The sequence below is a fragment of the Buteo buteo genome, chromosome 12, assembly GCF_964188355.1.
Source record: "Buteo buteo chromosome 12, bButBut1.hap1.1, whole genome shotgun sequence".
In the NCBI taxonomy this organism is placed as follows: domain Eukaryota; kingdom Metazoa; phylum Chordata; class Aves; order Accipitriformes; family Accipitridae; genus Buteo; species Buteo buteo.
The window spans coordinates 7,892,736-8,181,093 of record NC_134182.1 but is presented as its reverse complement, the minus strand read 5'-3'; the positions used below and the strand labels follow the sequence as shown (position 1 = coordinate 8,181,093).

Genomic DNA, 288,358 nt, shown 5'->3' with positions numbered 1-288,358 from the left:
TCGCAGAGAGCAAGTAGCAGGCTTCTGCTTGAGAGTTCCAAAGTTCAGTTTCAGACATTCACACACTCGCTCAATTATCTGCCAGCTGTGTGTGCTCACAGTTTAAGCTATTTTTTCACCTAAGACATAGATATGTTAGCCATGTTGAGACAAACTGAAATCTGCAGATCATTTCCACATAAGACCCATCTCTCCCAAGAGACCAACATGGTAAGTGGATTAGGTAATGTGTCATCCCCCAGTCTCTGTTAACTCCCCACACATGCTCTGGAATCAGTTCAGAAGAAAGTAAAGTGCCTTCAACCAAAATGCACCGAAGTCTGTGGATGGATTTCTCTATTGAGAACTGGATCAGGCCCCAGTCTTGGGCTGTCATACTGCTTGTGCTTTTGTCTAGCCTGCTCAATGTGCAGCCACAGCAAAGTACTGGCAACGCAGCACAAAACTGGGAGCCCTGATTCATTTTGATTTTTCATATCTCAGTAGGAAAGTAGCAATTAAAAATATCTTAAGAATATTCCCGAGTGGATTTTAAAAAGTTTTGCGGCTGGTTAGACTTTTTTTTCAACCTGACAATGGTGATTCCTAATAGCTTAGGGTAGGAAGATTTAATGGCTTATGTAAGACCAAATGACAGTCAGAAAAAACAGAAAAGCTTTAGGCCTTCTGCAGGATCTATTTTGTTCTAGCTAGATCAGTGGACCTAATAAAACTTTATCTGCCTCGCATCCTTAGGCTATCAAAGCTACAAGAACACTATTTTCTTAATAACTTAGCATCCAACGAAGTAACAACCAACATTGAGAATCTGACTTCATGAACATGTTTCCTTTTAGAAAGGAGACAAACAGAGGGAACCACGCTCTGGAAGACTTAACATGCCATTTATACTTCAGGAAAGGTATTTTCTTTCCATGGAAACTCAGAGCTATTCAACAGTATTAAGGTTATGAGTTAAATGTATTGTTAAAGTTTTCAAATATAACAACAGATAATATAGCTGGTTTAACTGCTTTTTCCCCAATAGATTAAGAGTCAATCTGTTGAGTTTATCAATGGCAGAAACTTTTGTTAACACAGAAGTAACTGCATATTATACATACGCTCAGAGAAGAGGCACTTTACCCCGCAGCTTCCATCTGTTGAGCTACAGTCCCAGTACTCCAATATGCAAGCAGCTCAGAAATCCCTCTGAATATAACTCATCTCCTTGAGACTGGAGATATACCATCATTCCTAGTTTGCAGGTAAGGCATTTAGGCAGGGAGAGCTGACTGATCAACCTAAAGACACCTGAGGTCTACCAAACTGCTGTAATTTGAACTTCATTCACTTGTGCCCCAAGCTGATGGTCCTCAGTACTGAACAGTCCCTCCTGGGGGATGGCCATTACCCTCCTTGGTTCACTTTGGCATGCCCTGTTCCTACATTGCTGACAGAAGTATTATCCAGCACATCATTAGTCCTCTGTTCATTAAGAACTAAAGAAGCAGTCTTCAGAGCTAAAAATCCCCCAAACATAGCTATATACATCATTGACAGTCACAGCTAATGGTCTCGACACTAGGACAAACAAGAGACAATTTTAACAACATTGGAAAAAAAATTATCCTCAGACTCTTTTTTTAAATAGCCCATCCCTGTCTCTTTAATTACAGAAGGCAGGATGCGAACAGATGCTTACTGCACCCAGCAGCCCAGTGATTCAGGCAAACTTTTAGTTGGCTGTTAGCAAATCCTTTACATAGCTGACTCAGGCAAACAAGATGTGCAGATTCCCCCCAACTGATTAACCACTGGTTTTGCAAAAGCTTGGCTCATTGACCACAGCTGTTGGAGATACAGATGTCCTCAGCTGACAGCCCTGTTCTCAGTTTTATCATCATTTGGGGTTGAAAACAATATCAGCATTCACTGACATCTTGTCTGGAGTTGGGACAAAATACCCCAGATCAGTAGGTGAGGAATTCCTGCATGAAATGAATCACAGGTTGAAGTTATTCAAATCATGAAAAAGAAAAGCAGAGAACAAGATATAGGCTATAGAGATACCCAGCCTGCAGTTCTCTAGATAAATCCTATGGATTTATGTACTGCTTACAGACATCTCAGTTAGGAGGCCTGGCTCTGTAACTACCTCCCAAGGAAACAAAATCCACACAGATTTTCAATGATATCCAAACAGCATGTGAATTCAATTTCTTTAATAATCAATCTTAAGACCCCAGCAGCTCTTGCTGTCCTGTCCATTTCTAGCCTCTACAGGCACCTTATCAGTCTTTACTTCCAGACCTGATGTCACACAACACATCCACTGGTTACTGCTGCGAAAACATCTCCAGCTTCACACCTTTTAGAAAAATCCTGTGCTACAACATGCAGGTGCCTCTTGACAGCCCCTCCAGCACTATGTAGGCACAGTTCTAGAAAAACAGAACTGATCTTGCAATCCTTCATCTCTCATCACATCTGTCTCTTGTTCCTACCACATCTTTTACCCTGCCTTCTCCCTCTGCAGCCTTTCTCTTATCCATAGAAACAACCCTCTCTTTGGTAAATACGAGGCTTTCATAATCCACTTGCTGATGAAGAAGACAGAAATGGAAGTAAGTACACGTGCCTTTTTCTTTATTTACTTTTCAGGATGCCACAGAATTTTTCTTCAGCTCTGACTGGATTGATCTGAACACTGGAAAGATACAGTGCCTGCTGTAACCAGACAAGCACTGATCTTTAGTGTGGAGACGCTGAAAGAATGATGTCGTACTAAGAGTGAAAGCTCAAATTCCCCAGAGTTTTACAGGTTTTTTTAAGTACCACAGCTAATTATAACAAAGACCCAGACTTTCACAAGACAACCATAAACATGTATAACGGATGTCACAGTTTAACTATATTGGTTCTTAAAGATTCACTCACTTTCAACTTCATGGGTTCAAATTGTAAGTGTAGATTCCCCACAAATACAATGCTACCAGCTGTTCATTAGGAGTCCTAGCCTGCAAGGTGCTGAGCATCTGCAAACTTCAATCATCTGGGAATAGTCAGTAAAAGAAATGGGGAACACAACTTGCAGGATCAGGCCCTGAGAATAGTCACACAATGTAGAGTGCCAGACTGAAAGATTATCCAAGACAGGAAGTCTGGTCCTATAGGCATAATAAATAGGCTTTAGACCAGATTGAGGAGCCAAGGAGGGCGGAAACCCCTTCCCTCAAAATATGTACGTGCCATCCAACATTTTGCTCATTTTGCTGTTTCCATCTAGCATGTTGCTCAAAATGTCATTCAACATTTTGTTTCTGTCGAGCAAAAAGTCACAGGGCCTTAAAGGCATTTGAGTCACTTAAGCTAAAGAGTCCATGTAGTCCAGTTGCTGGGAGGACAAACATTTGCTCTTGTTGGTGAAAAGGAAGGAAAGGGCAGGAGGGGAAGTGGGAAGAAACCGTCTTTCCTATGGGACAATCATTCTCAATTAGTGATGGAATTAAAAGAGAAAACCGCATTGCTAGTCATCCTCTCCCTGGAAAAAAGAAAAATCTATATTCTCATCTTGCATATGCAAACGCAGAGCCTGGCAGTGACTTTTCGGATTAGCAGATTGTAGCATCACTATACCCACTTACCAGTTTGCCTCCAAATGATTTCTCAGGTCCCAAGGAACCAGAGCACAGAGTTATCATCAGTACCCAGCACTAATACAGCATTTCAGCATTCTGAATATTTGACAGAAGAAATTACATAAGTAATTACAATAAGAACTCTACAGATTCTTAGCCTTGCTAAAATAAACAATACTATATTCTATCCTATTATAATACAAAGACTCTGAATTTCGTATTTTATTCTGGTGCCACTTTCCCTCCTTCTGAATGATCGTCAGGTCAGGTTGGAAGATGAGAAAAGAATCTCATAAAATGCTAAATCTACAGGAGCTGAGGGTGCTTAGCACTCCACAGAGTGCAGACAAATGACAATAAAACAGACAGACTCAAGGAAGAAACTGAAATTATTATTCAGTCCTTACCCAGACAGTCTTACTGGTATATATTGCATTTTCACCATAGAAAGGCTGAGCAAAGGCATAAAAGGATTTGCTCCTGAAGAGTCCCAGAATTTGCAGTGTAACAACCAAAACTATTCTCTAACACTGCTACTACCACTGTGCCTATGAACCTCAGCCACAGACAAACCCCACTATGCTAAGCCCTATACAAGTACCAAAGAAATAGTTCCCATCCCAAAAAATAATTAAACTGGACACACCAAATGAATATGAGCTAAAGAGAGGAAAGTAAGGAGATCATACTGTCTATATTGACAGGCTGTCACAAGACACCAGTGGCCTGGCTGGACCACTGCAGACACCAGTGAACAAAGAAAGCTTTAAGGAAGGTAACAAATGTTTACGGAGAGCTCCTCCTAAATATCAGAGTTGGCATGAGTCTGAACACCAAGATGGACATGGGGAGCTAAGTCCAGCCTAAGTGGAGAACAATCCTGACATTTCAATAATGAATGAGAGAGGAAGTGTGAGTGGTAGTAGGCTAGGATGGGCCTTCAAAATGAAGGTTGAGCAATTTAATGTTTAACTAAATGGGCAGCACAAGGAGAAACACAAAGAGAGAAGGGACATAGCCAAAGGGACAGACTAGGAAAGTTTGACAGCAAAACTCAAATGGAAAAAAAAAAAGAGCCAAAGAACATTGATAATCGAGAAATAAGGAGCTGTGTGGTTGAGTAAGACTGCACTGGAGATCATACACAGACAGAACCAAGGCTTAGACACAGACTTGTCCTGTTTGGTCACACCCAGGCTGAGCAGAAATCGTTCTGCTTACAAATCTAGCTGAAAGATAGAAGGGCAGCGCTCTGCACAGGGTTCAAACCCAAAGCAGGACGCGGGCTGAAGAGCTTGCAGGGGAAGATGAAAAGCTCCACATAAATAAGGTTCAGCTTGAGCTAGTGATGACTTGTATCCCTGACAGGGTGACGAAAACTGCAGTTTATATAGAAGATGATGTGTGCAGAGGTAGGTCTGCGAAAGCAGAAAAACTCACTATTTATGGAATATATTACTTTTTGCCACATACAGAAATAAAAGAGAAAGAGGGAGAAAGAGCAGACAACTACAGGACTTCCCCAGAGATGCAGATTGTGTGGCAGAAGAATAATAAACCACTCATACTGTCCTGTAACTGAAGAATAACAGAAACCTTTAGTGAAGATGGAGATGTGTTCAAGAAACAGCGATTCTGCACAACCAAAAAGCACTAACCCAGAGGCAAACAGGGTTTGAAACGTTTTTGTTTCCTCTATGATTCACCAGTTCACTCCAGACCATGTACTGACATTACGTGTAACAGTCTGAAGATTACTCTTAAAACTTACCCGCTTTGACCACAGCATCATTCCTGAGAAAAAGATCAGTAGATTAAGAATCTGAACGTAGCCACCTTTTCCCTGGCTATGTTCCCAGCCAGCAGCAGAGAGAAGATGGTTACACAGATGCTATCACAAAAGCTCTGTGCCACTCTCTGTAGAAGGCAATTCTCCTTAGCAGGAAATCCCTGCAGCAGTGGGATGCTTTGTCTGCTGTGCGTCACCAGCATCCTGAGAGTCCAGACTAACCTTTGCATGGCAGTTTCATTCTGAACACCTCCAAAGCCCCAGGGCATCCAAACCCAGACATTAGCACATCGGTAGTGAAAGTGAAAAGCACTAAATGAAACGAAGAAATGAAAAATGAAGTTTGAATCGATCCTATAACTGTTGTGAATGCTATTAGAGGGAGTTATGGGTTGGTCTTTGGTATTTATGTGGACTGTTATATTTGATCATCGTTTTATAAATGGTTTCTATCAGTATGTATGACTGACTGATTACAGGGTATGCTATTCCACTGTATCAGGCTATTCCCCATAACACATATAGCTATAAATATTTTCTTGTGAGATTTATGAGTTTTTCCCTGTTCCCCTTCTTTTACAAAAATAAAGTTTTAAAGTGTATCATCAACTTGTGACACTCCTAAAGACACACCTACAAGACATTCTTAAGCTAACCAAGAGTTACAAAAAAAATTAAAATTAGACAGTTATGAGAAAAAGCAGCATTCACAGTTATCCAAAAGGACATATACTAATCATCAGCTGGAGTCAACAAAGAGCTTTGTCGCACATGTATTTTCAACACATGGCAACACCAAGTACTTAGAAAACTTCCTCCAAGACTTTACAATTTCTCAGCTTCCACTGGAGTAAGCCATAGCTATAACCTTTCACTCAGACATGGTCCTTAGCCACATACACTCATAATATTTTAATAATTAAGTATCATTAAATATTTTCAATTAATTACCTACTCAATTTCTTACTCAGTATTCCTGAATTTGGAATTTTTTACTGAGTCTGGAATCCTGAAATCACCAAATGCTCCTGATAATTTCAAAGAATAAACATTTAATCCACATATGTATATTATGGATTATAAAACATACCAGAGGCAACCTTGTGCTCAGCAGAAAAGAACTGCTTGTCTAACGATACCAAGTAAGAAACCTACATTACCCAGGCAAACTGCATATGACAATAAATTTATTCTAAATGGGTAGATTGACTGCTTTCAGGGTTATATACAAGACCTAGCTCAAGGTGGACAAACAGTATGTTACCCAAAATAATTTCCTCAGCTAACTCTACTCACCATTCAAGCAGTAAATAGTAGCTTTTCTACAGATCTGTCTTTATCTTCTTATCTATTATCCTGCAGGGGAAATGAGCTTTTTATTTTCTTCAGTGTATGGCCATAGTGAAGACATTTCAAGATACATCTCATGAAAGGATCTCACGGAGGCATGAGAGCCTTGCAGCTATCTACATTTATGCATCAACATTTTATTTCAGTAGATGTCAAAACTTTTCTGTTTTTCTCCATGGCAGATGGCCCAAAACACCTGTATGCAGGTTCAGATATGGATTCACTGCTCGAATTTAGTCTTCTTATTTAGTTTCTTTTACTGTTCAAAAAAATTAGCTATTCCTGAAGGACGTCTTGACTATTTTTGGTGATAACAGTATGCAATTCTGTCATTTTCAGGTTCTTATACTGTACTCGCACATCTAATGTCCAAGTACCATAAAGTACTGCACTGAGTGCTGGCATGATGGTTATTATCATGTACTGTTTTTTCCTTCCTTCACTTCCCAGGGGAAAGGACCATGCAAAGTAGAGTGCACTGCTCAGGAAAGCAGTCGTCTTCAAAGTGGAGGAGGGAGACAGCGGTGTTTGCAAATTGGCTGATGCAGGCTAACATGCATTTATTTTATAGCAGGTCCCTACACTAGTAACAGAGTCACAAACAAATGCAACTGGGAACAACCTCAAGAGATCATATAATCCACATTCTGTCCCAAGGAAGAATCAGCTGTACATTTGCCCTTTCTGACAAATGTTTGTCTAATAAGTTTTTAATGTCTTCCAATGGCCCCCATTGCCCTTTCATGCAATATCTCTGTTTGCTCCATTTTTTTTTGTTATCTAGTACCTGTCCTAAATCTTTCTTATTGCAGATTAAGCCCACTGATTTAGAGAAGAGATTATTCCCTTCTTTTAAGAGTGCCATTATTTCCTCATTACATGGATGGCTCATACTCTCCCTTCATCCCTTTCTCAACAGATGTCTGGATAGCTCAGATTCCCCCAAATTCCCTTACCACCAACCCCGTGCTTCAGAGGATTCTCCTCATTGTTTAAAAAAAACCACAAATCTTCATCTCTCTGATCTTCCTAGTGTGCTAAATGGGAATAGGTCCTCATCACAAAGTTGTCTATGTTCCTCCCTCTTTCCATACCCATAACTCCTTTCATATTTTGGATTTCCAAGCAAGTATACATACTGTTGATAAAAACAGAAAACCCTCCTCTTTTGTCACATCTCACTTCTCTAAGAAAGTGATGTTCCCTTTAATCCCAATTCACATATAGTTGTCCCAAGAGGTCTCATAGGCAGGTAAGTCACACTGTTTATCACATATCAAAACTTCCAGTTCCTTTTATTTATTCCCTCACTTCAGTATAGTCTTCATCTAAGAGACCATTTGTTCTAGGAATTATTCCTAGCATGTGTCATACTGATAGAAATTTTCCCTTGGGATCTTCAAAATTCCATCTTTTAAAGAGCTTTAATTTTACGTGACTTGGTTCAGAGAAAGACAAAGGTTTAAATGTTCTGCCTTGGTAAGACATGCTCACCTCCAGTCCATCCTACATAAGCAGTAAGTTATAAAAAGCCTAATTTACACACAGTATTTTTGTCTGCCTGTTCAATGTCATTATAACGTTACCGCTGCTGTTGAAAGGCGGTGTTGCCAGCAATAGACTAAGTGGAAATATTAATGTGACAGTTTCTTAATCAATTCTATCTCACAAACCCTAACGTAACAAAAAGAAGCATAAATAAATGCCTGATCTGTTAAAGTAATATATGGCCTTCACACTGAGACATAGGCTTACTTTAAATTTCTTAGCAGTTTTAGTTCAGGCTGCTAACACTTTGGAGGATAATATACTAGCTAAATGCATTAATGGCTTAAGTTTGGTTTGTGTTTGCATTTAATTTTCAGTGAAGTTCAGTTCTGTTGAAAGGTACTGGATCAATAGTGCTGGTTTTGAGCATATTATATTTATCTTAAGCTTCTCCCTGCGGTCTTATCAGTTTTCAGATGTGAAACAGGATTCAGCTTAGCTAGTACTTAGTTAATTAGCACTTGCTGGTTTCTCAACTTGTGAGGATCAATCCTAATTAAAAAATAACGTGGAAGATACTGAGCATGAGGTAGTCTGTTGACTATAGAGAAAGCTCAAAAGTAATCTTTGAGCTTTAAGCTGACAATATTTACAGCTCTGTACCCCCTTGCCCCAGCTGTCCATCCTCACTCCTGTGCTGCCCCTTGCCTTATGCTGACAGAAGAGGCTGTGCCTGCATGTGTGGAACCAGAGAGGAGAACTGGTTAAACAAACCCATTCATCACACTTGCACTGCCACAAAGCAGGGGGCTGTATGGGAAGGAATGATGGGGAGGGGTCCAACTGTTTCCTTCAGTAGCTATGATGGCTTCCCCCCTGGTTAAAGCACTCCTGAAACCCTAATGTCCATTCACTGCCTAAAATCAGACAGGATGAATCCAGCTCGCTCTCTTTTTTTCCTCTCTTGTACATACACAGACTGAAAAGGAACCGTACGGTTCAGTTTGGACAACACTTTCACATGGGTGAAAGAGAACTGAGCGAGATAAAGCCTGTCACATTCCTTGTCATAATCACGTACAGATGTTCCACATTAAAAACTAATATTTACTGAAATACTTTCAAAGTTGCATCAGAGCTCCTCAGAGTGTGTTAAAAATAAGCACATGCAAAATATTACATTTAGCTGGGAGCCAGATTCCTTCACCAAAACTACAAACAACTATACAACTGTTTCTCTGCTAATACGATGAGCCAAATCAATCCCCTTCATCTGAACACCTCTGAACTCTGGGACTGGTTTTATCTGAAACTATATTTAGCCAAATGATTGTTACCCTCCAGTGAGTACATGACCACATAAAAAAAGTTCACTGCATGATCAGTTTATTACATGAAGAAATGTAATAAACTGTGATTTAAATGTAATAGCCTCAGACAAATTTGCCTGTTTGTTCAATGGAGTGAACTCTCAACCTCCGCTCATTTACAGAGATCCAAGATTCCTCCACTACACACAGCAATCCAAATTGCCTCAGCAATTTATTAAGAAATATGTTTCCTCTAATAATGATAACCACCACCAACAACAATAATAATAAAGCACATGTGGTTCTGATAAGAATGAGCTAAATAGGATGGCCTCAAATTCCTATCTGATTAAGAGACCATCATATGACAAATCCAGCAGAATCAAGTATCTGTCTGAAAAACAGCAAAAGTGCTTGATTTACAGCACTAAGTGGATGTCTGCCATGATTTTCGCACACTTTGCTATCTTGGCTGACCTCTCCCAGACTTATTTTCTGCACACCAACAGATTTCACATGTTTTAAAATATGGTGACAACCGGGAATTCATAAATTATATATCTCCACTGAATATAACTGCCATGTCTGAGCAGTTCCGGCTCCAGGCTTGATCTGCAGCAAAAGCCAGACAGCTTAAGTTTATAGCAGCTCTCCCCATTCTGCAGCTACACTATTAAAATGACTCCACTTGTACTCAGCTGCCCAGATGTAGATGGCTCAAGCTAATGGTACCTAAATACAAGTATGAAATATTGCCTCTTGTCAGGAAAAGTTACAGTCATGCATGACAAATTTTGATAGGTAAAACTTCAGAAAAAAGTGCGTCAGACAAAGTGTGTACACAAACACCTTCTTTCAAAAAACAAATATGAACTTGTTGAATTTGTGTTTGTTTTGTCAATAGATGTTTTCAGTGTCATTCATGCTCATCACATAGGAATGCCAAACAGCATTCATGGACTGGAATATCACTTCACTCCTGCAACCCAGGCCATGTCCCCTGCACCCCTTACACAGTACTTTAGGGAAAGCAAAGCACAGAGCTATCACTTTCAAAGGGGCTACTAATTTTCTGTTTGGGTGCTAAATATAAAAGTCTGGCTTGCTGGCAATTCCTCTATTCTTTCTTGTCTCTCAAATTGTCTGAACTTCTATCCTGAATCAGAGATCCTAGGAAAAAACAGGATTTGCTCTAGACACCAAATTTGTGATTCTAACCTTCAGTATGAAAAAGGAGAAGTAAGAAATAATGAACATACAGAGGAATTTGCACAGAGGCAAGTACATATTAATAGATATTTTGGTCTTCTCACTATCTCCCCTAATCTATTGTAATTTTCCTGCTAAAGTTTTTTTTTTTATGTTTCCTGAGCATCTACACTGAAGCCATCCTGATCTGAAATCAGCAGTCACAGACTGACTAACGCTAAAAACCTCTTCCTCTGCCCCTCCCCTCTGCCCCCAAAAATCACCAGAAGCCACCATGTTCTGCCTGATTACAACCATAAAGCACCATCTGAGACAGTAACTGAGACCAGACTCCCTTGTTACTCATCCCAGATTCAACAGATTTGCAAATCCAAAAAGTCCCATCTCTCTCCCCTGTAAAAACACACGACATAGCTCATGCAAGGAAAGCTGCTCAAAATGCTAAATCACCCCCCTTCAAACAGCCATGTGAGGTAAGACTTCTCAGTATGCATTAAAATATTATCATCTTTAGTATTTCGGGTGCTCAGAGCAACTTCTAATCTTACTTAAGTATTCCATGTAGTCACCCACATGGGTGATTTATAACTGTCCTAAAAGTTTTAAAAATACTTAGAAAAACGTTAAAAGCGGCCACCAAGGTACCTTCACACACAAGAGCCAGGTATTCTGTGGGTGTGAGAATGACAGAAGACAGCCAAGACCTTTTGGCACAGAGAAAGGGAGTCCTGTTACTCTCTTCACTCAAACATACAGTCCTTGAAATGAGAGATGAGAAAGTCCAAGTCCGTCTCTCAGTCTGACAAGAAGGATCATTCCCTTGAGTTCATCCACCCATCAGTTTCCAATTAGCCAAGCGATGGATTCTTCTACCTCATGTCCTGGGAAAGTATCTGTCGGTGTAATGAATCTCACAGCTATGCAAATCTCTTACTTGCTCAGCCGAAGTTTTCCTTTCCTTTGTCTCATTCCATTACTCCTAAACACCGCTCTCAAAATGTCTTCTCCTTCTATGAGGAGCTGTTGACTCCCCTTCTATGCCTTCTAAACATTACATTTGCATTTCTAATTAATCACATGGTTCTTTTCTACTGTTAATGTTGTACTTTGGCAATTTTAATCTTTTATTGCTATTACCAATTATGTGATCTCCAAATTCAGCTAGGGTAGAACTAGAGTGGAGAAAACTTTGTAAGAAAAAGTAGAAAGATAGTCCCCGGGTTACTGGTCCCAAGACAGTATGAATTATTCTGCCTTCTGAGAACTTCGTAATGAGAGCACATTCTTCTAAGTCCCAGAAAAATCCTAGATACCAGACACAATCAGTGACCACCTCTCAAATGCCTCCCCTCAAGGGTCTTCCCTCCCACCTGCTCCACGCTTATGCTCCAGATAAAGAAAAAGCTGCTCTCAGCACCAGCTCTCAGCCTCTTGAGTCCTTTCCAAAGCACCAGTGGACTGACCTAAGAGTTCCCAAGAAGACTGTACCTGAGCAATTCAAGATATCTTTTCCACAGGTTCACCGAGACATTTGGTCTACGGCATGCTGGCTCCACAACAGCCTTTACACTGGCTTAACTACACCAACACATCCACAGTAGAATTTGGGTACAGAAGGACAAGGGCACAGGACTGCTATTACACTACTGTCATTGCTGTAGCATCTTGATGCAAGTAGCATCTTACATGCTGTAGCATGTAAGCCCTTTCTCACAAGGGACAACTTCTCCCTCCTGTGGTTTGTCCTTCCATCCTGTTCCAGAAAGAACCACAATATAGGAGGCAGCTTTTTTTTGGTAGAGCTAATGGTCTCGTTTTTTTTAATATGCCCCTTGCCATGGATATGTATGACTCAAAGAAACACATGTTGGAGTAGGGAGCAAGCTGGTTTGTAAGAGTTATGCAGGTCAGGGACATCATCAGATGAACAGTTAGGGTAGACCTGTGAAATCCAGGGGAAGGCTAGACACAGGGAGTGAGTTACAAAACATGCACTCTTCTACACCCACAGGCTAGCAGAGTTCACTCTGAGCGCTGTCTTTCCTGTGGAGAACTGGGACAACTCATAATGATATATGAATGCCCAAGCACTAGTGCAGACACATCCACCTACTCCACTGAGCTAAGGACAGCTCAGATGGTACAGCCGTGTGACCGGCTGAGTGCAGTTAAGTGCTTGCTAATACCCCATGCACGCACTGGGAACTGTAATGGCTTTTTATGAGATGTTTTCCAGATACTGCCTGACTCTTCCACAGAGTAGGCAGCTCTTATTAACATTTTAATAAATTGGGTCAATAACTGCAGCAAAAGTCCCAATGCTCTGATATAGTGCTAAGCTGAAAAAGGACAGGGAACAGCACTTGTCTGGAGCACATGCCCATCTTACACAGGGCCACCTGTCTGCCCTCAGCTAGGTTAGTACTTGTAAATCTGGTCAAACTCGGTCTAAAGGTCATTTTCAGCCTTTTGAGAAATCCCATGACAGTGGGAGCTGCAGTTTGTTGGGGACAGGCACGCTTCATGGTTTGCTCCTAGCAAATTGTCAGTGACTGAACTGCTCTAGTGACTGCCTGCTGCAGGCAGAAGTCCCAGGAGCCCAGCAGGCATGTACACCCCATCAGCATGGCTACACAACAGGGAGCTCTCAAGAAGGTCCAATAAGCAAACATGCAGGTAGGCATGGGCAAGGTCATGCTCTTCTCTGATCCACTGGAAGCCTTTTTCATTGCCTGTGACAGGCCCCAAGTCAGAAAGACAGACCCTGAATCCCACATTTATCTTGAGACAAACCACTCAACGTAATTTAATACTATAAACTCTTTCCAACATTGTAAAACTTTTCTTCTGTAGCAGGTAGACAAAACATACATTTTGAAACAAAAAAATTCTTGCTGCTCTTTGAAATCAAACCTTTCCTCCTCCTTTACACAGTCTCTTTCAAAGGAGTCCCAGTGCAGGTAGAAAGGCCAGGTACTTCTACAACAAATAACAGTATCAAAATTAGCTGTGGAGCTGCTGGTAACTATTGGCCCTATGCTATGCTTCTTCCAACAGCTGTATTCTGCCTTGTTGGCCTAGGAAGTTACCATGTACAGTCTCCTCTATTCCTGTGTGGCTTCTTCCCTTAACTGCTGCTGAAAAGGGATCCTGAGAAATGGAGAAGCTTTGAACATCCGAATGATAGCCTATACTAGCTAACACCTCTTCAACAGAGACACTCTTCTTTGCTTGAGGGGATAACAGAAATATGTACAATCAAATCTGATGTCAGTATGACTAACTAATTGGGGAAATTATATAAGCTTTTATACACTACTGTATTCCACAGAATAAGAACATTTTTCTTCCTTTTTTAATATAGGTAGACATTTAAACTTTTTTTTTTTAATCTATTCTTCATATGCAGATCTCTGTCACTACTTTGTTTCTTCTGTTTTCTCTCTTGTTTTCAGGTTTAAATCATTCTGTAAGGAAAGTAACTGGTGGTGGTGGTTTTTTTAAGATAGAGTAGTTCAATTTTATGGGAGTCTATTCTAGAAGTGTACAAAGGAGGATCTAACCACTTAAAGGTGTTAAAAGCTGCGATTTATACTTGTACCTTCAAAGCCCCCTATCAAACTACAAAACAGTTTATACTGTTGCTCAGACTATCAGACATCTCCTCTCTGAATAGTTCAGGTTACAGAAATGGGCAGAGTCAGCCTCTGCTGTAAATTTGCAAGATTTCCATTGGTATCTCACTGTAAACGGAAGCAGAGTTCAAACTCTTTGAAGCAAACCACATTTGTGAGGTAAAAAAAACCTCACGAAGAACATCCTTCTGACAAAAAATGTCACTTTAAGTGTTCATAGTAAAAAATACTTCAGAAAGAGTAGCAGCAAACGTGACATCTAATAAGGTAACTCCTCCTGTCAGGTAAACAGTTTAAAAAAATTCATGCTGTTCAACATGTTGAATATCTTACTTGCCAGAGGAAAACTTCTCTGCCTTAAAGCATCTGACGATGCCTGCTCTCCTTTCCTTGCCTGACACCTGCTCTGATACTCCAGTACCTAGCACTTTGTAAGTGTGTGACAAAATTAGTTTTTGACAAAAGCAAAGGCATCCTTTCAAGAAATTCACCCCTTCCATCAGGAATAAAACCTAACTTCCACAGGTGTGGCTATAGTGGATTTTCACCATCACAGACTAAGAAAACTACTGGAATTCTGACTTGGAGGTTTGAGTTTAAAAGCAGGCTTGTCTCTGCAACAAAAAATGGACATCCACAAATACATGCAATTTACAGAATGAATATACAGCAATGCTTGTTGCATCTCACTTTCACATAAGCTACTTATTGTGCTAGGACAAAAAGGGGAATACAGGTTGAAGCCCCCTGAAAACATCAATGACAAGGATAAACAACAGCTCAGCTGATGGTGATGAAAAGGACATGTAAGAAATCAGAACAAACTAAACCAAATGTTTTCACTGGCTCGATGTCATCATTTTCTTTTTTCTTGACAGCTTACCAGAAATGTGTCCAAATAGCAACTCAAACTCTGTTTTTATTTGAGTGCTTTTTAATGATAAGGAGCAACTGATAAAACAATGTAATATAAAAGACATTCATATTCATTCACATTGGGACACGGCCAAACTTGGCTCCAGATCTGGACTCCAAACATGCCAAAGTTTAGACATAGTCAGTGGGGGTTTTTTCCTATTCATTCTAATTTTAATAAAATTATTTCTAACTTCTATTCTACTTCTGGCTTCTGCTGGGAACTGGAAGAAGAAATCCCAAAATAGACATATGCTGTACCATCCATTTATACACTTAAAGAGGAAGGGAAAATACTAAACTCTGCAATGTGCAACAGAACTGTGAGTCAGAACTGCAACTGGAACCTGAATTTTGTACTTCCGGACCTTTAGCTATTTTAAACATGCAGTCTTAACACTGAGTTGGCATGAGATTTTTGCATTTCTAACACAAAACAAGTACTCAGTACTCAAATACAACTCTATTTTCAGGAGCTGTGTAAGGAAGCAAAAGCTTTCCTGTAGCCTTGCTACTACTGCCTGCCCTATTTGTTTTGTGGGCAGCTAAGTAAGAGATGTCTGACCAGGGGACTATCCATGCACTGCAAAATGTAAAAAACAGGTGAGAGAGTAAGGAAATCAGGCTTCAGGCTTTTCTTCAAATTTAATAAATACTTCCATGAAAGTCTGTCTGTCTCTCCTTTCCTTTTCCCACTCCCCCACCTCCCACCCCCTTTTCTTTGCTTTTGGACAGAGAACCAAAAGGCTCTCTGTATTAGCCTCATCATGAAGCAAAAACCATCTTTCACATAGGAGCCCCTTTCAAGCTAGGGCTTTCACCCTTGGCCCTGCCAGAGCTATGCTGCAGCAGCACTACAGCCATGCTCATGCCTGGCCACGTACCCCACTGATCTGGATTCTGACACTACCCTGCAGACTTCATTTCCCAGGTTGACCTTAGACATGCCTTACCATTATAGACTTGCCTGGCAATCACTGCACTCTGTCTGACCCCAGTCACTGTCCTGACCTGATCCTGGCCCTGACCCGCAGACCTGCCTCATCACTGTACTCATCTATCAGACTGGGCTCTTGCCTGACCTCGGCTGCCATCCATCACTGCCTCTCAGCTTGCATCACCCCGGCATTGCAGGGCTGTGCCCTTGCTGGTAAGGATCCTTGCATCTACCAGCCTTGTGCCTCCCCTGCCCCTGCTGCTCCCTGGCACTGCTCATGGGCTCGCATGGCAGCCCCACTGCTTTCTACCAGAGCTCTGACCCCAGCTAATCCCATACAATGTGCAAGGTCTAACAGGACCTCACCATAACAGCAACGTGGCTCAGGAGCCGTCTTTTCACCCATTATTATTTTCCAAGGGATTCACTTTCTCTCCATATAAAGAGAAAGGAGGAAGAATGCAGCTGTTAGCAAACAAGGCTGTCAAATCCTGTATTCACCTAAGTTACCACTGCACTGAGATCTAGAACTGAAAATCTCTCCATTGCTGTCTAGAATAGTGCATCTTAACATCTCCTTTCTTCTGCTAACACTTAATAGGTTCCCTTAATGAGCAAGTACCTCAGAAAGCAAACTAACTATAAGCACAGATGATAAAAACACATTCAGCAAGAACATCTCATACCACTTCCCTCTCCCTGTTGGCCTTAAGACTACCATATGTGCAGTGTTTTAAGAACTACAAAAAAAAAAACCCCACCAAACAAACACCAAACCAAAAAAAACCCCTAAAAACCCCCAAGTACATTACTTTCATGTCTTATTTGCATAACAGATGAATAGTTTTTAAACAAGATCACATCAGTAGCTCATTACCATCCATTTTAAGACAACAGGAGGACATACTCTACAAAACAAAAGAGGAAAAACTCTCACTTTTCAAAGATATGTCTCTTGCTAGACCTCTACCTATACTAGACTAGGGTAAAAGAGGCATGAACAAATCGTCAAGAGACCAAAGCAACGAAGTATCTCATGACACGCAGCAGACACTCATCTCTGTTCGCTGAGATCCTTTACACCCACCAGCATGGTGTCTAGCTGACAAGGACTGGCAAGAGGCAAGAATGATCTGACAGCGAGGAGGACTGGTGCAGAACACAGGACTTTGTATCTAGGACCTGCCTTCCGAGACACCTGTTGGCATACTGAAACATGACTTATTTGTAAGGAGCTGGCAGTGTTCATGGTGCTACACAAGCTATAGGAAAATAAAAACAAACTGATAGGAGTCAGCATAAAAGCTCTGCTGACTCGTATTGGCTGAAAATTAGCCCCAAAATTTCGTTACCTAGACGACCAGAAGGAAGCTAATTCTTCTAGCACCATAAGAATTGGCAAGATTGAGCTGTTTTCAAAGTCTGTTCTTGATCAACACTATCAATTTTTGGTTTATTAATTATTTGGGTCCCTCCATAATGAGCTGAATTATGTCTATCTTAATCCTTACTTCTTTTCTGATAAATTCTCCAGGCTTGCTAAGCAAAGTAAGACATTTGGTGCTCTAAGGAGGTATGAACAACCCCATGGTCAGAGCGCTATCAGCCTCGGTCTGTATCAGGCTTCTCAGTATTTTTTTCAGACAGACATAGCTGACAAGATGCCCGTTTAAACCCAGTTTGCCATTGAAACATGTAGAGATGTGGCCCTAGAGCTCTGAAGTGCTCTGACAGCACAGTGACAACCCAGGCTGCCCCTGGGACAGGGGTTTCTGCTCGTTGGTTCTGCTGCAATGGAGAAAGAGGGAGCTGGTTTCCTCTAACTGGCTATACTTACAGATATTGATACCAATACTGCTCTTGAAGTAAATCTCTCAGGGATGCCTACCCCACAGAATAGGCTGTCAGGACTAAAAGATGTGTCTGCAACTATTCTTCTTCCCTTCTCTTACACTAACCAATACAGGAATTGATTCTGAGCGTACGACAGCACTAAAATTCAGCCAGGTAAACAGTATACTCTTCAATGTCTGCACTGCATCAGAGAGGAGCAAAAGGCAGTGGGAGACAAGACAGGCCAAATCTTGGCTTTACAAAATATGCATGGGATTCAAAGTCCATAGCACACCTTGTCTTGAAAGACTTACCACTCATTCTTCCACAAAGTAAATCATGTGACTGACTTTCAGGGAGTTATGCTTGAGAAACTAGACTGGCTTTCCCTGAACTTCCATGACTTGACAGAAAACATATCTGCAGACAGCAATAGAAAAGGCTGGGCTGGTTCATCCCTAATCATTACCCAACCCTGGCTTCAGCAGGACCTGAACAGAACAGCAAAGAATCCAGCAACAAGTCCAAACTCACATCATCTTTTGGATGGGCACAGGCCAGCCGAGAGTCCTGTGGGATCTGCATGAGAGTTTTGGAAGGAAATTCCCCATTTCGGCTAGAAGGGACATACTCCGGCTATCCTAGACAAAGAATGGGGAAAAAATATTTCTAAATGAATCCCTTCTCAGTCCCTTGCATGCTCATTTCTGTTGGGAGAAAGCCATTAGACTCTTGATATTTAGGTCAGCAAGCCATTTCCTCCCTCTTTCAGTTGAGACAACGCATTCTAAGTATTACAGCAATCTCCTCATGAGGTTAAGGAAAAAAATACAAAATTCAGTACTCAGAACAAAAATAGAGAAAATATTAGGAATAAAATTGGTTGTAGCTCTAAGGGGAAAATGAGAAGTTTTTATCCTTCCAGTCCAGCAATGTATGTATCTGCTTATTGTATTTATACAAACAAAATTATAAAAATAAAATGGACAGGCTATCAGAGTAGCACAGTAGTTGCTGGATAACTGTTTCAAGCAGTGCATAACCTTTGCTATAGCATTTACACCTTGGAAAAGCAGCTTCACTGTGAAGAAGGGCATGAACAATACGCTTGCAGGCCACAGAAGAGACCTCAGTCCTTAGTCTGCTGGGGAAGGTCTGTTCTAACTGTGTGGGGCAAAGGGAGGGACAGCTATCTTGACCTTCCCTGGGAAGGGGGAAATCACTGTTTGGGTATGTCCAATACATGCCTCACTGAAACAATGAGGCTATTAAAACAAAAGTTGTCTGGAGCATCAGCTCATCTTGCAGGCTGCTCTTGTAATCCACCAGGAAACCTAGAGCAACCTTGAGGTGCCTTTACATGATACCCCTCAGCTGTGGGATTGCAAGAGATTAGTTTTCACTCCCTTATGTCTGTGACACACAGCAGACAACTAGACCTACATAATGAGAAGGGTTCGATGTACCGCCTAACCAGGTTAGTGCTGATACTTCATGTTCAGACAGGATGTTTTAGTCAGAGACCCACACCATACTGCATGAATATTAAGTGCAAAACCCTGTTATGTGCCTCTGTAATGGAAAATTCCTTTTATTGCACAAAACTATATGGGCTTCAGTGAAGGAAAGCCCAGTTATAAATAATTCACCCAAATAATGAAGCAATCTTAAGACCTGGGTAGAATGCTTCATGTGCAGTTCTTTCATTAAAAATGGCCTTTTTTCATTTCTTTGCAACTCAAAGCCTTTTTTTTTTTTTAAAGTAATGCCTTATTTTCTGTCAAAATACCCCCAGAAAATTATTGACAGCCAAGTTCTTTTCTTAACTAACCAAAATGCTAAATTTTTGGAAGGGATTGGTCCATATATACACAATCGTTGGCTGACTTTCCCGAAAATCTTTGAAGAACCTGTTTGCTCTTCAGCTCATCCGCTTGAGGAATGGGAGGGCAGCTCAGTAATATATCCATTGCTTCCTCTCTCCAGCTTACCACCACTGATATTGCTGCACTGGGACATACGGTGAGGCCTTAGTTATATGCTGAGCTGGACAAACTCACAGGGAATTCACATGTAGCTGGAATGCCTCCACCCTGCTTTTTGCAATCACTGGACAGACAGCAAACCTTGCCGCCAATACACAAAATTTGCATTCTGTAACACCAAAGTTCATAGGCTCCAACGCATTTTGGCCTTCACACATTGTTCCAGCAATATAGCAGCAGCTACAGAGCAGCACATGGCCTGCATATATTTGTACAGTATGACCATCTCTGTCCTTGGCACAGGGGCAATGTCAGGAATGGGGGTGTGATTGAAGCATTCTGTGCTCCAGAAACAGAAGCAGCTGGGTAAAGCGTCTGCAAGAGCACCCACGGGGGCTGCTCTAATTTAAACTGGCCCCTGAGCAGCTGAGAAGCTGAGGAATAAAAGCAGAGATGGCCTCAAGCCACTGTTGTACTCTCCTCCTGAAAATGCACCTTCTGAAGCACAGCAGAAAATAACAGCAGATTGTAAAAGAGCCAGGAATGAAGCTGGGCAGAACAAAGTCTCTTCACCCAACAAAGTCTCTTTTACCCAGACACCAAAACCACCCCAAAATTGCAGCCCTGCTGGAACCTAGCATTGCTTGCTGCATCATCTAAATAAGGATGAGGAAGAGAGAAATGGCTCAGCTTCTGATCATGTTTATCCCAGCTCTAGTACTGAATAATGTAATTTCACTTCCACAGCATTGCTTTTGAATTACCCCTAGGAAACCAGGAGCAGTCAGCCCCTCTTAGCATACAGAACTGATCAAAATTTGAGTTTTGATCTTGGGATCATCCCAGACAGTCAGAGCAATCACTTCAAGACTTTTCCTAATCAGAAGAAGAGGTTTAAATGGGTAACAAGCAAAGAACTCCACTGTGTCTTACAAGTAATGAATTTTACTCAAGCATAGTGCAGTGATAGCAGGACTGCCCATGTCCGATAGACTAGATAGGTTGCATAAATGAAACTGCTCTTCCTTAATAATATATGGTCTTAATGGGAAGAGTTGGGAAAGGGGTAAAAGAGGGAGAGAGAGGGGAGCAAAGGGGAAAAAAAAACCCAACGCAATTCAACATTTGTCCCATGATACAGTGAACATATGGAAGCTGCAGCAGGAAGCTGCAAAGTCTCCCATGTCCCACACAATCTGTAAGACAGTATCCTGGATGCTCAGCCCAGCTAGTGAAAGACTTTGGCAAACCCAGAGGGGAGAAAAACATTCCCTTCTGCCACTGCTAATGGCTGTTTATCTGATGGCGAGGCACAAGTTCTAGCTTAACAGAATTTCTCATTTGGACTTACTTACTTAATATCTTAGAATTGGGAGGAATGGGATGGCCTCCAGATACAACGCAGGTTCGAGGACACGGACAGTTCAGGATTTTATTTCAAACCAAATCAAAGTTCGTCTTCTGCTGTAAATTTAAAAGTGATTCTCTGGAAATTCAGGCCTGTAGAGCCTTCCACGATCCACTGCATTTCTGGCAAATACCATGTATTCTTGGGTCTAATTATTGACAGATTCAAGCACACAAATAGATTTCTAGTCTCCAATTAATTTTAAATAGAAATGCTTGGTTTATTGGCCAAAATAATATCAAAAACTGAGTCCGCAGTGGCTGCAGTATGCAGTTGAAAGCATTTCTCTAACTGCCTCTCTTCCCTTTCAGTATCAGTCACCTTGCCTCCCCTTGCCAGCACTGAATACAGATCATTACAAAAGAGAATGAAAACCTAGTGCTAAGCTTTCTTATATGGAACACCAGCATTCTCAACCCCCTGCGCTGGCCAGGACAGGGCACACCGACCACATGATGAGAAAGCATTAATAAGGTCCCAATTGAAAGAGGAGCTTTCCTGAGCCTGCTACACACCATGTGCACACAAACGGCCTGGAAACAAGAGGGGCATCATGGCACACAATCTCCCTGCCCCGGGGAATCTCTTAGCAAGTTATTTACAGAGTTTCTCTGCCTTGAGGCAAGAGAGTGAGCACACAGGAACCAGCAGGCATGAAAACAGCACTAAAGTGGGTTTCATGTAGCTGGTGTAGTCCTCAGTGAAAGTCACCTTCTCCTACATGACCTTATTTCTCTGTGCCTTCTCCTGTTGCTACTATAGAGGGTAAGCATATTCCCTACCTCACATGGGTGTTGCAAGAAGTGCATCAAAGCTTCCAAGTGCTGTGGTAATCAAGTAAGCAAGTCTTAACTTAAAAGACAACAAGAATTTGTTTCAAAAGCAGAGTGGGCTTTGTAGATTTATAACAACAAATACAAAGCCACTAAAATAACAATGCCAATTTTTATGATTTGGACCGGGCCGGGGGGGGGGGGGGGGGGGGGTAAAGGGGTAACTAGTCTTTTTGCAAAGACAAGAAAGGCAAGAAAGCTGTACTTTTAGCCTGATTAATCAAAACTAATGAGCCCCTAAAACCTTATGTTTCTCTCAATCAGCAAACTATAAGCAATGACACTACACTAGCCTTTCTCCATCAAAGAGCAGCCCAGGGGCCATCTAACGACACTCCAGTGTGAGTGACTCAGAATTTCTCCGTAAAGTAAAGCTTGCCTAAATTTCCAGACCAGATGGTTGGACTGTGAGACAATCCATCAGATGGCTCTTAAGTGTTTAATACAATTAAGGATATGCAATCTGGAAATGCCCTGGGCTCAGACAGTTTGTCCGCAGACTTCTGTAAAGCTTTCAGAAACAGATCTGCACAGTCTCCTTCTGAACAAGCTTAATGATTTCTTAGCCAACAGCAAGGGAATCGGCCATTAAGGGAAGCAAACAGAACCTCTTGCTAATGCCTTCTTGCCCCTGTAATGGGCAAGATAGCAAAGGAACAGAACATCAACTGTTGACAAACATCACAAAATAGGATCAGTTCCTCAACAGCAAACACTTTGGGTGCATAGTGCTTTTCATCCAAGCAATGGAAACATTAATTCTCTCTACACTCCTTAAAGACTTGCAAGTATACCTACTGTGCAGATAGGAAAATGGAGGCACATTGCTACTTAGCTTGTTACCATCCAGGAGATGGTGGGAGAACAGCACATACTGGTCCTGCCTGCCTTTTCCTCTTTGCTCACCCTCTATCTCCCTTTCTTTGGTTTCCACCTGCACCACCAACAGCCTAAGGAAGCAGCCCCCAAAGCCCTAACAGTGTCCCAAGCTCAGGAAGACAGCTTGCCTTTGACACCAGGAGAGACAGAGGATTCCCACTGGAGGGGACAAGCTCACACCTCTCAGTTCAAAACAGCAGAGCTGGGTGGAGAGTGACTGTGAACAGAACCACACCAATACATGATCCTAACTACCCCTTTGTCAATCACCACACCACAAAGTGTATCTCGGTACCAGAAACAGGAGTACCTGGTAAGCAGCCACCCACATGTGATGCCTCTCACATATATATTTTGTCTACTGTGGATGGAAGGGAAAGACTTACTGCCTATAACATATGCCCACGCAGACAGGAGGAGGAAATGGATGGAGGAGAGTCAAACTGAGAGGCTGAGCTGCTGCAGTACAAAGCTAAAAACTAGTACCCACAGGTGGGCTCAAGATCTGCTTCCAGGTGTACTTTGTGATCTGTTAAAGGCCAGCAGGGAGACGACCACAACACCATAGTGAGGTATGTCAAATTCACTCCAGGCAGGGATTGATCCTCAAGCAGAAATACATGAAGAGCTTTAGAGTGCTTACCAATAACATGAGGTACACTGTACCTAAAGCATATTACATGTGTTTCCAAAACAAGCAGTGAAAATCCAGGATATTCAATTTAAGGAAATCTAACTGTGCTAGATCTGAAAAACAAAACAAACAAACAAACAACAAAAAAAACAGATAATTGCATGGCTACAATTAAAACCTGTGAGTGCCTGGAATCATGTGGTGTGGTTCCACAACTACTTTAAGCCAACATCACCACCACCTGCTGCCAAAAACCAACTCTCTCACTTCCCACTCCTGTCACTCCTTCCCATTCACACCAGCAACTGGGAGCTGCATTGAACTGTATTGGTTTATGAATGCTTCTGCCAGCACTGGTAGCAGGATCAGAGAAGCAGAGGTGGGAGTGAAAGGCTGGAAGTTACTGTGGCATTGTCATCCCAAATGAAATTCATCTGCCTTCAAAAAGATACATGTGACTTCTTTTCCTACCCTTCATACTGACCTTGCAGCCCACAGGTCTGACTCTTCCTGCCAAAATGGTGCATGCCACGCTTCTGCCAAGCCCCAAGGCCTCCTCTCTAGGCTGAGCTTCACAGCATATAACATTTCCTTTTGACCCTGCAGCTCATGAAAGAGGCTGTTGTGTGGCCACACAAGTACCATACTTACCACTGCTCAACAACCAGAGGGAAAAAAATATACCATGTGACTGCACAGTTGAGAATTGTATTGAGAACTGTATTTTTTGCACATGCTCAGATGGACAAATGAAGGCCTTGCAGATCAGCTTCAGCTCCTCACCACCAAACTCCTGGGTGTTTGTTTGCATACATTTCTTTTCTGCTTCAGTTTTTCCTTTGTGATATAACTATGCATACACAGAATATCCTCTTCCATTGTGCAAGATTACTGATGTAGCTATTCCTGGTTAAATGGCTGTGCACTACACTTGACAGTATGCCTAAAAGCAAGTGAAAACCTCTTACCAGATATTTCATTATGAATAATAAATGGAAATTGTGCCTGTAAGAACAGAGGGAGGAATCTGATGCTGGAGCACAACTGAAAAGCAAACAGGTTGTAGAAGGTATTTCAGGGTGGAAGACCCCATCTACCTAATGTCCCAGAAGGTCAGGACTCAGTTCAGTAAATGTATCTTTAACAAAACAGGATCACCAAGCCTGAAAATGCTAGTCAAGGGTACCTTACAGCCTTTAAAACCAGGGGTTTGTGGCAGATCAGAACTAAAAAGATGGCATGCATTACTGCCTTAGATACCACGTTTTATACCTTTCTCAGAATGCTGGAAGGATATGACACACCTTTCAGTGTTTGGGTTATTGGGCTCACTGCTGAATGCAAGGCAAGTGCACAGGGATGTAACAGGAGCACTTATGGGGAGACTGCATGCCTCTCTGCATTACGCTGCACATAAGCCCACGTGAATTGGTTGCTAGTTGGAAACCTCACCTGCTCACAAGCTGTCTCATTCAAAAACTGGATATAGAATGAGCTCCCTTCCAGTTCCTACACCACAAATTCACCATAACACTTTGCTCAAGCTGGCAGATGCAGCAACAGACACAAGAACTGTAGGAGCCATACTGATTGAAGTGTCACTGTTCCCACCAGAAGACACTCCCCTGCTTCTCCTTGAATCATTGTTGTACTAGGCTGGCAGGTTTAAAGAGGTGAGAAGTGACCTACTATGACCTTATACATGAGCAAGTGACTCCATCCTCTAGAGCTGTCAAGCAGTGTTGAATTTATAGAGTTTTCATGCAGATTATTTGCAAATGAGTTCAATAGATACTGGAACTTCCTTTAGCATTGCATAGGTAGTTGCACAAAGCTTGGCCAAGCTTGAGAGAAATTCTCCAATTTCTCCAATACATGCTTGTGATCCTCTCACATGACCTGCCTCACACACTGCTCACAAGCTCCCTGTGCTCCACATTCTCACCTCCCAAGATCTCACCCTGTATGTAACATCTGCCAAAAAAACCTACGCACAGCTCCAGGTCCACTCTCAACCTGCTATACTCCCTCTCTCCCCAAGCTCATGAAAAACACCTTCCCTAGGCAGCTGCGTCAAGGAAATTCTTGTCTACAGATGCTTTGATAAACAGCCTGTATTACCAGAAAGATGTATCTATTAGGTAGTATAACTGGTAATTCTGAGATAGGGTCCCTTGGTATACCTCCATAATGTTTTCTTACTGCTATTATTCAGCAGAACTACTGACGAAAGTCAGCGGGGTGATGAAGATAAATAGTAACAGGCAAATAAAGTCTTCATGCATTGTGCCATGGTCTTTCTTCAGAGACAGATAGCAACCTGCAAAATGCTGAGCTTCACGCTGTATCTGACCCAGTGGATTAGTGACACTACACATTATCAGCTGCTTAGCCCTGGCTGGACTGTCAGAGAAAGGCAGGTGGGATTATACAGGGAAAAGACTTATTTGGGCCCTGGGAGTAGTATGGAGGTCAGCAGATCACTTCATCCTGCTCTAAATTTGCAAGGTGTGACATTTTGGCTGACAAAGACATCTCCCTTATTTTCTTTTTGATAGCAACTTTGGCCAAATTATCATATGTGCAGTTTTATATATTCCAACTCCAACAGTTTCAGATTATGCCCTTTCCTGCACAACAAGGACATTTTCAACCTCAGCGTGTAATTCAAATCTCATAATTTCATTGGACAATTGCAGATCAGAGCTCTGAAAAGGTCTCACTTTCTTCCCCCTTTTTCTGAGGCGAAAATGAAAACCAGAGGGGAACACTTAATGAAGATTTTGCTGATGGGATCACCTACAGCTTTCTTTATTGGTACTGATCACAGCTTATATATTCAGACATAAAGATTATTTTTACTAAATAGCATCCCACAAGCCAAATGATTTTTCCATCCAGCAGAAGCTATCAGAGACAGAAAGGATGTTAAAAATAAGCAGTCTAGCTTGAAATGTAAGCACCTCAAAAGAATGTCCAGATCCTGAATTACACGGCTCAAACTGTCATTTAAAATCATCAGTTTAGATTGTCATAGGCTCAGATTGTCTTCTAGCATAGATTACAACAGCATAGTATAAGGCAGGATCTGGGATTCACAGTGTAAACATGGTACACAGCTTGCTCCGATATGCTCCTAGAAGAAAGAAATTCTATGTCCTTCACGTCTACTCTGACCTGCTATGCAGTTCATGTAAATTGCTTATCCCCCACAAAGTACATCAATTGGATGTACCATAGCTCTGTCACTAATACAGGGACTAGCTGAACTCATGATCAGCTGGAAGAGCTTTGTGAGGCTCAACCTGTCATGTTAGTAGCCTAAGAGGGCACCCAGAGTCTAGAGTACACCCACAGGGACCTGCAAGGCAGACACTATCAGATAAGGTGATCATCTGAACTCTGACAGCTACATCCAAGCATAAGGAGCATTTAAGGAAGAAGCTTCCTCAATGACAAAGCTTCGTGGCCTTGCACTGGTGAGGACTGATAACCACAAATCTGGGATTCCTTGCACCAGGCGGTGCCCACCAGCATGAGTAAAACCGATAAGACATTCAAAACAGATGGGAGGACATACACTCTTGCAAACACTGTTCCAGCCTCTGAGGCTGTATTTGGGTACTATGTACCAGAACAACATCTACACGTCAATCCAGCCTGGGCCACAACACACTGATCCACAGAAGGAATATCAGTCTCACTGATGCTCCTTGTCCAAGCAACGCTTAAAGAGAACATGAGCTTCAAGGTTCCTTCTGTTGCACAGCAAGAGAGATGCTAAAATGGGAACTGGGAGAATGAGCCTAAAGAAGGCATTTAAGGGAATAACCCTAGGTCAGAAGGATGAGATAAAGGTTTTCAGGCTCTGCCAATTCATCTAAACAATGCTGTGGTCAGGGCCCAAAGGAGTTTGGATTTTCATCTATGTAATCTTCAAATTTATTAGACTGGCAAGTTTTCAGGTTTTTTTTTTCTCTTGGCAAAGGTGTATTTGTAAAAGGTGAAATATTCCAACTGACATGGAAAAAGCAGTCCCTCCCTGCTTCCCCCAAACACACATTAGAGGACAAATGCACACTGCAGCACCCAATAGCTGGTATTATTGATATTTTCTAACCTGTCCCCCAGCAGGTCAGGTGGAAAGGGTCACTCTAAGGTTTCTTCAGCTGAAGTTTGATTGATCAGCTCTTGCTGAATGAAATTGTTTCCGGAAGTGCTTCTGTAAAAAACTAATTAACAAACCCCTACCAGATTGTATTTAGTTTACACATTTAGCTGCAGCATTTGTACTAGCTAAATCAGACTGGAGCAAGCACACCTACCTCTGGCATGGTATCTAGTGGAGAAAGCATATTAGACTTCTTTTTGTTCACAGGTTTTTCTCTTTTCCCGCAAACCCAGTGACCCTGTGTGACAAAGATTTATAGAACTAGCAGTCTAAAGGGGATCATTGCAGAGCAAGCAAGCATAAAATGAAAATGGAAGAGGTAACTAGAGATTAGCTTAAACCTAGATTCATGTCATACAATTATCACTATAAATTCAGGAGTTCATAGGAGACAACAGTGTGCTATTACTTCTCACTAAGCACGTCAGGGTGATTTAGAACAAGCAACCATTGGTTCAGCTAGAAACAACAACTTAGTCTTGAAATTACTTTGACTTGCTACTTGCTGCTTTAAACATGAGCTGTAATGATCCACCTTCTGGTCTGCAATTCTCAGTTCTCATGAGGAAAGACAGCAGATCTGAGATTTTCAGCAAGATATTTGTAAAAACATCCCTTTGCTGGAACTGCTGAGGAACGTTCGCTGGGGAAAGAAAAAGGAGAAAAGAACACCAAAAGAAGAGAAAGTCTCTTTGCATTGATTTATTCTCCAGTTCACATTCTTAGGCACTGAATTATCCATCTTCCATATAAAATGATGTATTTATTACTATCTATTTTCCAGACATCCCACAATATATACCAAGAATTCTCCTCACAGAGAACTCTCAGCCCAAGGATTTGTCTAAGGGGACGGGTACAAGCAAACCCATGCTTCTTTGCCTTTCTTTCTCAGCTTAGTACACTAAAAAAAACTTGGGTCTCTCTATTCTTGATTCATAGACATGTTCAAGGACTCTAAATGTTAAATACGTGTGGGAGGCATAAGGATGGTTTAGGACTGACCACGTGCGCTCCACACTAACGCAAAAGTATCTGGTGGACTGGAGATTAAACTAGTGCTTCTGCATCACTGCTGATTCTTTTTCTGTTCTCCAGAGGACTTTAAAAGTGTATATATTTGTTCTGGTAAGAATCCAAACAAGTTTCATTCACTTGTCCTATAAAAACACAATAGCTGAGTCAGTCTTTAAAAGCATTTCTCTTTTTAGTGTTGTTTCCTTCATATAGTACTTATTTATTTACCATAAATAGGAATGGATCAAGTTTTATTTACTTGATGATGTGACCATTTTTTTTTCCAGAACTGTTTGAAATTTCCCAACCATAATCTCTTGTACCTTATTAATGAGCACTAGTGCCTTCAACCTTGAAGCAATTCTGCTTCAACTGTAGAACTAAATGAAAAGGTAATTAATATTTTTTTACAGAAAAACAACAGTCCACCACTGGCCAGATTTATCCCGCTGCCAGAATTGCTTCCACCAGAAGAGCAGACAATTAAGCAAAAGGTAATTGTAATTTTCAGTAAGTTTTTGCCTAGGGTTACACTGGTGGAAAGGTCACCAGAGCTGGGTCCTCTGTAGGTAAGACACATCTCATCCTTTCTTTTCACAATTTTTCTGGAACAGATACAGAGCTTTTCCACCGTGCAGAGGAAATGCTAGCAGGAAAATAAGAATGCCTCATAAACACACCCATGACACAATCCCACAATCCAATAATGTCTTAACTGGAAGACTAAGAACATTTCATAAACAAACTGCTAAATTATTCCCCACTTTGTAAGGTAAGACACATTTGATAGCCCAGAAGGTATAAGGCCACTGTGAGACCTAACAAATACCAGGCAAAAGATATTCCATATAACCTATATTTGAATTGCCCTGCTGATAAGGAACGTGGTCTTAACACGCTGGATTTTATGCTCTGGGTCACAGCAGATGACCCAACTCTGTTTTACAGCATGTATTTCAGTGAACAGAATGACTCCATGTTCCTCTGCTCATTCTCAATGGGAACGACTGTGGAGATTTAAAAAAGAAAAACAACCAGTACAACAACAAACGAGGCTTCCTGAAGAGCAGCAAGACATTACACTTCTCAAATGAAGACATACTACAATGCACAGAAAAGGACTATGGACTGGTACAAGCCAGACATTTCAGCACACTTCTGCATACCGTTGAAAGTGACACCACTTAAATATTTTGCTGATCTGAGATCTAAACAGGCTCAGATTCATATCTACAAACTCATCACCTCCTTTCAATCCCACTGGACATGTAAGTCCTACATTTACCAATATAACTTGTAGACTGATTTGAATACCATTTATTCGGCAGAAGTGCCTCTGCATCCTGACCCTGATCACTTCCTACTTCTGACCACACAGAAATATTGACCCAGTCTTTCCACAGGAGTTGAATCAGTTCCATTCCACATTGCAGAAATCGTGGGCTTGATAAATCCACTGCCCTTCAACCAGTCCTGGCTGGATGTTACAAAGGAGTCACTTTACTCGCATAATACCAAAGTAAATTGGGACAAGCATTTCCCAACACACTAAAAGTATTAATACATCAGTTACCTAAGTGAATTAAGATGCTTAAGAAATCTACCCTGTGGCAGGTTGAGGCATCCTTCAAATAAGTTTTGGCCAGGAGAAGAATTAATAGGCATGTATAAGCTTTGAAAGAGATCTGTCATGTATGAAGAGCAGCTGCTGATATTTATGCCCTACAGAGAGGCTCACTTGGAGTTTGATTACAATAGCCTAATGTTCTGATTTGTGAATTACACTCAAGAACAATTTATCCCCTCATGCAGATGCAATCTAACCTCATCGGTCCTGTCTGACATTCTCAGTGGTGCTTTTAAAGCTTTTGGGCACATTTGATCATGGTGTCAGCTTGACAATTCCGCTTGAGGGGATTTGTCAAAGCCATTAGAGTGCAGATTGGATGTCAGTGTCTGAAGGACACGGTATCACCTGCGTTAGCCTTCATTAGCTAGCCAGGACCTCAGTGGTAGATGTATCTGTACTATTATAGAGTAGCTAATTTAAGACACAAGCCTTAAACCAAAAGCTTTACACAAAGCTTAATCCAAACACTCAAAATTCAAAACATTTTCATTCACTCTCTTCCCATTCATTTTCAGCTCTACATGATGTGTTACATTCAGGAAAGACAAAGAAAGCAGATAGTACTTGAGGAAGGCTGTATTCTCAGTATTTCCACCCCAATTGAAAGCAGGAAAAATGGCAAAAGAGACAAACCCAATCAGAAAGCTGAACTGTGGGTCCAAGCTCGCTCAAAAGAAGGGAGGTTCAAGGGTCTGCAGACAGTTTGGTCCTTCAGAAGCAAAGAAGGGACTTGGAAACAGCCACTTACCACTTTGAAAACCTGGCAATACTTTGTCAGCAAAAGCATACTCTGAAACAGTAGCACCTGTCTAAAAGCTGGAGGAGGTGAGATTTTCCATGCTCAGTGGACAGGCTTATGGACACAGTGTCAGAAGAAGAGCTGATCACTCAAAAGCTGGCCTTCAAACCTTTCCAAAATGTGGTTCAGGAAAGCTTTACAGCAGCAACTTTGGGAGGAGGGGTTTCTACCAGTTACTAGCATAAGGCTAGGAGCAGAATTGCAGCTTCCCAGCATTCAGGACAAGTCACTTCTCAGATTCTTTTCTGGCTCATTTCTAATGGAAACCAGATCTGAGGAAAGGATACTCAGTTGGTTTACTATCTTAAAACAAAGCTGTTATTAGATTTTATGCAATGAGGCTGCAGCATACCTACATACTAGTTGCTTTTTTTGTTCACCTCAAACTGTAAATATTTGTAACTTGGTCAGAGTGTACATAGGACCCTCAGCAGTTTGGCAGCTGAGGACAACAAAACCAGAGCACACAGAACTGCAGCCACCTGTACAATCCGTGTTCAAAATCTTGACCACCAATAGGAACCAAGGGACTGAATTGCAGAGAAGGGCTTCAGTATGACACAAATTCACAAGTGGGGAAGTATATAAAAACCTTCCATCCCACATTTTTTCACTTCAGTTTGTTCTGTGACATATGTTGGTCCAGTCTAGTAACTGGGAAGATGAATGTATCCTCCTGGGAGAGAAAAGCAGAGCTGCTGAGCCACACACCTTGTCCACAGAACAACTGGTAAGCCTGTATGTAAGCAGAACTGTGCAAGTATGTCCATCCAGCCCAGCCTAGAAACAGAGAAGGGAACTGGTAAACTCCTATTCTCATTTGGTGTCCAGGGGCCATAGATTCTACCTGGGGGCTGAAACACCTGGTCCCAGTCACTCCTCCAGAGCGCATTTCTGCTTCAGCAGACATGTCCTGGACTGCCCATCCCAGGGTGGTGAGGACAGGCCTCCAAACACCTGGAGCTCAGAGCACAACTCTCCCTAGGCACACGAGGAAATGGGGGCAGGATATGCTGAATGAACTGCACAGAAGAATAAACACATGGCCACTTTTGTGATTCTAACTGACAAACCGTTGTCTCTAGGAGCAAACATATGGCAAAATCAGAAACAGAGCTGGGAACAAAACCATATTTTCAGTTCATTTACTTTTCCCAGGAGGAAAAAGAAAAATTTTTTAAAAAATCACCTAGCTCCAGTTATCATGTCCAGCACTTAAGCAACAGTTGGCTTTTCACAGTTTATGTATTATTTATTACACATGAATCTTTCCTCCATCTACCTTAAGAGAGCTCCAGAACAAAGAACAATTTATTCCTTGATTAGCACAGAGACTGTCTGCCTTTGGGACTCAGATGTGTTTCACAGGAAAGGGAATGTGAGCACTTGGGGAAGGTGCCTGATAGTTGTGGCAGGTCTTTTCTTTTGCCTTTCCCAGTAATTGAAACCCAGAGAAGACCCACACATTTGTGTCTTGCTTGGGTAGCTGCATCCTCAGTTGAGCCAAGTATTCAAACCCTTGCATGCAGGCCATGGCTGAAACAACAGCCTCCCATCTACAGCAGTGCTGATCACGCTGGGACACATTCCCATTTCCCTACCTCCCACTGAGTTGCAAAAGGAACTTAGTACCTATAGCTTTACAGCTGCTTGGAAAAAAACATCACAAAAAGTTTATTTAAAACAAGGATTCTGATGCCTGTTAAGCAGCTTTGTTCCCTGCGTCTAAAAATGGCAACAGAAAAATGAACCTGTTCTTTTTTTTTTTTTTTCCAGAGGCAGGGAGTTTTCAGCCATCCTGTTGCTACATTTTTATTCCATTACAGCCCACTTGAAAACTTATGAGTCTATTTTTACACTGATAATAATAAGACTTTGCATTTATAGAGCATGCTACAAACACACATGTCTGCCTTCCCTTTGGGAGGCTGAGAGGGAAGCGCTGGACAGCTATGGAAAGAGGGCACAGGGTTCAGTAGCAGAGTCCATATCAGAGTAAGGATGGGGACTCTGGATCTCCCGGTTCCTCTGCCTCAATCTCATTCCTGAATTGTCTGTTTTCCGAATAATTTTAAAAGCTTGCTTGGAAAATATGATCAGTACATTTTTAGCTTGGTTTTCCTTGGAAAAGGGTTTATGTAACCACACTCATTGGCAATCCCACTCCCAAGTAACTTTCAAATCTGCTAACTGGTTTCAGCCAAATTTGAGAGGACTAACAGCCTCAAAGATGGTCCTACATTCTTGTGCTTTTTGGAAACCAACAACTGAGCAGAGGCCTTCAGATGAGTGTCTCCAGAGAGGGAGAATGCAGCTGCTCTACACTCTGCTTGGCAGCACAAACATGCGTCCATGTGGCTATACATACACAAAGATACATGTTTAGTGAATATAAATACACAAACATACATGTTTAGTGACAGACCAACCAGCACATGGACAGTTATGGGCCAGCTATTTCCTGCCTTGTGGACTTCTACAGGGGACATGTGAGGACAAGAAGCCGGGCGATGGCAGCACACAGTTTTCAACATGCTGTCTCTTTTGGGCACCTGGCGTAGCTGACATGCGGACCAGGGCTGAGGGGCACCGTGCAGCCATGCCTCGTCTGCAGGGAGCTCTGGGTAGATTCAACACGGTTCAGGAGGTGAAAAGCACACCCAGCCAGAGGACAGTGCATGCGGCTTCACTGGTCGGAGCACGGTGAGACACGTGTTACAGCACTTTCTTCACCCACCTGCTGGCAGACGCCAGTCCCTCTGGTGCCTGCAGGAGAGGAAGCCCTCATGCTCTCCCAGAGAGGTGAAGCACTGGGTGATAGCTCTCTGTCCCTCGCCAGCTGGATTCCAGGAGTGTCTCTGTCTTCAAGGCAAAGGCCAGGCATGGTCAAGCTCTTTACTGCACTTTGAAGAACACTATGTCCTTCGGCTAAGACACAGGCCTCCTAAATGTTTTTGACAAGGAGGAGATCTTTTTGAAAGTAACATAAATAGACATAACTTCTTTTTAATCCAGGGCAGGAAAAAAAGAAATATTCTAGCTGTTTCTCAAACTACGTAACTGTCATGAAAGCATATTTCACTTTTAGCCAGGTTAGCTAGCTTGGAGCAGGTAACATCTTGATTTTTCAAAGATGCGAAGGATCACCAGCTACCTTATTATCACAATCGGAAACACTTTATTATAATAAATAGCTTCAAATCTGGTCTGGATTGGAGAAGTAACTCTGAAGCAAACAAAATTAGATTACTGCTTTCTTGTTTCAGGGAGAAAATCATAAAGCATTTGAAGACATCTCTTCTGCTTGGATCCCCCACATTAATAGAAGTGCATAAGATGCATGTTAGTTTCAAGGAAAAAAAAAAAAAAGTAACTGTATCATGTTCCACAACAGGAGAGCACAATGAGGCAGAGACAGAACTGTTACTCTGGAGTATGACTTGACAATAGTGATGGCTTTTCCATAGAAAAGTACTGATGTTCAAATATGAGTGATGAGCACCACAATACCCATTACATAAGCTGGCCTACAAGCAAATAGAGATGCAAGGAATATGATTGTCTTTACATTTTCCTTGTGCACTATGTCACCTTTCTAAAAAAAAAAAAAGAGTGAACTGAATTTTCAGACACACTAGTCCCCAACTCCTCTTCAGAGCTGCACAAAACACTGTTAAAAAGGCATTAATTTTTTTTTGCATGTGATACTGGATGTTTGTCCAAAAGAAGTGTATTGAGACTACCAAAGTAATTTTGAAAGGTCACCATATCTGTTGCATGTTTGAACTTCTTTCCTATGGAAAGCAGAATGTCAGAGAAGGGGAGGGGGGACGGAGTAGGGATGCAAGCAGCGCACAAGCTCATATCTGGAAACAGCCTTCACAGCACCTTATCCAGCCTCTGTTACACAAGGTAACTGATAGTGGAAAAATCATAGGAGGTTAATTTTCATGATTTTTATCTAGTTCTAGCTCATGTTTTGTATCCAATGGTTCAAGGACAAGTGGATCATTCCTGTGCAATTTGAAGAACACTGGTTTCTAAAAGGATTGTTTGGGTCAAAACTGCAGAACAACAGGACACTTCCTGAGGCATATCTCAATGAATTAGGACTTAAAGCTTCACATGCAGAGGACAAGGCAGGCCTCAACCACATGTTGAGATCCTTCAATGCCTAAAATACCCCAAGGACCAGCTCCAAAAGCCAAACTCAGCAGGAACTGTTCCCCTGATTTTAATAACATTTCACTCAAAATAATCCTTGCATTTATACAAGACAAAGTAATCCATCAGCACTTGTGAATTAAAATGAATACATTAAACTCAAGACACATTTTGGTTACTACAGAGTTTCTTTAAGAAAGAAAACCAACAGTACTGAACCCCCAGAATGTCCCATTTCATAAAAAGACTGAAGCTGTGCTGCAAGTCCCTTCTCACAGAGGTTGACAAGGAAAGGCAAGCATGCCAATTTTGCTGACCTGTACTGCTGCTGAGATAATCCCAGGTGCCCTAGGCTGCACCCAGGACACAGAAAATCAGATGTGAAGAGGACAAAGGTAGGCAAGCCACAACAACCTGTTAGGAGACACACCACGTCTGCAGAGAAAACTGTCACTGCTATTTATTTCGTACTGCCGCAGCCCAAAGCTGGTAGCTGGTTTGTGCAACAAAGAACTGAATCCTGCAAAACACCAGTAAAACTGAATTCAGCAGGGAACTGGATGGCAAGCCAGGCAAAGAAATTTAGAAAAAGAGAATACTATAGTATAAGAGAATTTCTAGGGATAATTCATGAACCAGCTGTCTGAAGAGTCATTCCTTTGGTTCACTTCTCCTGTTAGCATTTGAATGCAAGACATGGCAGTAGGATCATATGGATGAGATTAGCTCACTGCTCTTAACGAGAAGACGGATGTAAATTTACAGCAACATGGTTGACATCTGCAGACTGACACCAGCTTTACACACAGTTAAGCACACATTTGTTCAGTGGGGCTGTTAAGGACAGTCAGGAAGCTAATCAGAACAAGTAATTTTTTAATAACATCCTTGGTCCAGACTGAGGGCAAAACTACATCTATTCTTACACTAGCCACTCTACTTTCTAGCTTGATGCCTGTCCTTGGTGTAGAGAAGGTCTAGGATATATATTTCAAATCCTGCTCCTTCTTAACATCTTTCCTCAGGAAGGGGAAACTTTTCTGCATACTGCTCCCCATAACTTTCAGCATTTCTCCCCACCTTAGGAGTGTCTGTCTTACAAAACTCTTCTACATAAAAAAAAAAAAAGCCAAATGTGTTACACCAGCAAGCCAGTTTGCAAAGAGCCTGCCAGCTTGCTTTCATAGGGCCTTTACTAAACAGCTGCTATTACCCCTCCACTTTTATCAGCATTAATTCACTGACCCAGATGAAAAGAATGCATGCTTCGGAAAGCCCTGATTTTTAGCAAGGGGGACACACAACACAAGTTTAATCTTACTGCAAATCAGCAGAAATTTTACAGAGCATATTTAAAGGTGGATCTTTACATGTTTGGCACCTCTTTAAAGGTAAATTGTCCTACAGTTTGGGTTTTTTTAAATCTGTGTGGTAAAAATTCACTCTTTTCAGCATTTGAAGTCTGTTACAGCATTTTCCTCATCCTCTCACGCAGTACTTAGGTTCCACCTAGCGGATTTCAACAGCAATAAACAGATTAGACACGCATTTTATTGCCTAAATGCTTGATTTTTAAAAATCTGTGTGTCTAGTTGGAGAAATATTCATAGAGTCTTCTTTAGACATGTAATTTATTTTGCCACCTCCATAAAAATTCTCTTGGTCCTCTGATGGGAATTTTCCAGCTACAGTTATTCTAGTTTAAACATCTAAAGCAAAAGGGTATTAAATTAAACTAAAGCTTATTCCTGTGCAAACGAGATTGAGAGGATGGGCTGGCTAAGAGCATTAGCAGCTTGCAGACAGGAGCTATGTAGTGCTGCTGTACCTGTTAAATAAAGCAGCTGCTGTGTCCCTCTCCAGCCAGGTCGCAGCAGGCTATCTGCTCACTAGCACAACTTGGTTGGTACAAACCTGTCACGCCCAGTGAGACGTGTCTCGCTTAACTGCTGACATTTTCAGCATCGACTCCCTTCACAGTCAACTGAGAAACAAGCACTTCTAGACCATGATTCGGATGACTTATTTTAGAGGTTTACCTTTGGGTGAGATGAATTGCATCCTAGAAGTGTCTCATTTCCATTACAAAGAGAAGCTGAAGGGCTTACTGATAGCATGGTACCTCCATTATACATCCTGAATCCCACCCAGTGTCTGGCTAAGACTTTGTCTGCTACACAGCATTTGAAGCGTAGCCCACCTTGCAGCGAGCTCTGAACAGGCAGCAGAAGGGATCTGGAAGCAGGGCAACCACGGCAATTACAGACTTTGCCCCTAAGTTAAAAACAATAGTGACAGGTAGCCATACTACCACAGAAAACTTAATTTCAACACCTCTGTTCTCAGAATACCTCTCACCCTGCTGCTCAGCTCTGTTAGACTGATGAAGGTAGGTTTGTCTTACAGCAGAAGCGTAAGACAGTTCTGCTCCTACCTACTTTAAGGTTATAAACCAAGCTATGCTTCTATTTCAGTTCCCTGAGGCATTAGTAGAGCTTTACCAACTCTAAAGAGTCACTATCTTCAAAGGGAAGGAAAAAAAAGCAACCATCAAAGAAATGTGAAACTCCATGAATTTATCAGCTGCCATATTAGAGGTCAAAAGCAGATATTTTAAAGTAATTTTAGTGTCTTACATAAACAACAAGACAGAGTTCACCAGAACTGGTCTAGTTTGTCCGCAGAGATCATATCCATTTAAAGAGAAGGTGAAATTAAAAAAAAAAAAAAAAAAAAGAGGGGAGCGGGGGGAGAGTTGACCTAGTTCATGATTTGTGGAGTGTGGGATGGATGAAAAGTCTTTAACTCCTTAATGCAGCTTTTTCTGTCTATTCTAATTTCAAGGAGCTTTACTCTTGATCACACGCAGTTTGAGGCTTGCACCCAGCAAATCATGTCTGCTTTTCTAGAATGTGATTCCAGTGTGCAGCAGAACTGCTCAGATTTATTACTCTATAGCGGCGTCTCTCAATTTCCTCCCCACGGCTTACCTTTTCACCTTCACCTAAACTTTCATAGAGGAGGGCTGCATGTGACAGACTGTCTCTTTTATGCAAAGAAAAGGAGAAAATCTTCAGTAGTTTCAAACTTCCTTGCTCTGTAAAAATGAAGAGAGAAACTAGGGCTACACAGTGCCTCTCTTGCCATTGGGTTCATACCCTAGTCAACCTGGACTTGTGGTTTATCTGCATGATAATTAAACCCGCTTGTCTGTAACAGTTTTCACAAAACCTGAGAAGTTTTAGAACACCAAGTTGATTACAATCTCTCCATTTAAACTTTTTTTCCCCCCACTTTGCACAAAACCGTATGTAACCGTATGTTGTACAGTCTTACCTCCCAAAATCTCGAATCAGGTCCCACCACAAGGAGCAATTGTTCCCTCCTTCACAGCACGGAGAACACTGCTAGATGGCCCAGAGGCTGGAGAACATGGTAGCGATCCTCTCATGAGCCTCAGTTTCCCACTGAAATACATGCACCACAGTGGTGGTCTCACTCTAAATTTGCAGCAGGTGCGCCCACCCCTCGATAAAGGGGGAAGCCCCCCCTCCGTTACCCTCAGGTGACATCATACAGGTGAGTGTGTGGGAGGGCTGGGATTTGGATACCCACACCCACCCACACCCTCCGTGAAGCACCCCCGGACAGCCCCAAGGGGCAGGAGGCCCGGTGGGGCCCCCCGGCTGCAGGGGTGTGAGGAAACCCGGGTGGGCCTTACACAGCTTCGCCTCTGCTTGCAGGGGGGGGCGGCTATTTTCCATTGCCGAGGCCTGAGGTGCAGCCCGAGGCCTAGCGGGCGGCAGGCAGGCAAACCCGCGGCTGCCGCAGCGCCCGCCCGGGCCTGCCGGGGGCCACCCGCCGCGTCACGGTCATACAGCGAGAGGGGGCCGGTGGGCGGCCGGGGTCGGTGGGCGGCCGGGCCCGGTGCGCTCCCCGGCCCCGCAGGAACCGGCCGGCAGCGCGGGCGCCGCGCGGGGAGAGGAACAGGAGCCGTCGGCGGGGCTGGAAGTGATAGGTGGCTCCATAGCTCAGTGGTTAGAGCACTGGTCTTGTAAACCAGGGGTCGCGAGTTCGATCCTCGCTGGGGCCTCCCGAGCTTTTCCCCTCGTGGTTTTTTGGTTTTTGTTTTTTTTTTTTCTCTTTTCCCTCCTCTGACCTAAGTGGGGAGTTTCGCTCCGCAGCCGCGGAGCCGAGGGGACGGCGGTCTGCCGGCTGAAAGCCGCGGCAGCAGGGTGCTACTTTTTGCATCCCTAAACGGTGCGTCCAGAGGGTGGCGGTAGGAGACAAACGTAACATGGCAACTGAAAAGTGACGTCATTTGCTTGGCTCCCTCGCAGGCCAAGTGTAAGCCAGGCCCTGGCTCTGCCACACAAATACGCACACTTCCCTGGAAAAGAACATTCGCGCGTTGTTACCGCCCCGCTTCCAACGTGGATAATGCACCCCCACAGTCCACGCTGTCCCAATTCTCCTTGCAGCACCCCACCGCAAATTAATTTCGCAGCATGCTCCACATAGGAAGGAGCACCACTACTGCCAGGGCGTCCCACAGCCCTCCAGCTCAGCTCTAAATCCATGCTGTTCCCAGGGAAAAGAAAAGGCTCAGGCAGGGAGAGCTGCAGCCAGTAACCCTGCACCCAGCCCTTAACCTGCTCTCCAGGAGGACAGAATCCAACCTACGTTGTGTTAGGAGCCAGAAGATGGTTCAATCCAATTGCTCAGCTGTAACTAGGATGTTTGAGGATTGCTTGGTTTCTCTTGCTTTGATTTTTAAGGTTTGCTGAACATTTCCAGCCCTTACTGAATCCTTTGGAACCTGCAGGTGACCGTGATCCATACCATGAAAAAATATTGCTAAAAAAAATGTCTAAGTTCATTGTCTGAAAGACAACTACTCTTACAATATACTTTTCACTGCATTTCAGTTAAGGGGGGGCAGGAGGGAGAGGTCTATTTCATATTCTTAGATAAAAGACGAGGCCTGAAAGTTGGATGCACTTGGATTTATTAGACAGTCATACACAGACAAATCTTACCCATGAATGTTCATCAGAGACTCTCATAACTACTTGTGTCAGAAAAGGACATCACAGCAGGATTTGCAAAGAAAACGAGACTGGTGCTGTTAAGGTTTAATAGAACATACATAGAAACTGCTAATGCTGACAGTAATGGAGGCATACCTGGGAGCACTGGCATAACAAGTGAGCTGATTCTCTTATTTGGTCATTATTCACAACATCTGTTTCACCATCTTATAAGTGACTTGCTGTTTCTGGGACATCACTGAGCTTCAAGAGCTGCTTCTTAATCTACTCTCATTCCTCCTCTTCTCCAGTTTTTCCTTAGCTAGTGTTGCTTTCTTTGGAAGAAGCTTCTTGTTTCTGGTTAGGTGGAAGCTCTTCTTTTTTGGCAAAGGTGGTGCTGGTGTAGTTCTGGAAATGTGTGCAACCTTCTCTTCCTGCTTTGTCTTGTGAAGTTTAGCCTCAGCTTTGATTTTCTGTCTCTTTTTACCAGATGGAGCTGGTTTCACTGTTGATGCTTTTATTTTGGTGGATGGGGTCTTTTTAGCTTTCCTAGAAGAAACTGTTGGGATGGCTGCGGTGGGAGTAGAAGATTTTTTCAGAGGCTTGGTTGTTGAAGGTTCATTAAGCAGCTCAAGGACAGTCTCTGAGGAAAAGTAATTAACATGGTTCAGCATCCCTGCTTTAAGGCAAAAGGCTAATTCAGAGATACAATTGATATAAACCCTTATTAAAGCTACAGTTAAGAAAAATAGCTGACATTCTGAAAGAAAATATACACACACTTTGTAAACCTCTTTCCTTCCGTCAAAAGAGCCTTGAGTTTCTTGGAAATAAAATTTGTTTAGTTTTAGAAATGATGAATGTATGTTTAAGGAAAATAAGTTGAGACAGAATATGATGAAAGCTTGCACACTTCTTTGGCAGACTTAACAATATAAATTTTTCATGTTATACTAATATCTGGAAATCCCAGACAAGATAACCTCAACTCGCTAAACACTGTTTCTACTCAATAATAAGATGTAACCCCTGCCCTAGCTGCATGGGACATAGGACAGAAAAAGGCCAGGAGAAGGGAAGATTGACTCCCCTAGATTTACAGAGAGGGGATTATTTGACTCAGGGAGCTTGTCACAGAGCCAAGGACAGGTGCTCAGGACTTCCCAGACCAAATCCAATACCTGAATCAAAACCATCAGTTCCCTTGTGATGCCCATTTACACTATTATTTGGCAACCCTTAGGGGAAAAAAAAAATTAAAAAAAATCAGAGACTGGGATTAAGAAAAGGCATGGTGCCTATTGGATGGCAGAAGCACACATTAAATGTGATAAACTAACTTCAGGATTGCTCCTGCTCAATGCTTTAGTTTTTAAGACTCCTGAAGATTTCAGTCACATGCCTGTAAGATGGTTATATGTTTTGCTTCTCAGTAAAGTTAAAGCCTAACAACTTACTTGCACGTGGAACAAATGGTATCCGTTTGCTCTTTGTTTTCACTGGAACAGGCTTGTATTTACACTTCCCTGGTGGAGCTCTCCTTGAAAAACAGAAAGCGATATGCAGATATCTGAGAGATTGTTAAGGAAGTTTATTTATTCGAGAGGCACTCATCAATCCCCTGTTGTCATTTGCCTCTGCTGGAAGAGGCATAAAAGCACTTTAGGCATCTAGAGTGCAATGTAGGTGGAATTTAAGAGCCTAACTCAGGGCTACAAGCCATAAAATCCCTGTCTGAATAGCAATAGCAGCTGGAAGGCTGCAGCTTCTCTTCTACCACCCTTCTTTCTGGTCAACTTTCAGCCATCAGGCTGTTTGGACTGTCTTTATCCAATATCAATAGCTGGTTTGTTTGTGTGGGGGATGCTGGCCTGCCTGCATGAGCTTGTAGCCTACCACTAAATTCAAGGATGCTGATTAGGCATGTTCAGCTACATGTCCTGCTGCTAGAGGCACGGCACAGTGCTGGTTTTAGAAGCCTGGTGGATGCATTGGTTGAACTTCAGACTATCAGTAACTTTGGGTTGTCCTCACGATGTTGGCTCATGCATCCCACCTTGAAGTGGAGGAGTCTCATTCATGCACATCAGGTTTGTCAGCAACAGCGCTTTCCACTCACTCGTGGTGCAATATAAGGATCTCTGTACATGCAGCCCAATACTCCCACACAGCCCCACAAAAGTTAGTGTGACCTTCAAGGAGTGCTGCTTCAGACACATAGTGCTGCAGCAAGAGGGGTGAGAAAGGAAAGGAACAGGCAAGGAGGGAGGAAGCAACAACCACAAAGAAAATGTATCTGCAATCCTCTCCTGCCATTCCCTGACAACTTCCCACAGTACCAAAGCATCCAAAAAAAAAAAAAAAACCCAAAAAGCACATTTTCCCAGAGGTAAAGCTGTCACATGTTAAATGACAGGAAGGTGGATACAAAGAAGAGCAACAGACCTGCATTTTCTGTTGCCCACTAAGAAAACTGCTGTAAGACAAATAAGAACAGGCTCTTCCAATTTGGCATGCTTGACAGCACAGAACAGAGCAAAGCATAACCTAAGGCATCACATTTTCTTGTTACTAGCATTCTCCTTCAGACAGGGGCAGCAGCCAAGTGCTTCTTCCATGCCATTTCAATTTAAAAAGAAAGTTACTAAAGCAGGGTTGTTGGCATTGCTTGTGGGTTGTTGGTTTGTTGTTTGTTGGGGTTTTTATTGGGGGGGGGGGGGCGGGACGACAACCCATCCCCCTTCCCCCCCCCAATCTTTTAAAGCACCTTTTAACACCTCTTCCCTCTGCTCCTGACTGAAGGGATTTGGTGCCAATCCAGGCGGAGGCACACCAGCCACTCCGCTGTCTCCAAGAGCACTGCTGGAGAGGCAAGCTGAAGTGGGTGCATGGGGCACTGCTGCCCTCGGTTTCCCTGGGAGGTTCCTAGGCAAGTCTGAGTTGCCATCAGGTAGATGGCAGTGGCCCTGCCAACAGTTTGAAGCGGGCATTTGTGCAGCTTGCTGCCCTTGCCAGGTGCTTGCTGAAGTGCAGGGAGCAGGGAGTGTGTGGGCTGCACAGACTGGGACTGCACCCTTCAGAGGAGCTAGTTATCCCAGCCACCGCTCACAGTGAGACAGAAACCAAAGAATCCTATAAACAGCATTAAAACGCAGAGGAGAAAGGACAAATCTCCACTCATGGTACAGTCAGGAGGAGGCCGGAGTACAACCTGGGATCTAGAGGTGTTAAGACTCTCTGCTGCAGGGCCAAGCAAGCTCAGCCTCCGGAGGAGCCGTCAGTGCTTTGCAAACTTGTCCGGGGTATGCAAGTGCTTAAGCAAATAGACAAGAGCAAAGCTGAGCAGAGCAGCCTCCAGGCTAAGGTAAATAAGGGGAACCAGAAAATACAAGAATAAATTCCGAAGAGCCAAGGGAGTAAGTGCCTGGTCCTGCTCCAGAAATGATGGATATGAAGCTCCAAAAACACAGGGAAGAGCTGGCTTCTTTCCAGAAAGCCCTTCTGAGCAGTGAAACCATTGCACTCCTGGCAGGGCCTTGCTGCCCCCCATGGAGTCGTCATAACATGGTGCATTACTGCACACCAGTCCTCAGGGCAGGCAACCTCCTGGAAAGGCTGCCGCAGGCTGCTTGTGAAAGAGAAAGCTGCATTTCTCCCTTTACAGTGGGAAAGAGGAGAGGATTTATCATCCTGATAGTCTTCGTGATGCATTAAGGAGTGGCATTGGGACTGCAGGGATTTTTCATGAAATAGAGCATGCTCAAGCTCTCAATGTTTATGCTAGCTCACAATATTTTTTTTTTTTTTTTTTTTTCTGGTGTTACATTTTGGTCAGCCACAGTTAATGCAGTTCAAAAGCTTCCTGGCAGATAAGCTGTTAAAGGCAGGAGTCCCTTCAAGTAGTTACAGCAAGTAAGAGACTCAAGTTCTTATTCCCATCACCTTGGTACAGAGCTTGAGTTAGCAATCTAGCTTTGGATTTAACTCCCCAAGAAAACATAACTTGTTTTCTTCATTTTGTTAGTGTCCAAGATGTCAGCAACAGCACAGATGCCTTAGAACTGTATCTGCTTTACAGGGTGATTTGTAACTCATTTAACGCTTTTTAGCAAGATCCAAAAGCTTGGGAGGGGAAAAAGTTACATAAGCATGCTTATTATTGTAAAACTAGACTTTAACAGGGATAACTGCTTAATGGGGAAAAAACATTTTGCTTGGACAAACTCAGGTTCAGGCTCTAATTATTATTTGAATACTGCACAAACCACCAGGATTCACTGTTCTTTGTGAAGAAAACTAAACTGTGGACTGCAATTTATTTATTTATAGGAAAGTGCATCACAGATATTTGATATCATGACCCTGGAGGATATGGACTGTCATTTTTTAAACACCACAGTGCTATACTTCAAATATGCAGCCAAGGAGACATTATTTTGATCCTTACTGTCCCAGACCTTTAAGGTATCTGAACCCTGTCTATTTCTGGGTGCACAGATATGATGAGTGAAGAATAAATTTGCTAAAACTGATTAAAGGTGCACCAGATGTATGGTGGGTGAACAAAAAGAAAGAACTGGGTGTGGAGAGAGATCAATGAGATTAGTATCAGTAGTACTTAGCATTCTGTCTCCTGTGATAGCTGGAGAATATGTGCTGATTACAGAAGAATTTAGCATGGAAAAACATCTTTAATTACTAACCTTGCAGGATCAATAAACTTGTATAGTGATCCATGTGGTGCATAGGCACTGGGATAAGAAGTAGACATAAAATACAGCTCACCTAGATGAAAGTGAAAAAAGAAAACCAGTGTTAGATTCAAGTGCCCAAGCTGAATCCCAGTTCTGCATTTCCCTGTCTTTCCTGGCTCTTCACCAATTCACATGCTCAGAAAAGAAAACCCCTTCAGTTACTCCCTCAGTAGTGTCTTACTTCCAAGAAGTGGGGTTTGGTCTCACCCTGGCCTGTGCAGGTGGACTTCCAGGGACACCAAATGATCTCTTGGTTGCAGCAGGGTTCTACACAGAACCGGCAGCTCTCAGTCGAGCACAGTACCTGAGCAGGACTGTCATTACCTCATGTCAGTGTCCCTCCAAAAGTTTACTTCCCTCTGTATAAATGTGTATTTTTTAAACTTGTTTGTACCAAAGCAGAAGCCAGAAGCTACAAATAGAGGGGAAGGCCACACAACAAATATTTAGCCATCTCATAGTCATACCAAAAACATCCAACCAGAGCTAAATTAGCTAATCCATAGAAGACAGAAGCTTCTTATTCTTGTGTGGTTGCTGAGGAGAGCAACTACTCCTCATGCCTTCTCTTCAGCACCCACTAGAACAATACTCAGGCAAATTATAGGAGCTTGCAAAAGAGGCAAAACTGTTGTGTTTCAAATTACATGACAACACCATATTTGTTTCTAAAAGAACAACCAGTAGAAGAGACATTTAACATCCACTCATTCCACATGTTAGAACAGTTAAAAATTGTAGACATTTCACAACAAAGCCTGCATATCCCTGCATCTTTGATAAAATATGCTAGCCAGGTGGTCTAGGATCTTTTCATTACAAGCAAATCTCTTTTCTGCTGAATCATGAAGCATCAGAGCTCACTAAAACACATCTGTGTTCTCAAAACACTTGCAACCACTTTTTGTATTACATAGCTCTCTGTCAGGAGACTGTACAAAAGTGAATAAAGTATGCATTAGTACTTTCACCTTGGTGAAAATCTGGTCTTTGTGACCATAGCAATAATCCTATTCACTGAGACATTTCCACTAAATTTTAAAATGAGTGGCTCGCCTCATCCCCAAATAAAGCCTTGGTCTACAATTCACAGTGTGAAGTGCTGTTGTGAATAAGACTGAGGTATTTATACTAATGAAGTGAGGGAATTTCAGATAAGCTGTAAGAACTCAAGCAAGAATGAGCTGTTACAATGAAAGAACAAACTGCATTGATATAGTCTTTTCATTAATGAAACCATATAAACAAGTAACAACAAAAGGACAGGGGAAGGCTGAAACGAACAGGAGTTCAAACTCCTTAGAGAACCTGGAGCATTCAGACTGCAAATTCACCTGAGAATCTGTCTCCTGAGCTCGCCATCAAGCCCATCTGCAATAGCCTCACAGGGCAGGAGACCTCTCTGAACCACATACCAACCCTACCTGCCATGCAGAGATAGCCACAAACCTGTTTTGCAGTGCCCGCTCTCTAGTATCGTGAGGAGCAACATAATTTTACACATTTGCCCTACAATACAGAACCGACAGTACAGTTTCCAGTAAAGGTATGGCTAACATGATACCCACCTGCTTCATCCTCAGCAAATGAGCTGATGAATTTGCTGTAAGAACTGATCATTCCAGGGAAAGCACAAGCTCTTGTGCTGCCAATGCAGATATCTTGCTTCTTCCACTTATTTGTCTTCTTATCTTCCTGTAAAGCCATAAGTCGACTAGATGAAAAATAAAACCCTGTGTTTTATGTTTCCATTATCAAGGTTAGTTCCTGTCAAAATCATGCATTACGAAAAAAAAAAGAAAAAAATGTCAGTGAGGACCCCGACTGTTGACTGGCTTTAATGGTTGTCTTTTGGAAAAATAGACCTGAACAAAAACAAACGTATCTTAAGGACTCTAAATTGGAGGAAGTGTACATTCCAACCAAAATGTTGTTACAGCAGTCAAACAGAGCACTTAATCTAATATACAGACATCTGAGATTCTCATTTACTCTAGCTCAAAAGGTTTTGGGATGCTCCAATATGCTTATTTCCCCACATAAGGCAAATGTGGGTACAGAATGGGAATTGCAGAGAAAAAAAATTAGTCTCACCCGTTCATGAAATCACCAAAAATATAAAGGCCGTTCAAGTTGGGCGATTCACATCCTCTGTATACATAACCTCCAGTGACTGACTTCCCCACGTTGCGGCTGTATGCAAATATTGGAAGAATGTCATCTGTAAACACAGAAGAATTAAAAAGTGAGAAAATTTCCATCCAGAGAGCATCAAAAAGTGATTGCTCAATGACACTGGCAAGCACAAAAGTGATTAGAAGGACCAGTACAGTTGAACAAACAGCATAGTTAATTTTCAGTGGGAATTCAGTAATTTACTCCAGAACAGACCCAGGGGCTTTAAAGAGCTTTCTGTGTAGTTGCTTATCAAGGCATAGTCATTACGATCTTCCATAACACATAGGACCAAGATTCTCTGCATCAAGTGAACAATGCAGAAAGGTATCAGCCTACAGGAAGTATTATTTTACAGGTTTGTGATTGCATCAATCATTTTAGCAGGGATTGTCTTTACAAATTCCAGTATTTTTAGAGAAGGGAATAAGATCAAACAATTGCAAGTTAACTCAACATCTCCATAGGTTTGCTGACTTTCTCAGCACAGAACATGCGTAAGTGTGCTACCTCCATTCAATGTCATGAGACTTATAAAGGCTTTGCCTCTGGCAATGTTAAAATTGAATTCAGCCCTTTCTTGGGTTAAATATCAGATCCCACAGAATTTTAGTCTTGTCCTCACTTTTTTCCCCTGGATCAAGTAGCTTGTCTTTAGTGATAAAGATAAAGATGACAAATGCAGTTCATTAAAAACCATAGATTAACAGCAAAACCTAATTCAGTTTTGTTGTCAATTGACCATCAGGCCATTAAAAAACCCCAAACAAATAAATAAAATACTTGAGCCATGCGGGTACCAGCATAGCAGAGGAGAAGTGTTGATAACACATACTCCACACTTGCCTGCTCATACAAATGTTTCAGAAACATCTACATGAGCTTGAGACCAGGTGCTTTCTTCCAACAGCTTAAGGAATATTATAATAATACCCAGTTCTTCTCCCATACTTTCCAAAGAGCACCAATAGCTACTCTTTTTTAAAGGCAGCAAGTGAGTTTGTCCATCACACCCACAGTCAGACCCAGAGCACAGCTTTTGGGTGTTCTGTTGCAGCATCCTGCTTGCTCAGGACACGCTGCCTCTTCCACAAGATTTGTTCAGGGTCTCAGCGTCAGCCTGGTCTATTCTCCTTAGCCATAGCTGTGGCTCAGAGCTTCTGAAGAAAACACAATATTGCTTTTCTACTTAAACCCAATCCATTACTTTCCTGACTTCACTGGGAAAACTCTGTCTGCAAAAGGCATAGGCTTCAACCCCAAACACCTTGTCCAGTGCAGTGCATAGCAGGCAATTCCCTGAATAAGCAGGGCATCATTTCATACCAACACTGCAGGTCTGTGGAGAAGGGGTTTCTGCTCTTAAGTAGTTAACCATCTCCATTTAACACACAACACTGGGTTATTTAGCTTCACTGGAAAACTGGTGCTATAGTCAACTGGATACATGTGTATAATAAAGTAATCTTCTATAAGAAACTTATTCCTTACCCAAAGAGGAATTGTGGCAAAGCTTTGTGTCATAGCATTCAAATCCCTCCTTTGCTCTCCAGCCGTAGTTCCTTCCTTTAACAATGATGTCTATTTCTTCAAACCTGTTCTGCCCAACATCCCCACAGAATATCCTCCCTCTTCCCTTTTTCGTGACAGGGTCCCCTCTGTCAACTGCACAGCGCCACATATTCCTGACCCCATAAGCATAAACCTCAGGGCGGGCCTTGGGATCAGACACAAATGGATTATCAGGAGGGATGCGATAAGGCTTTCCATCAGGGCTTTTTCCATCCACATCAATCCTCAAGACTTTCCCCAACAAAGTACTCCTATAGAGGACGACAGAAAAAGAAACCCCAGCATGAGAGCCAACTGAAAACACAAACAATTCTCTTTCTCTTCCCCCTTTCCAAAGGAAAAGTTATCTGCCCAAAAGAAATAAGCCAGTGGCTGGTATGCCTTGCAACCTGTTCAAGTCACAGAAGACTCTCCCCTCTCTAATCAACTTGGGTTCCCTCAGTTTTCAAAATGTAAAATTTTTATTTTTGAAATACCACATCAGACAAACTTACGGATGCACAAACACTTTCAGGAAGCACTCTTACTTTATTCTCCCACATTGTCTCATTTCCAAACCTTGTATCTTGATGAACAAGCTCAAAGCTTTCACCTGCCCTCCTACTTACTTGTTCTGAGCATTCCCAAATTTTCCAAAAGGGTCTCCAGCTTTCCCTCCATCCCCTGTGAATAGATACATATAGCCATCCACACTGAAGAGCAGCTGCCCACCGTTATGATTTGCAGCTGGTTCCTCAAGCTCCAGAAGATTCCTTTAAAAAAAAAAAAGGGAAGTCCAGATGTAGCTACTGGGAAGGACTACACATTCAGGTAGGCTGCAGAAATATTGCATCACTTCTACAGAAAAAAAAGCAAGATTTCCCAGCTGTACAGACCTGTCAGCTTTGTCAAATACGGTGCTGAGTTGCATCCTGTCTCCTGTGACCTGCAGCATAAGGCTGTCCGCCTACCTTACAGCAGAGCTCCTTTCAGTATGGCATCCCTTGAGGAAACATGTTTCCCATGAGCCATGCAGCACCATGGCTGCCCCATGCACTACAGCTTTGGCCTGCGCTGCATTAACACCTCTTGTGCTAGAGCTCACCCACCATGAGCACAGGAGTATCGCAACTCATCTGAAAACAGAACTGCAAATACACTGTGTGTTCTTCTGCAGGGAACACTTGTTGCCCTTTAAACTTTCATTGTGCCAGGTGGGTTCTCCTTTCTTATATGAAAACCAGTTGGTGAATTTGAGGGCTTCAGAAGCATCTTATGGTGATTGTGAAACTATAGAGAAAATAAGTCCACTATTAACAAATTCTTCTCCATAACTGAGAATTAGCTTTTTTTCTTATCAGAGGGATGGGGCAGGTGCACACATGTCAGATCAAATGAATGTATAGTATTGTAGTGAAGCTCCCCTGTTCAAAACACTTTTAGGGCAGATGTTAATTCCACAGTAGGCTTAAGGCTATTACTGCTCTTTAGAGGACAAGAATACAAGATGGAGAGAGAAGACGACCTGAAAGCCTAGATCCTGTGTCCTCTTTTCAGTTGCGTTTCTAGTATGGTGTGTGACCTTCAGCCAACCTGTCTCTGGTAGCTTCGTAGCAGGACAGTCACACACCTGAACCAGGGTGAGTGGGAATGTGCAGGTTCTGCAAGGAGGACGGACAGGGACAGAGAAAAATCATTTCTCGTCGTGGCATACAGTAGCATTCAAGATGAACTTTACCTTTCTGAGCGTGGATCAGCTTTGTTGGCATCAGATGCCAAAACCTTCAATTCACTGATCCTGATCTTTTCCACTCTGTTCTTATCCATGTATGAGTAATAGATGTAAAACTTCCTATTGTATTTGTACTTGGGGTGGAAAGCCATCCCCAGAAAGCCCCTCTCATCCCCTATCCACAGCGTAGCCAGCACTATACTTCTAATATCCAGAAAAGGCTCCTCCAGTCGGCTGCCATCAGGTAGGTAGACCCAGATCACGCCCACCTGCTCAGCTACAAACATGCGGTGGGTACGGTCATTCGCATGCACCATGAGCACCGGGTTCCTCAGGCCATTAGCAACCTCAGTCAGACAGAGCTGAAGGCAGCCTTTGTGGTCCTCCACCACCGAGCCCAGGTTGCGGTTGAGGGCTGTGTTCTTCAGCACATTGGGGAAGCAGTAGTCCTCATCGTGTAGGTGAAGGAGGTTGCAAAAGCGCGTCTTGTTTGTCTTGCAGCATTCTTGGATGTGCTTATCATTCGTCAGCAGACTGATGGTGGAGTAGCAGTTGAAATGAAACTCAGAACAGTAGTCAAAACAAAGTCCCGGGAGGTTTCTTAGAGGTGTCCAAGGGTTTTCTGCATCATAGAGATGTGCAGCATATGGAGAACATTCCTAGAAAGTAAAAGAAACTAAATATCTGGCTGTGTACATGCATCCAGAAGTCAAGACACCTTCATGGAAGCAAACAGATTAATAAAATGAAAAAAAGGCAGAGAACATAATGAGTCATCTTTGAAGTGGAGTAGTAGAAAGTCACTCAGACTATGGCCAAAGGGGATTCAGAGGTCAGTTTCCTTTACCAAAGCACAATCAGCTGCACCTAAATTATTCCCAACAAAAGTACATCTGTGGAGGCTGTGGATTCTCTGCTACTAGAGGGTTTTAAGGAAGTGACAGGCTACATTTTAAACTAGGTACTTTGTAACCTGTTCTTAACAGGTTGAGAGAAGAATATATTAACTCCCTCACTGCAGCAGCCCTTTGCACTATGGAGAACATTACTTCAGACTTCTCCAGACCAACAGTCCCAAATCTGGACACGTCTTTCACATCAGCCAGCATCACTGCCTTTTCCAGATACATTTAAGATTTTACTTTGTTAAGCCATTTAAGCCCATACCTAGGTCTAATCAAGTGTTAGGAAAGAAAGAAAACAAAACAGGTACAGGTTCACTCACACCTTCAACACTGTGCACAGCTCTGGTCCCCCTTCCCAAAAGCAACATGGGGAACAAATCCACAAGGACAGTCAAAGGATAGTGAAGAGCCACAAGGACAGTAAAATATACAGAACAGCTAGGTAAGGTGGGACTGAGCAGTCTTGCAGATTGGTGATTGGAGTAGGGTAACAGCCTGACAGAGGTGTGTGAATATCACCAGTGACATCAAGAAGATGGATGGGGCTCCCTTTCCCCCAGAAGAAAAATGAGGGAACATTAGATAAAGCTAGTAGGAGCCAGGTTAAAAAAGGTCAAACTCCACCAGAAGAAACTGTAGGTGCTAAAGATGTATATTGGTTAAATATACAGGCTAAATTAATCTTTGGTCTGATGCTGTACAACTTCAGTTATGTTCTTGCAGGCATAATATCACTGAAGCAGACTATAGCTGAGATTTAAAACTGATCCAAATAAGTAAATATCACCTTATGCAATTCATGTCGCTACCATTGAGACTATATGCGATCTCCAGGAAAAAAAAAATACTTCAGGCAACATTTTCAAGTGTTACTATGTGAAATTATGTTGCTTCAAATATCATTAAGTTTTTAGGTGTGTCAAATATAGCTTAAATACTAAAAGTCAGACATAGTGTTTGAATTCGTACCTAAATTTAAACTCCTCATCTTACAAAAATTCTGGGCCAGAACATCTATAAAATATTTCCATTAAAATCCCACCTCTATTTTAATCAGCACAAAGTTGCAGAAGTTAAAACAGAAGCAGCTAAATTCTACAGAAAGATTATTTTACTGGTTTTCATGGCAGCAACCTGAAACAGTCTATCCAGAGTTTTTACTGGGCACATATGTAGGAAGGTAAGTACATAGTCAAAGAATGAAGAACTACTACATTAGTATATTTTCTGCCTCATTAAACAAGTTTGCTTCATTAAACAATTCATTAAACAATTCATTAAACAAATCCTGGGCAGTTATACAAGCACTGACTTTTTTTTTTTTTAATGCAAGTAGCAGCCTTTCCAGGATATTTAATGTGAAAGCTACAAATCCTCATTCCAAACTTAGCATAACAAACTGTTTCCTTTGCTCACAGAAGAGCCTGAGGGCTTTTGGCCATCTTGTGAACAGATATGACTTGAAAGTAGTAAAGCCCTTTCAACTCTTGGATGGTGTAGAAAGTTTCTCACTTTTCATTGCTGCCATTTGGTTATCAAGCTGCACAGAATGAGCTGGTTTCTGTTGCTTCTGCATTGCAGCTGTAAGGAACCTCTCTCCTCTTCCCAAATCAGAGGTCCCCAGCCTGCAAAGGGGAGCCAAGTCCCCTACGCCTGTCCACGTGGCCTGACCCCAGCCCTAGATGGCAGAACCACACTATTTTTTCCATATTTAAGGTCTTCCCAGAATGAGGACGGGCACCATTAGACCCTGAGCGCTATCCCAAAAAACCAAAGCTTCAGGTAAGTGTCCTTCTGTTCTCACCTTCTTGAAGGTGAGCAGCTTTGGTACAGGGATTCAACACTTGGCTGGCGTGTTCCTCCCTTGATGCTTAGAGTCCTTTAATCATTGCTCACCCTCTCTGCTTTCACCAGTATACACTCACACACCCCTGAATATATTCAGTTTCTAGTTATATCATAGTTTTCGCAAAATATGGTGCTGATCTCAAGTGACTAGGAGACAAGAAGAGGTGACAGCCTGATAAGGTGTCACCAAGGCAAGGTGGGGGAAATTAAGCAGTCTAACCTGTGTGGCATTTTGAGTCCTGCGAAGCTCCCTCATTCCCACTAACATGCAGCTGCAGCTGGCTCACCACTCCATTGTGCACAAGCCATTTGCAGTCTAAAGCTCCTCTCAATTCTGTTCTGAAGTGATTACTTTATAAACACCTTCGAAAACTTTTCTAATTTCTCTCAATAAGTGGGAACAGAGTCCAGCTCCCAGATCAGCAATCTGAAAAGAAAAAGACAAAACCAGCTTCCTCTGAAACAAGGCATATTCTGACTGCCTCCGAGCTCCATCAATTCTGTTCTGCCAACAGTCTGCAGTTTAAGGGTCTCCTACAGTTCATCCTCCTAATAAGCGTAGCCCTGAGCAGTTGCCATGCTTTCCCAGCTGTTGGGCTTCCCATACAGTGTTTGCCCAGCAAACACCACCTGCAGCACACAGAGCCAGCAAGACACACAAGGTGGAGGCCATGCCTCAGGATCTATGTAAACTCCCAGGATTAGGTGGCCTTGCAGTCACTGTTGGTTGTCTGCTTTCATTTCACTCAAGCGTGCATGAAACAACACAATTAATCCCACTACTTTATAGAGTGGAAGAAGCAGAAGCTGCTAAGGTCAAGTTGATACTTCTTGCTGTTTTGTAATAGTTTTTCTGCAAAAAGAGTGTGCATTCAGCAATCAAGTCAGGCCTCGGATTAAAACTGGCTTAAAAAGCACATCGCTTTCCCTGCACTAGCTCCTATCCCATACTAATATCATGGCTTTCAAATCAGCTTGAACAAGGCTTAATTGGCTTTTTTTGTTTTTTAAGCCTTTCCTGTAGTAGCTTTCTGAATAGAGAAACATCCTCTCAGCCATCAGCCAAACAGCTGTTACTAGCACACGTAGCAAGGTTTGCATCCAGGGAATTTTTATAGCCATGCAACTTGCAGAACACCTCCTTATGAACATTACAGGCAGTTTTCAGTTTCATATTCAGTTTTTAAGCTAAATCCTAGAACAGCTCAGCTGAGGGTCAGACTCTAAACCTACAAATGCTTAGAACAAGTGTAGCAAGCAAAAATAGACCCAGATCTTGCCAGATGCAAACAGAAGCAGCTCTACCAGCAGAGCCAGATTGCTTTAGATGCCTCTTCTAGCCTGTTAGTTTGCAAGAGAAACATATCTGGTTTAGAGTGACAGCAGGAAATCCATGAACCAGAACACATCCCCTTCTAATCTTCTTCTATCTGTTAAACACACAGCTCTGCTGCCAAGGTAAGGTGCACTCCATGGCATCCTTCTTGGGCTCTGCGGGACCAGCGAGACTGCTGCAGTCACCAAAAGCAGCTTCCTCTGTGTAATGCTCAGCACTACTCATTACCACACCAGGAAGGGTAGGGGGGGAGGGAAAAAGTTGTCTGGTTTTTTTTTACTGTCTGCTGGTTTTGGCACTGAAGAAATACCTGAGTGAATGAGCTGCTTTGTTACAACACATCACTACTACTCTGATCTCCCCCAAAGATGTGAAATAATGCTGTTCTCACTAAATTACAGCGGCTACTAATTCAGGTTTATCCATAAGCACCTACACTTCTTCACTGAATTTGTCTTAGTCAAAAGACAAAAGCTAATAATATTATTTTGTCTACCATTGCTTCTGAGACTAATCTTTATGTCCCAAGTTCCATACAAATAATATCAATAAAAGCACTTGTTACCAGCAGTAGTTTATCTGAAGTCCCACCATACACAGCAGAAATAGAATTTGCACAATTATAACCTGATCACATATATGCATCTGTCTCTTTGTATTTGATGTGGCACTAAGTACATGTCAACATTTCACAGTTAGTGACTACAAGCTATCAGGATACTGCGGAGGTGATAGGCTGGAAACATCATCATTTTCCACCCCTTCCACACAAAATCATCATTAACAATTTGATCCAGCAAAGCAACATCACTAAAGCAAAAACATTTGGTAGATCTTTGCTCCTCTACTAATTCAACAGCCAAATAATATTTGCCAGAGAACCCAACCTCATTTTGATGGTTGTCATCAATTTGAACAGGAAGAGTAACACAACACAATCACAAGCTCCTCCCCAAAGATTTAACAGCAATCTTACTCTAAAAGATACAAGAAGAGTAATAGCTTATTACTTTGAATATCTATAAGACAATATAAGGGTGGTGGTGGGGTTTGCTACAAAATACACTTATAACAATTGCAAAATTAAATTATGCCCTGCAGAATGAGCAATCAAAGAAGCAAGAGTAATTTTTATAGTGTTTTTTTCTACTTGCAACACATAGAAAAATCTTCGTAACACCAACACTGGTAGTTCTGCTAGGACCTGTAAACACATCTTTTTCTGGTTTACCAACTATAAAAGAACAAACAACCCTGATGCTACCTTTTTCAGCCCTGGTGCTGAAGGGGTATTCCACCAGCCCCAAGGAGATGCCAGAATCTTGCCAGCATCCAAAAAAGAGTGGAAATATTTTGGTACACAGATAATATTTTAGGGCTAAGGAAGTATTAACTAGAAGAGTATTATGTGTTCTAAGTAAGATTAAGTGTGTCTTTTGGCTGCTTTGTGTTTTGGCACGCAGTAAGTCCAGCTTTGCATGACTAACAGTTGTTAAAAAGGTAGGTCAGTTCTGCCCTCTAATTACAGGGAGGCAGGGGAGCTCAGGAAGAACAGTGCCTTTGGTCTTTTCTTACTGCACAATGCCTGTTTCCATCAGCCAGGTGGACAGCAGGGAGATAGCACTGATGGAAATGCATGACTGAAGCCTCGGGACATTGCAGCAGCTGTGTGAAACCACTGCCTATTAAATTTTGTTCTACTTTAACAACCACTCCATTTGGAGCATCCTCAGCAGGAATACAATCAAAACACATCCTTCATGCAGTGCAGGGATCTAAACACTTTGCCTGGTAACTTCCATATCATTTGATCCTGTAGAATTTGTAATCCAGCACCTAGTAGGTGCAAGCAGAAAAATATTGATCTGTAACTCTTCCCTTCGTTATGAGAAAATTAGCAGACCAGCAGGATTCCAATCATCATCCGTGTTGGGCAATGCTTTCATAAATCATTATTCCTAGCAAACGTCACTATATATTGCCAGATACCACAAAGTGATGCACCTTACACAAAGCACTTTGCAAAATGCATGCTGAAGATTAGGTACCATTACCCTTGTCAGCCCACTTTTCCCCTCCTCCCATGCCTCTTTTCACAGCAACACAGCTAGCTGTAAGAGGCTATCAGAACCACAGTTGACCCCCAAATCAGCCCAAAGCACAGGATACAGGTACTATTTTTCTGCCCTACCTGACACAGGATATCTTTGATATACATTCCACACAACTTATGCCCCCGGGGATCAATATAATCCATGATATCCCAGTATTTTGCTGCAATGCTGTTGTCTCTCTCCTGATCGCAGCAGCCAAAATTTTCATAGGCAGAGCAGAACTCCAAGTGAAAAGGGGGCTGGAAAGGCGGCCTGTAATCCAGACACTGAGGATGCCCCAGCAGACTGCCTATCAGGCACAACAAGGAGAGGCAAAGAAAGACATGTGGGCAAAAAAAGTAAACTCCAGAGCTGCTGCTGCTCCTTCCACTGCGTTGCCAAATATTCACTTCCTTCAGTGTAGGTTTCTTGAGGTCAGATATACAGAAATCCTGGACTTCTTTATAGTATGGTTCATTCATCCTCTCCTTTTTATTAATTACAGCCACAGAGCTTAGCATTCACTCAGGTTTGCTTACATTCTCTCCCCCTTTTTCTCTCTGAAGTTTACTACTTGGCAGGAGAAAAACCCTCTGGGCTGTCTCTTTGGTATTTCACACGTCACATAGCTGAACCCTCCCCTCTGGACATTTCTCATGCCCCTAGAAACACTCACAAATCTATTACTTACATCTTAGTTTAAAATGGCTGAGAAATCCTTCACCAAGAAATATGAATAGCAAAAATATGAAATATAATACCTATATATGGAACCTGATAATCTCTCCCCATTCACAAAACAAGTGAATAATTTTTGATTGCTAAATACCATTTTACTCAGCCTTTAAAATACACCAAACTTGGGTCTGGTTTCATAAAGACTGAAAAGAGGTCATAAAATAGAACCAAATTAAGGCAGCAGTTAACCATAGGTACAAATAATTTCAGGACAAAGTTTTACAGCGATATTGCTGTAACCACAAATCCAGGTATACATTCAGGGTTAAAATGAGAAGAAATTCAGAAAGAGTAAAGGAGAAAACACACATTTAAGGCATCAGCACAAGCTGAAGTCAACTGTGTTATGCTGTGGTAACCCTGTACTTAACTATTTTAGTGGTTTTCATCCCAGCTGACATTAAACTGATTTAAAGATACATGAGATTTTTGCCAGCTTTCCCCTCTGGTGAAGAATGCATGAGCAAGCCCTCTAGTTAGTGAAGTACAGCATCAGCTGTGTGTGCAGATGTATCATGTTTGTACACATTGTACTCAGCCTGTGTCTCTTACAATTACACTTCCCTAACTCCCCTCTTCCACAAGCAGACTGAAAGCACTTTAGTCACAAACTCCTTTATCACTTCACCAAAACCAAATGTTTTCCTTTCATGTACACATCACTACTCATAACGCAACAAACCCACACGCACCCAGACCACGCATTACCACTGTGCTGCATGCATCACAAGGCATGGGTTCAAGATCAGCAGCACACCAAGAGCCCAAGTGATCCGGTGAAGAAGAGTAAGTCATGCTTTACCTTGCAGCTGCAGGAGTGATCAGCCAGTCTGATGCTGTTAGGAAGAGGCTTTAGCATGCACCCGCTCAATAGACATTTCCATACAACAGAGCTTATTAGACAGCAAGGCTTTGTGATCTGTTCTGTTGCTTCTGAAACATCAGTGAGAAACAAAGCAATTATAAAAAAGCAACTAGATATTTCTCCTCCCCACAAATCCTAGGAGAAACTATTACAGCTAATGCACAGATACCCTTTGTGCTGTTTCTAGCAGCTTCCTACTTACTGCTTTACCTCCATGGGATGCAGGCAGAGAGTACAGAAAGGGAAGCTGCAGGGATAATCTCATGTATAGGGACACCTCCGCTCATCCCAAACTCTTCCCTCTCTCCCCACACATCATAATTTACTCTCAGGATCCATCTGTATGTAGCTCATGGAAAAGTTAAAACTCCCAGTCCTAGCTTCTCAAAACAACCACCAGTATAACATGACAGCTGAGAGTACTCTTGAGATTATGGATCTCCTCAGAGTCTTTATTGGGAAATGGTTGTTTTAAAAAACCTCTGAGTTTTTAACCTTCACCTGTTTTTGCTATGGCTCTAACTTGTGGCACCTTGACCGTCCAGCAGCCTGTCAATAAGCCTCTCTGCTTATGCTTCAATGGACTGGAAACACACCAAGCACAAGATTCAGCACTGTCATGAGATAAAGCATTTTAAATCTAAGTCTTTAAATCTGCTGAAGTATTAGCTTATCTCAGTTATTGCTCTCATACATTGCAGACAATCACTGAAATTAAGGCATTACTTTGGTGTTCGCTGGCAATTGTCTTATTTTGAAACCACAACAAACAGCAAGGATAAGTGAGGATATTTGCATACTCATTAGTAGACTATAGACTATGAGTTCCCTATGCTTTTAATTCCTTTAGCATTACTGAGCTCTTTGGGGCAACTAACGTTATCCACCATTAAGAGAACTTCAGCGCCTCTCTCCCTTTCCTACAGACATGCCACTTGCAGACAAAAATTCAGAATATTTACCTGTGTGCAGAACTGCACTTCCCAGTTACTGGGTATTTCAGACCAGGAGGAAAAAACAATCCTCGCTGACCCCTGACAAGGGCAGAAAAGCTAGAATAGCATTACTCACATTCAGGCAAGGAGAGAACATGTAACCTCCCACAGAGCTTGCTGCTCACATTACCCGATGACTCCTTGCAGCGGGCAGTCTGGGGTTTTTGGCCAACATACCACCTCCAGCCATTCTTTAAATGCAACAACACAAGACTGAGCAGAACTTTCCATTTACCATCACAGATAAGAACACCAATCACAGAAAACCCCAAAGAACTGTAAATTCAGAACCAGTACACAACACATCAATCCTCTGATTCTGAAGGGACTACTCCAAGGGTAAGGTACATACTTGTTTAGTGTTGACAATATCCTTACACTACTCTGAAAGCTCAGGCAAGACCTCCTGAAGTTTCCAGAATGAGACAGCTGCTCAAAATACAGAGAACTTGGTGGGGAAAAGAAAGGGAGTAAGAACACACAGGGTCAACATGCTTTAAAAAGCAGCTGACATTTCATTAGCTTGCTTTTCTTGAACTTTAGTAAGGACATTCTTAAAATAGGAAAGCAGAAGCAGGAGCATCAAAAACATGAATGGAGCAACAGGGAAAGCAGAGGGTAGAGCTGAAGTGTTTTGTAATTTTGTGTTATCGTTATGTTAGGTTTTAGTATTAAAAATACCAGAATAAGAGAAGGAACAGGAAGACAACAGACACTGTGTCTGTGCAGAAAATGTGGATTCCCTGAACAAGTTCCTTGCCTCAGCATAAAGGAGAACAGCAAAGAAAAGCTGTGCTATTTGTTTCACGCAAGTTTTGCACACAGGATGAGGAGGACAGTTTGTAAGAAAACCAAACCTAGAATACAGAATTTGGAGCCAAAGCAGAATATCCAATCCACTAGGAGTTAACATATTCAAAGTACAACTCACAGGCTTGAAAACACAGTATGCACTGAGCAATTTGCATAGGAAATTTCACTAAGGACTTGTCATCTGCTGGTTTGTCTCAGGTGTAAGTACCATGGTGTCAGGAAACATCAAGTTTCTTGCAGGACATGAGAGAGCAATGCTTGTGATAGTTACATGAAAGCTGGGACTGTGCTGTTCCTCTATTTGCTGACTGCAGCATGGTAGTTCTAGCATCAGTAGAGAACATGATCCCTGGCAGCAATACTGCTTCCAGAAGTCACAGGAGAAAGCTGTGAGCACAATGAATTATCAGATTTTTCTAAGACATCAAGCTCCTCTTTGTCCTCTCATTTTCCTTCCGGCATTCTTCTTATCTCCACCCCAATCTCTGCTGCTTTGTTTCACACTTCTTCCTCAATAATTAAGAGATGGTTCCTCAGCTGCTGCAAGGCATACACATCTCCCACAGGCAGCTAAGGGGACAGAAGAGAAGTTACACAGAAGCTCTCAACAAGCAGCAGGGGCTCTAGCATTCAATTTTTATACTATTTGTGTTAGGTTATATGATAAAAGCTCTCTCTGTGCTCCTTTGTGGGCATGCAGAGGACAATGGAAGGGGGAAGCGCAAATAATACCCTGTTGGGATACTCCCAGGCCCATCACAGGAGAGTCACCAGCCCAGCAAAGGTCCATCTTCAAAAGTCCAGAGGAGCAGAGGGGTACAATGGCAGGCAGGAAGCCAAATTAAGGACTGCAGGGAAGGGACACCCTGCCTGGTTGCCTCCCAGGGCTGTCCCAGGACAGCTTTAGTCCCACTGTCCAGGCATGAAACCCATCAAGGGGAGTCATTGGGAACAACAATCTGGATCACCTTTTGGACTACGAGGGGTTACTTCCCAGGGGTGTGGGACACTCATGGGATGCTGGGGAACAGTATTTGAAACTTCACAATCTAAATTAAAATAGTCAAAACTCAGCTGAAGATCTCCAACAAAAAAGTTTGGCTACTACAGAACAAAGCAATAGCATTCTTGGGGAGTCAGAACTAAACAAGCACACAGGTCAGGAATGACAAATAATTGTGCTTTTTTTTTATAAAACATGCAGTTATGGCAAGTAGCTCACTTTATGTTTAAGACATGTCTTATGGCACATTTCAGAAGACCCATATTAACCCAGACCAAAATCCCAGATAAACACTCAGCTTTTAAAAGCACAGCTGTACTTATCCATACACTACTATACTATTAAAGACATACTTATTTCACTCCCAGAGGTAGTTCAAGAAGTTCATCCAGCAGAGTTCTACAGACCTGTTATTAAAACAGAAGTAGTATTTGGAAACCATTTTGTTGTTTTCAAGCAAACTGGAATGCTAGTTTGTGACAACACATTAACATTTGCTTTCTAAACACAGCAGCACTGCCTATTTCAACTCATAGGCAAGACTGAAAAAAGATTCTAGAAAGTCTCTTCTACCATGTAGAGAAGTTTTCAGTAGTTCTGTACCTTCACTCTTTCAGAGCACTGCAACACTAGCTTCCCTTTCTAGCCATGCAGCTACAGCAACCTTTCACTCTCTCCTACCAGAGATGTGAAAACAATCCCTGAACTGGACACAGAACCTGTAGGTATGACGTGGAAAAATTGTTTTTTGATACATTGAAGTGCATCATCTATTTGAACAAGCTGCAGTAGATCTTCACAACCTATAAATCCTCTCAATATACAATGCAAAAGGTGTGATACATGCCTCTCCATTTTCCATATATTTCAAGAAATGATCAGTTATAAGCAGCAAGCTCCATAACCTTTACAGGTTGAGAATGTGTTTTGAGAGTGCATCATGTACTGTTCCTAGGCTAAGACACTACACCTATTACGAATGCCACTGCTAGTCCTGAATGAATTTTGAACCATTCCAGCAGTCATTTAAATCACCATCTACACATCTAAACATAATGAGGATCAACCCTACAATATTATTGATACAGAAATTCCCCCCCACCATAATACTAAATATTTTTCAAGATATATTTGCAAACAGCATTGATTCCATTTCACACAAATATGGGACTAGTATTAAATAAATTCTTCAACCTTATCAGTTGATTTATATTCATTTTATTATAAAATAAATACAAACCAAGGTGTTTTTACAGAATCATATAAAAAAGTCTAGTACTGAGTCAATAGGGTCTGCCTCAAAGTTTTAGAATAGCACCAATACAGAAGTCAGTTTCACAGAGAAGAAAAAAGTACAGCAAGAACCTTAAGGACACCTTCTAATCAAGGTTGTACAGAGGAATCTGAAAGACCAGATATTCTCAGGTAGACAGGACTGTGCTTATTCACAAATTTCTTCAGTATCCGAAACCTTTTCACCTGAGCTTTGCAGCCTTGGTGTGATACATATTTAAAGTACTTGCAATCTGAGGAAAAAAAAAAGCATTGTAAGTTATACCATGATACAAGCAAATACAAAATGCTTTCATTGTTTAAGTAACACACAAACATCTAAAGTTTTCAGTAATGAAAGGTAATAAAATAATCCAAGACATGCACATTAGAGACATAACTGCACCATTAAATAATCTATCCTCATTTGACCCAGAAAACATTTACATATATATAACTGTATGCTGTCTTTTGCAAAGTATTTTTACTCTTTTGTTTTTACTCTTCAACTAGATCAGAAAGTAAAATTTCAAGAGAGTGTAAAGCAGCACTGATTTAATACATTAACTTATTGTGTTGGATAAGGAAGACAGAGGCTCATATTGATGCCAATAAGCACAGAAACTTCATTAAAGAAAATCAGAGCTGGAAGAATTTTGTTTGCCATCTGGAAATAAAAGCTGGGAGACATCTGATAACATATTACTGAAAGCAAAAAAAAGATTTTCAATATGATAAATTGTTTTATGAAGTCCAGAAGATAAAGTTATAGAAAAGCTGACAACAAACAAGTTGCCTATCAACCAAAAGTCCAAACCAGTGTACAAGCCATGGTCTCCACGCCATATTCTCATTCTCAATTTAGCAGCTGCTTCTCGGCCTGATACTCCACTTGGTTTCGGCAACGTTTCAAAAGAATGCTACTAAAGAGGTCATGATCTTCACCTTCTTAGCAAACTGCTGATGATTTTGACTCAAGAGCCCCCCTGCCTCCTCCTTCCTGCATTACAACACCCCCATGGTCCTTAATGACCAGCTTCTCCCCAGTATTTGCTGAGACACTGCCTAGGCTGACATCCAGCAAGCAAACTCTCTGCAGTCCTCAAAACATTCACTCAGGAGCATGTTGTGCATTTTTAAAATTGTGGTTTGAAGGTTAAACAACAAGATAAATAGTATTGTGACTGCTCAACAAGGCCAGATAAAACAGAATTCTAAACCAGGATAAGGCAGGTTATGCAAAATATGCCTTACTGTCAAGTATCAAACCAATTTAAACATTTTTCTCATGTTCAGCTTCAAAGACAACAATTTTTCCTAGAAGAAATTGCATTTCTTCCAAGGAGTAGATCAGCTGCATCCTGTCTCATTAGGGGTAAAACTAGACTTTATTTCTCTGTGTAGTGAAAAGGAAAGAACATTTAGTATTACCCTTTCCCAGTAAGATACCAGCCACCAGAGCTTTTTCATATGAAAGGCTTTCATTTTCCTGCCAATTCCTTTTTGCCAAGTAACGGCTAAAATGGAAGGCTGGCCACCAGTCCTTTCTGGAGTTCCACTCTTGTTTGATCCAGTCAAGATGCTTCTCAGAGCTGGAAAAAGGTAAAACAAGTTAGAAAAGCTTAAACTGAGATGAAAAGACAATTAGGAGGCACTGAATTTTATAATCAACTTGCTACAAGTCTCATAAATTGCTAGCATAGACACACTGACCTTACACTGCAGACTGAAACACTAATCTAAACTGAAGTAACCTTTTTTTTAATCCTTGGCAACACTAGGGACATGAACTCTAGTGCTTATGTCACCCAGGAGGTGAACTCTAGCAGTCTTGTTTAGACTTGGCAATAACAGATTATGGTGTGAAATGAAACAAGCCTTTGACTTGTGTGCCAGTTTGTCAATAATAACAAAGTTTCAAGTTTGTCAACAAAGTAGTATGAAGAGGTTGGTTTGTTTTAGAATAGGTTTGTGTTACACTATGCATACTCAAAGACTAACTTATCCCAAATACTTATCCCAATAACTGTTATGCAATAAAGACCTTCTACCAACCATTTCAGAAAACTACCTACAACAGGGAAGTGATATTCCCATAAAACAACCAAGATGCCCAGTATATTTCAAGATGCTCTAAGGTTGTGTCTTGAGATACAAAAATGCAGACAAAGTTAGAGTATCATACCATTTTTACTAACTCCATGCAACAACACTCCTAACTTTAATTCACTAGCTTCTGGACCTTAAAAGCAGATGTTGTGGAGGTGGCAATAAAACAGTAAAACAGGTTAAATTAAGTACTGAATTAATTTACAGTAAATATATAGGGCTTAAAAAACACAACACCCTGTTTGTCAGTTAAAATAAAGTCTAGACATTGGAGGCCACCTGAGCACAGATTGCCTGAGATGGCTTCTTCTGAAATCAGAGGCCATGTCTGTCAGTATTGGCAAGGACGCATCACTCGCCAGGGCACATTGGCCCAGCTTTTAAGAATACACTGGCTGCATTCTATAACAGGTACCATCATCACACAACACACTAGTCTGTATAGTACCAGCCATGTCCCTATTGCAGCCCAGCAGTTCTCAAACCAGCTTCAAATAATGCACACATAGTAACAGAGCAGACAACCCAACAACTTGTTCCCCCCACACACCCAAAAGAGGGAGGTTAGTGACAGGCAGCAAATGCTACCTGAACATCCAAATTATCTTATGCTTCCTGCATAAGCATGTGACCTGGTAAAAAAAAAACAACAAATTTTTCAGACAATGACAATACTGAAATTTGGAATTCTCCTCAATAATAATTTCTTCTCTCCTCCCAACGAAAGCACACTGCAGTCAAGCACTGCCACAGAACTCAGGGTAGGCCAGACAACTCTTCTGTTCACCAGCAGGGAAGACAAAGGCTACAAAGGGTCACTTTGTCAATTGCTCAAAGGTGGAGACTTGACTATTTTTTTTTTAGCACATTGTATCAGAGATACTTACATTACAATTTGTTTCACCTGTCTTGCCAAACAGCTCCATGCTTTTACATTTTCCTTCCAGCCAGCATAATCCAAGGCTGCAAAAATAACTTCTAGCCCCAGCTGACGTTTTTTTCTTTTCTCTGGAAAAAGATTACGCTGATTAACAAATGACTTGGATCAGACTGAACTCATTAGTAAGCAACAAGTGAAAATACAGTTCTCCATCCTGCCTCCCCACACACTGCTACTTTCCCTATCACTGAGGGTTCCTCCCATTGCCTTCTACCTCTTCCAAGAGATAAAGTAAAGGAACACTTCCTGGCTCTAGAGCACAACTCATACCAGAGACCCTCTGTCCCTACTCCCACCCTGCTCAAAAACTGCTGGGTCAAGCAACACGCACTGCCTTGCTTACAATAGCTGCTGTTTCCAAAGCTCACTAATCAGTGCTTCCAATTGGCACTTGGAAGCGTGTTCAATACGTTCTTCCCATGGCAAGGGAACACAGTGCCTCTGGAACACTTCAAATCCTGAGATGCCACCAAAAAAACCCCAAAATAAATTCTGGGACTGTATGAATAAAACAGACATTTCACATCAGCAGTACCATACCAGCACAGTTCTTAAAATGCTTGAGCTATCACAGCAGGTAAATACGGGAAAAGTTATGTTTATCAGTATTAATTTCTTCAAAAATCAGACTGCCCTTGTTAGCTATGAAAAATTAGCAAATGTCATGCATGAACAGAAAAAAGGAGGTTTCATTCAGGAGGTTGTTTTTTTCCCCCCTCCCAAAGAAGAAAAGCAGAAAAGAACAATCTTTATTCAAAGACATTTCACCAATCTGCTAACCTGCTGGAACATACCAGGTCACAAGACAGACAGACAGCTTGGAATACAACTGATCAGCATGGAAACAACAGTCTCCAAACTGGAAGGCTTTTCTACCAGCTTGAAGATAAAACTCCTTTGAAGAGGACAGTTTTGTTCTTTGATCAGTAACAATGAACTAAAGCATAGATCTATCTATCTCAATTCCCAGGAAGAGAAAGAATAAATAAATCAGAGACTCCAAAAAGGGAATAGAGACCGTGGCATTCACAGTAGATTACTTAAAAAAAATCAAGTTGAGATCCTGGCTGTGCCTTACAACAGTTTGCTTTGATCAGCCTTTAAAATGAGAAAGTAATTTGTTTACAGAAGTTTGTAAATGCCTGCTCACACATCCAACTTAAAGGTCCCTGTGATTGGAAAGTGGGTTTGGGGGCTGTTTGTTTAACAAACAAAACTACTTGGAAAAGCAGAAAGGCGACTGCAGAATAGTTTCAGAGTATTATTCTAGATTAACATAAAGGAAAAGAGCAAAGATATTTAAAGACTTACTTGATTTTTGAAGCATGGTATTAAAATCTATCATTAGTTCATGAGAAGGAACAATATCGTGCAAGATCTGAAAAATAAAAATAAAACCACAAGACCCAGATACATTATTTTAATGTGAAAACTTTTGAAGACTTCTACCTGATCAAGAGAAGCACAGGCTTCAGAGTTTCAGGTGTTTTAGGAAAATTAAGCAATCTGGTACCTTAGTGCCTTGATACAAAGAATGAATAACTAGGTTCATTTTGCACATCTGTGACACTACTCTGACACTACAGATGAAATACCTTGATGGGTGCTGAAAAACACTGCATGTGACAAATAAAACTTCCTCAAGTAACAGCCCAAATCCATATTCAGTGTCACCTTTTTAGAAGGCAACCTAATTTCCCTCCTACGCCAGTTCTAGCTCCCCTGTCTACTGCTCTGTGCATTGGATCTCTGTTTCTGGACCTATTAGATCAGTTCTTTGATTTGTCACTATCGTGTAAGAGACTAGTGTCTAAAGCCACCGCTAAAAAGCACTGAGAAGATGGAATTTCATACACATATGCCACAGTTTAGAAGTCTAAACTTTATGAAAGTGTTTTAAAACATCTGCCCTAACAAAAGCACATTAGTGCCATCAAGTGGCAAAAGATTGCAAATCATTGTTTGCAAGAAGCTAAAAAGATCAATGAGCAAGGGCAAGGAAAGCAGGAATTTAAAAGTAATATACAAAAGCTTAATACAGCAAGGCCTTGTCTGCCAACAGCTAGCAGACATTAACTTCTGTTTTAGCATAAATGCACAACTCGTTGAAAAGAAGTAGAGAAACTAATTGCTAGACAGGATCAATATGTGAAAGAGCAAGCACCTAATCATTTCTTCAATACTTTAAAGATCAAACTACAACAGAAATCAATGCATGTTATGTACAATACTGCTGATACAGACTTCTGGAACCATGTAACGACATTCTCTGAGCTTGTTTACTGACTTTAAGAAGTTATACAATGTATCAGTTAAAGGCAAAGCCAAGACTTGAATTCAAAGACAGTAAAGGATACTCTTTGCTCCACCATTAGCATCCATCCAGCTAACTTCCCTCTAACCCTCTGCTTCCCACAAAGCATACAATAGGGTAAATAATGTTACAGAAGTTCAACTGAACCAAACTGTCAGACCATCAGGCAACATGAATGACCACAGACTGTATCTACTATATAATATATACCTTCAGTGCAGATATGAGTGATTTCTTTGATTCACCATGTCTCTTCAGGAACTGATAGAGGTAAACGTGAGCATTGGGATTAGCAGGAAACTTTGAGTTGTAGGCATATTCATTTAATACTTGGCAGGCTTCATTATGGTCTCCATAGAACTCCAACAACTAAGAGAAGTGAAGTCTGTCATTAGTTTGCCACATATTAGCAATAAAACTCCTACAACTAATTTTGGGCTGCCACAGAACTATCCAATAGCACAGTCTGTATCTAAGAGTGTAGCATATTAGGTAGGACTAAGGCTAGCATATTTTCATTTTACTGGCTACTCTCATCACAGATAGACAAAAATTCACACATAGAAGCCACTACAGGAGAAAATTCCTTTAACACTTAATTGTCAAAGAATTACCAGCACTTGCTCACTGGAAAGACACTGAAGCAGCCTGCCCACGTCTTCCAGGAGAACTCAATGAGACAACGTGGCAGCTGTCAGCACCAAGCAAAATTCCATAAGATGTGCTTAGAGAAGTCAGAGTTTATCAGCATTTACAAAAAGTAAATAATTTCAAAGAGATTTTAAGATTAACTTTATTTCTTAATTAGAAATCCTAAGCAGATATTTAAAAAAAACCAAACCAGAAGGGTTGCATGTTTGGTGTCTTTAACATATACTGTATCCAGAAAAACACTGCCCTGCCAGAAAGAGGGAACTTTTTTCAGGTATTTAAACAATTTCTGTACTAGCACCATGAAGACAAAATATACAAGCTGTTTCTCTATTTCTTTTTCATGGCAATGCTCAGATAAAGTCCTTTTTGTACTCTGTGCAAGCTCTGCAGTTCTACCAGAAGTAAACTGTGCTCTAAATCAAAGCCAGTGAGAGACACATACAGATGTGTTATTTTTTAAATACTTTGTTGTCACCCACACACATATAAAAAAAAGCTCCAGACAGACATCTTAATGAAAATTAGACAGGGAAACACAAAAGGAAGATATCTGTAAAACACGTACTTACATCCACATAGCATTTCACAAAGAGATCCCAGACTCCAGGTATTTTAATAATCTCTTTTAAGTTCATGGCTGCCTTCCGAAAGCAACTGTGCATTTCCTGTTCAACAGACAAGTCTTCAAATCCATTCTGACCTACCAAAACATGAAAGAATGCCACAAAGTTAGCTCTGCTAATCAAAACAAATCTTGAAGAAGTGGTGCAGCTAAGAGATGATCACATTTTGCTAAGCAAGGACTCCAGTCAGAGAGTTTTTAAGAAAAGAGGCCTCAGTTTCCTCTGCATTGAAACAAGAAACCTTTACTGCTTTTCAACTTATGGGGCATGACAGGTAGTATTCCAAGACAAGATGCTACCAGCACAAGGTCCATAAACCAAATTCAATGCTTAGTTTTCTCAGAAACAAGTAGAGATCCAATGTAACTGATAACACACAGCCAGCAGGTATATGCAGAATTAGATGCCACATACAAGTAGCAACTTGCATATCTTTAAAGAAACTGAAATTCAAACACAAGTTTTGGGGGCTTTTGCTAGCACTCAAAATTCTAGCAGCAGTGAAACACACACCTATTAAGCCACTGCTATAAGTGAACACACTCCTTTGATCATTATTTTAGGTGATGCTAGCTGGGTATAAGAAATGAGATTCAGGGGGAGAAAAAGTTTCAGAATAGCATTTCAGGACACTTCAGGAAGTACATGTCAGTGTGCCATGCTGGCACCACTATCGCTGGCACCACTATCACTGCCAATATAGCATTATGTACCATCCACACCATCACATTTTGAAGTCTAGTAAAGGAAAAGGTGTCATTGCAAACCATGGTGTCTGCAAGAGCAAGCAAGTTGAAGTCTACAGCTCAATACAAAAACACTTACCATGCTCTAACAGGATGTCCTTCTGCTTAGACCAGCTATAGTAGTCCAACAGTCCCCTGTAAGCCTGAATCAGTTTCATTTCTTTATCCTGAATGGCTGTTTGTTCTCCAAACCTCCAGCTTTCTGCCAGGGACAGGTTTTGGTAAGCTTCATCTATTAGTCCATTACAAAGGAGATGAAAGGCATGCTCTAAGCAAACCTGCAATTCAAATAGTCCAAACCACAGTGTTTCACATCACAAATGGAGATATTCTCAGCAATACAGCAAAGTTCTACACAGATGTGCAGGGAAAGGAGAGACTTATTACTGACATGCATACAAAATATTGCAAACATGGTTAGTAAAGTATTTTAATTAGAAGAGCATTTTACATATTCTTTTATCCAAACAGCATCTTTACATGGAATTTTAGAGAAAAATGCAGGAATGGGAAAATACAAGTGTCACTGGGGGCAGGGAGATGAGCCAAGAACCTAAAGTATTTTTTTCTACAATGCTGGAGAAACATTAGTAATTAAAAGCATATCTAATATACAAAGATTTATCCCTGGGAAGGCAATGGGCTGAAGCTCTTGAAATCTGTGAGGCAGAAAGTCACCCATCAGGTGGTAGACACTCAGTGGTACTTATCAAGGCAGCAGAAAGCAGTTGTCTCAAAAACCTGCTTGTCCTTAACAAGTGCTATACCTATTTAACAAGATCCAGAAATGACCCGAGGAAATCCAGTTGGGTTACATTTGTTGATTTTTCATTGGCTACCCAATTGCAGAGTACCTGAAAGAGGGATGTCCTACCACCCTATCATGTTGATAAGGCACTGAATAAAAGTCTAAACTTTCAGTTAGCTCTAGTAAACTCTCGCACAGAACTTCTGTTGAAGGCCTTGAACAAATACAACGATGAAAGACAGAAGCATCATCACAAGTGAGAAACAGTCAAGGAAACCAAAACAATATAGATTTGAAGGAGACACCACAGGAAAAAAACTACAGCTGGGCTACACAGAGGTCCACAGTATAAGGTCCACTATTTTATATGCAGAATAGCTACTTGAAAAGTGAGTGGATAACGATGGCAAAATTTAAGTACAACTGTTTAGTCAGGAGCACAGTGGCCAAATTCAGGACTGGAAACAAAGCTTGGCAGGTGTTAACATGTAATTAGATGTTACTGGGGCATGCATGAAAAAATTTAATTGTCTCAAATTCAAATTAAAAGATTAAAGGATCTAGGCACTTCTAAGGACTGACAATATGCATCTGTGATCAAACATATAGACCAAATGAGATATGGTTAGGTATAGAATGAGATACGGTTAGGTATAGAATATCATGCAATTGGTAACTTGGATGTATTATTTTTTTTTGATGCTACTGTCAGTAATACATTTCAAAAGAGAGTTTCAGATACTAATAGTCAAGTAAGCATTCAGGTAAACGTTTGATGATTCAGGAAAATCATCAAAACTGCGTTAAATACACTCACCTTCAAATACCTTTTTACTCCTAAAGTTTTCATCTGTTCTATGAAAGAGTTGAACTGTTTCATGCTGCTATGGGAATGGTGGCACAAAATTTCAGTTCCTATTCTCCAAATCATCTATTAATGGGGAGAAAGAGATTCAAAAATAACCTTAGTACAAAAATGGCAACAGTCACCATATACACAGCCTTATCAAACTTACAGTTCCTGCAACATATGAAAAAAAAGTACATCTGAATTGCAAATAAAACAGTAATACTAAGTATTATCCACTGCTATCGTAACCTACATATTCATCTAGTAGGACTTTTACAGTCATTCAGCGTGTGCTTCATAATTGCTCATTATAAATGCAACACTCCAGCAAAGCTTACGAAAACTGCATTTGTCAGAAGGTTCCCCCTCCTGTTATTGAAAAATGGTTTTCCTTTGATATGATCTCACTGAGACACAAGGTATACAGAATTCTTTGAACTCAGTAACAAAGACAATTTCCAATTAGATGTAGCTTCCCATCTACATACACTTGTTTTCAAGGTCTGCCTACACAATGTAACCAAATATTCCAGCAGGCTAGCCCTATTCAAGTATGCCATTTATTTAACAGCTCTGATCCCTTTCTTCCTGCTGCTATGTCAGTACCTGCTAGGAGTTTTGCAAGCATTGGAGGCGCTTGTAAAGACCTAAATAAGCCACTAACTTTCAAACGGATTTTGACTGATGGCATGCCAGTGGCAAACATTTACTGCTTTTCCATTTTAGAAGACTACTTTAAAATGACTTTTCATAGATACACTTCTGATGGAATTAACTTACACCAAGCCAACCTTTCATCTGTTGTGTCAAGGGCCTATGTAAAAAAAACACAAAACAAAAAGAACCCAACAAAACCCCACAAAAACAGCCTGCAAGCCCAGAGAACTTTTCAGGAGCACTGAGCACTCTGTCAGGAAAAACAGACAGCACTACAGATTCTCAGCACCCCAAAAGTGAGATCTTGGCAGAATTCAAGCTCCAGCAAGACTGGTTAAACCCACAGCAGAGGCATGACTGCGCAGAGGCAGTCTTTTGGTGATTAATTGGACTCAGGCATGCTGCCCTGAGCACTACCAATGATGAGCTCTGCTGTACTTTCTGCAGCCTGCCATCCAAGAGTTTCTACATCAGCACCTGAATAGTTGCTTATTTGTTTTTGGAAGCTTCAATGTAATTTTTTTTATTTTTTTTTTTTTAAAGAAACTAGTTTAGTTTATGAGAGTTGCCTAACTTTTCAGGTCTTACTTCTAATACTTTTTTGTTTAATTGAAAAAAATTAACTAATCACAGGCTCAATTTTAAGACAAATGTTGGTCCTGAAGTATTATAAATGCTTCTTGCAAGTATTTTTTCAACTGCAAAAGAACTCTGATAAGGCACATTGGCTTACCTCTGATGGACCCATGTATGCTGTAGAAAAGTCTTTCTCTAGTGACTCAATATAGAAGGTCAGAAACTCTGCAGCCCTTTTCCACTGCTTTTGTAGCATGGCATCCTGAATGTAATTTAAACACACTTCCTTGCTCTTCTTGAAGTTTAATTTGTGTTCATGGGAAGATGCTAAACAAACAAAACAAACAAATCAACCAAGCCCACAACTGTCACAGCTCTTATTCAGATAACAACGTGCCTACCATTTCAGTAACTCTATGATCTCTCAGAGACAAGAGAACATGATCTTAAACTATGTCGTTTTGCACTTAAACACACCTACTAGTCTGCAGGGAAGCAAGACTATTGCAAAAGCTGGAAACAGAACATGAAATGGCATTTTCCACAAGCAGCACACATCTGTGGACACTTGAAACAGTAAAGGGCCAATTATTACACACTACTACCCTACTGGAATTAGAAGACCATGGTGCTTTGATAACTTCACAGTACATTTTGTTATATTTTAGCAACCACTCTCTTCCCTTACTAATCATCATCTAAGTTTGTGACCCCACTGTGCTGAAGATTTGCATACACACATACAAACAGGTCATTCCAGTACCAAAGGCTAAGCAATTCCCACTATAAACAAAGATAAATGTAGATAATTATTCTCTTTTAAGTACAAGACTGGAAAGAGGCCACTTACCCATTTTACATGGATACTGGTTCAATTCCTGTTACAGCACAAAACCGAAGCCTCATTTCCACATCTGTTTAAAGCTTACAGCTGTATGCCATGGTCTAACAGGTCCCTACAACAATGCTCAAGCTGTAAGAGCCTTCTGCAAAGGACACGCAGAGCTCACCAATCCACCTCCTACCTCAATGCTGCAGGCAAAGGAGTAACTCAAACACTGGCTTGAAGCAGTTTTATTACAGCTCATACCTCTAACCGACCTACCTATAGATCTAGTCTTCACACCTATTCCTAACCTCAAAGGTTCCAATAAGAAAACAAAACCCACAGTGAACACCACAAGATTAAATACAAGGACGGTGACTACTGTAGGTAAGTCCTACTAAAGAAGATCCTGAGAAGTCATCTGGCACGGACAGAGCTGATGTTCCACTACAGAGCTATTTTGAAACAACTTCTCCAGAGGTTTTGCAGTCACCTGCATCCACAATGCTTTTTGTTATCTGTCACCTCATCGGCCCGTGCTTTACGAGTCGCGTACACGCCGCCTTCAAGCTGCCGGGCAGGCGGGCCGCCCACACGCCTCAGCGAGCGGGGACCGGGAGCAGCCCCGAGGGCACCGGGAGCACCAACCGCCTCCTCGGCGGGAGGCCGACGGCTAAACCGCGCAGGGAGAGGGCAGGCCGGCCACACAGGGGGCAGAGGGCAGCGTTCCTCCCTCAGGGCCGGAGGCGGGAGAAGAGGGACGGCGGAGCGCGGGGAGCCGCGGCGGCAGGGCGGGGACGAGCGGGAGCCGTGGGGACCGCGCCCGCCGCCGGGCACCTCCGCCCTTACCCGGTCGGTAGAGGTGCGGCGGCAGAAAGGGCAGGTGCAGGGCCGGCAGCAGGGCGCTCCCCGCCTGCGCGGCAGGGCTCTTCAACACCGCCGCCATCTCCGCCGCCTCCTCCTCCTCCTCCTCCAGGAAACCGTCCATGGCGCCGCGGGCGGGCCGCCACGCCAGCGCTAACGGCACCGCAGCGCGAGCCGCCCGCGCCTCACCGCCTCACCGCCTCCCCGCCGGGCTGCGGCGGGCAGCGGCCATCTTTGACCCTAGGAGGGGGGAAGACCTCAAGAGCCTTCAGCCGCTCTAAGCTAGGCTAAGCCCAGCCAAGCCGAACTCCAGCATGCGGTCACCCCAACAAAAAAAGGCAGCCCGGCGGGCTCAGCCGGAGCTCGGCTTAAGGGCGACCGCCCCCTCACGCTGGCAAACGGGCAGGCGCACAGCGCGCAAGCGCGGCTCTGGCGGGAGGCGCATGCGCCCTGTGAAACATGGCGCGACTCTGCCACCATGATAGGAAGGGAAGGGGGGGGAAATCGCCCTTGCGCATGCGCGCTGAGGAAGCCGGGCAACGCCGTCGCCATGATGGCAGGAGGCCTTTTTCTCTGCGCGCCTGCGCGGTGAAGGGGCGTGGGTTGACGGGAAAGCCCGCGAACGGCGGGCCTGGCGGCTGCCGTGGGCTAAACCAGGTAGTGCCCCCGCCTTTTCGCGCTTGGCTTCGGCCTTATAAAGGTGTCTTTCGGCCTTAAAAAAAGATTTCATTCGCCCCCCCCGTGCTTGGCACCCTGTGGCTGCGGGCAGAAAGCGGTACAGGCCTCGGGGGAGCCCCCGGCAGGCTCGCGCCCAGGCCGACCGTCTGGTCAGGCGCTGTCAGGTTAGGGGGTGGACCGAGCGGCTGGCAAAGCTGGGCTCGCTTCCATCCGAAATAAATCCGAAATTAACGGAGAGTGCAGGTCTATCTGCAGCTTTCAGCTGGAGCAGGGCTGAGGGCAGCAGGATGTAAGGATGATGTGAGCCCCGGAGGTACAGTCATCACAGCGCAGCGGGCAGCAGAGGGGCTGGAACTTTCCGAGCCCCTGCCAAGGGAGTGTGGTGAGGGAGCCGGCCACTAAGCCCGTGCAGCTGTTGTAGGCCAGGCGTGCTGGCTTTCCTCTCTGCTTGTGGAAGTGGGGAAATGAGAAATGCTAGCAAAGGGTGAAGCAGGAGGGATCAGGAGGAGCATAGGTGGCTGGCTGGATGTGTTGAGTAGTGTGGCAGAGAGACATTTAATCCTAAACGTAGCATAATCAGAGCATTACTAGAAACATGACTAATGCAATGGTTACTGTAAAAGTGATAGTTAACTGGGTCCCGTTGTCACTTTTTCCGTTAGCTGTATTGGTACTTTTCTGTTAGTTTGTAATTTAGAACATCACGTTCTATGGAAGAAAAGGATTCCGAATCAAAAACTTGTGCATCGTAGAGCAATAATATTGCCTGTGCTCCCACAGGGTACCTGGATTCTAGAAATCTGTCTGCCTCGACCACAGAGTCTGTTTTGTACAAATTTGTGGTGGAACTTGTTTCTTTAAATCACTTTTGGCAACTGACTTTGCCATGGAGTGTTTTGATATGTGTAAAGTCCATTTTTCCAAGGAAGAATTTACAAGTTTTTTTCAGAACAGCTCTGCCACGTGAGGGTGAGTAAATAATAAACTGGCTCAGATTAAAGGTTCATGTAATCCAGTATCCTGGTTCAACTGTGATCAATAATGAGTGTCAAGGGAATAGTACAAAGCAGAACAGTTGCTTGTAGCATCTAAACATTCAACCTCAGTATCATACCTTAACAGGACATTTCTTTGTGGGGGTAACAGAAGTCTCCCTTTTTTTTTTTTTTTTTTTTGGATCCTGTGTTCTTCCAATATATGACCAGCTTTTCAGTTCGTAACTATTCTATATTATTAATTGATAGTTAACTTTCTTGACTAACTAAACTGTTGTATAGCACCACTTCTTTAACAGTGACATGTCATCTTCTCTGACTGTCCTTTATTATTTGTACCTCATATGAGTGTCTCATTGATCCTTGGTGCTCCCCAAGAGTGGTGTCACTTCCTACAACATTTTTGATCTTTTCTTAGATCAGTACCCTAATTTCACTGTCTAGCTTACCCCACTTTATTTCTTAAAGTTCTCACATTTGCTTAGAAGCACATTTACATTTGGCTTGTTATTTTTATCTTCCTGTGTCATACATGAGTGAGAGTATTTGCTTATTCTTATGTAAACTTAGCCAAATTATCTTGTTAAAGGATATTAGTTACTTTAGTAGATACTTTAGTGCAGGATTGATGGGAGAACTGCTTTGTACCTGTAGACACATAGAAAATGTTAGATTCCTCATGTACAGTGCAACTACTCTCATAGCTGAATACATCTTTTTCCAAGATTGGGGTTGAAGACTGAAGGAAATTTTGTCTGCAATATCTAAATTGAACTAAGTGAAGTATTTCTCTTTTATGTCACACATTGGGGAAAGCTGGGTATGTTAATAGGTGGGTGCATTATTACTATGAAATACTTGAAATTGTAGGGGATGCTGGATGGTTGCAGTGGTAAACTCATGTATACGTATCAACTGCGAGCTCTTGTTATTGCACAATAAAAGCAGTGACTTAGGCAAGAAGTATGCGATCTTGTTTCTTTTCACATCTCCCTTTCTTGCCCTTGTCTTTATGACCACAGACAGTGTTACCTTTTATCTTGGTCTTTTAATAAAGATAAGCTTGATAACCTCATACTGACAGGAATTACCAAACAGCTCTGTCTTCAGATGCAGTTGGACCTAAAGATCACACTGGGCTTTAAGCCACAAGAAATGTTAATGTCAAGGGAAAAATGACTTGTCTTTCATTCATACAGTCATCATAAAACATGAGTTGAATATATTTACTTCCATATTGTAAATTGTGATAAAATTCACCTCTAAATTTTATGAGTTAGGCTTTCTCAGAGCTTTTTATCAGCCAATATCAGCAATGGCAAATAGGTATCGCCTCATTTTATAGGATGTGAAATACAAAAATGTCAACAAAATTGCAGGGGGGCTGCCAGCAATGGTATGTGCTGTAGTCACGATACTGCACTGGGCCTGGAGAGTATGTGTGGGCACTGGGTGAATGAATTCTTGCATTCCTGTAGCGTGTGGATGTTTGCTTAATGTTGGGCTGGACGGGGCTGTAAGAAGTGGCCGGATGTCCAAGGTACATTTGGCAAAGAGGTACCGAAGTTGTTCATTGCAGCACTAAGGTATATACCTGTTTCTGCCTTGATGCTTTTTCATAATGTGATTAAAATATTAAACTGCTCTAGATGGGGGCTGAAAAGGAAATGCTTACGTGGTTTTCAGAGATTATGTGGCAGTAACTAAGCTTGGATCTCAGTCCCTGTACGATGGAGCTGTGGAAATGAGAGTATGCAGAGCAAAAATCAATAATCATGAGGATATAAGAACACAAGCAGTGCCTCTAATGCAATTAGCAGTGGTGATTGCTAATTCTTGTGATACATCATTTAAAAGGGCCCTTAAAAAAAACCCTCAGCTGTCCAGAGTTGTCCTTTGATGTGCACAAAAAAGCAGACTCCTTCACCTTGACCATCAGTTCTGCCAAGTGCCCATTTTGGGAGCGGCTTCAGAATTTGCCCTTTTGAAAGGGGAGCAAAAAATTTGCCCATTTGATAAACCAGCAAGAAGACTCTCTTGTATTACCTATCCCTTCTTGGCTGCATCTTTCATTCTCTTCGTCCAGTCAGGGGCTGTGCTGAAAAAATAACATGGGCCTGAAAAAGAGGAGGGAGAAGAAGTTTTGTTCGTTTTTCTCCTGTACGTGACCATTGTGACTTCTGCTGTTCTTCTGCCATTTTAGATCTCTAAAGCAATGTATGTCTAATGGATGTGTAAAAGAGGTAATCGTTAAGCGCAGGCAGGCTTTTAAGTAGCACATCTTGTGGTTTGCAAACATTCATAGTTAAAATGTAGCAGCAAGTGCAAGCTGAAGCTACCCAGGGCAAGAACAGGCCGGTTGGGGAGCCCGCGTTTCCAGCAGTTAGGTGTGCAACCCTTCATTTGCCTACGCTTTCCTCAGTGGGACTACGGGTGAGCGAGCCAGACCCCAGTGCTCTCTCTGCAAGTTGTTGCAGGTTCAACCGCAGGTTTAACCTCAAACTTTCGGGACGTCGCCGGGGGAAGATGACATGCTTGCTCCTCTCGAGCGGAGATGTGAACTTCTTGGTGGGGCAGGAGGGAGAGCAGCGAGGTGCACGTTTGGATCTGCTGCATCCTTACCCTTGGGCCGGGGGTGCGGGGGGGCAGTCACACCTTTTCTGCACCGTGGTCAGACCGCTGCGGGCTATTCTCGTTGCTTCAGCGATCCCCTGCTAGAGAAAACCGCCATTAATAAGCACAAACAAGGGGCAGGACCTTCCCTCTCACCCCTCCAGGGCGGGGAGAGCCCCCTGCTAGGAGGGAGCCTGAAAACGAGCCGGACTCTTGCCCGGCGGCCGCGGGGTGTGTGTGTGGGGGGGTCTCGTCTCCGCGGAGGCGGGCCCGGGATCGGGATGCCGCCGGGAGGGAGGATCCGGGCGCTGCCCTCCTCCTCCCGCCGTGGCGGCGGGGCCGGGCCGGGCCGGTCCCTCCTCCGCCGCCACATCGCCCTCCCGCCGGCGCTGCTGACGTGTCTGCTCCCTCCCCGCCGCCGGCGCCCGCCAACATGGCCGCAACCCCGCCGCCGGACCCCCGGCTGCTCTTCGCCCTCCTGCTGCTCCTGCCCCCGCCGCCCTCCCTCCTCTGCGCCGCCGCCGGGACCGACCTGGGCCGCCGCTTCGCCGAGCGCAAGCGCTGCGCCGACCCCGAGTGCAGCAGTGAGTGGGGGCGGCGGGGACGCGGGATGGTGGGGGTGGGTGGCGGGGGGACCCCCGCCCGGCAGCGCCCGGAGGGGTGCGGGAGGTTCCCTGCCCGGTCCCCGGAGCTCGGCGCGGAACGGGAGGCAGCTCCCCGCCACCCGGGGAAGTTGCTGCGGGGAGAGATGCAAACGTCGCCTGCCTCAGGGGGGCATTTCCCAAAGCCCCCGCCCCGGCTTCGGCGGGGAAACCGGGGAGGATCGGGAAAATGGAAACGCGGCGCCGACGCGCGTCGTTCCTCTCCTGCCGGCCAAGTTTTCAGATCCCCACGGCTCCTTGGGCTGGTTGGTCGGTTTGTTGTTTTTTTGTTTGCTTTTGTTTTGGGTTTTTTTTCCCCCCCTGCAAAACCCTCTTGTAATAAACCCGCTCTCTGGGTGTTGTTTATGCCTTGAATAATTTCAGGGCTGATTCACTAGGACACAGATGTCATCCTTCAGCCCGTCTAATGTAATAATTGGCTTCATAGCGTACTTCTGAAATGTAATCCTCGAGTACTTTGTCAAACACTTGTCTTGATCGGTGAGCTTGCGTTTTTTAAAAAATTATCTCTTATTTTAGCTATACTTCCAGCTAAGTTCTTATCTCTTGGCCCAATCTGGAAAATAGGAAACTGCTGTGTGCAGGGAGGTCTTGTTTTCTGCCAGTTAGCAAAGACCCCTTTCATGAAACTGTTTTATTATTATTGCTTTTAAAGTAATACTCTTCTTTTTCTTTTCTTTGGACAGTGTTAATGTGCCGAGGGAAGGCAATGCAGGATTTTAAAGGTCCAGATTGTCGCTTTGTAAATTTTAAGAAGGGAGAAGCCGTGTATGTATATTACAAACTAATAGGAAAATCAACCGAGCTTTGGGCTGGAAGTGTAAGTACTGTAAAACATTTGTTCTGTTTGCTCTTCTTGGTGCTTTCTGTTGGTAATCTTTTTTCCTTCCTTTTGCTTTGTAGAACACTTAAGGTTTTGAGCGTAGTTAAATAACATAACAAATGCCATATTGTCTTGAGACCACTGTGAAATGGGATGCGGTTTGATCAAACCTAGGGCATTAAGTGCTGTGAAAAATGGGCAATGCTAATGTGTGCTAAAAACTGTTAGAAAACTGCCTTTGTGTGGAAAACCTCTCATTGCGGCACTGTATGTGGTGGCCCAGGAGTCTGCCTGGAAGCTGAGCCTCCCTTCCTGTCTAGGGAGGCTTAAGCCTGCGCTTGTGTTTACCCCTGACGTGGTCTCATCCTGTGCTCTTTGTAATCCTGCTAAAAATCATTCCATGTCCATGTTTTAATCACGTTTCTCTTCCTAATATTCAGCTGCCATCTTCTGCTTTTTTATCTAAGCTGCATGCAGAATTGGAGGGAAAAAAGTAGTAAAACTAAAGAGAATTAAGGTAACTTCGATTTTTAAAAGGTCTGTCTCTCAGCTTCAGTAACACATTGTAGCAGCTTGCAGAGTAGTGGCCTTGTCTGAGTTGTTATCGTCTTTAGGCAATCCAGACAGGGTTAATGGAAAAGGAGTGTCCCTGTACTTGCAGTTATTTCATAGAGTACTCCTCTCAGCTTTCATGATAAACACCTTATTTGCCTGACAGAAGCAGAACATAGATACCCTGGAGGAAAAGCAATTTTTGTGGACTTCCCTTGAAAATGCTGGCAGTCTGGAGATTGCTTAGACCTCGTCCCTGTTGACCGCTTCCCCTATGTACTGTTTTGCGTCCAAATCATTTACTTCAACCTCCTTTCTTACTCTGGTCTTCTACAAGGGATAGACAATCGCCTCTAACAGTGGTCTAGGCTGCTCGAAGCTGCACCTGGGTGTTGACTGTGGGACTAGTGGTTTACTGAAAATCAGGATGTATCACTTTCTCTAACCTGTTCAGGCGGGGTGTGGACAGCCAAGCTCTCAGCAGGAGCTGAATCCAATTAGAATGATACGGAAGAGAGCAGAAAACTGCAGCAAGTGGTTAAAGAAGAGTTTATAATTGTATCATGCTGGTAATTCCCTTCTGACGCGTACTGTACTATAAATAATCTGGTTAATTAGCTGGTACAGGTTTCCAGGGCTGCCAGTTCTCGAGACGCAGAGTAGCAGCGTGGGGCCAATTTTCCATCTTCTGACAAGGTGTAATGCAGGCTGCAAGATCAGACAGCAGGTTTAAGGTAATTGCCGAGTTAATATTCAGTTCAACTATTCACTGATAGGAAGCTCGTGCAACAGTTAGGTGTGTCTCCAAGTTAAAAGGATGTTTGCTTTAAGTTTAACAAGTAAAAGCTGAAGTTTGCAGATCTAAAAGAATTACAGAGCTCCATTTTATTTGTTGTCACTTTTTAATTGTGTTGCGCTATTTTCTGTGTTCCTTTTAGGGCAGTGATGACAGCCACCAACTAAAAGGAATTAGTCTATAACCCTTATTTCATTTTTCCCTGGTTTGATTGACTGCTTCTGCATTAACTGTAATACTGCAACAACCACCGTGCAAACGCTGCAGCGGGGTCAGAGGTGCCTACCCTTGCGTGTTGAGTAGGGCACTGGCGCGTCTGACGCTGTCCCTGACTTACAGGTAGTGCTGGGGTCTCTCTCATGCAATGTGACTGATTTCCCATGCCAGATTTGGCGGGGCAACTTGATTTATGTAGACCAGCCGTGCCTGCTGTGTGCAGTCTTGGAGCTAGGGGAAGGCTGTTGCTTGCTAATTAAAAACAGGCTACCTAGTGATGTCTGTGATCGAACAAATTCCAATGGAAGGCATGTTACCTTCTGCCGCAGTCTTTTTGGGATCTCGTCACGTGGCTTTATGTGTGCTCGTGTGTATCATTTGATCCCATGCATCTACCCTACTGCCTTTTTCCATTCCCCAAAGTTTTGGGGGAAAGTATTGGGCATAATGGAAACTATGAAATCAAGGGATAACTGCTATTCTGATCTTCAGATCAGGGGGGCAGAGGTTAGGGGAGTGTGTGTATGAGAAGCTTCAACTACTGCAACCTGGGGCTTATTTCAAACAAGTTGTAAATACAGGCTCTAATCCTGAAATCAATTTTGAGGAGCCATGAGAAATACAATAGTATTTCTGACCTGAAGGGAGATGATCTGATAAGAGAGAAGCCTTTCACCAAGGCTGAAAAATCTATAGCAGTTGGGTCTGGGCTTTATTTGCCTTTGCTTTTCTAATTCCCTCTGCCCTTTTCAAGCCATTGTTGATTTTTATTTTTTTTTTGCCCTGTGCCAGCAAGCATGCTGTATTTTGACAAAATAGATCCTTTATTTTATGATCCCAGTCTTGTATATTTTATTGCTTGCAGAACTCCCATTGAGCTCAGTGAGTAATTTGCATGTGAAAAAATTCTGGGACCCAGTTATTATATTTATTCTATACGTTATATGGAATGCAGTTTTTAGCAGAGCTATCTAAACCTCATTAATAAAGCAAAGACAAATGCTTGGACAATATTCTATGACCATTATTTAATAGTGATTTTATGTTATGAATTTCATTAATAAGTCAGTTCCAGGAAAATACTTGATTTTGTTTTCCCAAAGCCAAAGGGTGGAGCACACCTGTTACTCTCATTATCCAGTGCACTGTGTCCAGCTTTAAAACTAGTCTCCTCTTCAGCATCCACCTCACATCGTTTACACCGTCAGGTTGTGTTTATGTAGACTTTTCTCCTATGCATTTCTGCTCTACTCTGCCCTCATCTTTAGCAGGGTCCAGAACTCCAAAACTACTTCAGATAATTCCAGGTAAAAACTGCTGCTTTTTAACAAAACATTTCAACAAAGACACTTTAAATTCTTGCTGCAGAAGGTTGTTATTTTATGTTATGGCAAAGGGCTGAACTTTATTCCTTTGATTCAAGGTTGAGAGGACTATTTCTGGCCTCACATTACAAGAAATGGACTTGGCTGCAGATCGTGGCTTTTTTTGGGTGGTGGTTTGTTTGGTTTTTTGTTTTCAAATCTTATAGGGTAATAAAAAGGAAGACAGGAGGGGTAAACTTAAGGTAAGACAGGAAGAGAGTATGTCTAGAGGACCCAGAGGATCATGGAATTTTTTCCTGTTGTTTCTGTGTTTTCTTAACAGTGCCAGCATTCAGTAAGGGCAGACAAAACCAACTCTTCTTTGACCAATGTTCTGCAATTTTAGGTACCTGTGATGCTTGTGCTTTAGGGGTGTGGGCTTTAAGATTAAAAACATTTGAACATCTTCTTTCCCAGCTGTCTGTTTTTTGTCGATGAGGCAGGTGGTGTGAGGGTCTGGCTTCTTGGTCAGTAGTGGTTGGTGAATCTGCCACAGCTGGCTGTCACACGTGGGCACTGGTGGGGACAGGTGCTGTACACACAGCGATGTGTTTTATCCACCCACGGTATTTTAGCTGGGAAGGGAGTGGAAATGAAGGATGCACTTTTTTCTCCCTTATTTACTTGGCATTCATAATGCCTTTCCTCTCTCATGTCTGTAGAGAATGAAGAATGTTTCCTTTATTTGCACAATGAGGCATTTTTTCCCTTACAAGAGAGTATTTGTAGAGAGAAGAGCAGATGAAATTTTGGGCATGCAGATCCCATATGGCTCATAAACCACATAAGTGGCAAACTGGGTCACTGCAGAGGACTTGTATGGTCAGCAGCTTGGATTACACTAAATGAATTTCAAATTGTGATGCCTAATTATAATGGTAGTCATGGAGATTAGTCTGTAAGGAGGCTACTTTGAAGCTTTGGCTTTTGTTTTCAGAAAGATAATTTAAAACTGGAATAGAAGTTTGTAGAGAGAAAGAGGCCAATTTAGAATAAAACTAGTATACCACACAAGGGCAAGCTTTTGATTTGATTTGTCTAGTTTAATTTCCCATTCCAAGTAATTCCCAGTAATAAACCTGCATACATTATTTCTTTTCTATAAGGGAGTATCTCTATGTGTTTAAAAAAGGTAGGGAGGTAATAGATTTTGTTGTTGTTGTTGTTGTTAATGTATGTGTAAACAACTTCAGAGATATTGACTATGGAAGGTGGGATTTGAATGAGAAATAGTTAAAAAAGGAAGCCCTATAATGTATCAGTGCATACTTTGCTTGCATAACAACAACAAAAAAACCCCAACCCCAAAAAGTATTAGTACATATTATTTACTAGATACAATTTTCTTCTTTTTTTTTATGCCATTGTAAATCCAGAAAACTTGAGCCCAGCTTAACCTATTTCAGTGATATCAGTGTAACAATACATATATCTATATATCCCTAATTGTTTTGACATAACTGGTTGCCTTTTTAATTTGATCTTTAACTGAGTGCTCTTCCTAAACAAACTTCTTAAGAAAATGGGCAGTTGTCGTCTTCCTCCTATAACAAAACATTGAGGAAATGACCAAGACTTTTTTTTCCCCCAGATATTTTGGTCATCTAGGAACTCTGTACCTTTCTAGGAGGTGTGTCCACCAGGCTCTAATTGCCTGGATTATCTAATCTGCGTAGTGATAGCACGCTATTAATATTGGCTTCTTGACAGCTGTTGTCAGAACTCTCAAGTGAGAGCGTTACTGTGTAGATCTTATCCGGTGACTGATAAGAGATTCTTGTCTTCTAGTGTTTGCCTTGGCTTAGAACATTGACTTGCTTGGAAATAGCCATTTGCAACTGATTTTTGCTTGTATTAGTCACTGAAGAGCAACAATGCATTTGCAGAGGGGTATACTTTCCACACGGGTTTTAGAATAGATTATTACCTCAGGTACAATTTTGCACTTTCCTAAAATTTGCTTTAAGAATTTATTTTTTCATTCCTTAAGGTACAAAGTGAGCATATTTCAGGCTACAATACTGTGCATGGATGTAAATCTTATTAGTCAAAGATCCTCTTCTACTTACTACTTGAGAAAATACTTGAGGTGTATGTGGTGCTAGTGAGAGCGCACAATAGCAATTAAAGCATGTGAGCCAGAATGCTTGGGCTTCACTTCCAGCTCTCCTAATAATTTGTTGTGAGTCAGGATTTAAAACATAAACAGTAAAACTTACCAACTTCACAAGGGTGTTGTGAAATGTAAGTATAAAACATCAAGGAAAACTCTTGCATAAAAAAGGTATTGCCAATCTTTTTCTTTTATTCACTGTGTTAAACTTCATTTAGAAATACTTGAGAGTGAGTTTGATGTGTTTGTTACTAGTGTCTGTAACAAGAATTTTAAGTCACACAATTTTGAAAGCCGCTTTACTGCTTTTTGTTTGCTTGTGTTTGTTTTCTGGCAGGTTGGAAGTGATTTTGGATATTTTCCAAAGGATTTACTTGAAATAAATCATAATTATTCCAATGAGGAGCTAGAATTACCAACAGATGTAAGTCTTATTTGTTATTTTTTAATTGGGCTTCTTACTGGTTCTTAACTTGGCATTCAATAAAATCCCTGAGAAGGAGAATGGGAATATCAGTGATCCTTAGTTACCTTTTGTTAGTAGGCAGCTACATATGTGCAGAGATGCACATGTGTGTTGCAGGGTGGAACGTTTGTGCAGCTATTTATGTTGATGGGTGTGTAAGCATCAGCCCAAAATGTGGGCATTGATCTTTCTTTTCTGGAATACTCTGGTTTTCTTCTAAAAAAATCTGTTTGGACTGAGCTCTAGAAATGCTGCTAGCTGGCTCGCACATAGCCTGTTTGGTATGTATTCAGAATTGTTTCTTTTCCTAAACTTTCAAAGTTTAAAGTATTATCAGAAAAAAACAAAACCTGATACACTTAGCCCTTTGATTCTAGAGTTGGTCCTTCAACCCTTACACACATAAATGTCTTTCATGCACTAATAGCTAGTTGTGTGAGTAAGGCCTGTTTGTGGATGCAGCTTCAGACCCTGATGAAGTCGTGTTCAGTGGCTTGCACTGCTGTTTAATTTATTTTTCAGAAATTGTGTGACAGGCAGCTCTTGCTTGGAGGACTTGGTCATTTGAGGAGAGACCCGCTAAAAGGGATTGTGACAAATAAGCTTAGTGACATTTGTTTTCTTCTCCTCACTGGCATTCAGCAATAGACTTGTTCTTAATGCAGGATATATGATGAGTAAAGTATAATACTGTCAACTCCATTGCTGACTTCCAGTTTGTTCCTCACCAGGAGGTCTTTGACAGGGCTAAGACATAAGCTTTTTACTTAGGTTTTTAAGAGTCCTTGGGCAAAACTTCCACTGATTTCAAAAAGAGTTTTGGTTAAGGACTCAATGGGTTAATTCTGCATGATTAATGTAATTTACTTTGCTGCTGTGTCTCTCTCTAACCAACCAAGTGGATTTGGTCTCATCACTGTAATAAAGAAAATAATATTTGTGACTATGTACTGTTTTTCATTTCAGGAAACAGACTTTGTTTGTTTTGATGGTGGAAGGGATGATTTTGATAATTATAATGTGGATGAGCTTTTGAAGTCATCGCAAGAGACGATAGCAAATGAAGAGGAAACTGAATCAAGTGATCCAGGGACAAAACCAGCTGAAGGAATTGGAAGAGATGAGGAGATTGAACAGGTTGATACAGTAAAGTCTCTTGATGCTTTGGAGACAGACAATCTTGAGCTAAGCACAGAAGAAGACAAGAAAGCCTTTGCCATGACAGAGGAAGTAGACAGTTCTTTTACAGAAGGAGCCGAAAATACTGGGGAAGACTCCAGTGTCAACAGTGACGAAGAAAACTCTCAGGGAGATCAAATTGCACATGAGCACTTGAAAGGAATGCTACACGGGAGACTAAAAGGGCTAGAAAGTGCAAATACCAAAAACACTAGTATTCCTCAGGGTGAAACCAGTCAACTTGACAAAGAGAATGAAGAAGACAATGCCTATACGCTTCTAAACAGAGAGCTCTCTGTGAACTTGAAAACAAAACTTGGCTCAACTGCTGATGCTGTTGTATCAGATGATGAAGTGACTCGCCTTGTTACATCACTGGAAGATGATTTTAATGAAGATTTGAGCATTAATGCTTATGATGCAGAGGAGGAGCCAGACTTTGCAGATCAGTCTGAGGAAATCCCTTTGCTGTCTTTTATGGCAGAGGAAGAAATTACATCCCCAATGGATTTAGAAGATGATGAACATGATGGCATTGAGTCACAAAATCATAAACCTGATGAAGATGCAAAGGGTGCTACAGAGCTAAATAACCAAAGAGACAATGAGGAAGAACCTGATTCAGATGCATTAATTCTTAAAGATGCCTTCAGTAAGAGCAAGAAGTTGGGTGACAGCGTAAGTGTGGACAGGTACAAATCTAAACAAACAAAAGAGAAACAAGATGAAGTGGTGCTAATTAGTAAAAGAGAAGCACCAGCAACAACTCAACCTGAGGATCTCTCCAAAGAACTCCTTAGAAAGGAACCTGTAGGTACAGGTGATCTGGGTTCAAAAGAAAAAACAAGCAAAACTGAACAGTTTGAAGAGCAGCTCATGGTTGATAGAACTAGGTCACGTACAGAAGAGCTGAAGAGTACAGCTGTACCTGATCCTCATGTTTTGCCTAGTCCAGGAGATGATCTGGAGTCCAAATCATTTGTTAAAAGCAAGCAAGATGCTTTAAAACCATCTGTTGGTGATATCCACAAAAGTCCAGAAAGAGTGCCACTTGCTCAGATAGAGAAAGATGAGAAAAAGTTTGAGGATGACACCTTGGAAGAGGTCTTGGAAAGTGATTTAAAGCACAAAAAGTTATGGGAGAAAACAAAGGAGAAAGGAAGAGCTGAGAACAAGCCTTCTGTTGATGTTCCAGCCAAACTAGTGGAAGAGGTAAAAAAAGCATCTCAAAGTGACTTAGAAGATACTGACCTCTTGAAAGAGAAACTGGAGCATGGAATGCCTGCTGTGGAGAATGAACTTCTAAGTCACAAAGAAGATTTGAAACAAACAGGGGAGACCGATCATGAAAATCAAAAAAACACCTCTCTTAACAAAGAACCTGAAATAAAAAGGAGATACATGAAAGAAACCCCTGCAGGGGAAGGAGTCCCAAGTCATAGAAGAGCTGTCGAGCAACCTATGCCATGGGAAAATGAGACTGAGTATTCGGAGGCAGATATGAAAGAAGAGCTTTCAAGAAATCTTGGCAAGATGACAGTATTTGAAGAAAGCATTGAGAAAAGTTCCCCTGAAGAAAAATCAAAAAGCACTACACAGAATACTAATACAGAGAATCTTACTCAGCAAGGAACTGCTCGTACTGAGGATGCAGATTCAGACAGAAATCTTGGCACAAATTTAGCTGAAGAGAGAACACTAAGACCAGAATTGCAATCTGAAGAGCCAGATGCTGAAGACGACCCTGACCTGAAACAAGTAGAGGAAGAGCTACTGGAAGATGAGAATGCTGCCAGTGCAAAGCTGTCAAAAGCAAGGGCTGTAAATGTACAGGGTGGTACACTAAATGCCAAAAGTACAAACCCTGAATTGGAACTACTAAGTGAAGCTGTTTCGGGAACCGCAAATCCTACTTACGAAACAGGAGAGGAAACAAACTCATTTTCTAAGGAGGCTAAAAAAGCAATTGGCATGCAAGATGCAAGTGAGACTGGGAACAAAGAGGTTGATGTACCGGTGAGCAAAGATGTTAAATTGGATGAGATGGAACATATCGTGGAAGGTGATGAGGAGTCTTCTGAAGCTGAGGAACCATCAGCTGTGGAAGAACATAGTTTCCAATCTCCTGACACAGAAGACAACAATGACTTTTACCAAAGGAAAGATCATCTCCTAGAGGGCATTTCACAGAGAGACTCAAAAGAGGTGCAAAACTTAGAGCATACAATAAATGACCACCAGCAATCTGTGCATTTCCCCAGCCCTGCTGACAGCTCAGCAGCCACAAATGATACTGTAACAGACTTCAGTGAGTCTGTGAAGCAGCTCACAATAATGAGAGATTTTCTTGATGAAAAGCGTGTAATACGTCTACAAAAGTACCTTGGGCTTCAACACGTGGTTAGGATAGAAGCCATGTTTCATGACATGAAGGTAGAGATGGAGCTTGCTCAGAAAGCAAGCCTTAACAATGAAGATGTAGAAAAAGCTTTGGACCAGATACTTGAATTTTCAGAATCGAGCATTATGGATGTTGTAGGAAAAGTTCTGGATTCCAGAGTGGCAGAAAATAAAGAGGAGGTGGTGAAGGAGATGGATTTGTATGATGAGGAGAGTGCACTGATGGATGATATTCAAGAATTAATATATTCCTTAAGGAGTAAATATTCATCTGCTAGTGAGAGTGTCCCACTTGCATCTATTCCAGAGCATGAAGATGATCAGCCGCATGTTCAAGGTAGGTTGTTAAACTAGTTAATAAATAGATGAAATGGAAGTAAAACCCTATCCCAGACCACACTGTGTAACCCAGAGAAGTTTTAAGAAGAGGGTGAGGGGGCAGAATTGAAAGAGGCCCTGTGGAATCTGCTGGGATTTTGCTTATTTTTAATGCATATTTTTGGCATTGTGATGGGTGGCCCAGGGACAAATCCCAGTAGAAAATGTTGAGCTCGGCATGTCCATTCTTATGGGCCAGGTTCTGTGTAAGATAAGTGGGATCCATGCATAGATGTGGTTAGAAGGAGCCACTCAGGTCATGTCTACACCTCCTCCTCAAGAAATAGGGATTCACATATAATAATGTGCTGAATTTCCTGGAGGGTTTAGAGCACTCTGTTTTTTTTCTGAACTAGCAAGCACCTAATTATAAGCGATCCAGTGATTAATGCAAAGTTCAGGCACTAAATCCATGCACCTAAAATCTCAGGTGCCTCTATTATCATATTTTTGCCCACATTCATAAAAGAGTGCATAAGTAGAAATACTGAACAAACAAATCTTTTGAGGGGGGAAGAACCAGTGGTAGAGTCTGCTGCAAACTTGCAGTTTTTTCTAATCAATGTGCGAGGTGGTAAGATATGCTCTTAGCAAGGCTCCTTTTACAGTAGTACATGTTAAGCATGTGACTTCTGATAAAGTCAAGAACGACAAAAATATTTCACCTTGCAATATTTCATTGTAAGGTCAGTGGTTGATATCTTGCATAAATTCCATATAAACATTTAATTAGATGTTACTGAAAGTTGATTGAGAATATATTGGAAGAAATACACAAGCTGAATTGTTTAAAGAGTGTCAAGAAAGCTTTGTCAAATGCAGTATTTCACTGGAGACAGCTGTGGGTAAGAAATACACATTAGCTCAGTGCTTAAATCATGTCTCCTTGTCTGTCACAGATGGTGCAAAAGAGGCTGAATATGACAGAGTTTCCATCAGAAACCCAAATGCCATGGATGAAAGAAATCAGGAATTTCAGCCACTTGAAGATAAGAGGCCAGAACAGCCTACTGAGGAGGAGGAGAAGAGGGTTGTTGATGTTCCACCTGAGCATGAAGAGACCAACTTCTTGGATAATAGAGAAGCTGAAGAAGGGTATGATAGTGAAAGAGGATCGCTGCTGGAAGATACTTCCTTTGGGTCAATTGATTCAGGACAGAGTGCAAGGGAAGATATTGCTGCAGGTAACCTTTTGGAATTGGGTTATTTTGTTCCTTTGCTATTAAAGAGGAGCATGGTTGAATGGCTTTTAGGCAAATACCAAAGTTTTTCGCTAATATTTTCATTGTGTGTTGCTGTAATCCTGATGGCTTTCACTAATCCCTGACAGTCCCTCTAGTGGCAGTGTTGTATTGCTGCCACTCGTCTCAACAGAGAGGTTTTTCTAGTAGCTTTTTGCACTATTGAAAGAAGAGAAGTTCTTCGGTAAGCGTCGTAGTCAGAGCTCTGTGCTTGGGCTGGTGGACTGTGTCTCGGGATGGTAGTGGATAAAGAGCAGAAATCGCTGGAAGCATACCGTCAGCCCAGGTTTCCCCCTCCTTGCAGGGGTACTGCCAGTCTAACCGTTAGGCTATCGGGTCATGCACTGTCTCTTCTTGCTCTTTTTAACCTGTGACTCTGGGCTATATTACCTTCCAGGAAAGATGGAGTGTAGCTTCCCTTAAGCAGTTCAATAATTTCTGGCTAAGGTGTTTGTTGGAGTAGGAGAAATGTTTGACTCTGTTCCGCTGAGGCCTTCTCCCTCTGGAGCAAGTATGCTGACTCATCATTATGCCAAGGAGGGATCCTATTGCCATCATCTTCCCCAGCTCTGGTTTGGCATGAAACTACCTTTGACTCCATTCTTGGTGCTAAGCTCAGCTTTGCTGTTCTGCGTTCACCTCTGATTATGCTTAATAAATCTGTCTTCGCTGACTATTTAGAAAAAATTCAGGCACATCTTGCTTAGCTGTTGTGCACTACTGAAGTACTGTACCATGCCCATCACCAAGCACTTTTGAGCAGCTTCTAAGTTCTGAGGGAAACTCTAGGTTGAATGCAAAGACACCTAATGAATTTTAAGTGGGTGATGGACTACTTATGTGGTTAAGCAGTTGGATGTTCAGTTGTACTTTAGACCATCTTCCATTCCTTCCTTAATGGTGGTTAAATGCTGTTTGCTAGGAATTCCTATAAGGAGTGCTAAAAGTGCTGAGAAGAGACAGGGCAGGTGCTCGTAGAACCCCTGTCACAGAAACTGTTGCACAATGTAACAACAGGCTGGGCAAGTGGGTATTTGAATCTGCTAACCTGAATTGGTGGCAACAATAGAGGTGAGAGGAGACAGGCTTCAGATGGGGGTAGAAGTGAAGGTGGTTTAAAGCTTATGCCATACTAACAGTGCTGTACACTTATTAGAAGACGTAGGTTTATTGATTAAGAATTGGAGAGTGTGTGCTGGTTTGTTGTTGTTGACGTGCTGCTGAAGTTGTATGTGCTGAGGCAGGCTTGGCAAAGTGACTTTGTCTATCTGTATCCCCCTCTGCTGTACCTTTTCTGAAGCAGCCTGTGGAATGTCAGTACCCTTTCTAAGGACTTTTGCCTCTTCAGTGCCCTGGAGATTCGGGGACCGTAATTTGAAATCTCGCCTAAGAAGCCACAGAAACTGCATGGGGGGGGGGGGCAGAAGCGCGTTCCCCGTTGCAGCCCTCCCCTGTCAGCAGGCCCTGCTGGCGACGGCTGAGGCGGGCGCGGCCGCTCCGTGAGGTAACACTCCTCTCCCTCTCCCTCCAGACCCCGACGAGGACGCCGGGCGGCCCGCAGGACGCGGGGCAGAGGCGGGCGCCGCCTCACGGGGAGCCCTCGGCGAAGCTGCGGCCGCGGCCCGGCAGCTCCTGCGGCAGGTGAGGGGCGGCGATGGCGGCTGCGCATGCGGGCGGCGGCGCGCGCCGATGACGCGCGCGGGCCGGGAGGGGGGGCGGGGGCTTGTCACTCAGGGCTGACGTGTGCCTGGAAGTTGGCTCGCGCCGCCATGGACCCCGCGGGCGGCGGCGCGCGCCTGTCGGAGCCCCCGGCGCGGCGGCTGCTGCAGGTGCGCGGGGCGGGGGGGGGAAGGGGAGGAGGGGGCTGTCGCGCGCACCGAGCGCCGGCGGCCGTTGAGGAGCCGTTAACGGCCGGCGGGCGGGCGGCCGTGACAAGCGGCGGAAGGGGCTCCGCCGGTCCCAACCGGGGGGGACTCGGCGCCCCGAGCGAGACGGCCCGAGGCGGATGTTGCTCCGCGTCCCTGAGGGGGGTGACCCCCGCCGTACGCCGGCCCCGCCGCCTTCGTGAAGGGGCCGTTTCTCCTCGCCCCCGCCCCGCGATGTGGGGCAATCCCGCGGGAGCGAGGGCGTCCGCTGGCGTCGGCGCGGGCAGGGATCGCTGCCTGGCCTCTCGCCGCGCCCCGGCCCTTGGGGGGAGAGGGCGCCTGCGAAAACACCAGCTCGCCCCGAGGCTGGGCTTTGCGGGGGGAAGCGTCTGCCCGCATTTTAATCTCACGCCGCTGTCGGTTGCGGCCAGGGAGAAGGCAGCTATTTCTGCGTGGCTTGTACAGTTTATTTTCCGAGCGCCGTGTCTCTATCAGCCCTGTACACTGTACCAGGTATTCACACCTTTTTCAGGCGGTTGGTGCTCTCTGGCCTTCAGAGAGACGTATGACGAGACACATGACATATGACCCTGTGACCAGGGTGACAGGAGGGAAAACATCTGAGCTGCTTTTACTGGGTTGTTACGAATATCTAGATGTAAAGCTGGGTTGGTTTGGGGTTTTTTTTCTATATTTTTCCATCCTTATAGCTTTATTTGGAAACGGATCAAATAACTGCTAGTGCTGTGTAATGCAAAATGCAGGCATCGGCTTATTTTGGTGTAGCTGTTCTTTGCCAACAGATTGTTACTGTCAGGTGTCTTCCAGATACTCAGACTTGTGAATTGAAATGCAAGCCATCGAGCTGCTTTGTGGTTTTCTTCATTTTCGGTTTTCAGTTTACAGAAAAACTGCAAGAAAGCTCTAGATGGTTCTCTGGTTTTATGAGAGGAATAAGAGCATGTGGCAGACTACTTCTTTTGCCTGAGTATTTAATGAAAACATATTCATAGTTGTGAATGCTGTTGGTTTTCAGCTGGTTGCTACCCTGCCTGAGGAAATTCGTCCTGGGCCTGATTTCCATGGACTTCCATGGGAGCCTATTATTATCACTGCGTTAGTGGGAATTGCCACGCTTGCTATAATTTTCTGGAGAACCTGCCTTTCAGTGAGTATACTTCATGCTTGCAAGCCTGCTGATATTTCACTTACTGCGCAGTCTTTTGTATGGTTAAACTGTTTCAGCATTACTGGGGTCAAAGCAATATGTAGTCTTTTGCGTTTTTACTTTTTTCCTGTAGAGCATTAATGTGAACTACGTGCTGGGCTTAATAGCTAAAGTAAGTTGTAATTTTCTTTAAGCTAAGAAGCATTTCCTTTAAGCTATTAACTGAAGATTTTTTAGTAAGGGGCATTTTTGAAAGCAGAATAGGGAGGTATGATGTAAATCAAGAAGGCCAAGGGAAGGGTCAGCATACCTTTGAAATGAGAAGCCTTCCATGTGCTTGAGCCTGTTGCTGACTTTCTCCAAAACAAGCAGTTAATCCTCCCCCCTTCATATTGCACAGCTGCTTATAGGTGCTGCATTTAGAAACCTAAATACCTGATTTTAATTCTCACTGGAGAGCCCCTTTTCCACTCTTATTCTCACTCTCCATTTGTCCTATTCTTTTCTACATGGATAATTTTCTGTGCAAGAAAAATACCATCACCAGCTCTCAAGTATAGCAGTGCATCTCCTTGGGAACTAAGGTGAAAATCAAATAGGACAGTTTATTTTACAGCTGTCTGGTTCAGTGATGATATGCCCTGGAAGTCTGTGGAATACTTTATCTTTGCTTGACAAAAATAATAAAACTAAATATTATCTGTAACAATATTGGTAGTTTTTTCCCTGCTTAGTTTTGATATTGACTACGCTAGGTCAGTTTCAAATGCAACATAGTGCTAATATAACAGCATAAAAAGAAAGCTTCTGAAATTCTTCAGTGGTGTTCATTTCGAAATGAGCAACTGTCATGTAAACATAGATTGCTTTAAAAGGATCAGAACTGGGATGCAAGTGTTTTTGTGTTTGCAAGTTCATGACTGTCGCTTGATGCAAAATGGCTTCGTTTTCTTTGTTGCAGATTGGATGTGGGCAGTTACTGCTATCCTTTTAGTGACTGAGTAAACAGACGTTTACTAAGGCTGTAGGACAGGGCATTAACCTAGAAGCTTTTATTAGAAAACAGCTTAAGCTTGTTTGTAGTGTTATTCAACACTCTTGCTGGCAGTGATAGATGTGTTTTCCATATACTTTTGAATCTGTGTACAAGTGGTGACTTTTTTCTATAGGGAAAATAATAAAATTTTTCATTTATCACTTTTTATAGCTAATTTTTTTTTCCCCCCCTCTCTTCTGTAGGTAAAGAGTAGAATTTATCAAGGTAAGTTTCTCTGTGCTTTTCAGTGTACTTGATGTTTAGGCATGTAAAAGTTTTGAAGATTGTTTCAGAGGACCAAGTATTCATCTTCACTCCCTTTCAAGGAGAATGATAAGTCTAAGGTTACAGTGTAAGCTAGGCCAATAGATGATACTTACTTGAATCTGAGGATTTCAATTTTGCTTTTGATAATGCTTTGATTAGGAGAAACAATGCAGCTCACACCTGCAAATTAAAGGGCAAGGAAAAACTCCACCTTGTTCAACATAAATGGGATCCATTGGTTTACTGGTATGATGGTAATGGGGCAAAGTTTGTTTTGGTTTTCCAACTAGCAGTAGATCTGCTTTTGCTTGTTGCTTCTCACAAAAAGCAGTAGCTAGTTCCTCTTGCCTTTTTGGATTGGGGGGAGCCTGAAACTGACTGCTGTGCAGCTGCAGAGAGACCTTCTAAATGTAGACCTAAATATGCAGATATTCCTGTGGCTAGCACATTGCTTTTTACGAGAGTGTTTCTCTAGCTTCAAGTATATAAAATTAAACTGTAGTGAATGGAAAAGAAGTAGAATGCAAAGTAGGGTGATTGCTGAAATTCGTAATTGAATACAAAATGAAAATATGAAAGAATTGTCTTCACATGAACTCTGCCTCTTTCTTCCTCACAAACCATATTACTTGTCAGTCATTCCTCTCTAGTTTCATTGTAGTTATACTGCAGTTGCCTTCTATACAATCAATGCAGAGTTGATGAGCTGAAAAAATCCATTTTAGATCTGTAAGGTGATTTCTACACTACAGAACAATTATTAGAGGGGGGGGAAACATTGGTATTGGTGGTGTAGAAATTACTTAGCAGCCTGCCCTAAAAAAATGAGGAACGTAGGTATAATCCCCCCAACCCCCCAAATATTCTTCTGTATGATACTGTATAGAAACTACTAAGGTAAGAACAAATAGATACTCTTCAAGCATGGTAAAGGTCACGTTGTTATTAACATCTTTATCCAAAATAGAAGAATTTTAACAGTGACAAAAAAGCTTTAAAAGATAGACTACATTTGGAGCCCCAAGGGTAAAATCTATTGTCCACTCTTCATGACAGTAGTAAAATTGGGAGACCAAGCTAATGCAGGGTTTTCTGCCCCCTGTAAACTGCTGAGAGCTATCTTGTACCTCAGTGGTTGGTTGTTGGCTCTCCTCTCCCCGGAGCAGGAAGAGCTGGGGACCCTCTGGCCCAGAAGCCCTCATGTGGGAGGGGAAGGAGGAGCAGCAGTTGCCATTGCACCCTCTGGGATGCAGTTGGAACAACCAGTGCTTCCTGTTTGTGCTGCAAGATTTGCTGTGAGGCAAACAAGGCTTGGGGTGTTCAAATACAGGAGTGGTTTAGGACTTGAAAAAGAATGACAATTGGCTGTTTTTCAAATTAATTTGCAATAAAATAATTTAAGTACTTTAAAGATTTTTGTTGAATCCTAAGGGCTGGTTGGCAACTTGTTTGGGTTGATAAACAAATGCATGCCTAAAGAACTGTTGCTTAGTCCCAGCCCTTTTGAGGTCTGTTAGAAAGCGATACAGTTCCTTGAGGCTTACTGATGCTGTCTGCTAGCTGACAGTCTCTTTTCTGTTCCCAGTAGGTCCTTCAGAGCTTTCATCCTGTTATCTTTGGTGACCAAATATTCAGTTTCAATATAGCAGAAAGAGGTGGTTGTTAGGGAAGGTGTTGCATCTCCCTGAGTGTCGCAGCAGCAGTCTGAGACTGCTCTGACATCCTCGCTGCTAGTTCTTCCCTTGAACATACCTCACCTATGTGTAGCCAGCACCTTACTCTGCTCTACTGTGCGTTCTGTTACCAGCTTCTGTGAAGTGGATGCAAGAGCTATATGCTTTGTGTCAGTGTTCAATGCTTTACTGTCTTGTTTTCAATCCTAACTTTAAATGAAAGCTGGAGATGCTGTAGAAAGGACTGACTGCTGGGGAACTGACACTATCCTGATTTATGCTTTAGTCCTTACTTGAAAATGTTCCCTAAAGTGGTAGTAATGATAGCTCTGATTTTTTTTTTTCCCCAGGATATGAAGTACAGTTACTGTAAGCTTTCTTTTTCTTCCTAGTGACTGAAAAGCAACTGGCTGAAAAGATTAAAAACCTTCTGCAAGAAAAAACAGAAATCTTAGAAAAGATGTCAGAATACGATCAAAAGGTATTGTTCTAGGTTCTCGTCCGTTGCTTCCTAATTTTCTGTTATTGGTTTAATGAGACAGTCAATGCAACAGCTAATATATTTTTATTTTCTATTCTTACTGAATATTATGTTGACAATTTCCTCAGTTCTGTTTGGTTGTTTCTGTTCTTAGATAAAAGAAGCAAAAGAATCTGTGAAAGTGGCCCAAGAACAGAAAGACATTCTCTCTGATGAAACTGCAGGGCTTAAGGTAAGAAACAGTTAACTTTCTCTGTACAGAAAGCAAAAACATCAATAAAATAGCTTGCTTTAGTTGGTCTTTTACTTTTTTTTTTTTTTTTTTTTAGGTCACTGTCAAAGGACTGGAAGAAGCGAATCGTCAGCTAGATGACAAAGTAAAAAATCTGCACACAATGCTTGAAACAGAGAGAAAAAAGAATGAGAAGAAACAGAACAAGGTAAGAGCGATCACACTCATGGCTGATATTGTCCTTAACTTAATGTGCCCTAAAAGCTGGTCACAACTTCATGGGTAATCAAATAGAGGTAGAGCAAACAAGATGAACCACCTCAAAAAGAGAACTGAAATGAAGTTTCAGGTTCATCCCAAGCTCAAGGGGGAGAATCTGTTGATTGTATTACTATTTTTACCTTTTCCATTTTATTTTTTTTCTTCTCTTTTGTAAGATCTTGATGGACTTGTGGTTATGTGCTTTCACACACAAACCAATGTATTCAAGTCATGGGCTAGTCTAATACTTAATAGCCAGAGCCAGGAAGTTCCTTAACAATATGAGCTGAAGGTTTCAGGTTGGTAAGGGATGTTTTCTTGTACATAGAGGAAGCATCTAGTTCTATAGTAAGTGTGAAGGTCTCTAAGCTGCCCCTCATTCTTGTTGTCCAGAGGTATTTGTTTTCTTTCCTCTTTCTTTTTTTTCTTCTTTTTTTCTTCTTCTTAAAGCCTGATTTTCTGTAGTAATGGTAAGCTCCAACAAGTTCTTTGGTCTTGCTTTGATCAAAGGTTGTTGCTAATGACAGCAGCACATGTTACTTTCGTTCTAGACTGTGCAGGTGTACAGGGAACTTTCCCAGCCACAAACAGGCAGTCACAGGGGGAAGTTGATTTTAATGTGCTGTATGTTACCATTTCTTACATTGCTGATAAGGCAGTGCTATGTTGCTGCTAGTTTAATGGCTGCTTTAAATGGAAATTTGTTGGTAGTTTTGACTTTCCTTTTATGCTTCCAAATTACACAGGTAAAATAATTACTTGGGCTAAGGCATGTACCAGGCTAATGCAAAATCACTGCTTTTTTTCTTATATAGATCTCTGAAACCCAGAAGTCCTTGGAGAAACTTCAAGAGGCTATCAGTGTGCATTCTGTAGAGCTTTCAGAGGTAAAACATTATCTACACCCTCTCAACAGTCACAAGTTCTTGTACCAGGAAAATTCATATCTAGAATATAATAGAAAATGCTAGCTTGGCAGGTTCCATCTTGTTTGTGCATATATACCTTTTTCTTTTACATTTTACCAGGTAATACATAGCTCTTACTCTGTTACAGTTTGACTTTATGTCTTTTTGTTCCTTTTTGTTTCATATTTAGGTGCAGATAGCCCTTAATGAAGCTAAACTAAGTGAAGAAAAGGTGAAATCTGAGCTTAATCATGTGCAGGAAGAGAATGCTAGGCTGAAAAAGAGCAAGGAGCAAGTAAGTTATGCGCAGGCCAGGCGACTTTGTTTCTCTTTTGATCAAAATATTGGGGCTTGATTCCTGGTTTTCTTGAGTATAACTTCAGTGTGTCTTTGTTTTCTTAACGTGTCAGAATTCCACATTTCATATTTTCAAGATAAAATTTAAACCCCTTGCGCCTGCCTGCACAGGCTTTTTGTGCAGGTGAGCCACATGTCTTCAGTACAAAGGCTTTGCTAGTTCCAGTGATTCAGTTTTTGTCAGCAACCTCACAGAAAGTCTGTGCTAATATAGTAGTCACTGCATGATCGGGAGAAGCTAAGCTAAATGGGGAGGACCTTTAGCCCTGAAATGTTATGACAGTTCTTTTACAAATAACTATAAATATCTGTCTGTTTTCATTCTCTACATATGAAGTAGATGGCCTTTTAAAGGAATGTGATTTGATTACATCTGGACTGCAATTAATTCCTCCTATTTTGACGTGTGTGAGCAGTTTGGTTCTGATGTTGGGATATTAGCTGAGAAAATGTCAAATTTGTAACATCACCTAATAATATAAACTGCAGAAAGATTCCCAGCATCCAGTTCTACCAATGGATTACTGATGAGTGTGATAACTGTGAAGTTTACTCTTTATCTGTGACCTGTGGTGATCAGTTATCACCAGAGCTGGCAGTAAAATAGACTTTAATTACATATACCTTTTACTAAAAATAAAACAAGTAATCATCTTGCCTTGGTGCTTCATACAGCTGCTAAAAGAAGCTGAAGGTTGGAGTGAGAGGCATACTGAGCTCAGTGAGCAGATCAAACTGTATCAGAAATCTCAGAAGGACATAGAAGAAGCACTTGCCTACAAGGAAAATGAAATTGAAGTAGGTTCTTTATAACAAGCTTGCTTTAAATATTACACATCATAAAATACTTTGAAATACTTTACAAAATGCAGAGTGATTCTTCTTCAGTGAACCTTTGATTTCATTACTAGGTTTTAACTAACTGCATTATGCAGCTGAAGCAGCTCGATATGGATTCAGCATCTGAGGCCAAGAAGGACGGCGAAGGGTGTGAATGGAGCACAGGAGACGATCTGGCCAATGGAGAGCTGCCAGGTACAGTAATCCTACCAGCTGGCTGATATGTCCAGTGGCTAAAGCATATGCAGTGGTATGTTCATGTCATGTCATATGGGGAATGAGGGGAATTCATGCATGTAGCTGCCTGTGGGTTAAGAGACTGCCAGCTTTAATCCTCAAATGCAAAATTTCTCCTGACTGAACGGAGAAACCATTAAAAAAGCCAGTAATTGCTTTTAGATTGCCTTTTAGGTATATTGGAAGTGTAATGACACAGTTTTAAAGATTGTGTATAAAGGTTAGTAATTAAGAACATTCCGAAAGCTGAGAATCTCAGCTTTGTTGTTATGCTACATTTATTTTTAATATGACATTTCAATGAGTATTGTGCTTACCTCAGGATCGATAATTAATTTAGGTAATCACATCTTTTAAATCTGAAAGACTGAGATAGATGTTTTCAAAGCTACTCAGCAGTTTGTCATTCCTCATGTTGCACATGTATTTGCTACATCTCTGGTTTTGAAGTCCCGTGTTTTTTGGTTTGGGTTTTTTTTTTCTCCTTTTTTCTAACCGTATGGTTAATGTGGGCTGGAAATTCCCACTTTTTGATTTTTCAGATACTATGTCCAGTAACAGATACCGCATTCACATTAATATTAGTGTGGTGGCTAGAAGAAGTGACAAGAAGTAATCTTCTGAACGCTTTTTTGAATAAATCTAATAGTTCTGTTGTGCTGGTTATGGAATTGCTATTGTGCTTTGTTCTCCACCTCTTTTTTTTTTTCTTTTTTTTTTTCTTTTCTGACCATGTAAGGAGATCTATCCCAGATTAAAGTGTAGACAGTGTTATTTTTAACAGCTGTAGAGTCCAGGGAATTGGGGGTTAAGAAACAGGGAAAACAAATATATTTTTCTCTTCTAGATAATGAGAGTGAGAAGATGAAGACTCAGATTAAGCAGATGATGGATGTCTCCAGGGTATGCTGCACAAGATATCTAATAAATGCAGCCACATTACTGGTACACCTAAGATCATAAACTTTTTGCTCCTCTTTTCAGGTAAAAACTATGTTATCCATAGTTGAAGAAGACAGAAATCTTTTGCAATCCAAACTGAGTGATGAAGTATCAGCAAGACATGAGCTGGAAGGTAGGCTTAGCAAAAGAATTGCTTAGGATGAAATGCTGTTTGTGGTTTAAAAAGAAATAGTGTTTAAGTGGCATAACGGTTCTTGTTGCAACTTCCTTCAACTTCCTCACCTACCTTTGCTTCTCCAACAGAGCAAATAAAAAAATTAGAACATGACTCCTGTTCGCTCCAGTCAGCCAAAGCTCGACTGGAAAATGAATGCAAAACACTACAGCAGAAAGTGGAGATTCTTGGTGAACTTTACCAGCAGAAAGAGATGGCGCTCCAGAAGTAAGCCTTGCATTACTCTTCCACAACATAGCATATTATATCATAGGCACTATCCAAATGCTCTTTGCTCAGAAGGATCAAATAACTTGAAGTTGTATTTGGAATGAAAGGTGATGACTACCGTTTCGGTATGGTTGAAGCTAGCACCCCTTTTACTTTTTCCACCATTCAAGAGATTCCAAAAAGACTGTCACTTTGCACACATGATATTGCCTTCTACAATTAAAAAAACAAACAAACAACTTTTGGAGAGGGGAGATGGGTGGCTTGGTCTGCAAATTCTCTGGTTGTTCTGTTACATTGTCCAGAAATTGTCAAGGAGAATATAGTGGCCATTAAGATTTGTGTCAGTTACTCTGATCTCAGCTCAGTGACTCTAATTCTCATAATGTAGAAACTTAGTATTTAGCCTTGTGAGCTTTTTGCATTCTCAAAGGGCTAAATTGAGGCTGAGTTCATGGTGGCAGCTGAGATGAATGAGTTGCTAGCAGTGAAGAACTAGTTGCCTATCTGTGTTCATTCCTTGCTTGCTTACTTACTGAAATGTCTGTAATACCATCTCAGTTTTGTGGGGAAAATTTGAGATAGGATTCAGGGACATTTTCAGCTAAATTCTGTAGGAAAGCTGAAATTGTGGTGGAGAAGCAGTTGAAAGTTCTAAGGTTCAAGTGTGGTTTTTTGGGCGAAGCACAGGATTGGAACAAGCTAAGGAATTGAGGCTATAGAGCACTTAAGTAGTGAAACTGCCTGACCTCATAACTTCAGGATCCAGGTGTAGTAAACACATAATGGAGAGGTGAAGGATAGCCCACTGTAACTGTCTGCAACTGTTACATTCTGACAAATCTTTAGATGCTGACACAACTTTCCAGGCAACTCTGTGTCCTTAATTTTCAGGTTTTACACTAAAAGGGCTTGTCTGTTGGTTTCAAAAGACAGTATTTCTATCTCTTTGTTATTACAGATTCTGTTATCACTGTTGTTAGCAGGGGAATACCCTGATTTTTGAGTTGTAGTAGGTGTAGAATGGTGGAATATATGGTGGTTTTGTTTGTTTTGGTTTTTTTTCTTCTCCTATACAGAAAACTAACCCAGGAAGAGTACGAGCGTCAGGAGAAGGAGCAGAAATTGTCTGCTGCAGATGAAAAAGCCGTGCTGGCCATTGAGGAAGTGAAAGTTTACAAGTAACTTCAGTTTCTGAAGGCTGTTGTTTTCCTTTATTTCAGCTATTCAAGAAAATTCATTTAAACCTCTCTCCTTCCCCTCTTTTCCTTTTGTACAGGCAAAGGATCCAAGATATGGAGGAAGAATTGCAAAAAACAGAGAGATCTTACAAAAACCAGGTAAACTTCCTGCTTGCTGGTTATTGTGTCACCTTTTACTGCATCATTCCAATGCTCTGTAGAGAGTTATTGGAAATACTAGTAGTTGGACAAAATAAACAAGATGTTTCTGTTCTTCTCAGATTGCTGCTCATGAGAAAAAGGCACATGACAATTGGGTAAGAATGTTCTTCCTTTTTTGATGCAAACAGTTTGTATTTGACTTCAGGTTGGTGCAGTTAATGCAGCTGGCAAAATTTTTCCTAATAGCTTATTGCCCGCTCTGCTGAGAGAGCTCTGGCTGAAGAAAAAAGAGAAGCAGCCAACCTGAGACAGAAGTAAGTACAGTACAGACCATTTTTATTGCTCTTTGAACATGCTGTGTGTTGCTTGGGAGAGAAGGTGCTTAAACAGTGCAAGGTGCTTAGTTAGCCTGCTTGCTCAGAATGTGCAGTGTGCATTTGAGTTACTAATTTTAAACTACTATTAAACCGTTTTGGTGGTTAAAATAAGATTTTTCAGTGAAAGCTGTAACATTTTACAATGCAGTTTGCCTTGTTACATTATAACAAATATAACTCACATGTATTAATTGAATAATAAAAAAACCTTTATTTTTTAAAATTAGATTAATAGAAGTAAACCAAAAAATCGTCATGCTTCAAAGACCATTAATTGTAAAGCCAACTCCAGGCAGACCTGATCGCCAAGTCCCACCACGACGAGGTAAAAGCTGCTGTTTCTCCCAAAACTTTGGTCTTTGAGTCAGTATATCCTAAAAAAAAAAAAAAAAGCTATGATAAATTGTAGAAAAGTAAATTGAGTGGTTTTTTTCTTCTTTGGCATAGGGCCCTTAAGCAGAGATGGCTCTTTTGGCCCATCACCTGTGAGTGGAGGAAATCCATCACCCACACAGATGATAGAAGTGCCTGCTCGGCCCCTTTCTGCTCCTCGAAGGGAAGGCTCCAGAAGTGAATTTGGTAAGCAGTGAAGCTTTCCTTCTGTAGTAACTACTTCTTACGCTACAAAACCAAGAGCGCTAAGGTCTGATCTTGGTTCTAGGGATAGTGTTAAGTATTGATATCTGCTTTATTAATACATAGATGAGTGGTTGGTGTGTGTTTGTGGGTTGGGTTTTTTGTTTTTGGGGTGGGGGGGGGTTTGGTTTTGTTTTTTGTGTTTTTTTTTTTTAAGTAGAAATAGCTCAGTCATGTGTTAATTGGGATCTCTGGGGTTCTTGTTTCCCTTAAGGTACAGTGGTAGATGGTCCCCCTGTTCCACGAAGGCCACCAGAGTTACCTGGAAGGATGTCTGTTCCTGGTAAGTTATGTGGCCTGCAACTTATTCACTTATGTAATTTAAAAACCATGTTTCTTATCCCAAGCATGGTAAGACATGCATTTGTGGCTCTCTTTACAGATCTTGGGCCTGCTGTAGCATCCCTGATCAGTAGTGGGCCGAGAACCTCCTCCCCTTCCACAGCAATGGATGGAGTGGTAAGCTGAAAAAACCCAAACCTTCAGGCAGCGTTTCTAATACATGATTCACTGTACTTCCTGCAGCTGCTTTAACTGTATCGTGTTCTGTCTTGTCTATATCCTGTCACTATCCTTATTTGCTGTCCAAAAAAAAAAAAGCAACCCTCTCCCAAAGAGTCTGAAGCCCCCTGTGTAACTACTGATTCACCTTCATCTATTGAACCAGCTACAGTGAGTATTCAGAGGCTGAATATGGTGTTACTCTGCTTTGATGGAGAGGAATAACAGGCTTGGTGTTCTGAACTGCAAAATAACAAAATGCTCTGCAAAACTAACTGAGAGCTTATACCTCTGTCTCAAAAGGTTTCTCTAACAATGAACAGTTGCTGTCTGGTTCTTACAGATTTGAGAAAATGAGATCTTTTGTGTTAAGGACTATAGGCAAACACTTTGGAGTGACTACAACAGTAATCCTAACAAGCTGACTTACCTTTGGTATTTAAGCACAATTCCGTGTGTAATTCAGGGTGCCAGGCCCTTTACCAAAGGGATGTCCACTGAGGACACTTCAGAAGGGATTGAACTTTTCTTTAGTACAGCTTTAGCTAAAGAAAACTTGTTATCTCAGAAGGTACATGAAGCACTCACTGCTAGGTAGTGCAAGCAGTGTTCTGGGTGAAGGGACAATGATGGTGCAGTAACTCTCCCTATTTTCTACTTGGTTAATGTGTTTTGGGGTGTGGTTTTTTTCTTTTCTTCTTTCCCACCCCCCTTCCACCTCTTGGTGAGTGGTTGTGGTGTTCAGCAGTGTCAATACTTCTCTGATGCAGTGCGTAACACACTGAAGTGTAACCTAATCTTGCACAGGCTAATGCTAGTCCCAAAGGCCCACCTTCTTTCCCTGGGACACCCATCATGACCTCCCCAGTGATGGGACCTCCGCCTCCACCACCTGTTCGCTACGGACCGCCGCCAGCTCCTCTCCGTGGGCACTTTGGGCCTCGACCTCTTCCTGTGCCCCTAGGTACAGTTGCATTGCCGTGTGCTGAAACCTAACTTTTCCTACCATGCTTTTCGGAAGCCTACTGCAGAACTGCCATCTGCCATCCATTAGCACACAGCTTCCCCGTGCTTCTTGGGTCTAGCTGTCTTGCTCAGTAAGCTTGGACAGGTGGGTTTTTTCAAGCCTCCTTAATGTCAAGGTATTAAGGAGGTGTTTTTCCTTGTTTAGTCTAAAATGGAAACCAGGAGCCAAAAGTCACTAGAATATAATTCATGGCCTGGGAAGTCTGCATGTGACAGTGATCCACCCTAGAGCTGCTCCAAACAGTGAAGAAATGAGGAATGAGTCAGGAGCTTCACTGTTTAAGTTAAAGCAAGATTTCATTTAACTTGATGTTTTCCTTTCCTTCTAGTTCGTGGTGCTCCCTTGCCACCTCCTGCTGCAAGAGATTTCTTACCTGGCCCACCCTTAGGAATGAGAGATCTGCCTCCTGGCCCACTACCGCCTCCTCCAGATCCAAGAGGCTATGGACGTGGGCACCCTCCTTTTCGACCCCTAGGTCCTCCTGGGCCACGAGATTATCCTCCAGGCCCACGGCTACCCCCACCTGGTTCAAGAGACTATACGCCTTCTCCTAACAGAGACTTGCCTCCATCGGGACCTAGAGACTACCCTGCCGGGCCGCCACCACCGGCAGGCCCAAAGGACTACACACAGCCCCCCGCGCAGAAACCCTAACTGCAGGGTCTGGTCAGCAGCTCAGCGGAATGGACTCTAGCGCACTTCCTGTGGTCAGGATTTTAGGAAATGGCTCTCTCTTTGAAGCCATTTGTCTCATTTCAGTATATTTCAGCTTTTGCGGGATTAATTTTTATCCAGTTGCTACAGACATCTTATGTGCATTTATGATCACCTTAAACTCATCCATCCTCTTGGGCTGCAAGAACCTTTTTGTGATGGACTTGAACCTACTCTAAACGTGCAATAGAAAGGAAGTACCTGTGTGGCTAGTTTTAATTCAATGTAGCCTCTGTAACCAGTTGGTGAATGAACTAATTTCGTGAAAAATGTAAATCAAATCATTTCCTGTGGAAATAATTTTTAAGTAAAATGCTATCCTACCTGCCTTCTCCATCACATCATTAAGCTGCAATTATTGTAGGCCAAGGGTTTACATGAGGACTGTAAGGTGTGTTTGTTTTGGTTTTTTTTTTTTTTTATTAAAAAAAGCTGTCTGGTCAGAGATCAGACACACAAATGACACTGTATTCAAAGGAAGGTTATAATAAAAAGCAAAATTTCTTTTGCTAAACCCTGAAGGCTTTGTTTCAGTGCCATTTTTTTGTTTGGAAAGGACATTGGTTCAGTAATTTAACCAGAGAATGCAACTTGGTCACAGCTGTAGAAGAACTGAATCAAGGCTGAATAACTGCTGCTGCTGCAAGATTAAAGACTCTGTTACCCTTGTGCTGAACTAGTCTGGCGTGTTATGGACTTGCTTCATGCGCTGAGGACAATGGGGGAACAGCCCTCCTTGGCTGAAGGGCAGTACAGAGATGGAAACCTTTATGAAGTTGTGCAGTTTGTTTGGAAATACGGGTGATCGCTCCAGGAGTCTAGAAACTAAGAAATTTCATAATCGCTTTCTGATTTCAAGACGGGCTTGCAGCATTAAGCAAGGTTTGAGAGCTGTTTTCATCTTACTTGGTATTTAAGACTGTCTCGGCTTCCGTAGTAGTAAGGCTGTAGTTTATAGTCTTTTTCATTCACTCACATTAAAAAAAAAAAAAGTTTTCTATAAAGCAGAGAGGGTGTACATAAACCTTATTAACAAGTACTGCTTTAAATCAGTTTGCTTATGCAGAACATGGGATAGCTTTAAAAACACACCCTACACTTGTAGATGTTCAAGGAAGTCCCTGACTGTGTTCCTACAAGGGTGAGTAGGTAGTATTTGGCATAGCAGGCCAACTTGCTTATCTAGACACTAAGGTTTTTCAGAAGCGCTCTGTACAAAAGTAAGCCTTGGGGAAGAAAAAAAAGGGAAAACAACTAGGAATAATAAAAAACCCTACTGAAAGGCCATTACAGCTTTACTGCCAGAGTACAAGCAGCCATTAAACTTGCCATCTAGGTGTTACATTCTTACAGTACAAGTATTAAGCTTTAGATTTAAAATGAAAGACAAGATAGAACATCACTAAAGCATAAAACAATACAAGAGCTTGTGTTGTGGGGACAAGTAGTCCTTTCAGTGAAAGACAGCTCACAGAAAAAACACAAAGGCTAGAAGCAACTTTAAAAATGGTATTTCACACTCTACAGACATTAATTCACAATTAGTTAAATACAAAGCTCTACTGTGTATTTAACAAAAATACTTCAAAGTTGACATTTCATATAACTGGAGTTAATACAGACATCTACAAGCTGGAGAAGAGTCAAGGTAAGCAGCTGAAACAATGGGTTTGTAATTCAAGTGAAAGTGTTCAAATTGCGTAGTGGCTAATGATGCACACATTGCACTTTTGTGTTTGAAAGTCGGGTTCTCCATATTCCGGATCTTCCCTTCCCCAACACCAAGCTCTGCGATGGTCAGTGTCTCCTCCCTTGCCCACCCCAGCTACTGTTAACAACTTAAAGCAGGATGGAATTGCCCTCTGGGAGCAGCAGCAGGAGGAAGGGGTGGGTGCTGTCAGTCATGGGACAAGGGGGGGACACACACACAACTGACGGCCACAAGTGACACCAGCAGACACAGGGGGTGGCAGAGCCCCAGCATCATCCCTTGCTGAGCGAGAGGGGCTGTATGTGTTGCAGGGACGCTCGGTGCTACAGATTCTTAGAAGAATCTGAGCCAGCTGGGGACCATGGGTAGGTAATGCAGCTATCGACCAAGCTGGGATTTACCTGCAGCCATAGATTAATGGTTGCTCCATCCGTTTGCAGCGTTCAAAGGATGATTTTTATTTAAGAATGTACACATCCTCCTTTTATTCAGGTATCCAGAATGCTGCATTCAGAGATATTTCTGTAACTCATAGGGTCTCTCTTCAGCACTTGATATTCAATACCATTGGAGCATTGTAAAGACCCATAAAGAGGAAAATTTAATTGCACTTCCCTTCCCCCCCACCCCTCAGTAGTGGAATTTGAGGAAGTGTTGCTGACTTTTTTCGTAATACTTAAATAATGTCATCCCTAGTTATACCAGAACAGAGGGAAGGCAAGAAGATTAGGACATTCAAAAATAGCTTTTTATCCTAATCAATATGGTAAAGCCAAAAATGCTGAACACGGGCCTGTAGATAAATATCATGAGGAAAAGTAACATCCCTTCCATTAAAGCATAATGTAACATCTTGGGGTTACATAACAGAAAAGAGGAACTGGCGATACATCTGCATCCAGACTGTTTAAAATAAACCTAGTATTTGACATTATTTTGGGAGCTGGGTCTTTTGTTAGCATAGCAGAGTATTTAGGCACTAGTTAGATATGCAAGAAGTATATCAAACCTTAAAGTATTGTATTAAATATCCACGCAAATATATGGAAGATTTGACTGGGTTCTACTTCTGTCCCTTTATTAGGTCAAAAGGTGAATGTAAGTGTGTCATAATAAGCCAATGTCCTGCAGCTTATTACACACCAAATCAAAAATATAGAAAATAAATGATAATCCTATCTACTTACATAAAAAGGTAATTTTTAGAGGAAGTTTCCAGACTTGCACAAAATATGCAGAAAACTGCATACAATCAGTTTCCATAAGAACAGCAGTTTCATGTAAAAGGTGGGTCAACCTGCAGCCAGATCTACTTTACCAAAAGCTCTGGAAAATTGACGCTTGAACACTGAGGGGCCTGTCCTGCTGTCACTGACATAGCAAAACATCCACCACCACGCAGATGAATCCCTGGAGAAAGCCTCTCTCCATCCCCCACCCACCTTTGCAAATCACTCTGTGGCAAGATTCAGAAAAATTAGATCTATTAGAGAGTAATGGTGATTTAAAGGATTGTAGCATGTATCCAGAACTCAGTAGGAGTGGATCAGGCAAGGCTGTTTGTTTTAAAATCATAGTTCAGTGTTCTCATCTGCAGTTGTCCTCCTCCTGGCCTGACCAAAGCACAACAGTTGACTAAGGAGCTCTTCTGTGGCCACCCCACTTGACCCAGCATCCTCCTCTCCCTCACTTTAAGTCACTTGCAGTACCTCAAGCTCCTTCCCGCCCCACCTTGTCTTTCTCCCGGTCTTCTGCCACCCAGCCTGCTACAGAGGACTCCGAAATGCAGATGAGAGGAACTACAATAGCACAGCAAGTGTAAACAGTTAGTAGGCCTGCCACGTCTTTATTGCTACAGGTTTGGCAAAGGGGCAGTCTCCATCCTTGGGTGGAGTTTGAGGCAAAAGGATAATAATGGTTAAGATAAAAAGTGATGAACAGCAAAATTAGGAAAAGCAGTCAACGTATTTCAGGGCTCTCAGAAAAACCTGTATCTGGAAGGTACTGAAAAAATCTTGCACTTGAATGGTAGGCTTGCCTCTGACCCTGAAGTAGTGCTGTGCAGTGTGTGATGGTCCCGTCTGACCTACTGGCATGAATACAGTCGTTTTCCTGCCCCTCGAAGGCTACTACACAGAGCTACCATGACTTGCGGTTCAGTTCACAGAAGTCTCACAACTAGGGTCATTCCTTGTGCAATGTTTGATGGAGGTGAAGGTAAAGTGGTTTCTTGGTCAACAGTTGCAATTTCTTCCTTTTAAAGTCAGTGGGTTTTTTGTACCTGTAACCACAAGAAAGTAAGTTAATCTAAGTGCTAATGGCTGCGTGGGAAGATGAAAGCATATTAGAAAGCTTGTCCTGTACAGATCTTATTACCATAATCTTTTGAATACATCTGACAAGACTTCCTGGAAGCAACAACAAGTAGATTTAGAGGAAGAAAGTCAAACCGGGAATTTCTCAGGATTATTATTTTAACAAAACAAAGATTTCAATTTTTAAATGAATGTAAGGTTTTTGTAGGGAGAATTCCCAATATAATACGCTGGATTGTAGGAGATGCAGTATCAGTTACTCAGTACTTCAGAAGTATTCCAGCTAGCACTGACTAAGCACTCTTCCTAGAGATGCCCAGAATTACAAGGTTCACCCTCTTCCTGAAAAAAGCCCTCAAAAAACCTCACTCAGACCTTCAGCCACACAGTAAGGGTAGGGTGCACATCATAACCACAGCAGCGTAACTGGCTAATCTATTTCTTTGTATACTTAGGGCAGGAAAAAACCCACAACCACCCAACAATGCTTTGAAATGTTCACAAAATTCAATTGCAAATCAGTATCCCATGTCTCAGATCAGATTTCCCTTACAGAAGTTCTGTACCAAAAGATTGTGTGAGTTGATTTTTTTTTTTTTTTAATATAGCTGTTCTGATACTCAAGCTAAGGTCAAAATTAAAATCTCCCACACAGAATTTGTTAACTTCATGCAAAATTTAGTTACAAGCACCAGCATTCTATTTGGAAATAGTCTAGTTTTTGAGAAGGGTCTCTAGCCATTTTATTTGCCTACAAGCATTTTATCTTCCCTTCTTTATTAAAAATAGGATATTCCTTATCAAAGTCCATCTAATGAGTCCAAGAAACCTTCCTTGATGCAACAAGCCACACATTGTAACTGAAGCCTAGTTAATTTCCTCTGTCATTGGCATCTATAATTGCAAATCACTTACAGTTCTATAACAATTGCCCCAGGTTTAATTTCATCCATCTCCATGAAAGCAAAGCACTTGGTGCTAGTAAACCTTTTCTTAGGCTTGTAGTGTTTGAATTCAAAGAAAATAGCTGCACCTAGGGTAGAAAATGGTTTAATAGAAAAGTTAGCAATTATGGCTAATAGTTATCTGAAAACTTATCTACCATTAAGATGCTCTACATACATTGGAGGGAATTATCTCCGACACTTCTGTTATTTACTCAAAAGCTATACCATGTTCTTACAATGCTCATCACACTCACAAGAGTTTGTACTCTTCACTCAATTACTCATATCCAGGTAACAGTTTGTCCAGTGACTAAGAAGGTGATAAGGCAGCTCAATACCTGTGTAGTAGAACAGACTGCTGCATTTTTATCTCTTTTCATTCCTCCCTTGTCTGCAAGTCATCACAATGTCCGATTTGAAAGAGACAGGATGCAAAGTTCTATTTTTATCCTCGTCTGGATCTTGAGCCCTGCAGCAGCAGCAGCTCAGGCACGGCCTGTTTATTAGATCAGGAGCAGCCTAGTGTCTACACTTTCAAAGCTCCTGGGCCCTGTTTCAGGTCTTTGATACTACCTACCTTTTGTTAGTTTTTCAATGTGTTTCTGAATCTCGATGTCCACATTAAAATGGACATACGTGTCCTCCTTCCTCAAAGCCACAGGAGTATCTTGCACAGGAGTCAGATCTATCCCATTCAAATCTGGAGGAAAGAAACAGCATGAGAATGGCAGAAGCTTCTCAGACTTTAAGGTCCTGCTTTAAGACGTTTACGAATCACTCCTAATACTGCCACAAGAAGTTAATGCACAACCAGATTTCCCCCCAAACTTAAAAAAAAGGGGCAATCATGCCCCTTCACAGTCAGTGAATTTACTTGTTGATTGCAACACAAAAGCAGGTGAAGTTCTGACAATTCTTAGGATGAAAATTTTGAATTATCCCTATTTTTAAGAGCACATTTCTTTCTGCTGCCAGCGAAGGATTCCATTCCCTCTGCAAGCGGGACTCCAGCAGGGCTTCAGCGCTTCAGCTGAACCGGCAGAACGGGATATGCACCAAAGGCTGCCCTCCACACAGGGTCTGCAGGGCACAGCTTATACAAGCGGTATATGCCCTGCTTTGCTGCCTAGACCCAACGTGCATTATTCCCCTTGGGTTTTCCACAGGCAGAAGCATGGTGGGGCCACGGGTTGGACTCCAGCTCTCAGCACCAGCCACCAGTTGTGCTGCTCAGGTACGGCCACCACAGACAATATTGTTTCTCACTAAGCCTCCACTGTTTACACAAGTACATTTGTCCTCTTACTCCTTCTCCTCCCATTAGTGATCCCTTTCCCTCAGGTGGAGCAAAGTTGCCAACGACGTGGCCAAGATTACAAGTACGGAGCACTGCACTGTGCCTGGGGTACAGGCACAAGGCTGGGGCCCTGGAGCACCACTGATGCACTTCATCCAGGGAGTGGGCTGGGACCACCAATGTTACATCAGGAACAAACCTCTCCCCAAACCTGCAGAAGAGCAGCCTGGTATAGAACCAAGGAAAACAGCTACTAAGCATCTTCAGACTCCTAATAGGGGCAAAATGACTTCTAAGAGTTACTTTTCCTCACCAAAAATCTTGAGAAATAAAGTATAAAAAGTCACCATTAGCAGACTAGGCAATAGCCTGCCCACACACACACTTTTTGATCCTATTTTTTACATTGTTACTTGGCAGCCACCATTTATAGGAGCTTGCAAATAGAGAGCCACATGTTAACAGAAAGACTTGTTGGGAAAGTAAGCCTAGTGATACAGGGTATCCCTTAGCTCCAGAAAGGAAATGAGAGCTAGCTCTGAAGGCAAGCAACAGTTTTAACAATACGTAATAAGTTAAGAAAGACAAACACTTCAGTGGCAAGGAACAACGAATGTTTGCTTTACAAGTTCTGATAAGTTCCAGGATCCCGTCAGGGCTGGTATTTTCCTGTTGGCCAAGAGAAACTCAGCATTAAAGAATTAAATTTGATTAAACCCACATCCATCCAGCTAGCCCCACCACTGAGGTCACCCATCCCTCAGCTTTCTGCCACACTAGAGACAAAAAGATCCACAAGTGACTAAAAGAAATAGAGCCCAAAGAATAGTTACACAATCTAAAAATAATGCTGCAAACCTAAGGCAACACCATAAACAAAGAAGTACTGCATGTTTCCAAGACTGAAACCACAAAAAGACAGTTGTATCAGCTGGGGAAGGCAAGAGTCATGCTTCAGCTTCCACCCAAACCAAGTGAACTCCTCAAAGGTCTAGAGAGAAGTGGAAGGTTTCACCGTCGAAAAAATCATCACAGGAAGCAGGATTAGATAAAGCTTTCTAGCTATATATTTTGGCAGGTAACACTTCAAAACATCACTGGGATTCAAGTGACATTCAATACTGTGTCACCCTTACTTCTGCCAAAGAACTTGTCTGGTGGAGGAAGCGCCTGATCACATATCTAACAAGTATTTTGTCCCTACGTTTGGTATTCAATAGCGCATCTAAAGAGGACACTTACAAGCTCACTATCACAACTGAAAATAACTAGAGGCTGTTGGCTCAGCTACACATTTTTATATGATAAACAAAAAAATCATATACCTCAAAAGACTGTAAAGATAAGGAGAAGTCAAGCAGGGCAGGTTAAGGGGCAAGCAATTCTGACTACAGGGGCTTCCTGCTAAGAAATGGGGAAGAGGCAGATGCTCCCACTAGAAAGAGTCTGAATGCCAAAAATCTCAGGCTCAAGCAAAAGACATCAACCATGTTGTCATCTGAAACAGTGAGAAATTCTCATGTTGCCTGTCCTGGACTAACAGAGACAGAGGTTCTTCCAGGTTCACGGAGGCTCTCTGAGGGGAGGCTGTCGGCCCACCAGGCTTTGGCCAAAATATTTCACTGCCAAGGCTAAAACATATTTTATTCCACTTGCAAGCTTTTCTTCCCAGCTTCATAGCCATTCCTCTAAACCTTAAGCCTTGGTAAGATGATCTTTGTTTTACTAAAAAATTAGGTTAATGACAGGGCAAGAATAGAGTCAGCGGGCTGTGGTTCACCATCTCCAGAAAGCCCAGAGACCAATACGTGTTGGGGAGTACAAGCAGTCCAGACAGATCTATACTTAAGTCAGCTGAAGAAGATGGAGTAGAGAAGTACAGTCTGCCAAGTCACTGATACTCAGCTCCCAGCATGGGGAAGGCACCCTGGGAGTGCACAGATAAGCACGTCTCCTGCAGTGATTCGCCTCCCAGTATCTCTCAAATAGAGAATTTTTCACCCTTGATTAAAGCAGAAGCCTTAAGTCCACAATAGAAAATGCAAGTACCAACAAATATTTTTCCCAGCAGGTTGAAAAATCAATACAGCTTTCAGAAAATGCACTCTCTCCAAACTAGAAATAAGGAGCCAGGAACAGAAATCATTACCCTTTACACTGACTGTGATGTAAGGATCAATGCACTGCCCAGCATCTTTCAGACCAATTTTCTCTATGTTGATTGTGAGTAATGTCATCCCGGGTTCAGATGGCAATCTGGGTAATAAAGTACCTGAAAAGAATAAAGCATATTATTAACTTTTTGTGTCACCTTACAGCAAACACACAACATCATTTGATGGATTTCAAAGCCCACACAAAAACACCCCCCCAACCTAGAACTGCCTTAAGTCAAATGAATTCATGGCATCAGTTTTTTAAAAGAACAAAGAGGAACTTTGTTTAAAGTGTTCTTTCTTGCTCTCATGCAGAATAACTCATTGGTGGAACTCATTTATATAATTTTTAAGGATTAAATTTGGGAAGCTGGATTCAATCTGCAGTTACAGGAAGTTCAGACACTTAATCAGGAGTCCCACCCCATTGAACATGGCTTGGCTCCATGTTGAAGATTTAGACTGGGAGAATAAGGAGGAAAATGGCATTGTTGCAAATCCCACTGGACATAAGGAAACCAGAAGAGAGATTCTTCCTTATCTAAGTTCTACTGGCCTCTGCTTAAAGGGGGGGGAGGAGGGGAAAAAAAAAAAAAAAAAAAAAAAAAAAAGAAGGTGTTTCCACCCCCCACACACATTCCCTTCTGCCTTAAGGAAGCGGTTCCCAGCTCTGCATCAAGAACATTTAGGATCAAAACTTCATGGTCAGCGTAAATGAATCCTCACAGTGCTGAGGAAGACAATGCAGCTGGCAAGAAATCTAAACTGTTCAAACTCACTAAAAGCCATGAGATTCTGTCATCAACAATGGAATAGGTTTCTCCATGCTGATTTTAGCAAAAACTAGCAGGCTTCAAGCCTCTCTCCAGTATTAGATGAATAAACACCAAGACAGAAAATCCTTAGACTCATGAGCAAGCTTGATTTAAAGATTTGGTTTCCTAATTAAAAAAAAAAAGTTATCCCAAGTCTTGAGATCTAACAAAGTAATAGTTTCCTTTGGCAAGTCCAACATGGGTTTTCCTTGATACTTTTTTTCCTTTTGATCTGCTTGAGGAGCTGGAGAACCAAGGAGTTTTTGTCCTATTAGAGAGACTGGCTGTGCAGCAGGGGACCATGTATTCTGCTCTTAGAACTAGAGCCACAGCTTCAGCAAGATTTCATGAGCATTCCCACACTCAGTCCCTCTTTCAGAATCATGACCTCCAAGGTACTGCATCTGCAGACACTTCACAATGTATCACGGCAGAATTCTACCCACCATTCTGAAGTAATGGGACCGACTTCTGACTATAGTATGAGAAACATTAAAAAGCAAATTACGAGAGAACACCCATTTCTGCAAAGAAGCATACATGCTTTAGTTAATCTTGCTGTCTCTTTGAACAGAAGTTCAAAGGCAGCGTTCTTATTTCAATCTAAATGAAGGTAGAAGCAAGCCCGTCTTCTCTTTGGCACAAAACTTTGCTCTGCCATCTTTCAGTTGTCTTCTAAAAGCAGCATGCCCCCCAAGAGCCAAGAAAAACTGTAACTTTCAGTTTTCCTATCCATCACTCAAAGGGACTAAGCAATGGGATACTTGACAGAAAAATCACCTGAAAGATGCGTCAGACTGGCATTTATTATGAAAACAGTGGCTTAACAAAAATTATTCTGTTCTTGAAAAATGCTTTCCAGAATGTGTGAAATTGCAGAGGTGCAATGAACAGAAAAAGTCAAGCTCACTTCCAGCAGGTAAGAGAAGAGTAAGACAGATGGTCTCCAAGAAACACAGTTTCCTTTCTGCCTCAGGAGGGTGAACAGCCAAGCCAGCAATAAACTAAAGCAGCTGACTGTAACCTGTCTCATGCAAGCCGCAGCCACCCAAGCAGGTCTTTCACTGAAGCCTCTGTAGTCATTTCATATAGGAGTCATTAGCTGACAGTAACCTCTCTATGGTATAACTTCACTAGGGCTGGGCACCACACTGCCAGTCTGCCACCACGGCTTGGGCCCGTTAGCCTTCAGCAGGCTCACACTGAGGCTTTTCATGAGAAAACTGCCAGCCATTTCAGACACAACCACAGGGCATCATTGCCAGAGGGGGAAGGGAGCATCTACAGATGAAATAACCGTCCTCCTACAAGTGTATTTCAGAGACACAAAGGTGAGCCAACCCAACAGCTCACTCCCACCAAGACACAGGCATTCAGTCTCTCTGTTCCTAAACCCCGATTCAGAGAAAAGTGAAAAAGTGATAAGTCTCCTGCTGAGTTCACAAATGGAAATGGTTCACAGAAGAATCCATTGCCAGCACAGCACTGGAATAAAGAAGTATATAACCAGGAGAAAGACAGGAAACCTTTGCTGTTAGAGGCAGCAAGCCATTGGTCAGTTCAGCTCCACACAGCACCGAAGTCTAACTACATAAGTACTCTTTGTGTAAGATTTCCCATAAAATGTGTATTCCACTAAAGAAAAATCTAGCTACACCTACCTTTGGCTACACTGCAAGTCAAAATGTCTTTATTAGCACAGTAGGACTTCTAGAGAGCTATGTAAGGCGCGTCACCAAATACAACTTTCCCTTCTTCTGGTACTGAAGGGAAATTAAGATCAACACATAGATGCTTAGTACTATGTTACCAAGGATTGTATTTCGAGGCTCGAAACTAAGAGCTGAATGAAGAACATCACAGCTACGTGAATACAATCAAAGAAATAACTGTATATACTAAAAGGTTATCATACCTTCATTGGCTCCTGGGTTAGATGAATGGTGCAATGTGATAACGATGAAGCCATGCATGTAGAAGACAAGACCATGATCAGTTAGACAATACAGTTATGCACTATGGATTAAAGGCATATAGAAGGAAGGAGCGCAACACAGTTCTATCAATTCAATATGGAAAGTCCACTTTACTTACAAGGCTCACCCCAGAAGGCTGCAAACTGCTTTTGTTTAAGCCTCCTCACCCAGAGAAAGATCAACAGACCAACCTCCAATCAGGCAAGAAACACCACATTGATTTACATTCAATGGGGAAACAAGATCTGTGTTCAAGTAGTACAAAACCACCTTAGGGGTTTAGATTGTTGTAGCTATGGGGAAGTTTACCTTAATGCAAAAAAAATTCAGAAAAGTGAGATATGCAGTTTATTACTTAGATGACAATGGAAAATATCAGTAAGTTCAGGAGTTGCTCTCACCTCCTCTTAAAAGCATGGTCTTACTGAGGAATAACTCTGTAAGAAGGTATATGCCCCAAACCTCTCCTCTTTCCAGTTTGGCTACCCTATTTCTTTGAAAATGATTTAACTGTCCATTCAATCTGTCTATCATCAACTTAAATTCTTTCTTAAGCATATACACAGCTTCTATGTCCACTATATGCATACAGCTCTAATGGGTTGCACAGAGGTAACCGTTGGGACTATGATAATGGTCACGGCCTTATTGATTCACCACCATACCAAGAGCTACTCAAGGTATCTCTGCTGTACTTTGGACAGACAGAATGCATCTTCATAAGTGGATTTATCATGGTGAATGAAAAGGATCAAGATAGTAAATGTCAGTAATAAAATATCACAATATATTACAGCCTATTTGTGAGCTTAGCATAAACAACTGTAGACTGTGCATATCTACGTCAGTATAGCCTGCAGGGATCATGTTCAGTAGCATGCATTGGCTCAGATCTAAGGACAGAGATGTGTTTTCTCCAGGCATAAGTAATGCAATACCCCATCTCTTTCAACCATAATTCCAGTACTAGTTTCCCTACTTGTTATCTCCTTCCTGAAATACAAAGTTTGCCAGCCTGCTCTGAAACTAGAAACTTGTTTCTTCTGCAAAGAAACCACACAAGGAACCAAAAGAATCTCTGTTGGAACATCCTACTCTTTTACCTGGTAAATTGTCAGAAGCTGAAGTTCCAGGAAGACCTTCTCTAGAATCTGTAGGTATATCCAGTTCTACAAGTGCTTTCACATGGACAAGGACTTAAGCTATCAAAACCAAAGCTAGCCCCTTCTTTATCCTCTCAGAGCTTGGCTTTAGTCTAAGCCATTGTGTCACCAGACTATACAACACAAAAATAACCAGCAACAACTTATCACATCTCTAGCAGGATGTGATGCTCCTTGCAGGAGAAACATTGCCACAATTTACATTTGAATGTGTTTGAAACTTCACATACTACAGTTAAGAAAGTGCATGGAATGAGAATACTGAGTCTGAACAAGGAATAAAGGCTAATTATTTGAAGTAGATGGTACCACCCTCACAGGTTATCCACACAACTGTTTTGCGATAAGATATTGTTTGCTGAGAAAAAAAAATAATCCACTGGCCACCTTTGTGATTCTCCAATACAGCATTAGAGTTTACATGAGCCTGTTGCTTCTCACCTGAACTTTTCAAATCACAGGTGGAAAAAAGGGCTTCTCAGAGACAGAACTTACACATACTACATGGACTGGCATGGCAAGGCTAGCGCCCCTACCTGGAACTCTAGCAGGAAAAGAGTCTGGAGACCCTGCTCCAGCTCCTCCTTCCTCATCATCCTCCTCAAACTCCAAGTGTTCCTCTTCTCCAGGTGCTAAAATCTTCCTGTAAAACATGAGAAAGAAGAATGAGACCAAAGATCCATCATCCAGCTTTCAACTCACAAGTCAGCACCTGAATATAGAGCAGGAGCAACATGCTTTAATGTCTTTTCATACTTCTTAACTACTACCTGTACCTGTAGACTCTGACAGAGATTGCAGGAGCTCAGCCCAATACAAAACACAGAGTCTAAAAACAAGAGACAATACTGAAGCATGTAGGGATGTACCAAGTCCTGATTTTACCAAAAGCATGAGCTTGATTTTTAGTGGTACCTAGACAAACAGAGTTTGTAAGTTCTTTTATTAACCAGTTTACCCAAAGCAGTACAGCAAGTAGGTGGCTCTTGAAATTCTAGTATTTCAGACATACACCAGGTCCAGGCTATGCTCCCTTTCAGATAAGTATCTGTACCTGAAGTGAGCCAGTTCTCTCTTACCTGAGTGGGACAGGCTGAACATCAAAGGGGAACTCCTTATTATAAGTGAGGATATTCTTTAAGACTGCAGAGACGGGAAAAAAATAAGAATCCATATCCATAAACAAGCATTAATTCTACTACTTTGCACAGCTATGTCCATTCTCACAGCATCTTCACACACACAAATCATAATAATATTTAAAAATCAATCAGATCATACAAAAAAAACCACCCAACAACCCCTCTCTCAGATTTTAAACACCAGTACAGTCCTGATCAGAGTTGTATCACTGTAACATTCAGATAGGCTAACTGCAACTCCAGTACATAATGACCACCACACTTACACAGACAGGGAAGATTAACATGGCAATAACCAAAAGCATCGTGAGAAAAAGCTACAGGCCCCAGGGTAATGGTAGCAATCTTTGGTGGCTATTGAAAGGAGGGTTATGCTGTTACTGGCATCAGCTCCAAACAGATTTAAGTCTCCAGAACTGACACAATTCAGCACACATGTAGGCTGCACATTCAGGCAGCCACCGTAGGAGTCCAAGCATGCTGGTAACACATAGCTTAGTTGAGATTTCCTATTTCTTTGTGCATGCGTTTTGCTTTTTTTGTTGTTGTTGGTGAGTTTGTTCGTTTGTTTTTTTCTTTTTTTCTGCCCTCAGATGTCTGGGCAGATTGACAAAATTCAGAAGAGATACAGTGCAACATGTGAGCATCAGGCCCCAGAGACACTGACTATACTCTCCAGCATTTGGTGGAGAATGGCTTTGCCATTTGTATTGGAAATTTATTCAAGTTTTAGTAATCACAACTTTAGCTGTTATTTCCAAAAGCATTTACGAGTAAAAGCAAAACTTCCAAAAGCATGTAAAAGAAATAAGCATTTCATGATGGCTAAAGGGCCTAAAAATTTACAAGAGAACACCTGCAGGGAGAGGCACTCTCCTACCAGACAATGAGTATCCCAGACTGGGCAGGGGGAAGGAGGTATTAAAACTGAGTCCTCTCACTGAGCCTCACTTTGCAATAAGCCCTCTCAGAGCACAGGAGATATCCCCTTAGGACTACTGAATGAGAACAAAACCATTTTAAAACAATGCTAATATTACACAAATACCCAGAGGTACTTAAATACTAGTTATGTTTAAGTAACCACTGCCAGGCCCCTCTGCCTCTGCACACTACAATTCAGCCAGTGTAGGAGAGCTTCCCTGCCTGTCTTCACATTCACATCACTCAGCATGGGCTCCATCAGTAACTTACCAGACACAATCTGAACGGTACAATGAATAAAGAATCCCTCAGAGAAGCCATAAAGAACGCAAAAGATCTTTGCAGTCTTTGCTCAGTCTGATTTTTTTTCTGATTTCTGTACTACCACCTGAAAGGTTTAGGTACTACCTGATTCCAGCTGGACACAATACATAAATACATAGAAAGCTGTAAGCTGCCTTCAGTCAGAGATGACAGACAAAACTGATGCCAAGTCTCTCTCCAAAGAATTAAGCTCTGAGGGATCAGTAATGCAGATCTCAACACAGTGGTGAAGAATCACAGCCACTTCCCAACAGAAAAGCAGCTGATTAATAACAGACAGTCACCTTCCAGCACAGCTGAGGTTCAGGAAATGAAGGGGATTTTTATCACTCTCAGAATTCCCCAGCTCTTGGAGAGCTACATCATACTGGAGACAGAAAGTGAAACCGCCCCCGGCAGAAAAATCTCGGTAAAGCGAAATCTCTTACAGATCATAGGCACGTTGTACAGATACAATAGAAACGACAGTAGTTCTCCTCCCATCTTCCAAAGGTTGGTAAGCACTAGATTCCTCTCTCTTCCCAGCAACCAGTTTCTCTCACTACGTGAATAAACGTCCCCTGAAAAAACCTTCTAGTAATACATTTCCGTCATCACTAGAGGGCACAAAATACTCCACTGATAGGGGTACAGGAAAAAGGCAAACAGTTTTACAGCGCCTAAAGTCTTGATGCTGCCCGGAGGTAGAGCCGAGCATACACCCCCTGCCACAGAGCCGCGGCCACGCACACGGGCCTTGGTACCAGACCTGCCCACGGGAGTGCGTGGCTTTCGGACATCCTGGCAGTGATGCTGAGCGTTTAGCTCAGAAACACTGCTGGAAACACCATCCAGAATCTCCTGCCTTTTGCCACAGAAAGCTGTGGATCAGGTTTTTAAAAGGCCTTCAAGTCTGTCTCATCACCAATAGCAAAAAGTTTTGCAAAGTTGTAATATGGCAATCTACGAAACCGCTCCTTTAAACATCATCAGGATAAGAAGTGGATCTACAGCACTCAGCCTGGTGAAATACTTATTCAAAGCCACTACGAAAAAGCAAAGCAATAAAACAGCAATGCAACAATCATCCTTTGAGGAAAAGGAAGATCCTCTTTACATCTATTACAAGTGTGAGTTTCAGATGATTTAAATAAAAACAACCAGATCACAGGAAAAAAAAACAACCAACAACAAAAAATCAAACATTAGGTTACAAGAAACAGAAATCTCCATTGCAATACTGCGTAAGGCACCCAAGCTTTCAAAGGCTGGTTTGGGCTTTTTTGGGTTTTGTTTTGTTTTTAAAAACACACATCACCTCTGGGAGAAAGAGCACTTCCACTCTGTAATGCTGTAAATCATAAAGCATGATTCACAGAAAGTTCTCCATGTGTGTAACTAATGGGCAGATCCCAGCATCGTGGTCTCTATTTATGTTACTTTTCCAACAGAAGTCTTAAAAATACTGTTCTGCAGGCTCTCATGCAGAAGCTGCCTTTTCTTTTGTGACGTTAGACAATATCACATTGATTTTATCAGCAGTTGGCTCTCTCTTGAAAGATTTCAAAAGAAATTATCAACATGAGCTGTACGACCAGTACACACTAACTTGGTAAAGACCCCCGTCCATTTAGATTTTTAGTGATAGCCTATGATACCTGTACTGATTTCCTTTTTTTAAATAGACAAGACAAAATAATTCAGATACCAGGCTCCTCAGTACAACCCAGTATCTACTTCTCTTATGATACTTATGACACTAAGTTTGAAAGTAGGTGCTTAGCAGCTAGAATTATCTATCACACACGAACACAGGCACACGCGATGTCCCAGCCTATCCATTTGTAATGTGTATTATAACACTGGTATAAGCTTTCACAAGAAAAGGATTTGTGAGAGCCAGTGTGTTAGCAATGATTTCACACAGTGTAGTCTCAAAAGAACTATTTGTATGTATGGACCCTCCTGTAGCATTACTCTAGCACAAAAGATTCAGTGACAAATCCTATAAACAAACAAAACTAGCCAACTGCTTCACTTTCCAAGCAGCGTGAAATGCAAGCTTAAGTAGGAAGTTAGAACTTGACAACACAAAACTAAAAATAAAAGTGGGGTGGGAGCACTGGGGCTGGTTGTTATAACAACACCAAAACCAAATTTCTCAGCCATTTTGACAGCTTCAGGCATAAAAGTAATTAAAACAAGCCAAATTGTGTGAATAGCTGTTTTCGTTCCACCCTAACAGAATGGCTTGACCTAACAAAGGAATCGCTTATTTGCATTGCCAGCCCAGATTTTTTTTTAGCTTTTTCTGGTGGAATGCAAGAGAAAATTGACAACACACAAATTAAAACACTTCACAGTGTATTTTATGAAATGGCTGGTGTTGGCCTGATTAAGATTTACTCTATTCAAGATATACTTAAAAACACAAAACAAAGGCACAATTCAGAAAGAGGCCAGAACAATCCAAGTCAGACAGCAACATTAAGAACATCAATGTTCAATTGTTGTTGTAGAAGCACTCGTCCTCCTCCAAGGAAAATAACTGGGTGTCTTTGAAAACTGATGGCCACACACTCTTCCTCAGTTTTAATATAGTTGCTTGTTGTATGAGGCATGGGCTGAATGCACTTTGCACTGTTAAAAAGGTTTTTTGACAGCTAAAAATCAATTCTCTGATGGAGGGTAAGACAAGCAACAGGACTGTTGCACCGTAATTGAAATTTTGGCTTTTAAGAAAAGGAAGCATTTCAAGGGAAGCTCTATGTCTGTTGGCAGAATGTAAAATCTGACTAAACCCTTCAATAGTCACTTTTTTTGATTTGTAGAACAGTTTGATCAATTAAAACCTGATTCTTCTCCCTCTTCCACCATTCAGTCACTCACAGGGCATTTGCACAATGAAGTCTAAAATCCACAGTCATTAAATGATTACATTTTAAATACTTTCTAAATGGAGAGCAGAGGTATCTATACAAAATAATCCCAAATCAGAGGATGCAGAGGGCAGACATGCAATATGTAGACTGAGAAAGACCTAATACTTCCAACATATAGTTAAACCCTTTCCTGAGTTAGAGTCTTCACAGACCTAGTGGTCTTGTAACCTACCTTCAGTTTCCATTTCCAGGGAACAGTTTAAAAGCATTTGGACTCTATGTTTTGGTAGAGACATTAGGAAGCTCAGTTCAATGCCCTGCTTCTTGACAAGTTTCCCTGTAGGATCCTATGTGGGTTACTTAGAGAACGGGAGTGCAGAGAAATTCAGCTTATTCATGAAGTGTAAACACTTGCCTGCCCATCATGTTTATCCCAACATCTCCCTTAATGATACAACTGTGACAGGAACAAAATAAAACCAGCTTTTGCTAGCATGAAGGAAGCTATTCCACATCTCCTGTTCCCCAAGAATTGTAGAAATGTTAGCATTCAGGATAATATTGCTTAGATGTGGAAGCTCTGATTATAAGGATGCTTTGAGAACAAAGCAGCCAGTGTTATGGGAAGGAAAATGTAGCAGATAAATAGATACTTCCTACATGAAAAAGTTATTTCTGGATTGACATACCAAGAACTGACCCAGGAGCAGTTGGGAAAAAACAACATCACACACAACCCTTCAAAGACTGACTCACATCCTCACTTTGACTCTTAACTTTGTTAGTCTGGTAGGTGACAAGTGATTGGCTACCATGAGCACAAGTTAAATATTTTCAAAAGAAAAAATAAATTTCATGCTGCAAGGAGGAAGACCACAAAGTGTTGAAATTCAGTTCAAATAAGAAATGTGCGGGTAAATTTTCCAGCTGATTATATACTGTACTACCGATAGCTTAAATTACTATTTTGTGCAAAAATTAGCAGCACCCAGAAAATTACTTATTTGAGAATAAAGATGAATACATTATCTGAAACATTAGGACTACTATACTTTGAAATTACCCACATTACATTCCTTAATGCACATCAGGTTTTGTCTACGTGGTAACAGATATTTGGAAGCACCACCTAAAACAAGCATTACTTACTGTCAAACCACATTGTGGTCAGTCAGTATTCATGCTACTGTCTTATTTTCCACTGTAATGATAAATGTCACTCAAAATACAAAGATACTACTTACTTGGTTCCAACTTCTTCAAATCCTCAAGCTTAAATTCATCCTGTGATTGGGTGGACTAGGACATTACAAAGAAAGAGTTAGATGTTAGTATGCACCTTCCCCTCAGACAGAGCTACTGTATCTCAGAATAAGCATGCAAGGTGCTTCCTTTGTTCAAGCATACCAGGTTACTTCAAAGCTAAGTCCTAAACATCCCAAACAAAATCTCTCAAACAGAGGCTAGGTTCACAGGTGAGGCAGAAAGTACATTACTTCTCATTTATTGAGAACAAACTTACCCCATGTTCCAAGCTCTAATGCAAAATAAATACTTTTAAAGCAACTAGTTGCTCTTTCATACTTACTACACACAGGAACATTAAGACAGAGGGACTTGTTTTAATTCTTCCCCGATCAAGTTGTTCTGAAGCAAGATCAGCTGTAAGACTGCACTGCAAAGTGATACTCCAACAGGAGCATTCACAGTTCACGACACACGTCCAACATTGTAACACTGGCAGAAATTACAGTATACATGATGAGCTTGACAAAACACTCAGCTAAGAGCTCACTGCACATGGAAGAGGGATTCCCACCTCTGCTTTCTCCAACTCTGAAGAGGCAGTTGCCTCACCTGTCTGTAGCACATGTCTGGTTCTCAGTAAGCCTATTATATTTACTAACTCAACAGTAAAGTTTTTTATTTTTTTATTCTGGGGTAGTTCACCTACAGTTTGGTAAGCTGAACTAGCCTATTCCAAGACAACAAGTGGCAGAGCTGGCATAAGGGAAGTAGTGCAAATAAGAGGATTGGCATTGAACATCCTCTTTTAGGCAGAGGATCAGGTCTTGCCTATTGTGTCATTGCACCCTTGGCATCTCTTAAGATTACTCATTGTTTTCAACATTTCTTTAAGTCCTGGTGGGTTTTGTTTTTTTTTCTTGATTTTGCCCAAGTGTCAACAGGGACCTCCTGCAAGACTACAGAAGGACAGTACAGCAGCTATACCCATACTGTTAGAAGAATGGGAAAAGATGACCACACTTAGTAACTGCTTTACTGTCTTCTAAGAAACCATAACAAAACTGCAGCAAGTAAAATGCTCCCCAAAGTGAAGTGGATGAGAAGTTCTATTACCCTCACATGAGATTATAAAATCCTTGAGTTACTGCTGAGGAACTAACAGCAAGGAAGGCTGTTCTTGCAAGACATCACCTCTTCATTTTGGCAGGTTATGACATTGCTGCATCTTCTGCTATTGCTCTGAGACATGACCTGACCCATGAAGCCGTCCCACAATGCAGCACACCTGCCCCTGTCATAACGTCACAGTGACTCGGAACAAGTGCAATGCTGTTCCAACAGCCCAGGTTAGATCAAAATAGACGGACAGGTAGAGCTAGCTAAGTAATTCTTCAAACGCTGCACAGACTCAAGACTGGTCAGCCCCCACCTCATTAGTCCAGCTCCAGCATGCTGCCTAAATTGCCACTGTATCCCAGCCTCTCAGACAACTGAAGGCAGCACAATGGTGATGCTGCACCTTGTACAGCAACATGAAGTACTCCGGAGCGCTGCTGTAAGTAACTTGATGCAAAATTTGCCTGTCACCACTCTTTGTTGGTAAACAGGTAATCCAGTAACTGAAACTTTGCTTCAGTTGATTCATCGCTCCCCCATCCACACTCTTTTGGACATTTCTCTCACTTCACTTTTGTTTTGGGGATAAGATTGTGCTGAGGGTAAAAGAAATTCACTTCTATGACATCAACTTCCAGTCCAGAAAAAAGCCCACAGAGTAGCTTCTAAATCATTATTTTCACACATTTGCTTACAGCACTGCCAGTTTTCATGAGTTCTACAAAATAATTTTTATTCTACACACACATTCTTCCTCGTGCTCTATTATGATTTGTGGAGCGGCTGAATTAGCGCAAGGGTCACTCCGGGGATCTTTTTACCCTTACACACAGGTTATGAAGACAAACTCATCAGTTCTGAAGGAGGAAAATGAGGCAAAGAGCCAAAGACACAAAATGTGCAAGTAAATTCCTGTACAAACCCTAATACATGCTCATATAATCACTTAAAGGTTTTTAAGGCAGCCACCTGGGGCATCATGTTGACAACCTGGAAAGTCCAAGCGTTCAAGGTTTGTTCACTCTGTTTTCAGAGATTTTGGCTATGGCTGAAGACACTAAACTAGCTTTAAAAAGCTCTACAGTTACCTATCACTAAAGTATGAAGTCACATGGGAAAGAGAGCTATACCTGTAAAGCTGCACTTCTCAGTTCCAAGCATGTTGCAATTTTAGCTATGGTTTTCTGAAAGGAAAAAAAAAAATTACTTAATTTAGTACTGAAACTGTATTCTTCCATATTCACATTTTTTAAAAAATATAAATACAAACAATTGTTTTTTCTTGCAAAGACTTCGGATCTATTATTCAGTACCAGATCATTCAGCATCAAAAGCTTTTTTATACACAAGCAAGATTTTCTGAAAGCACAATAGATGAAACAGACATCTGCCACTTAACTCCCCTCCCACAGCTCATCAACACAGATGGGGGTCATTCACTCAGCAGAAAGTGTAATAATGCCTGCCACTTCATAAATTGTTTATAAACTCAACTGCTCTGAAGTGATAGGGGAGAGGAAAAAAAAAAAAACCCAAAAACCAAACACCAAACCAACCAGTGTATTGCCTTCTGAGAACTTATGTGGTTTGTTCTAAGTTGCCCTTTTAGGAGTCATGCCTACAGTTCCTCTGTTGGGTTTACAATCTCAGCAGACCAAGTCAACCTTCCTCAGAAGTTACAGAAGCCCAGTATCTCAGCACTGAAAAAAACACAGTCCCCTTTTGTGGGTTTTGGTGGGAGAGGAAGTATAAAGGCGGATTATTTTTCTAACTTTCTATTTTTGTAATTTTAAGACATTTAAACTCTGAGTGAAGCATGAAATATATTCTTTGATTCAAACTTGTCAGCTATCTAAGATATCCCTGAGCAGACCTGTGAAGTAATTTCTCATTTTCATTTAAAAATGTAGAAAAGAGGGAAGGGCTTCAAAATAGCCCATTGCTAGCAGTCTTAATTTGAAGACAGGGCTACTTAAGCTTTTATGTCTCACAAAGTAAGAAGCTCCAGCAAGTCACATTTGTTTCTATTACTACCAGCTGAAAGGAGTTAAGACTTCCATAACTGATGTCAAGTGGATACAACTGGACAGTATATTTTACATTGCCTAACCATCACAAGTTTGTTCATTAACTAAAAGGTTTTAGTGAAGAAAAACTAAGACTACTGCAGAGATAAGTGCCAAATAGAATTCAAAATGCTCTGTGGAACACTTATAGGGCAAGAAAAACAGCCACAGTGAAGCTACAAAGAAAATCAGTTTACTTTCAAAGTAAGTTTTCCCCCCAGAAGGAAGATAAAAGTTGAAATATGCACCTGTAACCCATTCTCTCCTTTTAAATCAGGCAGTATAAAACCAGCTCCCCTCCAAGCTGGATGCAAGGGGAGGAAAATATTTCCTAGAGCACAACTCCAGCATCAATGAAATTCAAGAGTATGGGCATCTGGCAAGTTACACGGTATCAGTCAAAAGCCAAAACAACCCTTTAAAGGAGGGTTACATTTTAGGCTCCAAGAGGTTTGTAGCAGCAGATAAAAACTAGACATGCTTTCACAGCTACCTCCCCCTAGTCATCTGCCCTGACTCTCCTGCTAAGAGATGTTACTACTCCTTCTCAATCAGTTCCTGGGCCAAGTCTAGTTTCAATAGGCTGGGCTAAAAGTGAAGTGGCTTCAGTTTCAGTTCACCTTATGCCAGGCTGAAAGAGTTCAGGAGCTGAATCATAAGCAGATCAGACATCAATACCTCAAGGGCAGAGCTAACAGCTGGAGTGTGTAAAAGCCTCAGATACCTGATTTTCATCTGCTACCATGGGCTTATCAAAGCTTTCAAAGCCATTTCTCCCCAACTGGTGTCTCCTCTTGTCTTAAACACTCTTTTACAACATGGCATTAGCACAGACTTTACATCCTTGTAGTTTATATTACTGTTCATTGTATGGAGGTCTTAGAAAAATTCTTTTCAGCACCTTCCAGGAAAGTAGCAAGTGATGCATATTAGCGCAGGACACACATTGTTTTCTCCTCTGCCCAGGATGCAGCATATGTAGTGGTGTGCTGTTTGGGAATTTTAATATAGAGCAACATCACTGCATGCTTGCATGCAACATGGCAGAGTAAAAATATTACAGCTCTATTTCTGTGGAGGTTTGTTTTGTAGTCTAGGTTCAGTCAACAAACTTCTACCTCCCTGAAATAAATTTTGCTACGTTAACAGAGATCCACAGCTGGATGTCCAGCATAGCTTGGAAAAACACAGGTTTTTTAAAAAGAAAGGAGTACGCACAGTCCTGGATTAAGTTTGACACTTTCAGACCTGCACTCCGCACATGGGTGTTGTGGATTTACATATACCTTCAGGATGGATGGGAGGGCACCAGGTAGTACTACAGAAACAGATTCTCAGTCCCTCGGGTGAGAATTCACTACATCCATCTCATCAGCTGCAGTGCAACAAAAGGAATTCCTTTTTATATTTGAGAACATCTGGAAAGATACATTTGCAAAGGTAGAATCTTAAAGAGGAAGGTGTGAAGTAATGGGTAAAAGAAAGGAATCCAGAGGTTCCCTAGGGAAGGGAGGGGAAATCTCTGAGGTTTGACTACAGCTCTAACATTTGCAAAAACCCAGCTGTTCAACAGTTTGGGTGTTGACTGCTGAGCAAAGAGCATGCCTATGCTGTGTTACATCAAAACCCCTCCAAATGCACCACAGAAAGAGGGCTACGAGTTCACAGGGTGCCAGCACACAGTCTCCATGCCCCACCACAGAATCAGAACACGTAAACAGATTTTCACATGGCTTTTATCCTCCCGGTCTCACATGTAGAGCATTAAGTCCACACTGTAAATGATGTCTCAAGAAGCACTGCTCAATGCCCATCCCCTTTGTCAATTCACCAATAAGCTCAGCAACACCCCTGTTCCCTATCCTGCAGATTTGTAACTGTATATTCTTAAAACTGCCTGAACTAGGTACCTCCTAACAGGACAAACAACAATACAAAATGTGTGTCCTCTGGCTCCTGGAGGCTGAAGGGCAATAATGGCTCTAGAAACAGATTAATTGAAGAGAGTTTGGGAGTCTTAAAATAGTAAAGAATAGGTTTTATATGGAATCTATTGAAATATGGCAAGCTCCCAGCAGGCATTATTCATAACTATTTTTTTAAGGGACCACACCCAACCCAAAAGTTAAAAATGCAGCTAAACACCGCTATCATTTTCAGCTGCAACTATCCCATGCAAAGGCTCCTTTTTGCAGCACAGAAAACATTCTGCATCTCATTAGAAAGACTGAAGCCATAATTAACTTTACTAGTTTGAAATAGTTAAGATTCAGTTTTATGTAAACTCGTGATTAGAAAGGAAAAAAGTCAGTTGATCTTGTAGTCAAGGTTTCTTCAGTGCAGTTGTGTGAGTAATGACTGTGCTAACTGTAATGCAGTTAAAGATGTTTGCATAAATACAGAGCCAGAGCAGAGTTTGGCTTTAAAGAGAGGTCTAGGCTGTTAGGAGACCAGTAGTTTAATGAATCATGCTAAGACTGTTCAACAGTGCTCTTATTTCAGCAAGTTCCAATTGCATAAAAAAAGCATGATTTTCTAATACTGAAGAAAACTCAGCCTAGCACAAAAACAGTTACATGAGAAGCAACAACTGCGGTTACAAGAGGGCTTTAAAGGTCAAATTTATTGCACAGAGAACTGGGTGAGAGTAACTATAGCTGGAGGCAAGCTGACAACCATGACCAAACCTAACTGTAACAATTCATGTAGCAAAACACAGTGGTTGTTCATGAATGAAGATGGGATTTTTTTTTAGAGAATGAACGTAAAATAAAGAACAGCAGGATGCAGATGTTAAGACCAAGGTAAATCCACCAGTAACTGCATCTGTTAGTAATCCATACATGCAGCTTCTAGGTGACCAAATTGTTGCACAGCCTCCTTAAAGCTGTTGCAGGGTGACTAGATTTAAACACAATGATTTGTTGTTTGCAGTATTTATCTGCAGAGAAATTCTTCAACAAAATTCACAATTACTAATGAAGATTCCAGCCCTGTCAATTATCCAAGTCAAGACAGAGTCTTCCCTAAGGACTAAAACTCCAGAATTATGTCCAGCAGTAGATATAAGATGACAACCACCCAGAAGTCGAAAATGCAGGAATGAGAAGCAAATTCTGGAGACTAGTCTGCTCTATCAAAGGAAGTAGCATACAGTGTTTCAAAACAGACTCTTCAGATCAAAAGCAAAAGGGCAAGATACGAATATTTAAAAGTCTGAATTCTTACCATAAACAATACATTTATTATAAGATAAAATGATAATTGGCTCGTATGCCTAGGAAAGAAATTGGTGGTATCTGTCAAGTGTTGTTAGATTAACAGATTGTATGATTACATTAGCAAGTAACACACCATCAATTATGGTGTGGCCATATCTGCACTGTAACACCACCTGTGATGAATGAAATAAACCCAAACATGGTAAAAGTTTATACAGACAGATGGGGCTGAGGATTTGAACCTAGCCTTGTCCTTTCCCTGTAGCTGTAAAGCTAGTAGTTTTCCCTTGGTACAAAGGAATCACTGCTGAAATCCATCTTCCCCACAAAGTATGTCAAGTAAGAAACAACGACAGCCTCACAGTAATTCCCAGCAGTTGGAAAACAGCTAACTGTAAATCTACAGAAAGACTAGAATGAGGGTAGATCAAGCAACTGGAAATCATAATTTGCTTCACAGCCTTGTCTTCTCCAATCTATGCAATTCTGTGCGCAGCCTTGGCCAGTAATATCAGATAAGCAAACCCTGAAGTTTACACACTTTTCTACATTCAGAAAAATAAAGAGGTGGCTCTTATATGACATATAGAACCTCAGAAAAACAAGATATTAGGGAAAGAGACTTTCCAGAACCAGGAAGAAATAGCATGCTGGTGGATACATTGGCAGGAACTTACTTGAGCAAAAGTAGCTGTTTTGGTATACAGATTTTTTTGAAGGGTGGCAAGAGAGAAGATACACTTCTATTTAACCAAACTGCTTGAAAACCCAGAAGCACACTAAACTCTACTCCTACACACCAAGTGAATGATACTAGCAATGACAGTAATTGGTCAGGATCACTAGATTATACTGGCTGAGCTCCTGCAGAAATAGGGAAGACCAGAACAGCAAGGAGATTAATATCAGACTAAAAGATTTTGCTGTATGGATTTTTAAGTGTTTCTTTCAAAGCAATAGCAAGACTCTTTATTTTTGTGTCTAGCATTAGTCTTGGTAGAGGAAGGAAAAAGAATGTTCTCTCAACAAAACATTGGGGAATTTGGCTGTGTATGTGGCTAATGAAATAGGCACCACCATTTGATAACCAGGCTTAAAGTTTCAGTGCATCAGCCCCTTACTGATCTAGAAAAAAAAAAAAAAGGCAAAAAAAAAAAAAAAGCAAGTGATATAAATGTCAACCTCTTTTGTAAGTTATATCAGCTTTAGAAACAGGTATCACTCTGCAAGGATTCAAAAACAGCCACTCCTTATTGTTTTCTTTTCAGAAGACTGTCTCCTTAAGACATGATCGCAGTCGCGCATCTAACATCTGAGGTCAGTTATCTCTGCTTCCTGAGCCCCCCAGGCCTTCCCTCACAGCTGACCTCACTCACTTCCACAATCTGGTCCAAGGTCCTTTCCACAAGATTCAGGGAACATCTGGAAGCAAAGCCCTGTGTGGTTCTGGTTCCCATACTCACAGGAGATGATGCCTCCAGAAGTGAGATTAACAGCTTCACCTTCATGAAGTAACCATATTTTCAAGAGTATCCACAGAGGGGAAACACACTGTAAAGATGACTATAGCTGAGCATGATGGAGAATGCTACCAGCAAGGGACAGAGAGCAGAAGCAATCAAAGACTAAACAGCTGTCCAACATTAACAAGGCTCCCAAGCCTTCAGTTCAGGAAAGGTGGACCAAATCCTTCTCCAAGAATATGACTCAGTTTAAGATGATCATGAGCCTTATCTTCTTCTTTGCAGAAGGTAAACAGTACATGGAAGACCAGCTCTTTGCTTTTCTTATTGGTACATGTCAAGGAAACAGTTACAAACCTAGTAAATGTCAATTTTCAGGCAATACCATTGCTCAAAGAAGTGATCTTATGACTTGGAAATCTGGAAATACAGGGTTTCTCTAACTTGGTATTCCTGAGAAAAACATGCCTTTATACAAGACATGAAAATTTAGCAGGGTCTCATATCTCAACAGATTGTATTTTGCTGAAAATGCTTGAGCATACAAGACCTCAGATAGCATTTTCCTTTCAAACCCTGTCACAGAACTGCATTAATACGATCCTGAGACAAAAAACAGCCTTTTCAGCTGAGGGGAGGGAAGAAGGAATAAAGTAATTTCAGTATTTTGAAAGACTATAAACAAATAACATTCTAAGAGACTACTAGGGAGTAGTCTGCCAGGACCCTTCCCAGTCAGGTGTTACATGTTAAGCTAACATCTCCCCCACAGATCCTCAATATCTGCAGTTTAAGACATTTTGTATTCAGACTTCAAAACATAAATTGTGCTAACGTTGTATAAGCAAGTTATCAAAAGGTCACCCAAAAAAAGAAACACCCAGGTTATGAAGGACTCTGGCCAGCATGCATGACATTCAATATTACACAGCAGAGCACCTGTCACATCTAATGACAACAACTGTTTTAGCCATGCTGGGCTCTGTTTCTGTTTGCGTATATTGAGGGAGGAAAAAAGGTCTCATAAGGCTCTGGTCTGTGAGATAAAAAAAAAAACACCATAATACACATCAACATCTACAAGACAAGCTCCTTGCCTGAGCAAACAGCAATACCCACCTTTTGATCTTCTGTGAATTCCGAGTTGTTGTGCTGAGACTGTGCCTCTTTTTGTAGATGCCTTGCTAATCTGGATGGGGTGAAAAAAAAATTGTAGAGTGGGAACAAAACACAGAAACACACACCCCCCCACACCCACACCCCAGACTCCAGAAAACATGTCAGCCAAAAGGTCCACAGACTGCTGCTCCAAATAGTTTTGGGGGTTTTAGGGGGTTTTTGGTTGGGGGCTTTTTTGACAAAGATTTCTAGAACCATGGTAGGCCATACTTTAAAAAATCCAGAAGATGGACAAAGTATGCAACTACATGAGGCAGGAAAGACTACATATGTAATGTATCATGAAGGGAGAACAGGTAAGAAGGTCCTTCTAGCCAGCAGCCCCTTTTATAAGCACTGACCTTTTTCCTCTCCCCATCCCCTTATTTTATAATAAACCATACTCCCTGTGAAGACCTACTGTGGTACAAGCTGACATGCATTTCACAGGGAGAATTTGAGGCAAGTTGGATTGCCAGGAGGCGCGGGTGCGGGCACCCTAGGCGACGGCCACAAGTTCTCCCAGTGCTGGAAGCCAGGCGCAGGGCGGCTTGGCCCAGGCTGCCGGGGTGTATTAGCTCACATTTGTGCCTGTCAGCATCACATGCAGAGCAGATACCCCACCCCTTGTCACCACGGAGACAGGAGTACCAAGAGGTTTGGAAAGTAACAGTAAGCAAACAGCTCAAGAAAGCGAAAGGAAGCTAGAGAGGGAAGCTATGGGAAGAGTTACAGTTTCCGTCCGGGGAGGAAGGAGAACATTAAACAAGCAAAACCTCTGGGCAATTGTTGCCATTCGCTGTAAATAATTCTTCTTAAAAAAGCAGAGGGGGAGGAGGGACAGGGGGCTGAAGGGAAACCCAGGGACAGCAGCAGTACTCAGGGCATTGCAATACACTTCCGTCTGGAACCTCACAAGTTTGCATTGTTAAAGAGATTCAGCTTCTCACTGCCACCATTGCGGTGGGGATTAGCCTGGTTTTGGGGTGGCTTTAAAATACATACACCAAAACAGATTACTATCAAAGTCTGTCAGAAACAAAAGTCAGAACTCAATTATTTCTTTGCTTTTCCTACAAATAAGCTCTCTTACAAAGGGTTGAGGCCCTTTAGCACCAGCAAAAACACAACCAAACAGGACAGGGTAACTGCACAACTCACTGGCGCTGCCCCCCTTCGTAAAGGGGGAAAGGTGGTGGCTAAGACAAAAAGCACAAACATGCTTGAACTCAAATGTACACCCCTTCCCTACTGCCCCACCTATATGATACACAGGACATATAGAAAGGCCATTTAAAAGTAACAATTGAAGAAAGCATATCACCATCACAGCAATATGCCACCCGCAAGAGGCACCACAACAGTATTAACATTTCTGCAAGCATCAGTAGCACAACCCTCTTTTCATTTGTCACTCATACAAAAAAACACCCTAATTCAAGTAAATGCATCTGGCATCCCACTTGAAGCTTGTTCAAAGTTGGATCAGATCAAGTTCCACAGACAGGGACATTTAGCAGGGAAGGCACTGCCGACAGTTCAGAGGGCTCCTGCGTGAGTAGGCACCTGAATGAACAAGGGCCAATCTTTGCACCAAGCTTCCTGCACTTCCAGGAATACCATAAAGACCCGAGCAGACGTAGGTCCCCCTGGACACGGGAGGCAAATAATTGTGTTTTACATCAGCCATTAAATCCATGGACTGAACTAGCTTAGATTCGGAAAAATCTTTCTCAGTGTCAGCAAGCTCACTGTAACCAGCTTCTCCCCAGCCTCCCTGTGTTGATGAGTACAGACCTTGCCAGTGTTAGCAGCACCTGGCCAACTGCAGCAACACACTTGTTCATCCCATCTCAGGCGGGCACTTGCGAAGGCAACAGCATAAAGCCATGCTGTTATGTCTCTGCAGAGCTACAGGTAGGTATCTTGCCCTGTGCTTCTTACTTGCAACTTCTACCCTATAGACTGAAATTGTTATTCATTTACCTGCTACATCTGTAAGAAGCAGATATGCATACTGAAAAGGTTCTGCTCCTCCCTAGGAAATATCTCCCTGTAATCCTTTGATCTTCTCTCCCCTTTCTTCTCCCTCCTGGAACCACAGAGTTCCTCTACTGACAACTACTCTATTCAGTAGAAACTCATTGATAAGGCTCGTAAGAGCAGCCTACAATACTACTATGCAAGAGGAGCTTTCTTACAAAGATATCACACTGCTCCAAAGTCAGGATAAAGCAAGGGTGCAGCTCTCACCAGACACAAGCGATGCTGGGAGGAAGGGAACAAAAGTTATACTTCGACTCTCAAACTGGACCGTCTGCAAGTGTTTAGTGACCTTACTTCTCAATGAAGCGAGCTCAGAATGAGAAGCCTGAAGACTTTTCACTCTGAAGAAAAGTCATTACGTGAAACAGACTGCTGAGACTGCCAAGGCAGTTTAAAGCATTGGGATCCTGCTGGACTCCTCGTAAATATCCATCCAGATAAGGGCAGTTATTAAAAATACCTTCTTTTACTTTATGATGATTGTTGTTTTCTTCTGAGATACAGATCTGGAACAGAACTTCTTTTCATCCCTGTGCCAAGGTTTGTAGTAATAGCTTGCCCTGCTCTAAAGACCATCAGGAAACTACAAGTAACTGAACTTGCATCATCCTGTCTGGTGAGTGAATGAAATTATGAGATTATAGCGTCTCATGACTATGCTGTATGTGGCCAGCAGTCTAGTTACTCTGAATGGCAACTGAACTGGTAGCCACTGCGGTGACAGCCCGTAACTTGAATAGTCCTGAAGAACGCTGGAAGATCTCTCGGAGAGCATCCCTTCAGCTGACTTTCTCTTGGGGAACAAGTGCAAACCCTCTGGACTTCTTCCGGAAAATTCACCATAAGAAACTTAGCCTGCAATACTCAGATCACAAGGAAATAACTTCCATCTTCATGGTGAACAGAGTAGTAGAGGAGAGCATTTGACTAAAGAAGCTAGCAGGTGTGTTTCTGAGGATACCATCAACAGTGCCCTACTGTGCCAGTACGCCCCTGACACCAAGGGATTCATGGATGGTGCGGTCCCACCCAGCGCAAGCCAGTCTAACCGGGGCTGATGGTTCCCCACTCTTCCACCCCGGTTTCATCAGGGGTGAAACACGCAAACGTGCAATGGACCAGTTTTCACCCCGATGGGTCGTTTGGGGTTTGTTTGGGCTAAGGCCAATGCTTCGGCAGTCCATATGCCTCAGCCGGGTCCCCCCTTCCCCACGAGCACAGTGCCCGGGTGGACAGGGCGATGGGTCGGGGGTACCCCGAGCCACCGGTGCTTATCGCCGTGGGGCTCCACCAACCCACCGCCTCCACGGCCCACGCCGGGGCAGAGGGGGGCGAGGAGGCCCGCAGCTCCGCGCCAGCGGGCTGCCGGCCTCGCAAAAGGCCGGGCCGGCTCCCGCCTCGCCCCCCAACCCCCGGCCCCGCTCCACGGCGAGGGGGGCAGCGCCCGGCCGAGCACCCGCCACCGACCGGCGGTCTTGGCGGGGCGGCTCCCGGCGGGTTCGGCCGACCACCCCCCCGCCCCGGCGCCGCCTCGCCTGAGAGGACGCCCCGACCCACGGCCCCGCGCCTTATATAACGGCAGGGGACCCGCCGGCGGGGCCTGAGGGGTGAGGGGGGCCGCGGCCTAGGCCCGGCGGGCGCCCCCCTGCCCCGGGGCCGCTCCCTCCGTGTGTCCCCCCACCCCACCCCCGGCCCCTCGCACGGGGCTCTGGGGCCGTGCCGGGGACCGGCGGGGCAGCGCCGGGAGCCGCCCGCCCCCGCACTCACATCTGGTACTCGTCGATCGCCTCCACCAGCTGCCCCCAGGAGTCGAAGTCGGTGCCCTTCCTGAAGCTGGCGCCCCAGCGCTGCAGGAGGCTCCGGGCCGCCTCCGACATAGCCCCAGCACTAGGGCACCATGCTCACCCCGGGCCGGGGCACCCCGCCGGGCAGCCGCTCCCGCCAGCCCCGCGCCCGCCGCCGGCCCGGCCCAGCCCAGCCCGGCCCTGCCCAGCCGCCGCGACAACCAAACGCGGCGAGCGCCGCCCAGCGAGGTAGGCTGCGCCGGCCGCGCCCGCCCCGCGCCATCGCTACCGAGGCGGAGGCACCCGCCCGCGGCTCGGGGAAGGGGGGGGGGGGGGGAAACGGCGACTTCCGCCTCGGTATGTGTCATGGCGGCGGTCACGTGGCTCCTGAGGGAGCCCGCCCTCCCAGCTGGGTCCCGGCGGTGTCCAGGCGCGGACCGCTTCTCCCCTCCCCTCTTCTCCGCTCCAGCTCCCGGCCGTGCCGCCGCGGGAGGACCCCCCCCCGCCGCTAGGTAAGCAGCGGTGCCCCTGTGCAGCGCCGCAGGCGGGTCACCCGTCCGGGAGGGTCGGTGTCGGTGCCGCCGCTGGGCCGCGGGCCGCCGTCCCCTCCTCCCGCTCCCGCCTCTGTTTGTGGCGTCGAGGGGTCCCTACCGGCGGAGGGCTGCGGGGCCTGGCCGTGCCTCCGTCGGCTGTCCCGGGGGGAGACCCCAGCTGCGGGGCTAGCGCTGGCGGCACCCGGCGAGGAGGAGGAGGCGGGGGGGGGGGGGAAATATAACCGGTGGGAGCGATGCGGTCGGCCCGCCTTACCGCGCGGCACGACGTCATCGGCTCTCCTCTGGCGCTGCCTGCGGCGGCGGGTGTGTGACGTAGCGCCGGGAGCCGGGGCAGGGCCGGGCGGAAGTGGCGGCGGGCCGTTCCCGGCAGGGTCCCGGCGCCTGTGAGGGCCGCCTGTGCCTGACTCGCTGGTGGCGGCGGGGCTCGGGGAGCCGGGCGGCACCGCAGCTACCGCTGTGAAAGGGGCCGCGGGGCGGGCGTCCGTCCGTCCGTCGGTGCGTGCCGCCGAGCCCGAGGCGGGCTTTGGCCAAGCGGCGACGCGGGCCTGAGGCGGTCGGCAGCGGGCAGGCTCCCGCCGAGCAAACCGCCCTGTGCTCTGTCGGGTGCGGGGGGTAGAGGCGGTTTGGACGCGGAAGATCCCTTGTGAAGTGCCGGCCAAACCGTCCCCTGGCTTGGGAGAGGCTGAGCCGTGCGACGGCACCTGAGCGCCGCGCAGGTGGGTGAAGATGTCGTGATAGGTGATGTCGTGATAGGTGCTGACGGTGAGCAAGTCACCTCCTCCGTCGGGAAGACCCGGACGGTGGTAGGGGGTCGCTGCTTGTCAGATCTTCCTTGTTTTTTTCAGCGAAGCTGCAAAGTGTTTTATAATGATGAACTTGGAGATCGAAAAAGGCTGATGGAGGTCTTGGGGGGGGCGGGGGGTGTCTCCAGTCCGACGTCCTGCTTGGAGCAGGGTCAGCTCTGAGGTCAGACCGGGGGGCTCAGGGCTTTATCCCGTGAGGCCTTGAAAGCCTTTAAGGGTGGAGACCACACAAGCTCTTTGGGCAACTGGTTCCTCGGTTCCACCGTCCTCACGGTGAAGAAGTTTTTCCTTTTTCTCCAGTACAGACTTCCCTTGTTTCAGCGTGTACCCATTATGTTTCGTTCTCCTGCCGTGCACACTGTTGAAAGCTCATTGGGATGCTCGTGTTATATATGTTTGCTGAAGTTGAGATGAAAGAAAAAAGATAGTCTGTTTTAGCTGTACTGTACCAAACTTCGATGTCTGTTACATGTATGTAACTACATCCATGTTTTCAGCAAGGGTTACTAGGTAATTGCAGTTACATCTATATCAACAGTGCCACAATAGAAGCTACTAGTAGGTTGACTAGGCACAATGTAATGACCTCAGTGAATTGAGATATACCTGTAAATTACACAGGAAATATTCAGCCTTATGCAGGAGGTAACCACTGTGGGTTTTTTTTGAGTAAGACCGTATGCAGTAGTATAGAGCAAAGTAGGTTATAGCTTTTTGCCCAACTTAAAATAGTTGCCTCAGAAAGCATATGTATTTCAAGAGAGTAAAATTGTCAAACTAAGCACGTGGATGAGGAAGACAAGGCAATGGAAGCTTAGTGTTTCAAATGGAAAAAAAGAATTCTAATTTCTTCTGTGTAATTATATACAACTTTGTAAAGTAATTTCTTTCCTAATTGTTCACATTTGGAATATATTTTTGTGAGCTGAGGAGCATGACATATATAGCATCACAATTGTACCTGTTCTTGCAGCTATTCATTTCTTTGCACACCTTAGATTTGGCGTAAACACTACAGAAAGAAAATGACCCACTGGTTTCATCGCAACCCTTTGAAGGCTACAGCTCCCGTTTCATTTAATTTTTATGGGGTAGCTACCACTCCAGCTGCAACAAAGGTTTGCAAGTAAGTGTACTGGTGATTAACTTCACTCTGTCTCTCACGGTTTGGAGGACATCCTTAAAAGTAATGGTTACTCTTCAATTTTTGTGCTGAACATGACTAGAAAAGTGTAGGCTGGGAGACAATAAGACAGTGATAACACTGAACATTTAGTTACAAAGAATGAATTATCCAGTTTTCAAGTCTCTGAGTGTATAGCAAGGCCTTTTATAATAATGCAGAGGCAAAAGACTAAACATTTCATTGTCTTTCTGATGACTGTGCATTCTTCTGCAAAAGATTACTGAAAGTAATTTCCATAAGTGAATAAGGCATGGATGTTCTATTGTAGATAGGAATATAATGAAAAGAGATCTCAGCTCGTTTTGCAGATCTATTCTTCTCTCTTCATATGCTGATGCCATTCAAATGTTGAAGAATGTTCCTGCTTATTACTTCCCTTCCCTCCCCCTGCACCCAGCCTCTTGGTAGAGAAAGGCATAGTTATTTTAGTTTGTGTTAGAACAAGAGATTGATAATGAGTACTGATTATCCATTCTTGTCTGTCCAAAATGGATTGTGCTTTAAACTAAAGAGTCAATCATATGTATCCAGAGGAGAGAGGAAGATTTTTCTGTATTTATTGGCATTTTCCTCATAAAGTACTTTTCCTTGCCTTCAGATAGCTAAATTGAATGCTTAGCTCCACTTTCTTAGCCAAAAGAGTGGTGGTATACATGTGTGGGTATTTTCTTAATAGTATAGTTTTGGGGAGAACTTCTTAGGTTTATTTTTTCTTTTTTTTCCCCCTCCATACAGTGATTTGAGGTTATCTCGAACACGACTGTTGGAGCTGTTTACGGACTCAAGTTGTAATCCAGAAATGATGAAGAATGCAACTGACTTGTACTTCTCACTCTTGCAAGGTAGGAACGTGTATTAACAATACTGCTAATACATCAAGAGGCATGTAATTTGAGTTTTAATGACACTTCTCAGAATGTGTATTGTGCTAATCTTATGTAAAGAAGCTTTGCACTTTTCAGGAAAGAGTATCTTCGTGGGTTCTATGCTTGCTACCAGTCATGGGTACTCGCCAGGCCCTTTCTGCAAGTTTCAGTGTCCTTTGTGACCCTGCTAGTACTAAGTGTTGGCAGACCTGTCCTCTTGCTTTTAACCTCATTCTGCTTCCTGCTGGAGGAGAGAATGTTTCTTTGTCTCTTAGATTGTGGTGAATTGCTCCTTAAGTATAAATTGAGTCTATTAATTAGTTGATAGGAGCCGCTCTTTGGTGTAAGCTTCTGGTTTGTCTGATGCTAGATAATAGACTTGTTGCAAGCTTACACTTCTGCTGCTGCTTGTCTTAGGTGTATATATAGGTGCTCGTTAGCATAGTATCTGCATTTTCAGTAGCTGGTCACCTATGATGATGCATTCCCTTGCAGCCTTCTTCCTGCCAATATTTTGATAACTCCCTCTTACCAGTCAAGTGCTCAGACAAGTTTCTTAGGACTGAGTTTTCAGGAATCATCTGAGTATGATCTTTCAGTCTGTGGGAAGTGAAGCAGCTCAAGTTGGTTTAGTTCCCTCAGTCCCTGGGAGGGTGTAAGCTAATGTGCCATTCTAGATAAAGGTAAGATAACAGTCCATGTTGCTCTAAACAAGATTTGGAGAGTTTCTTCAGGAAAGCATCATGCTTGGTCACTAAAAACTTCAGCATGTGAAAGGAACAAGTATTTTCTGTCTTTGTAAACACATGACAGCACCTAGAGCTGTAGCTCCAATAGTTGCTGTCGCAAGTCTTGAGTTCTTGAAGTCTGTAAGACCTGATCAGACCAAGACCCATCTTACTACTCCCTGAAAAATTCCTTGGGCCTGCATATACTAGGATGTGAACATCCAATAGCATGAGCTTCATCCCATGGACTGCTGCTTTCTGGGCTGCTGGACATAAAGAACCCATTTCCTGTAGCCCTGGAGACAAAAGAGATCATGACTAGGTGAGTCCATGCTTATAAGCCCTTTTCCCTCTCCCTGGTGACCAGGCAGCTTTTCCTGGTATTTCTTGATCACCACTATGGTGGCAGGGCAGTCACTCAATCACCTCGAGCAGCCTCAGCCATCCTGTACCTGGGTCAGTCCAACTCCCAACTAGTCACCATATGGGACATGCAGACATCTGCTAGGTTTTCCTTGAGCAATCAAGACTCACAGGGTTGACTTGGTAACCTGCTGGGCAAGGAGTTTCTTGTAGTAGCCACTATGGTTTTTTGCGCATCTTGTTCTCAAGATATTGAGAAATAAAAGCCTCAGGAAGTAACACAGGTTTTTGAGTGTTACAGCAAGAAACATTCCTTTATTCTATGTCTGTGTTCTCATTGATCCCCATTCCTTCATTACTTGTTTCTGTTTCTTACTTTGAGATTGCCTTTCGGTACATTTTCTTATTCTATAGGTTTTATCCTTTCACTGGATGACTCTTCCCAAGAATGCAAGTTGAGATATATTCAGAATTTCAAGTGGACAGACACATTACAAGGACAAGTTCCAAGGTACGTATGCCTTTATGATTACAGGGTTATGCAGCTGTTTTCTTCTGGTCTGTTACGTGTATGTACGTGTGCCAGCACAGGTGTGAAGCAAAACTTAGAAGTGTAGCAAAATGTTGAAGACAAAGTAGTTTCCAAAAACTTGTTGCTTTGCATTTTTGATAATTGCAGTACTGTATTAAGTGTTCTGAAGCATGTGTTGCCTTTATGTGAAGGCAGGTGATAATGGTAGAAGGATCCATTGTGTCTTAGTTATCTACAGACTCTATCTACAGTTGTCTAGAGCAGTACAAAGAAGAACTTTGAGAGTATTGGTGAATTGAATATTATAACATAGATTACTACAGTTTAAAACTTTTTAATTTGGCCCTATTGCCTGACCAGTATCTTCTGCATTTTTTTGAAATACAAATGTTGCTGAAGATCTGATTTTGTTCTTGTCCTCTGAAGCTCCTAGTACATGTACTCCTGGTACAAACAAACAGAGCTTCTGTTTTAAGTAGGAATATAGATCTGTAACCTTCTGGATTATTCAGTTGTCTCTTGCTATTGTGTCGTATAACCACGCTTACAAATTTGTCAAGCTTCATCTAGAAGTGACTTGATTTCCTCGAAGCTTTTATTCCCCTTGGAAGACAATCTGTTGATTAGGACTCTTTTCCAATTTTTTCACGGTCATACGCACTTGTACTTGTGCCAACATTATTCTTCCCACTCCCACACCTTTCTTTTTAAAGTTCCTAAGCTATACTGAGCTTGTGATTGCAAATTCACTCTTTTCAAAGACAGTGTTTTTAGCTTCTGAAATTTCCTGCTATTTGCACATGCCATTTGACGGCAGTTACATAAATACTTGCAATAACATTCATTTGAGGGAGATGTAATAGACTCTGACTTATTAACTTAGCAGCTACAACTTTAAAGTAGGCATTCCAGAGCAAGGCTTTCCACAAAATGTGCAATTTTAAAAAAAAAAAAAAAAAAAAAAAAAAAGGAAAAATGTCAGCCACACCCAAAGCTAAACAAATCTCAAGTTACTGTTTTAAAATAAAAGTTCCCAAATGGGAAGGGTAGGCATCTGAATGTGGGAAATTATTCCCTTTAAGAGCTCATAATTATAAGTAAAAATTGAAGTCCCTTTTAGGCAGTTCAGCAAGTAAGAGGTTCTGAATCGGAAATTGTTGACTTAAATGAAAAATATTTTATGGAGAGAAATGTTGACTTATGCTATGTGAACTATCAGCAGACAGAGCTTGTCAGAACAAAATGGAAAGCATTAAATTATTTGGGGGTTTGTTTGGGGGGGTTTTGTCTGTCTGTCTTTAGTGCCCAGCAGGATGCAGTGTTTGAACTGGTTTCCATGGGATTTAATGTAGCTCTGTGGTACACAAAATACGCATCAAGACTCGCTGGAAAAGAAGAGTAAGTGTTTTTCTTTTCTTAGGAATCCATTGCAGCAATATTCCACAAAAAAAATAAGCAGGTTCTGAGTTTTGACTGCTGTAGTTTATGTCCAGCTAAGACTAGGAGTTCAAGGAGGCAGTTGGCCTTCATTCAAGTGCTGTAATGTCCAAGTGCACTTCACTCCCTTCCTGCATCTGTGAACAAAGTGTACTAGTAACATGTGACTGTGGTATAGAGAAAGTGTCAATTGTGAATAAACCTTTCATCAGTCCTGCTCTAAATGAGCAGGTACAAAACCGAGATTCTCAAAATCACAGCTCTGCTGACTTTTAGCCCTAGAGATTTCTGAAGCTTTGACTTTTAACACTGATGTTAACATTTCTTTTTTTCAAGTGAATTCTATTTGATTATTTAATGATTGGACACTGTAAGAAATTTCTTTACCATGAGGGTAGCACAGCAGTGGGACAAGTTACTTAGAGAATTAGTGGACTCCCCATTCCTGAAGGATTCAAGATTCATCTAGACAAAGCCATAACTGACCCGATCTACTGTTGTCAGTAGTCCTGCTCCAGAGCAGAAGGTGGGGCTAAATGACACCTAGTCCTTCCTAACTAAAATTTCATTGATTCATCCTCTATTCTTAGTATAACAGAAGATGAAGCAAAAGACGTTCACAGAAGTCTGAAGATAGCAGCTGGGATTTTTAAACACTTAAAGGTAGAAAAACTGTCTTTGCTGTCTGTTCTTTAAGTCATCTCCAAGTACTTGACTTTTTGTCTTAGAAAAGCCTTTGCTTTTCCGACGAGGTTACGGAATAAACAAATACTTCGGACTATCTGAATGATACAGGAAGAAGAAGAGTATTAGTATGTTGTGCTACCACTCAATTGCTGCTGCTCTTTCCCAGTGGCAGTGGAAGAGTAATCCGTTTGTCTGCCCAGTAGCACATGCAAGAGTGCAGCAAGCCATCTTGGGACCTTCACTCATTGTCCCATCCATTTAGGAATAAGGGACTTGTTTTGCATGGGCAGCAGTGGTATTAAGCCTAAACTAACTTTGAGACTTGCTTTGTACTTAGGAGAGTCACATTCCAAAATTGATTACACCTGTAGAAAAGGGAAGAGATTTAGAAGCTCGACTTATAGACTCTTACATCATACAGTGCCAAGCTGAAGCTCAAGAAGGTATCTTCAAATATATGTTTGTTGGGGATGGGAAATGACAGTCTTTGTGGGTTACTTTGATGTCTTATGAAGTCTGCTTAGCAGCAATGCCATTTTTTTTCTTCTCCTGAAGTACTGTGCGTTAGTGGGATGGGTTGATTTTAAAGAAACTTAAGTTACAATTACAGGAGGAAAGTGCCAAAAACCAGTCTGATATTGCAAATGTAACCACTTTGGAAGAACTTGTGTGTGACATTCCTCCTCTCTTCTTTTTTCCTTTCATGCAGTCACTTCACCACTATGCTTGCCTAACATAAATTCCCAGTTCCTTTAAAATATTTACAGTTTCTGTTTACAGCTAGTCTTCAGAATAACCTTCCTTCAGCTTTCCTCTTAATTTGGAATCATTCTATCCAAGAAACAATCTGTCTTTATTCTGCAGTTTGCTGGACTGCACAATACTTGTTTTCTGCTCTTGCAGGGGTTTTAAAATGCTAAATGCCTCTGCTGATTTGATGTGACATTTTCAATTAAACTTTAATACTGTGGTGTGGAATTTTTTTTCAGTGACGATTGCTCGGGCTATTGAGCTGAAACACAATCCAGGACTAATAGCTGCCCTTGCTTATGAAACAGCTAACTTTTACCAAAAAGCTGGTAAGTGTCTTGTTTTGTATCCTTAGTGACCTGGTTTATGCATTCTTGCCAGCAGACGTACTTCACCTGCCCGTCAATTGTGATATTAACGTTGTTTCCCAGTGGATATGCTTTGTATATTTAGCTTCTATTTAGCGCATTAAGGCTTCAGTTATCAGCGTAACAAATATATTTTGATAAGGCCTTTTGTTTTTGTGGGAATCTTTTTCTGTAGCTAATGGTAGGAAATATTAGTGAGGGGAGACAGAAGATGGAGTAATGTCTTGAGAATATCTAATAGCAGCAAACAAATGGCTTGATGTAGATGGAGTGTTTCAGCTGCCTTTGGGCAGTAGATTATGATGCAGACGGTAAAGCATGTAGCGGATGAGTAAGCTGATCAGTGGTCTTACTGAGGGAAGTGGGAAAAGTGCCAAAATATGGGAGTCAGTGTAAGAGATGGAATATTGTAACATACGTAGGCTTTATACATTGCTACTTGAAATTAAACTAGGAACAAGCTTTGAAATGCTGCCTAAAGAAACTTTGGAGAAAAATACTTCCAAACTTAGTGGACAGCAGTTTCAGGGATTCTAGGGGTAACTGCATGATAACTCAATAAACTGCATATTTTTTGGTTTTTTTCTCATAGTTTCTCTGTGCCTTTGCAGAAGTAATTTATGTCACTTGTTTCTGGCTACTTTATAGTTAAAATCTATTGCTAAGTTTAAGAATTCTGGTCTTTTGAGTGTGTGTGGCATTTTTCTCTTTGGATAGGTCATAAAGAATAACTTTACATAATGTGTTCATAGATCAAACATTATCCACTTTGGATCCAACCTATGCAGGTAAATGGAGGAAGTACTTAAACTTGAAGACCTGTTTCTATATGGCCTATGTAAGTACTTCAGTTGACAGCAGTCACAGTTTTTAATGTTGTCTAAGGGCTGGATAGGGAATGGGGGCTAAGTATTGCCTTGACTTTCTTTCCGTGCTGTGAAGAGAGACTGTGCAGTGTCTGGCATTTCAAGTGTTTTTGTTGAGCCACGTGAAATTACTGCAGCGTGGAATTTATTGTGATCACGTATTGTTAAGTGAAGCAATTCAGGTTGAGCATAATACTTGTCTTCCATTATCTGCATCACAATCTGATTCTAGGCATAATTCAGACCTGATCATCTTTTTGAAGGCCCTGAATGAAACTGCATCAAGTAATGTTAGGTACCATTCCGAGTGCTGTCCCTTTTTGTGTGACTCTCTTAGCAAGTGCAGTGGTGCTCTTGGGATCATCAGCTGCTCAGGTTGCTGTTTATTTCTTGTAGCCTGCCACAGCCTGTAATCTGGCTCTTTCATACTGTAAAAAAGGCCCAAACTAAGCAGTTAACACAATTGTCTTTCTCTTATGTTAAACTTGTAGCTAAAAGCTGCATACCTTATTAGCAAGTTTGAGAGGTGAGGTAGGGTCAGAGCTGTGGTACTTTTTTTTTAATTTGTGTAATATGGGCCATGGTAGATTTAGGTAACACTTGCTATACCGTGAGAACAGACATTAAAGGAAGGTATGCAAGGTAGGCATTAGTTCATGGGATTGTTCCTTTACCTATGGTATTTGGTATTTAAACTCAACAACCTCTGATAATAGAAAAGAGGCAATTCAGTTCTCACTGGAATACAGTATTATCTTCAGGCATAAGTGTGAAAGAATGGGACCTTTTGGGGTGGAAAAGTTATTTGTACTATGGCAAAATATCTCAAGCAGCAGAACACCTCATCTCTTCTGGATTCAGTGACATTTGTTGCAGATTTGGTTTTTAAGTGTTCAAGTAGTTTTAGTTTTTAGAGTATTTGCTTTGTAAACTTGACTGGGGTTCATCCTCTTTCTGTGGTGGGGCTTAATGCTGCACATTGATACAGAGAGAGAGAGGTTTGAACTAAACTATATACTAGTGCTTTTGGTAAAACAGCCTTCATGAAGCTCAAAGTTACTCTTGGCTAGACTTGAGACAGCTTGCTTTGTACGTACCTCATGCTGTTTATGTTGAACTGCATTATTCAGTGAATGCTGCTTTGACTTGCATTCCCAAATTGTCAGCTATCTGCAAGGAATGGAAGCTTGAAAGAGACACAATTCTGATGTAAGGAAGAGAAGTAGTGAATTGGTGCAGGAAGTGCCCAATGATGTTGGTAATGATTTTGTCCTCTCCCATTAGGCATACTGTTACCATGGTCAAACTTTACTGGCAAGTGATAAATGTGGGGAAGCAATCAGGTCTCTGCAGGAATCAGAAAAATGTAAGTGTGATTGAGACTGGATTACAGGGTCTGATGATGACATGCCTGTTTTATTTTGCTGTATTGTGTTTACTTGGTCTCCCATAAACTTAAGATTTTATCTGTCACCTGATGAAAACCCAGCATACTTTTGATTAGAGACAGTAGATTCTTTTTTTGTATTGCCAAAGACTGTCTTTCATAACAGTGCTGCAGAAAATTTCATCTTCAATTCTCAGCCTGTTAAAGACTGGCTTTGAACTGCAATACGGTGTAAAAATCAATTGTCTGGTCATCACGCTTTCTCGTCTGTATGTTAAGTAACCACAGCCTTTTCTGCTTTGGAGGTTGTTCTGTCTTACATTAAATAGTAAATCTAGACTATGTTTGTTTTTAAACAGGTTTCAGTAACTTACTTTCTTTCTGTTCATTTGAAAGGTAGCTTAAGGGAAGTTTGCAGTAGTTCAGGGTCTTCTGGCTATCCTTCTTTCTTCAAAGCTATTGCTACCCCAGTGGCCTGCACTGCATAACTTTACCACAACGTATAAAAAATGCTCAAATCATCAAATTGGAAGCTTTTAATATTAATTTTAAAAATAAATGAATTTATTAAGAGCAAACTAAGTTGGATTACTTGCAGTAGAACAAATACTGTGGTTTTTACTGTGCCTGCTCTTCAGAGAAGAGTGCTTCTTTTCCCATTCCATATTAAGTATTGTTTGTTTTGGGGCATCAACTGTGCATGGACAACTTCATACTCTCTCTTTTTCTCAACTATGTGGCACAGTTCTTGGGCTTATTGTTACATTTTGCCTCACACACAAGAATGCTTTCCTGTGTCTTCCTACCCAAAAAGCTATCTTTTTTTTTTTTCCTCTTCCTAGTTTCTTTTTGGATGCAGTAAATCTTGACTGGAAGTGCTGCCTTTGAGCTAGTTTATTTTTGTTTCTAAGAAGCAAGAAGCCTGAATGGATTCTGGTATCTCTTAATACTGAAGCACTGTAGATCAGAACCATGATGTAATAGTCACATAAATGATTTTTATTGCGTTTCTTTCTTGCAAAGTTTTTGCCAAGGCTGAAGCATTGTGCAAAGAATATGGAGAAACCAAAGGGCCCGGGACTACTGCCAAACCTTCTGGACATCTCTTCTTTAGGAAATTAGGAAGTTTGATTAAGAACACACTAGAAAAATGCCAGAGAGAGAATGGATTCATGTAAGTAATTCGTGGTTGGTGCAGTACTCTGTATGAACTGTTATTACCTCATTTGCCTTTATTTCAAGATGGGATGGTAAATTTTACTCTCCAGTTCTTAAATTCCTTTAGGGCATGGCATGTAACTTAAATTTGCAATTCTGTAATTTTCTCTTAGCACAGACCCATAGCGAATCTGCTATCACCCTGTCTGTGTTCTGTGCCAATTCAGCAGGGTAGGTTGGACTGACATGCTGGAGAGGTTAAGCAGTTTTCTTCCTACATTCCTCAGCCACTTTGTTTCTTTTCCTTCTGTGCCAGAGAAAGTCCTGCAGAGGTTGCTGTGTTATTCTAATGCTCTCTTCCTGGCTGCTGGGATCTAGTAGGCAGAAGAGGACAGAGGGGAAATGGAGAAGACTGGTAGCTGATTCTGCATTGCTAGCAGGGAAGTCAAGACACAGTCATACCTTCAGTGAAGAATATGCTTAGGGTGCTAGGAGCTTTACCAGTCTAAGTATAATTAATATTGTGAATAGGGCTTTCTGTTAGTTAATACCCCTTCCAGAAAGAGTTTGGGAGCAGTTTAAAATAGCAAGATTAGTTTGGCTTTAGAATTCTTTTGCTCATTTCTTTCTCACCTCCCCTCCTCTTACAATTTACTATTCCATAATAGGTTTGTTATTTCCCTTTTTTATGATATTTGAAGACCTGCATAATAGGGGAATTGACAAAACAAAAAGGACTGTCAAGTACATCAAGTTGAACTGCAAATAGGAGAAGAAATTCTCTACTCTGCTTTGGTTCCAAAAACCGTTGTCATAGCTTAGAACAACAGCATACAGGAGATTTCAACAAATTCATGTCCCTCTAGAAACAAAATGTGAAAGAGAAACCAGATAACCAGTGACTGTTTTGGGAGATGTGCCTCCTGCAGAGCTCTGCTGCGGCACAGGAAATAAGGTAGCGTGTGTCAGTATTTGTCAGTTTTCAGCTCTTGTTGGTTTGCCAAGGGTAGTTTTATACCCTCATTCAGGCTTTGTGTTGTAGCAAGTCTTTGTGGGTGTTGCAGTGTTGTTGGTATTATGCACTGTGGCACATTAAGACTGATTTAGGAAAAGAACTGTCCTCTTCACCTTTCTTGGGAAGTATTTTAAATCCTCATTTGGATTTTGAAGGTCTTTTTGGACAAAAGGTGCTCTTCTCATTGAAGCGCTGGGAATAACGGTTATCAAGTAGGAAAAAACCCACATAGCTGTTAGGGAATGAACAATACCAAGAAGGAATTGCTTTTTTTCTTGTGAATCTTGCTGACAGAATGCATGTTGGACAGTGCCTTAATGAAATGGAAGAGAGCAGCACTGATTGCCACTGTAAAAACCCAGATTGTTTTTCTTTAGAATTGCAAACAAGACTTGCAGAGATAGTGCCGTGTGTTTTAAATACATTGCTATATTCTGTTACAGCTATTTTCAAAAGGTGCCAGCAGAGGCTCCCCAGCTGGAACTGAAAGCAAACTATGGCTTAGTAGAGCCTGTTCCTTTTGAATTTCCTGCCTTGAACGCACACTGGACTCCTGAAACACTTGCAGCATTTGATCTCACCAAGAGGCCAAAGGATGACACTGTAAGCTGATCTTACATACTGTTCTTTCCCATTATCTTTATTCTATGTATAATACAGTTACTATTATGCTCTTCTGGAATGTTCCTCAGCTCAATGCAAGATGTAGACACGAGGCTACTGCCCGAGCTCACATTTCCGCTCTGCCAAGAGGCAAGTCAGTTAACCTCTCTGCCACACTGTCAGCATCTGGAAATTAGGAGTAATTATTTTCTAAGTCCTGAATAGAAGGAAATTCTTTAATGTGTATTAGATGCTGAAATGTTACAGGATTGAATGCGATAGAAAGATTGTTTTTTTAGGAAAGGATTCGTTTAAGGATGCTGAAATAGAGAATATTTGGGGTTTTCTCCCCTTGCTTGAGGCTTGCTCAAAGACTTCAGCCTTGAAAAGAGAGGGGACTATTAGATTAGAGTATGTAAAGCTAGCTGTGCATAAACACTGTGCAGACACAGTGGTTTGTATGTGTGGTATTTAGGGTTTTTTTCTTCTTGTTTGCAGGCTAAACCAAAACCAGATGAAGAAGTAAAACCTCTGAAGGAACCAGATATAAAGCCTCAAAAAGACACTGGATGCCAGATTTCTTAAGTGCCATAAGTGCTTTGAATTCACTTTGAAACTGTATTAATTGGACTCCGGGGCTTTAGTTCTGATCTCCCTTTTTCTGATTCTTCTTTTTTAATTTAGAAGACTAATTTAATTTACTTTTGTTAATATGTGTTTATCTTGAGAATGTGGTGGATTTCTAAGAGTTTATTTATATCTGACTTATTTTTGGTTTTAGTGGGATATTATAGAATGAGTGGGCTTAAGTGTTCCTATTGTGCCTCTAGAGAGTTTCCTTTTGTGGGTTTAGTTTCTACCCACAAATAGCAAAGGAAGTATCGTGACTGTAACACTTGAGGATTTTTCCATTAAATTATACACTATATAATGTCAAATTCTGCAAACAGAAGTTTGCATGAACATTACATCTATTCAGGTTATATCATTCAGGCCTAACACCCTGTCATGTTCGATTCACTTAATCGTAGTGAGCGAAGAAAATCTGGGTTTGGTGTGTAACACTCCTGTGGTATTTCACAGAACTTGGAAAACCTTAAGTTCAGCATAACTAGAGCACAATTTATATTCTTCTGAAACGATTAGCTTCTGTTCTTTCCTCTATAGATTAGGGCTCTTGTATGAAAATTTGTACAGTGAGGTACTTTAGCTTGCCTGTCCTTAAATTAAAATCCTTTAATATCAAAGTATACATGAAAGTGATGCAGCAAGTAATATGAAAGTGCTTAAAAGTAATGCATCACAGTGTCATTCATTCAGAGTTTTTGAACCTTGAAAGATTTGGTGAGTTTGAAAGCTGCAGACAGTTAAAATCTCCTGGCAGTAGAATTCATGAAGTTGTCAGGCATAAGGTAATGGAATTGTAACTAGGATGCTGTGTTTCCATCTGGGTAGTGTCTACAAGAAACTGTTAGGAGAACAGGGAGGAAAGATGAGCTGAAGAGCTGATGGCAGAACTGGGAAACCAAGTTCTAGGTTTCCTTTATGCCATATGTAAACAGTGCTATTTCTCAGCTTTTGCAGTATTGTACTGAAATCAGCTCCTTATGAAGAGAACTTGCCAAAAGCCAAGCCCAGTCAAAACTGAGAAAGTATTTTGTAGAACGTACTTCTTCCATTTCTGCCTACTGTGGAAAATGTGATAACATTGCTGAGCATTGCTGAGCACTGCAAAACACCCATGTCAACAAAACCATAGCTTTCTGATTTGCTGCAAATGCAAAAGAATATGATGCATGTGTTGAAGTGAGGGCCTTGCAATCTCTGGGTACCAGTTGCTGCACTTCACTTTACCTGAGAAAAAAACAAACAGCCTGAAAACATTCCCGTTTCAACAAAACATGATGGCATATGCACTTATCATGATGTATACTGTAAACACATTCCTCACTTTGTACTGTTTGAATTGGTTCATCTTCTGCTGTGGTGTAATTCAGTGTTTCTGTTTGAAATCTTTCATGGGACTTAATAGGAAACTCAAGACTCTTCCTGAGATACTGGATCAAACTACAGAATTCACTGCTGCAAAAGGCAAAGAGGGTCTTCATGCTAGCTGTCATGGGTGAATCAAATGCGGAACTCATTGCTTCCAGTGATGGATTTTTCTTTCAGTGAGTTCTGCACACAAAAATAAGTGTAAAGGCAGCTGAATTGCTTTGGAAGATATTTCTGTTCTGCAAGGGCTTAGGTGGGTAGAGGATAATGAGTATCAAGAAGAATTTGTATCTAAAATTGGTCTATTTCTTTTGATGCTGCACAGGGGCCTGGGGTATGTTTTATGAAGAATTACTCAGATCTGTTCATAACTTGATCAACTGACTTTTTAGACTTCTTGCATTAAGACCAGCTTAGGTTTTGCCAGAATGGAGTGTTGAGCTACTTTGCTTATACAGATTTTAATTCTAAAATTTTACTACAGCTGTAGTCACCTACATTTGCATAGCCTGCCCTCTTTAAGGATCAAGATGCAGTTAACTCAGTTTCATAATCATGATTTTTTAGTTACTCATCTTTTTTCAGATGCCTATGTGTGTTAATACATACACGTCTCAACCTAATTAATTTTTCTTCCTATGCAGACTAGATTCCATTTTCCCTTGTCCCCTCATTTTCCCTTCCATCTGCTACACGCTGTGGCACAAACATACCCTTGTTTGCTAATGCACGTGTAGGTCCTGGGACTCATTTCCAATGAGGCTTTTGCCCATGGGTGTATTTCAGTATACAAATATCTTAAAATAAAATGAACAGATCATGACTAAATCATTCCCAAACAACCTCTTAGGAAAGATTATTTTATGGACTTGCAATTCTTTGGACGCTTTCTCAGACCAAGTGGTTTGTTTGAATCAAGTTCACTGTAAATAGTTTGGGGCATAACCAAGTGGATTGTGTCAGATTACGACATTACTTAAGTCTAGCTGTGTAACCTTTTATGCCATAGCTGTTTCAGTAAATATGATGTAGTAGTTTAAAAATAGACTAATGGAAAAAACTAATTCACTTAACATGTGTTGCTTTTCAAGACAAACTTTGTTTACTTGTAGCTAAAAGCCTATGGCAAACATTGGATAGTTTTGCCGAAAAATAAGAAACTGGAGACTGTTTAGTTTGCAAGGTATGGAGAGCTATGAGTCAGAGCAGTTTTCTCTTTTGGTTTTATTGGGTAGTAGCAAGAATTATTGTAAATAATACATAGATTAACTGTCCAATATGCTTAAGAATATGGGTGAATTGACGGAGTTTCAGTTAATCTGTAAACCTAGCAGCCACATTCCTTCTGTTATGATTTCCTTTAGTAATTTTTAAGACTGAGGTATTTTGAGTGATGACTTTTTAATACTCTAATGCGGCAAGAGCCTGTTTTTGTGGCCTCTCTCTGGTTTTAGAGGCTCTCATGGCTAAACCTGCAAATCTTGTTGGTGTAAATAGTCTTTAAAAATTTGTCCCTAGTCTGAACTAGGACAAAACTGCAGCTAAATAAAACATGGAGTGCTGGGCTCTCTATTTTGTGCTTTTAAAAATGCAGTGATTGTCTTTAATCTACTATAAAACAAACCATTAAGCTCTTTGTAAGATTCCTATTTAAATACCGTCCTCCATGTATTTAAATACACTTCTCCATGTTTCATGTTCCTGGGTTTACAGTAGTTAACTTCCATCCAGCATGTGACACTTCTACAACTGAGGGACTAAATTTGGCCCTTGAATGCTGATGTGTGCCTCCCACTGGATTCGGTAGAGGAGTTTTGCCTGTCAGCCTAAGGATGACTTTTGGTCACTTAAATGTCCAGCATGGATATGTGGTGCATCTGTAATGATGGTAGTGGTTCATACTATAAGCAAGAAAACAGATCCCTGTATCTGTGTAGAATATAGCCAACCTTGCACTTTAGAAATTTCCTATCTTGCAATTTCGGTACAAGATGGTTGTAAATATTCCTTCCTGTCATTTTAATTTTGTTGCACTGATTTCAGTACTGTGCTATTGGTAAGATTTTTATGGGAAACATTACTAAAATGTATTTTTAATTGTCTGTGTATAAAACAAACTCATGAAGCATATCTCTAGTATTGGGGGAACATGAGAGGAGGCAGCAGTTCATCTGCCTTCCATGTCAATTCAGAGAAATGAAAAGTTTCTGCCTTTTGGCTGAGGGATGATACATTTCATACCATCCCTGTGTCTAGTAGCTAAACTGAAGTTCCAGCATTAACATAAAGCCTGTTCATGCCTAATAATTATCCCTGAAAAAAAAAATCTGTCTCTAAAGATCATGCCAAATTATCATAGCAGCATAAGCTGCCTTTTTTTTTTTTTTTTTTCTTTTTCCTTTTGTTCCCGAGCTGGCCCAGTTGAGTGAGGAATAAAGTACAGTGAGGATGGCTGGCGTGGAAAAGCCCTTGCAGTGGGTACCTGTCTCCAGATTTTGAGTGCAGTATAAAGGCCTTTCCACAATGATCATTGGTTTTGCTCAGATCTTTCCCCACTGGTGATGCTCTCAAATTCAGCAAATGTCACATGGTAACTGAGGGGGCCCTTGATTAACTTTTTCTGTAGGAAGGCCTACTTCCTTTGGTGTTGGTGCCTTCACAGATTACAACCTTCTTGAAGCCACACTGTACTCTGAATAATCAAACTTCAATGGAATCAACTCTGATAAGATCGACCGAGCAGCCTTATTTTGTGAAGTCAGTCACCATGCAATCTTAAGCTTCATAGTTTGAAAATTTGTATATAACCCATGAGTTTCAGAATACCATTTAAAATAAAAAAATCTTAATGTACCAGTTTTTGTTTCATCATTTAAAATTTTAACTATAGTAGCAAGAAAAAGGGTCTATTCTGAATGTTACTTTCTCCAATTTAATGCAAATGTAATAATTATAGAGAATACTTTATTCTTGCAGTATGCCCAAAGGAGGACTTAAATGAGCAAGATACCTAGGTGAATTGGGTGCATATAGAAGTAGTAGCTACACTGAAGCACTTAGTCATGGGGTAGGAAGAGAGGAGATGGAATTTCCAAACTTGTGTTAAAAAAAAAAAAAAAGTAATTCAGTATGATTTTGTATGCCCATACAAAATCCTAGTGCTTGCAAAGGTCTGTGACATTGTAAGGTATTCTATATACTATGTGAAGGGCTTATTTTGGAGGTGCAGATTGCTGGCCACTTCTCTACGTTGCCAACAGGTGGCAAGTAGATTTGTAGGAAATGTGTTTTTTCATTTTCAGAGGCATGGCTGGCTCTTTCAGTTTTTAGTGTAAATACACACTAATGCCTTTTAGCCTCTCAGGCTTTAGCACAGTTTCTAGAAGAAAAAAAATAGTCCCTATCAGACTCTGATGTCTATTTCCTTCTGAAATAAATCTTTTTCCCTCAACAAGGTACACTGAAAAAACCTACAGAAAAGGTGTTTTCATTCATGCATGTTGTGACTTCAGTAAAAGTATCTGTAACTGATTCTATAATATTTTTTCTCCTTCCTAGTGATTTAAAAGATTTCAACTTCTATGTAGTCCTTAGAGAATAAGAATTGTTTGGCTGTCTAAAAGTATCTTCTACTTAATTTTGATAATATGTTATTAGTGTAATATCATGTTATTAGTATTAATTTAGTGTTACAGGAATGCGAAGACTGAACTGTTTTGAGTGTAGCATTGGGAATTTGACAATGTCCTGGATATCAACTTTAAGACAAACCTTCCTGCCCAATTTAGAAACTAAAATTTTTCTACTTTACAGGGTTGTTTTTTTGTCTGACATCAGATTCATCCATTCAACCAGGGAGCCAACCAAACAGGTTGTTAGATTTGGAGAATGTTTTTAATTTTAGCATGTAGCTGCTGGACTGGATTTTTGTTTTCCTTTCTTCCATAAAGTAATCTTTTCAGTAGCAGTCTCTGCTAAAACAGATTAACTCTGAAATGGATTTCCAAGTCACAGAAAGTTGCTGGTTTGTGCTGGGAACTCCTGAAGACCCACAATTTCCCTCATGTTGGTTTGAAAACAGCTGATGAGTTGCTTGAAACACTTTTCTTCAGACTTCAGAAAGCTGAGCAGTTCCTTGAATGTGAAAGGCCTACCTGTCTAACTGTGTCTTTTTCTAGTGCCTTTCAGGCTGCTTTTCATGGCTTCACTTCTAAGTGACAGGGAAAAAAACCAGATTTCCATGCTTTATTGCTTTCCTTATTTTCTTGCACATTTGAGTAAGAAGTGAAATAACCACCAATGATGCTTATAGCTAACATCATTGGAATAAAATGGATGAGTGGACAGTTCAAACCATAAAACTGCCTTTTCAAATTATATATAGATATCTACACATTGCTGGCTTGTTTGTATTTGGAAATTTTCTGTTGAAACCATAACAGACAGAGATTTGGCTTTATGAAAGTGAAAACTGAGATTCTCATGGACACCTGAATAGCAAGTCCTGTACTCATTTGTTTTCAACAGCTTTGGAAAATGCAAGGCTCAATGTTGTTATCCTGGGCTGGATGTTGTAGGAAAACTCCGCAGGATTTTTTTCTCTGAACTGTGACTTCAGATCAGATGGAAGCTGATGGGAAGCCTAAATAAATAATTTCTCTTGCTTTTGTGACTAGCACATTCATGTCATCTGGGCTGATGATTTTGCTCAGATTTCTAACTAGATCACAAATATTATACCACAGTACTTTTTCCTGAGATTGATGCAGGTTGGCATTGTTGCACTTCTGTGTTTGTGTGTGGTGTGGGAACTCCTCTGACAGCACAGACTTTCTTTCTTAAATTATTTGCCTTTTTAAAAACACCAAAACTTACAGTTTTCCCCTAGTTTTCACAGGCAGCTGGTGTATAATTTCAATACAAAAGAGATTCTCTCTTGTGCACTTCTACTTTCCACTACATCAGACATGTCTAGTAGTTAGCATTTTAGAAAAGTCAGATTTAAGATTTCTGTCAGTGAAGAAACAGCTTGAAGAAGCACAGGGATATCAAATGTGGTCTCCTGTTGGTTGCTTAATAAGCAGGTAATGTAGAGGCACAGTTGTGAAGTGCGCGGTAGCTCTGACGTTCAGATGAAGACAAGCAGTGGAATGGCTGTTTATTGCTGCTGCAGCACGCAGGATCTTCAGGCAACTGAATTCCAGTTAGGGCAGAGCTACTGGTGTACTGGCAGAGGCCAAAGCAGTTCAGTGGGATTGACTGGCAGAGACTCGCTGCTGCTGGGGGTGACCTGAGGAGTGTCGGGAGCTTGAGAGATGTGCCTGTGCTTTTGAGAGCTATGGAAATGGTGTCCTTGTAGCGGAGTCAGCCTGGAAGGGTTGGCTCTGCTTGTCTTCTGCTGTGGTGGGGAACATCTGCGTACCGTCAGTTGGCTTACATCGAAAGCCTGAACCATTTGGGTAAGAAGCTATCATTCCGGTCTGTGTTTCTGTAGCATTTATCATGATCTGACTGCAGTCCAGTCTGGGAGATCTCATGCGGAGAAGCTCATTTTGAGTAGGTAGTGAGTTACTTATTATACCATTTTTGTGTCGATATATAAGCGGGCACAGGACATCAGTTCCCAGAATAGTTGTTGCTGACTCCTGTTTTCCTGGAAGGTCAGTTCATGATCACAGTTTCTTTGTCCTGCACCCATCAGGGTTTCTTCTGTGCAGCCAACTACTCCCCATCACAGAGGTTTCCGCTGAGCTTATCAGGGATGTCTCAGAACTCCAGCTAAGGAGATTCCCTTCTTTCTCAGTGTGTTTACCGGGTCACCTTTGCAGTGTCCCCTGTTAATCTTTAAGTTCCTCTCACAAAATAGGGTTTCAGTTCCCCTGATCACCCTGAGTCCTTATCTGCATATTCAAATTCCTGTTTCCTGATCCTTGAAAGCCAGACTTATGTCTAATACTTTAGATGAAGCCTCACTAGCACAGCGTGTGAAGTCTTCCCTATCTGAACCAGACATGCATCTCCTGGTGTCTCCAAGAATCATGTTTATCTGTCAGACCCACGTGGCAATCTCTAATAATTTTGCTTCGTGCCTCCAATCTTTCTGTCTGTCTTTCCCAAAGAATAACTCACCTTCAGCTTACTGTGTCAATTTTGATAGCCCCGAGATGGAAGATTGCATTTGCTTTGTTGAATTGCTGTAAAATCTTAAGGTCAGGTACCTTCTCCTCAGTGGCACCTGGATTCTCCTCTTTGCTGACAGTACTTCCCAATTTTTGCCCTCAGCAAGTTAGTCAATACCTCCCTCCCCCAAAAAATATAACACAGTGCATAACAGCACCAGAACAAGAGCACTCTTGAATTTATAAAAAAATTCCTGCAGTACTGTAGTGAAATTATGGACACTAAGGGTCAGCAGAGCTTGTTATTTTCCTGCAGTTTTGTGGTTTCTGGTCAACAGCATGAAGTCGGTACAGGCAGCAGGCCCTCTAGACAGGCTGCACAACGCAAGCGGTATGCACCCAGGAGTGGTATTGCAGCTTTAAAATGGGAAGAGGCATCACAAGTTACATCTTTTACATCAGGTTACACCAAAAAGGACATCTTTGTAATTACTTATGTGGTGACATCCAGGCGCCCATGCGTGCTCTGTGACCAGGTGAGCGGCTGCCCTTCCGTAAAGGTGACTGCCAAGGCCATGGAGCAGGGGCACCGTCAAACTCCGACAATCTCTTGCCTTGTGTCCCAGCAGCCGCTCTGTCCCAGGGCCTGGCAGCCTCTTCCAGGCATCTGCCCTTTGGGAAGAAAGTGGTGTCATGCTGCGTACGCCTGTGTAGGGTTTCCATCAGGTCGTGTACTGCATTTACGTGGCGTGGATTTAGTAGCGGGGGAAACTGCAGGGGTGGCTTCTGTGAGAAGACACCAGAAGCTGCCCCCATGTCGGACAGAGCCCGTTCCAGCCCAGGGACGGACTGGCCGCCGGCCGAAGCTGAGCCCATCAGCTGGCCTCCTCATCTCATGGCTGCAGGGTCAGGCGGTAAAAGGCTGTGAGGGGGCAAAATGAAACATTCTGCAGCTGGAAAAGTAAACCAAGGCCTTTTCTGCTTCTCACACTGCCCTGCGAGTGGGCTGGGGGGGCACAAGAGGTTGGGAGGGGACACAGCTGGGACAGCTGATCCCCGCTGACCAAAGGGATGTTCCAGACCATACGACGCTGTGCTCAGCGATAAAACTGGGGAGCAGGGAGGTTGGCAGAGGCTGCCCTTGCTCAGGGACTGGCTGGGCATTGGTTGGTTGTTTTTCTTGGTTTGGGGTTTTTTTTCCTCTTCATTGTTTTGTGGGTTTTTTTGTTTTTTTTTTTTAAATTAAACTTTTTATCTCAACCCACAAGTTTTTGCACTTTTACCCTTCCACTTCTCTCCCCCATCCCACAGGGTTGGGAAGTGAGCAAGTGGCTGTGTGGTGCTTAGCTGCCAACCAGGGTTAAACCATGACAGTCCTCTGTAAATCATAACAGTAATGCCCCATGCACACAACATCTGAATGATGGGACACAACCAGCATCCACTGAGTGTCTGCAAATTAGGAGGGCAGCAGCATACAGGAGGATTAGCCATGGATGCTTAGAAGAAATTGCGAGTATGACAATAAACCTCCGTGCAGCAAAACATCAGTATCAAAAACAGAGAAACTTTTTCTGACTTTTCAGTCAGAAAATTAAAAGGTGTGGTATTTACAAAGACAGCCAAGTGAGTCTTCCAATAGCCACATTAAATATGACACAACTGAGGTTAATGTGAACCCTCCCTCTGGAGACCTCAGGCAGTGAGTTATGAATTCTTGGGAGAAAACATGCAAGTTTGCCTGTTTTGTCTTTTTGGTTTGACAAACTGGCAAACAGGATACAGGTGATATATCTCCTAGACTGTATCTTTCCAAATTCAGATCTCTGTATAGCTGTAGCATACGTTAACTATCCTAGCAAAATCTGCTGGTCATGTGGGACTGTTTAAAGCAAATAATATATTAGCTGAATCTGGTCAGTGTGAGGAGATCAATTAAAACAGGCTACAGGCTTCCTTTGCAAACTGGCAGATCACTTCATATTGCAAACTGAATGGTACAGGACTGTGTTTAGTGCAGCTTCATGGATAAGCTTGATTGTATGTTCAAAATTAAAGCTTTCTTCTTGTTTCTGCTCTGTAGTCCACACTTGCCTTGCAGACTATATCTCTGGCTTGGGGCAGTTTGAATTGCAACCACTTAATTTCTTAGTAGGTAAGGTTTCTTCTTTTTTTTTTTTTTTTTAATATGATTGATTAGCTTACTTTAGGATGGATTAACTGGAATGCAATCACTATTCAAGCAACAAAGCTGGTAGTGTGTTGTTTTTTCTCCTTCTTTTAATATTTACCAGCATTGTCTCAAGGGATTATCACCAGGATTTAAAACACTTGATGATTTTTAAAATTAGGTATTTTCTTTTGGTCAGATGGTATAAACACTATCAACAATGAAATAATTCAGACTAGGTTGCTTGGTATCAGCCTATTGATCTTTTCCAAAGGATACATTTTACAATACCCAGAAAGGAGCTCTCTTTGGTTTTGGATATCTAGAGGCAGCCTTAATATGAGCAAAAGAGGAATTTGTAAATATCAGAAAAACCTGATTATCATGCAGGTAGGTAACAACCAGGGTGCAGTATGTTAGGTATGTTATGAATTTTGTGCAACCTTCACAGTTAGAGCAGCATGGCAGAAAGCACTTGCAGAAGAATCAGAACAGGATGATTCTAATAATGGATGGACCATTTTGTCTGGCTTCTTGCCCCAAGAGAGATGAGTAATTCTTGACAGGCTTGTCAATTTTTTTTCTTAAAGACTTCCAGTAATGGTTACTGCATCAGCTCCCCGGGTAGTTGGTTGTAGTGTTTTTGAATCCTTTCACTAACAGAGTTTTCTTTATTTCACATAGATCATGCCGTTTGCATTTCAAGTTCCTCACTTGTCCTATCAACAAATTATTCTCTTGTCTTTCATCATCTTTTCCTGTATTGGACTGTTACTGTGCCTCCGCTTAGCTTTCCCATCTGTAGACTAAACACCACCATCCCTTTGCATCTTTCAGCCTTAGTCTTAGTTCCCAAGTTATTTATTTATTCTTATTGCTGTCCTCTGAACTTTCTCTAATTTGTCCATGTGTTTTTCAAATGTTGTCATGTCCAAAACAGAACAGAAGCCTCCAGCTGGGGCTCACCAAGATGGAGTAGTGCATATCTGCTACCTAAGCAGCTGTTTCCCATCGTGTCTAAGTGCAGAACCCTGAAATTATTTCCTTACATCCTGGGTTTTTTTCAGAATATTTCTTTTATAGACATTCTTTTGAATTGTATTCCTATTTTCCATGTTACTCTCAGTTGTTTGCAAAAGTATATTTATAGATATATCTATTGCATCAACCCATTCACTAACGAAAATACTAAGTATAAATGTCTAAGGCAGAGCCCTGCTCTGTCTTACTCCTCTGTGCTGACAGTGAAACACTGGTAGATTTTCTAAGAAAAATAAGACCCATGGCTGACTTTTTTTATTTGAAGCAACACAAACCTACTTGCTGTCATTCCATCCTCTCACATTAAATGTGCTTTTTTCTGCCAGTGATTTTTAAATAAACATCACACCTCCATATATAGCATTATGGCAGAGCTTAGATTAATTTTTGGTTTTTACCATGTTATGTATTAATTATAAATAAAAAATATTACATTGTGATTAAACATCAAAAAGCAACTTAAGATATCAAAATTAGTTAAGCAAAAAAGTATGAACAGCTATATGAAAACTCAATTCAGTCCTCTGTCCTTATGCAGCATGATAGGCTTTAATTACAAGGTCAGGCACCACTTTTTACGGACGACATTATGCATGGAATACTCATTCAAGAGAGCATGCTCTATTTTCACTGTATTTTATATATCCATGCAGTCTGTCCTCTTTTATTTGCTGTGCAACATTGAAATGTAGTACAGAATGGGGACTTATTAATCTTCTGATGTGTTCTTGAGGAGTGGTGTCAGGTAAGTATCTGAATGCTCTGCAAATATAATTTTTTACAATACAAAGATAAGAGTAAAGATTGTCAGCATCCAACAAACTTAGACTATCTGTCTAGAAATGTCACAGGACATTTAGCATGTTACACTGTGGATAGTATTCCTGTTGTGTGCATCTGTAGTGACTGTGAATGGTCAACAGTTCTGCCAAGAGATGGCAAGTGTTTTGAACTGGAGCCCAGCAAGCACACATCACGCAGCTATGAACTGCCAAAATTCACACAGGGATCGTATGGGAGCTGTAGGGCAGAGGCTGCCATGGTCGTCTAACTCTCTGTGTCACCTTTCAGCTGCCTTTGTTATAAAACCATCTCTTCTTCCTTCTTACTCTTTTGTTTCATTTGCATATTCCAAGCTCCCCATGACTGAGGATGGGCTCCTAAAGACCACAGCTTTTCTCGCCCTGCAATCCTGACCGGCTGCAAAGGCAGTGCTCCAAAGTCCCCTCTCTCCAGCTGATAAGGTGGCATGAGTCATAGGGGAAAAATGATATATAATTACAGTATATACCATCCCTTTTCCGTTATTCAACGTAAGTAGGGGATTTAATGAAAAAATGTAATGAAGAAACCCCCAAAGCATGTGTCCTAACTTTGAACTACTGGCTCTGCCGCTCAGCTTTCTTTTAACTAAGTTCACTTTAAAGTAATCTTTTTGAAAAGTCTAAGCATGCTGGGGAAAAAAAGTAATTCTGTGGATTGCCCTATGTCCCTTCCACACACGAATCTTCTCTCCAGCTTGTGTATTTGGATCCTAGGCAAATGTGCAAAGGGATAGCAAAAGCTGAACCAGTTACCATCTCTGTCAAATCTCAAGACTCAGAAATGCTCTGGTTCCTCTGTGATTTACAGCAGTGAAGCAAACAAAGAATTGTTTTAACAAAGACTAGAGAAAAAACATTATTTGGAAGTCCTTTTCTTCCCCATATGGGACAAAATACTTCTGTGCTAACAACAGGTTATCAGCAACTGAAAATAAAGTTTCTGTTAAGTGTCGGTGTCCTTTATTGCTGTATTGCAATCAGCATGTCCTACAATACGGTATATTAATTTGTAGGCAGCAAGTAAGTTGGTTTTGAGTTAAATCTGTTGCAGTTTTACAAAAAAGCAGCTGAGCATCTGTGATTGGACCAGCATAACTAAAGGGAGAGCATGGTGCAAATGTAGAGAGGGTGTAAGGACCAGTGAAGCAGGAGTAACTGGCCCAGAGGCAGCAACTGAGGCTGTAAAGAAAGAGGGTGATAGCAATAAATACTGCAAGAACATTGTCTCAGAAGGCTGACAGTAGGATTGCGTTGGCCGAGGTTTACTCTAGGTGATGTCTGTCAGTTTGCCGTAGGCAGGGCAGTGCTGCATCTGAAAAGGTGGGTCCTGAAAGCAGTTGTGATGGGTTCATTTTCTTCAGCAACTGCCTGAAATATAAAAGATGTCGGTTCCATTTCTTAACCCCTACACAGAGCAAGGCAGATGTACATAAGGGGTGGAAGTGGTAATTGTTCTGAGGCAGTAATAAGGTCATGTGAACCTCCCAAAAAACCAAATTCTAAAATGTTTTTCTGTCACCAGCTCACTGAAAGTCTCTGGAGTGCATCGCTCTCTTGCAACACTCCTGTTTTTACTAGTGTTGTCGGCTGTTGGGTAATCTAGCTGCATAATGTAATGTAACTCCACTTATCCTTTAGTAATTCCTGGAAGAAAATAACCTGCCCTGCTTTGTTATGCTGAGAGACTGGTTATTGATGGTTGAGACAATGGTTATTGTAGTGGACGTTTAGCTGATCAAAGGCATGTCCTAGTGCTTCTTGAAGAAACACTGCATAGATAATCAACCAGATGAAATTTTGTAACTAAGGATGGATGAAAATTTGTTGTGAAGTCGAGATTTTCTAGTAATAAATTTCTACAGAAGAGATAGGATTTTCTTAAATGTGGGGATAGTTTATGAACTTTGTCATTTTAAGTTCACTTTGCATTGCTGAGGACTGCCTATAAATGAAGGGGTGCCAAAAGTTGTAGAAACTGTCTGAGTCTGTATTTCAAGTTCTAGTTTGATAGTTTTACACAGAATTTTAACTTTAGAGATTAATCAGGCATAAGCTCTTGCAATTTAGGCACGACACAACTTCCCTGAAGGCCTGAAGCACCAGCTTGTGCTAGTTTGTTCTTTAAAGTGAATGTCTATTTTGAAAAAGTGATATATAAAAATGGTAGCATAGTTTTCCAAGTTTTAGGTGTGATATAACTGAATTTTGAAAGGGGACCTCAGCCCTGGCAGCATATTCTGAGATCTTCCACTTGAGTTTGATTCTCATTCATCAAATGTTATTCTTCTTTCTCTTTAACAGTCTTAAATTTGAACCTTCGATACATAAACCTATTTAATCACATTTTGTCAGGCTTGCATAGGGGAGGGAGTAACTTGAGAGGAAAAGGGTAGCAGAGGAGGCTTTGCAGTTGAGACCCTGCTTGAAACATGAGCCAGAGGTTAATGCAGCTCACCCATCCTGCTCTAACATCGACTTCTTGCAGCTTTTTGCTGCTAAAGCAAAACTGGACCATTTCTAAAACATAACAGCAGATTTGCGGATGGTGCTTCCACATTGCTGCTTTTCAAGATTTATTTTAACTATGTTTTGTGGCTTGTGGTATTGCAAGTGTCTTGTTATTACTTTACCACATAAGCTACAGCCATAAATCAGCTGTATGTGATGGAGCTTCTATGCTCAAGGTAACTAGAAGCACTGGGAAAACTACAATTTTTTAAGTGCTCCTAACAGAAGATACCTAAATTAGTTGCCTTTTATCTAATGAATGTTTTACTGTTTTGTCTTCAGGAACATGGAGATGGTGGAGAGAGCTCTGAGAGAAACGATGTGGACTGAAAATATTCAGCAAAGCAAGTGGCTGAACACTAATAGTCATGATTTTATTAATTCTTGCTCTCCGGATTCTGTATTTTTTTTGCAAACTAAAACGTTGGTCAGTATTCATAAGAAGGTAAATTGGCTTTCTAGAGCAACCAAGCTAGTAAAAGAATATACTTATCCAAGTCGATATGCTGCTTCAGTAATCCCTTATGAGATACTGAGTATTGTCCTAAGCTACTCTTCATTGCACTTTTTTGATTACTTGTACGCATGAAGAAAGTGAGAAGAACATCTGGAAGAGTGGATTATGGAAAGTACTATGTGAGTTTTCTGGCAATACTTTTGAAGAGATGTCTAAATTATGCTTTTCCCTGACAGTTTCATGTTAGTTGAGAAAAAGCATGTCCAAAATTTGGTTTTGCATGGGCCTGTGTGGTTTCTGGCTAGCTAAATGGAATAAACAAAATTCTCCAGTTGCTGGGTTGTCAGTTGAAAATGCAAATCAGTGCTACTCTGTTGTGTGTGCTAACCTTTTTTCTTCCTTAAAAAAAAAAAAGGTTAGACTGATTGCAATGGTTTAGAGCATAAGGATTTTTTACAAGAGTAATATTCCCCCCAAAAAGCTGTTTTCTTTCTCAACTAGTGAAAACCAAGTTTCAGAAATACAATCACTGAAAGCAGACGTGTCATTCATCTACATGCAAATCACCACTATAAACCATGCTTGAGTCTCACAGAGATGATTGGAAGTGACACAACCTCCAGGCAAAACTGGGAGCTCAGCCTATTTCTGCATAACAAGTGCTGTAAGTGATTGAAAGCTGTGAATTTTCCATCACTTTCTCACAGGGTGCCGAGTGTCTTGTTTCCTTGGCATTTCTGTTTCTTCCTAATTTCGGAATTGGAGAGTTGAATTCTTCACCTTTCAACTCCTGCTGTATAAACCAGTGGTCAGCATCAATAAATGTTCCAGCTAAGATGGCACACCCCACAGGCCTGTCTGCACTGCTGGATAAAGTATTGAAACCTAAATTATTTCCATTACACAAACTGTTGTCTTACAATAATTCTGTTGCATATTAAACCCCGGGATCTGATGAAGTAATGCTGTGGTCAAAGCAGTGGAATTTATTCCCATTAGTCGTTCTCTTATCTGTTTTCTTTGTTGTTTTTTTCTTTAAATTCGACTTCTCTTCAGAATCATATGCCCACCAGAAAGGCAACGTATAGCTATGCTGTTCCTTGTTCACATTCTGAATTACGTCTTTAAGTAAGGGCTCTGATTTTTTTTTCTTTCAGCTAGTGCCAATGCTGATAACACTGTCTAGGGGAGACTGCTGTTCTGCTTGTAGCATGATAAACCTTTGGGAAGGAACAACCATTTCCATTACCAGTTTTGATGTTTCACTGCAAGGCAGAAAATGCCCACACTGTCCCTTTGCTTTCATGCTGCTTTTACGGGCTTTCTCCTGATTTCATAAGTAGGTGAAGCATAGCAGAGGAGGCTCGTGATCAGCCATTTCTGTCTGGGTAATATGTATAGTAGGCTCCATTTCCACCTTACTCAGCTTTTGGCAGGTTGCCTCTCTTTGCTGCTTCTAATATGTACCTGATGATATCTATGTTGGCAAGTTGGGGTAAAGGTGAGATGTGGAGGGAATCCTTCAGTGAAGGGCTCCTGCTATGAACCTGCTCCGTCAGCTCAGTTGGGTTCCACTTGTTGAAAAATCAAATGGAGTTGTCTGCTTTACCTCTTTTTGGAATGCAATTGAAAGGAGCTTTTTCTCTTCCTGCGGCATCGTTTTCTTGTATTTTGTCATCCATGAACAATCATGACTATGCAAACTACCACTGATAACTGAAGAATAAGCCCATGGAGGCCCAGCCTAACTGCTTCTCTGTCACCGCAGGGCTTGAGGTTGCAATGTAGGCAGCAGATTCTTATTGCCAACATCTCTAGTGTCTGGTCTGATGCGGCAGCAGTTCTATACGTGCCTCCAAAAGAGACAGCTGCACTGTGATTTGTCCACCTCATTCTTGTGCTCCAGCAGCTCTAATTGGGGATCAAGCCCTGTTTTGCCAGATGCTGCACAAATATGAAATAAAAAATAGTCTTTACCAGCAAGAACTTGCTTTGAGTTCACAAAAGATGATAGCAGGTTGTACACTGCAACTGAACTGGCAGTGCTCACACCTCAGTATGAGCTGGCCAGGACGAAGCAGCTGTGAAACAGAGCGCTGAGTGTTCAGTACCACATGGTTTCCCCAAAACCCAAAGTTCAAAACCCCCGTCACCTATATGGCCTTGGTCTTGGGCAGTCTTCTGCAGCTTAAGGGATGACCAGTTGTTTCTGGCACTTTCCCCCCACTGCTGAAAGACAGATATTTTTTAGTTGTTGACAAAAAAAAGAAATTCTGGATCCCGGTCTATGTCCTTGTTAACCATTTAAAATGTCTCTTCGGGAGAAGAGCTAGCTGCTCTTTCATCAAACCTGCAAAGAGGGGTTCTACTGTGACATCATAAGAAGTCTGTGCTAAATGCTTTAACAAAAACCATGCACACTCCAAAATGAAATCTTATGTACTGTGATGTTATTAAAGTGCTAAATAAACAGACAAACTCAGAAAGGCTGGTAGGATATGGGCGGGTGAATAAATAAGCTTTGATGCTAATGTCAGTCAATGCCAATTCCTATCCTTTGAAGAAAGTGTGATAAACACAGCTGCCAGAAGTGTGATCTGAAATTGCTCTAATTAAATTAAATTTTCACTGGAATGAAAGCAGCTGAGCACCTTGCTTTGTTTCCTTTTTAGCTGGACTAATTCAGAGAATATTGACTTTCCAATTCTTTCATGACCAGGTAGGGAGGGTAAGGTTTGTTAAAAAAAAAAAAAAAAAAAAAAAAAAATCTGAGTATGCTCAAAACTATTGTATAAAATTCTGTATTCATATTCCTTTTATTGTATTTGCTACTCAGGATTTGTGTCTTAATTTAGAATTTGAAATCTTCAAGGGGAATTATCTGTACTCACCGCTAAATGCTTTCTTCATAATAATACGGGGAGATTTTATAAGTCCCTCATGTTTTTCTTTTAAGTTTATGCGTTAATAGTAAAAGACAGATAAGGGGCTTTCAATGGTTACGAGCTATTTAACTGCTGATCATAGACTGGGGGTGAGAATAAGAACTAGAAGTTGCTGTAAAGACAGACATCAAGGGAGAAAAGATAAGAAAATGCAGACAGATGATCTCTGGATAATCCCTTATTTTTTGTCTCTTCCTTGTTTCAAAAACTACCCAGCTCCTTTTTGTAGATGGATTGAAAGATTCATCACTCCAAGCCTTGCAATTTTACTTTGTGAGTGAAATTTTGATTGGGCTCTGATCTGGATGACTACTCCTTTCCAGGAGAGCTGAAAATGAAGCAAGTTGATAAATTATTTCAGTACTTTTTTTTAAAATTTTTTTTTTGGTGACCACTATTTTCTGAAGCAATCTAATTAGTTACAGAGTACAGCATAGCCAGAAGTAAATAACTGAGATGTGTGTGTATATATATATATATAAAAACACATTTGCTTTGTGAGTGCTACTGATTTTAATTTATGCAAAGATCTGTATCAGAATTTAATGCTATAAAATAAAAATATTAATTGATATATCTCTAGATTTTATATATAGAAATATTTTATTAATTTACAAAGATACCTTCTATCAGTGCCATCTATCAATTTCCGAAATGTGTTAATTATGGCAAATCGATCTGATAAGGAGAAATTCCATTAGTTACAGCATCTCTTCCAGGCGTGAACACTAGATGGCACTGAAAGACAGGAGCTGTGGCGTGGAAACACGGGTATTTTAAATTTCTTGAGGTTCGTGTATTTCAGTGGAGGATCACTGAAGCATAAATGATATCCTGTAGATATATTTTGTGGAAAAAACCAGAAGGTTTCACAGGAATTACAGAAGCTATATTACATGACTCAGTGGTTGCTTGAGCCTATAGAAGAAATTGGGACAATTAGAGATGAAGTGGCAGAATGTGGTATTAAGTGACCAGGCCTGGCAGCAAAGTTCCTCTGCAGCTGGAGGGGCTAGAGCTTTTTCCTCTTCCACTTGCTCATGCTGCTTTGCAGAAAAGAAATCTCCTTTAAAATTCATGTGCTTTCTCCCATTCACAGCTGTGCTGCTTGAGTGCCGCTCCAATGCCAGACTTGACAGTGTTAAAACCATCAACTTCCACAGCATTTCATGCTCTGATTCTATCCTTGTCTGACCAAACACAAACTTTTGGGCTGATACAGAAGACACGCTGCCGGCGTTTAGGATGAGGTCTGAGTCAGAACTCAGGATTATAACTAGCCTTTAATAAAAACCATGTCAAGTGAACCCCAGAGGAAGAATGAGGAGGAAGGGAGGGGCTTGGTGTCTCTGACTCAGGCTGCAAACTGACTCTCAAACCATCAACAGCCTGACCCGAGGTGTTTCGCATGCTTCAGAGCGACTTTTAGAAAGCCAATTATTCTTGCGATGGGATGAAAGTGTAACGGCTTGTCATGTGCAAGGGATCACTGCAGATTATCCAATGTTTTATTCTGGTTTTAAAAATTATGAAGACGTACTTCTATTCTAACCGCAAAAGCAAGCACTCAAAGGTTAGGAAACCCTGCACCTCCGAGCAACAATGCAACCATATTTCAGCCCGTTCCATGCACTAAATGAAGCAGAGGTCCTTTGGGACAAAATGGTATGCAATCACGTAATTAAAAAATAAAGCATGTGCACAACACGGCACAATTATGGCTGTAGCGAGCTTTTCCTAGCATCTCAGCACCGGATTTACCCATCTAGATACTATTGTTTTCTATGTGTAATTTCATATACAGTATTAACGCTTCTTCAAAAGATCAAGGACAGTGCATTGCGTTTCCCAGGGATGCTGCAGGTCCCGTTGCAGCAGCCAGAGAAAGGATCTGTGTTACAGCCTGGGCTGAAACCCATCCACGGGCCGCTGTGGCCCACGCTGCGCCCCGGGTGGGCCTGGCTGAGGAGATAGCCGGGGCCCCTCGTCACCCTCCTCTCCTCCCTGCTGCTCCTGGCCTTTCTGCCATCTTCCCTGTCTTGCTGGGGTGACTTGCAACTGCCACAAGTTACAGGGCAGCTCCTGAGAGGGCCAGGTTTAGTTTCTTTGCTTAATTCCTCAGGAAAAAAAAACCCCACCAAACCAACAGATTTTCCACTGGTAGCATTATGCATGTTTTCTTTTCCTTACTGCAATCTTCTTACAGTGAGGAGAATCGTTTCAACCCCAGATACGACTTTCCCCTCTAATTTAGACCTCTTTTTACAACTGCGTGCACCGGGCTGTCGTTCTTTAGAGAGTTTTAGAAAACCTACATTCCTAGCACCTCCCCGACATAACCCCTGCCCACTCACGGGGCTTGGGCCCAGGGACCCACCCCAGGGGAGGCCAGGGATGGGGACAGGCCCTCGGGCGAGCTCTTCACCCGCACCGCCCTGCGGCCGCGTCACGCTCAAGATGGCGGACGGCAGGCGCCGGGCCGGGCGCCGCGCTCAAGATGGCGCCTCTCCCCGCCCCCCCCTTCCCCGCCCTCCCGGCGGTGACTTCCGGAGGGAGAGGGCGTCCGTCCCATGGTAACTGCGCCACGGTGGAGACGCCGCCGCCGCGGGGGCTGCTCGCTTCCTGCCGCCACCCGGGCCACAACAACGGGCAGCCGCCTCCGGGGCCCCGCCGCCGGCAGCCGCGAGGTACGCACCGCCGGGCGGGCCAGCGGCTTTCCCCGCCCGCCCCCCCGGTCGTGAGGTGAGAGGAGCACCCGCCGGGGCGGGCGGGCCCCGCGGGGCGGTCTCTCCGCGCCGCCGCGATGCTGAGGTGTGCGGCCCCCGCGGCGGGAGGGCGGTACCGGCCGCGTCAGCCGCAGCCGGCTCTGGCGGGCACCCGGCAGCCCGGCGCGGGCGGCGGCGGGGCCCCTCAGCGCGGCGCGGGCGGCAGGCAGCCCTGCTGCCTCTCCTCCGCCGGGCTCGCCGCCGGGACGGCTCCCCTCCCTCCACCTCCAGCCCCTCGGGGCTGGCGGGCGCGCTGCGGGCCCCCCGCGCCGTCTCCGTGCGGGAGGCGGCTCCCCACCCCGCACCGGTCCGCCTGCGGCTCGGAGTAGGTCGGGCCGGCGGCTCGGGGGAGGCAGCGGTGTCCCCGCGCTCCGCCGGCGGCTGTCGCGGGGGGAGTAACCCCCTCGGCTGGGGGTAGCGCTCCTGAGGGCGGGCGGACGCGCCCCGGGGAGCCGTGACCGGCGGGATACCGGCGGCTCCTCAGCGGGGGAGGGAGAGCTCTCCTTGGGGCGGAGGTGTGCGGGCGGGCACGGTTGCCCTCTCAGCCGCTGGGCAGCCGGCGATGCCCTTGTGTCTTCTGAGCCTTATTTTAAAACGTTGTGTAAAAATGACATTTTTTTTTTATGTTCGCTTCTGAATTTTTGTGTTTATTTTAGTGGGAGCTGGGCTTTTTTTTTTTTTTTTCCTTCATAAAAAGCGTTCAGGCACCTAACTTTTTGCGTTCATTGTGGACTGAAGTATGATCAGCCTTTCCTGTGCTTTTGGTCTTTGTTCAGACATACGCTGCCTGTAGTTGCCTAGTTTATATTTGTTAGGAGCAAAGGCTCTGTGATAACATAAGATCTACAGGCAGTGATTTCTGAAGGTTACTCATAAGGCACCCTTTATCTTGAGAAATTAAGATACAGTAACTCCTTCTCTCTGCGCAACCAGTGTTCTGATAAGCTGCTTAAGCATTGCTTCCAGTGGTGGTGGCAAACACTGGAGATATATTGAAAAGACCATTAAGGCAGAGGTCTGTCTGGAGATGTGTAGATGATGAGTAGTGCACAAGCCTCCTCAATTTCTGGATTCAGTGTGAGTAACCAGGTATTGTGTTATCAGTGATGGCATGTGCAGCTATTGTAACTAGCTGTCACTGTACCCTGCTTACAGAATGGTTAGCTCCCATGTGAAGCACAGCTTACCTGGTGGCTTCTTCCCATCCTTGTCCAAGTAGAGGAGAAGAGGATATTAGAAGTTTAATTGAAAACACTCCTGTGAGGAAGGCAGTGGGACACTCCGCTTGTTTTCTTAGCCTCTAGATAAGATTGAAAAATATGTTTTTGCAGAATGGTTGATGATTCACTTTATATGTCAGCAAATGAGCCAGCTCTTTTCAGGAGAGGGATGAAGAGCTGTAGTTACTGGAAGTGTGTCTGGAGCCTGTGTGTGTTTTAAATGAACAAAAACTGTCTGATCAGAATTGCAAGTAGCTTGTTACAGAATATCTGGCTTGGACAAACCTGTAAAATAGTAATGAACGCTTAGGATAAAGCATCCAAGTTGTCAATGGGCTTATAAATGTGCTCAGGTTTAAAAGTATTGACTGGTGGAATTGCCAAGGGAATAAAGGTGCAAGAAAGCAGTTGGGACAGATAGGGACTGGGAGGAGAATGGGATTTCTTAAGTGGGCATAGGGATAAGAGCCTGAAGCAAACAGCCTGCAGTGATGGAGGTGGAAGAGGTCTAGTGTGAAACAACCAAGGGGGGGTAACAATCTTCAGAGTGGGGAAATGTGCATTAGGAAAATACAAATACTTAAAACATTGGCATTTATAGACTTGTGGCAAATATTTGTTTGTGATCACTAAATTGTTGACTCTAATAATAATGCTTATAAACATTCACAGTGTATTATAATGTTTATAACATTCACAAGTTACATTTATTTTACATACATTTACATTTTGCTCTGAATGTAGAATAAATGACTTGTGCTTTTTTAGTTTTTCAGTAGCTCCCAGAAACTGCAAATAGTATTGGGATGCTGCTGTGCAGATTGTTGAATGTACAAGTGAACTGAGATACAAATTAAAGACGCAAACAAACATCCAGGGTTTTTTTTGCTTAAGTATCTTTAAACGTTAAGCTTAAAGTAACAAAACACAACAGCCTTTGACACTAGCATTCTATTTAGGAAAAGAATGGTTAAACTATACCATAATTGTAGTTTAAGATATTTTGGAAGTCATTAAGTAGAAAGGAAAATCAAATTCTGCAGAGAGATTTATTTCCTCCTTTACAGCGAAGTGAGTAATATCCTGTAGTAATATAATAGCCTAGTTTGAGGACATAGTTATTTTGAGACTAGAAGCTTAAATGTGTACATCAGTTAAAAGCAGATGGATGTTGAAATTGGGACCTGATACTATATTAGTACAAAATATGGAGGACTGCATTAGGATTTGAGACTTTGTAGCATAACTCAGGAGGGTTTTTTTTTCCTCTTTTGAGGAGCATTGCCTATATGTAGGGAATAAAATACAAGGATTGGGTTTTCCAGGTTTTTTTAACCTGCTTTTGGACTCATTGTAGTGGAGTTAAGGTTGTTTGCAGGCTGTATAATGCAATAAATGAGGCTGCAGTGGTGACTGCCTTCATGGAACCTGGGAGAGAGCAGTGTCTGTGGCTGGGCTTTCCTGTGTATAGAGCAGTACCTTTGCTTCAATTTGATTGCCATCTCTTGCTCAGTAATGCATGAGGCATGACTTCAGGATGAAGCTTGTTCTTTATTTTTTGGCAGACAGGCTTACAACATTGCTGAGAAAGTAGGGGGTTTTCCCTTCAAAAGATTTTTTTTTTCTCACTCCTTTCCAAATCTGCTACCATTGCAGATTCCCGACTGTTGGAGAATGCCATGTGAAGCTATTTTTGACTGGTCATAGAATTACTGTGGCAGAAACAAAAGACATTGATGGGGGAGAATGGTCCCAAGGGGCCTTGAGAAGAAAGAGATGGAATTCAGATTAGTAGCCTCCAAAAAAATCTTGCCATAGAAGAGGTGAAAAATAAGACTATAAAAGAACAAAGGTAAAAAGAACATGTGAAAACACTTAGTTCTCATAATGTTACCCTTTCCCATGAGGAGGCTTCTTGAATGGCTTTCATAGTAATGTTTCTCATATGTTGACCATATATTTGAGCAGTAAGCTTTAGTTTTCCTCTAAGCCTTTAACAGAGATGATTGATTTATTAGCTTTGATAGAAGTATAGAATTACTTTCAAACTTTGAAATACGTACTAAGCACCTCAGATAATTAGCAAGCCTACAACTATCTCTCTTTAAAGTGATCAATGGCATTAATTTGGTTTGGTAACCGTGGCTATTTTCTTGTTCAGTGACCATATGGTATTTCTGAGTTTAGTGTGACTTCCTGTGAGCAGTTTTTACAAAGTCAGCTGGGCTTTGGTGTGAAGTGCAGCAAAAATTAAACACTATGGGAAGGTGTGAAAATATTCTTATATTAAAAGAAAAAAAGGTTGCTTTTCTGCCCTAAGAAAGCAGGTTGCTTTCACTTTAGTGTAAGTGGATTGTAGCCTCTAAATCATACATTCAGTGAGGCTGTAATGCTAAAATAGTAAAAACTTGTAACTACTGCTTGTTTGACACTGAAATTTTTAATGCAAATAACTATTAACAGATCAGTGTTTTGTTGTAAACAAAATACTACTTAGCTTTACTGTAAAAATGAGACCCTTGATACAGTAACTTACCCTTTTAAGGGGATCTCTTCTTAAGGTACGATACACTAATGCTGTTGTTGCATGTGTCTTGACATTAATAGAACAGCCACATGAAATTTCCATCTGAATTCTGATTTTTGAGGGTTGTGGTAGTGAAAAAAAAATGTGAATTTTATCTGTCTCATAATTTTTGGAACATCAATCCAACAAGTCAAGAGCTTTTGAGAAGTGTTCTGGGCATCAAGGAGCACAGTCCAGCTGAGTTGGTGAAAGCTAGAATAACAGAGAAGATTCCTTGGCTGGGAAGCCCTGAGCTGTGTGTGAAGCAATTTTATAAAGGTGAAAGGTGGTTTGGGGTTTTTTGTTGTTTTTTTTTAAGCTGACCTTTACTTTCTGCTTATAAATAGCAGTTTAAATTGCTTTGTGGGAGATTCTCCAGCATGCAATATTAAGAGAAGTAAATCTGGCCAGGAAAGTTGTGGGGAAGGAGAACTGGTGTCAGATAGTGAACTGGGAAGGAAAAGATCTAAAAGTGGAAGCAATCACACCAGGTGAGTGGGGCAAAGAAAAGCAAGGAAAAAGGTGTTGGGAAATGGAGTGGGGCAAAGCCACAGCATATGGGAGACTAAAGGTTGCTAGTGGCAATGTAGGGTAGCATAGACCTTGCAAGAATAAAGTTTTCTGGGGAGGGAGGGTGGCATCGAGGAGAGACAGAGGGAGGTACTGGTTGGTATATAGGCAGGAAAGTGCCCCTTGAAATTCAGTAGAAATACATCTGAAAGGAGTGACAGGCACCAGAAGAACTAGTGACTGTGAGGTACATGGTCTTGGAGTGTGTGGATGGAGATGAGAATAGGGGCATGTGGAGCCTGTCCCTGTGAGGGGAAACCTGAGTGCTGAGGTGGGGAACTGAGGGACTTTTGGTATGGAGACAGCTTAAGGCATGCAGCCCAAAATGAGAGGAGCTATACCAGTACCCTCAAGAGGGACGTAGTGGGGTTCCACCCTGGATGTCCTCAGTGGTGTAGAGCCCAGAGTGGTGGTCACAGTGTGCTCAGCTTACAGAAGCTGTGAATGAAACACTCTGTGCCCTCCCTGTTCTTATCCTTCCCCCCATCTTTATCCTCTATGGCAGAGGTGAAAAACTTGCTTTCTGGTGGCTTGGTATAGTCAACCTATGACTGGAAATAATGTTAGCTTTCTGCATTCAAGTCTGAAGAAAGGTCTTGCTGTGTATTTTAAATCTATAGCATTGTTGTTTTTGTAGAAATAGACAAACACAGCATGATAAAACCATTCTTGTGCTGTCTATAGTACAACATAACTCTTGTGCTATATAGCACAAATTAATAAAAATGACTAAATTAAGCCATAACTATTAGCAGATGGATACTGTATTTTAGTGTTGTATAGTCTCTCCTTGTTAATGAACTTGACATGCAGATAAAATGGGAAGGAGATAGCTCTGGCTTTAATAGGAGGAAATGTTTCCATTGTCATCTGAAAACACTTATGTTCCTGGGTGAAGTGTGCATGCTCAGCAATAGTGCTTTCTTGTGCAGAGCCATAGCATTTATGAACTAAACTATTATTATTCCTGGATTGTCAAGAATCTCTGCCCCCTCTAGAGTGTTAATTCTTTATCTTCTGTCTTTATGTAACCAAGGTTGGTCAAGGGTTGTAAATAGCCTTGTTTTAGAGTTCCTGGTATTTTTCTATGCCATTGCCATCCTTGCATATGGTAAGACATGTCTGCTGGAGCTGTACCAAGGAGTAAATCTCAAAGGCAGTGTTATTGCCACAGCTAATACTGTGCTCATGGCTTGCTTTTGGAAAGTATTGCATTTGCTGTTTTCCTGAGTGCTTGAAGAGAGTATTGATGAGCATTGTTTCAGGTTTTAATGTTTAAGTACAGCATCAGTAATCTTCTGGTGACTTGTACGTGTCTGATCAATGAGTATGCTTTAAAAATATTTTAGACATAAAATGAGTAATTTTAAAGTGGTTTTCTCAATGGGTATCTCTTTAAGGCTTCTTTACCAATGTCATATTTAATTGTATGTGTAACATACAGATTTTTCTATGTCTTAGCTTAGGGAATATGCATTTGCCATTGATACGTGTTCAAGCTGTCTTTTGTGAAGTGCTTGTCTGTGGTTAAATATTTGTACATAGGATAGAGCATCAGTAGTGAGATTTGAGAAGACATATTTTGTAAACACAAAATTTATTCTACCTGGAATGTGAGTGGAATGATACAGCTCAGATTACACTTGTGCTTTGTAGTGCTGGAATTAAAGCTGGGGGTTTGGGGGTTTGGGTTTTTTGGTAAGGCCTCATTTGTGGTCTTTGGAGTTTTGCACTTTCCTATTAGTTGTAAGACAGGGTGGATGCTGGATACCTATAGACTTGGACTGAAGATGCTTCTAGACTTGATGTGAACTTAAAAGACTTTCTTATGAATTTTCTCCCCTTTCTTTTTGTTGAAAGTAGTTGCTATGCTCAGCAATACAGCTGATAGGATCCATTTCTAAAGGTAAAAATATTTAATATTGAAACACCCTTGCTGGGCAGCAGTTCTTGAAGTTGCATAAAAATCAGGTGATGCGGAGATAACTTTGGGTGGGACGAAGGAAGAGGGGGATTTTGAGAACGAAGTGATTAATTAAAGATTGCTGCAGTTATGTTTTGGGCTTTGAAAATTACAGAGTACTATGCCACATAGTTTGAATATGTAAGTAAGTTAAAATATTTTCTTTAATATGTATGCAGTTCAAAATAATTATATAAAGCTGAGGGAATTTTTGCCTCTTGGAATAAACTTCGGCCTAGTCTTAAACATATGTTCTCACTTATTGTTGATAGCTTCTTTAATACCATAAAAAACTACAGCAGGTATTGCAAGAATTCAGTAACTTAATCTTAACCCTTTGAAGTTAAATCATGTGAAATGTATGTCATGCTGATATATTTATAAAAACATAATGGAATTAAACCCTAAATCATTATTAAAACTAAGAATAAGGTCATTAATATAGTTTAGAACTCAGTTCTGTAACAGTAAAGTCTAAGATTCTGAATAGTCCTAGAAATTTTTGGGGCCTGAGTTAGTGATTATGTATTTTCTTTGATGGTCAAACTTTACAAAATGAAAAAGCAAGATTTGTATCAAGGGTTTTGGAGTATAGTATTTGTAAATGTATTATTGTGTAATAATGTTTATACATTAAGACAGCTGAAGAAAGTAGTGTTATGGTTGGTTGTGAACTGGCTTTTTTGTGCGTAACTGCTTAACTATTGCATCAGTAAACTTTTTCTCTGCTTAATCTTCTGTCAAGCAAAGCCAATTTACGATTCGTTGCAAACTCAGTACTTGGGCAACTTGTTCTCTGTTAAAAAATGGTAGAGATGGCATTAGTGGGAAAACAATTACTTGCTTTGTAAGTAGTGCTGTTGAGTTATGACTAAGTATATTGATTTGCCTGGCCAACACAAACTCCAGACAGAATTTTTTTTTTCATGGCCTTTCTTTGAGAGGGTCACATGGCTGTTTGTTACTGCCTTGGATATGGTTGAGTTCTACAAGCCAAACTGCTTTCTGGGGAAATTGAGAGGTTTTTAAATTATTTTTTTGCAAATAGATTTTGATCACTGATGTGTGATGGTAGGTGGATTGGAGGGGGCTTGTCCCTCTCTTCTTAGCTTTTCAAAATGTTTTACTTTGCAAAGCTCTTTAACTTCTCTTTGTCATGGCTTTACCAATAACATATACAACAAAAGTTATTGACTTTCAGAAATATATGAATTTCTAAATTTATTTTTTTTTACTAGGCAGGAGAAACTAGCAGCTGTTTGCTTGTGCCAAACATGTTTTTGTTTTTTCTTAAATTGGCATCTTTTCCTCTAACCCCCAAAAGCGATTTGAATATATTGTTCAGAGTTCCTCACTGCATTTAGAACTTAGGCTGCTAAATCTGTAAAACCCACAAACTGAAGCTGTAATAATGGGATTATGAAACACTGAAGCTTCTTCCTACTTTTGAGGTCCAGCAGTAATTAACAGAGCTCCCCCTTGTCTACCCTACCTTTCAGTATTGCCCTCTCTGTTTCAGGGAAGGGTCCGGTGATCACTGCCTTAGTGTTAGAGGTTCCAAGTTAAAATTTAGTAAACAGGTAATAGTGGGTCTGAATGATATCGCAAAATGATTATACTGCTTTGCTCTTTGAGTCTTATATGCCAGCTCTTTGTCAACCCTGTTAAGAGGATGTTCTGTGGTATCTTGTTTGTCTTTACTGGAAACTTGTATTCATATTTGTTATGAATTTTCTCCATTGTATTACAGCTCTAAGCAGAATGACTGGGGCAGAGTAGAAAACAGAAATAGAGTAAGTGAAAAGATTGAACAAAGTAAATATTTTGGTAGTTCTTAAAAAGATGTAGTTAGCTTTTATGTGTGAGCTGCTACTGGGTAGTCTTCCATGATTTACTATTTAGTGTAATAAAGCATGGCCCAAAAGAAGTACTCGTGGTTATTGCATGGAGAAAGGCAGGTGGAGGTGGTGGTAACTGATGCAGCAATTTTGTTCCACTGCTTAGATTTTTCTTTCTCATAGTTACCTTCTTTCAGTGAATTTAGACTTGTATAGACTAGCTTCCTGAGAGTCTATCTATAATTAACAATATCAAGTAGTTTTAGTTATAGATGTGGCTGCCAGGTGCAGCAGTTGTGCTCTTACTGTGGGTAATGTTCTTGATTAGGGTGACAGCACTTGTTAGGAAATAGGAATTACAACTTCCTACTACAGCATGCAAGCCCAGTAATGTGGTCTTGCTTTCTGCTTATGTGTTCATGGCATAAGACTATACAATTTGCTCAGCCAGCAGAAAACCACTTGCTCAGATTAGCTTTCTGGTTGTCAAGTTGAATGAGCTCAATACATGGTCAGATGTACACCAGCATGATTGGTACAGCTCAACCAGAACAGGAGGTAAGAGACCTCGTTTAGCACTAATGAGGTATTTTGTGATCAGTTAGATTGTTTCCATCTGCAACATAAGACTTCGTTTTCCCACTTTACCAATCTGGACTATTGATAACTTGAATGTGAGATGCTGCTGGGTGTTTACTAAATTAGGGTGCAGACAACTAATAAGAGAGCTGAGTGGTGAAAATATTCTAAGAAATCAATTGGCTGCAACCTTTTTGGAAAAGGTTTGGATGAACCTTTGTTCAGAAAAATATTTAAAATTTCTGGTTTCATACTTTCATTAAAGTATGGATTTCTTTCTATAAATTTGGTTAAGAGCACATATTGGCTGAGAGTTCTGATGCAAAGTTATGTTAAACAATTTCAGAATAAAGGTTAAAAGGTAAATATGGTTAAATAATAGAAATGCATGATACAAAGGTGTTACACTGTACAACAAACTGTTTACATTAGTGTGTTCCTGTCTCTAAAGAGGTTTTTCTACAGGACTAGCTCTTGCCCTGTATCTGTTCAGGCATGTTTGATACTAAGGGCATCCTTTTATGGTTATTACAATTAAGGTAGTATAGTTCCAGAATAGTCTCTATATGGTGATAAGAAGAATAAGGGTTGACCTTCTACTGAATAAAGAAATGTAACATGATGCTGAGAAAACTGTATGTTTAGTGCACTTACTGCTTCAGATTTATCTTTATTGCAGGATAAGCTGCAATTATACCTGACCCCAGAAACAGAAGTGTAGGAACTTTCCTTAGGTAAGGAAAATAACGAAGAACACTTACGAAAGTGCTAATTTGAAAAGCAGGTGAAATTCAAACAAGGTTATTCTGCTTCACCTAGTTCTTGGTCTCGGAACTGTTACCAGTTTCCATGTAGACAGATAAAGCTCTTTAAAGAGGGGGGGAGAAGCCAAGCCAGTACCTGTATCTAAGAGGGGCAAGTGGAGAAGAACCACTAGAGAACTGGGGACCACTTGCAAAAACATTGCAACAAATAAGAACTATTTGGTAGGCTCTTCAAGTAGTAAGTACAAAGGTGTTAAATAAACATGAATGTGGATTTTCTCAAAACAAAATTTGCAAGCACTCAAATCGCCTTTTGTGACATGGTATCCAGTCTTGTTTGGGATGAACAAATATGTTCATAGTTTAATGAGCTATTCTATTGATTTTGTCTGTATGGAAAGCAAGGAGATCTTTCTCTAAATACTGTAAAGTTGGTGAAAAACCTTAAATAGTTTCATGGATCACTGTCAGACCAGAGGATGTCTAGACTGAATGGTCTCTGCAGGATTCTGTCACTAATTTAGACTTAAGTGAAATGTTAAGGCTGTGCAATATTAGCAGCAGATGGTACCAAGCTAGGAATTGCTGCAAGCGTGTTGAAAAATGTGGTTAGGCTTCAGAATGATTTGAAGAAAGCGGAGAAGCAGTCTGGGGGAGAATATGCCTTTTAGATAAGGATAAGACTCAAGATACTGTATTTCTTGATCATCTCTGTACAGGTAGACAACAGGGGAGTAGAGTGAGTTTTGTGCAAAGGATCTGGGGATGTTGCATTTAACAAACCAGATGTCATTCTGTTAACGTAAATGTTGCAAACGAGTCAAATGTACTGTGATACATAAGTAGGATAATTTTCCATAAATCACATGACAGTCTTTGATTCGAGGCTTAGGCATTTCACCTCAGGAAAAACTAGAGTACTTTAAGAGAGTATAGAGGACAGTAAAGAGAACAAAGTCTTGAAAATGTAATTATTTTATTCACAGAAAGACTTAGAACTCTTTCCCTGAAAGAACAGAAGGCTACAGGGGGAGGGAAGAGTTGTCTTCAGGTGAGATATAAATGAGAAGAGAGGACAACATTTTTCACTCTAGCCTCTCTGATGACAGAACCACTGGTAATGTGCTTAAACTGCAACGAAGATGGTGTAAATGGACACTAGAAAAAAATTTTGAACCACTGGAACAGATTGCTTGGGAAGACTGTGGTATTTCCATTTTCATAGTGCCTTATAAGGCACAGATTAATTATGTCTAGGTTGTGCTTTTCTCACCGAGTCCTGAGAGGCAGTATTAGCTGCTTTATTGAGCTCCTTTCCAACCATTATTTTATAGTATTAGAAAATCCTAGAAGAGTTTCTAGAAAGCAGGGGCATACAAATTAAAAAGGTATCAAAGTGGTTAATAGCACTGGGCCCATGTTAATCACCTTCTCATTTTGTGCTAATGGGTGTTGCTATCAAAATTGCACATCTGTACTCTCTTATTTTCACTCCCTGCTCTTCAAAGTAAAGTAATATTGCATAGGGGAGAGAGGGGGGAAATACTTTTATAAATCTTCTGGCTTGCTTCCATTTCATCACTGTAAATATCTTCCAACTGAACACTAAGTGTATACTGGTGGCCACAAACTTCCAGAATCGGCTTTCTTCCCCAGCTTCATATAAAATTGCTTTGGGGACAAGGGAGAAATTAGACTTTTCAAACCCCGTTGTAAATTTGATATCAAACTCTGAGATTTCAGACTGCTTTGCTCATTACTCTGAGTTAGAATTAAGATAGAAAATAAAACACTCCCTCATTAGCAGATACCAGCCTTTATCTTGCATGCCCTTTTTCCTAAACCTGGCAATTAAGATGCATGAATAAGAGGCAGTGTAGTCTGGTATCAGGAACTTAGGCCTGGGAGACAGAACTGTCAGCATGTTAATCTTGGATATGATGTTGAATTATGATTTGCTGAAGGGCATGTTTAATTCCTGGCCCTGTTTTCCACACACAGAATGTAATGCTGTAAGGATTAATATTTGTCTGTAGCTAGAGAGATGAAAACTCTCAGACATGTATCTCTTTCTGCATTAGAAGTATGGAAGCCCAACCTTTTCCTTCATGGATTCTTAGGCTGTGTTTGACTTCTGCTCCAGTATCTTTAGGTTAAAGAACAATTATTGAAAATTTAGGTAGGTTAAAAATTCGTATCACAATGAAATTTACTGTGGTGTTTTCCCTAGTCTTTGTACATGGAAAATGCAGCCTCTTGTTTTCTTCCTTTGCTTTTTATTTCCCCACTACTGTTGAAGATAGCTCCTTTCTCAAAGACTTTAGATGTATGGTATAGTTGTTTGGCTCTGTTAATGATTTATAAGGGTACAGAAAGCTTGCAGAATGTAAATTTTATTGGAATCCCAGCTCTGTTTACTACCTAGCTTTAAGTGAGAAGACTGCATCAGTATAAAATGATTTGACTTTTAGCATTGTTATAGCAATACGACTATCCTATGGATTTCTTTTTTAATTTAAGTTCCTTAAGAGGCTGGGGGCCGTGCTAGTATGATGTCATTCTGGTTTCACAAACCAGCAGTGTTGAAGAGCGAGAGGGTTGTGGGGTCTTCAGGGCAATGAAATACCTTTTTTAAAATTGGTAGCATCAGACTGAAATCCCTGCAGGCATCTGCAGGTGCAGGTTTTAAGCTAGGTCTCCAACTGATGTTTACATTTAAATTTATTATTACAGTGTCACCCTACAGGGTTTATAGTTCTTTCAGTGAATTCTTTGTGAAAGAACTGGCATCATTTTTTAAAAGGTTATGTTGAATTCTTGTTTCCACAGCACAAGTTGCCATGGATATGTCAGGTTCTTAATGTTTGTTTGCAGAGGAATGAGGTATAGAAGGTTCATGCTAGCTATTTTCAAATGAAGGTTCTGTATCCAAATGATGCTGTTCTCATTTGGAGTTAACTGGCCTGTGAATGTAAATTCTACTGTCTGCTTTGAAAATGGATTGAGTTCACTTTGGAATGAGTTAATGCAGAGATGTTTATGTATATATCTTTACTTCACACTAGCTTGTCAGTTGTTCACGTTGCTTTTTTTCCTCTGCAGTAAAGTGAACCTGCTGATTTTGTGTGCCCTGCAGTACTTTGGAGTCCTGTCAATCAGCATTTGAATAGGTAGACAATGTAGGTGCATTATTGCAGTGCCCAGGAACTGAGGAATGCAGCATTGCCATTGCAAAACCTGCTGTATTTAGTGCACCTTCGTGAAGCAAGGAAGGGTCCTAGACTTCCCAAGATCCGGGAAAGGGGGATGGTGAATTTTGTCTAGCTAAGGGCTGGCATAACAAGGAAGTTAAACCATAAAACTCCTGCATATATAGATCAAATGCTGATGAGAGACTACTTACGTAATACAACACTTGAAGAATGTTTATGGTCAGTACTCTGCCTTCTAAACAGTCTGCTTTGCTCCTTCCTAACTACTCATTTACTTTTCTCCTCTTCCAAAATAAGGATCGCAAAGATGAATGTGTTTGTAACCTCTCAAATATTGATTCAGAAATACAGACTGCTGACTTTCAAGCCCATGCAAACTGCCTGCACAGCACACCAGACCCTGCTGTTAAATAACCACTAGAAAAAGTGTACATTTAAAACAGAAGTCAAACATTAACTTGCTCCTTTCCTGGGTCATGCTGGAAGAGGCAGGGGTGGGTGTGTTTGAAAGCTGAAGAAAATGAACCCTATGTTTGTCATAGTGAAGATATAAGTAGACTAAGTACTGCTCGTGTCATTCTAAGTTGTGCAGTCCTTAAGGACAAGGCAAACAACTGCTGCAGAATGCATGGTTAGTTTTTTCGTCAAATAAACCAAAAGAGGAGCCGAAAGTCAAGAGGCAACGTAGTGGAAAACAGCAAAAAGGTGAACGTCCTCGTGGAAAGTGAAAGATGAGTAAGGAAGAAAAACACCTATTAAAGAGGCAGCTCCGTAAAAGATAGAAGACCACTTTTACTGTCAGCAGCAGTTTTCTTGGTAAAATTGAGCCTTGTGTACATGCTGAGATAAACTTAATTCTGAAACTCCACAGCCATAATGGCTCTGTCCCCTTCCACTTAATGATCAAAGGCAGGCTTCTTGAGCAGGGGAGAAGCCTGGGCATGATTTTCTATCTGTGTAGCACAGTGCTGTGTACCAGTTGCTTCCTGTACTAGCTCTGGTGCCAACCTTGTTTTAAAGTTCTCTCACATGTAAAGTTTATTAAAGGTATTTTGACAAAAGTGTGCTAGTCTTATACCTTGTGTGTTCCACAAACCTGAAATGTCTCTTCAAAGGAGTGTCTTGCATATTTTAAAATATGTAAATAAAATACCCTCAGTGTGCTAATTTTAGTGCAGTACATCTGAGCTGAGTTTCTGAACAGAGGTAACAAAATGTTCTATGGGTTGGGTATCCATAGCAATAGCCAGAGAGGTGTCTTTGTGAAGTGATAGGTACAGAGATAGATGTGTTATAAACTATGCCTGTTTAATAGAAGAGCACTTTCATTGCTTTTATAGATGTACTGCAAAATATCTTTAGTGATTCATGCAAGATAAATACACTTAGCAGCCACCACCATTAAGCATCTCTGTTTTCCGTTCAGAATCTGAAATGCATATTCTGAACTTTCTGCACCTGTTTGGAGATACAGTGTAGTCGGGTCCTTCTTTGTAGCCAAACTTCCAGTCATGAGTGTGTGCCAGCGAGGGAACTTTTATGTTGCAGAATAGTGAGGCAAGCCGTAGTCTAGTTTTCTGTGATGGAAGTTCAACTTCCATGGGAAGAAAGTGGGCATGGATTTGAAGAGGCTAGTATCATATGTCTAGGATTAAATGAAGTTGTGAGAATTGTCACAGGAATTGCTGAGAAACAGATTTCTAGGTTTGGGTTTTGAGGCCTGATATGGTATGGCTCCCCTTGCTGGCTCTAATATAGCCCATATACCACAAATGTACAAATTGAGCAGGATGTTATAAAATGATAGTGCTTGGGAATGAATGCCTTTTGCAGTCTATGCTTATTTTATTAGGTGTTGTCTTAACAATACCAACCTGTCGCTTTGCTGGTAATCACCAGTGACCAAATGCTCTTGGGTTAGTCTGCTTTTATGGCAGTTCAAGCCTACTTTCCAAGTAGATTTCTAGGTAAAAGCCACCTTGTATTTTTTTTCTAATCAGCCCATATGTCTATTTTCCATACTTGGAAATTGTGCTGTAGGCAGAAAAGCCACTTTGGCTAGTGACAGGGGAAGAAAACCCAAAGCGCTATATACATCTGCTGGATTACCTCATTTTCCATCAATGCTCTTGGCCTGACCCAACAGCTAGCTTCCAAAGCTGACGCTACCAGCCATCAAGTTCCTAAATATTCACAGAGCAATCTCTATTAAATGTTTTCAGATTAACCCTTAATGCACAGTGAGAAAATGCCTCAGATGCAGTGTTAGGGGAAAAAAAGAATGAGGTATTAACTCAGAATGTTGTTCTCTTATTCCAAAAGGGATGACTGTTCCTGTGAGTGTGTCAATATGAAGGAAGCTGAGCAGCCACCTTGTTCTTAAGCTATACTTGTCTCCATATTACTGTTCTGGAACACCTCATGTGCTATGAGGTACATTTTGAACTAAATAACCAAGTAGATGAGGTGTTAAAGTGAGAATGTTCAGTCTATGGAAAGTATTAGGTTCTGCTACACTGGGGAAGACTTATGTTTATCCATTTTTTCCTTGCAGTGTGTTCACATGAAAGAATTCCCTATCATGTAAGAAATTGAAGCTTGTTCTATAAGCCATAAAAATCAGTCTTAATAGTCTGAATTTACGAGACTTAATTCTTCAGTCTTGCTGTTTCTCCATAACCTGCTTTTGATGTGATTATTCTCCTTTGAGAGGAATTAATATGTATTACTGTTTAGTAGATTCACCTTTGAGAAGTTTGTCCCAAACCATAGGTTATGTTTAAAACTTAAAGTTCCCCATGTTGGCAGATGGGATGTGGGAGTCTCCTGAGAGCTCGTGATTTGCACTTCTATGCTGCTTTGTGCAACCAGTACTTGATAGTGGGAACTTGTCTCCACGTTGTTGCAGAGATTTGTTGTTCTTGATCTCTGGGGGTTATTGCTTGTTTGATCCACATGCTCTTTATTAATCTTCTGTGCTGAATGCCTGAGATAAATTAAGACAGGTAGGTATGCTCAGTTTAATAAATGAAAGCATTCTTGTATCCATTTGAAATTTCAAAAGAGGACCTCTTTGCTGGCTAGAGCTATGTATGTGACTGTTCTGTAAGGCTGCCAGGTTTTGAGAAAATTCATACTGAGAAATGGTATTTTTATAGTTGGTTTCTTGAAGGGTGTGGTTGAATTCATACTGCTCAGTCTTTTCTCTCTTACAGTTATTTCTTTTATGTGGATAAACATTATGTCTTGATTCTCTCTTAAAGTGGTAAAGAGCAGGTGTGTGGATTTACAAAAGAAAGAGGAATAAGAAATTATTCTTATCATACTTTTTCATTCACATTTAAATGGCTGAACTACTTAATAATGTTGGCTGTTGCTTTTAGAGAGAGTTTAGCTGAAACTTTAAGAAAGAATTCTTTACTTCTGGTGCTCTTGATGTGATATCCATCATCTATAAACTTCAAAGTTTTGACCAAGGCAGAGACCTAAGGCATTGGATGCCTTTTATGTTGAGGAGGGTTTTTTTTGTGAAACCTAAGTGTAGTAGTCTAAAGTATCCATTTTTCTTTGTATTATTCTTTTCTCCTCCTTTTAGGATTAACAGAAAAACATTTATCAGCTATTTAGTACTAGAATTCTATCTTCTGATTTCTGTACAAGGAACCTCTTAAATAGTGAAATTAATTGAATTACTGTAAACATGTGATGTTTTTGTGAAACTCTGAAATAAGCATATAAAAAGTTACTCTTTTCAGTGTCTTGATACGCGGGAAAGAAGGATTTCTACACAGGGAGAGTTCTGCATACTTTTGGAAGCATGGCAAGAATGTCAGTGTTCATAACTAAACTTTGCACTTTCAAATAAAGTGGCAATGTGTTTAGAATTGATGTTATAAAGCCTACTTCCTGGGTGATCAGTGATCTACAACCTTTAATTTCTATCAGTTTTTACATATTTTAAGGAATAAACAACTGATTTTTAAATGACTGAATCTCAACTTTTCTTTCTGGGTTGGTATTTGTGGACTTGGTATCACCTCTCGAGCAGGTTATTTGCTCTGTTTTATATGTTCCTGGCTAAATAGCATGGATGTACATGTTAGGGATGAGTACTGGGAAGTCTCTGCTAGGGATTTCTTAAGTATGTACAACTCTGGAAGTGCACAGATGGCTTGCTTGCTCTCCTATCCTAGGAACAGTTGTTACACACAGATGCTGGCATTCTTGCAGACAGAAACTGTTAACTTTTCAGTTATAATGGTCTTGAAGAGAATGCTGTGCAGTGCAAATATACATTACTAGAGTATTGTATATATTATAATGACTCATATTTAGCAAAAGACTGGCTGGCCTCAATTCTGTTGTTAAACTTTTATTTCTTTCCCCTGATATTTTAGACTTTTTAGCAGCTGTCATTAATTGTGTGGTTGAACAGTTTCAGTGCTAGTTGGAAACAGGTGGTGCATGCTCTAAATATCTTGAGATACAGATGATGGTCAACAATGTTGTCATTGAAAATGTATATATTTGTGTCAGCCTATGTTGATCTTGTTTTAGCAGAACTTCGATATTCTTTGCTGTGGAGAAGCATGTACAAATCGTCCTAAAATGAATTTAGGGCTAAAATGTTGCTGAAACTTCAATTCATTATAGATTGCTAAGCCTGTACAAAACCAGCATAGAATTTGCTGGCTTAATTGTAGAGGGTATGGATTAAACCAGCAGCAGAATGTCATGACTCTTAGCTGAAAGACAGCTTTGTATGAAGCATTTCATTTAGTATTCCACGATTCCCACCCAGAACGTTCCTATGTTCGCTGAATGTGGCATGTGTATTAACTGAGAGATACACTTGTATAACACAGTGAAATCTTTTACAAGCAGACACTTTTGGAAGGCTTAAACTTCAGGCAGGATCTGTTATTGTGTACCTTATTTGGATAGTAAAAACATCCAGTTTGCAATAGCTTATCCTGAATCTTATCCTTCTTAGCAAACAATTGTTTTTTTCAAATAGCACAGCATTAGTTTTGGGTCTTAAATCTGTTTGCAAATTGAACCTTGTAAACTTACAGCTAAAAGTGAATAGTTTTGGGTGTACTGTAACTGAAGACTTCGGAGGAGAATAAAATCGAGGCAATTAACTGGGCCTCCTTAATTAAATCTGTAGCTGAAACACTCTTATAATTAAATCTTTTAAAAATATTATCCATATCTCTGTACAAGGTTGTACTGCTACTCTATTCAGTTGGGTAAATGAAGGTTGATTCAGACCTTTTTCTTAAGCGAAGTCCCTAGACCATTAAGCTAGCTAAAATAAGTTTAGACATTTGGTTTTCATTAGTGTTATAACTGAAACAAAAACATTTTAATGACTGATCCCAGATTATTTTGAAGTTTGTGCAACTTTGCTGGAAAGGTATTTAAACTGTAGTATCAGTTGCAAGTTGGCCATAGGCCAGTTTTTCGAAGCTGTTTCAAAGCAAGATGTTGGGTTTCCAGAGTGTTACAAAACAGGAAAACTTTGAGAGGTGAGAAGGTGGAAGGTAGTTACAGTAAAATTTGCACTGGAAAGTGAGATTATCTGCTAAAAGGAGACAGTGACAATATTTGTGCTGTACTACAGTTTGCTGCTTTGTAAAAGAGCCGTTTTGGTTATTTGAGAAGAGATAAAATTTTGAGCTTTAATACTTTATTAATAAAGAATCAACTACCCAAGGAATCAATGTGCTTTTTAGGTGGGTTTTTAGTGTCTTAAACTTGCACAAAATAGATCATACTTTTAAGGAAAGGAACTTACATATTGCTTATAAGATCTAATTTTAAAAATACTTTTGGCAAAAATAGTTGATTTGGTCTTGGGGAGAGGATGGCAGTGAAATCTGATAAAAAATTAGCATGTGGACTTGGTCTTTGACAAATAAAATATTAATCTGTAGCTTTACATTCATGGGAGAAGCTGGAGACTGTTAAAGTGCGTAAGATGAGGATTGCTTATTCTGTATCATGCTGTAGTCGCACTAATTTCTAATGGAAAACCTCCTGAAGTTGTTGAAATGTTCTGTGTGATCAGGGGTCGGTTGGGGGGCCAGGGTCTTGGATATCCAGTGCTTCATTGGGTCTAGACTGGATTCTTGTGATTGCTGCTTGGCCTGGCTACACAGGGTGCCAACAGTGGTGTTTACCAGAGTAATCTTAGGTTTTGGTGTTTGTATTTTTTTTTTTTTCCTTATAGGTGATTTGGGGTTAAGTGGCAATTAGAAAAAGACCAAGTAACTTCATTTAGGCTATTAGAAATTGATAGTGATTTGAGCTAGAGCAAATGAGCACTTCAGCAAAAAAAAAAATAATACTGCTCGGATGGAATTACTGAATTGTCTGTCTGAACAGGTGTGGATTTTGATGGGTTCATCTCCACAGCATAACCTTAGTGAAGTGATTTAGCTGTAATTGACAAAAACAAAGTGTTCCTACAGAAATCTATCTGTCATAAGCAAGCAGCAGTGATCTGAGTGGCTGAAAGTCTGGGTAGCTTCTGAGAGGTTCACCCTGATTTTGCAATTGATGTGTTTATCCTTGATTTTATATACTCATCTTTTAGGAACAGTGTTCTTATGTAGAATGTGTATAGCCAAGCTGAACTTAAGTAAATTATTGTTTTATCTTTCGCAACTACTATGTTGTTGCGTTTCTGTTCTATTATTTCAATTTACAGTATCTCATGTACAATATATACTTTTTTCACTGGCTTTCTAAGGATTCTATAACTTCCTGTAGTAAGTTTCAAACAGAAATACAACATTTTACAACATAAATTTTACCCAAAGTAGTAAAGTGGTCCCTCTCTTTTTAGGAGACTGTGTTCAGTGCATGTCACGGAAGCTTTATTTGAATGCCTGAATTAAGTTGTTGCTCTCCTGGGAAAAGTCTGAAAGGCAGTATGCCTTTCCATCTCTGGGATTTTTATTTTGTGGTTTCACTATTGGGATGTTCTAGCTGAATTGTCCTGTCCACTAAAGCTTATAGGGAATAGCTGTGATTCTGAGCCTGAATTAAAGGAATGCCCCATTTCTTACATATGTGCAGGTGCTGAAAACATTGTGTACTTATACTTTAATTTTCTGTGAATGGAAATAATGCAATATATGCAGATGCATGTTTACTTTGGAACCTTTAGATACAGGTTAGAAATCCAGTTCTATATTCACATGTATTTAAATTCTTTTTACTAGGCCATGTAATAGTTATCTGACCACAAGATCATAATAGAGATATAGATTTTTACTATCTCCAGTGGTTAAACTGAAGATACCTTGCCTGAGCTGAAGATTTTTGGTAGTACTAGTTGTGTGTTGTTCAACACATGAGAAGAATTTGAATACTGAAGGACTGCATAGTTTGTTACAATTCAGTGTAATTGTGATTTTCTAGATAGTGAAATTCTAGAAACTCATATAATTGATACTGTACTTTGAAACTGCTTCAGCCAGATTTCATTTTTTTATATTTTCCCCAATTATAATAGTCATTAGAAGTTTTTAAAAAAATTATTATTTTTAAAAGATTATTTTTAGAAATTTATTGAGAATTTCTTGAGACTATATCTGACCTATTACTGTTTGGTAGCACGATAGTCATGATACTGAAAGTAAATATTAACTTAGTGCTGGTACTAACATGAAAAGAAACATCAGAGCTAGCCTAGGGCATGAAAAAGCTTATTAATAAAAGGGAAGAGCTGTCCAGTACCCCTTTGCTGTACCAATTTATTCACTGCTTTGTTTTAATATTACAGTAGTTTGAGTAGAGATGAGATAGATATTTCAGGGCATTAATAGTAGTGAGCAGGCTGAGAGAAGTTAAGTCCTTATTTGAGCAAGGCCTGTCAGAATGCTGCATATGAATAGGAGGAACGATATTCTTGCAAGCACAGAGGAACAGAGGAAGCAGGAAGAAAGAGTGCACCACTAAAAAGCTGGAGAAAAAGCAAGTTCAGGAAGAATGAAGAAAGTATATAGGATATCTGGGGAGAAGTAGCAACAGAAAAATAAGATCTCTCCTTGATAGAGGCAGGCATTTAAAGAATACTGAAATGGCTATGTTGAATTTGACTTGTAATCTGGCTACTTACTGTGTCATCTTTGGTGTCAGCTACTGCCAGAAGCTTCAGGCTCTGCAGAAAGTGCTGTGGTAGGTAGTTGAGAGAATCTCTTTGCTGGGGCAGCCTTGGCTTAGTAGTTTAGGACAGAGCTCATCAGGGATAAGTTTAGCTGTTTAAATGGTTAAGGACCTAGTCAGTGCTAGTCCCCCAGGCTCCCTTTAGAATAAATGAAGAAAGACTCGCACCTTTAAAATGTTGTTTTCAAAGACAGTATTAAGACAAATGTTTCATCAAGCAGTTTAATGCTTCGTGTTCTGAGGGTGAAGTTGCACACTGCAGTGAAGCTGGTGCGATAGCCTTGTCTCTGCACCAGCTCTGGCATGCGTCAGGTCCACCTTTGAGTCAGCTTGGCTTGCCAACCAGGGAGAAACATAATGTAGTGTGACAGGGTCTGGGGGAGAATGGCTTTCTGTGATCTTTGCCAATAGAAGCAGCTTGGTTCAGGGGCTGAAGAGCACCAGGACTGGTGGAGCAGGGATCGGGCTGGAATTTTATCATAAGGAATCTTACCACCTTAGAGAAGGTGAAGTTATTTGTTATGGTTTGAGCCAGAGACATGAAAATTTTAACATCTTAAACATCAGATTTTTATCTCTCTTTCAATAGTCTTTCCATTGGCTTTAATAGTATGAGCAGCTAAATGTTCTTGTCAACCATAAAAATTTGCAATGCACTAAATCTTGCCATATTCCTTGTTTAATGTCATGTGGCAGTGAATTCTAAAGGCTGATTGATTTCAAAGATATCAATGTACCAAATTAGATTTTTATTGAATGTTCTTTTGTCATGAGCAGACAACTTGCTTTACTTCTGTTGTATTTCTCTGCACTGTTAGGCTGCAACTGGGAACAATATTCTTTCTAATGAGACTCCTGAGCATGGAGCTCCAGTAAGATCAACAACATCTGGCTGTAATAAGGCTTTGCTCTCTTTCTCCTACTTTGTGATTTCCACAATCCAAATGCTTGGTGGCTTCATCCAGCTGCATCTTATGTGTAGGACATGAGATGTGGGGAAGAAAATGAAGGTGCTGTATGCAGACGCATGAGATGCAGGCAGCTGAGGAGGAAACAATATAAGGTAGGAATATAACATGCAAGTCTCGTGAACGTGTGAGACTTCTTAACTCTTTGAGACAATGAGGACAGAAATTCCCAATTCTGGTGAAGTTCTCTGTGCAGTTATTCTCCATACAGTTTTTGGTATGGTGCACTCCTTTTCTTTGCAAGGTAAATAATTCCTGTAACTTCAGTGTCTTTTGATATAGATGGTTTTTTTTCCTGTTACTGTCTGGGAAAGTATTATAGTCAGAATGTTACTAGGGAAAGTTAGGATGAAAGTTAGATGGAAATTCTGTGATTGGGAATTGTTTTTTTGATGCTGGCAGAGAAGAATAAAAGCAGGGGCTTAGAGAAAGATGCTGCAACACTGACAAGAACTTTCCTTTGAGAGAAGGACCGAGGAATCAATCAGCAACAACAATGAAGAGGTCTCAGGTGGCAGTTGCATTAAAGATGTGTTTTACCAGTACAGTAATTAACTCTTTAAATAAGAGCTGATCAAATGAATCATTAGTATATCTAAAGGTCTGGAAGCAGAAAAGTTGAATGAATTAAATTTAAAAGGCAATTAAGTAAATGAGGACTCTTTTTACTGAATCTATTCATTATTTTCATTATTTTTCTTTTGATGATTGTCATATCAGGTAATGACTGTTGTAAAGTAGGTGGTACAATTACATGATTTAAAATATAGTGCAAACATAAGTGCACCCTACTGCAGAGATAGAAAACTTAATGTCCTTGGGTGGGATGGAAGTTGGGTAGAAGCTGTGGAGGGTGAGGTCCTGCCGTAGGGGAGGGTGTGCGTTTGTATCAGCGCCTAACTTAAACATTGATCATGTCCTTGGAAGCAAAATAATTTCTGTGTGATTCATGGAATTGTTGATTTTTTAATTTTTTTTTTTCCTTCTGTTTGCTTCGTTGCTCGGATAAGTAATGGAATGAAGTCTGGAGGTGACTGTAGGAACACTTAGTTGAAATTTAGAATTAAACCTTTTTTCATTTGATGAAAGGAAAAATACAGCTGTCTGGGTGAACATACTGGCATGGTTTCTCTATAGAAATGAAAAACTTACGGGCTTTTTTAGGAGACAGAATGTGGAGTAAAACTTGCATGTATGTGCTTTCTGGTTTCCCATGTTCACATTGCCCAGTTAACATCTTTAAAGGGACAGTGACTGGATAGCAGCCTAGAAATATTTACCTTCTACGTTTCCAAGCAAAACAATACAATAGTACCTAAAGATTAGAGAAATCCTTTCTCTCACTGGTCTGACAGCTTACTGTGCTTGGCAGCTATTTTGAGTTTTCATTTGTGTCTCTCTTGCTGTTTGCATCCCAGTCCAGTGTAAGGACAAGAGGCAATGGGCACCAATTAAAATACATGAAATTCCATTTAAACATAAGAAAAAAACTTTTACTGTGAGGATGATCGAATACTGGAGCAGGTTACCCAGAGAGACTGACTGTACGCATCTTTTGAGATATTGTGTTCTTCCTGTATGTGTTCTTCCTGTATGCCATGGCAGTTTTAATCATTTAATTGCAAAGCAGTACTATGATAGGGAAAACAGTGTCCAACACTAACCACTTCTGCAAATTTACTTGCTTTATGGTAATGCAAAAATTGCAATTCTTGGAAGTATGAGATGGATTATAAGAGGCATAGTTTGTTTGGAAATCAGAAAATTTGGCTATATGGTTGCAGAATTGATGTTGTAGAGATAGGTTTTCTGCCATATCTGAAGCTTACCTTAAAAACATATCACGGACTCCAAATGTGAGACTTTACTCAAACAGTAAAAAAAAACTTTCATAGTTATGAACTTGTGGCTCAGATAACTTCTAGGGAAAATGTTCCTCATGGAGTTGTCCATCTTGTGGCAGTCAATTCTGTGAAGAATCAGATATTTTGTCATTTTTGAAGATTGAGAAATCCATTATCTTGTGAATTGATTCAGCACAATCATACCTGTAAGTCAATCACAGAAATGTAAATACTTACAGTTGTATATACAGCAGCGTATAATATTGTAGCTAGTTTCTACAAGAGAAATGACTTCATGAACTACAGAAAGCAGTAATGCTTTTTCTAATCCATAAATAAGTATGCTTCAGTACTATTGCTAATGGTTTCTCATAACTTGATAAATGTTGGAGAGAAGTGTGTAATTTCTGTACTGATTTACATGTAATTTCTCTTACTCTAGGTGCACACTTGTCTAAAAACACGCAAACCAAACTAACCTGTCTCTCAAATCCTCAAGAAAAAGGACTTCTGGTTCATATTCTGGAGCAAGGAGATTCTTGGTTTTCTTTTTCTTATTGAACATCCATTTTCAATGGTCCACTACTGCCATTGATGACACTAAAGATTCCAGAAGCAAAGTTTTAACATGATTAATCTGAGACATTAAGCAGAGATTAAGTTAAAATTTCTTAAGCATTCTTAGTTCATGGAAAGTAGAACAGATCAGCAGACTGTGAAATAGCAATCAGTCTGCCTTGAAGTTTTGAGCTGGGAGTGGGAGTGCTGGAATGCAAGATTTCTGCCTCCACCCTGGCTTTTCTGTTACTTTTCGAGACTTTGTACTGCACTTTCTCAAAGAAAGGTCATGAGTAGGAACATAGTCCTGTGCTGTTCCTGAGTGCTCAAAGTCCTCTGCGAGGGGAGAGTGGAGTGATATACTGCTTTCCCTCTTTCCATTATGTCATCCTTCTACCTCCTTGGTTTTTCAGCGTAAGCCAGTGTTGGAGACACTACTTTTTTTGCCTACTCTTACAGTGACCCAATGGGCAAATTGCATGTTTTAATGATTTGGTGCAAGAAGCCTAGTTTTTGCTCATGCTGTGCTGTAAAATGAAAGTGTGCACTTACAATGTTGCTGCTTAACTTAATTACAGGAGAAAGTGATATTTGTATTAGTCTCTTAATTTCTTAAAGCTCTACGAGTATCTTTTCATAACTTGTTACAGTGAGGGTGGGAATGACAAACCACGTCACTACTTGCATTTACTTTCTACCCCATCCAGCTTTGCTGCAGTCCATAAGAGCATGTCCTGCCTGGGAAATGGAGCAGTTTTTCAAATGCATTTCAGCTCTGCAAGATACTCTAGAGGCAACAGCTGCTTCCATCTGTGTACATGTGCAGGAAGAGATGTTCAGCTGAACAGGCAGCATGCTCTTTTTATTGTGGTATGCATAATGCTAGCATATGTTCTAAGTTTGCAAATCTGCAGAATATGGCATATTTTTTTCTGAAGCTCGTTGAACAAAATATGACTGGAAAAGAGTGTATATATTTGTATTTTTAAAACAAACAAACAAAACCAAAAACCCACCCTGAATCTTGTTGCAGTAATTTGAAGATACGACCTATTTGGTCATCTCTCAAAATTACTTTCTGTTGTAAAAGACAGGTATACTATTTTTCTTTATGTGTATTTCATCCTACAAGTGAAATATTGCCTTCTGTCAAGGTCTCCAGAGAAGGAGCCAGGGCTTTTGGCATGTACTGCCAGTTCTGACAGTGCACCTAGAATCTATTTGCAGCTGGTTGACATAATCTCGGGTGAAGTTTCAATTCACTGAGTCCATGCACCTCAGTCCACAAAATGTATTTTCAGTGCAAATATATCTGTTTGGGCACTGGGTTATAGTCATTATAAACTCAAAATTGCAGATTTGTTAATAAAAAACCCCTGAAAACAATAAACTGAAAAGTAGGAATTCTATTTTAGGATAAAGACAAGTGAATTTCCCCTTTTCCTTCTAAAAAATCTGCATCTTATGTAATAACTGCAACCCCTTTTTGCCAAAATAGTGGTCAGTTGCCCTGCTGCTTGTGTTAGCCACTGTTTTGCAACATCAGCTAACTTGAAGCCTGGTAGCCAGTTCTTTTTTCTGATACTTTGATTAAACGCTCATTTCACTTGTGATTGCAGACTGAAGGGAAGGAATGGTGTTAAGTCCCACTTCTACACCAGACAAACTGGATAAAATTAATATATTGACAGCTTAGCTTTTGTGGAGAGGAGTTTTGACTTGGAAGTCTTTTGAGGGAGTCGGTGAGCATGAATGGAAGAGTTTATTAGGAATAATCAATGTTCAGGGGAATCCAGGCAATGTAATATATGTATGGCACAGAGCAGTGTTTTTTCTTGATTGTCTGCAAAAGCTTTGAGTTTGAAAGTAAAAAATTAGCAGACAGAAGAAAGATGATGAGATGTTGGCACGTATCATAATCAACAAAAGTAGTATCATATATGACTTGAGCTGGAGTAGAGACATTAGAGACACACTTCTGAATTTGAACAGGACAAGTTCAGGTGGAGTACTACCTAAGGTCAGCTAGAGAGAAGACAGACTGGATTTGCAGTACCTTGCAGTCTGCACAGAAAGATTAGGAACCATGGCATAACTAATGTTTAAAACTATTCTAATTATGTTAAGGTATTTGGAGCCAACAGGCTAAGTTCTGCTGGTTGCAAAGAAATATTTGTATATGGACATAAATAAGGTTAACTGAAAAAAAAATGGAAAAAAAACCAAACCCTGCTCAAATATTCTGTCAGTCTGTTATGTTTCTTGTAGAGTACAGGTTTTTTTTAAAAAAATACATATTTTATTCAAATGCTGTTTGAAGTACTAACTTTCCCCTTCTGCAGTACTGTATGTTCCAGTGATCGGTATAGACACGTTTCACTTTGAAGTGGTCTATACTTAATTACCTTGTTGAAATTCCAAGCAGAGCTCCACTTAGAAATTTACGCTGAGATTCCTTCCTGCCCTTGTGAGGCTGATCAGTTCAGGCTCTGTTTGTTTTCAATCCAGGTGCAACTACTGGTTTTCAACTCTTCCAAACTTTAAGAAAAATTAGATTTCTTAGGAAAAAAAAAATTTAGAAAGTGTTAAGTAGCATGATATTCTGATACTAATAATGAGAAATTTTATGATCTCTCTCTCTCTCCCTTAAGCAGAGATATGATTTTGGCAAATGAGCACAAATAGTTTGTACTAGTTAATTTTCCACCTCAAGTAAAGAACACAGAAACATGAGATCATTTTCCTGACATAAATCAGGTTTTAAGAGTGCTAGAAATCTGCCATCAGCTTGCACACAAATATTTACCTTTTGATTATTTAAATTACACAGATTTGATTACATTTTGGGTACTGAGTCGGGTACTTCTTATTCATGTAGTAGGCAACATCAGCATGATGCTTACAGTTCTGCACCCAGCACAAAATGCATAGTAGAGGCCTTGATTAGAATATGCTTGAGAGTCTTCTGACCTAGTGGTAATCTTCAAGGTATGCTAAAATAACTTCAGGCCATTCTTGAAGGCAAGTCTGCTCCTTTCCCATCACTCCTGAGGCTTCTACTGAATAAAAGCTTTTTACTGTGCAGAAATGAGATTTCTGTTTTAAATAAAGAAAAATCATCTTGATGGTTTACTGCAATGGAAACAGGCTTCTGTATGCCTAGAAATTCTTGACTCATTGAGATTGTCAGTTCTGAAATTAAGCCATCAATTTACATGAGCAGTGAAAAAGTTGTCTGATAACTTTTTTTTAATGGATACTGCCTGAAGCTGTCTATCAACTAGCATGTTAGAGAACTTTGTTTCTTACTCCTAATCTCTAAGCTGTATAGTTATTTTCTGAACCATTCCACATGCAGTAAATTTAGTGTTTTGGTATCTAAGTTCTTGATCCTTGTTTTAAGGTTAAAAAGCCATTTAAAATTTTCCTTATTTTTAATACTCAATTACAAACATTTAAATAGCTACCTGTTGATAATTGCTCTGTTTTGTTGGTAAGGTCTGAACTTAAATACAGAGGGTAGATGCTGTCCTCTTTCAGTTTGTTTTTGTGAGACTTGAAAATTTTTGCTTGAAGTTACTGTAGGTGAAATAATTATATCAGTTACATTTTGGAAAGAATGGGAATGTGATGATAATTCCTACTAATCTTGTTATGTAAAAATTGCATCTTGGTCTAAAAGTCCCCAATTAAACATAGTTCCGGCAAGAAGTCATCATCCAGGAAATGTAGAAGTTAGATTTTAATTGTATTAGACGAACTAAAAGAGAGGATCACTGGTGAAGCAGTGCCAAAGGAAGAAAATCAGTGTTAGCCTGTTTGATAGATGGGCTAGTAGTAGCTGGACTCCCTGGGTAACAGTAGGGTGAAGTTACGCTTGTAGCCCTATGGTTGGCTCAAAAATAGTAAGAGTATGGGACTTTTCTGTTGAAACTCCATTGATATGGCTGGTTTGGGTGAATAAGCAACAAAGTATGTGAAGAGAATGACTACAACACTAACCTCTCCTCCTTTCAGAGAAAAGTTATGCCATTTCTAGGCACCCAGTAGGCACTGCTCAAAAACCAATGCAAATGTACCAAAAAAAACCCCTGTAAGAAAGCTAATGGATGCTTCCAGATGCTGCCAGCTGTGAGGCTTTTGGGAAAATAAAACATTTGTTTCTGCCTTGCGCTTCTGTGATGCCTGTCCCAGTAGCTCCAGGACAGACACCTACGTTTCATAGTCTAAGAACTTTTTGTTTGTTTTTCAAGATTGACAGACAAGGAAGTTGATGTGACTGTCACTTCCAGGTAATGGAAATTATCCTTGCATCTTACCGCTTTAATTGACTTCTCCAAAACAGTGGTTTTCTTTTGTAACCTACCTGACTTGCAACCAGCTACTTGTCTGCTTCATCCCTGCTGCTATTGATATCACCAGCCAGTGTACATCTGTCCCATTAGTTAGGTGTTCCAGCTGACACTTTGCTGCTCAAACTCATAAAGCAATAGTTGAAGGTAGCTAAAGGCAGCAATGTTGTGCAGGCAGGCAAACAGCTGTTGCCAGCCTGTTCAGATGGCAAGTTCAGTTCATGTTGCTGATGATAGAAAGAATGCGTTACAGATAGAAGAATGGGGCTAACAGTTGCTGTTAAGAGTGGACTGAAATCAATGAGTCAATTCCAAGGCAGGGTGTGCAGTTCTCCTAGCTGGGTGGTGTAGCCGTACAGAGGAAGCAATAGATACCCTTTGTTCTTACATTTTTGGGGACAAAATGTGTAGATAACTGGTAATTTGATTTATCAAAATTATGTGTGCCCATGTTTCTCTGTTCTGAGAGTTTATTAAAAGCTTTGTTTCTTTTCTCTCCACCCCTGCCCCGAACAATGGACTGTATGAGGGGAAGGGGAGGGAGAATCTGCCCTGACAAAGGAATTTCTAAAACTCATATTGGGAATTTCTAAAACTTATCTAAAGCTTTTCCTGTACAAAAAGCATAATCAGCCAAGAGAGGGCAAAAGTTCACGCCAACACAAACAAGATGCTGAACTTGGATGCAGAATGTTGCATGTGACAGCAGTCTTTGCAACACGTGCAAACAGTGAATCAGCAGTGCCTAGATAGCAGACAGCAGTGGTGTCATGGGATTTCTTAAAACTGCATGTCACACAATAAGATTTATGACTTGGAATGTCTCGGTGCTTTAAGGCTATTTCTAATGTGCAAAAAACATGCACGGATTTGCATTTGAAATGGTCAATCAGTTTGCCATGTTAACCTTTTTCAGGACAGTGAACTTCGATGTACAGCAGTTGAGACACACGACCTTGCTCCATATTCAGACTTAACTTTCCATTTTGGAAGCTTAAGTATATGTGTATTTGCATGTATCTCTGTCTTGATGTGCTGGATTTGTTCTGCTTAACTTCTCAAGTAGAACAGTGCCTAAACATAGTGTAGTGAAGACATGCCTGTAGCTCAAAGCCTATGATTCCTTTCTTGACAAGAATCTGCAGCATCCATTCAGTTCCATGTGTAGAAACAGCAGTGCTCAATTCAACTATGGAACTCTCATTGTTTGTTTCTACTTGCCTGAGACTATTGCTTTAAAAAATATTTAAAAAGGAACACTTTCTGTGGCACTTTAAGGCAATGTTCTGTTTGATTATGTCATGAATAATTAAGATAATTTGCTTATATTATCAGTAAGAATATTGGTATATAAGTTTTTATATTTATTTCTTCAGTGGTGAATACACTTTTATAATTATATTTTAGAACAGTGTACTGAAAAAACACTGAAGACTTATCTACTTCATTTTTTCTTAACTTTGCTATTGGAAACGTAATACGTAGATACCCAAATTGCATTCCAGCACCACCTACTAGCAGGCAAGAGGATTTCCGCTTCAGTGCTGCAGTTCATTAAAGAGTTGTAAACAGAAATGCTGCAAAAGTGTACTGTGGGCATGTGATGAGAGATTTCTGATAACCTTAAGGCTGGCTCCCAAATGATCTTATTAATTCTGTGAGTAATCCGGGAAAAATCAGTAGGGTTTCTTTGACTTTTGCCCTCCGAGGGTGCAGTTTTTACAGCTTGGAGCAGCTATTAGTAACAACAGCTCTTGAAGTGTAATTTAAAAAACCCCAGGAAATGTGTTCCTGTTTTTCTTTCTGATGCAGTTACGACTGACAACTCCTCTTCCTTTAGCTCTAATTCAGTGTGCCACTGTTCCTGGAAACCTGTTTGGAATGTTATAATGAAGTTTTTCACTTGCCTGAAGTACATCAAATGTAACACACAAGCCTGGTTTCCAGCAGAGACTTCATTCTGCGTGCAGTCAGCTGTTTCTCATGAGTCACACTGTTGGCTGGGTAAGGAAGGAAAGGGTTGCTTTGTGCAGGCTCTGGGAAGTTCATAATTTCAGTTTGTCTGCATTGGGAAGGCTGCTGTTACAGTTGTCAGCTCATTTGTGTTCAAGGTAACTAATCCAGGACCAGAAAGTGGCATCGTTTCTAGCTGCTAGTGACAATTACATCATCAATTAAAATTTAGATTGTAGGAGATCTGGACATGAAGTTTCATGTTTTGTGGTGATGGATGGAAGAAAAGTGCAATAAGTATTTGCATCTTTTCTTGTGAATGTGTCTTTTTTTATCTAGCTTGAAGTTTATTTTTTCTTCAGTTTACCTTTGAGAATGATGCTCAGTATCATTAAAATCTTCTCTTTTGTGTTACTCTTCAAGATCTATTTCAAACTGCCTTTCTCCTTATGCAGCACCTTTCAGAGTGGCATCATCCTGCCTAGAACTGGGCTACCTCTTTCCAGTTGCCTTTTCTCCTGCTGTTCCATTTTGCCTCTGCTCTCCAGAGTTGACACCATACATTCTGCATTGGAGAGGGCAAGATTCCTGAGAATATCAGGCATTAACTGTTTTGAAAGGCTTGTATCTGCAGCCTGTTGTCTGGATGTTACAATATATACAGAACTGTTAACTATATATGTATATGTTTATGTATTTTTTTCCATTTTAAGACTGTTCCTTACTGTGCAAATTAACCTTGGTTGTTCTTTAAAACTGCTGCTCTTTAAAACTGCTTTTCCAGCTTAAGGTAGGCATGCTTACCTTGCTATTCAGTGTTAGCAACGAATTTCTTTGGCACATATCCACATAACTTTCACACTATTAGAGTTTTCCAGTTTAGCTAACTGCCTTATCTCTCTGCTTTTGAGTCAGATTTGGTTAAAGTATACCCTTTTAAACCTGTTAAATGGGAAAGCACATAATTTGATACAACAAAGAGTTTTAAAAAGTTTGAGCCAGTCTTCAGTAGTATTTAACCTTTCATTACTGCAGCTAGGAGATATGAAAGTTCAGATTTTTTTCCAGTTTTTAAAATTTTCTGATAATTACTAGTTTTGAAGCCAGCAGCTGTGTTACTTTGCATCAAGCAAGTAGATAATATTATTGTGATTAAACTTGTCTTTGGAACTCTCTTCCATTGTTCGGTATCTGTTAAGCCTGATAATACCAAAGTCACATTATAAGCCTAAAAAGTCATAATATTCATTATAACTGGTTAGTATTATTTTCATTATCAGCTTACAAAAATCACAAAATCCAGTAATGCTATTAGGAAGCATGGAGTTTTTTTCTCCAGGTAGTTTCGATAAGAAAAAGCTACCTTGTATAGCTTTCTCATGAACTGGACAAATTGGGAGTTCATGTTGGATTTTTTCCCACATTAGTTTTCTTTCACTTATCTGTCATTTTTCTTCAGAGACTGAAAGATGATAATAATACCTTCATTTCTGATTTCAGGTAAAGGCAAATACAAGTTAACCGTTGTGTTGTACTTGCATCCCAGGACCAAGCCATAGGAAACATATCACTGTTATATATAGTATGCCCATTGATGGCATTTAGGCTTGTTCTCCTTTTTGCTTCTCATTTTTTCTAGTTAAAAGAATATAAAGTCAATCTTATAAAATAGTTTCTTAAATACTGTTAGAAACACATTAAAGTATGTGAGAATTATTTCCAAATTATAGTTAGTGACACACAACACACCTTAGTTTACCTGCTTTGTAAACCACATTAGTGATACTTGCAAGGTTTAGATAATCAGAGGAGATATAGCATTTAAAATGTTTCACATTTATCAGTTGTTTTGATTTCTGGTACTCTTGACTGATCACAGATTGCATTGCAGATGGGGTTTGGTAATGTGCCTTTATCCCTTCAGTAAGCATACAGGGCAAGCTTCTAAGTGCTCAGCTATGAGTTTTAAATGGTAGAGGTGAAGAATTGTTCTTCTTTATTTTTTTTTCTTCTTATGACTTCTGAAGTATCTTTTGTAAGTATAAAAAAAGTTTAAGAAAAATAAGTGTCTACAATTTGTCAGTATCCGCTGTTATTTTTAAAGTTCTATTTTCAAGTTTTTAAAGTTCTAGCACTGGTTTTCAGTATTTTCTTTTATAAAGATAGGGGCTTCGGTGATAAATAGCTAGTGTTTGTTCAGTGACAGTTTAAAGTAGTTGACTAGCTTGATCTGAAATTGGTGAAATGTTACTGTATTGTAACTTACCAGTTGAGTAAGAATCATTTAGAAAGGGTTTTCTGAAATATTTTCTTGGTGAAGTCGGTCTGTAAAAACAAAATCACTTTAATGACAACTTTGAATATTACAGTTTCTCATGAATCTCATGAAAAATTTCTGGTGTTGTCTTCCAGCTCTTTCCCTTAGGAGGATAAATAGCTTTGAAGTAATCTTAGCCTAAACTGGAAAACTTGGGACATACCTCATCAATGAGCTTTATGGTGCCTGACACTTCAGTGTTGTGGAAGGTGCAAATGCAGTGCAGGTCACTGCAATGATTAAAAGGTGGTCCTGGTTAATGGATTCTGTAGAAGGTGTGTGCCCATAGAAACTTCTTGGTTATATGTTAAAACTGCCCTGCACATCTAAACTTCTTGCAATGATAAATAGTGTTTATGCAGATCGGTATTCTACACAGTAAGGTTGCCTACAGAACAGATGGAAAGATTTCTCCTTTACTGTCTAGACTGCTGCTTCTAGAAATCTCCCAAGTTTTGGGTTCTGCTGAATCAGAAGATTTTTTTTTTATTAGAAAAATTTAGGAACAGAGGAGATAAATATAAAAAATAGAAGCAGGAGATGAAGAAGCAGCAAAGGTCTGTATAAAAGAAAGAAATGGTGCTGTGCCTGGACCATAAGGAGAGGCAGTTATTGATAAGATTGGCAGAGCTGTGTGAAACAGGTTTGGTAGTAACAACCATACCTTTGAAGTTTTTTTTCTTTTCTGGTTTTATAGAAATTATGACTTGTTCGTAATTATTTTGCTGCCTTAGACTGAAAAGCAGATTTTGGCAGCCTCTGCTCTCATTCTTTTCTGATTTGCCCGTGTGGTGTTCTGAGTTGGATATTGAGGAACTGTAGCTCCCTGCTGCGCAGAAAACTGGTTTTATTTTAAGTTTCATTATATTCCTCTGTCAATTACTACATACACTTGTACAGATTCTTAAGGAATTCTGGAATATATGGGGATGATGATCTTGTCGAGATTCTTATCCCCCAAGTTTTCAGCAGCCATAAGGGGGCAAAATCCAACTTTATTGGACGGAATATACACACAAAGGAATGTTTGCTTTGATAACAAAAGAGGCTCAGTGCTCAAAAAGATTTTCTGAAAGGATTTCCTTCTAGTTAGAGTACATAATTTGAAAACTTAAAAATGGAGCCTACTATAATATATTGATACTTTTATTCACAGCTTCAGCTAAGATGGTATGATCAATGGCTTTAGCAGGTTTTAATTAGCCTTCTGTCTGTTCTGTTGCAACAGGAGGAATAAATGCCTTAGCGACAGATTTCTGTTAAGTAGGAGAGTTTAACTCTGTGTGTGCTTACAAAAATAAGAAAAGGAAAACTGCTTTTGTCTCAGATTACTCCATAGTATCTTCTATGTTTACATGTCCTTTAGATTTACCGTAGCTTAACTTGTTAGACTATGGGTTTGATTTAATAAATAAATAGGATATGGAGCATTTCTTGTACATCACTACTGAATGCATGTGGTGCCAGCAAAGATCAAGCTGGCTTCCCCGTGGTAGTAATGGCTAAACTGTCCCTGCGGACACCAAAACATTCACTAGCTATAAAACTGGCACTTATTTTCCTTTTTCATGTTGTTTAATGCTTGAATTTTGTTTGTCTTTCCTTAGTTTTTTTGATTAAGCTCTTAATTTTACTGAATCCTTATCTGTAATGACAGCTTAATTTTTTGAAGATAAATTGAAGTGGTGTATACAGTAAAATAACTTTTCAACAGCTTAGTGCTAAATGTTTCCAGATATAGAGGTAACTTGATCACATCTACACTTTATGAAAAAAGTAAATCTGCAGTTCTCTAAGGAATGTTTATTAATACCTTTAATGTTTATCATTGTACATGAGGAAGGAATACATAATCCTTCTGTGTTAGAAAGACCCTTCAATTTAAATTTATTAAAGATTACTTTACTCTGTCATGAACAAAGTGTCCCCTAAATCCAGTTCCCTCCCATGAAAGCGTGAGAATTTCTCCACTACTTGGGGTCTGTGCAAATCATCTGCACTACAAAAGAACCCCAGCTCCTTCCATTTTAGGAATCTGGGAAGGGTAAATATTTAGAAGTGCTGGCATAACAATAGCAGAAGTAGAAGGAAATTAAAGTTTGGGATCCAGTGCTGAGACACATTTGGCTTGAACTGTGGGTGGAAAAAAGAAAAGCTTTTTAGTAAATTGGTGAAAGGTTATGTTTTTCATTTTTGGATTAAGGAATAAGCAGGACTGTTCTATGTAGAACAAACTACCCAGTTTCACAGATAAGAAGTCTCAGTTTTCAAAAGGTAGCCTTTTTAGTTTGTTTAGGTTTTTTGCTTTCTCTGTCAGACCAGAGTGTGGTGGTGTTCAGTTGCTTTCTGACAGGTCACAGGAACTAGTATTTCACTGAGCAAAGACTACCATTGTTAAGTGAACAAGTCTTTTTATGGAAGACTATGGCTAGTATGAGAACTTCTTGAATGTAAAGCTTAAAGGGTGTAGGTGGAATGAATATATGAAATAGACTGAAATTAAGACCATGGCATAGAAATTGATTTCATTATAAAAATTCTGGTGTTTAGGTTACAAAGTATTTTGCTCTATAAAAGATTTTTTTGTAGAATATCTTAGAGAATTTCCAGCAATTGTTGTTTGCAACAGCTGTTAGATATTGAGAAGAAAGATTTGTCTGTCCTCAGAATAGCAAGAAAAAATGTATTCTTTATCTTGATAAATTCAGTTCAGGTTGAGTAACTCTTCGGATATTAAAACCAGTTTTCCTGGTGTATTTCACTTATCTTTGGGAGATTTTTGGCACTATGTTCAAATACCTAAATGTGTATGTTCTAAAGACTGAAGTCTGTTTCTGCCAAAATTTGCTGTGGGACTTATGAGCCTATATAAAGACCATTATAGTAACTTAAGCTGATACTTGGCTTGTGTTTATGCAAGACAATTCCAAATAATCCTTTAACTTAAATTTGAACAGTGCTATGTTTTTCAGAAAGAGACCATATAGAGTTGGCTAGAGAAAGGGAACTGTACGGTTTGCAAAGAATTTAAGTGTTTTGAAATTTGATTTTTTTGGATCCAATTTAAAAGTTAAAACAAAAAAAAATCTGCATTTCTTTGTAGAAAGAAATAGAGTTTATATCCAGGGCGTTTATCTCCACAGGTGGGAGACCCTGCTGGGTAGCCTTACCTGATGCCTCAGGCCTCTTAGCTCTCACTCAGCTTGCTTTAAGTTGTATGGGTCATCAGAAAAGGCAGGTTTCCAGTTAGTTCTGTTGGAAAGTTGTCAAACTTTACCATCACCATCATGTTTTAATAGTATTTTTTTGTTGTCCTTCATATAATTCTGATTTTTACAGTTTCCAGATTGTAGATAATTCAGTACAGCCCCTGATGGGAGTTCACTGAATTTCAGATCACCTAGTGTCTTGAAAGCTAGCAGAAGTTCCTCTTCAGATTTAGGTGCCAGTTGCTGCAAGGGGAGCTAGACCCACAGAACTTTGGAACTATAGTGAAATACAGTGAAATATATTAGTATTGGTGAAATACAGCGTAATAGTGTTTGGAGATAGAGTAATTTAGACCACTCCAGGACTGCAATGCATGAGTTTTCTTGTGGATTTTTCAGTATTTTGGTTACTTATGTATATGGATATTTTACCTTGAAGTTTCATTTTTGGGATGACAAACACTTCAATATTTAAGTGCCTGCCCCTTAGGCTTAATCTTACTGAGACTACTCTGCAAATTCTGCAGAGTGGCACAAATCAAAGAGATTCTTATTTCAGTAAGGTAATTTGTTCAACTTAGACATCTGAAGAGCTAAAGCCAGTGCCAGGAGGTAATTGAACAATGTGGTCTTGCTCTGTACCACAGTGATACATAAACTGGCACAGCAGAGAAGAGGTTGTTTGCCTGCCTTGCTCAGAAGCAGATGTGCCCTGCACAAAAGGTGATATTGAATCTCACAGTTGATTAATCAAGCACTTTTTCCAGCCTTTTGCATCGTTGTCTGTTACTGTGTATCTCTAGTTATTGTATGAGATATATTAGTTGTTAAAAACCCTTAAAATACTAAGCAGAAAAAAGAAATTACAAAGGAACTCAATTTATAGTAAACTGAATTTAGGCCATGAAATCTGTAATCTATGGTAGTTTAGTCTCTTAAATGCAAATTAATATCAGTCTAATTCAGATTCAGGGTCTATATGACAACTGTTAAATTTTGGTCATAGTTCCAGGGAACTCGTGACCAGGGTCAGTGGGATTCAAGTATCTTTGCACAATAGCTTTCTACTGGTGAAATAAATAATAACAGAGCACGTTTTAAATCTATGTAAGGTTTGTGGGACTATGAGAACTTTCGTAAGATTCCTGTTCAGTACTAAGGAACATGGCTTGCTTGTGACAGGTGATGCTCATTTTAGTGTAAGATGTACCATGACCATTTTGTGGTGTGTTCCGTATCTTCCCCAGTAATTCAGCTATAGCACCATTTTACCAGTCAGTTTTCTTATTAACCACCAGAAAGATGTTTAAAGATGTTTATTTTACCCTGTTTAAAAATAGGGATTTCAAAATACTTTTAGCTAGGATAGAGCATCATTACTTCTAGAAGTTCTTGAAGTAACTTCTGACAAAGTAGATCAGAATTTAGGAGGGACAACAGGGATGAAGGCCCTCATTGCGTGAGGGAGGAGTGGAGAGCTCAGTCTAAGCAAATGTAATGCTCCAGTCCCATTGCAGTGCAAGCAGCGAGGCATACTGGTGTGTTGTAGAGCAGGGGCTGTGCCTGGTACTGTTTCTACCAATGCATCAGTGTCCAGTTCCACTGCAACTTCAATAAAGAAGTGTCTCCAGATGCCTTGCAGTGCTTTGATAAAATTGCTGGGCAACTGTATGGTAACTCCAAGAAAAGGAAGACTTGGATTTTATGCCTAAATCCATCTGAAGGATTTCAAGTTTAGGTTTGTCACGAAGTGGTGGACTCAGATGTTTACTAGGTTGAGATCAAGGGCATCCTTTGTACAACGAGGAATGTAAAACTTACAGGACCAGAGTGAGGGCAAGCACAAGCAAGAGAAACAGGACTTTGTAATCCAATGATGAGGTCACTTACCTGGGAGGGGGGAAACAGGCTGTACTTCAAGGGCTGTGTATGTATTTTACATGAAACAGTACACAGAGTTTATTAGCAGTCTTGGAAGCTTAAACAGAGCTAAGCATAGCCTATAAAGTGGTGGATTGAACAATTTCTGTCTAAGGTCCTTTGTAAATAATTGAGTGAAGCTTTAAAATGGCAGTAATAAATACAGAATGAAAGTAAGATTTTTTTGTGCATGTGGTTTCTTGTTTTTTTCCAGATTCTTGGTATTTGCAAAACTGATTCATTTCATAACAGAATTTTTGCATGGTGAAAGCTTCTGATTGATCCTGTTTTAAGCCTCTGTGTAATCTTATTTTAAATGTGCTGATCAAGCTACAGTTTGTGTACTTGCCAGAGAAATTATTCTTGATTTGTGTTAGTTTTAAGAGGTATGAGCATATTGAAAATCAATAGAAATTCTACATTCACATCTGTGGATATAAAATGTTGATGTAATAGTGGTGCATGCCAGCACTTGTGTATTTATCAGTTTATAACTTTGAAATGAAGAAAATGCAAAAGTATTGTACTGCAGTGCATGACTAAATTAGAGTATTAAAACAGGTTCTTTATTATGTTTACCTCTAATTTTGATGGTTTAAAAAAAAATCACTTGTTATTAGCTAAATTTACAATGGCAGGTTTAGGTTTCTAGGAAGCTCTAGTGACCTCTGTAAAGAGGTAATTCAGTGAACCTGTCACTAATAATTTCATTCTGCAGCTAATAGTAATGGGTTTAATCCAGAAATTATGACCTGGGCCCCCCTTCCCTGAGGGAAGTATTTCTTTCCATCTTTAATGTAAGGGGGGTGAACGTAGTAAATTTAACAGGACCTGGCTGTTCTTTTTATTTTTGAAGTCATGAGGCTTTTGCTAAGTACTATGCAGAATTCAGTAATACACAGCACAATTTTTCTTGAATTACTCCATCTGAAGGCACACATGTGTTTCAGCCATGCCATTTTAATGGAAAACAGCTTTGCTGTCACTTGTATGTTTGTTTACCTGTGGTCTTGAAAACTAGCTCATGATGGCTGGTATCTTTTAGATATGTTCTGTGCACAAGAAGCCTGACTGTTTCCATCATGCTCTGACTGATAATCTGAAAAGTATGGATGCTTCTGCTCAGTGTTTACAGTAGCTGCACGAGTAGGGTAGTAATGCAGCACTTGTGAAGAAAATCATAGAAGATAATGGTGGTGTTGAGCTGTTGACTTGTTTAACTCTGAAAGGAAAAGTGCAGTCATTCAACAAGAAAGCAAGAAACCTGGGAAAATCTCTTCAGTGGCTTTACCAATTGTACCCAACTATGTTTTAGTATTGAATTAGAATGCTAATCACCGAGTTCTTCTCCGTCTTGTCCTAATGAAAGGAATTCCTGTATGTAGGGGAATGGAATTTCAGTTTGTAAACATTTAAAACACAGGCCTTTGTTTCTGCTTTGTTATTTTGTGAGAATTCAAAACTAGTTCAGCAATAACTTGTTTTATAGAAAACATAACCAGAAATTAAGCATCTTGCTTATACATCTTGCTTATGCTTATCCCTTTGATTTGCAGTTCTACTTTTTAGTTACATTCTGTCCTACATGCTTTTTCTTAAGCAAAATTTTTCAAAAGTTTCTATTTAGTGCTAACTATCACCCTAAAGCTATTTCTTTTATAGTGTATGCTACAATATACACATTATATGCATACATACTTCTAAGTGGACCTAAATCATTAGTGTCACTGAAAGAAGCACATCTTCCCACTCCTGCTGGTTATTATTATTCTTGCCTGTTATGGTTGCCATCCTTACTGTGCAGGTATGTGGTGAGCTGAATTTAGAAAATTTATTGGTATTAAAACTAATCTATAAGGAGGAAGTGTGTGGGTGAACCTCTTAGCACATGTTCGCATGATAAGCACTTGCCTCTTGAAATTATCGCCTAGCTGTGAAATTCCTTGTCCGCTGACCTCGGGCCAAGCATTCCGGGTTCCCTTCTTCCCTGCCCCCTTCCCCTTGAAATGCACAGCTTGCTTTCACCCCTGGCTTATAATATGCCAGTAACCAAGGAGCTCAGGGTCACCTGTTTCCACTCACTATGCACACGCACTGCTGGTCCTGTCTGACATATTGCACTCGGTTGTACTGGGAAGGTGGGAAGAACACTGGCGGATGTTACAGTCTTTTCTAATGCCTCACAATAACTTTGTATGCATTTGACTTTGAGTACTATGACCAGATCCATGTGATACCTTTTTGTCCACTGTGAGGAAAAAAAAAAACAGTAATGGATATGTCATGCAGGCATGAAGAATAAGTCATCCAAAATTGATTGGGATGCTTTCCTTAAGGTTGGGTGGTTATTTTTTTTATTTTTGTCTCTAAAGCAAACTCTTCAGGAAAGATTTTTCTTCTCCCCCCCCCCCCGCTGGTAAATGTATACATTTTGGAAAGGATATATGAAAAGATGAATATCTTCTGATAAATGGAGCAATCTTTCTGTGGCTGCTCTTTTGCTTTCAGTAGCTGATTGGGCTGTGAGTTCTTGCTGGGAAGGTCAGTATCTTACGCATGCGTTGCTCATATTAAAATAGTATCTGGTTGATGACTGTTAAATGCTGTAGACTAAACAAGGCTGTTCTGTTAAATAAGATTTAAAATTGTAAAAAAGAATGTTCAGGTTTTAATATTTGAACACTGCTATAAAGGTGCAATGGCTTGCTAGTAAACCGATTTCTTAGCTTTATTAAAATTAGCAGTGCCCATGCCCTGGAACAGGTACATGGCCCAATTAAGTGAGCTGAAAGGGAGGGAGTTGCAAAGGGACCAAACTTTTCTCATAGCCACAGAACGGCTGTGCAGCTGCTGCTGCCGCAGGGCTGCCAGAGGTCTTCGGCAGCTGCTGTATGGCTGTCTCCATGTCTGATACAGAGGTGGTTTACTGGTGCTGACTTTGTACAGCTGTGGTACTGCTGGCATACACCCAGTCGCTCTTCTTTGCCAGGATATAAAAAAAATGTCCATGGCTGTACTCTGTAATGACCAAAAGTGACTAGTGTTCTCTCAATTCCCATACCCTGTTCTTCCGTGCAGAAGACTAGTATCAGTCCTGTTGCTTCAGAGTCCTGGAGTGCTTCATGAGCCTCAAATCCTGGGTATGGAAAGGAACTGTACTCAAAAATACATTTCAGCACCTAATCCTCTTCAGATTCCTTAATTCTTCTGTGAAGAGAGCTAATCTGGTACTACAATTCATGTAACCAGTAGAGAACCAAATCCTATTCTGACAAATTTCCTAGAAACAGAGCAGGTATAGCACATACAAAGTGGGTACCCTGTAGTAATTGGAAAAAACAATATTGTCTAACTGAATTGGCTACATACATCACAGAGATTGTAGTAGAAGTTATCTAATTGAAGTCTGATCTTGAATTTGATCTTTAAGTAGCTATCCAACTGTACTTACTGAATGTAAATCTCAAGAGGTATCATCAGGTTTGAAAAGCCTTCAAGTACATCATCTTAGACATTTGGTCAATAGTGGACATCTTCAGTATAAAAATTTTGTGTGTTAAATGGACCTCATGCAGAGAAATAATATATCGGGCTTTGTAATACAACTGTAATGCAATTTCTGTATACCCTGTGCTCAATTTTTTGAGAATTGATCAGGAAGGTATACAGTTGCAGTTTTGTACTGACAAGAATATAGTACAGAACTGCATGGCTCCAGGGAGCCTGTCTGCACTGCAGAAAATGCCAAATCAGGTTTTTGAGAAGACACACCTCAGTATCCCTAGGCATAATATGAAAGGAATAGAGATAGCATTAACAAAAAAAAAAAGTAGGTGAATGTTATACAGATGTTTCATAGTTCAGACTTGTCTCAAGGTTTTTGACTTAGAGTAACTGGTAAAACAGACATACATTAAACTTTAGTGAACAGCTTTGGAAATGATGTGACTTGTGTATGATAAGCAGTAACTGTAGTTTAGTCTAAACAGTGTGAAATCAGAGGGTCCCAGAGAAATCTGACATCTACTTCTAAAGCTGTGGAGGTCGGTGCTCTGAAAGGTCTGGTTCTTGATTTATCTGAATGTATGAGAAATTCCCAGGCTCACATCTGTTTGCTAAGAGACAGCTAGAAAAGATTGACTTCCCATTGCAGGAACTCTGTTTGGGTAACCCTCTGGCAGGCAAGCAGTGTAGTGAGCAAACATTGAGTTTGTGCTCAAATGGCATTTTCTCTTGCCTTGTCTGTCAGGCCTTGGTTAGTGTGTCAACATCAAATAAAAGCTCCTCTATGGGCTCTAGCAGTGCTTGTTTATGCCGAACACTTACATCTTTTTTTTTTCTGAAGAAAAAAAAAAAGATTAGCTTTGGTGCTTATTTCACTTCCCTAATGAGGAAAGGTGAAGGTGTGATGTGGGTTGTGCACAAAAGAGGGGGAGCTCTTTCCTGCACTATTTGAAGGTTTAGGCAGTTAATTTTGAAAATCCTTTAGAAAAAAGAATACATAAGAAGCTGGTAGAGGTTTTCTCTCCTGTTACTTTTACTAAGCCAAGGGAACAGCACAGTAGGCTGAAGGTTGAACTTGCAATAGGTAAAAGAAATGTTTCAGAACTACGCTTGTCACCCAGTTTGCTCTTAAATGAATAGCAAGAACTTTCTACTTAACTGTGAAAGTGAATGAAATGAGCCACAAAATGAATAATCTTCTGATATCTGCAACATAAATGTTTACTTTGCACATAACTGTTTATATTGCATGCATATTATATGGCAATACTTACGCAGTTGCAATGAATATTGATGTTATGTTCTTAGTTTCCCTGAATTTAAATGCAGAACAATGGTCCCCATCTGAAAAGTAATTGATACCTTAGTGTTTTAAAGGAATCTTTTACATTTCAAGACTTTGCTGTTTTCTGAACTAAGAATATGAATCCAAAAAAGTGACTTTTCCTTTGCTTCTACAGCTGAAATAGAAATAGTGGTAGTTGTGTTTTCTGAACTGTTGCTATACGAATTCCTCCAAATGATGGGAGAAATGTAGTTCTTTGTTATTTCTTTGGTTATAGACAAGTTAATCTTAATGTGGTAGTTACTGTAACAATATTGGCGAAGTGCGTTTCTCCTGTCATTTGGAAAAAAAATTATACTGCAATAGCCACTTTCATTATAACATCAGGATGGTGATTGTAATTTAAATACTGGTGGTGTACAAGTGATGGAATTACAGCTTTTTATGTCACTTGTTTATTTTATGTTCAGATAAAGCTTTGTGTTAGTTTTCCCTCTGGTCAGTCTGGACTATTTTACAAGTGACATTATACATGTGTGCACTTACATAAGATACACTTAAGTGTAGTTAGTTCATAGTGGAAAAGGTATACCTGTGAGAAAGGAATGTGAATGAGAAAATCTAAGTGTGTGTAAACATGTTTATGCAGCTGCATTTTAATGTAACTTATTATTGGAGCGCTCTGTTTAGAGAATAAAACTGTTATAACTGAAGACAAGCTATTAAAAATTCCTTCAAAACATTGTGAGCTGTAGGTAAATCAAAAGTACAGATCTCCAATTCTGCTTCCAGATTTATTTGTACTTTTAACAAGTTTTCTTCATATTAGTATCTGAAAACTATTTGAGATGCTAATAAATTTGTCTTCCAAACTTTCCCTATTAAAGCATTGTTTCAGATTATTAAATCTGACTTTTTTCTGTTTTTCATGATTAATATACAACTTTTTTTAATTTTAGTAATGTAAATAATTGATTCCAATGTGGGCAATTTTTTAAACTTAATAGCTTTTCAGGCCTTTTGTGTGATGTGGGACTTGAGTTACTGTGGAGCCTCAGATATGGATTTCAATTCAGAGTACATGTGATTTGGAAACATGCAAAATGAAAGATTTATTTCTATTAGATCTTCATTGAAAAATCAAGTTGATGTTAGTATTTTTGTTCTGTAAGTAGAAAAAACAAGACAGTCTTATTTGTTAAAACTCAGCCTTCCCACGACCTGGTTTAAAACCTGAGGATCTCAATGAAAAAAGTTAGAGAAATACTGCTAGAATGTCTTGTTTCAGTTGGGGTGGGGGGGGTGGGGAGAAGATTGGAAAATGTCACTATCATACTTTGAGAGCTTTTTAAAAAAATCAATAAAGGAAATAGTTTAGAATCCTACTGTATTTGTTTGCAATATCATACTGAACTGACTCTTTAATTACACTAGGGACTGAGAGCACATTGTTCTAGGCACTTCACAGACAATGAAAGACCTTCTTTGTCCCCAGAAATGTATTTCTGTGCTTTGACTTTCCGTGTTATTTAAGATGATGTGACCTTAAATGTCCAGTTTCCAGAATATTAAAAGAATGTGTTGGTATCTGTTTTATTGAATGTAAAGTGCAGAGTTTAAATTCCCCGATTGCAAGCCAGAAGTCCTTTGTTTATCTAAAAAAACAAAATAGAGCATGATCAGCAATCATGTCTTAACATTTCCCATGTAACTAGTGCTGGAGAAGACTGCTTTGCAAGGCTTAAAGATCTTTCAGCCTCTGTACTCAGTTCTCAGCCTTCCTTGAGGATATAAATTATGAAAGATTTTATAATAAAGTCTGGATGAGTGGAAACTGGAGAAGGACAGCCAGTTTACTTCACGTCGTCTATTGATCAGGCAGTATTTCATCCTTGTGGAGCTAGCAGTTTGAAACTGGATGGCTTAATACTGAAGGCTTCAGCCATAGGTATATGAAGATACTGAATCAGTTTTGCTTATATTATGACCTATATTTATATGAAGGTTTGTCTCTTCCACCCCCTGGGGAAAAAAAAAGTGTATAGAAGAATGCCAATGTAAGAGGATGTGAGTTTTTACAATTTATCACCTTGTGTTTCATACACTTGCTTTTCTTCATCCTGTATCTCAAAGAAATAAACCCACAGATCAGGTTTTTCATTGCTGGTTGGTTTTGGTTTTATCTTTTACAGTATTCTCTTTCATCTCTGGATGGGTAACACAGGTAGTGAATTAACTCCACTGTGTGTTCAGAGGCTCCCAAATGCCAATTTTGAGTTTCCATCTCAGGGGTGATGCCTTATGAACACAGCCATTCTGTTTTCATGCTCAGTTAAGGTCTAGGTGCAGACGACTCATGTTTGTGTGGCTGCAGTCTCAGATAAATCAGTTTGTGTCTTTGCTTCGTATTTCTGTATTCAAGAGCACTTGGGAGCACCATGTAGAGACTTGAATATCTCTGCAAAATTGTCAGGTGTGACACAATCAGTGGCAGTCTAGACCTAGTAATCTCTGATGGATCGAGCTGACTCAGTCCAATTAACTTTCTCAATACTGTGCTCCTGGCATGTCCCATATACTGCTAGAATCTGAAAGATCCCAATATGGGCCCTATGTGCCTCTGAATAATTAAAGTAGCTGCCGCTATCTCAGTATTATCTCAAGTGTTGCAAAACAAATTACTCTAATATGAGTAGCAGTAAATAAATGGTTGGTCCCTACCACATCTCTCCCACTGCATTGTTTGTTTTAAATGGCATTTGGTAAATTGCCTACTGCAAGTACTGTGCATCTAAGATGCAACAGAGTATTGTGTTCAAGAAAAAAACACCAGTCAGGAAATTCTGTAGGTGGATAGGAATTGTAATAAAAATTCAATGTAGCTATAGTAAAATGCTTGTAAAGTACATGTGCCACATACAGAACTCATTCTGTCATTTTAACCTCTAATTAGCTTTTTACTTCTATTCCATATTCCCTTATTCTCCCCCGTTCATAAGTAATTCTGTAGAATTTCTAAAGCATCTCTGGTGCCCTCTGTCTGGCCTTCAAGGATTTCAAAAGCCTCTGTGCTTTTTCCCTGAGCACTTGCATAGTCCTTCAGCATCAATTTGTCCCCAGAGCACCCAAAACCACCACCAGCTTTCCTATTAACATCCCAAACTGTCAAAGTCCTTCAGCTTCTTCTGAATCTCTCTCTCTTTAAGACACCACTGTGACAAAAAGAATCTGTGATTAATGTCATATTAAGCTCAGAGGCATGTGAAGGCATTCAGCCAAGAAAAGGTACAGAGAATAGCTGTACCTACAGCATTGTAGGGGTGGTAGCTTGGTAGCAGCTCTTAATGACGGGCAGCCAAAGCTAGCGGAAGTGGCTGGCACTTGATGGCATTGCCTGGTGTCTTCAGTTTAGGAAAGGCTATGAAAGGATCATGGCCAAGAGTTGCAGCTCTTTATATTTTGTTTGAAGACAGAGACTGGTCAAACTTCTCACATTATAACACAGTATGTCAGCTGTACTTTGTAAGTACAAATATAAGCTTCAATTTTTTAGGCTTATCTTCTTAATATATTATACAAACTGTAATTTGTTTGAATCTCTAATATGGTTATCATAACAGTATTTTTTTTTTTCTTAAGTATTGTATATAGAATTCTGGGAACTGTGTTTGGTTTTTTACTACTACTTAATTTTATTCATGAAGCATGCTATGAAAAATGGTATTTTAAAGTCTCAGTAAAAAAGCTGCTTATTGTGATAAGTTATGATAGGAGATGGTTTGCCTGGTTTTCTAGGTTTAAAGGATTTTTCTTTGTTCAGAACATGCCAAGTTTTCTTTGCCCAGAGCAGCATGTCTGCCTTCAAGGGCTTGAAGTTCAAATCACAAATTTTTAAGTGATCTGTGAAATCTAAAAATAATAATTAATCTTCAAGATGGCATCATAGTAAAATTTTATTCTGCTCATTTTCTCTTTAATGCATAGTGAAGCTTTGAGAGTTCATTTTATTTGTGATAGAAATTCTGTCACTTCTAAAATGTATTGATAGATCCACAGGTCGGTAGAACTTCCTGGTGGATTGAGGATCATATTGACTTAAACCAAGGCTGAATTAGTAGTGCAGATGTCCTGCAGATTCTCTGCATATATGCATTTCCATGTGGGGGACAGGGCAGAGTGTTACTCATTTATCTTTTCAGGGTCTTCACATACCAAATTTGACATCCCTTATCTGCCCTGAATCAGTCTAAATTCTTCCATCCTTTTCTACTTTCCCCTAGTTTTCCTGTACCTGCCCTCCATATGCTGCAGAGCTCAGTTGTATTTCTTAATCACTTACAAATGAAGAAGTCGGCATTTGTTTGATATCACTGGAGATGAACAGTGGGATAAGTAGCAGCATTTAAAGTTGAACATAGTGTAGAAGGAGATGTTAAAGAGCATATGATGGAGATGTCAAAACCAGGAGTGTGCCAGGGGACATTGGACAATGAAGGCTCTGCAGGTATAGAGCATAGCATGCGGGAAAGGTTCCTCAGCACTTAGTGCTGTTTGTTTTTCAGATACTGTAGAGGCAATAATTGACTACAAGTCTGTAGTTCAAATATATGATACAGTATTTAAATCCAGTTTGCACAGGAATCATTTTATTAAGTATAACCTATGAACATACATATATATTCATTGTACTGTCATCCTTGGGAACAAAGTATCTGCAATAAGTTGATGTGCTAAGATATAGTAATACTATTTTGTGCAGTATATATAATCTAAGAGCTTTAACAGATTGTAATCCTTTAGATTTTTATAGTACTTTTGCTTCTAGATATCAAAGCAGCGAGCAAATACTATGTGCCTTTTGTCACTTCTTTGAGGTGGTTAGCAAAAGTGATACAGTATCTGCAGTGAACTGATGTACAGTCATATTTATGTATTTAAGAAGTACTTTTATTAGTAGACAGGTTTTTCAAAAATACGTCGAGTTTTGTGACTTTGGAAAAGTAGCTTTGAGATTATTCTTGTGATGCTTCTGGGCATATATTATGTGTCTCAGATATTCAGAAAGTGAATACTGTATTGTAGTCCTACTTCCATTTTGGATTGGAGTTATTTGCTGTGTAGTATTGCTATTTTGATCAATAAATATATCTGAGTTTCTTGTATAAGAACTGTCCTGGGTCATTAGCACTGAATGGCTCTACATTGGATGGAAAGCAAGTCTTCTGTTAGAGAATCCATTAATGTTAGAAAAAAATGATGTTCTAGATAGGATGCTGATGGTGTGTGGGAGTTGGAGACAGGGTGAAATTTTCCACTTGAAGCTAAGTGAGAAAGGCAAGGAACATTGTTTAAAAAAAAAAAAGTTTCCCCTTAGAACTGGGGAAGCAGCACAGTCTTTCACCACCTGTTAAAGACCAGATCCAATGAGTACGAAGAGCTGCCTTGCATAAAAACTTGGACCAGAGTTAGGACGCATAATTCTAAGGTCACACTGAGGGAAATTGAGTCCCACTGTTTTCCTTTGGTAAGATTTTTTTGCTTTACAAAGAGTAAAGATGCTTGTAGATGAGAAATTCCTTTTGCTACAACCAGTTCAACTTGACCCTGAAATCAGAGCTCTCGTATTTCAGCAGAGGGGAAAGAAAACTTTTCTAAATAGCTGGTCCCAAGTAGACTGTGATCTACTTTGGAGTGACAGGGAACTGGTTTATTACATCTGCCCCAGGAAGATGCCAGTTCTGAGGTTTGCATTTGAGATACTCAGAGCTGAGGAAAAACCAGGAGTGATCTCCCAAAACACAAGGTTTGTGAGCACGTGAGGTTTAGTAGGTAGCTTGCGCATACCCTGGTAGAGCAGGCAGGGACCAGCTTGTAGCATTTCCCATGGTGGTATTTTTAAAAGTTCCTTGTAATACAGCTCTGCAAATTGAGTACGGTGTTCCCCACCTTAATACTGACCTCTTTCTAAACATGACCTGCTGTTTGATTCTTGAGACCCTAGAATTAAGGGTTTAAATATCCCCAAAATTTGGCAATCTCAATCTCTATTTTTTTCCTTTTGACTTGTGTGTGACCAGGCTATCTTTTCTGCTCATAGAGTTCTCAGCTTTTTGCACTAATAGTCTGTAATAATTCAGTTTGTATTTTAAAGGATTTTAAAACAAATGTATCTGAGGAGTGTGTGGAGATGTTTACTTCTGGAGTACTAGGTCCGTAAGCGCTCAGGTGTGAAGGAAGTAGGCATTTTAGGTACAAATATCTTAATCTGGTGGGGGAAAAGCCCTGTTTTTCCAAGTCTTCTTGTTGTTGAAGTGTCAGAGATTTGTAGCCACGCAGAGGTATTTCGTAAGAAATGCCTGACAAGGAAACAATGAAGTAAGAGCTTGGGGCTGGGGGACGAGACATTGCCAGGAACTCATGAGGACTGAAGTGAGTTCGGAAAAGACTCCAAATGACACTCGGCGCGGCTTTCAGCGTCTCGCCTTCCTCGGCTCTTTCCGTTTCAAAAACGCGGGTGGCAAGGTGATGCCGCTGGCGCTTTCCACGTAAGCATGTGTGCTGAAGCTCGGAAAGCAGCAAGGCGCCCCGCGGCTGCGGGTCCCACCGCTCGGGCGGGCGCAGGCAGCCGAAGCTGCAAGAGCGCGGCTCTGATCTCCACATCAGCCTTAACCAAACCAGATCAAAGGGGGCTGCAACCAAAGGGCGGGGAGCGGCCCCGGGGCTCCCGCGGCAGCAGGGAGGAGCCGGCGGGTCGCTGCCAGCTCCCTGACCTGCCGCGGGGAGGGGCGGCCCCGGTCCCGGCCCCGTCTCCCAGCGGCGGAGCAGCAGCGGCGGCGGCTCGGCTCGGCGCGGCTCGGCGCTCCCCGCTCGGGGCCGTTGTCGGGGCGAGCGGCGAAGCGGGCCCGGCTGCCGGGTGGCTGCGGGGAGAGCGGGCGCGTAGGCGGGGGATACCTGCATCGAGAGGGGGCTGCTTTCGCCTTACTGCTCGTCTTCTCCGGCTTGGGTCTGGTAAGCGTTAAGAAGCGCGTTACGTTGGAGTGCCTCAAATCTGGCCGTGCGTTCCCGTAGCGCATCCTGGGTTACAGCTGGAACAGCTCGGGCTTTCGGAATGCGTTAGGATGTAGGTTTAGCTGAGACTGGTGTGGACCTCCAGTTTATTTACACTAAAATGCTACTTCGTTTGACAAGTAGACTCCTGGGCTTGTAAAAGGCTACAGCTGGGTAGAAATGCCAGGGAGCTTACAACGGGACCCTGCTAGCGCTGAAGAGCCTGGTGAGAAGGAAAAACACCCCACACCCCCCCTCGAGATCCAGCTATTTCAACAGATGCGCTATTATAAAAGCGGTGTATAAGGTTCATCCTTTGGCTTTCAGAGCGTGGCTCAGCAAATGGGAGAGTTAAAACCAATGTACGCTTGGGAAATGAAGTGGAAAAAAAATCGGTTCTCAAATGTTTAGCTTTCGAAGAAAATTATTGTTGGACTGCTAGTGTAAAACCTCTTTGCTGTATCTTCTGTAGCTAAATGTGAAGAATGCTCTGTGTTTATAAAATAGGTGTGACTGCTGATGTATACCTGCCTGATGTGCCCTGGCATTCTCACTGAGTGTTTTGCTTGTTTAATATACAGTAGTTGTAAAATTATGATAGTGCTTCTATTAAAATATGAAGAAAAATGGTACTATTAGTAACAGGTTCTTTAAAGATGTTCAAACACAGCTTTTAAATTTGGACAGAAAACAAAAAATCTGATTCTAAACAGATGGTCGAGGGGTTTCTTAACCTCTTACGTAACGCTGATATAGTCACGATGATGGTAGACATAACTGGAGCTCTACGCTTAAGAGTATTGCTTTTGTGTCCCTTTACAGCTGTAATAATTTAAATGCGAATCCCACAGCTTGATTAAGTAAAAACCTGTGGAACTTTCAATGCAAATAACTCCTTTTACATCCAGAAAGAGACATATTTTGGTTTTCCCCACTCTGTGTAAGTGGGATTAGAGCTATTTTGGATCAGAATATTTGCAATTACAAAAACTTAAATGTCTTTCATATGGTAATGGAAAGTTAGTAAGTTGCATAAATAGTGTTGCAGTTGCAAGCAATGTTTGGGGTTTTTTTAACAGCTTTCCATGCTCTTAAACTGTGCTGGGGTATACCTGCTTTCCAGAGCTATGTGCATTTTTTCTTGAAGTAGTATGTTTTGTTCTAATTATTTCTGCTTCTAGTTGCATCTCTTTCCAAAACTTGGAGCATTTGAAGCTTTTTCAGATTTTCTTAATACATTTTTTTCCATTTCCCCTGTGTATATATATGCCTAATTTTTTTTTTAAATTAAAATTTTAGGATCATCCAAAACTTCTGGAAGAGAATTTTCAGGGCTCCTTGTTGTTTCTATCTATAGTTTATCTATATTTACTGTGTATTCTGACTTTTAAAAAACTTTGTCGTTAAAGCACTGCAATTGATTTCTTCAGTTGAAGCCCTGCAAATGATTTCTGTAAATGGTCTGCTGTTGTTTGTGCCAGGAGAAGTAACTTTAGCTTAAAAGCAGAGGAAAATCTGTTTCTGAAGTTCTGAAGAGTACTATTTTTCCCACCCTTTGCAGGCTTTCCCAGCTCCCTCACCCCACAGCTGTCACCAGTGGGTCAGTTCGTGTGCCAGCTTGGCAACACTGGTTCGCTAGTGCCCATCTGTAGCATGAGCTGTGGTCCTGGCACGGTGACATCTGGAAACTCCCTGTCACAGGAATGCAATTCTGGAGCCAGCCTGCGACAGGAAATGAACTCATGATGTCTCAGGTTCAGGACGGGACAGCTTCGCAGGCTGCGGAGAGGGATGGAAGGGCGAGCTGGCTGGCTCTTGAAACACTCGGTACAAAATGGAGGAGAGGAGATGTCCCTTCTGCAAACCTCTTCTGGTTCATAATTGTTTTCTAACTACTACTGCATGGTACAAGTACTTAGACTGCTGAAAATCTGCTTGTTAAGAGAGCGACGTTAGTTGAGAAAATGGGTATTTGTAGACTATGCAGAAAATAAACTGACCGTAATGGCATTTCTCAAAAATGGGAGCTACATTGTATCAATCCTCAAAGTGAAAAGGTTATATCAATAAATATGTCAGGTAAACTTGTGTGCTGATGAAATAAGAATTAGCGATCCTTCTTGAAGGTGAAATACATACATTTAAAATATACTTTAAATACCTGAAAAAGAAGTGGAAAGGACAGGGAAGGCTTGTTCTAGTAAGCATCTATGTTCTGTATAGTGAAAGCTTTTCAGGGAAGATCTAGTGGTTAACAGCTGAAATGGAAAAGCAAGAATCAGGGTTTTGAGAGAAACCAAGCACCACATATGAACACAGAGGAGTAAGAGCTAGAGAATTTGAAAAATGTCTAGTTGGCAGCCAAAATGGAGATCAACAACCATAAAACATTAAAAAGCTGTTTGACTTACTAAAGACCTTTGCAATGATAGATAACTAGACATCTCCCATAAAAGCCAGTATCAAACACCAGGCACCACCTGTTACTGCTGCGAGCACTGAGAAAAAACAAAGATGCAAAGAATTTTGGTGATGTGAAGGAGGAGAAAACCCTCCTTAAGAGTGGTTGTGCACTGGCTGGCACAGCAAACGAAGTCTGGAGAGGATTTAACTCAGTTTACAGATTGAGACCATGTAACTCATTTGCCACACTGAAAAACTTCAGCGTCTTAAGGGACTACAAGCCATTATAGTATTTCACTGGAAGGAGACTTAATAGGTAGCACTGGGATTATTAAATGCTGCTTATTTCAAGAATGCACTACTTTTAGAATCCAACTGTTTTAGGTGAACTTTTGACATGAAATGATGTTTTTGTTACTTCAGACATCACGTTCATCTCAGAGCCATGGTGCTTTGTAGCTGACAAGTCTGCAAGGTCCAGAAAACCTGGACTGGTTCAGCTGGCTGAGTGGCGCGATGCTGACTACAGTTGAAAGGCTTTGGATAACTTTTAAATCAAATTTGAGTTTTGTCCTACCTTAAATAAAAAATGTAAAGTCTTATAACCGGCTTAACTTTGTTTTAGTGCAAGGTACAGATTTTGGGACTTTTTTTTTCTTACATGATTAAAACAAACCTCAACACTTAGCTGTTCCCTGTCGTCTTCTAAAGATCTGTAAATTATCTGTACTAATATACCAAGTTACACTAAATTTCCACTACATCATTCCCTCTTGAATTTGCACTTCTATCATTTTCAATTGCAGGCATTATGAGTCCAGATGGGATTTGTTGAACCAATGTTTTTTTAAGTCTGTTTTTTTTTTTTTTTAAAGAAACTTTAAAGCAAAGAAAAATTCTTTCAGTTGCAGCCAAAGGAACAGGTGAACTTAATTCAAGTCTAAAAAGAACACACTAGTTAGGGAACACCAAATCCTACATAGTTTCAGTGTGGTACAGCATTACTTTATTTCCTGAAGGGCTTGCAATGCAGATGGCAGATGTCTGCTGGGTAAGCTGTGTTCATTGTTAGCTCCACAAATAATAGAGGGATTACTCCATAAAACTGTCACTAAGTAACATTGCCTCTACAGAACATGGTACTTTCCAGATATGACATTCTTCTAAGCTGTTGTTTTGAACTGCATGGTTAAAGTGCTTTCTTAGCAGTTACTGTTATCAAGCATGCAGTAATTAAAGATAATGCTGGTTTTCCTTCCTTAGCAGTCCAGCTGGCATAATTTCTAAATAGATGTTAATGTTGAAAATGCCTTGTATCCTTCTAGAGAGATGGATACCCAACTGTGATGTATTAAACACGTAGGTTAACACTTTTTCTAATTGTATTTCATCTTGTGTTAAGTAGGCCTGCCTATATTAAAACCTGTATTATCTGCAACCTCAGTATTCAGAATACCTGTTCACTGCTTCAAAGCCTTCAGATGTAAATTGGTACAAGTCTGAAAACCCCACTCTATTGGAGAATACCAAATCCTAAAGCAGTCTGAGGAATGTAGCAAAAATAAACTTCAGCACTGAAAGAATTCATAATTCTGAAAGACTGTGTTTTCAAATATTTAGTTTTTTTCATGATGAACAGATTCTTTGATTTCCCATGTCCATGAATTATTAAAATCTTACTGTGCTTTTACTTGTTGCATTTTAACTGGCTTATTTGTTCATCCTCTAAAGGAGAGATTCTCAGTTAACTGTTTCCTTGGGCCATTATTACATCTCTCAGTAAGTTCCCAGTTGCAGCATTGGAGACAAAATACAGCAGAGAGATAAGAATATAATCTAAGAATATATTTTGGTGTGACAGCTGCAGGTGAAGTTTTGCTGTCATTTGAGTTGCAGTCACTTTTACAGAGCGTGACACAAATGAAGTACCATAGTATGTAATTTTTAATACCCTCAAACATGACTGACACAAAACTCAGATAACATTAGACTTGTCAAGTGACATCAACCATCTTACATTTGTTTAAAAAAAGAACAACTACCAAACAAAATGAAAATGTACAGCCCAACTCATATTCTAAAGAATTCGTTGGAGTCCCAGTTCTTCTTAGCTATGACTGAATAAAATACTTAATCAGATGGCTACCTTAAGCATGCACAGTAGTCTTTCTTAGTTTAATATGGCATTGAAAGAGCTTCAAGGTAAGCATGTGCTTCCATTGCCTTGCTCAAACACTCCATGAAAATGGACAGAACTCAATAGTTTGTCAAGGCTTAGGAAGAAAGAAAGAATCAGCTTGATCTGTTAAAATTTTTATAGCTTGAAGTAGTTCATGAATAGCCTGTTCAACAGGAGAACAAAGGCAGAATTATATGTTGCGGTACTGATGATGATCTTTGGCTTTTCTTTGAATTTACTAGTTTCTAAAGAGTCTTTCTGAAGAATGTGTTTAAACTGAAAGGCATGCAGGTAGATATTACATCTGTTGAAAATAAAGCATTTTATCTTTGATCATGTTAAATGGAGGCTGCTGGGCTGTCTGGAGCAAAAGTTATGATTCTCGCATCAGTGTTCACAAGGGGCACAGATACACTGAAGGTGCCAAGTCTGTGTGTCTGTGCTGGGATTGCCCAGCTTCCACGGGCTCGAGTTAGCTTGCATCTCTGTTTGGTACACGTGTGCCTTGTGAGTAGATGTGTGGTTTCCTTTATAAAGTGATTTGAAACAGCTACTAAAAATTATGTTGTGTTATCTCAATTGCTGCACGCTTGCAGATGTCCTGGGTTTAAAGCAAAAGGATGGTGCGTCTGTTGTCTTGAAGGGCTAGATATTTGGAGTATCTGCATACCTTATTTTCACTTATAATAGTAGTCTGCGGGACAGTAACTTTGATCAGTGTACAGCAGTTTCAAGTGATGATATGGATATGTCAAACTAACTTAGAAATAGAAATGTAACAACATTACCATGCAGCCTATCTCTTATGTGAGTGAATGTGAAAATAAGCAGCCAGAAATTCCTAAAATGCTGCCAGACGCCTCAAGAGGAGCTTTCTCTGCCTTGATGTCCGGCTCTTGCTCTGTCCACTTCAGCAGGCTTTGAAGCTGCCTACAGTGCGAGAGAAAACCAGACTGTTCAAACACAGCGGTATTTCACATAACAAATACGTTTCTTCAGACTGAAACGAAGTTTAGCCAGCCACTTGAATTTACTCTGTGCTCAGCAGAAAGTCCTCCATGGGCTTTACTTGCCTGGGCCAGGGGAGGGGGTACCCGGCAGGAATGTGTGGAATTGGAGGGTGGAAAAAATATGCTGGTCAAGCAGCATATTCTCCTGTTCTGCGTAGTTATCTAAATGAAAGTGATTTCCCAGGGCATCTGGCTCTGCACATGATCTAGAACAAATAGCAGAGGATTAATTTTCATTTCAGAAGTGAAGGATTTAGCTATGTGTAGGGGAGATGCTGCGCGGGGGGGCTGCTGGGGGTAGCATTCCACTCTGCAAAGCACTTTCTGCTCAGAATTAGTATTCAGGCAATTAAATAGCTCAGCTTGCTGGGCAGGCTTAGCCCTCAGAGCACTCGGCAAAGGTATAGGGGAGGAAAACGAGTTAGAAACTTTTATCTACCTTAATCTGTATGTTGAGTCTTTCTGCAAAGTTCAGCGTCTGTAATGCAAGCCTTGCAATTTGGACTTGGAATGTTGTCGATTAAACTCAGTATTAAAAAAGTAACACTGTTAACCAAAGCAGTTGTAATTAAATGATTCTGTTTTTTAAGCAAATGTTGATTTATTCTTTTAAGTAGTACATAATTAGTGTTCTTTTTTCCTCTTTCTCCTCCTCCCTCCCCGGCCATGTAACGTGGGAAACAAATGCTTATTTAAGTGTGATGTTTGACCTTTCATGTTATTTATCAAAATAATCATCTCCAATTTATTTTCAAATCTTATTAAAACATTATTATAGTTAATACAGGGGAAATTGGCTGCTGCAAATACCTCAGACATGTTTTGATTTTTCAGCTAAGCTCCTCAGTCACCTTTCCAGTAATAGTTTTCACTTATTTACATTTTGCTTGAAAAAGACAAGACTTTAGAAGAAAATCTTTAATATCCTTTATTTACAGCACAGTGCATTTCTTAACTGCCTTTGGAATACGTGTCACTCAGAAGCATGAACTTCTCAATTAGCAGTAATTGAATCCTGGGATTATTTTTTTTTAAGCTTGAGAAAAACAGGTGGTTGTATTCTATCTTTTTAGTATTTGTAACAGTTCATTTTGAGCTTCTGCTAAAGACCTAGTCTACTATCCAGAAATTTTGACAGATGTCTGCAGAAGTGGCTTGATTTAAATAAGGCATTTTAAAAGAATTTATTCAAAAATACAAATATGTCTCTGTTTCAATAGACAGTGGAGATAGGAAAGGAGTTTACTAAAACCAGCACATTAATGATTATTAAACAATCTCTATTGTGTGGTCCTGTCTCCTGCTGGCTTTCAAAGTACATAGGCAAATTGTAGTGCAAGGTGTGGATAGTTACACAGTTTATACTAAAATCTGTTTTCATAAATAGCGACTATTACTTAGTCTTGTGCAAAATTATCTTGTTCCTGTGCATCTCAACCATTACTTGTCAGCTGTAACCCAGAGACTGTCAAATGTCTATTCATTTGTCTTATATTTTGGTTTAATCACTGAGCGTTTATGTAACTTAACTTTTAACTTTTTGTTGAACAAATGAAAGTCCTTCAAAACATTCCTGGTGGTGTGTATGTAACTCCTTTCTATTTCCCTGTGTTGTGAAAGATGAAGATGAGAGAGGAGATTTACTCATTTTAATCTAAAGCTATTTCTGAGCATCTGAGAACACCACAGCTCTGTAAACTTTGCTTTATTTGTTTCTTCAGGAGTATTGCGTATCCATCGAGAACTTGGAGCATGGCTATGAGCAATGTCAGTGACTCTGTGGTTCTGAGCAATGGCAGCATCTTGTCAAATGCTACTGGCCCAGGTATCGTTGCAGCTAATGACGGAGATGTCGTGGTCCAGCAACTCCCATCCAAGGAAACACCAAGAACAAAAGCAAGTCCAAATGGCTGCCTGCAACTTAATGGTACAATCAAGCCATCCTTTCTGCCTTTAGACAACCAAAGAACTCAGCAGATGTTGTCGCAATGCTGCCACCCTTGTCCATACCATCATTCTTTAAGTAGCCATAATAACAAGCAAGAATGTCATTCAATGGTTGGCAGCTCAGCACCATCTCCTCCTATGACTTCGTGCTGCATGCAGCCACATACTGAGTATTCAGCATCTATTTGCCAAAAACACACCCCCATATATCAGCCTGCGTGCTGTCTTCAGCCCTCCCCATCCTTCTGCCTTCACCATCAGTGGCCTGACCATTTTCAGCATCAGCCTGTGCAGCAACATATAGCCAGGATAAGGTAAGCAGATTGCATTATTTGTTAGTTCTTGGTATGGGTAACTTTTTCCATAACTATTTCATTTTCTTACAAAAGCAGACGATCTAAAAGGAAGATGAACCAAATTTCTTCCCCAGTGTTTTTACAAGTTAATCTTTGATACATTACCAACGCTTTTTTTTTCCAGAAGACACCAAATCAGGAAACTAGTTTTACTGGGCTGCATGAATATTCCTGAAGTGAATTAGTTCTTTCTGGGGAAAAAAAAGGCTGTTTCTGCTTCTTGGGGATTGTTTGGAAGCCAATTAACTTTTCTACAAGACACAGTGTACAGCTATATTGTGTGTAACAAACCAATACAGAGATAGCTAAGAAAACACTGAAAGAACTGGTATGTCTGCATAGTCTAATCAAAACCAATATTTCCTCAAAAAGATGTGTTGAAAAATACTTTCAACAATTCTATTCGTAAGTGTACTGGGTGTTTTTTCTTTGTCAGGTCAGCTGGTTCAGTGAGTTGCCCCCATGTCTTTTCAGTGTATGTATCTGCTGAATTTCAAAGTTGTGCCTGGATTGAGAAATTTTGGATTGTTCCAGTTTTTAATCCTTTCTATCCTCCACTTCATATGAACTTGCCTCTTTGTTTGTTAATTTTGGAGTTCCAGTGACAGTAGTCCTAGCTACAAGGAGCAACAATCACAAGGAAAATCTTCTACAGCCTGCTGGTCCTGGGCAAAATCAGTCAGTCCAAGAGGCAGTTTCTAAAAATCAAATTCCCTGTTGCAGTAAGACACGTCTAAGCTTTTATGGAAGGTCGTTTTTTTTCCTGAATTGCAGTTGGGCCAAACTGGATGAATTTTTCACTGGTGTAATAAAAGCTACCCTTCTCCCTGTTGTCCAACATCTGTATCCTTGCTCGAAAACTTGGAGCTACAAGTATTTCTCGGTCAGTTATAATGATTTTGTCTTGATGAAATGTATGAACTAATTTTAAACTTATGAGAATATCAGACTGGGACAAATATGTAATGTGGAAAAAGTCAAAGTGAAAAAAGCTTTTTTCCTTAAGGTGAAAGCAGATGAAAATAAGAATAATACAAAGTGCAAATCAGCTTTCCCCTGCCAGTTATTCCTCTTACAAATGGAAAAAACCTTAGTCGTTGGAACTGCTTACAATCAGACATATTTTTTTCTACCCCAAATTTGTTTAAATGTTAAGTAAAGATGAAAACTTTTATGTAATTTTTGTATGCAAAGGTATGCAGGAGGCTGAGCCGTTACAGAAAGTCAGTCATACTTTTCAAACCATCAGAATGGGTACACTAATTAACTGTTTTTCTCCTTGTGCAGCAAGACTGTTAAACTTCATCTGTATTCCATAGTCTTGAGGAAGGGAACAAATGTGATCCATAATCTGGGTTTCTGTTCTTAGTCTAGAAAAAAGAACAGTGAAAAGTTCTTCCAGATATGGTAAAATAATATTTTCCATAGCACTTCACAAATATAAAGACTTTGTTTGAACTGCTGTGGTTGGGATCTTGAGCCAAGATGCTTTTTTCATCTTGCACTTCCTCACCATGGTGTGCATGTGTACATAAATGTACATAAATAATGATTTATGATAAATGTTTGTCTTGCTGTTAGCAGTCAAAATAAGGATACAATCTGATGTTTAGAGCACCTGTACTTACCTACTCAACTATATGTGTTGGCATATTCTACATACCCCTATCAAGTGATTACTGTTTCATTTCTGGACTTGCTTCTAGCTCAGACAACTGAATTTTCTCAGTGAAAAGATACTTGCAATATGCCTTATAGGTCAGCAAATCAGATGAGTCCATCTTCTGAAAGCTACCTAGCTTCTGGTTGCTGTTACCTGTTCTTTTAGCTCTAAACGTGTGGTAAATAGGACTTGGGTGCCATGCTGTACTGGGGAAGCTGGACTTCTTGTATGCATTTTAACTCCTTAAACTGACCATGGCTGCATTAATGGACAATGTATACGTCTGACTGTATCACCTGTGTTGTTAGCATGGAACCAAAGACTTCTTTTTCCTCTGAATAGTCTACAAGGTGTGTCTAAATGTAATGGTCTCCTGTTGTGTTATGAATCTAGTTTATCACACTGACAGACCATTGCCAATGAAGACATATTGGTAGGTGGTAAAAAACAGGCAGCAACTGGATGCAGCCTTGCAGGTGGATGGATACATGCTCGGGAAGAAGCAAACTGTCTCATTGGTAGTTTCTTTGCAGTGCTAAAGAGAACAGGTGATAAATGTGTATTCATTTTTTACATGCTCATATTACTTTCTGTACACAGAAGAGTAACACTTAAGTGCGTGATATTTTTACATGATCTTTGTTCCATACTCTAATTTTATTACGTTTTGAGCCTATCATCTGCACAACAGCGTCTTCTCCAGGTATTTTTCTTACAAGGCTAATTGGAAATCATCCAGCTTTATAACACGTGCATGTTTTAACATGGTTATTTAAAACGCAGGTTCTCATACTATATATCAATTAAATTCAGTGTGTAGTCAAACTAGCTTTCATTTTGGTTCTTTGTATTTTTTAAAAAATGCATTCAAATATTGTTAAAATTTTAAGTTTAAGAGGGGGGAAAAGATGTGATTAGATAGAGGGGGACGAACACATTTTGCGAACTGTATCGCTAATGCTTTTACAGCTCTAGGCAGGTAACCAATTGTTTCAGCTCGACAGGTTTTGTCAGGTTTTGAAGCCCAAGGCTTAACGTCTGTCGGTGACCTAATATTAAAGGAATGTGGCTCTGGTATATCATTGCAGATTGGAGTGTATAAAGAAGAAGGATTGAAATAATGCCATGCTTGTCCTATCCTCTTAAAACTGGCTGGATCTGGAATTTTGTAGTGTGTTCAGCTTTGAAGTTTAAACTAAATTACATGGAAATGTCATCTATACACCATAACTTGAATGTCTGGGCAACTGGTACTTCTTTTGGGCAACTGGTACTTCTTTTGGGCAACTGGTACTTCTTTTGGGCAACTGGTACTTCTTTTGGGCAACTGGTACTTCTTTTGGGCAACTGGTACTTCTTTTGGGCAACTGGTACTTCTTTTGGGCAACTGGTACTTCTTTTGGGCAACTGGTACTTCTTTTAGATTGGTGAAAAAGGCTTGTAGCATAAGAGAAAATATTTTTAGTGGTTGCTGATTTACAGTGTGATTGTGGCAAAAAATTATAATGTAAAAGCAGGTAAAATAAGTCCACTGTTGGTCATAATAATTGTGATGATTTTTAGATATTTTTCTAAGGTTGGAAGATCTTGAGCAAAGTTGGGTTTTTTTGTGTGATTTTGTGCACATATTTAAGATGTAGTTCATTCAAATATGCTCGTACCTCTTTTTTTAGTGGACATAATATCTTGACCGCACAAACACTCTCTGGGAAATTCCAGCTGTCTCTCCATATCAGAGTGCAATTGTCCAGGGACTTGATTTGCTTTTTGACAAACGGTTTCTGAGCTTACCTGTTTGGAGCATGGTATGATTAGTTCTTCTTTTCAGGTACTATTGGAAGATTTTTTTTCCTACCCTGGGCCTTTGGAGGACTCATGTTGTAGTAACTGTTATTGTCTGAATGCACTTACGTATCTCAAGAAGCCTGTGGGGCTTAGAGCCACTGGAATGTTACTGCCCCTCCTTTGCTGCCATCTGCTTCTGTAATCATCAGCAACCTTTGCTGAGAGACAGTAGAAATGAGGAAGAAGAACCAAGTAAGGCTGTTAATCTGAAGTAGTGGAAGAAGCATGAAGACTGATGCTTGACAACTGGAAGCGCTGAGTTAGGAGTCACTGGGGAAGAGTAAAACTATGCAGCCCAGCAGCATGTTTAGTGGGATGAAAGGAGGATAAAATAAATAATGAAGTGTTGCATATTCTAGCAGAACTAAACACTACAGTAAAGAAATGTAAAGCCAGAAAACTCTTAAAATCATTCCTGGTATTTTTCAATATCTATTATTTATATAGATATTATATAGGAATGTATGCATGTAAATAGGAGCAAAAGAGGAAGAGGGTGGTGAGGCACTGGAACAGGTAGCCCAGGTAGGTTGTGGATGCCCATCCTTGGAAGTGTTCAAGGCCAGGTTGGATGGGGCTTTGAGCAGCTTGGTCTAGTGGAAGGTGTTCCTGCCCATGGCAGGGGTGTTGGAACTAGGTGATCTTTAAGGTCCCTTCCAACCCAAACCATTTTATGATTCTGTGATTATTCAGTAAGTTGTCTCAGGGTTGTGGAAAGCACGGGGTAACAGTTCTGTGCATGTTGTCTCTGCAACCAAATTGAATTACTTCTCTCAGACTTGTATGTGAACTTTTTAATGGGAAAACACCAGTTAAAAGCTACCTGTATCCTTGCTAATCGTGATGCCAACTCTTTTGGAATCTCTCTTTGGGGATACAGTTTAGAAAACGTAGATGTATGGACTTGGACTGATGGTACTGCTGATAAGGAAACTGCTCCAAACTGCTGGTGCGTGTAGTGCTTGAACTTCTGCAACATTGAACGAATAAACTCATACAAATACTCTCTGCTTGGAGCAGACCTGCTCTATATCACCTGCCATTATTTACATTTCAAGACTACACTGCTAATGCTTTTGGCTGAAGCAGATAAGTAAAGAGAACTCTGAAAAGCATCTGAATTATCTCTGGTAAAAAGACAATAAAAGGACACGTGGGATGATCTCTCTATGATCATGCAGTCATCTAAAGCTAGAATATGAAAATAAAACCAGTTTAAAGCCTCACAGAATTATTACTTTGGCTAAAATTAAAGTCTTTGGGATATATGTAAATCGCTCCTCATTCCTCACCAGCCTGGTTTGGAGATTTTAGCTCCCAAAGCTTGCTTAGTTTGAACGGCTGGATTCAAATTTTTCGCTTGCAAGACCAATTTAGATTCTAAGCAAGGCCAAAAACGTAGTACTGGTAAAGCATTAATATCTTCAGGCTTACTGTACATCTTCCTTTCAGTTAGATTTAAGCCTGCTTTTAAACTGTTTCAGTATTGCAGGTTTATGTGATGGTTCTGGGATTCTGAGTTCTGCTGTATTTCAGAGAGTTCTGTGCCACACACACTGTTGAAACAGTATTGCAGATATATGCCAATACTTACACTTTAATACTTTAAAAAGGAGATCTAAAAAAATGAAAAATCTGTGAAGTGAGGATAGAATGTTATAGCTGCCTCTTACCCATTTTATGTTTTCCTTCTAGTTACTTGGCATAACGATTAGATCCAGAAAGAAATAAAAAGCTCTTGTTTTTTCAAAAAGCAAGGGAATGTTTGCCAAATACCAATCTTAATAACAAGACTTTGTTATGAAACAGCTCCCTGCTTGATTCCAGGAAAAGGATAATTGTTATCTAGTACATTCTGCATGGCTTGTAGAGCTGATTATACATATACATGTGTATAGAGTATTTTCAAATATTCTCATTTCAGCAACATTAACTGTTCAGAAGAACTCCTACCTGGAGTTTTTTAAACAAAGTATTTTCCATCCATCTAAATATTTTCCGGTTTGAAAATTGTTAGCTTCTGCTGTATTTAATGCATTCAAAGATTCTTTTTTTTTCACTTTTTATATAAAATGTGCACTGATGTCTTTTGTACAATATGTAGGATTATACTGTGTTAATAGATTAATAAAAGAGACTTATTCCCTTCCCCTAGGAAGATTAAAAATAGACATCTTTAAAAAAAAAAAAAAATCCTGTAGGTCATATTTTCAAAGGTTGTTTCTGAACCTTTTTATCAACCTTCAGCAACTAAAAGGCAGAAGTTGTTACCATCATTTCATGCAGTGTTCAGGATGTTACAAATATCTTGAGTTGTGCTGTAGATGAGTTCCTGCATGTTGGTAATTTGTATGGAAATAATAAGAATTCTGGTGCTATTTTCATTTAAGCCACTTACTCCATGCTAAAATAGGAATTCTTTATCCAATGATTTTCCAGAATGAAGAGGCTTGGAGACGCATGGGAACCACAAAATAGATGCTGCCTTTTGTGTTGCAGCATTAACAGCCCAGTGGCATACTTGGGGATTTTAATGTAGTTGAGGAAGGGAAAGGAAATGTGTAGCAGTCTCATGCATCCTTCTCAATCTGAGTCCAAATGTGGGATTCTCTGTTGTGCATGTGTGGAGGAAGAGCTCTCCCTGTGACCAAACAAATGAACTGGTTCTTTTTCTTTCTCAGAAAAAAAAATTTCATGGCAGTCAATAATTTGAGCTGTGCTCTCCCATTTTTGCTCATTTTACTCATTTTTATTTTTAGTCTTACATTATCCCTTAAGTGTGGTACCTTAAGAGGTTTCTATCTGGTTTTATTAATTCATTACTGTTCCTGTGATAATTATTGTGCATTGTTGGCTATGCAAACAACATGCTGCACTTTCCGTTAGTCTTGCACAGAGCTGAAAGCAAAGGGCTGACATGCAGAGACCAGAATACAAATAAAAAATGCCATTTATAATTCAGTGGCTGACCAAATTAAAAATAACATGCCTAGAAAAATATTAAGTGCACTTAAAAAACCAAACCTCATTCATTAGGCAGTCCAAGGGATTTTTGCAGACTTTTAATTGTATTAATTAAGCATTGCTGTTTGTCAAGACTTAGATTGCTTTGAAGCAAGCATTTTTGCAATAGGAAAAAGGGACTTGGAAGATTCCTGCTCTGGTCTGAGTGCAGCTGAGTACCAACCTGGCCATATTTTGACCTTTAGTCTCTGCGACTTATAAACTCCAGGTTCTGGAGTTGAAGATGAATTTCCTGTGCCCTGTATCCCTCACCTCTCCTTGAACAACAGAAGAGCTAGTACTTAGCTAGCAATCTGCTGGGCCTTTGAACTGCAGTTTTCAGAAGACACAAATCTGATAATGTGAGGGAAATGGTAGAAAACATGGGTCCTTTCTTTTGTGCTAAATTGACTGGAAAACCAGCATCAGCTGTGTTCCTTCTTGGAAAGGACTAATCGGTGTGGTTTTTGAGATGACTTTTAAAACTGAGTATTTACATCCAAGTATTTAGAAAAAAAGGTGGCGGAACAGCCAAAACTATGGCAGTTTGTTGGAATGTTTTGACCATGTATAGTTGTTCTCATTCACTTTTAATAATTGGTTGTGATAAGGTTCAAATGTGAAACAAGACAACACTAGACAACAAAGAGCAAAAGTCTAAACTAAAAGTGGCAATGACCTCATTTTCAGCCCTCTTAAAGAGATGGGATTTGAAAGATTTGGGTATTCCTACTTAAAAGTTTTCAGTCTTACTTATGATGGAGGGAGAGTGCAGAATGAGGAACATTGACTTTGGAAAGCTCTTTTTAAGTTGCCGTAGTTGTCTCTGTCTTTAGCTCCTTCCAAAATAACTTGTCCTTCCTCTCTGGTGATATTTCAATGTTGTCTTCATCTCCTAGTAAGTGATAATTGATGTGCATGCTTTTAAGTAGTCAGTGGTGCTAGAACAGTAAAAACAAAAAAAAAAACCAAACACAATGCAAGAGGGAGATACAGAGGGTGCCTGAGCAATTTAGCATTAATTTTGCTACACTAAGATTGCTATGAGGTTTCTACCAAGGATATCTGCTGAATAAAAAAAATCTCTTAAAGCCTTGACTATCAATGCAAAATAGAAATGAGATGGTACCACTAACAGATCAGTAAAGGTAAGGGAAGTTACAGGTAGAAATCCCGATTGTATTTCAGAAAGCCTGGCCCCTCTTTGAAAGTTAGGGGTTTTTTAATAAAATCATAAATAGATGAGTGTACTGGACTAGAAAAGCTTGCATGCATCACTTCTCCCACTTTTCCAGTATTATCTGTGATGTTAATGGGATACTGTCCACAAAATTCTTCTGTTTCATTTCCAGTTTGTAGGATGTTTAGTTTGTTCAATCAAATGGGTGAGCGTTTGCTAACTTTCTGCTGAACAGTTCTGATTGTATTAAATCTGTTTTATAGTCTGTTTAATCTTGCAGTGCTTTTAGGGGGTCTTAGCTACAATACTGAAAACCTTTAAATGTTCAGTAAATATTCCCTTTTTTGCATGCTTCTTACTGAGCAAACAAAACAAATTTAATCTCAGGAGGTACAAAAGGTGATGTTGCATTACATACGTACAGTATTTCATCTGTGTCAGCATAAGCTAAAGAGCCTTTTTTGTGTAATTGCTTACTAAATCCTTTTAAATCTTTTAATTGTGTGGAATATATGCTTGTTTCATATCATTGAAAAATTATGACATTCTAAGTGACTAGATTCACAGACACTGGAACAGCAGCTCAACACCGAAATGTATGTTTGAAGTGAAATACTTCACTAAATTTAGAACAAAATTGCTTAAGTAACAGTATTTTCATTCACTGCAAGAAATTAAATATGTAGAAAGAAAAAACCTAGTGTTTGTCCCCATAGTCAGTCTAATAATTTGGAGAAATTGTAAGGGCTTGTAGTCTAAAAAGGCTCTCTGGTCAAAGGAGGTTTTCTGAGAGCAAAAATAAACCCCCTGGTGACTTACATTCACAAATGTACATCTGCACAGGAAGGAAGACTGAAGCATGTACCAGTTGAAGCATGATATATGACAGCCTGAAGTCTCCCTACTCCAGAGTCAAACTTACATATGCTTAAGAACATGGATTTCAGTCTTTGTGGAGAAATACCTTGATAAAAATAGGTGCTCTTGTACATCTCTTTCATTCTCTTTGGTACCATGGGATGGAGTTTTTCTTGTGTGTATGTTGTGATTTCTTGGATCATGTTAATTTCCTGTCTGTCAGAGAAATACAAGATGTGACCATGACCTTGCATTGCTCCATTCAACTGGGAAGTGTAATAAAAACAGCTTTGAAATAAAATATTTCTAAGGAAGGAACTTTTTGCCAGTAAAAATGCTGAAAACTACTCTAGTCATCATTTAAATCCCAGAACATATCTATTAATTTCACTGTAATTACTAAGAAAAGAAAAAAAGACTAATGGTTTTAGACTTGCAAAGGATCTTGAAATAATATTAGTCTGCTCCAAATTAACTGTTGGCTTGTTTTCAAATAGTGATTCATGGTGGTATTTTACTAAGCCTTTTTTATTGTCTTGAATAGTTCAGAACTTTTGTTTAACTTGCCAAGCAGTGCTATATGTGGTCCTGCCCTTAGTGCTTCAGAAGTTAAAGGAATATATATAGCTTCAATTAAACCTTTTGAAGAAGAATATACTTTAAATTATGTATAAACTTTGCCATTTAAAGCTGGGACAATCCAGTTTAAATTAGTTTTCTTATTGACAGTTTGAGAACTGTGTTTAGAAGTGGCAACACTCATTGGAGAAAAGTTTAGGGAAAGAAGAATATTAGAAAAATGTTAGAAGGGTGTATATTTACTTGGCTCCTTCATACACTGTCAGATTTTCTTACAGAGAAAGATGATTTACTTCCTCTTCAAGACAAGTGAACCAAGTAGATGCTATTAAGGAAAAGAGCCAGCTTTCCTAGTAGTTGGTAATATTTAATCAGTTATTGAAGCTGAAAGAGGGAAGACATTAGAAGTCAGTGTTGCAAAAATGAGTTTCTAAGGCACCTTAAACTGAAGACTTTGTAAGTAAATCCTGGGCACCTGCATGTATATCATCCATATGGAGCAGCAAGTAAAAGAGGTGGGGAAAAAACTACAAACCCCGAACCTTGGAGATGTTTATAGGAGCATTTCAATTTCAAGTCATCTGTATGTTATAAATTTATAGCAATTTTAATTTTAATGTATAATGAATCATACAGGGGTAGAACAGAGTAGACTATTTCAGTTGGAAGGGACCTACAATGATCATCTAGTCCAACTGCCTGACCTCTTCAGGGCTGACCAAGTTAAAGCATGTTGTTAAGGACATTGTCCAAAAGCCTCGTAAACATTGACAGGCTTGGGACATCAACCACCTCTCTAGGAAGCCTGTTCCAGTGTTTGACCACCCTCTTGGTAAAGAAATGCTTCCTAATGTCCAGTCTGAACCTCCCCTGGCACAGCTTTGAACCGTTCCTATCACTGGGTACCAGGGAGAAGAGATCAGCACCTCCCTCTCCCCTTCCCCTCCTCAGGAAGCTGTAGAGAGCAATGAGGTCGCCCCTCAGCCTCCTTTTCTCCGGACTAGACAAGCCCAAAGTCCTCAGCTGCTCTTCATAGGACATTCCTTCCAGCCCTGATGCTAAACTTACCAAAATAACTTTCAAATGAAAATACTTACGTATAGGATGTCAGTATGATTTCGTTGACCTTTCCCCATCTCTGTGGACTTGATGGAAACATGTTTTCCTATTGTGTGTTGGCATGAGCCAGAAGTTTGTGACTGGGAGATGTCAAAACTACCTGTTACTTTTTCAAGGTAGCTTAATAAAGTTTAATATTGATTTCGTAGTAGAAAGAAAGCAAGCAAAACCTTGGCTTGGTTAAGTTCATAGGGTTTGCCACTGATGTTCAAGGAGTCTGGTTTTATCCAGTGTACATGCTGTAGGTCAGTAAAGCATACACTTTTATGCTAAATTTAAATCAGATAGAGCAAGGATCACTCGGCCAGTTATTTTGTTATTAGTAACACCTTCCTTACAATTGCTTTCTTTGCAGAAGGGCAATGTTATTTGCTCATACTTGCTGTGACCATAGAGCAGATCCTCAGTTGGAAATGAAGAGGTAGGTAAGAATACAAGAAGAGCAGGCAAGAACCTTTATAAAGCTTGATATCTCAACTATAAAAATGTGAATTGAAATCTATAATATAGTTGGCAAATAGCTTATTGATTTTTGGTTTCTCTACTACAAAGACTTTCATTTTGGTTAATTTTATGCAAAAGAATAGTCTTAGTAGAAATAATTAGTAAGTATAAGGTTAAGCAAAGCTGCAACACTGAGATTTCACACTTTTTAACAGGATGAAATAGCAGTTAGTTTCAGATCATCTCACCCTGATAATCTAGAGATAAAAAAAAAACCTTTTTGGATTGTTCCTTGACATTTTATGTGGGAGAGAACAAGAAAATTCTTTGCATTTTTCTTGCTTTCAGTAAAGCCTTAAAAAAGCAACTTATCAGAAAACTGAATTATTTGTCATCTTTACAACAGCCTTCTGCTGCTTCCTTTATAGATATAAATAAGTAAAGCTAAGTGCAGACAAAATAAACATACATGTTTAAAAAATATCTAGAGAGTATTTGTGATTAGAATCAAGGAAAAATCTACACATCACAGCAAAAAATTAAATTGGGAGGCTTGCAAAAAGCTTTTTGGCAACTTAATCTGTTGCATTTGTTGTCTGAGTGATTGTAGTGATTGTTAAAATGATAAAGCACATAGGTGTTATATCCAATATAGCAGCAAAAGCTAGCTTTATATTTAAGAGCAATTTAAATTGTTCCCATGGGTCAATGACATTCTGAAAACATGAGGGTTTTCTTCCTCTGCAGGGATTTAGTTTGTATTGTATGTTTTAATGGAAGATGTACAATATGGTGCATATCTCATTCTATCCTGCGGGGATTTAGCTTATCCTTGAGTGTAATAATGACAAAAAGCTATGTTTTATCGATTCTTGTAACCAGATCTACCAACAAAGGGAATACTTTCCCTCTGGCAAAGTAAAAGCATTGGGGTTAAACATCTCATAATCTTTGGACAGGGGAGTCTTTATATTGATTATTTTTGTTTGGTTTTCAGTACATACAACTATTTATTGTAACTTAACATTTTTGACTCAAGTGAATCTTTAAGTGAAAAGCAAGAGTGCAAAATTAGTTTTTCTGCTATTGGCCTTTTAATGATATTTTTTTCTATCAGTATGTTTAGACACCTGTGGTATACAAGGTGCTTCAAAAAGAAGATATAGTTTGTGTCCTAAAGAGTACAGTATTTCGCAAATATGCTATGTGTTTTTATGGATGCGACGTTATTTGTATCAAGAGAAATAATACATCCCTCTTACGAATACCTTCATGAGGAAAGTAGCATTAAGATTATGCAAGGCTGTCAGTGTTTGTCCATACTGCCAGAAACTGAAGATGTTGCAGATCTACTGCAATGTCTACAATGTTCATTTACTCTGGATCCTATTTTGTTAGAGCAGTTGTCATGATTGCTTCTGCTGCTGTGTCATCTGCAGTACTGTTAGTGATTGCTTTACATCCTTGTGACAACTACTTTATGATAAATAGCTGTAAGCTATGCATTTATTTTCAAAATTTTGTGCAGCTCATCACCAAAATGAAGGAGACCAGCCACCTGACCAGTTAGTTTTCTTTGAATGATTGTTTGAAAAGTTGAGCTTTTCCTAATCTGTCAAGTTTCTGTCAGTGACCATTTCTGTGCTACACTTGTGCCCGGCTTTGAGCCCTGAGATTATGGTTGGCTGTCACTGTCATATTCAAACGTCGCTGAGCGTGGACCTCGGCTGGATTTGCTAAGGGATGGCGTTTATCAGCAGTCAGTACTTTTTCATCTGAGACCAGTTCGTGCAATGAAGTAGGAAAAGAGGTTGCAAAGACTGGTGTGTATCTTTTGAGATGCTTCTAGTCCAGTCAGCTGGGGGTTCATAATAAACTGTTTGATGGCAGGCAATGGTATGAAGAAGAGTGGTGCTTCCTTAATTAGTGCTGGTTCCAGCTGGGAGATGGTACCTTTCAACTAACGGTGGAAGCTGGCTCAGCTGCAGCAAAGCACCGGAATTGGCTGGATATTGCTGCTAGGAGCGCAGCTTTCTGCTTCTCTTAGCTGCTGTCTACCAGGAATGAAACAGAGGAGAAGCACCTGTACTGACAGTTACGGATCTATCCATGATGCTGTTAGTTGTTTCCTTACACCTCAGAATAGGGTGCAACAGTCCCAGGCAGTGCCTCTGTGCTGCCCCATGTCAGGGTGGTAGCCCCATAGGCATTAATTTTAGCTCAAAGTCTAACTGGTTTGTTGTTCTTCCAAGGAAAAAAGGAGAAAAGCTCTTCTACATCCAAGCTTCAGTCTCTACATCTGCACAGTGCGAAATAGAAATTATTTGCATTTAAGTGGCATGAAATAAATCGGAAAGCAAATGTTTAGCCAGGGTAATATCCAGAATTATAATATGAATTTAAAATGTTTTAGGAAGGTATTGTTTGGATAAGTTAGTACAAACATATATTTTGGAATGTGTTGATGCTTTTTAACTGATTTTTTTTTTAAGTTATTACCAACGTAGGCAGGAATGTTCCTGTTCAAAATCATATTAGTATCTCTTTCAACCTTTTAGGTTATTGATAGCTGCTAACACTTTTTTAAAATGCTGGTTGCTCTGCAACAGGTAGAAAACTCTCTTCAAAATATGCTTCAAACACAGCCTGTTTTGCTAATTTTCTATTTCGTGGCTACCTTCTGCAGGATTTCTTGCATCCGCTCAGGAAGCAGCTAGCATTGATTCCTTGTGGTGTGAGGCAAAGGGGGTTACTTAAATTGATACCTTTCTCACCTTTGTGAAGAAAGACTGCAAAAGAATGTCTTGGAATATCTAGATACTTTTATTATTCTCTGTCATGTTCAGGTTTGTATTGCCCTGAAATGCATGAGGTTAATGAAATAAATATACTGCAAAAGCAGTAAACCATCCATAATTTTATTATTAAGTGTTAAATTCATTTGGAACAGTCCCATGCTGAGGAACATGTTTGTGAAACATTGCTTTGTGCCGTGTAATGTCCAGGTGACATGAAGGTTATAGGACTAGATTTAATAATACTTAACAATTTCCAAAAGCTTGCTTTCCATTGTGAGTCTTGAAATTAGGACCAAAGACCCCTCTCTGCTTATACCCATGCCAGTCTATTAACTTTCATGAGAAAACTCATTCAGTGCTGTAACTGAAAGGGAACTTTGGCTTCATTGAGAACCTGAAGGCAGGATGTGGCTAAGTGGCATGGCATGTTCCCCTTCAGGAAGCTAGAGCACTAGTTGTCATCTTTCTCAGATAGAAAAATATGTAAAGCAATAATAATTTTTTTATATGTGTGAACTGCTCCTATTCAAGTTGGTATGTACACAAAGGCACAAATGTCTTCTGTTACTTCACTGTTCGAATAGGTAAAATGATGAGGTTAAGTGCTTATTTAGGCTGGAGAGGTGAATATTAGAGCTGTAATAGTCCAGTTCAAACCAGTGCCCTGATCCATCCTCCGGATACTCTTGTTATTTCCTACAGTAAACTTTCAGATATTATAGCAACACTTTTTAAAAACATCACTCCTTTTCACCGTATTGCACAAAAGGATGCTGGTTAACCAAATACATTTCTTGTTGAGAAATGTCTGGGGTTTTTAACCAATCTATTTATCTTTTCTTTATGTAGTTCCTAATTGTATGATGCTCAGTCTAAACTCGCCATTAGGAAAGGACAGGGTGAAGCAAAGCATCTGTTGCATAGGGACTGAGACTTGCAGTAAATGGTCATAGAATAGGGCTTGTCCTTTTCTTCCCCCTTCCCTTCTCCCCCCCTTGGTGCATAGTATGTATTAGATTTTAATCAGTGGCTGTAATCTGTGTAATAACTGGGTCATGCTAGTCCTGTCACAAACAACTGTGATTGTCACTTTCTGCTATCAGACTTGTGAGAACTGAGTACAGAGGTTATTTAATACACAGATCAACTTGGCTTTTGTCCCAGCAAAATAATGGAATTCACCATTTTTTTTCTCATGAAAACTGATGAGGATTTTTTTTTTGTCTAGACTTTTTTGGAGGTTAGTAGTGTTATTTAAACTGGCTAACTATAAGTATAATACTTCAAAAATTAGATACAGCAGCATTAGTTAAGTGGGAAAGATCTGGTTTTGCCATGCATTTCTGTATTTTAGTGCATAACTAAAGAATTTTTTGGGCATAGTTTTCAGGGATAACTTTTCCTATTGACTGATATAATAGAGTCATCACAACAGCTGCAAGGGATTGGTTACACTGCTGGAATTCACCCGGGTGCACACAGGTTTTTTTAATGCATGCTTTTTGAAACAAAACAGTTTGATAGCAGGTGTGACCTTTAACCCTTCCTAACTTTGAAGAACTTAATCATCATCATTTGTTCAGCACTGAATATATTTTGCAGGTGGAGGAAACAGAGGGAAATGTAGTTTGGTTTTGATGGGAAAGGGGGAGGATGAGGAATAGTTGTGTTGGTATTTTTACCCCTGTTTAAAACAAATTGGGCAAAGTTAATTTTTGAAAATTCTATCTAAACCAGATTTTATGTTCTGTTGAGAAAATCTGTTTTGCCATATAGTTACGGAGATGCAATTGAAAGATAGAGTAAAGCTTGAAGAGAGAAATGTAAAATGTGCCTATCTACTAAGATTTTGTATGCAGAAGGGGCTGGGATTGCTGTGGAAAGAGTGAATATACGAGAAGATACACTGAGAAGGTGCCTGCCTTGTCCCCAGAGGGTTATCAATTACACATTGGTCCTTCCCAACAAATGTTTGTCTTGCTGGCTTTTTGAGGACCTCAAATGAGGTTCTGTACCTCACTGAGCAAACCCTTATATTTGGGGGGGGTGCATAGCGTTGTGGATGTGGCTCTCTGGATGAACCAGCTAACCCTTTATAGAGTTGTGGAGATCATGGTAATGGTCGTACAGCGTGGTGTATGAGGATGTGGATAGCAGTGCTGCAGCCCGTGCAGAGGAGAACATTGCCTTTATGGGACTGAATTCTCAACTAAAGCACCTGCTTGTTTTTTCAACCTTGTAGATTAACTTTGGTGTAAAAGTGGGTACTAAAAATGACAGAATCCGAGGATACGGAAGGCAATTTTATCTGCCAATATAAACTGGAATAGTCATATAAATATTTATACAAGTCAGCATGATTACAAAGCTTGTACTAGTTATTGTCCTTGGATGGCTGTTGATTGTGCCAAATAGTTGTATGGTATTGTCACTTGTGGTATGGTCCATTATGACATGGATGAAAATGGGACTCACTTTCACAAGTGACTGAGCACATATGGAAATTCAGATCTTTACAAATAAAAGCTAGAAATTCATGTTTTAATCACCATATTAACAGTAAATATGTCTGTATATATTTCTCCCTAATCTGTAAACACAAGAGCATATGCTGCAATTACAAATTACAATTACAGTGCTCTGTTTTGGTGCTGAATTAGTCCATGAAAGGGCTTGTCTGTTCGAGCGTTTCTCTTCATACAGAAGTTTCGTGAGTTCTGACTTAAGTAAATAGTTTCTTACTATCCAGCCTAGGCTTAGCTGAGAAAAGTTGGTTTTGTGGTTGAGGCTGTAGATAGGATGGCAAGCAGTCCCCAGAGCCTGCCACAGCTTCTTTTCAGCATGAGGCAACTTACTGTTGCAAAGTCATTTCAGAACTCAGTTTATTTGGGTGTCTGTACATTTTGGCTGCTGACAAGTCTGTTGTTCTTGTGGTGGCACCAGAAGTTTTTGGTATCAGTTGTGAAATTGAGTATGCTCGATACCTCTGAAAGTCAGATTTGTGCATCTGGGACTACAGTCTGAAGGTTGGTGACATTTCATGGATTTGATCTTAATTTTTGTGGCTGTATTTAACAGAAAATCCTTGTCTCTGCATTTCCTTAATCCTTGAGTTACTGCAACTGCAGATTGGTTATTTGCTCCTCCTTTTCCCCAGCTTCCTCATGGCTGCAGGGAGCAATTTTTACTACTATGTACTACCTACGGGCATGTCCCAGTTACCAACTCTACTGCTTCGTTGGGTTGGAGCTTTTCCAGACAGTGAATTACAGCTGCTAGAAATTTGCTTTTATACAAATCTTATTTTTTTCAACAGTTAAATTAAAATGGATTTATATTTCTTGAGGAAATAAATATAATAGCTTTATATTTCTTGATGGAATGTTCCATCATAGTTATATTTATGTGCTATATTGCTTGAGACACACCATGAATGAAGATGAAGAGTAAAAGAGGGCTTAGCATCAGTGTTTAGCTTTGCTAGCTTAATTTGTTCTTCCATCCTCTCTGCTGAGGAAAGGGACAATAGGAATGGTCACGTTTATATTACTCTACACTGTCAATTACATTTTCATCGCCCTTTTACTATCATGTTAGTTAGCAGTGCGTAGAATATATATCTGAAGTGGCCCGTTGCTACGTTACGAGCTGGTTTGCATTGGATTGTACTTTTTGTTTGGTGTAACATAGTGTTGTGAGTCAGCGGCTCAGCTTTATGTGGATTATTTCACCTTTACCTTTACAGTCACTCAAGAGTTAGAAATAGATACAGTCTAAGCAGTACTCACACCTAGTGTGGGCATGGTTGCAGCTATCTTGAGATGATTCTGCCAGAACATTTTGGTTCCCCTGGACTAGAATTTCAGCCCAATGTGTTGAATCTTATGCTTCGAAGGACACCAGATCTCATTCCTGAGGACCAAATTAAGCTTCAAACTTTTGTGAAAATCTTCGAGGAATCTGAAGTTTGAACTGTTTATCTGGTGGTGTGAAAGCATACAAATCTACTCTTTTGGAGACCTCAATGTAGAAATACTAAGTGATCTGTTTTATGCAAGGAGCTGTTTCTTAATTCATTGTTTTCTGTACCTTTTTAAAGAAGTAATATTAAATGTGCCCTTGGTGGTAAAAGTAAAACAAGTCCGTAACTTAACTGAAGCCATGGTATGGTTACATCTTCGGAGTGATCGTATGTCACATTCACAGGCAGGAAATTCTTGAAAGGACTTGCAGCTTCTTCATGGGAATTTTTTTTAAAGTGAAATTCATGTGAAACTTACTGATCCAGTAGCGAACAAAATGAAGTGCTTGCTGAACAGTGGTAGATAAGAATAATCTGCATTTGGGTTTGCTATCCCCTCATCAAAGTGATATTGTTTATATTAGATTTTTAAGAAATAACAAAAACTTGCATAGAAAAGTTAATTTGTATAGGTACATTTTGTCATTCTGTTTCCTGTATTATAGCAAGACAGAATTTATGGCCAAAGTAAGTTTTTGTAATGGAATTACGAAGGACAATTAAGAAGGCTTGTGATTTGCAATGTCAGAACATGGTGTTTTGGTTGTCTGTTCCCATCATATGCAAACTTTATCATGATTTTCAATGGTACTGAATTTTTATCATGTTGGTTTATTTGGTCTCTTGTTGAAAACTGGAAAAGCCTCTGGAATAGTAATCCCAAAAATCAGCTGCATAAAATTCCTTTTGAAAACCCAGCTGTCTTTGTAGCTGTAATTATTCTCTGAATTACTTGTTTGCAAAGACTCAATTGAATATGATTGTATGCCTTTTAAAATAATTCATATTCTAAAATATCTGATTTTTATGATTTGCTTTTCCATGTATGGGAAGAATTAAACAAATTGGCATGTGCTTGTATATTTCATATATTTTCAATTACTCTCTTTTTCCCTCCTTCCAGGCCAGCCAGACCATTCAAGTTACCAAAAAGGTAAGGTCTAATACTGTCGCGTGAGGTTTGCAGAATCATAAAGCAGTAGATGAGGTGATAGCAAAGCTGTTATTCCCCACACAGTGCAAGAGTAAGGAATGTTCAAGGAAAATAGTAGGCAAATTCAAGCAGATTTTAAAAGAAAAACCTATTTCTTTATGCAGTGGGTGGTGAATTTCTGAAACTGCCATAGGAGATTGTGGAGGCAGATAGCATCAGCAAGTTCAGACAACGTTCAGAAGACTTGTTCTGCAATGGGTCCCTAAATAAACACTCAAAGGAGGAGTCAGGGACAAGCTCTTTAACATCCCTAATCACACATCTGTGAATCCTGGGGGAGCAGGAAGGGGATAGACCACAGAAAGTGGCCAAACTCACGTGCTCTATTTATGGAGAGACAAGTAGTCTCTCTGTAAATACTGGGCCAGAATTTTAAAATCTATGCAGATTTCCATGTTCCTTGTTTTCAAATATTTGATGGCATTTTTTGTTACTATCTGTGCCATTCTCTTTTTTTTTTATGTACGCTATCTGCACAAGCATAAAAACTCTGTGGCTCAGTACCTTTTTGATTAAGGGTTATTCTGAGAAGTGGCTTGGTAGTATCATCAATACTGATGAAATAACCTGACAGAAAAGTTCAGAAAATTTCACCGTAATGATCTTTTCTTCTTCGTAAAACCAGAAACCCCATGCAATCGGGAACACTAGGTTTGGACTGTATATGCTCTGAAGAATGGCAGGGTCATAGAAAACAACAGAGCAACTTATCTAGAACTGTTAGTGCATCAGTAATAGCAATAAGAAACCATCTCAAGTGAAAATACATTAAAAATATAATCCACCTTTAGGTTTTGCTTTCAGTAAAGAACAGGCCTGTTTGCTAAGTATCTGTTTTGAGTTGCATAAATCAGTTTGTTAATTATGAATTCAGTCACGCAAATGTCTGTTGCTCATAGTGACCTCTTTATGGTACGGAAACTATATATGGTATGTTTCTATCTCTTTATATGAGACTAGATAGTGGTTTAACCGTAGTATGTCTGCATATAAGTGCTGAATTGAGAAGTTTAACACTATCCACGTGTTATGCTGTAGCTTAAAACGGGAAGGAAAAGTAAACACTATCTTTTTTACCTTCTTTTGAAGAAAGCATCTGAGGTCTTAGATTACCTTGGGGCAAATTGCTTGAAACCAGTCTTTTAGTGGTGCTAAATGGGTGAGATAAATAATGATTGAATTACTTTACTGTATCTCCTAAGCATTTTTAATTATTTAAAAAGTGAAAAAAACCCCCAACCCCAAACCTTTTTCAGGTGTGTGAAAAACATCAGGGGAAAAGAAATTAATAAAAACTATAAGGCAGCTTAAAGTAGCGTTACCATTCTAACAACTAGATTGAAATCAGGGGGTGAAATGGCAGAAAAAAGAGATTTCAGTCAGTGTCATAGTTATTGAGAATTCATTATTCAGTGCTTGAATAGTTTGGAGAAAAAAAAAAGGTGATAATGTGTCAGTGTAGCTATATGTCCAGCTCATTGCACAATCGTTGTTTTAATTAGGCACCAAAAAGCAGGAGGTGTTATCCTGATTTAGAAAAGTATTAAAGGATGTGCATAGCACTAAGGATGTCCTTTCTGAATGTGATTCCTTGAGTGAGGAATTGATTTAAGCATTTTTCTCTTGGACTCAGACTTTTTTGGGCAAGTGGTGATTTATGCAGAATCTAAGTCAGGGCAGTGGCTTACTTTTCACAGAGAAAATAAAAAGTAACTAAACTCATGGCTTTTTAATGGGTGAAAAATAAAGTAACTGTCATCTGTTTAGCCACTTACAGTGGGTTGGGATCGAGGCTGGCTGTAGGCAACTTGGTTGGAGCCAGAGCCCTCAGCAGCACCAAATGATGCTCAGACAAGTAAAATCAAAATATAGTGTGGTTAGTCCTTTTTGATGTTTTAGCCCAGGTCAGCTTTGCTTATCTGAATTTCAGTATGTGATACAAGAAACAGGACAAATTTGCAGGTGTAAACAAGCACTTACTGTTTTTTTCTGTATGTGGCTTATTAACATGTTAAACACTTCACCTGGGACATAGGGGGTTTTACAGCTAGTGACTGAAGCATTTAACCAATTTAAGAGCTGCTCAGCTGAGAATGGAAGTGTAGAGACAACATGTCAAAGCAGTAAATCTGGCAGTAGTGATGAATAGGAAAAGAAATCTTTTGGGTATAATTTTTATGACTTAAGAGCAAATGTCTATAATAGTCAATCTAGCTTGGTGTTTATGAAAACAGTCCTATAAATAGGAAAATTCTATTAGGTCATTTACTTCACTTCTACTTTGTACAATTGCTCATCTGGCAAGCTGCCCCTTTGTGATTCACTTTAATAAAAACTTAAACTTCAGATTTCTTTTCAAGCTTTTGCTAATTAACCTCTTGTGTAAGAATTATTCCACGTTTACCTAATGGGAGATTGAGATACACCTAGGGCTTTGGAATTCCTTGCTCCTTAAAGCTGTACTTAGACCCTTAGACCACATGCTTTGGAAAGTCAGCAATAAGTTTGCTCACTGCCGTCGAGTTTACAGTTAGGAAACTGGGAAACTGTTGCAGGAGTGAGGAGCTGGGCATTACCTCCCTTCTTAGCAATGGGACAGAAAATTTCTGCAGAGCCGATAATTGAACTGTGATTAGGTAATGAGTTGCTCTGAAACTGAAAAAGAACCATAATCTTTTAAGACAGTAGAAATAAGTAAAGGAGTGCTCTGCTATAAACCTTAATGTTCTATTGCATGTAACTTGAGGAGGAAATAAGAGTATAGATCTTCTTAATCAATATTTAGTGTGTACAGAGACTATTGGTATAGAATAATTCATAGCCTATAATTATTTTTCTAATGCCTGTTAAAGTTTATGGGACTTTCTGTACTCTATTTGCTCCCAAGATTAGACAATGTTGCCCTTGAAACATAAATTCTATGAATTCAAGTCTTTACTGTAAGAAAAATTATTAATAAATAAAGATTTCTGGGTTTCATTTTATTTTCTGATACTTTTCTGTCAATTTAACAAAAATAAAAATATTTTGTGAAAATGATGAAAATTAGATTTACATATAAAAATTCTTATACTCTTAATTTAGAATGAACTAGGAGTTAAAATCTGAGGGTATGTGTTATTCTAGAAGACTAAACAATAAATGCTGATTAGTTTATGTATCATGTCGCAGCTCCCTTGGACCTTTGAATTTAAAACATATTTTATGGATCATTGGTATATAAGGCTTGAGTATTTTTTAAGTGACTGTTTTAAATATAGAGGAAGTGTTTTCTTTCGGGTCTTACTTTAAAATTGATTTTTCCTCTCTTTGATTTTTTTCTTAAAAAAGCTTAAGCTTTTAAAGAAGAAACTGCAATGTTTTCTATCATTAAATTTTTAACAAAGCATCTATTTTTAGTGGTCCCCAACCATGGATAATATCCATGCCAAAAGTTAACTATAAAGTTAAGAAATAGTCTTAAACAACAGCTTTTACTTCACATATGCTTTGGGGGGGCGGGGGGCGCATTTTTTAATGTAAAAGCATTTTATGTAAATTATTACTATGGCAGTTTTAAATACTGAACATGTACTAAACAACAGAAATATCTATTTCAGTAGCCTATAGTTAATCACCTCTGTAGCAGCACAAAGAAAATCTGAGATAAAGTCTGCATTTTTGTTAGAATCCTGTGGGGAAAAAATAAGTCTGATGTGAAAAGCTTTTCTAAGTAAGAATAGAAAGTTTCAGTATGGAGATTTGATAGAAAGTGTTTGGGTTTGGTTTTTTTTTTCTTCTTAATTCTACACTTTTTTTTTAAACTGTTCCCAAACAGTTTCCACCCATTTATGATAGCTAGCTTAATTTCCTGTAAGTATAACAAAGCAAACAGGTCAGTGTTTAAACATGGTTCTTTATAGAAGTGTGGAGTACTTTTGTGTGTAACTTTCATTTCTGTAACATCTTTTTCTCTGCCTCTCTCCATGTAGCTATGCTGCGCTGATAGCAGACTGGCCTGTGGTGGTCCTGGGCATGTGTACTGTGTTAATAGTGGTGTGTGCGCTGGTTGGAATATTAGTTCCAGATCTTCCAGATTTCTCTGATCCATTGCTGGTACGTAAATATTAATCAATTGCATTGTCAAATAAGTTTTTTTGGTTTGCCGTTTTTTCAGTGATACCAGTAAGTACACAGTACTTGAAAGTACACAGTAAGAGGCAAGTAGGGCAATTGATACCTTCCCCTTAATTTGACATCTGCCCACAGGAAAAAACTGACTCTTAATATGCCTGAAAAGGTTTCTGGTACTATGAACCCGTTTGGCAATCAATTTCCAGGGAGATTCAATTGGTACTACGCTTGCAGAAGCAAGTTCTGTCTAATGAATCCACAAAAGAAATAAGTTGTTACAAGGCTCTTTAATTCCTCTAATTTAAAAAAAAAAAAGTATTAAGTCTTGACATTGGAGCAGCTAATGGTGATACAAAGATGCAGTTCCCATCAGAGAGCGTTATCCACTAGTTTAGATTCCTTCTGCATTTTGCTATTGAAAGGTCATATGTCCTTCAGCAGAACTGCTGTAGATAGAACAATGTAAATTCATCCCAGTTTTAGATGTACAGCACAGTACAACACAACACAGACCATACGTTCTAAATCAGATTTCAAAGAGTGAGGACCAGGATCTATTAAAGGAAAGGGGATTCTAAGTGCCTTCTGGGCATGAAATTATATCCATATTGAAAGACTGAAAGTAATTTTTATCAGATTCTGTTAAATACTGTGTAATTTCTTACTTTTCATAAGCTGTCTTACCCATGAGTAGCTTTCAGGACTTTTATTGGAAATACTGTATTTAATTATTATCCTCAAATAAAAATATACTGTTCCTATAAGTTATTGTTATTTATATCATTGTAGCCTATATCTGTACATATCCATATGTAATGGATATTTCTTGAAAACAGCCAAGTTATTAAAATTGTTTCAAAGTCACTTTCAGAATTATTTAAAGATTCACCTTATTCTTGGAGAAACAGAGAAGATATACTTGAGTGTTTGTAAGCATATTTCATCAGTAAAGAGTGATAATTGAGACACAGAAGAGGACTTTGTAGAATGCCCTTGTTCTGAAAACTAGTTTGATAGACTAAATTATCATCACTTCTCAGGGAGAGAGGTAGTACGTGCAAGAATTCTTAATTCCTTGTCACTCTATACAGTTGGCCATGATTTTGTCTGACCTGTCATAAAGCATTTTACCTTTAAAAGTAGATGCCTGGAGTAACTATGCTTCATAATGAAAACTATCCATCACTTTGATCATGTTTCCACTTTCCCCATTTGAGCTGAAGAATGAAAAGTATTAATGGAATTTTATGATGATCTTCATCTAGGGTTTTGAACCAAGAGGGACAGCCATAGGACAGAGATTGGTCACATGGAACAATATGGTGAAAAACACAGGGTACAAAGCAACACTGGCAAACTATCCTTTCAAATATGCGGATGAGCAAGCTAAAAGGTAAGAATTTGTATTAAAAACGCGTTTTATTTGGGCTTTTTTGTAGGTACATAGTGATTGCTCCAGTGCCCTCTGAAGTTAATATATATATATTGCCACTGATTTCAATAAATACTGAATCTGATCATCTACAATTCTCAAGGCATTTCACATGGAACTAGATATTTCCCATCGCAAGCTCTTTAAAAAAAGTGTATCATTTTAGTTTTCTCTTTTAATTATGGATATTTTCAGTACTGGGCTCAATGCCATTTCCTTTGAAGTCCGTAATTTAAACGAAATATTCAGTGAATGTTTCACTTCTTGTATACCAAAGTCACATTGGTAAAAATATGTTTTCTCATATGTAAGAGCTATTAAAATGTGTGACTTGTTAATAGAAGGAGTATCCAAACAATCTCTTTGCTAAGGTAAGGTAAAACTATTCATTCTGTTTTAGTCATCAAGATGACAGATGGTCAGATGATCACTACGAAAGAGAGAAGAGGCAAGCAGACTGGAACTTCCACAAGGATACCTTTTTCTGTGATATTCCAAGTAAGTAGAGAAATGATGTAAGGAAGGCTAAAAACTTTTGCCAGTTGAATGATTTCTGAGCTCTTCTGTATATTGTATGCCTTATTAGGAAAATATTTTTTGCTTGGTATATTCACGATAAGCACCTTCTTTCTGCGTGCAGAAGTCTTCGAAGAAATTGGGCTGAAATGTTGTCTTCTATTGGTTCTTCCTAGGAAGCAAGTGTTTTTACTTAAAGTGCTTCCTTTAAGTGATTCCGTTTCCTTTAAGAATTTTTATTAGTTATTGGTAATGCTGATCATTGTAAAAGCAGTGTTTTGTGTATGACTATAGAGGTAGCACTTAATTCACACTAGGGAAGAAGTTGTGTTTTATCTGTGCCATTAACTTAACTCTAAGAAATCAATCTAAGTCAAAATACTTTTCCTGTATTTATCCTAAAAGACAGGTCATATCTTGTACAGAATTTAGGAGTTTGTTTAGGGGACACCCCCACCCCCCCACCCCCCCGATAAAAACCCTACACACACACAAAATAACCCAAACAAAACACCCCCCTTGAAGAAACAAAAATAAAAAAAACCCTCACCTTAAATTACTGAAGGCTTATGAAGCTGTCGATAAGTTAAACTAGAGGACAAAAAACACAAAGAAGTCTTTATTGACTTTTTACAAGGCATACTGCAAAACTTTGATAAGTCCTGTTCTGGCAGAGAGCGTGCATTAGCAGATGTAGATCTTGCCTTTATTCATATAATGACCTGGGCTCTTTTGCAGCTACTTCAATATGTGAGGACTGATAACAGAGCACAAAAACATAATTGTGAAATTATTTGTTTATATTACTTGATCTGAGAGAGCAATGACTAGGAAAGACGGGTGAAAAACAGATTTATGATTTTTAGTTTCGATTACGGTATGGTCTTACATTTAAGTGAGAGGATGAGAGCAAGGTCGTCATTTCTGCTCCTGTGAGCAGAACCAAATTAGACTAAGCATATCTTGTGTAAGGAAGAGGAAATGTACTTGAAACTCTACAGAGCATAAACTGCAACTTGAAGCAGAATTAACTCCTCTTATCCTGCCTGCTGTTTCTGCATAGTCTCACTCCCATTCTTTCCACTACTGTTTCTGCGTAGTGTCAGTTGTGGCAGTCATGAAGGAATTGCACTTCTATGGGAAAGTTTGCCAGTCCATTATGTAAAGAAAACAGTTGATTTCCTCTTGACCCATTTTAGTCATTCCTGGTATCTTTCTTTGTCTGCTCCAGGATCTGCAGATTTCAGTTTCCGTGATCCTAAAGCATGGTCAGAGATCATGAAGCACTACCCCTGAGTCTTTTCGTTACAGTCTTGCGAAAGGCAAAAATTCTGCACGTTCACAGCAGTGGGAAAAATTCAGCCTTTTGGTTTTTGGAATATTGTAATTAATATGATAATGTTTCTTAACCCGAAGTACCATACTGTGTTACGCAGTACTGTATATTTGTGTGTGTATATATGTTTCCTTTGTTAGCTATGCATAAGTTTCCTTTCCTAAAAGCTCTCTTCTAATAAATGTGATTTAATTTGTAATTTAAGCTCTATGTGTCTAAACTGTAGAATTCTTAAAAATGGCCTCAAGGACATCACAACAATTTCCACTGCAGACATTTGCTTCTAAAGCAAAAGCATTCTTGTAGAAACAGCTTTATAATTATTATTTATATTCCCAAATGACTTACTAAATCAGCCTTTGATTACTATTATCTGCGCACTGCCATTATGCTGTGCCAAGAATTTCATAGTTTGCTGATTAGATCTTTTGATTTTTGTTTGTCATATTTCAGAAGATAGTTTTAATAGAAGTGTGTAGAGCTTCTAAGTGGTACATAGTATTGAAGATGCCATATTTACTATAAGCACTTTAAGGAAACTGAAACTTTCATGTGGACTGAGTCTTACAGATAAATAGCTCATCTTGAAAAGGAGGTGGATTCCCATGACTTGACAAAGATTTCATCTGTGTCCTTTGAATGGTGGGATTTTGCCTCAGTCTTTGATACCAGACAAACCCAAACAATCTATAAAACCCCCCTCCTGTAATTCCAGGTGATCGCTATTCACGAGTGGTGTTTACATCAACAGAAGGAGAGAATTTATGGAATTTGAATGCAATTAAGTCAATGTGCAATGTAGACAACTTGAGGGTAAGTAAAGATGGCATTTAATTTGTTTAACTTGCAGATATGAAGCATGCATTTGAAACTTTGGTTTTCTGCCCATTGCCATCCAGTAGCATATGAGAGGACTTCACATTGTTCATATCCTTTTCGAATGGCATGTCAGCATGCAGACGAAGTTAAAAAACAATTTTCAATTTGTAAATCAGATTATATAAGGGAATTTATTTGGTTTTGCTACTAATACCATCTAGAATGGGGTGGAGGAGGCCTGCTTCAGAAGTTTTTTTGCAGAAAGGATTATCTTAACTTTTGTTGTGTGTTTCCTCTTAGAATATTATTCCATGGATTTTTGTTCTTGTTTCCCAGCAAATAATACATTTTTCTTGCCTTTTCACCTTCAGGTGAACTAGCTGCATTCTCATAGCATATGCAGTTTTCTCTGACACTCAGTTGGTCACTCAGATTTTTTTTGATTTTTTTTTATGGTTATTTTTTTTAGGTCAGAAGAGAATAGGTTGGCAGAGGGACATCAAAGGAACATAGATACAGTAGCTAGAAAGGTAGCCTAATTAATTAGGTGTGCATAGTGATACTTTCAGAGTAATATTAATTTTCTCTTTAAAACTGAGAAAATGAAAGAAGACATTTTAGCTTTGTCTATGTGGCACCATTGTAATTTTTCCTGGCTTTCCTTGTACTCAGTACCTTGCATAGTCAAAATAAGCATTGTAATAGCCAGCTTCAGAGGCTACCATAGCTTCTTTTACATGTGTTAGAAGACAGTTTAGCACTCTGATTCAATTCGATGTCTGGTTTCAGCTGGTGGAAGTTAACTGACAAAGGCTAAAATAAAATAAGCATTCAGATGGTACATTTGTAAAATATAAGCTTGTCACTTGCTGGAGTGAACTCCTTTGAGCTGCTGAGTAACCATAAATTTTTGCATACTGTTGACTTTGTATGGAAATAAAGCAATATGTTTTTCTTCTATTAATAATGATCTGTTTATTTACAATTTTTTCTCCTCCAAAACAAAAAAAAATCATAAACGATTAACTTCATATTATACCACATTTATTTAATGAGGAATATTTTCATTATTAGATTTGTTTATTGTTACCTTTAGACCACTGTATTAATTTAGTGAATTCCCAGACTGTTTTCCCTAACAGCTGGCATTTGCTTGCTTAAAATGTTGAGCTGTAGCAAAACACTGTATAATGAATCTCCCTTGGCAGTCTGCTGACAGGCATTTTGTCCTGGTTGGCCTCTGTTGGTGTAAGTGGTTTTTGCCTTCACATGTTCATGAAATGTTCCTTATTTCCCCATCAGAGATTATTGCACCAACAGGATGGCTCATGTGATTACCCTTTATCTCTTTCAATCAGAATGAGCCAGGTGAGCAAAGTATAGTATTTAAACTAGCCCAGCTCAGTTTTGAATGAACTGAGCTAGGGAGTGATCATATCGCCAGTTCAATCAGGAGATACAGCAGGGAATAACCTTTTACAAGGGTAAAGACTGAGAGTTAAGGAGGAGATGCTAATCTGTGCATTTAGCTGTAGAAGTTCAGTCACATAAACAGCTGATGCAGGTAAATCCCAGATAGTATAAATCATTGCAAAGCTATACCATCTGAATAAAAAAAAAAAAACAAAAAAAGCCAAAAAACTGTGTAACAGAATAAAGACAGTTAATTACCTCTGAAGAATAATCTTTGTAATGGTTGCATTACTCCTGAGGATTTTTTCTTTTTTTCCTCTCTATATGCACACTTTACTAATAATGTATTGTTTCAAGTACTGCTTTATTTTCTGAGGGAAGGATCAAACTACTTTACTTCAGAAAACAAGCACTGTACATCTTGTATCCATAAAAATAGCTCTTCCTTTGAAATAAGAACACTTCAGAAAATTAAATGTTGGCTACTTCAGCTACGCCCACAGTTGCGTAGATATTTATGGAGAATATTGTTGCAGATAATGTTTCTATGGATCTTTTTTGTCATTTAGGTATTTACTTAAGAATATAGTAATTGAACATCTCAGCTGAGCAGAAAGACAGTGCATCATGATAGCAGCATTGATTTTTAGCTAGTTAGTAGACAGAACAAGTTGATATGGTCAGGTTTTGCAATTATTGCTGGTCAATGTTTGTAAATTTATAATAAAAATTAGATACTCGGGGCTCAGAAAGGGCTAAACTTTTTTCATTAAATTTTTTTAAAAATCCTTGTTACTTAGTTCAAACGATTTTAACACTTTCTAACAATTTCTAAGAACTTCCAACGCTTTTTAGAACTCATGAAGTGCTGTGATATGCCCCACTTCCTAATGCTAAGTTCGGCTAGCAGCCAGTCCCTAGAGAGGATGCTGACTTGCACTGCAGCTATCAGAAGAAATTGATGATTTCAGTGACCTTCTGGTCTTACAGACTGTCTTCTAGCTGTAGTTGGTTTGTTGTTGAATCCATGCTCGTTCAGGGCCACAGTTCTGTTGAAATAAGTGGCAAAGCTTTCTGTATTCAAAGACAGGAAAATCAGACACTATTTTCTGGAAATGCATACCTTGGAATTTATGTATTTTTCTGATGATAAGCAGGATTTCAGCACCAACTAGTATTTGCTTTAGTATGAACTAACAATATATCCCTTATGTGTTAATGGTATTCCCGTCTGCTTGTAACTACTTTAACTATATGTTTTACTGACACCTGGGGACTCCATCCTGCAGCTGCTCAGCATATGGTAGTCCTATAATCTTCATGGAAACTTTACATACAAAGTAGCTGTAGGAGGTGTTCTAATTTTTTACTACTTGGATAAGAAGAGCCCTTTTTTTCACCTGTTAATTGCAGAATATTTTCCCTATAAACTGTAAACAGTTATTTTATAAACTTCAAACATTGTAAATGATCTGCTCAGACTGCTTCCCCAAAACTGTGTATTTGTGATTCTCTGTCACTGTGTAGATCCATTTGGGCAGGGGCAAATCTGCCCACAAACACACCAAGTGTGCAGGTTGCACCGCTTAGTTTCCTTACTTGTTCCAAAATAAATGAAAATGTTGCCAGTGGCAGACCAAGTCTGGCAACAGCAAGTTGGCCTTTTCAATTCTTTTGGATCATCAACAAAGCCCAATGCTACAATATATTAACATTTTACGTAGTATTTTAATGAGCTATCCAGAGCTTAATTTTGTATTTTAATTTCTAATTTCCAGCTGCCAGCTCATGTTACTTTATCTTTGGCAACAGTTACTTTACCAGTGAATGTTTATGGCCTGCAGCAAGTGTTGAAGAACAGCATATAAACCTCATTGTCCCATCTTGAACTTGAATACATAGAGAAGACAATACAATCCTTTCCTTCCAATTTACCTATTATATCCTCATAGGATTAACCTGGAGATGTGCCATGAAAAATACAGATATGCTATTCCAGTGCTTCCTTTTATTTAGTAGGTTGTTCAGTTTTTCCTGAGTTTGCATGTGTGAGTGTTTTTATCTGGAAACAATCAAATGTGAATTATCCTGGTTTTTTGGAATGCCAGTTTGTTATTGTTCAGAAACTGGTTGACAAAAGTAAGTCCGTATTAAAGCTTTAACTGCCATGAGAATCTCCAAGTGCAGTTTTTTTGTCTGCATTGTAAAGGATTGCTAATAATAAACCTGTGCGATTTTGCTAAAAAAATAAAAAGAAAAAAGGCCAAAAAAAAAGCTAAGTGGTATACTTAAGCACACAGCTTTATTAATGTGACTGTTTTAATGTGTGTTCATTCTATGTAACTTGATTAAGAATGAAATTTTACATATATCTATTTGAAGGATTAATTCTAATTTGTCATGTTTAACAAGCCAGAAGTTCTGGCTTTTAAGACTTATATTCCCTGTGCCCTGTCAAGATTGAATTTTCCCAACTTGAGAAAATTCCCCTTATCTAACCTTGTTACTTAAGAGCTTCAGTCATATTTTATAGATACTTTCACTTTTGTCTAGCAGCGCCTTATGGTGATTTAGCTAAGTCATGCTCTGACTGGTTTCAACTAAATCTGGGATATTGTTGAAGCGAAAGAAGAGTATCCACATAAGGGATTAACACTCATATAGCTAAGGAGAGTCCTTAATCAAAATGTTAAAATTGCTGTCATTTTTGTAAAGCTCTGGTAGGAGTTCCTAGGCTTTGGGCAGTCACTTGAGCTGACAACAGCAGTCCTCCCCCGTGATCCAGCTCTGTGCCCTGTCTGCACTTGCCACTGATGTCTCCTTGTCCTGGTGACATCTCTGGCTTTGCTGCTGCTGCATCCTTCTCCACTCCTGAGTCAACTCTTGAGACTTTGTCCCACAGTGGGTGCAGGATTCAGAGGCATGACCTTTGTCTCTGCACAGCAGGGCTTACTTTGGGGTGCTTCATGCCAGAGTGGAATTATCTTGTGCTCATGCCTTGGAAATCCTGCATGACTTAGGGACACACAGTGCCTGGGCGGCAGGTTGACGTTGTTGGGGGAAATGTCTGTTAGCTGTACAAGAGCTAAAAAAGACTCATAAAGTGAGGGTTGTAGAAGAGAGGTCAGATGATGGAAGTCGTTGTAAAGCTGTCACATCCTTTCTTTCTGGATGGTAAGTCCCCCCCTTTCCTAGGAACTTCAGTATGTGGTTTAAAGCAGAATGAAACTTCATTCCTGTATGGCTGATTGTTTATTTTCAGGAGTATAGCATGAGATAATAGAAGACAGTTAACAGTCCTCAGTCTGGGGAAAAAAAAGAATCACCTCAGTACATCTTCAAAGAAAGAATTACAATATTCTTAACATTTCTGCCAGTGTTATGCCACTGTGACAAGTCAGTATACTGAGTTACTGCTGGTTTAGCCTGCTGCATGTAAGAGGATACTGATCGAAAACAATGTGTGTGGAAATAAGAATTTAAAATGTTAACACAAAAGAACTGTAAGCTGAATTTTCATCACTTTGGTATTTTTTTTGTGGGTGAATGTTTCTAATAATTCAGACTATTACTTTAAACTGGATTTTTTGCCCTGCCTGTCTTTATACAGATCAGATCCCATTCCCAGTTTGGTGATCTCTGCCAGAGAGCCACTGCTGCTTCGTGCTGTCCCAGCTGGACACTGGGCAACTATATTGCTATTCTAAACAACAGGTCATCGTGTCAAAAAATTGTAGAACGGGATGTCTCTCACACCCTAAAGCTGCTTCGCACATGTGCCAAATACTACTACAATGGAACCCTGGGGCCAGACTGCTGGGATATGAATGCCAAAAGGAAGGACCAACTCAAGTGTACAAATGTGCCTCGCAAATGTACCAAGTACAACGCTGTTTACCAGATCCTTCACTATCTAGTGGACAAGGATTTTCTAAGCCCAAAGACAGCTGACTATGTCTTACCAGCTTTAAAATACAGCATGCTCTTCTCTCCGACTGAGAAAGGGGAAAGCATGATGAGTATTTACCTAGATAACTTTGAGAACTGGAACGCTTCTGATGGTGTAACAACCGTCACAGGGATTGAGTTTGGAATAAAACATAGATTGTTTCAAGATTACCTGTTGATGGATACTGTGTATCCTGCCATAGCCATTGTAATTGTTTTATTAGTTATGTGTGTGTACACAAAGTCCATGTTTATCACGCTGATGACTATGTTTGCAATAATTAGTTCCTTGATTATTTCTTATTTTCTCTATCGGGTAGTATTTAATTTTGAGTTCTTTCCATTCATGAATCTCACGGCATTGATTATTCTTGTTGGGATTGGAGCAGATGATGCTTTTGTCTTATGTGACGTTTGGAACTACACAAAATTCGATAAACCTCATGCCGGAACCTCTGAGACAGTAAGCATCACATTGCAGCACGCTGCTCTTTCCATGTTTGTCACAAGTTTTACTACCGCTGCTGCCTTCTATGCTAATTATGTCAGCAATATCACAGCAATCAGGTGTTTTGGTGTTTATGCCGGCACTGCCATTTTGGTGAATTATGTTTTGATGGTTACATGGCTGCCTGCTGTAGTTGTATTACATGAACGATATCTTCTCAATATTTTCAGTTGCTTTAAGAAACCTCAGCAGAGGGTATACAACAACAAAAACTGCTGGACAGTATTGTGCCAAATGTTCCACAAGATTATTTTTGCAGTGTCAGAAGCATCCAGGATATTTTTTGAAAAAGTTTTGCCATGCATTGTTATCAAATTTCGATATATTTGGCTTTTCTGGTTCCTTGCCTTAACAATTGGTGGAGCATATATTGTGTGTGTAAATCCAAAGATGAAATTGCCATCATTGGAGCTCTCCGAGTTTCAGGTATTTAGGTCTTCTCACCCATTTGAACGATACGATGCAGAATACAAAAAGCTTTTTATGTTTGAACGTGTCCACCATGGAGAAGAGCTCCACATGCCAATTACAGTAATCTGGGGTGTCACACCTGAGGATAATGGTGACCCTTTAAACCCTAAAAGTAAAGGAAAGCTGCAGCTAGATAGCAGTTTTAATATTGCTAGCCCAGCTTCACAGGTTTGGATTTTACGTTTCTGTCAGAAGTTAAGAAATCAAACATTTTATTATCAGACTGAAGAACAAGACTTCACAAGCTGCTTCATTGAAACGTTTAAGCAGTGGATGGAAAATCAAGACTGCGATGAGCCATCTCTTTACCCCTGCTGCAGCCACTGGAGCTTTCCATACAAACAAGAAGTTTTTGAATTATGTATCAAGAGAGCTATAATGGAGCTAGAAAGAAGCACAGGGTACCATTTAGATAGTAAAACCCCAGGGCCTCGCTTTGACCTAAATGACACCATCAGGGCAGTGGTGTTGGAGTTCCAAAGCACCTACCTCTTCACATTGGCTTATGAGAAAATGCATCAATTCTACAAAGAGGTGGACTCGTGGATTTCAAGTGAGCTTAGTTCTGCTCCTGAAGGTCTTAGCAATGGTTGGTTTGTGAGTAACCTCGAATTTTATGATCTTCAGGACAGTCTTTCTGATGGTACTCTGATTGCCATGGGTCTTTCAGTTGCTGTTGCATTTAGTGTAATGCTTCTTACAACTTGGAATATAATTATAAGCCTTTATGCAATAGTTTCAATAGCTGGAACTATTTTTGTCACTGTAGGTTCTTTGGTTCTTCTTGGATGGGAGCTAAATGTGTTAGAATCTGTCACTATTTCAGTGGCTGTTGGCTTATCTGTAGATTTTGCTGTGCATTATGGAGTGGCTTATCGCTTAGCCCCTGACCCTGACCGAGAGGGAAAGGTCATTTTTTCTTTAAGCCGTATGGGTTCTGCTATCGCAATGGCTGCACTGACTACATTTGTAGCTGGAGCAATGATGATGCCCTCTACAGTGTTGGCATACACGCAGCTTGGCACTTTTATGATGCTTATAATGTGCATTAGTTGGGCTTTTGCAACGTTCTTCTTCCAGTGCATGTGCCGATGCCTGGGACCCCAGGGGACTTGTGGCCAGATCCCACTACCAAAAAAATTGCGGTGTAATGCCTTCTCTCAGACCTTCTCAGGAGCCCAAGGAGGCAGAGGTCAAAATAAATCACATCCTGTTAGCAAATACCAGCTGGACTCCAGAAGTCAAAAACCAGAAATGGAGCACGAGCACTATGAGCTCGAGCCTCTGGCATCACAAAACAGTATCTGTAACCCTGCAGAAAAAGTGACTTATGAAGAAACTCATATCTGCTCAGAGCTCTTCAGCAGCAGGCCTCAGAACACATGTATGCCTATGCATTCAGCCTATAATAGTGAAGTGAGTAAAAGCATAAAAAACGTTGCTAGTTCAACTACGCTACAGACATCTATTGACCAACACACCATATGCCCAATTTTCTCTCAAAACAGGCAGTGTAGCTGTCCTGATGCATATAAACAAGTGGCTGTGAAGTGGAGTCCACAGTCATGTCAACAGTTAAGTGACACCTTCTGTTACCAGTGTTCTCCTTCACCGGGAACCGTACAGATCCAAAGCTCTGTAGCTCCTCTAAATGCTTTACAGCAAGCTGCCGAAGGTTACGTGCATCCAGTCCAGCATGTCCTCCACTGCAGTTGCCTTCAAGGAAGGCTCAAAAGAACAATGACGCAGACCTCTCTCCCTAAAAATTTTTTCCTCCAGTCCGTGCAACAGTTCCAGGCACATCAAAGATTAAATAGGACAGAGTCACATGCTCATCAAAACCCAGAGGAAAACATAAGAACTATTCCAAAGGTGATGAGCTCCTCACAGTTTCTCTGCCGAAACGCAGGACCTCTAATAGTGCATTGCTCTGAATGTGAGAACAGTGTATCAAATAACCAAACGGGATTCTGTCAGCAGACAGACAAGTGTGATGAAAAGGGTGGTACAGAAGTGAATGGGCTTGAAAGCAAGAAAGCCTCTCTGTCAAAGCAGAAAAAGAAAGCTGAGGGCAAGATAGATCAGCGTTCTTTGCAGAATGACCGGGTTTTGAAGGCTGACCAAAATGATAAAAAGCATCTGCTGAATAGATCAGTGAGAGAGGCTCGCTACGAGGGTTGCCGTGAAAATTCACACTGTTGTAGCAAGGCTATCACAGTGAAGTGCAATTCTGTTGACTGTCAAATGCCAAACATCGAAGCCAATGTGCCTCCTATGTTAATGCGCCCAGAACTTTCCAATGAAAGTTTGTTAATAAAAACACTATAATAAATCTTTAATTTGGCAATCCCGTGTCTTTCTTTTAGAAGTAAGTTTAAAACATTGAAAAGGAAAGTCCTGAATAAATATGAATAATAATTTGCATTTTGGAATGAAAAAATGTATTTTATAGAACAGTAACACTTATACATTTCATAAAGCCATTGCATGTAGTAAAACCTGATGTTGTCCAGAATGTTTTTTTGCTGTAACTCATAAGCTGGATTATGCTTAATTTAGTTATTGTCCCAGAGCATTAGCATTTGAATTCTCCTTATAAACCATCTCAAGAAATAAAGCGTTACAAAGAAACTCCCTTTTCTGAAGCCAGGGCTTGTGGGATTGATAATGTTTGGGGCAGACTGAAATTGCCAGATTTTCCAAGTACATAATTTACCTTTATTCTGCTGCTGCTGTGGCAGGCTTGTGCGCACCTTGAAACAGCGGCAAGACTATAACTGTGTTCATTCAGGATTGTCTGAAATACTAGCTCTGCAGGGTAGCCTGTTTTGGGAATATTTTTAACTATTTATCCTAACAATCTAAAGAAAAGCTCTTGGAGGTTAACAGCACTTGCACCACCATTGTTGCATATCTGTGTATATAGTGCAGTAAAACATTTTAAACTGCCCTTTCTGGCAGTTACTGTATAGACTTTACCATTAAATACTAGAGAATACAGGTTGAAACAATAGTAAGTGAACATTATTTACATCTCAGTGATGACAAGAAAAGTATAACTCATGTATGATGTATGTATATAAAACCAGGAGTTATAAAATTGGGCATGAAGTGCCTTGCGATGCCGAACGTTTTCCCACCAAGTATGGAAATTAGAAGTAAATCTACTGTGGAGAAAGGCTTAGTTAATGCACATGTTCTAGACTTACTGTCAATAGCATCAGATTAAGTCAAGCCAAAAGGCTCAAATACATAAATTAAAATATTGTGCTCTGAGTTTTCTTACCTGGAGACGTTCCAGGATGTAGTTACAAATATTGAACTAAACCATGTAACCAAGACATTGGATTTCAGACATTGTATTTGTGTAACTACGGGGTTTAATCAAATGACAGCTATGGTTTGGTCGTGGGAATACTTGCTGGTCTCATTATTCAGGGAGAGTGGATTTGAGAGCTGGAACTATGTAGTATGTCATAATTGCTATGCACCGTAATGACAAATCTCTATTCATATAATCGTTTGGTTATGCTGGTTGTGTTGATTTACTATACACAGATAACAGAAGATAGATTTCATGGACTGAGGTGATATCGCATACTTAGTGTGTTATGAATCACTGGAGGAAAAGTCTGGCTTTTTCTGTTCTAATGTTCGTGTTGAAGGGATGTAGAAGATTAGTATCATACAACAAACCACTTTGGTTTGTCTGGGATCAGTGATACTAGTGCTTATATATCCCAGTGACTGGAACAGAATAAGAGGTTGAAATCTACAGAAAAAGCTATAATAGTTTTACATGGTTTAAGAAGAGTAGCATTCTTTCTTAGATATAAAATAAAACTTACTTTTTGTTCTTTTAAAACTCATAAGTCAATTTAGAGCCAGATTCTTTCTAAATGTTTGTAATGAGAGCAATTCAAGGATTTTCTGTGGACTATAGAGGCCACTAATTATAAAGAGCTAAGACTTGCAGTGCTAGCAATCTAAAGAAATAAAAAGAGGTAAGAAATAAACCAGGCTGTGGCTATTGTCCAGCTTTCTTCCTGACCACTGCACCTGCTTGAGTGCACTTTCTATGAGGGGCGTTTGTGACATGCTAAGCAATAAATAGTCCTGAAATAGAAACAACATTATGATAGTTTAATTGACCTGCAGTCAGATCTTGCCAAAGCAGTGTGTAATGCTTATGTAGTGCCTGTCACATCAGCTGTCACTCACAGCTGTGCCTTTGAGACATGGGCCTTAGGGGGGGTCCCCAGCTAACGCATCTACAGAACATAGGACATTTTGAGCTGATGAGCTCAAAAGTGAGCTTTTTTCTAAGCCAGTTTTCCACAACTGCACTCTGTATAAGGAAACCCCTTTCAACTGCTTATATTAACTGCTTTTATAATGGTGAGGTAAGTGAGAGAGATTAATGTTGTATTTTCATTATGATTTATATGTTCTTAAAGGCTGATACAGTGAAAAAAATGGGGCAGATAAGGAATTGTGATGTAATATACTCTTGGAAAAGATTAAAATGAGCTAATGTAGTTGGCTAGTGAACAGTACTGCTGTTGTATTTGCCTTTTGCCATTGCATCCCTGCTAACTGCTTTATTCTTTCCAAATCACTTGGCTGGACAAGGAGCAATCATTGAAATAGATGTTTAATATTTATGTATGTAGTACTGTGTGGGTGTGTGTGCCCCATCTATGTCAATTCATGCATAGACTCCAAAATCCAAGCCAGTACAATTCTTGGAGGGTGAAAGAGAATAGGAGTTGGTTCCAGTGACAGTTGTAAGTTGATGAGGCTGTGCATTAACCTATGCCCAGAAAACGTATGAGAGAAAAAAATTAATTATTAAGTTTTTACAGGCTACTAGGAGCAAGCAAGGAGAGGTGGGATCCTGTTCCACTCCAGGAAATCTTAACAAGGACCATTACGTCCTACTGAGACTTCTCGCTAAGAGTTGCCAGTGATTGCCAAGTCCCAAGGGAAGCTGATGAGCCTAGAATACTCTAATTTCCATTAACTGATTTGCCATCACTGAGGTCCTCCCTTGCACTGGGATCACATAGTGAATCTGGATATGTGCACACCACGCTGGCAACGTGTGGTGCTTCTTTTGTAGGCTGCCCACTTGAGGCAAGGGCCCTACCACTGATGCTGGCTAGTGCTTCCTCCGTGAAGTGATAGGGTCCTGCCTTTAGAAGATGCAGAGCTCTAGTTCTATGGATAATCTGTGCTGGGGTATTTACCAAACTGAGCAGAGTATTTGGTAATTGTTCCAGCAGTGATGACACGTGCAGCTTGGGATGTGGCACACGAGCTTTCTGCCTTTTCGTAAAGTCTAGGAAAGACTTTGCTGTAACTTGTACATGCAGTTAGTCTTTAAAGTGACATCTTTGATTATCCAAGGGAAAAAAAGAGACTTTATGTGGGAAGACAGTGATCTGTTCATGGCTCTGAAGTTGCTAGTATGCTTTCTTCATGAATAAAGAAACTGAAATCATCTTGGGAGTGGGATTTGCATCTGAGACCCTCTCTCGAATTCACTTCACTCGGGGAAAAAAAAATTAAGTTTAACATATTAGATACCTTAGTTGTCTGTGTTGTCCTTAGGGTCTGTGTTTTTCTGTTTACAATCAATTTATAGTGTGGGTAATACAGTGATTAGTTGAACAAAAAATGATATGATAATTTACAATAAGTCCTTTAAAATATTACACCATGCTCAATATATAATCACTCTGCAGCTACCTCATACAAAGTATTGGTAGATTGGTCGGTAGCTGATATAGTAACACAAAGGGGTTTTTTTAAGTTACTACTTCATTGGTTGTGGTTTTTTCAAAAATTAAAATCCATCTTTTTACAATCACCTGCAATCACTTAAATTTGATCTTTTTTAATTAATGTGGGAGAATTGCTTTGAAATGCTTTGGATTAGGAAAACCTCTAATTTTGCCAGATGGAGCCCTCGCAGTCAGTCCATGAGAGCTCTAAAAATACAAGTTGACAAATGGTACAAAATTTAGCACTGTAACAAATGTCAAACATGATCAAAATTGAATATATTTTATTTATATAGAGAATGCTATACTATTTAATATAGGTAGCATATGGGTGATTCAGGCCAAAATCACACTGACTTCATTGAATTGGACCTCAAATTTTTTCCACATGCTGGCAAGCTATATTAAATTTTACTTCTGCCAATAATATCTGAAGTGCCTATACGTCTAGTTTTTGATTTACGATGGTGAGTTAGGACACGGTACTACTATGTATTGCATATTCCCACAGTGTGAAACAACACTCGCCTTTGCAAGAAAAGCTCAGTCTATATAAGTAAGAGAGATTGCAAGAAAGGCAATAGGTTCTCTGAGTTCATAACAGATCCTCACAGACTCATGAATTTGGATCCAGTGTCAGTACTGCAGAACTACCCTCACTTTAATGTTGTTAACCCTTTAACTGTTTATTCTGTACATAGTATTGGTCTGGCATCAGTCATTCCACCTCTGTGTACCTCACCAGTTCACTCACTTTTATCAGAATTAAGGTCTCTGGGGTCTGGAGAGCCTGTAGAATAGATTGTGCACAGCTTAGAGAGGGTGCAATTTTTAGGTACTATCATGCTATAACTTCTGAATACTAAGTAGTCTTACACACCAAGAACTCTGATGTTGCTCTTTCTCTTCACTTGGCAGCTTGTATTCGGAGTGTTTTTTCCAAGGTCTCCAATTCAGAAAGTTGCGTAGGCTCAGGTGCCTCCTGGAGACATGTAATTTTCAGCTGATTCCTGAAATGTATTAAAAGTAGTATGTCCAACTTGGGTTTGGATTCCATTTTGTAGGTTTTGATAAATGTCATTTTACCTGCAAACGGATAGATGTATTCCAGAGAAGCAGCTGGTTGTTGCTTTTATTTAAATTCTATTAGTTAAAAGCGTATGTTGAGTCTAGTTCCCAAACTTTTGAAGTTAATTAAAACTGGTGCTGATTTGTCTTCTTAAAAGCAGCAGGAATAACACGTGTTCTCTTGCTGCAGGTTGGCCACAATGATGGTAGTGTTAGAAGTTGAACTCTTCCAGCAGTGAGTCTTCAGAGCAGATGGATGGATTTGCTTTGAGGCCTAAACAAACTTTCTTAAAGCCTTGTAAAGCCTCAACCAAAATTGACTGTAGATTTATCTTAATAGCAACTCTAGCACATTTCTCCGTCGCTTAGGAAAGGAGCAGTTTGTTCATAGCTGGCTCTGTAGTAATGCTGACTATATTACCGTGCCCTGATCCTTGGAAAACAGTATGACTAAAATATAAACTGAGTAACATCAGACCCTTAAAAATTTCATCTAAGCCATGTCTTCTGCATATCCAGTGTTCAGTAGTAGAAGATGTCGTAGTTTAAATCTTAAGATGGATGATGATGTACTAAGCTTACTACTGAGTTTACATGTATTTAAAGTCATTTTCAGGACAAATGAATGACAAGTGAGGACAGCTTGGCTTGGGATGACTAATGAGGTGACACCTCTGGTTGTCTGCCCTCACCCAACCCTAGCAGCAGGTTGCCTGAAATCACCTCACTGTAACAGCAGCATTCGGAGCAATAACTGCATCACCCATCTCTTCTCCTCTCACTGGTGAAGTTCTTAATTTTGTAATAAGAAAACCTGTGTGTTGCAAGCCGGGACAATAATTCAACTCTTGCTTTAATGGTATAAATCAAAAGCAAGTTAATTTGAGTTACTGGAGGTGTGTTGGTGTAAGAAAGAGAGGTATCACAACCGCTGAGTTCTTGTGTCTCATAAAAATTCCTAGTACGCTTTAGTGTTTGGCCTTAAATCCATTTTCTAAGAGGGATGTTTATGTGCAAAAGCAGAAACCCACTGATGTCCTTAGAGTTCCAGTAAAAATGAACAGAAATAGGCAATTGAAGGCACATTAACTCAGTACTGAAAAGATTCACAGCACAGAATGATGTGTTTAGCAGTGCTTTGAGTGGAAAGTTCTGTCGGTGCCATCCTCCAGTACTAGGTTAGATACTCCGGTTTTTCTTTAAAAGGTCTGTTTAAATACACATTTTTTTAATCTATGTTTTTAAAATCTGTTTTCAATATCTATTTTTATAATGTATAATAGTATTGTCCCAAATATTTTCCAAGTGGTCTGATATGGCATGGCTGAACATCAACCCTTTTTCCTAATATATGCTCTTTTCAATCTGATGAAGCTTGAATTTGTGGCTGTCAGAGCAGCAAAGCTGTCCAAGACCTTTATTCAGCCTTTCTTCTATTCTGTGTTCTTAGTTAGAGTTCTGTCTCATCTGACTCTCAAATTTTGGGCTTTTATTAGATGCTCTATTAGCCTGATTTCTTTTCTGACATAGTACTGAATCTGTTAAGTGCCAATTGTAGCTCATTTTGATGTTAATATACATCAAAGGTAACCAATTTTCCCTGTATTTCATGTATTCATAAAACTGCATGTAGCAGGCCTTCCTCTCCTTTTGTTGATTCCCATTTTCTTGAGTTTTTGAAATACAACTTGTGTAGTTGCGTAGCATAATCTGTTTGATCCTTTCTTATTACAGAAGCTTTATTTACATTTGAGGAATATATGTCAGCTTTTTAACAGTTCACAGCAATATTACACTACTAAATAGGGCAGAAATAAAGAGTGCTGTGTTACACTGACACTAGTTTGAATACTTCTAGCAGTGGGTAGTTACATGATTTGGAGGTGTTTTATTTGGCATAGCACTGAGTATAATCTTCACAAAGACGGACATTATGAATTTTGTAACATAACTGACAGATAATGGCTTATTCTCATCTTCTTTTGTGTAGCATTATCTTCACACAAAGAAACTTAAAAGAAGTAATTCAGATAGTATTAAGCAAAACAACATATAATTGAAAAATGGTAGGATTAGAGTGGCTAGCCAGGAGGTAAGCTCTGCTACTTTCTCAATTCTATAAGGACTTTTTAAACCACTCAGCTTAATACATCCCAGGTGAACAGCATGCTGTTATCAAACAAGAATTCAAGAAACTGTCCTCTGACATCTTGGACAGTATCACTGTGCAGAGAAGTCTGAATATGTGAAATAATTTTAACAGCAGTGGGGAAAGATATCTTACCAAAATAAGGTGTTGTAATGAAGACTGTCATTCAAGTGTTACACTATGTGGCGTTTTTATCATTTGCAGCTGAGAAGCAATATGGGACTTGAACCAATGTATTTTAACTGCACAATACTCGAGCCTGTACTCAAGAATTTGAGACAGCTCAGTAGGTGCTCTGGATAACTTAGTTACATAACCTTCAATTAGTCTAGTTAAGAGTGGGATAAGGAGAGAGAGGTACCCCAAATCCCTATTTGCACCTAAATACTCTTGTACATGATACAGAGGGAGCAAATGTCTTCAAAATGTGTGTAAACCACACTATTTCATACTACAATAACTTTTATGATCTCGGAGTAATAAGCATTAAACAGAATTGCAAACAATAGCATGTAAAAGGTGATTGATGTTTAATTAGGGAATTGTAAACTTTTATGCATTTAAAATCAGTGGTATTTAAGAAGGATGCATTCCATGAACCTGCAATAAATGTTTGTACTTGATTCAAGATGACCAGTAACTCAGTGCATCCAAATAGTTTTTAGTACTGCAGCTTTGATGTCCTCCACTTTGCATCTATTACACAGGTTCACAGGCACATCAGTGCAGCAAATTTGGTCATCACCAGTCAGGGCTTTGGATGGAGACTGAACTGCCTCTTGATCGCACAGCTCAAAACTGAGACCATCTGTAAAAGCAGAATGTGAGTATGCCTGGCTGTCCTTTGCCAGATACGGGCTTGTTATGGGCAGTGGAGGAGGGAGGTTGAGATCTGGACTTCTGTTTGTCCCCTGAATACAGAAGCTGGTAACTTCAACCAGCATAGATGTTTCAAAATTGAAAGGGTGAATGAAGTCCCTGTGATGCTGTGTACATGTAGCTGAAACTGTGTGTATGTGCTTGGATTCTTTGGTGTTCCAAAGACATACTTGGATTTTTGTAGCTAACAAGTTACTGACATTCAAACTGATTGTTTAATTTTTCACTTCACCCTGGTTAAGTATAAAAAGTGGCCTGATCCGTTTCTGTTTTGGCACTCTCAAAGAAATACTATGCACTTATGTTTAAATTCATATTTATTTTAAATATATAAAAGCTAGAGTAATATGCCCCAGTCTTAAACTTCTATTATTATAAACTGGTGTTTAATGTTATCATTACTTCAGTATTTTTATGAATGGCCCAGCACTGTAGGGACATATAAACTGTTTTCATTTACCATTTTTAGTACTTCATGATTGTATTTCATGATGCCTTTAAAATAATAGATTCAAAATGCTAGGCCTGGATGCATAGATTATTCAAAGTACCTACCTTTAAAAGTGCTTGAAACAACTGGGGGAAAAAAAAGACAAAATACTTGACCTACAATAGTGAAAGAAAAGCCCAATATATTTGATTGCTAGCGAGTCTGTATACACATGCCTCATGTCTAGCTTGCCCTTTTCACAACCCTCCTTTCAAGACTACCTCCACCTTTGTTCTGTCTTCAAGTTCTTTCTGGTTCAGCTCTGGTTTCCTTGCAGTGTCTGAACATGAATCCTGAAGGACAAGAGCTGGTTATCATACTGCAAGGGGCCAACCAGTTCGGAGGGGCTGCAATTATGCCATTGTGTGCCTGCTTTTTAAGTGTATGTTCCCAGACACAGAGCTTGAATAAGACCCACTATTATATCTCGCCAAGTTCTCTGACCACGAGGGAGTGATTGATTTCAAGCAGCAGAGCAGGTGTGATGGCCTACGCAGCTGGGGGGCACTGGGCCATGCAATCCCTGAGGATTAGCCTCCAGTCATAAGAACTCTCAGAAATTTATCTTTCTGATATTAGCTCTAAATTTGCCTTTTGTCCATTGTTATTGTGCTACTCTGCGAGTTATTCCCCCTCTTTTGGGCAACCGAGAGTGGCTGCCTCCTGGTGCTTGCGTTCCTCAAATCCTTGCAGTCGCTGCTGCATGCAAAGAGGCCCTGCTAAGGAAGGAGCCCCTGCTGCTTGTGTACAGCCTTTTTGGAGCCCCTTGTCAGTGGAGGAGAGCTGGCGCAATTCATTTATTTAAGTGGCCTTGCCCCAAAGATCGCTATTGTTTGTATTGTAACCTCCTCTGCCACCTGGGGACTGGGAACAGGCAGGGGCGGCGTGAGCTTCTGAGGTGGACTGTAAATCTAAGGGCTGTGGATTTAAACCTGTTTTGTCTTCTGACTATGCAAGAGCTCAGAAATCATCCCGACATCTAACATTTGCTGTCTCACTCCTGGTTTTTGATACACTTTAGCCTGAAAAGCCTGATTGATGTGAAACCCTGATTGATGTGAAACCCTGCTGGAGTCTTCAGTTTTCACACTTGCTCTGGTTTCACATTGTTGTATTTTAAGGTTACGAGAGCAAAGATTCTTGTCAGATGTTGTAGCTGCTAGTGTCTTCCCCCTTCCCTCCACCCAAGTGCATGCTATCTGGAAATGGGTCCACCCTTCCTTAGGAAATCCAGACAGCAAGGAAGCCACGGCCTCTTCGTGTTTTTACGTTTAGGTGTGCCTGACTGAATGTAGATTTCCTCAGAGCTATCGCAGCTCTCAGATTGGTTTGGTTTTACTTCAGACAATCTGAAGTTGTATCTCAGTGTATCAAACTAGGCGCAGCTCTTGTTTGAAACCTCTCCTACAGTGGGAGGGGAAATGGGGAAAACAAACTGGAACTGTGTCAAAAGACTCATTCTCAATCTCTTCTATCCCTTCTCTATAAGACAGTGGCTGATATGTAGTTGATGATCTGAACTGAGAATTTGGTACCCAGCTACCAAGCTTTGCCATATACTGAACTAGTTCAGTGAAGTGAGATCTGAGAGCTCCAGTCTGTCTGGGTATTGATGCAGCAGACAGTAAGTATGCCGGCACCTAGAGCTGACTCCTGCCGTTAAGAAAAAGCGCATGCATCCTGGGCTGTGGTGTTCTGCCTGAAATCCCTCTGTTCTCGTTGCAGAAAACCTCCAAATTGAATGCAGGACAGGAAGCTACTGACTGTGTAATAGCAATCTGAGATGTACTCCCACTGCCTTTTTCAGGCATCCAGTCCAGGTGCAACCTTGTGGAAGCACCTGTGTCTCTTCCCAGTGACTGTCCAGAGAGCCCAAGATCCTAATTCAGGAACAGTGTATTGTACCTAACTTGGAACATCACCCTCTGAAGGTTTCCAGAGGTTGCAATGCCTTTTTGGCTAACAATGCAGTATAGTCTTTTTCTTCCCTGTTAACTAGCGTACAAGTGGATTGAAACCTGAAACTGGAATAACATGCGAAAGTTGGACGAGCACAGGAATAGGTGAATTATTTCTTTACTCTTTGAGGTAGCAAGCTTGGCAAAGGGGCTACTTCGCTTCCATGAATCTTTTTATTTGACCAGGAAAAGGAAAGGGTTGACAGCCTTACCTGAGATACTTGCCACGCTCCCCTTAGCCACCAGAGGAATCGAGCTGGGACAGCACATGCTCTGGCCTGTCTTATTTATCCTGCCTTCAGTGTTTGAGCTACCACATATATCTTCTGGAGCTACCACATGTATCTTCTGTGCTGTGCTGTGGTCTGCAATAGGAAATTAAGCCATAAGCCAGTGTTGACTTCTCTTGGAAGTCACCCTATACAATAGTCTTTAGTAGTTGCCTTTCAGGGACAGAGCACCTCCTTTTCTGCGTAACTGGTTTCCTATTTCATGATAGGGTAGAATCAGTGGTTATGGTAGTCCCTGGGCCCAGTGCTCTGAGCCCAGCTCTTGTCTCATCTTCTCCATGCTGATGCTTTAAATCCAGTTCATCTACTTGCCAACAGTCAGCCATCAGCTGTGTGCTGGCTTGGGAAAGCTTGATTCAGTTGAGTAATCTATTGTTCGCATTTGTTTGTGTAGGTTTTAACAGAAAAAAGCATGGGGTTTAGTCTATGGCAGCAGACAGCACTCACCCAGCACACCTGGTAATACTTATTTGTGTGCAATATGCATATTAATAAAAAAGTTATAAATCTTGTGTGCTTTTTGTGAACTAAAATACTGGCTTTCCAGTTCAGAGTCTTCCAGTATGTAAATATAGAGTCTAGGAAATACGGGTGATCTTGTTCTTACAGATCAGCAGTTTTCTTGCACACCTCTGTACTTACATGTAGGAGCCATCATTTTATTTTGGTTTTGAACAAACCTTCTCTGACCCTGGAATTTACAGTCATCCTTTTTTGTAAGAAGAAATGAAGTGAGTAATTTCCAGTGGGAAACAGTTTTTCTGGTAAAGTTCTAGCATCATATACATACGTGTAAGTATGTGTATAAAAATATGAAATAAATAAGCAAGCATAAAGCCAGATTTCTTTAAAGGTTAGATCTGATTATAAAGGTCGAGGCTGTTAAAAAAAAAAAATCTTACAGTGTTTCCTTATGGTGTTTAGGCCAGGTGAAGCTTTGAGACACATCAGCATACTTTACTTGAGGAAGCTCAGGTTTACATTAGTTTCTAAATATGTAATCTTTCACTTCCAGCTTTCTAAGAAAGTTTGGCCTTTCTTCCCTTACATGGCATGTGGCCACATTATGCCAATTCATTCATCACCTCCAGATTGTGTTACTGTGATGTGTTGTATCTAAAGCTTGGTTTGAAGATGATGCACAGATTTCAGTGGGGACAGCAAGTGATTGCCTGCCTGCCTTCTCCATGCTTCAGGCCACAGTGGGCATCTAAAGCCTGCTCTCTGCTGCTTCCCATTTAGCTTCAATACCAACTTAAGGCACTGATCTAGTTTTCAAATCAATAAATGGATAAAGCTTCAGCCACATTAGAAGCTAAATATTAATTTAGGTATGACTGTGGCCGCTGCATTCTTGTAGGACCACACCAGACACACAGCCCAGGCATACCCATTCTCTTGACGATTGACAAGAGGAAACATCTCAAAAGATTTTAGATGAATCTAGAATCAAAACTCCCCGAGGATACATTTCAGAGCTTCCTTAGAAAGCCTTTCTATACTTGGGTACTTAAATTGTGAACTTCATTCTTATATCTCTAAATCTTCTCCCACCTGCCCTTTCTTTACTAAAATATTTTCCCCGATGAATGTTGACCTTCAAGAGGGAAGACTGCCAGGCACTACATGGTATCTGCTTCATTTCTGCAATGTTACAGATAGGGTGAAAAGAATGCCAAAATGAGGCAGAGAGTTTGGTTGTCCAGCATTTTTAGTTCTGTATTGCTTCTGCAGCCTTTTGTGGATGTTACAGGATTTACAGATAAATATGAGGTTAACTCTGGAAGGCAAGGATATTACCAGAGAGGAATAGATACAAGAATTAGCTAGAGCCAGGTAATTAATATACATATTAGCTACTCCTGATTCAGAATTTGCACAGCTTCAGGAGAAGGCGCCATCTCATAAATTGTATCTGCACTGTGATTGCATGATTATTCTTATTAAAAATGATGTATGAAATAAAAAGAAAAGCCTAATTCTCAGATGATGGGTTAAATCTACAGCACTGGCAGCCAGATAAATCCTTCTTCTGCCTGGTAAATAAAGCAGAGACAGAACTAGCTACTCAGAGGTGTATTTAATATTGACTGAACAAGGAATGAAAGAGACATGTAGAGACAGACTAGCTGAGTCTGAGTTGTGCATGTGCCTCTGAGATTATGTATTACTGTCTTGTTGAGTAGGGGACTTTAATGTATTAGAGTTGAGTTAGGAAGAACTGTCAGACTTAACACAGGCAGTTTGACCTTGCAGGACTAGTGAGTAGGACAACTAGAATTAAACTGTGTGCAGAACTGTAATATGGGTCCTTGGTGGACATACAGACAATATGCTGTGAAGTAACTGTAGTACCTTAACAGACACTCATTAATCTGTTGGCATAAATTGCAGCAAACAACTGTATGTGGCTCATCTGCCAGCATTTCAAGAGGAAAGCCAAAATTCCTTTATTACCTTGGTCTGGATTGCTACCCTGTCTATTTTTTGTACTGCTATAGGAATTTTTGAGGCGAGTGAGTTGTCTGGTCAAGTGTTTTCTTTCCAGTGCTTCTGGTTGTGGCTGTTTCAAAAAAGGTTTAAACACTCATTGTGTTCCCATTGTAATTACATTGAAGTGGTATGTGGGTGAGGGTGGGGAAGCTATTTTTTCTTGACCTCAGCTGGTGATCAGTTTATCCCCTTGAAGCATGACAGTTGATATCTTTGGACATTTTTCATTAGCTAGTGTAATATTAGATACTATTCTTATTTGTACAAATGTCTAATCCAGCTTTTGTTCTCTGAGCTGGCTCTGCTGGAGGATATCCGAGCTGAAGAAAGATGAAGAACAAGGAAGACAGTGTACTGATGCGGTGTGACTGATGTTACTGGGAATGCATAACAGTAATTGCAGGTTTTTCCTGCTCTAGTTTCCTTTTCCTGCTGGTACTGAAGTTAATGAGGATTTGAAATAATTCTTCAATATTGTGTCTGTATAATAATTATTGATATTATGAACAGTGAAGGCTTTCAAGATGCAACGTATTGACATGCTATCAGGGAATTTTAAGTGTTGTTGCTGGCAGTTGTGGGGTGGGTCACACAAAATACAGTGCAAACAATATTTGTTCAAGTGAGGCAGGAAGTCAAAACCTTCCCCAAGCCTTTATAGTTCAAGAATTTGTTCTAAATTTTGCCAAGAGAACAACTTGTCTAAGAAAGCAGTTTCTGGAGTAAATCAAAGTCCTTGTTGCCCTTAGGGCCTCACTGAGATGTTCTTCTCAGGTATCAGCTGCATGAGAGATGAAAATAAGCGTGTCTTTCTGACTGACTGCTGTTCTACCTTGTTTCTCCAGCAGCCTGGAGAGAATTAACAGAATGACAGGCCTGGAATGAGTGTGGAGTTGTCAGAAATCTCAATATTGGGAGGCTTGAGCTTTAAGTGAAAACCTCAGAACATGGCTGAACTAGAAACTCTTAAGGAAAACACAAATACAAGAAATTTAGCCATTTAAAGAAATAAACCCTGTTTATCAGCACTGGAAATTACTGTCTTTAGCTGTGTCTGGCCATGGATTGGCAGTAGCAAGTGCTAGTTTTGTTCTGCTTGCCATTCAGCATAGGTCACCAGGCAGGAATAAGAAACAGTGAGACCTGTACTCCTGTAAGTGTCTTTAAAAAGAGAAGCTGGAGAGACAATATGAAATAAACAATCATGTTATGCTCTTTGTTTTCAAACTGATGCTGAGTAATATCTGAATCCAGAGACTCAGACCTCTAGGATTATTGTTTATTTAAACTGTTACTACTACGATTTTATTCAAGTGCAGTTTGGAAAAATCTTGAAATGTCAGAAATGCTTTTTAAGACTCAGAGTATTATTTTAGGGCTTGTGAAGTAGTGATAGTAGAAAAATTATCTTTAAAAATATTTTCATTTTGAAGGCCTTTGCATACAGCATAAACACCTTATTAATTCAAATATTTCACCAGCATTTGTACAGAAAATGTCCAGGTTTCTTTGTGGTTGCTTGACATTTACTCTTTTCTCTCTCTCTTTCTATTTTGTCATTGAAAAAGTGAAAGAAGGGGAAAAGTGATAAAGGAAATCAACCAAACAAAAAAAGACAAGAAAACTGAAGCTTCTTTAATCCAGGGTTTCATTTTTTAGGAAGATGATTCTGAGAATAAGATTTTTGCTGGAAATCAACATTTTAAATGTTTTCTGAAATGAAAAAAAGCCTCAATCTGATAAGGATAGCTTGTTCTGTTTAAGAACTTTGATCTCTTTCCTGCCCCTGGCCTTTGTGCAGCTTTGTCTCCCCTTTCTATAAATCACAGGCTGGTCTTTTCACCCCAATTTGGGAAAAATGTCAGGTATGCCTGTGTCAAATTGCCCACATAACCTTCACTGCTTTAAGGCACACACTGACATTAAGTTGTCTCTGTGTAACAGTGTCCCAGGTATCTGGTTTATCTCTGTCACCTCAAGGTAAAGTCACCTTCTGCACTGACTTTTTCAGGTAAGTTGATTAAAATCAGTATCTGCTCAGACCTCTCAGTTCTGCCATGTGTGCCTAATGGCATGGCAGCATGAGTCACCCCAAAAAGAGACCACAGATGAAATCCAGCTTCAGTGAAGTCTGAATTCCTGTTAATTTTAGCACCGTAGACCTTGAAGAAAAATGCCTTTCTTTCTCCTATATTGCTGAACTTTCTATGTGGAGATGCCTGCATCTCCAGAATCCTTCACCTTCTTTCCTTCTTTTCTCTTAGGAAAAGTTATATCTTCTTTCAAGTTCTGGCATTCCCACAGCCTACCAGTGCTTAAAAAAATCAGAGGTCACTCTGTGGTTTCACTGAGGTTATTTGGGTGGTTTTGATTCTCATCGAGATGTTCATACAGTGTTGTGCCAGTTTCCTTTGCTGTATACCTTAATTTCTGTTTGCAATTTCCTTCTCTTCTAGTCTCAAATTAGTCTATCCCAGTAATACTTAGTTCTGCTTCTTTGCTTATTTCCATTTTTCACACAAAAACTGTTTATGATATTTCGCTTAGCAAAGGTGCTTGGAAATTAGGGGCATTGTAAGAATAGCTGTGCAATGCAATCACTTTTTAAAATGTAAACCAAACTTCCCTCCCTGTGAAGCAAAAGCTTTTATAGGTTGAAAAGAGGCACATCATCAAGACAGTACAGGGAAACTACTATCTTGGAAAATTGCTTGTATTCCCCACTGAGGTGTTCAGTGTGGCCACCCAGTCCTTGGGCAAAAACTGAGTTCAATGACAAAGTTGAGCAAAAATTAAACTATTTGATTATTGTTTCAAAAGATTGTGGATGGTCCAAGAGGTGGTTAAAGCAAGAAACTTAAAGATTGTGATTCTGGCTCAGAAACTGGCTTTTCCAATGACTTGTACTATTTAGTTTCTCTGTGTTTTCAAGTCTGAGCAGTGGGGAGGATAATGCTGATAATTCAGAGAACTGAAGAAAGTTTACAAAGTATTCTGAAACTGCAGACTGCTGTTATGTAGCATAAATTATCAACAGTTCACCAAGACATTTCTGATCTGCTCCTAAGAGGGACTATGTAGTTACTGAAGCCAACCTACCAAGAATCCCAACTGAAAAAATCTCATCATCTCCTAACACAGATGGGGCGAGGTGGCCATGAACAAATGGAGAGGAAATGTGCAGAGATGTGGGCAGAACTGCATCTTGTCATTGCACTGTTCTTGTTCCAGAGCCAGCAGGACTGAGATTGGGTTTTGGCTGTGTCTTTGGATTTGTCTTCTGTTGGAGCACAGATTCAAACCAATGGCATGAGTTTTGGAGTGGGTTTTTTTCTGTATGACTTCTTTAATTTTTCCCCCAACTTCTGTAGCTGATTCCATTTCACACCTTGCACCTCTTCAAGATCTCTATACAGTGTTGTCATACTTGGAGAGACATGTTAGCTTAGATTTGTCCCATATGTCAGATATAGCTTGGAAATGAGATAGAAAACAATGGGCTGGAGTGTGACTTCTTCCACATGATACTAATGCTATATAAAAAGAAATTATAGATGCTGAAAAATTTCTGTGGCTTAACTGACCTCCCAAGGTACTGGCACTTAACCATCCTGTGAATCCACCTTGTCCTAGGTTAGTTGTATATGTGCTTAGCTTTTGGAAATAGTTTTGGTTTGTAGCATGTGCAAATGGAGTGGAAGCTGCAGAAGCTACTCATGTATAATCCAAAGCCAAATATGGTACTCAAAACTCAAAGAATTTTGTCTTTAGAGTGTCATTGATCGATTACCCAGTTCTTCCTGTTCCAATAATAGCTTCTCTAATTCTTTCTCTGAAAAATGAAATCACATTATGAAATTACATTAATGTGCATTGAGAGAGTACCAGTTATCTGATCTGACATTTTATATATTGATTGAAACACTGAGAGACAAGAAACTCATGGTTTATAACAGTACATTGAAAAACTGAGAAACGGATGAGGTAAGGTCACAAAACATGAATGGTAGATGGGAGCTGAGTCCATTTAGCTCCTCTGAAGCATGAGCCTGACAGGGCTGTTCCATGATGGTAAGAAAGGATATGGGGGGGTTCTTATTCCTCAAACCAAGTTTGGTTTGCTTAGCTGGTTTATTTTTCTATGTAGTCTTACCAACCTATATGGAACAAAAACTACTGATAGTAAGAATATATAGTAATACCTAATTCAGAAGTTCTTATTTATAGATCTCAAAAATACTTCAGAAAGGTAAAGCGACAGAGATGTCCCAAGGTAATTACCTAGCAGGTTGGTCAGGGAGCCAGGACAACCCCCAGCACTCATGAACCCCAATCCAGAAGTCTGTTCTTCTGGCTGAATTGCCTCTAATCATGAGAGCAAGGAAGGATGATGTCAGGATTGTGTTGTCATCCACAGTTTGAAATAGCTGGGCAAGTTACATTTAACTTGAACTGGTTTGTGTGGCATGTTTGGCTTTGTCAGCCTGCCAACCTTGGCCACTAGGGAAGGGCACAGAGTATCTTTTAAGGGAGGGTTTTTCAAAAACAAGATTTTTGCTTTAATTGCTATTTACGCGTTCCACCCTTTGCCCTTTTTCAGCTGCAGGAAGATCTTGTTCTATTTTAAAAGCTAGGGCAGGAACTTGAGGCTAGAGACTGCAGCCAAATCAAACAGGAATCTCACCAACCTAATAGAGGGTTGGCTGATAATAAAGGCTATCTTCCCAAGCCTTTAAAGCTCTCTTCTTCCAAAGACACTCCCTTATCTGAAGCCTCTGGCTTCCCATGAGAGGGTATAAACATCTCCCTATGCGGCAGAGTACCCTTTGACATTAAGAGGAAAGTACAACTCAAGATAAATTGAAGAGGCTTTTATGTCTAATCTCAGTAAGCATTCAGAGGCTGTGAATGTCTTTTTATCCTGAGTTGTTGAGGTTTGTTTTGTTTTTTTGGCTGGGAACACATTTTGCTTAGAGTTTTATTACATCCCTCATGGCTTTTTTTTTTTTTTTTTTTTAGCTGAGCTGTCAGTGCAGTACTTGTTTGGTCAAGACTTGTGTGTTTACTTGGCATCTTCAGCATATAAAACTAGCGCTGTTCGCATGGCTTCTATGCAGCCAATTCTGCTAATATTTTAAGGCTCTGACTAATGTGGCTTGAGGGTAAATGTTTTCTGACTTTAACATTGTACCTTGCTCACAGGAGCAAGTTTTGATGGCTTTTTTCATTGGCAGAGGTTTCAATTTTGTCAATTCACTGCTATTCCTCATTAGAGTTTTTTTTTAAAGAGGTGGCAAAGTTCTTATTCTTTTTTCATAGCTGTTGGGATCCCATCAGTGAACAGCTCATAGAAAGCCCAGCTTACTTTCATACAAATGCATTAGTATATCCATGTGATTGCTGAAGGCAAGACCCCTACACTCCCCCTGTAATAATAATCTCCTCTTCCAGGAGTGCTGGGCTCCAAAGTGCTCTGCAGGACCTGTTCACTGATCCTTGTTTCATGTCCCTTCCCAGCCCTTGCATCCCAACCACCCTTCTCCTGGCTAATGCAGAGCAAATGGGACCTCATTCAGAGCCTGGCATGTGCGCCCCGTTGTTGTCCTTAAGGACTGAGGCTAAAGGATGTGAGGTGCTTCTTGCCAGCCCAGGGCCATACACTTTGCTTCTGTTGCACTCCAGACTGGCTGGCTGGGAAGATACTGGAATTGACCTTTGCCTCCCAGCAGCAGTGCCAAAGGCCTCTCTCTTCTGCTCCCTGGGAGCCAATTAGAGAGAAAACAAAGGCATTTCAGCGTAAGATTTACCCCTGTGGCTTAGCAGCAGTGGTGAGCATCAGCGGAGGCTTTACTTCAAGGCTGTCTTGAACCTCCTCCTTCTATCCCATAAATGAACACTGGGAGTCCCTCACATGTTCCCAGTAACCACCACCGGCCCTCCACGCTCTTGGTGTTCCCCCATGTTCCAGCCTCCCTTCAACTACCTTCATTTCTTTCAAAAGGAAAACGTCCCCTGAGGCTTATGATGTGAACTTGTTTTTAGATAAAGCACATGTATTCAACTACCATAATTAACCTTCCATTTTAAAACGTCCATTTTCAGATCAGTTCCCTACAGGCTAATTTTTCTGTTTGCAGGAATGTGCGAGTGATGCACAGATGCTCTGTCGGGATACTTTACCTATTCATTAAGTTTGATTAGATAGCATTTGCACTCTGCCATCTAAGAGTGCGCCACTTTCTGGTATAATTAGTGTTCCTCCAATTAGGATAAATGGCTGTTTCATTACTTTTAAGTGGGTCATTAAAGTGCCATTCCTGTCTCATGCCTCTGGAGCTGACAAGGGTACCTGCACACTCCTTCTCCCAAAGTTAAATCTAATTTCAGAAGGCTAATAGAGAAGGTAATGTACCCAGGCAGATGTTGCTCATGACTCCTGCTGAGAGCAGTTCCTGGGTAGCTGATTTTCCTCTGTGCTTGATGCTCTGATTTACTGATGAAACAGAAGTACATATTTGCTAAGGCACCTTTTGAAGAAGTTCCTGGAGGCATAAAAAAATGGGAATTATTTAAAATACGTATTGATAAGCTTCTATTACTAAGTGAATTCCTGTTTTGACTGAACCTCACTTGCCACAAAGGCCACAGCTGCAGGAGAATAATCTTGATCATTTTGGATGCTGTAAGTCAGAAGCTGGTCCAGGGCTGAGATCATCTGATTCTCTCCATTGAGTTCTTATACTGTTTTAAAAATTTCTGAAGAAGGGCTAAGGTTTTGGAAAACAAAGATTATACTTCTTGCTGTGGGATTAATCTACTCAAGATGTAGTAAAAATGCCTCTTTTTAAACTAAAAGATTTATGGAACTCCCTGGGTATCTTTCTGTTGATAAAACTGGGTCAGATCTTAAATTGCTTAAAATGTAAAAAGCCCATTTGTTTTTCTCTGCATTTTTGTTTTTCTCTAGTTTTCTCTGATTTTCAAGCCCTTTTGTTTTCTTTTGCCTTGTGGTCCCTGGTTCTCCTTTTACCACAACATAATTGTGTAAGACTTCTCCTCCCCAGTTCATCCAGTTTACAGCGATCTAGATATTTCTGAGGCTCTCATCTCAGATGACTCATCAAAGCCAAAACACCCATTAATCAGTCACCATCTTAGTGATTAGGTTTATTTCTAGTAAGTGTATTAGTACTGAAGAAAAAATTGTTCAAAGTTGTTTTTCCCATCCTCCTCAAAGTCAGCAGATATAGGGCAGGTGGGCTGCAACTATTATCCCCTTCAACAAGTTTTCAGTGGGTAGATTGAAACATGCAGAGTAGTCACAAAAGGCAAGTGGGAGCTAGGCAGGAGGGATTAGATCTTGAGGAATTTTATTTAATTAACCTTCCTGCAAAAGCAATCACATCTCACTTTTCAGACTCTTACCCTCCTAGGTCATGTTTGCTCTATCAAACTGTGAAGTAACACACAGAATTATATAGCCTTCTTGGTGTCTTTGATTTAAAAAAAAATAAAATTCTGAAGTGACATGAAAGTATAAATAGATGGAGTATGAAAATATTTATTACTGCATAAACAGTTATCAGTCTGTCAAAAATCTATGCAGCTGGCTGGATCTCTGTGGGAGGCAAGTCTGAGTCTCGCACCTTGAGCCACTTGTAACACAGGTTTGCATTGATCCCAGATGCTACTTTGAGAACTGAGGCTTGATACATCTCTAGTCTTTGCAGGAAGTCAGAATAAATCCAACAGCTTCTGTCTAAAATCTCTGCTGGTTTTGCTGTGGCTGGTGTTTTGGTGGCGTAGCAGCTTTCAGTTAAGATTCTGGGTTCAGATACACGTCCCAGGAGAACAGAATGATGTTTTGCAAAGCTAAATTTCGGTGACTAAGGCATCAAGCACATGGTGATAGCTCATGAGGCATTATTAATGCATGTATCCTGGAGCTCTAAAGATGAGGGTCTGGCCAAAGGTTCATAGGTTCAGGCAGGATGTGCTGCTCTGTCATGCCAGTGAAATACAGTCAACAGGATACGGGGAGATCTCCAACCTGAGTGTAAGGGCTACCAAAGGGTCACTGAAAGAAAAGCTGCTGCTGCTTCTGTATGTGAAGTACAAACTATATCCCTCCAGAGTGTCTCCTGCTAAGCTTCTTCCTTCAAAGGGGTAAAGCTGAGGTCAGAGAGCAGTAAGTTATTAAGTTAAAAACTGTATTCTGAGGTCATCTGAGAAGCTGCAGAATCTACAGCATGGCAGAAGGAAGGGTGAGGCTTTGCTGAGAAGAGCTGCTGTTGTGCTTCTGCAAGATGTAGGTCTGTTTGGTGGATTTCATCACCCATTGCTGTGTCTCGTGTATGTGAAGTATGGGCCAGTTCTTGATAAACAGCCTTCTCCCATGGGAGAACAGACATATGAGAAACACCACCTTTCTCTGAAAATTGAGAAGGCAGAACAGCCCAGCCATAGCGGTTACTTGCAGCTACCTACTTTGTAAAATATTTTTCTGCAGATATTCCTGATAGATCCCTAGGTTATAGTGCCAGGCTTCTTTCCTAATGGCCTGCAAATACCGAGTACATGCAAACCTGAGGTGAGTCATGGGATCCTTCCTAAACCTTGGACCCTGCAAGAAGCTGGTGGAGAGTAACTGAGTGGCAGAAATTATTGTTTACTAAGAGTAGTGTCCCTGGTGCTGCTCCCTGAAGTCAGTGGTGTCTGAGCAGGTGTCCCAGGTTGCCTGTTGAATGAGAAGGATAAAGCTGGCAGAGTGGCCACTGCCACCTCCTCATTCTGTTGTTTAAAATTTTGATTTAAGTAGCTTCTTCAGTCTGGCAGCCACCACAGTATCAGCAGGATGGACTGTCCCCGGGCACCTCTGCTAAAAAGGTGCCTCTCTGGTGCCTTTGGCAGCTGCCAGCAGGTATGTTGGAGCTGTGTAGAAAACAGCAGCATCTTATTTGTTCTTCTTTGTCAGACTTCGTATGACTGGGCAGCCCTTTTATCTTCTGACAATTTTAGGACCATAACAAGTATGCTGACGTAGTGGAGTTGTGCAGAGGAAGTGTCAGGCTTTGTAGCTATGTGCTTTATAGTGCTGCAACACGAATAAGATAGTTTAGTTCTGTCCCTTCAGCTAACATCAAATTATGTTATAACCCATCCTCGGGCAGGCTAACGTTTTCGGTATATGCTGGCCCTTCCTCCTCGCAGGGCACGGTGCAGGTAGTGGAGCAGCGGACGGGTCCCCAGCGTGTGCATTGCGGTTGGCCAGCTGCAGCCTGGCCTGCCTCTCTCTTCAGGTTCAGGCTGTTGGCCAACTGGATCGGCCTTCCCCAAATTATTTACTACAGCTACACTCAAGCATTTTATAGGCCTTCCTCTTTATCTCTTAGCTTGCAGGTAGCTTATTCCTCTCTCACGAGGTGTACGGTACGCGTTCTGACGGCACGCATGTCCTGGTGTGGAAATAGTCATGGTGCCAAATCCTGTAAATATTGTAAAATTCCAAGACCCAGTCCAAGTCTCCTAAAATAGCACGTCTGAGCAAACTTCCTGGGGCTTTTTAAACAGCCTTCTGATGTGTGTGCTGGGGTATGAATGGAACTGCAGATTTCTGAAGTGTCAAGGGGGCAAATGTGTGTATACCCAAATGAGAATATTATGAATGAGTCTCTTCAGAGAAGAACACTGATGAAAAGGACACTGTTAGCAAAAATGACCACAGAAGTATGAGCAAATACTCGAAAGGAAGAACACCCAGGGGGAGTGAGTTCCCACTTTCTAGTGAACTACATTATTTTCTTTTCAGAAGTCATGCTAAATAGGAAAGATTTTCCAGTTTTAGCAAAAAACTGAAATAATGTCTGTCCTCAGTAAAAGTTCTTCTGGGTGTGAAGACAAGTGCCAGTGTACTTCTGTGGCCATAGGACAAGCCTATGGATTCCTCTCTTAAGAGGGGAATAAGTTAAAAAAAGTTAAGCCCTTATCTGTCTTCTGTCTTTACATTGCTCCATCAGCGTGGTCTTTAAAGGTCTCTCAATTTTAATGTATTTACAATTACAGCACCCTTAGGATAGAGGGCTTTGCTAGTCTTCTCATGAAAAAGATGAAGAAGTGAGGCATGAAGAGGCTGATTTGCACAAGATTCTTTAAAAGTTGAATTTGTCTTCTTTATTTCAAGTTATTGGTGTCTCATACTATTCTTTACCTTTCA

General features: G+C 40.5%; 6 protein-coding genes, 1 long non-coding RNA gene and 1 other non-coding gene across 23 annotated transcripts; 4 read left to right on the top strand and 4 right to left on the bottom strand.

Annotated features, from left to right (window-relative positions):
• Positions 1-34,206: 34,206 nt before the first annotated feature.
• Positions 34,207-39,464, bottom strand: LOC142037565 (uncharacterized). Its single transcript, XR_012652403.1, has 4 exons — positions 39,328-39,464; positions 38,943-39,073; positions 38,597-38,703; positions 34,207-34,304 (listed from the first exon to the last, which is right to left on the bottom strand). It is a non-coding gene; the product is annotated as an uncharacterized LOC142037565 (long non-coding RNA).
• Positions 39,465-39,626: 162 nt separating this feature from the next.
• TRNAT-UGU (transfer RNA threonine (anticodon UGU)) lies at positions 39,627-39,699 on the top strand. The gene has a single exon. It is a non-coding gene; the product is annotated as a tRNA-Thr (tRNA).
• A 913-nt stretch (positions 39,700-40,612) lies between these two features.
• HHIPL2 (HHIP like 2) lies at positions 40,613-57,551 on the bottom strand. The gene is made up of 9 exons (XM_075042021.1): positions 57,129-57,551; positions 50,855-51,507; positions 49,746-49,889; positions 49,057-49,388; positions 47,485-47,611; positions 46,959-47,104; positions 45,340-45,421; positions 42,094-42,176; positions 40,613-41,279 (listed from the first exon to the last, which is right to left on the bottom strand). The coding sequence occupies exons 1-9, from the start codon at positions 57,549-57,551 to the stop codon at positions 40,903-40,905; spliced, it is 2,367 nt and encodes a 788-aa protein (XP_074898122.1). The 3' UTR covers positions 40,613-40,902.
• Positions 57,552-62,639: 5,088 nt separating this feature from the next.
• Positions 62,640-75,023, bottom strand: TAF1A (TATA-box binding protein associated factor, RNA polymerase I subunit A). Of its 3 annotated transcripts, none has more exons than XM_075042590.1 (10): positions 74,609-75,023; positions 73,091-73,260; positions 71,668-71,781; positions 70,182-70,380; positions 69,303-69,433; positions 68,290-68,448; positions 67,077-67,143; positions 65,713-65,833; positions 64,148-64,308; positions 62,640-62,970 (listed from the first exon to the last, which is right to left on the bottom strand). In XM_075042590.1, the coding sequence occupies exons 1-10, from the start codon at positions 74,745-74,747 to the stop codon at positions 62,828-62,830; spliced, it is 1,404 nt and encodes a 467-aa protein (XP_074898691.1). In that variant the 5' UTR covers positions 74,748-75,023; the 3' UTR covers positions 62,640-62,827. The 3 variants fall into 3 exon arrangements, with proteins under 3 accessions (XP_074898691.1, XP_074898693.1, XP_074898692.1); XM_075042592.1 differs by lacking the exon at positions 74,609-75,023 and adding an exon at positions 74,253-74,497; XM_075042591.1 differs by lacking the exon at positions 74,609-75,023 and adding an exon at positions 73,784-74,189.
• A 4,300-nt stretch (positions 75,024-79,323) lies between these two features.
• Positions 79,324-106,830, top strand: MIA3 (MIA SH3 domain ER export factor 3). Of its 2 annotated transcripts, XM_075042579.1 has the most exons (29): positions 79,324-79,493; positions 80,258-80,391; positions 85,773-85,859; positions 86,868-89,817; positions 90,758-91,042; positions 92,631-92,740; positions 94,001-94,132; positions 95,372-95,393; positions 97,501-97,589; positions 97,744-97,821; positions 97,919-98,029; positions 98,898-98,969; positions 99,181-99,285; positions 100,023-100,145; positions 100,259-100,382; positions 101,272-101,327; positions 101,409-101,499; positions 101,631-101,769; positions 102,852-102,953; positions 103,052-103,112; positions 103,235-103,270; positions 103,362-103,429; positions 103,720-103,817; positions 103,940-104,071; positions 104,343-104,411; positions 104,511-104,587; positions 104,729-104,800; positions 105,437-105,593; positions 105,985-106,830. In XM_075042579.1, the coding sequence occupies exons 1-29, from the start codon at positions 79,343-79,345 to the stop codon at positions 106,308-106,310; spliced, it is 6,057 nt and encodes a 2,018-aa protein (XP_074898680.1). In that variant the 5' UTR covers positions 79,324-79,342; the 3' UTR covers positions 106,311-106,830. The 2 variants fall into 2 exon arrangements, with proteins under 2 accessions (XP_074898680.1, XP_074898681.1); XM_075042580.1 differs by lacking the exon at positions 104,729-104,800.
• Positions 103,742-138,317, bottom strand: AIDA (axin interactor, dorsalization associated). 3 transcript variants are annotated; one of them, XR_012652462.1, is made up of 12 exons: positions 138,087-138,317; positions 134,235-134,304; positions 127,496-127,549; positions 125,246-125,300; positions 119,830-119,893; positions 119,287-119,393; positions 117,527-117,538; positions 114,790-114,912; positions 111,921-112,043; positions 111,312-111,429; positions 108,483-110,362; positions 103,742-103,866 (listed from the first exon to the last, which is right to left on the bottom strand). XR_012652462.1 is itself a non-coding variant. In XM_075042588.1 (11 exons), exons 1-11 carry the CDS (start codon positions 138,194-138,196, stop codon positions 110,266-110,268), a joined length of 933 nt encoding a protein of 310 aa, XP_074898689.1. In that variant the 5' UTR covers positions 138,197-138,317; the 3' UTR covers positions 107,060-110,265. The 3 variants fall into 3 exon arrangements, 2 of the variants coding, with proteins under 2 accessions (XP_074898689.1, XP_074898690.1); XM_075042588.1 differs by lacking the exon at positions 103,742-103,866 and having other exon boundaries at positions 107,060-110,362; XM_075042589.1 differs by lacking the exons at positions 103,742-103,866; positions 117,527-117,538 and having other exon boundaries at positions 107,060-110,362; positions 138,087-138,316.
• A 184-nt stretch (positions 138,318-138,501) lies between these two features.
• Positions 138,502-156,252, top strand: BROX (BRO1 domain and CAAX motif containing). 6 transcript variants are annotated; one of them, XM_075042583.1, is made up of 13 exons: positions 138,502-138,615; positions 140,459-140,586; positions 141,382-141,488; positions 143,018-143,114; positions 144,438-144,533; positions 145,163-145,235; positions 145,597-145,702; positions 146,249-146,338; positions 147,130-147,215; positions 148,528-148,609; positions 149,654-149,804; positions 151,247-151,406; positions 151,905-156,252. In XM_075042583.1, exons 2-13 carry the CDS (start codon positions 140,486-140,488, stop codon positions 151,989-151,991), a joined length of 1,236 nt encoding a protein of 411 aa, XP_074898684.1. In that variant the 5' UTR covers positions 138,502-138,615; positions 140,459-140,485; the 3' UTR covers positions 151,992-156,252. The 6 variants fall into 6 exon arrangements, with proteins under 6 accessions (XP_074898684.1, XP_074898687.1, XP_074898688.1 ...); XM_075042581.1 differs by lacking the exon at positions 138,502-138,615 and adding an exon at positions 139,070-139,373; XM_075042582.1 differs by lacking the exon at positions 138,502-138,615 and adding an exon at positions 139,070-139,373 and having other exon boundaries at positions 140,434-140,586.
• Positions 156,253-172,030: 15,778 nt separating this feature from the next.
• On the top strand, positions 172,031-266,057 carry DISP1 (dispatched RND transporter family member 1). 6 transcript variants are annotated; one of them, XM_075042575.1, is made up of 8 exons: positions 172,031-172,152; positions 229,391-229,930; positions 248,387-248,416; positions 252,448-252,571; positions 253,855-253,982; positions 254,422-254,519; positions 256,589-256,686; positions 261,716-266,057. In XM_075042575.1, the coding sequence occupies exons 2-8, from the start codon at positions 229,422-229,424 to the stop codon at positions 265,358-265,360; spliced, it is 4,632 nt and encodes a 1,543-aa protein (XP_074898676.1). In that variant the 5' UTR covers positions 172,031-172,152; positions 229,391-229,421; the 3' UTR covers positions 265,361-266,057. The 6 variants fall into 6 exon arrangements, with proteins under 6 accessions (XP_074898676.1, XP_074898677.1, XP_074898678.1 ...); XM_075042576.1 differs by lacking the exon at positions 172,031-172,152 and adding an exon at positions 172,162-172,207; XM_075042577.1 differs by lacking the exon at positions 172,031-172,152 and adding an exon at positions 175,034-175,302.
• Positions 266,058-288,358: the final 22,301 nt, after the last annotated feature.

Excerpts from the sequence above, each read along its gene's own strand:
- HHIPL2 (XM_075042021.1), bottom strand. The coding sequence starts at position 57,551 with ATGCTAAGCTCTGTGGCTGTAATTAATAAAAAGGAGAGGATGAATGAA. Across the intron at positions 47,612-49,056 it reads TTGCCACAATTCCTCTTTGG|ATGACATTCTTCCAATATTT; the intron begins GTAAGGAATAAG and ends CTGTGTTTACAG. Across the intron at positions 41,280-42,093 it reads ACCATTTGTTCCACGTGCAA|AGACTGTCCTTGAGCTGCTT; the intron begins GTAAGTTGTTAG and ends ACTTTTCCTCAG.
- TAF1A (XM_075042590.1), bottom strand. The coding sequence starts at position 74,747 with ATGGACGGTTTCCTGGAGGAGGAGGAGGAGGAGGCGGCGGAGATGGCG. Across the intron at positions 71,782-73,090 it reads CATACATGGGTCCATCAGAG|ATGATTTGGAGAATAGGAAC; the intron begins GTAAGCCAATGT and ends CCCCATTAATAG. Across the intron at positions 68,449-69,302 it reads TTGTGAAATGCTATGTGGAT|TTGTTGGAGTTCTATGGAGA; the intron begins GTAAGTACGTGT and ends CACTTCTCTTAG.
- MIA3 (XM_075042579.1), top strand. The coding sequence starts at position 79,343 with ATGGCCGCAACCCCGCCGCCGGACCCCCGGCTGCTCTTCGCCCTCCTG. Across the intron at positions 79,494-80,257 it reads CGCCGACCCCGAGTGCAGCA|TGTTAATGTGCCGAGGGAAG; the intron begins GTGAGTGGGGGC and ends TTCTTTGGACAG. Across the intron at positions 104,412-104,510 it reads TGGAAGGATGTCTGTTCCTG|ATCTTGGGCCTGCTGTAGCA; the intron begins GTAAGTTATGTG and ends CTCTCTTTACAG.
- DISP1 (XM_075042572.1), top strand. The coding sequence starts at position 221,556 with ATGCCGCTGGCGCTTTCCAC. Across the intron at positions 254,520-256,588 it reads CTTTTTCTGTGATATTCCAA|GTGATCGCTATTCACGAGTG; the intron begins GTAAGTAGAGAA and ends CTGTAATTCCAG. Across the intron at positions 256,687-261,715 it reads GCAATGTAGACAACTTGAGG|ATCAGATCCCATTCCCAGTT; the intron begins GTAAGTAAAGAT and ends GTCTTTATACAG.
- AIDA (XM_075042588.1), bottom strand. The coding sequence starts at position 138,196 with ATGTCGGAGGCGGCCCGGAGCCTCCTGCAGCGCTGGGGCGCCAGCTTC. Across the intron at positions 119,894-125,245 it reads TTTGAAGAAGTTGGAACCAA|TCTTAAAGAATATCCTCACT; the intron begins GTAAGTAGTATC and ends CCGTCTCTGCAG. Across the intron at positions 112,044-114,789 it reads CATCACAGTCAGTGTAAAGG|ATTTGAATGGGATAGATCTG; the intron begins GTAATGATTTCT and ends TCTTTCCTCCAG.
- BROX (XM_075042583.1), top strand. The coding sequence starts at position 140,486 with ATGACCCACTGGTTTCATCGCAACCCTTTGAAGGCTACAGCTCCCGTT. Across the intron at positions 143,115-144,437 it reads TTACAAGGACAAGTTCCAAG|TGCCCAGCAGGATGCAGTGT; the intron begins GTACGTATGCCT and ends GTCTGTCTTTAG. Across the intron at positions 145,703-146,248 it reads CCAAGCTGAAGCTCAAGAAG|TGACGATTGCTCGGGCTATT; the intron begins GTATCTTCAAAT and ends ATTTTTTTTCAG.